This window comes from Manis javanica, chromosome 11 (genome assembly GCF_040802235.1).
Source record: "Manis javanica isolate MJ-LG chromosome 11, MJ_LKY, whole genome shotgun sequence".
In the NCBI taxonomy this organism is placed as follows: Eukaryota; Metazoa; Chordata; class Mammalia; order Pholidota; family Manidae; genus Manis; species Manis javanica.
In genome coordinates, this window is record NC_133166.1 from 69,820,097 (window position 1) to 70,103,311 (window position 283,215).

A 283,215-nucleotide genomic window follows, 5' to 3' on the forward strand; every position below is an offset into this window, starting at 1 on the left:
ACCCCTATGGGAACCAGGATATGCAGATAATCTCACCATCCACCACTGTGTAGGCCCAACTCCACCCCCCTCCAGTGCACTTCACTGCCTCTCTATCTACACCCCTACCTCTGGCTCTAAGACTTTTACGAAACCGGGACACTTCTTTTGGTGTAATGGCAGTCTTTTCAACTCACTGCCTCCCAACTCCGATACACCCTGCATTCTCGTCACCCTAATCCCACAGCTTACACTTTATAGCATGGCACAATTTATTGAGCTCCAACCTCCCTTGCCCTTGTGCACAAAAAGGGCTGCTTTCCTTCCCATCATGGTCGATATCTCTTTGACCACCTCAGCCATTGGGGCAGGGTTTTCGGGAGGAGCCTTGTGTCACTCTCTATGGGCAGTTAGAGATCTCAACACCATACTTGAGGGAGCCCTGACATCCACTGCCGATTCCCTAGCCTCTCTCCAAAGACAGGTCACTTCGCTAGCTAAAGTCATCCTTCAAAACTGGCGGGCCTTAGATCTGCTTACAGCTGAGAAGGGTGGCACCTGCGTCTTCCTCCGGGAAGAGTGTTGCTATTACATCAACGAATCTGGCATTGTAGAAACTGACATTACTAAACTCACCGACCTTGCCTCCAGCCTTCACTCTGCTTCCAATTCCAACCCATTCTCTTCAATACTAACAAACCCCTTCCTTACCTGGGTCTGGCCCATTGCAGGCCCCATAATAATCATTCTTCTCACCTCTCTTCTTACCCTGTATAATAAAGTTAATCAAATCCCAAGTCAGAAAAATCTCTAATGAAGCTTTCAACCATCTTTTACTCAGGAACTACCATCTTCTGGCCAGAGAAGATCCCTCACCCTCACGTAACCTCCTCACCACATGCTGAGATGGACCCCTCTCTCTGCTGGAAACTGTTCCTGGAAACAATGGCTGCAGACGCCTGGCTCCTGACACCCATATCCTCTTGGCACCATTGAAATCAACAGGTCTTCAACCTATGGTTACAGGGAACCTTCATTGATTTCCAACCTGAAAAAGTCCACATCTACTCATCCTTACTGTGGGGAGTCCTATCAACCCTTTCCTCACAATCCTCAAGCCCTCACTCCCTTCTCTGCCCCCATTCATCTGGAAGCAGTCAGAGAGAAAGCAACGTCCACCACCCCATAGAGGAGAAAGGGGGGAATGAAGGGCCCCCACCAGTAAGATGGTGAATTTCTGGCCTCTCTTCAGGGGTCGTCGGTTCCCGCCAGCGCCACCTGAAGCCCAATCACCTCTCTCCCCCTCCCAATCCCAGCACCTAGCCAATAGCCACCAGCCCCGTAGAAGTAACACCACAATCACCCCATGCCCCTTCCTATATAACCCAGCACCTTCCCTAATAAAGCGGATTTCTCCGGTGCATTGCTGCTGTGTGTCGCTCCTTTCCTTTCAGTTATGGCTTCTGAGTTTTCTTTCATGCTTAGAAACACCTTTAAAAATACTTTTGTGGGGGGGCGGAGCCAGGATGGCAGCGTGAGTAGAGCAGTGGAAATCTCCTCCCAAAATCACATATATCTATGAAAATATAACAAAGACAACTCTTCCTAAAATAGAGATCAGAGGACACAGGACAACATCCAGACCACATCCACACCTGCGAGAACCCAGTGCCTCGCGAAGGGGGTAAGATACAAGCTCCAGCCTGGCAGGACCCGAGCACCCCTCCCCCCGGCCCCTGGTGGTTGGAGAGGAGTCAGCAGGGAGGGAGAAGGCCCAGGACTGCTGAACACCCAGCCCCAGGATTCTGGACCAGAGCGCAGACACAGTGCATGCGTGGGGTCCTGGATACTAGGGAAACAGGGCGCCAGGACCGGTAAGCGGGTGCCTGAGGCTGACGCCAGAGAACAATGAAACGGGAGTGGTTTTTTTTTTGGCGAGTGCTTTTTGGAAGCCTTAAATGGACAGGGACCCCAATACTAAGGAAACAGGGCAGCAAGACCGGTGAGCGGGTGCCTGATACTGGTGCCTGAGGACAAAGAAAATCGCACGTTTTTCCCTTTTTTTGGCGAGTGCTTTTTGGAAACCTTAAAGGGACAGGGACCCCAATACTAGGGAAACAGGGCAGCAAGACTGGTGAGCGGGTGCCTGAGACCAGTGCCTGAGGACAAAGAAAATCGCGTGTTTTTCCCTTTTTTTTTGGTGAGTGCTTTGTGGAAGCCTTAAAGGGACAGGGACCCCAATACTAGGGAAACAGGGCAGCAAGACCGGTGAGCAGGTGCCTGAGACTGGCGACTGAGGACAAAGAAAATCGCACGTTTTTCCCTTTTTTCTTTTTTTTCCTCTTTCATTGTTGCTGTTGTTGTTTTGGTTTGGAGAGTGCTTTTTGGAAGACTTAAAGGGGCAGGACAGGACACTTAGCCCAGAGGCAGGGAATCTGGGGATCTCTGGGCACTCTAACACCTGGGAAACAGGGAGCACAGAGGCGCCTTACAGAGATAAATAGCCTCCCGGCCGCTCCCCTTCCAATGGGGCTCCACCATTTTGGAGGAGCACCCCCAGCCAGGCCACACCCACAGCAACAGCAGAAATAAACTCCAAACCACCCGGGCAGGTAGCTGAAGCCCTGTCTGTGCACAGCTGCCAAGCATGAGCCACTAGAGGTCGCTTTTCTCCCAGGAGAGGAAGGCCACAAACCAACAAGAAGGAAAGCTCTCCCAGCTGTCACTCGTACCAGCTCTGCAAACTATCTCTAACACCATGAAAAGGCAAAACTACAGGCAGACAAAGATCACAGAGACAACACCTGAGAAGGAGACAGACCTAACCAGTCTTCCTGAAAAAGAATTCAAAATAAAAATCATGAACATGCTGACAGAGATGCAGAGAAAAATGCAAGAGCAATGGGATGAAGTCCGGAGGGAGATCACAGATGTCAGGAAGGAGATCACAAAAGTGAAACAAACCCTGGAAGGATTTATAAGCAGAATGGATAAGATGCAAGAGGCCACTGAAGGAATAGAAACTAGAGAACAGGAATGTATACAAGCTGACATAGAGAGAGATAAAAGGATCTCCAGGAACGAAACAACACTAAGAGAATTACGTGACCAATCCAAAAGGAATAATATTTGTATTATAGGGGTACCAGAAGAAGAAGAAAGAGGAAAAGGAATAGAAAGTCTCTTTGAAGAAATAATTGCTGAAAACTTCCCCAAAATGGGGGAAGAAATAATTGAAAAGACCACGGAAATACAAAGAACCCCCAACAGAAAGGATACAAGGAGGACAGCAACAAGACACATAATAATTAAAATGGCAAGGATCAAGGACAAGGAAAGAGTTTTAAAGGCAGCTAGAGAGAAAAAGGTCACCTATAAAGGAAAACCCATCAGCCTAACATCAGACTTCTCGACAGAAACCATACAGGCCAGAAGAGAGAATGGCATGATATATTTAATACAATGAAACAGAAGGGCCTTGAACCAAGGATACTGTATCCAGCATGACTATCATTTAAATATGATGGCTGGATTAAACAATCCCCAGACAAGCAAAAGCTGAGGGAATTTGCTTCCCACAAGTCACCTCTACAGGGCATCCTACAGGGACTGCTCTAGATGGGAGCACTCCTAAAAAGAGCACAGAACAAAACACACAACATATGAAGAATGGAGGAGGAGGATTAAGAAGGGAGAGAAGAAAAGAATCTCCAGACAGTGTATACAACAGCTCAATAAGTGAGCTAAGTTAGGCAGTAAGATACTAAAGAAGCTAACCTTGAACATTTGTTAACCACAAATCTAAAGCCTGCAATGGCAATAAGTACATATCTCTCAATAGTCACCCTAAATGTAAATGGACTTAATGCACCAATCAAAAGACACAGAGTAATAGAATGGATAAAAAAGCAAGACTCATCTATATGCTGCTTACAATAAACTCACCTCAAGCCCAAAGACAGGCACAGACTAAAAGTCAAGGGATGGAAAAACATATTTCAGGCAAACAACAGTGAAAAGAAAGCAGGGGTTGCAGTACTAATATCAGACAAAATAGAGTTCAAAACAAAGAAAGTAACAAGAGATAAAGAAGGACACTGCATAATGATAAAGGGCTCAGTACAACAAGAGGATATAACCATTCTAAATATATATGCACCCAACACAGGAGCACCAGCATTTGTGAAACAAATACTAACAGAACTAAAGAGGGAAATAAACTGCAATGCATTCATTTTAGGAGACTTCAACACACCACTAACCCCAAAGGATAGATCCACTGGGCAGAAAATAAGTAAGGACACACAGGCACTGAACAACACACTAGAACAGATGGACCTAATTGACATCTATAGAACTCTACATCCGAAAGCAACAGGATATACATTCTTCTCAAGTGCACATGGAACATTCTCCAGAATAGACCACATACTAGCTCACAAAAAGAGCCTCAGTAAATTCCAAAATATTGAAATTCTACCAAACAATTTTTCAGATCACAAAGGTATAAAACTAGAAATAAATTCTAAAAAGAAAACAAAAAGGCTCACAAACACATGGAGGCTTAACAACATGCTTCTAAATAATCAATGGATCAATGAACAAATCAAAATAGAGATCAAGGAATATATAGAAACAAATGACAACAACAGCACAAAGCCCTAACTTCTGTGGGACGCAGCGAAAGCAGTCTTAAGAGGAAAGTATATAGCGATCCAGGCACACTTGAAAAAGGAAGAACAATCCCAAATGAATAGTCTAACATCACAATTATCGAAACTGGAAAAAGAAGAACACATGAGGCCTAAAGTCAGCAGAAGGAGGGACATAATAAAGATCAGAGAAGAAATAAACAAAATTGAGAAGAATAAAACAATAGCAAAGATCAACGAAACCAACAGCTGGTTCTTTGAGAAAATAAACATAATAGATGAGACTCTAGCCAAACTTATTAAGAGAAAAAGAGAATCAAGATGAATCAACAGAATCAGAAATGAGAATGGAAAAGTCACGACAGACTCCACAGAAATACGATGAATTATTAAAGACTACTATGAAAACATATATGCCAACAAGCTGGAAAACCTAGAAGAAATGGACAACTTCCTAGAAAAATACAACCTCCCAAGACTGACCAAGGAAGAAACACGAAAGTTAAACAAACCAATTACGAGCAAAGAAATTGAAACGATAATCAAAATCTACCAAGAACAATACCTCGGGTCCAGACGGATTTACCTAGGAATTTTATCAGACACACAGAGAAGACATAATACCCATTCTCCTTAAAGTGTTCCAAAAAATAGAAGAGGAGGAAATATTCCCAAATTCATTCTATGAAGCCAACATCACACTAATACCAAAACCAGGCAAAGACCCCACCAAAAAAGAAAATTACAGACTAATATCCCTGATGAATGTACATGCAAAAATACTCAATAAAATATTACTAAAAGAATTCAACAACATATCAAAAGGATCATACCCCACGACCAAGTGGGAATCATCCCAGGGATGCAAGGATGGTACAACATTCGAGAATCCATCAACATCATCCACCACATCAACAAAAAGAAAGACAAAAACCACACGATCATCTCCATAGATGCTGAAAAAGCATTTGACAAAATTCAACATCCATTCATGGTAAAAACTCTCAGCAAAATGGGAATAGAGGGCAAGTACCTGAACATAATAAAGGCCATATATGATAAACCCACAGCCAACATTATATGGAACAACGAGAAGCTGAAACATTCCCTCTGAGATCGGGAACCAGACAGGGATGCCCACTCTCCCCACTGTTATTTAACATAGTACTGGAGTTCCTAGCCACAGCAATGAGACAAAACAAAGAAATACAAGGAATCCAGATTGGTAAAGAAGAAGTTAAACAGTCACTATTTGGAGATGATATGATACTGTACATAAAAAACCCTAAAGACTCCATTCCAAAACTACTAGAATTGATATTGGAATACAGCAAAGTTGCAGGATACAAAATTAACACACAGAAATCTGTAGCTTTCCTATACACTAACAATGAACCAATACAAAGAGAAATCAGGAAAACAATTCCATTGACAATTGCATCAAAAAGAATAAAATACCTAGGAATAAACCTAACCAAGGAAGTGAAAGACCTATACCCTGAAAACTACAAGTCACTCTTAAGAGAAATTAAAGGGGACACTATCAAATGAAAACTCATCCCTTGCTCATGGATAGGAAGAATTAATATCGTCAAAATGGCCAGGAAGTGAAAGACCTATACCCTGAAAACTACAAGTCACTCTTAAGAGAAATTAAAGGGGACACTATCAAATGGAAACTCATCCCATGCTCATGGATAGGAAGAATTAATATCGTCAAAATGGCCATCCTGCCCAAAGCAATATGCAAATTTGAAGCAATCCCTATCAAATTACCAGCAACATTCTTCAATGAACTGGAACAAATAATTCAAAAATTCATATGGAAACACCAAAGACTCCGAATAGCCAAAGCAATCCTGAAAAAGAAGAATAAAGTAGGGGGGATCTCGTTCTCCAACTTCAGGCTCTACTACAAAGCCATAATAATCAAGACAATTTGATACTGGCACAAGAACAGAGCCACAGACCAGTGGAACAGATTAGAGACTCCAGAAATTAACCCAAACATATATGGTCAATTAATATTTGATAAAGGAGCCATGGACATACAATGGTGAAATGACAGTCTCTTCAACAGATGGTGCTGGCAAAACTGGACAGCTACATGTAGGAGAATGAAACTGGACCATTGTCTAAACCCATATACAAAGGTAAACTCAAAATGGATCAAAGACCTGAATGTAAGTCATGAAACCATTAAACTCTTGGAAAAAAATACAGGCAAAAACCTCTTAGACATAAACATAAGTGACCTCTTCTTGAACATATCTCCCTGGGCAAGGAAAACAACAGCAAAAATGAACAAGTGGGACTACATTAAGCTGAAAAACTTCTGTACAGCAAAAGACACCATCAATAGAACAAAAAGGAACCCTACAGTATGGGAGAATATATTTGGAAATGACAGATCCGATAAAGGCTTGATGTCCAGAATATATAAAGACCTCACACGCCTCAACAAACAAAAAACAAATAACCCAATTAAAAAATGGGCAGAGGAACTGAACAGACAGTTCTCTAAAAAAGAAATACAGATGGCCAACAGACACATGAAAAGATGCTCCACATCGCTAATTATCAGAGAAATGCAAATTAAAACTACAATGAGGTATCACCTCACACCAGTAAGGATGGCTGCCATCCAAAAGACAAACAACAACAAATGTTGGCGAGGCTGTGGAGAAAGGGGAACCCTCCTACACTGCTGGTGGGAATGTAAATTAGTCCAACCCTTGTGGAAAGCAGTATGGAGGTTCATCAAAATGCTCAAAACAGACCTACCATTTGACCCAGGAATTCCACTCCTAGGAATTTACCCCAAGAACGCAGCAATCAAGTTTGAGAAAGACAGATGCACCCCTATGTTTACTGCAGTACTATTTACAATAGCCAAGAATTGGAAGCAACCTAAATGTCCAGCGGTAGATGAATGGATAAAGAAGATGTGGTACATATACACAATGGAATACTACTCAGCCATAAGAAGAGGGCAAATCCTACCATTTGCAGCAACATGGATGGAGCTGGAGAGTATTATGCTCAGTGAAATAAGCCAAGCGGAGAAAGAGAAATACCAAATGATTTCACTCATCTGAGGAATATAAGAACAAAGGAAAAACTGAAGGAACAAAACAGCAGCGGAATTACAGAATCCAAAAATGGACTAACAGGTACCAAATGGAAAGGAACTGGGGAGGATGGGTGGGCAGGGAGGGATATGGGGGGGGGAAGAAGAAAGGGGGTATTAAGATTAGCATGCATTGGGGGGAGGGAGAAAGGGGAGGGAGGGCTGTACATCACAGAGAGGACACATAGTGATTCTACAACATTTTGCTATGCTGATAGACAGTGACTGTAATGTGGTTTTTATGGGGGACTTGGTATAGGGGAGAGCCTAGTAAACATAGTATTCTTCATGTAAGTATAGATTAAAGATTTTTAAAAAATGAAAAAAAAGAAAGAAAGAGAAGGGGGATTACTCCTTGATAGGATAAAACTATTGGTAAATCCAAGGTTAACGCATGCTTTAAATATCCTTAATTTTGATCACTTGAAGGGTGTCAGATGATTGGCTATGGAGGTACTCTTTTCTGATAATATTCCTTTCTCTTAATAAAAATTAAAAAAAATTAAATACTAAAAAATTAAAAAAAAAGCAGTTCCTGTGTGATGACCTCCAATGAGTTCTACACAGTGGTATAGAGGGCATGTCAAAGTGTGGGCAATGGGTCTGTTTGTTTTTATGCAGAAGATCAAGGCCTAGCTTGGCTACCCAGAAAATGAACTAAGATACGATATGAGGAGGAGCTTCCGGCATCAGCACTCTCTGGAGGACTCGTGCCGGGGGATGATCATCAAAAAGCCTCCACAGGGATCCAGACGATGCTGCGGTTGTGGCTGCGTCCATCCCACCATTTCCTGGACTTGCCACTGGAATGAGTAGGGAGATGTCTAGGCTGGCATGTGCATACAGTGAGACAACGAATTTGAGTGGATCTGTACTGTTGGAACTCAACCAGGAGTTGGGAGGGGTGCAAGTTGTAGCGCTCCAAAATCTTATGACTATAGACTATCTACGGTTAAAAGAACATATGGGATGTGAACAGATCCCAGAAATGGGTTGCTTTAATTTGTCTGATTTCTCTCAGACTGTTCAAGTACAGTTGGACAATATCCATCATATCATAGACAAATTCTCACAAATGCCTAGGGTGCCTAACTGGGTTTCTTGGCTTCACTGGAGATGGCTGGTAATTATAAATTTGCTTAGTTTATGTCACCATATTCCTATTATGTTAATATGTGTGTGCAAGTTAGTAGTTTAAAACCTATACATGCTTAAGGTACTCTACAATAAGATATGGCAAAGAAATAATCAATCCTCCCATGTTTTCTTCCATCTGCTACCTCTATAGCTTTTCTTCTTCCTTCCTAATTACAACCCTTAAATAGAATTTGTGCCTCATATCGAATTTACCGAGCATCATAATTCCTCCAGGTGGTAAAGATACCTCAAGAGACAAGTGCTGGGCATAGAAGCCACAGGGCATAAGTCTGCAAAGAAGTAAAAAGCTAACCTTTTCAAGCAATATGTTCTCTCTCTCACTTACCAACTTTACATGTCCCTGTATGGCCCCGGAAGATGACTGGTTAGCCAGAGACTGGTAAGATTCCTCAAGGGAGGAACAACCTAAGACAGGCACAGTCGCAGGGGGGCCATCAGGTGAGAAATTGGGGATCAACAGAGGTGAGGCTTAGAGCCTCACCCCCCCTGTTTTGAGAGAAATCTGCATCCGTGGATGTTTTAAGGCCCTTGTCTAGCTTGGATGAACACATAGTCTACAGGCACACAGCTGATCATCTACAATTGCTCTCTTACAACACTAAACTATGTTTTCTACCTTTATCTTGCATCTACCTACCACTTCAGCATTTTATTAAAAATAATAATAATAATAATAATAAAGGGAGAAATGTGGGATCCACATATAAATCAAGTATAAAAATCAAACGAATATTCATATTTGACCTGATTGTTTATAGTTCATAATGCGTCATCAAAACCGAAAGTTTCTGTAATGAATGCCCTTGTGCTGTTCACCATGTAAGAACTTATTCACTATGTAAGAATTTGTTCACCATGTAAGAACTTGTTCGTTATGCTTCAGAAGATTGGAGACTGATGAGAATTAGGTTTGAGATGGATTAATGATTGTGCATTGAGCATTGACCCCCCTATACAGAATTTTATTGTTGTTAACAACCATTTGATCAATAAATATGAGAGATGCCCTCTCAAGAAAAAAATACTTTTGTAATTTAAGAACCTACATTTCAGTCACTGGTTTACAGTTTGAGTTGGTCTAACTCAAACAGTTCCAAAAAAATGCTGTTTCTTTGATTAGTGAGCAATATCAATTTCTAATTTTGGAAGAGTCATTTTATTTTTATTCCCATATAACACCCAAGTAATTTAAAATTCATACACTTTTTTAAGAGCAATTTTAGGTTCACAGCAAATTTGAGCAGGAAGTGCAGAGTTCCCACACATGCAAAACCTCCCCCACTATCAACAGCTGGCACCACGTTGATACATTTGTCACAATCAATGAACTTATATTGACACATCATTATCACCTAAAGTCCAGAGTTTACATTAGAGTCCGCTCTTGTTGAACATTCTGTGGGTTTGACAAATGTATAATGGCATGTATCTCCCATGGTAGTATCATACACAGCAGTTTCCCTCACTCCCATAAAAATCTTCTGTGCTCCAGCTATTCATCCTTCCGTCCCCGCAACCCTTGGCAACCACTGATCTTTTTACTGCTCCATAGTTTTTCCTCCTCCAGAGTGTCATGTGTGGCCTTTTCAGATTTGCTTTTTGCACCTAGTGATATGTTTTTAAGGTTCCTCCATGTCTTTTTTATGGCTTGACAGCTGATTTCTTTTAAGAACTAAATTATATTCCATTGTCTAGATTTACTACAATTTATTGATCCATTCATTCAGTGATCCTGGTTACTTCTAAGTTTGGGCAATTATGAGTAAAGCTGCTATAAACATTCATATGCAGGTTTTGTGGGAACATAAAATTTGATTAATTTGGGTGTGTACCAATGACTGTGACTACTGGACCATATAGGAGTAAAATTAGTTTTGTAAGAAACTGCAAAATTGTCTTCCAAAGTGGCTGTACCATTTTGCATTCCCATCAGCAATGAGTAAGCATTCCTACTGCTCCACATCCTTACCAGCATTTGGTGTCTTCAGTGTTTTGGATTTTGGCCATTCTAGTAAGTGTGTAGTGATGATTCATTGTTTTAATTTGCATTTCCCTGATGCCATATAATGTAGAGCATCTTTTCATGTGCTCACTTGTCAACTGTATATCTTCTTTGAGGAGATGCTCAGGTCTTTTGCCCATTTTTTAATCAGGTGATTCATTTTCTTACTACTGAGTTTTAAGGGTTAATGGTGTATTTTGGATAATAGTTCTTTACGTGTCTCTTGCAAATATTTTATTTCAGTCTGCTGCCTTTCTTCTTATTCTCTTGTCATTGTCTCACAGCAGAAGTTTTTAATTCTTGTGAAGTCCAGTTTACCAATTGTTCCTTTCATGGACCATGCCTTTGGTATTGTCTCTGAAAAGTCATTGACATATTCCAGGTTTTCTCCTAGGACTTTTATAGCTTAATGTTTTAATTTTGGTTTATGATCCCTTTGAGTTAATTTTTTGTGAAGGGTGTAAAGTCTGTGTCTAGGTTCATTTTTTTTGCATGGGGATTTCCCCATCTCAAGATCTGTAATCTAACCACATCTGCAAAACCCTGTTTGCCATGTAGTGTAACATATTCATAGGTTCCAGAGATTAGGACAGGTACATGTTTGGGGACCTTATTCAGCCTGTCATCGTGTTACAAAGAACCAAAAGCAAGCAAGCCACTGGTCTTATGGAGCAAAGATGAGCCATGAATCCAGGTGTGTTCTTCTTACCTTTCCTCTCAGTCTTGCCTATGACCTTCTGTGTTGGGCCTCTTTCCTCACAATAGGCTTTCTCCAATTCTCAGTCCTCAGAGGGGAAGAAAGGGGCACAATGCACTGCCTAAGCTTTACATGTTTCAGTTCCAGTCCCAGGAACAGACTAGCCTATTTCTTTTCACACCTAATTCCAAATTCCTGGGGAACTGGGAGGAGTAAATCTGCTTGACTCAGGTGTCCATCTCTGGGTTCAATTAGCTGGTCTGGAGGGCAGAGTTTTACATAATATAAACATGGCTGCTGGAAGCCACCCACTTGACTCCTTGAAAATGGGAGAGAGGAGGGGTGTGGGGAACATGGAAGTTCCTATGGCCAGGATCCTCACCTGGCCCTACACTATTTGATGGTGTAATTGGCCTGCTAGACTACTGCTCCCACACCCATAGGAGAAAACTACTATTGACCGAGTCACTATATAATGAGCTCTGCCCCATGCTCTGGGCAAAGGCAGAGACAGAGGAGGATTACAGACCTTCAGACTGCTGGATGTGGACTTAATTCTAGTGCTTGATCTACCTCAGGGAGAATAAAGCCAGGTATAAACCCTTTTACCCCAAAAACGTCCCACTGTCATTCCTCCTCAATCTCATAGAAGCCATAGTGAACTTGCCTGGGGCTGAAACCCTCAGGCAAGACAAGGGGTAATGCCTGTGAGATGGACAAATTCCTGGAGGAAGTAACCACCACAGTTACATACACACACCTCTACCCTGTGAGCATTTATTTTTATAATCTTCTTGGGGAATTTGGCAGAAAAGTTTAAGAAGCAGTGATAAATTCAATAAGTGAAGCAGCAGATGATGGATTAATACAATTTTTGCCAATATTCATTCCAAGGGTGCAGTCTGCCTTGTCCAACAAATAGCACTTTTGATTTGCCCTTAATACGAGTCCTTGCACCAGCTGGGGTCAGCCTCACATGATCCTTCACCTCCCCAGCCTCATTGCTTTTTCAGTTTCTCTCTTAAAAAAATTTTTTTTAATTAAGGTATCATTGATATACACTCTTATGAAGGTTCACATGAAAAACATTGTGGTTACTACATTCGCCCATATTATCAAGTCCCCACCATACCCTATTGAACTCACTGTCCATCAGTGTAGTAAGATGCCACAGCATCACTATTTGCCCTCTCTGTGCTACACTGTCTTCCCTGTGACCCCCTTTCCCTTTGGTAACTGCTAGTCCCTTTTTGGAGTCTGTGAGTCTGCTGCTGTTTTGTGCCTCCAGTTCTGCTTTGTTGTTTACTCCACAAATGAGAGAAATCATTGGTACTTGTCTTTCTCTGCCTGGCTAATTTCACTGAGCATAATACCCTCTAGCTCCATCCATGTTGTTGCAAATGGTAGGATTTCTTTGCTTATCATGGCTGAACAGTATTCCATTGTGTATATGTACCACATCTTCTTTATCCATTCATCTACTGACAGATACTTAGGTTGCTTCCATATCTTGGCTATTGTAAATAGAGCTGTGATAAACATAGGGGTGCATGTATCTTTTTGAATCTGGGATATTGCTTTCTTTGGGTAAATTTCTGGGAGTGGAATTCCTGGGTCAAATGATATTTCTATTTTTAATTTTTTGAGGAACCTCCATATTGCTTTCCACAGCGGTTGAACTAATTTACATTCCCACCAGCAGTGTAGGAAGGTTCCCCTTTCTCCAAATCCTCACCAGTTTCTCTTTTACTCTCTTTTTGCTCCTGCCGCCCACCATGAGCCTTGTTGCAGAGGCTTAGCTCCCGGTTGCTCAGTTCTTCCTGATTTTGTTGACCACCATGGCTACTCAGTGTGGCCAGTCTTAATATATGGTGAGGGATTAGCTGGATATTTTCCACCTGTTCCAGCTCTTGGTTTCCAAAGTCTCTCAAAGTTTTCCTCCCAATGTGCTCTATCCCGTCACTATCTAGCTCCTTTTTGAAAGTAGGCAAGCAATTACGTATCATCTCAAGTCTATGACATAGAAGTATCACTCCTGTAATAAAACACACGCATGCATACGGGCACGCATGCATGTGGGTACACACACACCTCTTTTGAAATGGGCAACAGACAAGCACACACCTCCTTAGGAACAGCTTCTGGATCAAAAAAAAATCTGAGAGTACAGTCTTCTTTAGGATCAACTCTTTCTCAGTTGTCTTTTCCTCTTCCCCAGTTCAAAAACTTCTTTCATAGCTGAGGTTCATTATATTCAAAATGCATGAGGCTCAGACTCAAACTTGAGTTATGGCAGTTTAAAATCCTCCAGCTTCTTCTTCCTCACTATGTGCAGGATATACTCGTACACAGTGTCAACTCTTCCCCCGTTGTCAAATTAAGGAATTCATTAAAAAACAAAAACAAAAATCACACTGGAGAACATCCACTATCCTTCTTAAGGAAGTTAGGGACAAAGCAGGGGGTGCAGAGGAGAGCCCTCTCGACATTCTTCCCACCTTCTCAGCCCAACAGCCCCCCCGAGGTTGCTGGTGCTGCAGAAACAGAACTGGGTCCTTCCTGGGCCTCCTTCCCCCATTCAGCTACTACCCTCCTCAAAAGGGGAATTCAGTGCTAAATTTATCTTACCAACCCCCTGTCAAGCTCTTTTGCCAACAAACAAGGGAGCCAAACATAAATTTCCAGGCCCATGACAGTGCCCAAACATTAGGACAGATCTGTTTCCTTGGGTCACAGAGTGAGGACAGGGTCAAAATGCTCTTCCATATCCCACTTCCCTCAGGAAAAGCAATAATGATCAATTTGGTTTTCATTAAGGAAAAGCCTGCCAAAAGATGGCAGTGTGAGAGGTGAGACAGAGACCTCCTCCTAAAACCACATATAATATAAAAATATAATTAATTCAACTACTCCTGAAAGAGCAACAAGAAAGAAGGCTGCACCAGACTGCATAACCGGGAGAAAAGAGCAGACCTCACAGAACAGGGTTGGAAACTTAAATAATCTTCAGGCCCTCCATCCCCCTGGCTAGATATGTAGCTCCAAGGTCCCCACCGTGATATGCCAAACTGCTGTCTCTTCCTCCCGGCTAGCCTGCACCTGACTGTCAAACCAGCAGCCCCTGCCCTGGTGTCAGGCCAGCTAGAGGGAAGCCCCGCCTATGGCAGCTACAAACACAAAGCATAGAGGCTTTCACCTGTGTGTTGGGCCCACTGTTTCTGGCAGTGGAGACAGGCATAACAACCAGGAAACAGGAAACAGCTCTTTCCTCACCCCAGGCACCAGCAACACTCCCCTGCCACGCCCGACATCGCTCCAGGAGCTGAGCATCTCCAGAGAGTTGAGCTCTTGGGCACTAGAGGGCACCACATACAAATATGAAACATCAAAGGAACCTGGCTCAAAGCAAAATCTCAACACCAGAGAAAGGACTGAGTGAGACTGAATTAATAAATCTTCCTGAAAGGGATTTCAAAATAAAAATAAAAAACATGCTCATGGAGGTAACAAAAATATTCAAGAACTCAGGAATGAATTTAGGACAGAGATCCAATCATTGAAGAGCACAATGGAGGATATTAAAAGCTGATTAGATATGGTGGAGGAGATGATAAATGAAATAGAAACTAGAGAAGAGGAATACAAAGAAGCTGAGGCACAGAGAGAAAAAACAATCTGTAGGAATGAAAGACTACTGAGGGATCTGTGTGACTAATCCAAACAGAGCAATATTCGTATTATAGGGGTACCAGAAGAAGAAGAGAGAGAAAAGGGAAAGTGTCTTTGAGGAGGTAATTGCTGAAAACTTCCCCAATCTGGGGAAGGAGATAGTCTCTCAGGCCATGGAGATGCACAGATATCCTAACACAAGGGTCCCAAGGAAGACAACACCAAGACATATAATAAAGAAAATGGCAAAGATCAAGGATAAGGATAGACTATTAAAAGCAGTCAGAGAGAGAAAAAAGATCACATACAAGGAAAACCCATCAGGCTAGCAACAGACTTCTCAGCAGAAACCTTACAGGCCAGAAGGGAGTGGCATGATATATTTAATGCAATGAAGCAGAAAGGCCTGGAACCAAGAATACTCTATTTGCCAAGATTATCATTTAAATTTGAAAGAGGGATTAAACAATTTCCAGATAAGCAAAAACTGAGAGAATTTACCTCCCACAAATGATCTCTACAGTGTATTTTGGAGGGACTGCTATAGATGTAAGTGTTCCTAAGGTTAAATAGCTGTCACCAGAGGTAATAAAAAGGGACAAAGAGTACAGAATATGATACCTAATATATAAAGAATAGAGGAGGAAGAAAAGGGGAAAACATTTTTTTAGATTGTGTTTGTAATAGCATACTATGTGAGTTAACTTAGACTCTTGGATAGTAAGTAAGTTACCCTTGAACCTTTGGTAACCATGAATCTAAAGCCTGCAATGGCAATAAGTACATACCTATCGACAATCACCCTAAATGTAAATGGTCTGAATGCACCAATCAAAAGACACAGAGTCACTGAATGGATAAAAAACAAGACCCAACGATATGCTGCCTACAAGAGACTCACTTAAAACCCAAAGACATACACAGACTAAAAGTGAAGGGATGGAAAAGATATTTCATGCAACTAATAGGGAGAAAAAAGCAGGTGTTGCAGTACTTCTATCAGACAAAGTAGACTTTAAAGTAAAACAAAGAAAATCAAAAGAGACAAAGAAGTACATTACATAATGATAAAGTGGTCAGTCCAACAAGAGGCTATAATCGTTATAAATATCTATGCACCCAACACAGGAGCACCTACAAATGTGAAACAAATACTAACAAAAGTTAAAGGGGAAATAGAATGCAATTCATTCATTTTAGGACTTCAACACTCCACTCATTCCAAACGACTGATCAAGCAGACAGAAAATAAGTAAGGACACAGAGGCATTGAAAAACACATTAGAACAGATGGACCTAACAGACATCTACAGAACTCTACACCCTAAAGCAACAGGATACACATTCTTTTCAAGTGCATGTGGAACATTTTCAAGAATAGATCATATACTAGGCCACAAAAAGAGCCCCAGTAAATTAAAAAAGATTGAAATTGTACCAACCACCTTCTCAGACTACAAAGGTATGAAAGTAGAAATAAATTATGCAAAGCAAATAAAGAAGCCCACAAACACATGGAGGCTTAACAATATGCTTCTAAATAGCCAATGGATCAATGACCAAATAAAAACAGAGATTGAGCAATATATGGAGAGAAATGACAGCAATAATTAAACACTGTAAAATCTGTGTGACGCAGTGAAGGCTGTGCTAAGCAGAAGTATACTGCAATACAGGCCTACCTCAGGAAGGGAGAAAAATCCCATATGAACAGTCTAGACTCACAATAAAGGAAACTAGAAAAAGAAGAACAAATGAGGCCCAAATCAGTAAAAGGAGGGACATCATAAAGATTAGAGCATAAATAAATAAAACCGAGAAGAATAAAACAATAGAAAGAATCAATGAAAGCAGGAGGTGGTTCTTCAAGAAAATAAACAAAATAGATTAACCCCTACCCAGACTTATCAAGAAAAAATGCGAGTCTACACACATAAACAGATTCAGAAATGAGAAAGGAAAAGTCACTATGGACACCACAGAAATACAAAGAATTGTGAGAGAATACTATGAAAAATTATATGCTAACAAACTGGATAACCTAGAAGAAATGGACTACATTCTAGAAAAGTACAATCTTCCAAGGCTGACCCAGTAAGAAAAAGAAAATCTGAACAGATCAATTACTCACAATGAAATTGATGGTAATAAAAAAACTACCCAAGAACAAAATCCCTGGACCAAAAGGCTTCACTGCTGAATTTTATCAAACATTTAGTGAAGACCTAATACCCATTCTCCTTAAAGTTTTCCAAAAAGCAGAAGAGGGATTACTTCCAAACTCATTCTATGAAGCTAGCATCACTCTAAAACAAAAACCAGGCAAAGACACCACAAAAAAATAAAATTACAGACCAATATCCCTGATGAACATAGATGCAAAAATACTCAACAAAATATTAGGAAACCAAATTCAAAAATACATCCAAAAGACCATCCATCATGATAAAGTAGGACTCATTCCAGGGATGCAAGGATGGTACAACATTTCAAAATCCATCGTCATTCACCACATCAACACAAAGAAGGACAAAAACCACATGATCATCTCCATAGATGCCGAAAAAGCATTTGACAAAATTCAACATCCATTCGTGATAAAAACTCTCAATAAAATAGGTACAGAGGGCAAGTACCTCAACATAATAAAGGCCATATACAACAAACCCACAGCCAACATCATACTTAACAGCAAGAAGCTGAAAACCTTTCCTTTAAGATCAGGAACAAGACAAGAATGCCCACTCTATCCACTTTTATTCAACATAGTTCTGGAGGTCCTTGCCATAGCAATCAGACAACACAAAGAAATAAAAGACATTCAGATTGGTAAAGAAGTCAAACCATCACTGTTTGCAGATGACGTGATATTGTACATAAAAAACCCTAAAGAATCCACTCCAAAACTACTAGAACTAATAATATCTGAATTCAGCCAAGTTGCAGGATATAAAATTAATACACAGAAATCTGTTGCATTCCTATACACTATGAATTAGCAGAAAGAGAAATCAGGAAAACAATTCCTTTCACAATTGCCTCAGAAAGAATAAAATACCTAGGAATAAACCTAACCAAGGAAGTGAAAGACCTATACCCTGAAAACTACAAGACACTCATGAGAGAAATTAAAGAAGACACCAATAAGTGGAAATACATCCCATGCTCATGGATAGGAAGAATTAATATTGTCAAAATGGCCATCCTGCCTAAAGCAATCTACAGATTCAATGCAATCCCTATCAAAATACCAAGAGCATTCTTCAACAAACTAGAGAAAATAATTCTAAAATTCATACGAAACCACAAAAGACCCCGAATAGCCAAAGCAATAGGAAGGAAGAATAAAGCTGGGGGATTATGCTCCCCAACTTCAAGCTCTACTACAAATTTCAGTCTCTACTACAAAGCCACAATAATCAAGACAATTTGGTACTGGCATAAGAACAGACCCATAGACCAATGGAACAGATTGGAGAGCCCAGATATACACCCAAGTATATATGGTCAATTAATATACAATAAAGGAGCCATGGACATACAATGGGGAAATCACAGCCTCTTCAACAAATGGTGTTGTCAAAATTGGACAGCTACATGCAAGAGAATGAAACTGGATTATTGTCTATCCCCATACACAAAAGTAAACTTGAAATGGATCAAAGACCTGAATGTAAGTCATGATACCATAAAACTCTTACAAGATAACTTAGACAAAAATCTCCTGAATATAAACATGCGCAACTTTTTTCTGAATGCATCTCCTCGAGCAAGGGAAACAAAAGCAAAAATGAACACACGGGACTACATCAAACTTAAAAGCTTCTGTAAATCAAAGGATACCATCAACAGAACAAAAGGGCATCCTACAGTATGGGAGAATGTATTTGTAAATGACATATCCGACAAGGGGTTAACATTCAAAATATATAAAGAACTCACATGCCTCAATACCCAAAAAGAAAATAACCTGATTAAAAAATGGGCAGAGGATATGAACAGACAATTATCCAAAGAAGAAATTCAGATGGCAACAGACACATGAAAAGATCACTTTTTATCAGGGAAATGAATCCACATCACTTATTATCAGGGAAATGAAAACTAAAACCACAATAAGATATCACCTCATAGCAGTTAGGATGGCCAGTATCGAAAAGACTAAGACCAATTGTTGGTAAGGATGTGGAGAAAGGGGAACCCTCCTACACTGCTGGTGGAAATGTAAGCTAATTCAACCATTGTGGAAAGTAATATGGAGATTCTTCAAAAAACTGAAAATAGAAATACCATTTGATCTGAGAATTGCACTCCTAGGAATTTACCTGAAGAATGTAATTTCTCAGATTCAAATGACATATGCACCCCTATGTTTATTGTAGCACTATTTACAATAGCTAAGATATGGAAGCAACCTAAGTGTCCATCAGTAGATGAGTGGATAAAGGAGATGTAGTCCTTATACACAATGGAATAGTACTCAGCCATAGGAAATAATTTCTATAATTTGCAACAACATGGATGGAGCTGGAGGATATTACGCTCAGTGAAATGAGCCAGGCAAAGAAAGACAAGTACCAAATGATTTCCTTCATTTGTGGAGTATAACAACGAAGCAAAACTGAAGGAACAAAACAGCAGCAGACTCACAGAACCCAAGAAGGGACTAGCGGTTACCAAAGGGGAAGGGTGGGGGAGGGTGGGTGGGGAGGGAGGGAGAAGGGGTTTCAGGGGTATCATGATTGGCACACATGGTGTGTGGGGGGGTCAGGGGGAAGACACTATAGCACAGGGAAGACAAGTAGCGACTCTGTGGCATCTTACTATATTGATGGGCAGTGACTCCAATGAGGTATGGGGGGGGGACACGATAACAGGACTGAATGTAGTAAGTACATTGTTTTTTCATGTGAAACCTTCATAAGAGTTTATAACAATAATACCTTAATAAAATAAATAAAAAAATAAAAGGAATAGCCTGTATTCCCAGAAGATTTCCCTGTCATTCCAGGTGCTGCAGGAACACTTAACACTCCTCACACCCCTCCTAATACCAGAGGCTAAAATTTGTGCCTTCATGCTTCCCTTGCACACTGTGCTGGGCCATGGGACCACCAGCAGAAGCTTCTAGAAACCGCCAGTGGAGTTCTGTGGGGTAACACCTTTCTCTGTGAACTGGAGAAGAGAAGCAGATGTTTATCACTTTCACAGGAGCTGAAGGCCTTGAAGATTTGGGTCTGATGTCCCCTCAGCTGAGCAACTTCAGGCCAGTGCCTAAGTGGGTGCATGTTTGAGGAACAGTGGCTGGGTGGAAATGCCAGGAAGTGTTCATAATGGAGCCTGAGGAAGTTTGGGGCATCCTGAGAACAGAATGAGCTGGCCGGGCCCTGAGCCACCCCAAACTCCTCCCACTTCCCTGCCACTAACCAGTTCCAGCTGCACACAGTCCCTGCCATCACTTCCCATCTGGCTTCTAGGAACCCATGACTAATTGAAGGAGTGTGTGTGTGGGGGGGAGTCTTCTTAAAAACAGGGGTTTCCAGGGTAACTGCTTGGAAAAGTCAATCCCATTAATCCAGAGAAAGTTCCCTCTCCTGACTCCCTCAGGGCTCTTAGGGGAAAACAGGCCAGAGACTAACACATTTCTCTATATCAGGAGCAATGGCGGGGTGGGCCCTAACTTGTTTACAATTAGAGATTCAGTTTCCTTTTCTGTAAAAAGGTGTTAATACCAGCCAGCAGGGTTGTTATTGAGATTTAAATAAACTATCTGGCAGCTTTTACTATTACTCTATTCTCTCCTGGCTCCTTACTAGCTAGAATGTGGGTCCATCCCTCAGGGATTTCTGAGGCCAGAGTGAGTGCCCGGTCTTCACCTTTCATAAACACTGCATTTCTCACCAACACCCAAACACCCCTTCCTAAGCATCCTCCTCTCTTTTTGTTTTTGCTTATATGAGGTGCCTGACAGGAGGGAGTAATCACAGCCATCTCTCCGTTACTCCTTTTCCTTGTATCCTGCTCTCCCCAATCACCCTCAGCGACTTGCTTTCCCCTTAGCCTATGTCCTCCACTCTCTTTCCCAGCCCAGCCATGGTCTCTGGAGATGACGCTGCACAGCAGAGCTGGAGCTGAACTTGGAACCACAGATAGTTTCAAGTAAGTGCGTCAAAATGTTACCAGTAATTCCTTTCTGTTTGTTTTGGTATTTTCCAGACTTACTACAATGAGCAAGGGATAACTTTCATTCAGAAAAAAAGAAAACTTTAATCAGAAAAAAAAGATAATTTTCAGTTAGCCACTGTTCTGTTCTCCAAAGAAGAGGGACTGAGGGATAGGGTGAAAAGAGGGAGAGAAGGACAGGGAAAGAGGGAGAGAGCCCTACAGGCGGCTGAGCAGGAGCTGGTTCCCAAACTCTTATCATTTTCTGGGGTCTTTGGCCTCAGTGATGGCCTCAGTCAGAGGCTCTGTTTTTTCTGCCTGTCACTGGCCATTTGGAACTTAGTCACTTATTTGTTACCCAGTTGAGGGTATCATTGAGGGTGATAAGAGTCGGAGGATCCCCCACCTCAATCCTGGGGTGTGCAGGGTTCTCTTGTAGCATGTCAGCCATTCAGCTTGGGTTGTGGGGAAGGGCTCAGAATTGGGGTCCTACTGAGAACATGAATACAGTAACCCTTTCCCCTATTCCCTGTGTGTTTTGAAGAGTATACAAATGCTGCGTGATGCATAAATGATAGTGAAAACTTCAGAGTTCCTAACCACTTAAAGAACAAAATTCTAAGAGTCAGTGTGGTGCATGAAAAGAGTGTGGGTTATGGAGTCAGCAGACGGATTTGAATATAGACCAGACCAATTAGGAGCTCCATGTCTTCAGTCAAGTTTCCCTCTCCAGGTCTCCATAACTCTTATAAAAAATGGCCAGAATAATTCCTCCATCATGCAAGGGCTGTGAGAATTAAATGAGATAATATATAAATCACCTAACATAAAGTAGATTTTTTTAATGTAAGATTTTCTCCTCATCCTTAAACAGCTTTCAAGCCTTCACTTAACCGTGGCTCCCAACCACTCTCCCATCAGATTTATTAAGTGCCACCTGGAGCATTGAGCTAGCCTGGGGTTGTTCTACGGACTCAGTGATGAGTGAAACAGTCCAGACCTTCAGAACTTACTCATTGAGCACAGTCAGCTTTTCTCAGCTCTGCACTCTTTCCTAGGCCTGTGCGACCCTGTCCCTCACCACTCTTACCCCGTGCAACACTTGGCCAGCCTTCAAAGCCCAACCCCAAGCCTGCCTGCTCCATGAGCCTCCCCGGAGCCCCATGCCCTTAGACAGGCACCTCCTGCCTGGCATCCTCATATACCCCTCCTCGCAGGTACTTGGGTGGCTTTACCCTATCTTAATTAAGCTTCCTGCAGACAGGCTATGGCCCTTTACTTTTTTGTGCCTTTGTTAACCCCCACTCACAAGCACATATTCAGAGCTCATTAAATGCTTGAAGTAATGACTTTTTATGAAGCAGACAGAGCAGGCTTCAAGAGTATTTAAATTCCCAAATGGTCTTGGACGCAAAGAAACTGAGACCTCCCCCTTGGTTCAATCACCTGAAACCCAAGCACCTAAGTGGCTTCCTACCTCTTACCTTTTAGTTTCTTCTATCCTAGAGCAGATGGGGAGACATGAAGGTTGAAATTGAGGGGTTTGCTGTCCCAGGGTCACTGGGGCACAGGAATGCCCAACTCCAGAGAATGGCTGTGGTCATCCTTGTCAGGACAGAGATTCTGCTTCTCTTCCTGCCAGGATGCCCAGCTCCGGGACAGTGTGAAAAGTGTTCCTCTCTCTCACAGAGGGCTCAGGGAAAGTGGGCCGGGGGCTCTTCTTGTCTTCCACTCTGGCAGGGCAGGGGTTAATGGGGAATTGCAACATAACTCTGGGCTGAGTCACCTCCTACTGCCACTCCCTCAAGTTCCCCTCCCCTTAAGTTTCATAAAGGGGACTAGAAACTAGACAGTGAAAAGAACTGGAGGTAAGGCACCCCCTACCCTGCCCTGCTCCTCCAGGCTCCCAGAAATCTCAGGGCAGAAGCACAGATGGCCTCTGGAGCTCCTGCCTGGTGGGACCATGAGCTGGCAGCTGCTGTGGCTTGGCTTCCTCCTCCCCATGGTGGTCTCAGCCCGGGCTCTAGGGCCTGCAGAGAAGGAGGCAGCAGTGGTAAGGCCCCCAGGAAAGAGGGGCCCAGCCAGCAGAGGGATGGGGGGCCCTGCTCCAAGGTCCCATCCAAGCCTCCCTGCCTGCCTTTCCCCTCCTTCCACTACGCCCATCTACCCCTGCCTATCTCCCACTGCTCCCCCTTGTTCCACCTGAGCTGCTTCCCTAAGGTGCCTCTCCTGTGGTCCTTCCACATCTGTCCCCTCCTCTCCTCATGGTTCTGTTGGGTCACTTAGAAGCTTTACTTTGAGACTAACCCCCTTTGTATTTTGCTTACCCGTACCCCCATCATAGGATTACCTGTTGCAGTATGGGTACCTACAGAAGCCTCTAGAAGGACCTGCTGACTTTAGGCCAGAAGATATCTTGGAAGCTCTGAGGTGAGAGGTCATAAGATGCATGCCTTCAGGGTTGAGGTCTCAAAGTATTGTTTCCTTCTTCTCATCTTTTCCTCTCCTACTGGCTCACATCTGCCTGACCCAGACCCAAATCCACATCAGGAATGGAGGGTGAGGGTGGCTGTCGCTGCGAGGCTGGTAGAGCATGGGGTGAGTTGGGGGTTCATGGATTCATGGAAGAGGAGCCCAGTTATCAGATCTTCCAGGCGCTAAGCACTCCTCTGGTGGCCCCAGCCCACACTGTATTCAGCATACCCATACTCAGTCACATCTCACATGAAGTCTGGTTTATATGCAAAACCATGAGTTGAGTTGAGTTGGAGTTGAGTTTTTGACATGATGTTGCCTTTTGTAGACATTTAGTTCAGCATTTATTTCTATTTCAAACTTTTCTTTTCCTATTTTGGATCTAATGGATAGTTTTTACTTTTGTCAGACATGTTCACAGTCCCTTGAAAAGCCACAGTGCCTGCAGTGCCTGATGGATAACCCTATCCTAGAGCAGGCTGGGCTGGGAGGGGGTGTAGCCAGGAGGGGTGAAGGCTGAGGGAGGACAGGTGCTCAGGTGGGAGCAGTGGTGGGAGAGTCTCCAGAGTGGGCTGGTATCCATTTCTCCTTCCATGGCTGCCAAAGTCTGCACTGCTCCAGCACCTCAGACAGGTGTGGTGAGCACCAGGCACTTCCCCAGAGTGGGTTAGAAATTATAGTAGGGAAAGAAGGAGACACATGGGGAGAAGCTTACCCAAATAGAAGACTAAAGTTGGAGAGGGGAAGCTGGAGTTTTGCCATTTCTGCAGAGCAGAAGAGACAGCCACAATTATGAGGACTGGATACTGGACGGCGTGACCCCATTAGCTTCTGAGATTCTGTGCCATTCTCTTGGGCAGCTGGGGACCAAAGATCTCTCCCCAGTTTCCAGCCATTCCAGTCCCCTGCACTGCTGGATCCATTCCTCTCCTTTCCAGAGCTTTTTAGGAAGCATCTGAGCTGCCAGTCTCAGGTCAGCTGGATAATGCCACAAGGGCCCACATGAGGCAGCCCCGTTGTGGCCTGGAGGACCCCTTCAACCAAAAGACCCTGAAATACCTGATGCTGAGTGAGGACTGAGCTTGGGAAAGGGAAGGAAAGGAGGGGTAGCATGGCTCTGGAGTACAGGTGCCACTAGGACAGCCTGGACTAGTTGTGTTGAATGCGTGATCATTTGGTGATTACCTGATCATCACTCACCTGGAGGGGTTATTACATAGCTTTGCTGAGTGAATACCCAGACTCAGAGGGGCTCTCTGGGTCTGGCAGGAGGATATGTGTTTTTAACCTATTTTCTGGTCTAATAACCAGGCTGCTGGAGGAGGAAGCACCTGACCTTCCACTTCCTGAACCTGCTCTCTACCCTCCCAACCCACACAGCCCAGACAGCCCTCCTCCAGGCCTTCCAGTACTGGAGCAGTGTGGCCCCCCTGACCTTTCAGGAGGTGCAGACTGGCTGGGCTGACATCCACCTCTCCTTCCATGGCTGCCAAAGCCCGTACTGCTCCAATACCTTTGATGGGCCTGGTGGGCACCAGCTCTTGGCTTCTATCTCACAGACCTCTGAGATTATCTCTGTCCCCTTGAGCCAGTGACTCTGGAGCCTTGATGTTCATGCTTCCCTCTATGCCCGGCTGTACCCTACATTCTCTGACCACTCTCACATTCCAATGGGGAGCTGTTGGTCACCTCCCTGGGGCCTTACCAAGCTTCCTCTTTGAAGCTTATGCCGTCTTCCTTTAAGTTCCCCTGCTCAAGGCACACTCAGAGAGGACTAGGCCAGTGAGGAGAGAGGGGCTGGGAGGTAAAGCGGTAGAGTGATGCTCATCCCTGACACAGCAGGGTAGTGAGAGGGAAATCGGAAAGGAGAGGGGCACCCAAGAGGCAGTAGATATACAAGGGGATTTTGAGAGAATCGAATAATTGGGGTTTGTAACAGGTAGTTGATGCTCTAGCCGGAGACTCTGACTTCCTTCCTGTCCACCTTCTTTGTCCAGGGAGGGTCCTAGCTCATGTCGACATCCCAGAGTAGGGCAGTGTGCACTTTGATGAAGATGAGCTCTGGACTGAGAGGACCTACTGGGGCATGAATCTCCGCATCATTGCAGTCCATGAACTGGGCCATGCCCTGGGGCTCGGGCACTCCCGATATACCCAGGCCCTCATGGCCCCCGTCTATGCTGGCTACTGGCCTCACTTCAAGCTGCACCCAGATGATGTGGCAGGGATCCAGGCCCTCTATGGTCAGTCCTGCCCTGAGTGATCATGAGGGGCAGTCTGAGCAGCAGCTTTTCAGGCTTGAAAAGACAGTCCAGCCTCCAGGGAAGGAAGTGGCCTCTTTCTCTTCCTCCTGCTGTCATTCTGGCTCCCTTGTTTGCACGAGCTGTTTTTCTGATATTTTCATGTCTAATCTTCCTTCCAGACTTTGCTCCCTTCACACCCATTCTTGTGGATGAAGAACAAACATTCCAGTAAACCTCCTTTCCCTTGCTGGTGTCTCCGCAAACTAAAACTTGTCTCCTGCTGATCAATGTGACCAAGGGAAACTCTCTAGGACTCCCTTTTCACCTCTCTGTGAGGCCTCTGAGCCAAATTTACAGTTAAAGAGTGGGGAGGCAGGTGCTCTGAGTTCTGTCCTTGAGCAGCATTATGTTACCCTGCAGGCAAGAAGAGCCCAGAGACAGGGGATGAGGAAGAGGAGACAGACCTCCCTTCTGGGCCACAAGTATCTACAGAACACAGTCCTGTGCCGGACCCCTGTGGTGGTGAACTGGATGCCATCATGCTGGGTGAGGCCCTCCCCTTTTAGGCTGCAGGCAGGCAGTGGGGGCAGTCTGCTGACTTAAGACCTGGACAAATGGGGATGACATGGAATCTCAGCATGAGCAATGGGGGTTAGACACCAGCCAGGGTTTACTGGCAATGGGGGTGGAGCATGTGGCATGGGAAGGGATGGTTCAGGACCAAATTAGAGGTGTAAACCAGGTGTTTACCTCGGTTACTACCCTATAAGGGCCACTAAAACACATTTGGAAATACAGCAAGATGGGGGTGGCCATATTAACTGGAATGTCCATTAGAGAGGTATTGTACCTGCCTGGAAGAACAACTGGAGGCCACCTGGAGTGGAAGGAGAGGATCCCGGTGTCGGGGGTGGGGAGCAACTATCCGCAAGGCTTTTGTTGAGTGGACCAGAGCTGAATTGCTCTGAAGAACAAAGAAGAGGCTGAGAACTGGGTCCTTCTCTGTCCTTCACCTTCTCAAATTAAAGTTGAATGAATTTTGAGGCACCAGTCTGTGGGAGGAGGGTGAGTAGATACCCACAAGTCTTTAATTGACCACTGTCTTTTTGACTTGTTGACTTTTGCTCTCAGGACCCCACGGGAAAACCTATGCCTTCAAGGGGAACTATGTGTGGACTGTGACAGATTCAGGGCTGGGTCCCTTGTTCCAAGTGACTGCCCTTTGGGGGGGGCTCCCGGGAAACCTGGATGCTGCTGTCTATTCTCCTTGAACACAATGGATCCACCTCTGTAAGGGTAAGGGGACTGGTTTCCAGTGTGTTACCTGAGGACGGCCTGCCACCAAAGAAGCTATAAAAAGGAGGGAGAGATGAGACATTTCTCAAAGGTTGGAATGAGGAACTGTGCTGTCTTCAGAAGACAGAGGTGACTTGCTCTCTCCTTGCATGCTCCCAGGAGACAGGGTGTGGCGCTACATTAATTTCAAGATGTCTCCTGGCCTCCCCAAGAAGCTGAACAGGGTAGCACCCAACCTGGATGCAGCTCTCTATTGGCCTCTCAACCAAAAGGTGTTCCTTTTTAAGGTATAAGGTTCAAAGCAAGGGCAAACCCCTTCTTAGGAGGTGTAGGCTGCCTCACATTGAGAAGCAAAGACTTGCTTTTGAAGGGAGGTCTCCTGCTGCAGTGGGCTGGGGGTGGGCCTCTGGGAGTCCAGAAGCTCCCCCTTCATCCTCCTCTTCTCCCTACCCACCCCACACCTAGGGCTCCGGTTACTGGCAGTGGGACGAGCTGGGCCAAACTGACTTTGGCTACTACCCCAAACCAATCAAGGAGCTGTTAACTGGAGTGCCAGACCCGCCCTTGGCAGCCATGAGCTGGAGGGATGGCCGTGTCTACTTCTTCAAAGGCCAACAGTACTAGCGCCTCAACCAGCAGCTTCAAGCAGAGAAAGGCTACCCCAAGGGTACTGCCCACAACTGGATGCATTGCGGTCCCCAGAACCCAAACACTGCCCTGTCTGGTGGGGACACCCCTCTCCCAGCCACAGGAACTACCTTACCCAAAGACACAATCTCAGACATGACCCCCTCCACCACAGGTCCCACCAGCCTTGTATTCCCTGGGACAGTCACACTCCTAGTAGCCTAGGACCTGAACCAAATGTTTGCTTACTAGGCTGCTGGTGCTGCAGCAGGGTCATGAACCACAGAATGCAGGCCTCTGTACATCGCAGCTCTAGCCACCACTCCAGCGCTTTCTCTGCTGGGCAGTGACTCCTTAATGCTGGGTCAGCCCCCACCTCTTGGCTTCTTCCCCACTCTAGACAGCCTTTCAATTGTTATCTACTGTCTGGAGGGCAGTGGTGGAGGGAAGGTGTTAACCAGGCCTTTGGCTGACAGGAGGTGCCAGCTGGGAAGCTGTTATTCCTGATAAATTGCAAGAAAACAGCATGGCCAGTAAAATGAGCAAGGGCTTTGGAGTCCTTGAGAATCATATTTACCTGCTTGTGACATCAGGTGAGTTAATTAACCTTGTTGAGCCTCGGGACCCCCAACTGCAAAATCAGGTTAATATCAGTCCTGCAGGGTTGTCACATTAAGTGAAATACTGTATGTGAAGTGGTACTGTGTCTGGCACATTTGTGCTTCATAAAGGCTAACTCCATGTTCATAAGAAAGGCCCAAACAGCTCTTTGTGTGGCTGTGTGTACAACTGTCCAGTCTGATAAAGGAACTCTTACCAGATCTTTAAGGGACTCAGTCTGGCTCTTTGTTTTGGGGTGCAAAGAAAAGAGCAGCAACATTAGAGGCCAGCGTTCAATGCCATTTTATTCACATGCACCCATGTTCTTCCTCCCATCAAGGCCTTGCTGCCCAGGGGGATGCATCTTCCTTCATGCTGTCTGGGAACCAGGGAACAGACTTTGGGCAGAAGAATCAGAGAGGGGAGGATTAGAATGGGTGGGATAAAGTTCTATTTAAGATCAGCATTACCTACAATGAGAAGCAGAGAAGGCACTTGTCTCCCACACAGCCCCAAAGACCAGACTCTTTTAAACAAAAGGGCAAGACTGTGCCATGTGGGCCAATGCTCTTTCCTTGGAGCAAGAAGCTAGCTTTTTGGGAGGTGGGTGCTGAGCCAGGTACTGCCCCATGATCTTCCCCACATTAAGAAGGAGAGAAAAAGAAGCACCATGGAGGACAGTGTCCCCAATTGAGGTAGGAGAAGGGGGCTTGGACCTATGGGGTCCAGGGGGAAAGGCTAATCAGGAACCTGAGTACTCCCTAATAAGGGGCTTGGAGATTAGGGGATCCTGGAGCCCCTCTGTGCCCTTCTCCCCACTAAAAAACTATCAGGTGCTTTAGAAGGCTTCCTGATTTTCTATAGGTCCTACAAACACAGAACCCCTTATTTTAGCATGTGAGGCACACTGAGGCAGACATACAGAAGGCTATTTGGGTAAGGGCCCTTCTTGGTTTGGAGGAATTAGGGAGCTAGTTACTTTAGGGGCCAGGGTGCCTCCATGATTGGACAGAGACAGGTACTCATCCTTCCTTTCCCCACTCCACAGGATCCTTGGTCCCTGAAACAAATCCCTCCAGGGCTGGTGGGGGTGGGAGCACAGATTCCATATCCAGTCCCAGAGGTAGGGAAGTTTTTGTGTTTCCTGTGGGTGCAGGCACTGCTAGGGTGTCCCTATGCCCTTGCTGTGGGGATGGGGGTGGTCAGTGGAGGTTTAGGCTCAAGTCTGGCTGGAACCAGAAGGTGTGGTGAGGGGTACAGTGGAACCACAGTCAGAATCCAGGTCCAGGATGGCGTTGGGGGCTGAGGCCTGGGGGCCTGGTCCCAGCTGGTGCTCTCGAAGGCTCTGGAGATAACTCTGGAGGGGCACAGGGCAGAGAGGGCAGAAGGAAGGGCCTGGGTCAGAGCCCACTTCCCACCCTGGCTGTCCCCATATGCTCTCTTCCCTCACTCACTGGAGCCAGACTGTCAGCAGGGCCCCAGGTGTTATGGGGGAGGTGGCGCTGGTAGCTGCCCTCACAGAGCCCCACCCCAGCGGAGGTCTGGTGCCACTTGGCCTCTTGCTGATGGATCCGAAGGAATTGGAGATGCCTTCGCTGGTGGCTCAAGACCACTCCTTGGGAGGGGGCAATACAGACTCAGGGAGGCCTCGTGAGACCCTGAATGCCACCTCCAAACAAACTCACCCTCTAGAAAAACCCATTTGATCTCCCTGTCTGGGTTCTCTCAAACCTCATTTTCCCCCATTATTCTAAAAGAAATTCCTCTTTGGAATCCTACTCTTTCCTCTTACACTCCACTGAGATCTTCCTATCCTTTCATAACAGCCCGCAGTAACTCTTCCCTTCCCTGCTCCCCCTGACAGTTTCTCTTCTTATTCTTATGCAGACCTTTGGCTCCCACAACTCTAACTTTCCTTCAGTGCCCTGCCCCACTCTACTTAAACACCTCTGCCCTCCTCTCTCAGGTATATTTCCCCTTCCCCTCTTCAAGCCTGGGATCTGGGATGAGAGAAGGCACAGGTTGGCTGCTTCTGTACCACGGCATTGACTCACCATTGGCGTGGCCTCCACGTTCCTCATCCATGAGCTTCCACTGGGCCAGCGCCCCAAGGGCCCCCAGGGCTGGCCAGGTCCCCAGGAGGACCCAGCTATACCAGCAGAGAGGAGGCAAGGCTGGAAGTGCCTGCAAGCGTTGGCCCAACCGATGGCCCAGTGCCAGCCCCTCCAGAAAGTAGTCAGCACAGGCCACCAGCACAGCAGCCCCCAGCAGGGCTGTGCCCAGAACTGTGAATGGTCGTGGCCACTGAAGTGTGAGCAGGGCTCCCAGCAGTGCCAGCCCCACCAGCCCCCCAGCTGGCGCCCAGGCTGAAGGTGGTTGGTAGATGGGCTCGGTGCCCAGCAGGGCCCCAGCGCCCAGAGTTAGGCCTAGCAGGAGACCAGTCAGGAAGAGCCCGACACTGCGAACCAGCATGGTGACCAGGCCACAGAGGAGTCCGATGCCTAGCGCAATGCCCGCGCTCACCTCCAGGCTCAGCTGTGTCTCTAGCACCCGCTCATTGTGGCACAGTAGGAAGATCACCAGAGCTCCTGACAGCAGGCCCGAGAGAAACATCACTGCCCTGCAGCAGCGGTAGCCTGAGAAAGAGGCACGTGACACTGAGACAGAGGGGGAGTCCTGCAGGGTTGGCGCTGATGAATTGGAAGGGAGGGATGGCTAACCAGAGGAGCAGCACAACAGGGACCTCAAGGCAAGGGGAAAAAAAGGGACAATCTCAGGGAGGGCAGGGGCTCTTCAGGACAGTGAAGAGTGGGAGGGAAAGTCAGGAGGTAAGATGGATACACTGAGGGAGTGAGTCCACAAGAAGGTGTAGTCCTGTCAGGATGCAGATAGGAAGAAATCAGCATAGGCTGATTCAGCTTAGTGGGGAAGGGTGAAGAAGCCTTAAGTATGGAGGATTTTGAGAAAGGAGGGAAGGGGAAGGCAAGCGATAATTGCCAAGGGTTGGCATTGGAGGGCATGGGGTGGGGGTAGGACCAGAAGAGCTGGCAAAAGCAGCAGGGGCCCCACTGAAGGTAGACCTCCCCTGGTAGAGGAGTAGAGGTGGCCCCAGCACAAAGGAGAAGGCTGGCATCATCCCTGAGGGTGACAGTCTTGGGCAGCTGCCCCCCAGCACCCTGGCCCTGCCCTCACCGAAGCAGCAGTAGATGATTCCAAGGCAGCAGCAAAGAGCACACACCAGGGCAGGTGCTGCCTCAGGACTGTCCTGGGGCTCCAAGACACATCCTGGGTCTGGAGGCTCTGAGAGTTGTTGATTATAGGGCCTGGGGTCAGAGCTCATGGCCAGGGGCAGCAAGGCTTCCTCCATGGCCGAAGAGGAAGTGGTCACAGAGGGGGGTCAGTGCCAGCTCCTCTCATCCCATCCATGAATGTCTGGAGGGGGCTGGGAAACCTGCAAGGGGGGAGGGGGCAGGAACTCAGGTGTCCATGAATCTTGAGGACTCTCTTTATCTACTTCTTAGGAAGGAAGGGTAATTTCAGGAGGGAGCATGGCCCTGCTGGGGTACTAAGGAAATCTATAGGATTGGGTTAAGGGAAGCCAGCTGTCTCTTCACCACTCTCTGAAACAAGGACACTAAGTAAAACTTACAACAAAAATCTTGTAAGATAATGAGTTTATGTTTGCTGCCTAGCTTTCCAGGGTGGGGTGGAGGATTAGGAAGTCCTAGATCTATGGAGAGGCCCAGGGGCACTCATGGGACTCAGGGCTATTTATCCAGCAGCTTGTCCCAGCTGAAAGCAAGCTGCCCTCTATGCAGCTGGGACTTGATACTACCCCACTGGACTGGGAAGGGTGGAGTTAGTAAAGGTGGGAGAAGGAGGAGTAAGAGGGAATGAGTCATGGTGGGGTCTCTAGACAGCTGCTCCAACCCCAGGGAAGGAAGAGGGGAAAACCAGACATCAAAAGGGTCTGGGACAAGGAATCAAGCAGAGACAGGCACCCAGACTTTGTTAGGGTTTTGAAGCCTCGGCTTCATGCAGAGATAGAGCTGTTGGGGAAGGGTGTATAGCGACAGTCCAGCCCCCACGACCCCTCATGGGCTAAATTGGCGTTGCCCACAGACATCTCACATCCTGGGAGCTTCCTGCTCCTCCCCTCCGGACACAGGTGGGACTTTTTCTATCCCTCCCTTTCCAGGGGCTGTCAGGGCTGCCAGGGGATTTAAATTCAGTTCCTGCACCAAGCGGGAGCTGGCCCTGGGGCACTTGGGTGTGGGGTGGAGTAGGTGCAGGCACTGTCCTTTAGGTGTCTTCTTTTGGACATCAAGGTCCTGACAGGCTGGAAGCTTGCCTTGGGGAATCCCTTCAATCCGTTTGCAAGTCTGGGGATCCTAAACAAGGAGAGGTTGGAGAGGGGTGTTAACTACTCACCTCCCTGTCAGGCTGAGGGGATAGAGTGCTTCCCTAGACTCCCAGTCGCATCTCTGCCCAGAGGTCTCGGGCTTCTGAACGGCTGTTGTTGGGCGTGGGCACCCCCAGGGCCGCTGCGTTCTATGCTCCCCAAACTCCTGCAAGTTGTAGCCCAAGCCCCGGAAGCTAAATGCAACCAGCTTGGGGGCTGGAGGAAAGGGACAGGGTGTTTGGGGAAGGGGATGACATCATGGGGCAAGCCCCTCCAACTCTTTCCCCTGTGTGTGGGGGGATCCAGTTTACCTATTTGCTCTAGGCTGGGACCAGGGACCCCCAACCATAGCATGGAAGGATTTTGGGGGCACTGCGAGAGGTTTTGGGAAAGGTCTCTGAACACTTTGGCGAGGACTCGACAACTGGAAGCTCTCAAAGTTCCAACTGGGGTCCCAGCGCCCCACCAGCTCCGGTTTGGTTTCTTCCACTTCGCAGATAATTGGAGTATTGTCTTCTCGAGAACCTGGTGGTCGGGATCGGGGAAGGGGCTCTTACTCGTCCGGAGGGGAAGGCGAGGGGTTCATGAGTAGAAAAACTTGCAGAGCAAGACGGGGTCCGGAAAGGGGACTAAAGAGAGAGGCGAGCGCAGAGGAAGGGACAGAGAGGGGACGCGAGCCGGGTTTGCGTGGGGACGGGGGTGCATGTGGACAGCGACCGAACAGATTGGTATGCAAAGGGAATGCAAAGCAGCACTCAGAGGAGTATAGTGCTTTTTGGCCCTCTCTTCCTGTCCTGCGCCCCGCGGAGCTACGACTTCCAGTTGCCTGGCCCTATTCTGTAACGGCCTGGAGCTGCGTCCAGAGGGGCGCATCCGGGTGGTGGACCCGCATTTACACGAGACGCTTCGGCAGCTGGGTCAGGCGCTGGGGACGCCGAAGGTTGCTGGGAAAGAAGAGGCCGCGCCGAGGGAACAGGGTGGGGGCTGGTTTGGGGCACCTTCCTCTCCACCTCTGCTGGATACAGAAGGGCCTCTGTCCTCTCGACAGCCAACAGGGAAGGGATCAGGGCGGGGGCTCCTCTACGCTCCCTGGTTTTGTCTGCAAGAGAAACGGCCTGTGGCTTGGTGGCTGTCCACTACCTCCCAGTCTCGGCAAAACTCATTAATATTGCCAGAGGAACTGCCGTCCGCAGGCATCGCTGCTGGGTGCACTACTTCGCTTCTAGCTCAGCAGCCTGCAGGGAGCCCCTCCGGCACGCGGAGCGCCGCAGCAGAGGGCCCTTTAGGGGGCGGGGCCGTGTTTCCCCAGGACCGCCCCCTCAGATTCGACTCAGCACTGGGCGGACTGGGTCGCGCCTCTGCCAACCGCTTTTAATTTTCCTTCCCGTCTCTTCCCTGGTGACCCCGGAAGTGGAAGTAGGCGTAGGTCGGCGTCCGCGGCGGGGACGGAAGGCGGAAGCCGAACCGGAGCAGGAGGCGGAGCCGGGGGAGCTGCCGCTCGTAGCTTCCCCCCTCCCCCGGGCCCTAGGCCCTGCTGCTCGAGGGGGAGGAGTTACCCCCGCTCTTCAGTAGGTTACCTTCGCCTCCCCCGTGACCTACCCCGAGGGCTTCCTGGTTGTCTCTCTGAGGGGCAACCCCAAATTCCGCCCCCAGCTTTTCCTTAAGGGCCGCACGGTCCCCACCCTTTTCTGGCCGCCGGCGACCGCCGTTTAGGGTCGTCTTACCCATTTTCCCAAGAGTGACCCCAGGACCACATCCTTTGTGGTACCTTCCTCTCTCCCTGATTCTAGATTATAGCTTTCCGGAGAAAGAAAAAACAGTAAGGGGATTTGGAGGAGGGGGATGGGAGCAGGGCTGTAGTTAACGTATTATTACTGGTTTACTGCTAGAGGGAATGAATGCCCCCAAAGAACTTGGGAAAACGAAGGAGGTGGGTGCATTAAATATATCCCCATTTTAAGATTATGTAACCCCTCTCTTGGTTCTTGATAATCCTCATCTTGACACCTTTGTTACAGGCATCAGAATTTACCATGATGGCTGTGACCTAAAATCCTTAGGAAACCTCGGGGTCATGGCCCAGAAGCACCCTGGAGAAAGAGGGTTGTGTAGAGCCCACCACAGTGGTGGTGCCTCCCTAAGGACTTCAGGACTCTCTGTGGACCCTGAAATACATTCATCCTCAGGACTCAGGGACTCACAGGGGTCTGCTCCTAATGGTACCCGCTGCCTCCCAGAGCACTCTAGTACTAAGTACACACAGCCGCCAAACCCAGCCCATTGGTCGGATCCAAGCCATGGCCCCCCAAGGGGCCCAGGACCCCCTGGGGATGGAGAGGACCCTGATCAGAGTGAGGCATCTTCAGAAGAAGAGTCTGGAGTGGACCAGGAACTCTCAAGAGAGAATGAGACTGGGTACCAGGAAGATGGGAACCCTTCTTTTCTTTCCATTCCATCTGCTTGCCACTGCCAGGGAACCCCTGAAGTCCCTGAAGGGCCTTACTCTGAGGGAGGAGAGAGCTCTTCTAGCAATTTTTGCCACCATTGTACCTCTCCAGCTGTGGGGGAAGATGAAGAATTGGAAGAGGAATATGATGAGGAGGAACCTCCTAAGTTCCCCAGTGATTTTTCACGTGTGACCAGTGAGAAGAAACCACCACGGAGACAGCGGCACCGTCTTCCAGCCAAGGAGGATACTCGGGAGGGTGGACGCAGAGATCCCAGGCCCCCTGGGCGACATCGGCTGGGCCGGAAGCGAAGTCAGGCAGATAAGCGCAGAGGCCTAGGATTGTGGGGAGCAGAAGAACTGTGTCAGCTTGGACAGGCAGGCTTCTGGTGGCTGATTGAACTGCTGGTTCTGGTGGGAGAGTATGTGGAAGCTTGTGGCCATATCATCTATGCATGCAGGCAGCTGAAAGGCAGTGACCTGGACCTTTTTCGAGTCTGGGTGGGAGTCTGGGCAGGGCGGTTGTGGGGCTGGGCCCAGGTGATGTTCCAGTTTCTCAGCCAGGGGTTTTGCTGTGGGGCAGGGTTGTTCACCCATGTTCTTAGGCTGTTGGGTGCTTTGCTGCTCTTGGCCCTGGCTCTCTTGTTGGGCTGTCTCCAGTTAGGCTGGCGGTTCCTGATGGGATTGGGTGACCGGTTAGGCTGGAGGGGTAGAGCAACATGGCTCTTCTCTTGGGTGGATACTCCCACTTTGCAGCGTTGCCTGATTCTGCTAAGAGATAGCAGGCCATGGCAGCAGCTGGTAAAAATGGTTCAGTGGGGTTGGCTGGAGTTTCCTTGGGTCAAGCAGATGAGTAATAGGCAGGGGAATGCACCTGTAGCTGGTGGTCCCTACTGCCAGCCTGAAGAGGAAGTGACTCGACTCTTGACCATGGTTGGGGTTCCTGAGGATGAGCTAAACCCTTTCTATGTGTTGGGGGTTGAAACCACCGCATCAGATGTTGAACTGAAAAAGGCCTACAGGCAGCTGGCTGTGATGGTGAGTATCTTCCTGTTTCCTGTTCTGTTTTTGTTCCTGTATTTTATTTTCTATTCTAATTTTAGGGAGAGTAGAATAAAGAGAAGGCAGAGTAGAAAGCTTGAAGCTGAAGAATGATTTTAATTCTTAGGAAAGAATCATAAAGGCTTTACTGTCTACTATAAAATATGGCTCTCACTTGATTTCTTACCTTTTTGTCTAAGTTGTCATGACATTCTTTTTCTTAATGAAAAAGAAATGAACCTGGTTTATCAGGCAGTGTTGGACTCACACACCCTGGAATATCCAGGTGAAGTTCCTCTGGCCAGGGTGGAGAAGAGGCCTCTTCAGAGAGACTGTTAGCTCCTCTTTCCTGAACAAGTGAGAGCATTCTGAACACAGGGAAATCCAATTATCTGTCCATGGCGCCAAGTGTAGACCTGGTGTTGGAAGGTCCAGGAGGTGCATGTGTGAGTGATTATTCCAGGAACAGGTGAAGGAAAAGCTATGCCAAGACCAGCAATCTAGAGTAAGAAAGGGAAGGGGAATAGAATATAAGTCATAGAGAGGTATGTGCATAGAGAGGCATATGATAAGTATGTCATACATGAAGATAAAGTTGCTTTTATTGATGAGGGGGGCACAGGTGGGAGGTGTGATACACCTTAAGCTGAGGAAATAGGTTTAACACAAGCATGCAAATTGCTACTAGAAGTAGATACTAGGTTGCAATTTTTACGTATGATACTGTTCCTTCTGTACAAGTAAAATTACATTATGAATATAAGTAATGTGTGTAAGTTGCATTGGAGGTCCAGACTAGAAAAATACCACAACGTGCACATTACCTCAACAGTTGGGTGATGCCAAAGAGTGGTGCAACTATGGTTTCCATTAACCCTTCAAGGCACAATAAAGTACCAGGCTAGTAACTACCAGAGGACCAAATTAGTTTGATGGGAAATACATGCTTAAGTGAATAGCCTGGGATATTCTTAAGAATGTGGAAACAAAAAATTGTTTTTAGTGCTTACACTCAAATTGTTACTAATAGACAGCTCTTTTTGTCACCTTCATGTCTTTTAGAAGATACCTTCTCTTGGGGAATACCATTCTCCAGGTGTATCATTATTACAAAAATTCTTATTTTCAATTTAACTTTCTTGGAGCAGAGATGTAGTTTATAGTTCTTCAATGCACCTGCCCCAAGCCCGAAAGTTCTCCCTTGTTCTGGGCCAGAATGTCTGTGGTCTCCTTTTATAGAACCTCTCACTTCCTTTATGAGGCCCCATAGTGACCATGACTGAAAGGCTGGTCTATAAGCTTGGGAACGTGGGAGATTTAACAGCATTCTGTTTATTTGGCATCAGTCAGTAGACCAGCTTTATTTCTGTTTTTGGGGGGAATGAGGATGAGAATGAGGAGGTTGAGGAAGCTATAGGAAGTGAGAATATCATTTATCTTGGACAAGGGCCTGAAAAGGGGATAAGAAACCTGTTGAGGTTCATGATATGCTATTTCATTTCTGGGATAGAAAGGCAAACTATTGTAGGAAGTTTTGAGTACATATTAGAGTTTTCTAGGTAGAAAAGAATGAGTTTGAGGATGTAGTATGTTCGGAACTCTTACTTTATGCCTGATAATAAAGTTAAAATGTGAGGGCTTGGTATGCATGTGTCAGATAGGGTGGACCAACCATCCCTGTTTGCCTGGGATTGAGGAATTTCCTGAGACATGAACTCTTCTAAAACTGGGACAGTCCCAGGCACACAGGGATGGTGGCTCACCCTTGTGCTATACTCTGTGGTGTATACGTCACATGTATTGTCACTTAATATTCCCAACAATCCATGATAGGTACCATATTCTAGGTCACATAGCTATTAGTGACAGAGGTGGGACTTGAACTCAGTTCTCGCAGTTAATTATTAACTTATTTTGACTCCAAGAGTGGTGAGAAATGTAACCTTTGTAAAAGGTTATTTTGACCCAAGATAGGGAGAGGGTTGGAATGGATTTGTGGTGAAATCTTTTGTCTTGGTAGGTTCATCCTGATAAAAATCATCATCCCCGAGCTGAGGAGGCCTTCAAAGTTTTGCGGGCAGCTTGGGACATTGTCGGCAACCCTGAAAGGCGAAAGGAATACGAGATGTAAGTTGAAGATGGGAAATTGTCAGGTGGGGTGAATGAATAATCTTCAAAAGCAGATGTCCCTGGACTTGTGGATAGAGGCCCTCTGAGGCAGAGAACTGAAGTTGCTTGTCTTTCTAGTTGGCCAGAGGCCTCAAGAGGCCAATAGATCTGTTTCCTTTTGTCCCTTGCTCAATACTGTTATTTACAAAGCCTTTCTTCTCTCAGGAAACGAATGGCAGATAATGAGCTGAGCCGGTCAGTGAATGAGTTTCTGTCCAAGCTGCAAGATGACCTCAAAGAGGCAATGAATACTATGATGTGCAGCCGATGCCAGGGAAAGCATAGGTATGAAACAGGACAGGAATGGGACAGCCACACTGTAGGGACTGGGTAGCCAAAGACCTTCTGTGTGTTACTGGTATTGTGGGGTACAGAATGTAAGACCCTGAGAAAAAGACCTCTGCCATATTGTCAAGAGACTGGGGTTTTGAATTAGCAGTAAGAAAAAAAAAGTATTTTTAGCTTTAATATGGAAAGTTGAGGGCACAGTGTATGTAGGCATATGCAATAAACTTAAGTATGGAGCTAGTTTTTAATGTTTCATCCTGTCAGCAATGGTGAGACACGGCAGTGCTGTAGGCTTGACAGATTATCAAGGAGTTATCCTTTTCAGCAATTATTTCTTCAAAGACACTTTCTATCCCTTCTTCTCTCTCTTCTTCTGGTAGCCCTATAATGTGAATATTGTTCCATTTGGATTGGTCACACATTCTCTTAATATTCTTTCATTTCTGGAGATCCTTTTATCTCTCTCTGCCTCAGCTTCTCTGTATTCCTGTTCTCTGATATTGATTCCATTAATGGTCTCTTGCACCTCATCCAGTGCTCTCAAGTCCTTCCAGAGATTGTTTTATTTCTGTATTCTCCCTCCTAATTTAGCTCTTGCATATTTCTCTGCAGGTCCATCAGCATGGTTATGACCTTTATTTTGAATTCTTTTTTCAGGAAGATTGGTTATATCCGTCTCCCCAGGCCCTCTCTCGGGGTTGTCTGGGTAATCCTGGACTGAACCAAATTCTTCTGCCTTTTCATGGCAATAGAGGTAGTCGTAGGCAGGTGGTATGTGTGTCAGCTGGGAGAACAAAGTCCCTTCCTGCTTGCTGGTTGCCCTGCCTCTCTCCACTGCTTGTGTCAGCTACCTGCACACCAGGAGCAGCCCTCGGGGTAGCCCAGAGCCCTATGGGGAGTGGCAGGAGGGCTGGTTGTGCTCTCCTGCGAGAATGGCACCCCTTTGCACTGTCCCAGCTTCCTCTGCCTGCGCCGGCAGCCACACGCTGGCAGTGGCGGTCACACGCTGGCAGTGGCGGTCCCTGGGTCTGGCTTGGGTGGCTGCACGCTGGGAGGAGACTCTGGGTAGCTGCTGTGGGCATGGCCACTCTCAGGCTGCTCTGCTGCTGTGGTGGGGCGCGCCGGAGGGGGAATGAATGGCAGGCTGTTTATTGCCATGAGGGGCTTCAGAGCTGCGCTGCCTTCCAGGGGGCTGGGGCACCCAAAGCTCCTCAGAATTCCCAGCCTGCTGGGCTGAGTGTGCTGGGAAGATTCTGTCCAGCTGTGAATGAAGCCCCTGTCCCTTTAAGACTTTCAAAAAGCACTCGCTTTTCTTTTGTCCCAGGGGAGCTGGCTGGAGGGGGGGAGGGACCCGCTCGCCAATTTTACTTTTCCAGTTCCTTAATATCCAGCCCACAATGCAATGTGTCTGCACTCCTGGTGCGGATTATTAGGGCTGGGTATTTAGCAGTCCTGCACTTCCACTTCCTCCCCACTCTGATTCCTTTCCTCCTGCCGGTGAGCTGGGGTCTGGGGAGCACTTGAGTCCCACTGAGTCACGGCCTGTATCTTACCCCCTTCGTGAGATGCTGAGTTCTCACAGATGTAGATGTAGCCTGGGTGTTGTACTGTATCCTCGTCTCTCTTTTAGGCATAGTTGTATTTGTTGTATTTTCAAAAGTATATGTGGTTTTGGGAAGAGATTTCTGCTGCCCTACTCACACCATCATCTTGGCTCCTGATTCCAAGGAATTATCCTTTTGTTGGGTTGCAGGAGGTTTGAAATGGATCGGGAAGCTAAGAGTGCCAGATACTGTGCTGAGTGTAATAGGATGCATCCTGCTGAGGAAGGAGACTTTTGGGCAGAGTCCAGTATGTTGGGCCTCAAGATCACCTACTTTGCACTGATGGATGGAAAGGTGTATGACATCACAGGTACACTGTCCTCTAGAAATATGGGCTCATATATACACAAAACTGTGGTATTTTGGCTAATTATTTCTGTGCTTTCAGAGTGGGCTGGATGCCAGCGTGTAGGCATCTCCCCAGATACCCACAGGGTCCCCTATCACATCTCATTTGGTTCTCGGATCCCAGGCACCAGTGGACGGCAGAGGTAGGTGGTATTGCCTTCTATAATCTACCCTTTTAGTTCTGAATGTGGGTTCAGATGACATGCTGTTTAGGACACCTAGATGTCTCACCGTTTATTAAGTTTGCAGCTGAGTCAGTCTGTCTTTAAAACATGGGTCTTATGGGTAGCCATAAGGTATCTCTTGCCTCATTATTTCTTCTTTTTTCCTCAAAGAGCCACCTCAGATGCCCCTCCTGCTGACTTTCAGGATTTTTTGAGTCGGATCTTTCAAGTACCCCCAGGCCAGATGTCCAATGGGAACTTCTTTGCAGCTCCTCAGCCTGGCCCTGGGGCCACTGCAGCCTCCAAGCCCAACAGCACAGTACCCAAGGGAAAAGCCAAACCCAAGCGGCGGAAGAAAGTGAGGAGGCCCTTCCAACGTTGACACCCCTTCTTTTCTTTCCTCAAATCAATGTCAGGGAGTCAAAAGGGCTGTGTACAGCACAGGTTGGAGTTTGACTTGTTTATTTTTTAATATTTAAAAAAGGGAAAAATTTAAACTCAGATTGTTAACTCAGTACTTGTAGGAAGTCCTGGAAGCACTCTCCCTCCTCCATCAGCACCCAGAAACTGAATCTTGTCTTCTGACAATACCAAAGAAAAGGGGATGGCTAGAGCAAAGGACCTCGGGCCTGGGCTGGACAGCATCTCCCATAGTAGTGTGGTAACTGGGTATTTCCCTTGGTTCTGTATGCCTTTGTCTTGTCTTCTGCTTCTCTTTTTCAACGACAGGTCTGCCTGATTTTCTTGACCCATTTCAGGAGGGAGCCTCCTCCTTTCCTCCAATATACTAGTTAAAAGAACAAGAAAGCATCTAGTCCTAAATGTAGGACATACATTATATATAGTTCAGTGTGGGAACTCTCGAGTTTTTCCTCTTTCAGCTTGTGGGTGATCACCCAACTTGCTTGTTGCTGCAGGATCGCCAAAACTAATACTTTTTAAACAGTAGACTCATCCCCTCTGCCCTTGGTTGAGGGGGAAGGATAAAGGGGCTTCTGGCAGCCCCCTTAAGATCCAAGGGTTTGTATTTTTTTAAGTTTATTCATATTTGTATGTACATATCTATTTAAAGCCAGGGGATTATCTTTCTATAAATACACAACTGACAACCTGTATCTTCCCTCTTTTCTTTGCCCCTATGGCTGCAGCCTTTTTTCTCACTGGAGAATCTTTTTTTCCTAAGTTATCTGAGAGTGAAGGGGCACCTCCTACTGGACCAAGGAAGAGGGGATAAAAAATACCTTAGAGAAGTTTTGTGTAGTAAATCACTTCCATTTTTTTCCCCCAGCCTTATGAAGACATTTCCCTATCCTTTTTGCTGACCAAACTGTAGCCATATCTGAAAAAGATTATCTTTATTATGAGGAAAATACGCAGCAAAACAGACTTGGAAGGTGAGGGGAATGGAAACACTTGCTCCAAATAAGTTACCCAAACATGGCTTTTTGCTGTGGAGGAGGTGATTTAGCCCTTACCTCACCTGCCTTTCCTGATTAAAAGAAAGCTGCTCCTAGTAGGGCTGGGCCCACAGAGTTCCATCTTCCAATGTGTTCTCTTCCTGGAAGTCTGGGAAGGATGATACAACCCTTTGTTCCAATGTAATCCCCAGGTCCATCCCTCGGTATTTGTTGACGCCAAAAAGATGAACCCCATGGAATTGGGGCAGCTTAGGCAGCAGTACGGTGAGCAGTGAGGCTGTGTTGACGAGGAAGTGAGCAGTCATACTTAGTGTAGAAGCTGACCAGGAGGTAGCTGGAGAGAGAAGAAGTAGGTTGAAGTTGGTTGGCCTTGGCTCTCCCTATGTGTATTCATGCCTCTCCAGGGACTTTACCTTCTATTTTAAATGACCAATTATACTGCATGAATCCTAGGATATCTGAAAATATTCCAGTTATATTAACAGTATATACTTTGGGGTTGGGGAGAAAATCAGATAGTACCTTTAACTAACTTATGTTAGTTGTGTGTTTCTAAATTGTTAATGACGTGGCAAATGGCAGCTGAAGCAGTTTCGGCCTGTATGACTGTTGGAATCCTCTTTGCTTCCACTCCCCACAGTCAAGTTTTCACAGCTTTACATCAGTTCTGCTTTTGGAAATGTAAAGTCACTTCGTTTTACTTAGCATTTTATTTTCTCAGTCTCTTTTCCCTTCCCCTACCATCAAGGAGACAGCACAAAATGCTTGAGTAGTGTCTTCTATTTTTTATTGCTTCCCACCTAGACTTAGACCTCATATACCATAGTGTCTTCAAAGGGTCTAAGTAAATAGTTTGCTTTTTTAAAGCTTCCCCTGTGGACCTTTGTACCTGCCTCTTGGAACATCCCTTAAGTCTCCCTTGGACTCACAGGACAAAAGGAGAGATGCTGAGGAATTTGCGGGAAGAGGTAAATTGGAGCCTGTAGTCCATCTGTTCCCAGTGTGTCAGTAGCTGAGCCTTTCCTTGGTCAGGAGTCTCAAAGGATGCCCCTTTCACTGTATGTAGGAAGACATACATAGTCTAGAAGGAGAGAAGGGGGCAGCGTGAGGGTACAAAAAGGAGTCATTCAGCTCAAGAGTTATGCTAAGATCCCCAAAGGAAGACATACATTCCCAAATAATATATTATTTTTGGTTGGGAAAGACCTGGGGCAGGTGTAAGGGCATGGTTTAGTGCTCACCAAGTTATGGATGACGTTGGTTAGGGTCCAGACAACAGGAATGCTGAAGAAGGGGATGCTGAGTAAAACCACATGCAGCAGTCCTACCAAAATGATGTAGGCCTGCCAGACACCACGACTATTCATCACTCATGTGTTGGGTTTTACTTCGCTGTGTGCCACCCCAACATTCATCCTACCATAACCAGGGATCAGGCAGGAGTCCAACTCAGTTTCTTCTCCACTCATATTCGAGTTTGTTCCCTCCAGTTGTCTCATGAATACCTAAAATCCCCCTGAATTCTATCTCCAATCATGCACAAAGGAAAAACTACTTGGGAGAAAAAAAAAGGCAAAAAGAATCCTCTCCACATCTTAAGGATGGTAGTATTTACTGTGATCTTTACACTTAAACTATAACTTGAAGGAGTAAGCCTAGGCTTGGCGGCACTTACCTTAGCAGCAAGGGAAATCGACGTACCTCACTTTACTTGACTCAAGAAGTAAATAAGGAATTATTGGGGGTCACATACACCCGGAATTCCGTAAGAGAGTCATAGGAAACAATCAAGGAACCACTAAAAAGGGGTGGGGTAAAGCTATTACTGATGTCTACCTTTTCCTCGGGGGCTTGCTCGTCCTTGTCTCTCACCCCCTTGGCCAAGTAAATAGTCAGCATCCCAATCCTCCTCTCAAACGAGGAGCGCTGCAAGAACCTTGTTCTGGGATTTTTAGACTGAGATAGGAGAGCTGAGCTCAGCGTCTTGAGAGCAGGGAGTCCTAAGCCCGACTGCAGGGGCGGTTCTAATCGTCTTAACTTGGCCCTTTAAAATCGTGCTAGCCCTAAAGCTGACACCTAGTTAGAAAGCAGTATTTGCTCACCCTTTCTACCTAAAAATGCCTTGAACCCTAGTATTGAGCCCACCCACCCCCGTTCCTCCCAGCTTCCTTCCTACTCTGTTCATCGGTTCTTCTCCGGGCTCTCTTCAGAGCGTCTCTCTCCGTATTTAAGCCGCCGCCGCCCCCGTCTCACGCCGTCGCCTCCGAACACTTTACCCACCACCCCATTCCAGTGTCCCGGCATCCCCTACCTGCCACCTTGAGAAGCCCGTCCGGCTCAGTGAGCGACGTTCGCCGCCACACCTGCGGTCTCCCGGAAGCAGCCGCCCTCGTCCCCCCTGCCCTCTCCTTATTGGAGGAACAGGATCAGTGCTCCCCTCCCATTAGTTAGCGATCTGCAGTGGAGACGCACAATTGGCCGCCACTTCCGTCCGGAAGGTGTAGAAGGAGGCTTTCTCCCGGCTCCACCTTCTGAGAGAGGTGGGGAAAGTTGTGGGAGAGACGCCAGCTCCTGCCTAATGGGGAGAGTTGATGGTTCGAGGTGCGAGTAAGAGTGACGACGATTGGTCAGCCTTGGCTGCCTGGGCCTGGGCGGGAGCTCCCGGCGGCGGCGGCGGCGGCCGCGGGTGGGGGCCGAGTGGAGTGGAGGCGCAGCAAGATGGCGGCGGAGGCAGTGGAGCTCCATAAGCTGAAGGTACCGTGAGCGGGGTGGGGGCTCAGTTGGACTTTTCTAGGGACTTAAGTCCGCTGGGAGGCTAGCAGCTTTCCCTACGTATTCATCTTGCATGCTTTTCCACTTCGTTTTACGGCTCCTGCTGTAGTCCTCTCCTTTTGTGCTTCCCTTCTTCCTCACTACGCCTTTCCTGATTTCCTGTTTCTCCACCGTTTCCCTGAATCTTGTTATTTCGGCTCCCTTCCTAGCCGTTATATCGTCCGTCATTTCCCCACCTGGTTGTGTAAGTGCCTTCCCTTAACTCCCTTCTCGTTTCTCTTCGTCAGAGCTGCATTACATCAGTGGTCCCCTCATCTGCCCCACGCCGAGCCCAGGACCCCTCATGCTTCGCTGAGTTGATGCTCTATCTTGTCCAGAGCTGAGAGTCCCGTTAGCAGATGGCGACACCATTGTGTATTTCTCTCAAACTAGGTCTCATACATAATCCAGAAAATGCTTCCGCCCTTTTTAAGTGGGTATACGCCCCCGGGGCGAACTGTGAAACCTGAGCAGAGACCTCTTAAGATAGAGGCCTTCCCTTGGAAGCCTGGGGGTTAGGAGACTTTAAGAGTAAGTAAAGACACAGATATTTCGAATTTAAGTTTTTCAAGTTTTCTCTCGTGGTTCTCCGTCCTCCAGCCTCCTCTCCCTGCCTCCCCGAATTTAAGCTCTACCGCCAGAGAGACAAGTCACCCGCATCTTGGAAAAACATTTCCAAGCTTAGGCTTAGCCCTTTCCCATTTCATATCGCAAATGGACCCTGCATCTCTTGGTGTCACCACTGGGTGACACTCTCAATCACAGAAGCTGTTTTAAATTGTGGCGCTTGGGAATTTTTTAGCTTTCTCACATTTAGGTTTATTTTCATGGAAGAAAAGAGTGGTTTCTTTTAGGGTGAATTAAGAGCGTATCTTGATTAGTTGTCCATTTCTGGTTCATAAGTGGTTTGTGGTCTTTGGTCACATCATCCTGGGAACCTTGGACGAACCAGGCTGGTTGAGCTGAAGCTGAAAACTGATCCTTTAAATGTTGATGAGCTTAAAATAAGTAAGTAAATAAATAAACCTCAAGGAGAGTAAGGGTAAGGAGAGGTCCTTATTCAGTTATTAGTTGACACCAGTTAGCCTTTCTGTGCAAGTTGGTGGAGCTCTTACTCTTGGATTTTAATGGGTTTTGTGTTAACTGGAGCTACTGTGGGCTTGGTGGTATTGAAATGAGTAGATTAGATCAGTGGTCAAGTAAAAAAAAAAAGGGCAACCATCTCCATTATACGTATACTTAATTTATATTAATTGTGTTACTGTATGTTATAAACCATACACAGGAAAGTAATTTTTGAATGGAGATAAAAAAGAAACATAACTGGAAGATTGAATATTTCCTTCCTATTAGTCCCATTTTTGAAACCCCTGGAATAAGTTACCAGCCTTGTTTGTGACTTAACAGATTTTATATTGGCTTATGGACTTCCTCCTTCCATAAAACCTGTATTTTTTCAGGTCTATACTAAATTTGATTTTGATTGCATAAAGTCCTCTGACCTGATTTCAGGTATTACAGTTTAAGAGAACATGAGGCACTCCTCACAGCTTAAAAGGATTCACTCTTGTAATCACATTTGCTTGTCTTTGCTTTTTTTCTAGAGTACTTAACCTTTTGGAGGTCACAGATACCTTTGAAACTCTGATGAAAGGTAGGACCCTCTTCCCAGGAAAAGGCACGTGCGTGTACTTTGCATGTGATTTGAGGGGGCTTCATAAAATTACCTTGTAGCCCTGAGGATTCCATGGACTTCTGGTTAAGAGCCCATGCCTTTAATTCTGACTTCCAAGATAGTGTTTGTTTCATCTGTGATGATGGAGTGATCCTGACTTTTGGTTTTATCTCCTTTTAAAAAATTCTTTCCATATTTATAAAGAGAATTTGGGACTTCAGTATGGGATCTCAGAAGAAAGGAATAAGTTTCAACATAGGAAGGAAATGATCTGTCTGAATTGATATGTAAGTACACATATCACAACTGCAAATTTCTGAAGATTTTGTAGAAATGCAGTCATTCTAATACAGTTGGAAAGAGAAACTGAGTTGTGGGTGAAAATGTGTTGAACTGGTAATAGTACCAGATTTCCAGTCAATGGTGAGAAAGAGGACTACAGCAGAGGACAGATTGAGAAGGGTGTACACAGCCAGTGTTAAGAACAGTGAGACTTTTGTGATACTGAAGCATAAAGCACATATATATTGGTGGTAGACGGCAGTTTGGAAAGGAAAGTAGGTCAACTGTGTGACTGTAAAAGAAGATTGGAGTGATATTGAAAAAGGCCTTTTAAGTTGTGTAAGGCATATAGTTTTTGTCACGTAGGCAGAAAGTTGGGAGCCTTTGGAAATTTGGAAGGAGCTGCTGTGCCAGTTAGATTTTTAATACAGTAGCACTACCCTGTGTAAAGCCTTTTAACTATATCCCTACCAATCTCTCCAGCTTAGTTTCTTAAACTCTAAACATAGTGGCTTTATTTCTTTCCTCAGAATTACTGTGTTCAAATTTGTACACTTACATAGCATTTACTGTGTGGCAAGCCTTGGTCAAAACTATTTATATACTTTAACTGATGTAATTCTCACAGTAATTGCATCAGGTAAATGCCTCCATTTCAAAATGAGAAAAAAGTGGAAGCTGAGATAGATCAACTAAGTTGCCCTAGGTTTCAAAGCTAAGAAGTGATAGCTGAAATCCAAGTCATCTGTCTCCAGAATTCATGTTCACCACTGCCTCTCTTTTTACCTCAGAACCCAGAACCTTTATTCATACTTCTGGTGGCAGTGCTCCTGCCAGCCCTGTCCTCTTCACCTCTGTCAACTGCTAGTTGCCCTTCAGATACCAAACATGATTTACCCAAGGAACTCTTTATGATAGGTTCTTCCTATCCACACCCATGGTCAAACTACTTTCTTATATGCTGTCATAGGACCCTGTACTTAAAAAAAAAATCAGTTAAACATTATGTATATGAAAATTGATTGCCTTGTTTCTGTACTAGATTGTAAACTCCATGTGGGCAAGAATTCTTTCTGTTTTGTTTATGATTATTGTACCTAAAATAATGCTTGCTGTGTAATAGGTACTCAAAAACTATTCATCAAGCGAATAAACTTAGTAAGACCTGAAAAAAAGGTAATATCTATTAAAATGGGACTGAATCTGAAAGAAATTTTGAATTTTAAGTTATTTATAAGTCATTTAGATATGGGAGGAATGAAAGATGACTTAAAGGTTTGAGTAGTGATACCTTTAGTCTAGGTTGAAAGGAAGAAAAACAGCCCGTTTTCTGTAGGAGAAAAGGTAACTTCAGTGTTGGGTGAAAGCATCTTTAGGACATGCACTTGGAGATGTTTAGTAGTCAGTCGGAAAAGTGTGTCTTCTGCTCAGGAGCTGAGAGCTGATAATAAAGGTTTAGAACTCATTAAAAAAAAAAAAAGAAGTGCCTACCATATGTCAGCTACTATAGGTGGTGGGGTTGTAGTGGTGAACAAAGCAGACAATTCTTGCTGTCATGGAGCTTCTATTTTACTGGGGGAAGGTACAATAAATAAAATTTATATAGTATGTTGAATAATGATAATGGTCTGTAGAAAAAAAATAGGAAAGGGGGTAGAGAGTACAGTGGAAAGAAGGGGATTTTAATTTTAACCAGGGTGACTAGGGAAGGCCTCACTGAGAAGCTGATGTTTAAGAAAAGATCTGAAGGAGGTGAAGGAGTGGAGGATTTTCAAATAGCAGAGTGACATGTTCTGACTTAAATTTGCAAATCACTGACTGCCTTGTTGAGGATAAAGTATAATTAGGTGCAGGGGCTGAAGAATTTTTACAATAATCTGCAGAAGAGAAAGACCAGAAGGTATTAAGTTCTGGATATAGGTATTTTGAAGGTAACTGACAGGATTTGCCAATGATTGTACTCTGGAACATGAAAAAGCCTTTGATAAAAGTAGAATGAGGTGACCAAAGAAGGGATCTTAGTGGATATTGGTATTTACACAGTTGGGTGTGAGAAGAGATAGCAAGGAAGCTGAGGATGAGAGGTAAGAGGAAAGTGGGAAGAGAGAAAGATAGAAGAAATCACAGGGCAGTGAATGGTTAGTGTCAAACGTATTATGTGGTACATTGATTGGTCCTTTCTCTGTAGGTGGATAGGTAGAATGGAAAATGCCTCACTGATACTGAAAATTAAGGAAATTAATTTTTGAGTAGGGTACTGATATACAAGTTCACAATTCTAAAGTTAAAAAATGCATATGGTATAGGGTTTTTACATTGTCCTCAACAAGCATCTTCCCAGATTCAGCCAGTGTTAACTGTTTCTTGTTCAGGCAGCTTCTGTATGTATATACATCACATAGAGGGGGTATGCACATGCATTATTTTCTAATATTAACATTAGTGTCCTGTATACAGTAGTGTTTTTTAATTTTTTTTAATCTTGAGGTAAAATTCACATATATAATAAACTCAACATGCCTTGCTTTTTAAATACATTCTTTTAAAATATTTTAAAGTTAAATGCTTATTTTAAATGAAGAAGATTTAGTATTTGTTCTTATTTGAGGGTTCAAAAGGTTTTTAATCTGCTAATGTAATTGTACTGAGATGAAATGTGCAAAAAGAAATGACTTCATTTTCAGCTGTTTGGTGTTATCATCTATTTGCCTTTTGAAATAATGTCCCAGTGTGAGAGTAATATAATAATTGAAGTAACATGATGGTGCTGAGAAGACAACTGAGTGAACCTGGGCTTAGGGACTGGGAACCAGTTGGGGCTGAGATTTCAGTGACCAAAGGCAGTGGCAAGGTCAGTGATCAGCAGTGGTGGATGCTGTCTGTGCTAAACAATCGGCTGAACCAGTTTGTCAGCTCCAAGTCTAGATCAGACCATTCTGGGTCAGCATCCTGTGCAAAAACTCCATATCCATCATCTCGAAGTTCCTTGTAAACTTTTGCCTGTATCTAGGCACAGTTTTGGGAAGGAAAGAGAAAGGAACAACTCTTTGAGAAAGTTGAACTTTGAATTGCCTACATATTTACCAAAAAAAGTTATTTAAACCAGGGGAGAAAAGGAATGGAGGCTTTGGGGGAATATTAGGAGTTATAGGAAATAAAGAAGCTATATTGTTTTGTAAACAAATAACCAACACTCTCTAAATAGTATTACATACCTACACACATACTGCAGGTGATTTAAACTGTTACTTGATCTCTTAAGTGTCAGGGTTACATAAGACTTATTTTTCTCAGTACATTCTGTAATTTTCAAGCTATTCTACAAGGGATATAATACTTGTATGACAAATCAAGAATACTCTTTTAAAGTATAACTAAAATCAAAAGACTTGTTCTACGGAAAGCTGAAAGAAAATAAAGTATCAGTGTGGGACAGGTCAATATTCTTAAGAAATGGGCCTTACAGATCACTTAGAGTTTAGATTTGTACTGTTCTGAATGACCTGTCTGCAGGCCAGGTGGGCTGTGAACTGTTAATGGTTAGTGATGGTAAGTAAAAAAAGTTGAGTAAGTTTTTAGGAACTTTTATAGCAGACACCACTGCTTCATCCAAGTGTATGATCATTTTTCTAGTAACTGGTTTTTATTATTTTTTACAAAAGTATCAGTTGATGATTTCATTGGGATATTATAAAAAGTTGATAGTCAGTCTACCAATTTTAATATATATTGATCAGTGAAATTCAGAAATCCAAGAGGCAATGATAGTAATCTTGTCTAATCCTTTATCCTGTGTCTAACTAACACAAACTGTTCTAGAGTTACTAGCTGCCAAGCACTGTTCTAAATGCTTTACAAATATTTACTGGCCTAATCTTCGTAACAGCCCTGTGGTGTAGGTACTGGCATTATCCCCTCTCCTTAGGAAACAGGCACAAAGAGTTTAAGTTACTCACTGAAGGCAACACAGCTATAAAAGGTAAAGCTGGAATTTGAACCCAGGTAGTCTTACCTCAGAGGCCTTCTTATGCTATGCAGCCACTCCACACTTCATGGGTGATCACCTACCATATTTCTCAATAGAGGGTGCTTTTGGTTTCTTGAAGAAAGATGGCTCTCTACATAGTCTCGTGCCTGCCTGCCCCGCTCATTGAATGCTTCACCTGCCCAGTTGTTGTGGGGAGAAAAAGCTGTCATCTCCATTTCTAAATGCTCCCTTGGTTGTAAACCTTTTAGAGATGCCTAACAATATTTCCTTAGTTATAAAATTTTTTCTTCTGTAGGAATCTGCTTTAACTTCTTTTGGTTGGTCTTGATCTGTACTTCCAAAACCAGTAAAGTTTTCTTTCAGGCCATACATCTATTTGTGGACTGATCTGCATAGAGGTTATCTGGAGCCTTCCTTTTCCTGCTTATTCTTCTTGGATCAGCATGTTATTATGCTTCTTAAAATAGGAATATAGAACCCAGTAAGGATATTGCATCATTTAATATAATGGTGTAATTAATTTAATTATATTTTTCAGTCACCTGGAACCAAAAATTACTTTGGTAACAGATCATACTGTTCACCCTCTTTGTGCTTACAGTCATCTGAAAGCTTGAGGTGGTTATCTGTTGAGTTACTGTTGCCAGCCCTTGCTCATCTGGTTTTTGAACAATTTAAGCTTTGCATCTAAGTGAAATGCTTTATAGTGATACCTTATTCTCTCTAGATTGAATCTTCATTTTAGTTTATTGTCCATGAGGAGTATCACCGCCTCCCAGCCCCTTGCCCAGCTTAGTTCTGTCAGTAATCCATCAATTCTCCTATTGTGTACAAAGTTAATAAGCATTACCTGTTACATGTTTAGTCAACTAACTGATTTAAAAGTCACCATCATAACTCCGGCATGCCATTGGGTAGTTTTCCGTTTTTCACATAGATCCTTTTATTCACTTGATGTTAAGCAGCTAACATATCTACCTGAGTTAGTAGTCAGACTTGTATGTTTGTTTATGATAGATTAGTACTGGGATAACAGATAGTAAGAGGAATTAATCTGCTTTTAGGTAATTAGATTTTCTACTTAAAGATTCATTTTTTCTGTGTAGTACTAGCTGGTGCAGTCATTTTTGGGAAGTGAGGGGAGAAGACTTTTTTCCATCTCAGACACAGCTAAAGAATTGTAGTAATAAATCGTTGCATGAATAGATCAGGATTTCATTAAAATAGGATGTTTATTCTTCACCATATCTTAGAATATTGTTAGGGGAAGTGGGCTGTCTTTGCGGATCCAGAGGCTTGGTGGGATTAAGAGCAGTAGTTTGGGATTGAGCTTTCTTCTCTTTTTCTTCCTTGAGAAAACTGCCTCTCTTTTTTTCCTACCAGGTTCATTCTGTTAACTAAGGAAAGGCTTTATTCTTCTTTCTTAGCTTGCTGAACTAAAGCAGGAATGTCTTGCTCGTGGTTTGGAGACCAAGGGAATAAAACAAGATCTCATCAACAGACTCCAAGCATATCTTGAAGAGCATGGTGAGTACTTGTAGAGGGAAGAGTGATGTGAGTGAGGGGAATAATTTTTAGGTTCTGCCATATGGAAGATTTCTTTTTTCCTTTAGGTTGTTGGTGATGTAAGCTCTTAATTAACTGTATCAAGAAAGCTCCTGGTCGTCCAAAAACAGTGGTTATAATACAAAGAACCACCCCCCCACCGCCCACCGCCGCCCTTTTAAGACACTAATTTTATTTCAGCGAGTTATTTAAAAGGAAGTATGGTAAAACAAGTATCATTAGACTGATAATTGGAAGATTGGAATTCTAAGTCCTCTTACGCCAGGAATTTACTGGGAAACTGAGTACTCACTGTTTTCGTGGCTACGTGTCTGTTCTGATCTATGAAATAGTGTCTTCGCTGTTGAAATCCGTGAACCCAGGTAATCTCTGGTTCCTTCTAGCTCTGCCATTTTCTAATTCCACCTTTTTAAAAACAAACACACAAAAAACTTCATTTAAGGCACCGTCATCCCAGGTTGTACAAGTCCCTTCTCTATTTATTCCCTTTTATTCCCATTGCTTTCACTCCAGCTCCCTTAGGCAAACATTCTAATGTGTTTGATACATATTTGTTGTCTTTATCTTTGTAAACCATGTAGTGTTGTTTGTTATACAACATTTTTATTTAATTGACAATGAGGCCATAGCCTTAACTTTGTTTCTCACTTTTTTTTGCTGAGTATGGAGACCTTTGAACAATGTTGGGATTAAAGGCAACCACCCCCCATGCAGTAAAAAATCCATGTATAACTTTTGACTCCCCTAAAACTTAACTAATAGCCTACTGTTGCCCAGAAACCTTACTGATAACATAAACAGTCGGTTAACACATATTTTGTATATGTATTATTTACTATATTCTTAAAGTAAGCTAGAGAAATTTTTTTTGCAACTTCTTGCAAATCTGCAAAAATCTTGCAATATTAGTATTGAAAAAATTCACCTATAAGTGGACATGTGCATTTCAAACCCGTATTGGTCAATAGTCAACTACACTGTCTTTCTAAAGATATATTTATATGGCCTGTGGCTGTGTGGACATATAGACTGTTGGTTCTGATTCCTGCACGGTATTCTGTGATGCCTGGAATTCACCAGATTGTACTTAATTCACCCAGGGACAGACACCTATATTGCCTCCTTAGCTACTCTTTCATGTTCCTTATAATACTGTGTGAGAGTCCATCTGGGGTATATACCTAGCAATAGAATTGCTGGTTAATACCTATTCATAAATGTGTATTTAAGATAGTCGACTGAGTAGTACTAAAATTTCTTTCAGAACTGCTCTGTACATCTACACTCTGAGAGTCAATGCACAAGGGTCCTTGTATCTCCTCCACAAACCCAACTTGGCACTACCCTATCCAGTAATGTAATTTTTGCTAATCTGTTGTTTGAATTTATATCTCTCTAACTATTAAAAGTTTAAACATTTCTTGCATTGTTCATGGTTCTTTGAGTTGTCCTTTACCTGTTTTTCTGTTGGGAGTTTCCTTCATGGTTCTTTGAGTTGTCCTTTACCTGTTTTTCTGTTGGGAGTTTCCATGATTCACTTGTTAGTTTGCAGGCATTTGTTGTTATATTCTAGTAACTATTCTCTTGTTAGTTTTAGACACAGATACCTTCTTTGTCATATTTTTTTTTAATGTTGTTTTTCCTTAGTATTGAAAAATCTGCATTTTTTGCATATTACTTTTGTTTCTGGGTTGGTTTTTTTTTTTTTTTTTTAAGAAATCCTTCCTCACTACTGAATCTTAAAGGTACTCTCTCACATTACTTTTTTATTAATGTTACAGTTTGATCTCATCACATTTAGTTCACAGGAATTCAGCTTTGTATTATTGATTATCTTCATGTGGAGCAAATTTTAAGCATCAATCTGTCTTCAATATTGAATTTTATTTTGGGAAAGCAAAATTATTACAATTTTAGCCTTGAGTACAGAGATCAAGATGGTTTTATACTAGGGCTTGACCTGAATATTTTAATATTCTTTAGCTGAAGAGGAGGCAAATGAAGAAGATGTATTGGGAGATGAAACAGAGGTGAGTTGGAGAGTAAGGTTAGTCACTGGCCTGGCCGTGTGCCATTACCTTGACCATATTGCTTAACATCAGTGTTAGAGGGCTTAAATGGTAACTCATTAAGGGAGCATTGGGGAGAGGAAAGCTTCAGAAGACTGGTTCATTTTGGAGTTCTCATATTCTTCTCTTCACAGGTATATACTTTTGACTTATGTTAACTGTCCTGTTCTGTTTGGTTTTAGGAAGAAGAACCAAAGCCCATAGAACTGCCTGTCAAAGAAGAAGAACCACCTGAAAAAACTGTTGATGTGTAACTATTTCTTTTTATAATCTTAGTGCGGAGTAGACAGTTCTGGTGTTTAGGGGGTGTAGTGTTTCACTCTGTTTACCTCTTACACATTCCCATTGGCCTTTTTCTCATTAGATCATACATTTTCAGAAGACTCTACTTCATTCCAAGTATATGGTTTCAATGAAGCAAAGTAGTTAGTCTCTGTGTAATATAATAGAGGTTACATAATCAGGACCAGGGGATATCAAGCACTGACAAGTTTAGTTCTCCTAGCCTTGGTTGCATCTCCATAATAGATGATTCTCTTTCTGTGTAGAGAATCATATAGATTCTCTGCATATGAGGAATTTTGTAAGGGAGGAGGGTGCTGAGCAAAGGTTATGTCTGTCAACACCATATTCTTTTTTCCTTTTTGATTGACAGTGGAGGAGGGGAGGACAAAGTACTAGAGTGGAAAGTGGAACTTGATTTATTTAAACTATCCCATAAAGTTGCTCATAAATATCTTTTATATGGGGTTCTTTCCGTAAGTGTCTGGCCATCTTATACTCCAGCACATTAAAAACAGTTGAAGTCTTTTTTTAACATTTTTGTTCCTCATAGCTGTATTGCATTTGATTATAAAAGGCAATAAATATACTGATAAAAAGTCAAACAGCACATAGAGGAGTCTGGAAATGAAAATTAAGTACTCTTTCTCCATGCCCATCTGACTCCCCAGATATTTTCAACATATTCTTTTGCAATTATTTATATGGGGTGTATATGTATATACAGATGCATACATGGAAATACTACATATTGTTGCTTTCTATATCATCACGTAATGTCCTAATTAAACGATAGTTACATACTAAGTGAGGATCTAAGTGTTTTCTGTGAGGATTGTTTAATCCTCAACTAATCCTATGAAATAGGAATTATTATGGTAGGTCTCTTTTTTTTTTAGCTTGTTGTTATGGGAAATTGCCAAGAATATACAAAAGTTATAAGAATAGTATAGTGGACTTGTCACCCAGATTTAGTAGTTATCAATTTATACCCTTATTCTATCAACTAGTAGTACCCCATTCTATGGATGAACAGTAATGTCACCAGTTTCCTGTTGGCAGGCACTTAGATTTTTCATAGTAGCAAAATCACCATGCTGCATGTCCTTATGCCCACAGGATAAATTCCTAGCAGTGGGTTTGCTGCATCTCAGGGTGTGCATTTAATATTTTCTTAGATTTTTGTCTGATATTGCTGCTTTCTAAAGCCATTTAGTTATCTGCCATCATAGATTTATGTTCAGAGATAATGTCTTGAGAAAATGCCTTTTGGGATAGCTTTAAAGTAGAGATATTTTGGGGACTTCTGGGGCAAGAAGGAAGCTCAGGTAAATGAAGTGATAATTGGCTTGAGTGGCTTAAAAATAATGAAGTTTGAAAATTTATACAAGTTCATTATCCTTAGAACATGTAAAATATACAGTTCTCTTGTTTAGAGGGTTTTACTTTTATTAATTTCTAAACAAGGAAATTGAGAGTGCATGTGTGAAGGTGGTGATTTTGCTTTTCAGAGAGAGAGCAGTGGTTAGACTAAAGTATGTACAGAAGGGTACTGGGCCCCTGTAGTTTGGAGAGTGTTTGTGTGTACCTATGGATAGAAGAGATACTCAATGAAGAGAAGAGACTTCCTGTGAGTCCCTGAATGTGATGTGTATTTATTGCTTGAGCTTAATTGTGACGGAGGGAGTTGGGACAGAGTAGAGGGAAGCTTCCTTTCTGGGGTTCCCTTTCTGCTACGAGGGTATCCTGCAGTCATTGTGCTTCAAGATGAGAATGTGGAAGAAGTCATTAGCTGGGGCTTGGTGGAGAGGTCTGCCTTCTCAGTGGCTCTGGACTTCAAGTAAAACATTAAATATTCAGTGTCCCTCTTTGCCTTAACAAGACAGAGAGGGTTGGGGAAGGAAGGATGACCAGGAGAAAGGAAGAATTCAGAAATTTCTTTAGAAGTCAGATTATTCAGGGCTAGTTTAGGTTCTTTAAACAGTCAAAAGGAGGTTCCCTTGTTTTATCTTTGTCTTGAGGTTTTCCAGGAATAGACATGTATCTAATTTGATTTTCCCCACACTGGCAAGGCAGTTAAATATTGTAGGACTTAGTTATGGTCAGCAGGGGGCACCCATTGCTTGTCCGTCAGTCCAGGAGCCTCCAACAAAAGGATGGAGAAGAGAGTGAGTTCCTGTTTTCAGAATTGCTTCCTCTGAAAATGCCATTAAGCCATTACTACCTTTCAGAGCATCAAATGGGAAAAGTGTCTGGGATATTGGAACAAAAGCCGCCCATGTCTCTAAATTAGGGACCTTAATGAGGTTGGTTATGACCCACAGTTTTATGGGAGCTGTTTGGTGGAGAGTTAATGCCCTTCCATTTATCCTGGGTACTTCCGAACTTTGTCTCCCGCCCCTGTCATCCTCCCCCTTTTGTTTTCTCTTAAACCTTTTGACTAGTGACTTACCATGTTTTCCTAATTCAGACTCCCCTTAGCCTTTTCTCTTCCCACTCCCTTTGGCATTTTTATTTGTCCCACTTGGATTGTTCCAGCTGGAGCTACAGTCCTGTGGGAGAAATAAGGGATTTCTAAAAGAAGTGAACCAGAGCTTGTAGAGCAGTCATAAATTGCTGTTGTGATGAGAGCTGATATCTAAATGAAGGAGGAATAATCATTAGTCAAAAAGTAAATTTAAAGTTCGTAAAAGTAAATTAAATGGTTTCTGGTGTCCTTTGAGTGTTTCCCTTCAGCCCAGTTACATTTAACCATACTTCCTTCCTGATTACTTTCTTATACTGCAGCAAAGCAGCTTCATCTGTTATTTGAACTTTTATCAATAGATGACAGACAGTTCAAGGAGCTGAGGTTCTAATGGCCTTTGTGTTTGTTTGGACTAAGGGGTGGCAGAAAGATATGGGACAGAGGATATAATTCAGGGGAGTTCTTATACAATTCTAAGGTTTTGGTTTAGAATACCAGTTTCTGGATTTTTTAAATCTCTTGTTTTCCAGAGCGGCAGAGAAGAAAGTGGTAAAAATCACATCTGAAATACCACAGACTGAGGTAGGCATGCTCCCTGTTATAAGAGCAGGCTCTCTCTCTCTCTCCTCTCTCTCTCTGTCTCTCTCATCTGTATAATCACTCCAAAAAGTTGACTCACAGGCATAAAATCGGTGTTGACAGATTTCGGTATTGGATACATTTTTTTCACCAGCTATACTTTGGAAAATATTGGGCCTTTGAAATCACCTTTGAGGCCCTAGTCTTCTTGTATATAGTACTATGGCCTTAGTGCTAACTCTCTTTAAGGTGTTTACAAACTAGGATTAGAGTTTGGGAGGGTAGCTTGGAGGAGATGAAAAGTAGCAAGGGAAAATACCACTCTTGAGTTACTACTTGCTGGCTGGTGAGGTTGAAATTTCTCTGGATTCTGTCTTAAGATCTCTGAAACTCAGTTCCAGTTGAGATCTGTGTTCTTTTTTGCCTTTTTAAAAGTAGAAATGGCATAGGACAATGCTGCCTCATTTCTAACTGAAAGAGTACCACTAGTGTTGGAACCAAGCTGTTCCTTTGATCCCTTTTCAAAGGTCAAGCAAACACAGCTTTTGTCTTCTTGACTTTGTGCAGAATGTGGGTTTTATTTTATTCCTTCCCTTTTGTTTTTGAGGACATGAATGTAATAATAGTCGTTTTGTGTTTGCCTTCTGGAAATGACTGTTAAGTCAAGTCCTAAGATGGATACAACCTGGGATCCTCTAGGACTATAAGTATTATCAGTTTAGATTTAAGAAATCACTGTTGATGTTCTAAAGAGAAACACATTTAAACAACTTACCTCTTAAAAGAAGGAAACCAGAAATTGAATTTTTCTCTTCCCTCTCTTTTGTGTGTTATCCTGTAGAGAATGCAGAAGAGAGCTGAACGATTCAATGTGCCTGTGAGCTTGGAGAGCAAGAAAGCTGCCCGGGCAGCTAGGTGAGTATCCCCAGCCTTCTGGACTCAAGATGGTGAAAGAGTAGAAAGGTGAGAGGGTATGAACCTCAGTTTTAAATACAGTTGCTGATTTTAAGCAGAATAGAGGCCTTGCTGAAAAGAAATGCTCTTTGGGATCTGTTCAGAACATCTCGGCTGATTTGGATATAGTAGCTGTAGATTGGGTTTTTATTATTAAGCAGAGTTTTTATAATAGGTAAAGTCAGAAACTGACTGCTACTCCCAATTCTGATAAGGCTTCCTTTTAGTTTATGCTCTGAACTCTTGGTGAGAAAAAGACTAAACTGAACCTCTTTCATGGGGTTGTTAGAATTAGCTAATGATTGCAAGGCTTGAGATCACAAGCAAGAAGTGCCATATGTACACTTGACACGGAGACAGACAACCAAGAGTGTGAACAGCTTCCTAAAATTCAGCTTGTTTTTCTTTCTACAGATTTGGGATTTCCTCAGTTCCATCAAAAGGTAAAAATACAGAGACTTTTTGAGAAAGTTCTTTTTGTATTTTTCTGGCACAGCTGATAGTGTTTCTCCCAACTGAGGTAAACTTGTTACTCTAAAAGTCACTGAGAGATGATAAAGGTCACTGCTCTGCTTTGGGTAAAACTGTACATGAGCATCCTGGGCAGTTTAGGGAGAGCACTGAAGCCAGGGGACAATAAGGAGTACCAGTGTTTGTTTTCCTTGTCTTGGGCATCTTCAGACAAGTTTCTAGCACCTAGCTGACTTACTCTGATGTCTCAGATCAGTGTATAATTATCGTATACCTGTCTGGTGTGAGGGGTGCCTCCTGTGAGAGGTAAAGGGAAAAGAGTATCTTTTGCCTCCACAGTCTTACGTCTAGGAATTTACAAGGATATGCTTAAAGATGTAGGCACAAGGATTATCACAGTATTATTTATGGTGATCAGTAATTGAAAACAATGGCATATACAACAAAGAATTGGTTAAATAAATGTGTACCATTTGAAGACTGTGCAGATGTTAAAAATTTTATTAAAGAATATTTGTCATTAAGTGACAAAGACATTAACTGAAGAGAGCAAGCTATAAAATTACGTTAGCAGTATGTTCCCCATTTAGTAATAAATGCATGTATGGATAGGAAACAAGATTAGAAGGGTATATACTAAATTGTTAATATGCATCAACGCTGCTTGGAATTTCAAGTGACTCCTTTTTGCTTGTCTGTTTTAAAAATTCCTACAACGAATAATATATTTTATAATAAGGAAAAAATGTTATTTAAAAAAAATTTTTTTTATTAAGGTATTACTGATTACACTCTTATGAAGGTTTCACATGAAAAAACAATGTGGTTACCACATTTACCCATATTATCAAGTCCCCATCTATACCCCAGTGCAGTTACTGTCCGTCAGTGTAGTAAGATGCCACAGATTCACTATTTGCCTTCTCTGTGCTACACTGTTTTCCCCGTGATCCCTGACAACAAGTGAACTAAACATAAGACTCCTCAATCCCCTTCTCCTTCCCTCCCCACCCGCCTTCCCACACCCCTCCCCTTTAGTAACCACTAGTCCCTTCTTGGAGTCTGTGAGTCTGCTGCCATTTTGTTCCTTCAATTTTGCTTTGTTGTTATACTCCACAAATGAGGGAAATCTTTTGGCACTTGTCTTTCTCCACCTGGCTTATTTCACTGAGCATAATGCCCTCCAGCTCCATCCATGTTGTTGCAAATGGTAGGATTTGTTTCTTATGGCTGAATAGCATTGTGTATATATGCCACATCTTCTTTATCCATTCATCTACTGATGGACACTTAGGTTTCTTCCATATCTTGGCTATTGTAAAAAGTGCTGTGATAAACATGGGGGTGCATATGTCTTTTTGAATTTGAGAAGTTGTATTCTTTGGGTAAATTCCAAGGAGTGGGATTCCTGGGTCAAATGGTATTTCTGTTTTTCGTTTTTCGAGGAACCTCCGTATTGCTTTCCATAATGGTTGAACTAGCTTACATTCCCACCAGCAGTGTAGGAGGGTTCCGCTTTCTCCACATCCTCGCCAGCGTTTCTTCATAGTCTTTTCGATGCGTGCCATCCTAACTGGTGTGAGGTAATAACTCATGGTGGTTTTAATTTGCATTTCCCTGATGATGAGATGTGGAGCATCTTCTCATGTGTGTGTCTGTTGGCCATCTGAATTTCTTCTTTGGCGAAGTGTCTCTTCATATCCTCTACCCATTTCTTAATCGGGTTATTTGCTTTTTGGGTGTTGAGGCATGTAAGTAAAAATGTTATTTATTTATTTATTCATTTTTTGAGAGGGCATCTCTCATATTTATTGATCAAATGGTTTAACAACAATAAAATTCTGTATAGGGGAGTCAATGCTCAATGCATAATCATTAATCCACCCCAAACCTAATTCTCGTCAGTCTCCAGCCTTCTGAAGCATAACGAACAAGTTCTTACATGGTGAACAAATTCTTACATAGTGAATAAGTTCTTACATGGTAAACAGTACAAGGGCAGTCATCACAAAAACTTTCGGATTTGATCACTCATTATGAACTATAAACAATCAGGTCAAATATGAATATTTGTTTGATTTTTATACTTGATTTATATGTGGATCCCACATTTCTCCCTTTATTATTATTATAATTTTTATTTTTAATAGAATGCTGAAGTGGTAGGTAGGTGCAAGATAAAGGTAGAAAACATAGTTTAGTGTTGTAAGAGAGCAATTGTAGATGATCAGGTGTGTGCCTGTAGACTATGTGTTAATCCAAGCTAGACAAGGGCCTTAAAACATCCACGGATGCAGAAGATTTCTCTCAAAACAGGGGGGTGAGGTTCTAAGCCTCACCACTGTTGATCCCCAATTTCTCACCTGATGGCCCCCCTGCGACTGTGCCTGTCTTAGGTTGTTCCTCCCTTGAGGAATCTTACCCGTCTCTGGCTAACCTGTCATCTTCCGGGCCCATACAGGGAAATGTAAAGTTGGTAAGTGAGAGAGAAGCCCTATTGTTTGAAAAGGTTAGCTTTTTACTTCTTTGCAGATTTATGCCCTGTGGCTTCTATGCCCAGCACTTGTCTTGAGGTATCTTTACCACCTGGAGGAATTATGATGCTTGGTAAATTCGATATGAGGCACGAATTCTATTTAAGGGTTGTAATTAGGAAGGAAGAAGAAAAGCTATAGAGGTAGCATATGGAAGAAAACATGGGAGGATTGATTATTTCTTTGACATATCTTCTCGTAGAGTAACTTAAGCATGTATAGGTTTTAAACTACTAATTAATTGCACACACACATTAACATAATAGGAATACAGTTACATAACCAAGGCAGATCCATAATTACCAGCCATCTCCAGTGAAGCCAAGAAAACCAGTTAGGCACCCTAGGCATTTGTGAAAATTTGTCTATGATATGAAGGATATTGTCCAACTGTACTTGAACAGTCTGAGAGATATCAGACAAATTAAAACAACCCATTCCTGGGAACTGTTCACATCCCATATGTTCTTTTAACAGTAGATAGTCTGTAGTTGTAAGATTTTGGAGTGCTACAACTTGCACTTCTCCTAATTCTTGGTTGAGTTCCAACAGTATAGATCCAGTCAAATTTGTTGTTTTACTGAAAGCACAGGCCAGGTTAGATATCTCCTTCTTCATTCCAATGGCAAGTCCAGGAACCGGTGGGATGGATGCAGCTACAACTGCAGCATCACCTGGATCTTTGTTGAGGTTTTTTGATGATCATATTCTGGTATGACTCTTCCACAGAGTGCTGATGTTGAAAGTTCTTCTTCATATCGTATCTTAGTTCATTTTCTGGGTAGCCAACTTAGGCTTTGATCCTCTGCATAAACACAAACAGACCCTTTGCCCACACTTTGATATGCCCTTTATACCATTGTTTAGAACTCATTGGAGGTCACCACACAGGAACTGCTTTTTTTTTTTTTAAGAGAAAGGAATATTATCAGAAAAGTGTACTTCCATTGCTGATCATCTGACACCCTTTAAGTGATCAAAATTAAGGATATTTAAAGCATGCATTAATCGTTGATTTACAGTTAGTTTTAGCCCATCAAGGAGTAATCCCCCTTTTCTTTCTTTTTTTTTCTTTTTATCTTTAATCTACACTTACATGAACAATATTATGTTTACTAGGCTCTCCCCTATACCAGCTCCCCCCTATAAACCACTTTACAGTCACTGTCCATCAGCATAGCAAAATGTTGTAGAATCACTACTTGTCTTCTCTGTGTTGTATAGCCCTCCCCTTTCTCCCTCGCCCCCCATGCATGCTAATCTTAATACCCCCTTTCTTCTCCCCCCCCTTATCCCTCCCTACCCACCTATCCTCCCCAGTCCTTCCCTTTGGTACCTGTTAGTCCATTTTTGGGTTCTGTAATTCCGCTGCTGTTTTGTTCCTTCAGTTTTTCCTTTGTTCTTATACTCCACAGATGAGTGAAATCATTTGGTATTTCTCTTTCTCCGCTTGGCTTATTTCACTGAGCATAATACCCTCCAGCTCCATCCATGTTGCTGCAAATGGTAGGATTTGCCCTCATCTTATGGTTAAGTAGTATTCCATTGTGTGTATGTACCACATCTTCTTTATCCATTCATCTACCGTTGGACTTTTAGGTTGCTTCCAATTCTTGGCTATTGTAAATAGTACTGCTATAAACATAGGGGTGCATCTGTCTTTCTCAAACTTGATTGCTGCGTTCTTGGGGTAAATTCCTAGGAGTGGAATTCCTGGGTCAAATGGTAGGTCTGTTTTGAGCATTTCGATGAACCTCCATACTGCTTTCCACAAGGGTTGGACTAATTTACATTCCCACCAGCAGTGTAGGAGGGTTCCCCTTTCTCCACAGCCTCGCCAACATTGTTGTTGTTTGTCTTTTGGATGGCAGCCATCCTTACTGGTGTGAGGTGATACCTCATTGTAGTTTTGATTTGCATTTCTCTGATAATTAGCGATGTGAAGCATCTTTTCATGTGTCTGTTGGCCATCTGTATTTCTTTTTTGGAGAACTGTCTGTTCAGTTCCTTGGCCCATTTTTTAATTGGATTATTTGTTTTTTGTTTGTTGAGGTGTGTGAGCTCTTTATATATTTTGGATGTCAAGCCTTTATCGGATCTGTCATTTACAAACATGTTCTCCCGTGCTGTAGGGTTCCTTTTTGTTCTGTTGATGGTGTCTTTTGCTGTACAGAAGCTTTTCAGCTTAATATAGTTCCACTTGTTCATTTTTGCTATTGTTTTCCTTGCCCGGGGAGATATGTTCAAGAAGAGGTTACTCATGTTTATGTCTAAAAGGTTTTTGCCTATGTTTTTTTCTAAGAGTTTTATGGTTTCATGACTTACATTCAGGTCTTTGATCCATTTTGAATTTACTTTTGTGTATGGGGTTAGACAGTGGTCCAGTTTCATTCTCCTACATGTAGCTGTCCAGTTTTGCCAGCACCATCTGTTGAAGAGACTGTCATTTCACCATTGTATGTCCATGGCTCCTTTATCAAATATTAATTGACCATATATGTTTGGGTTAATGTCTGGAGTCTCTAATCTGTTCCACTGGTCTGTGGCTCTGTTCTTGTGCCAGTACCAAATTGTCTTGATTACTATGGCTTTGTAGTAGAGCTTAAAATTGGGGAGTGAGATCTCCCGTACTTTATTCTTCTTTCTCAGGATTGCTTTGGCTATTCGGGGTCATTGGTGTTTCCATATGAATTTTTGAATTATTTGTTCCAGTTCATTGAAGAATGTTGCTGGTAATTTGATAGGGATTGCATCAAATTTGTATATTGCTTTGGGCAGGATGGCCATTTTGACGATATTAATTCTTCCTATCCATGAGCATGGGATGAGTTTCCATTTGATAGTGTCCCCTTTAATTTCTCTTAAGAGTGACGTGTAGTTTTCAGGGTATAGGTCTTTCACTTCTTTGGTTAGGTTTATTCCTAGGTATTTTATTCTTTTTGATGCAATGGTGAATGGAATTGTTTTCCTGACTTCTCTTTCTATTGGTTCATAGTTAGTGTATAGGAAAGCTACCAATTTCTGTGTGTTAGTTTTGTATCCTGCAACTTTGCTGTATTCCGATATCAGTTCTAGTAGTTTTGGAGTGGAGTCTTTAGGGTTTTTTTATGTACAATATCATATCATCTGCAAATAGTGACAGTTTAACTTCTTCTTTACCAATCTGGATTCCTTGTATTTCTTTGTTTTGTCTGATTCCTGTGGCTAGGACCTCTAGTACTATGTTTAACAGTGGGGAGAGTGGGCATCCCTGTCTTGTTCCCGATCTCAGAGGAAAAGCTTTCAGCTTCTCGCTGTTCAGTATAATGTTGGCTGTGGGTTTATCATTTATGGCCTTTATTATGTTGAGTTACTTGCCCTCTATTCCCATTTTGCTGAGAGTTTTTATCATGAATGGATGTTGAATTTTGTCAAATGCTTTTTCAGCATCTATGGAGATGATCATGTGGTTTTTGTCCTTTTTGTTGATGTGGTGGATGATGTTGATGGATTCTCGAATGTTGTACCATCCTTGCATCCCTGGGATGATTCCCACTTGGTCGTGGTGTATGATCCTTTTGATATGCTGTTGAATTCTTTTAGTAATATTTTATTGAGTATTTTTGCATCTACATTCATCAGGGATATTGGTCTGTAATTTTCTTTTTTGGTGGGGTCTTTGCCTGGTTTTGGTATTAGGGTGATGTTGGCTTCATAGAATGAGTTTGGGAGTATTCCTTCCTCTCCTATTTTTTGGAAAACTTTAAGGAGAATGGGTATTATGTCTTCTCTGTGTGTCTGATAAAGTTCCGAGGTAAATCCATCTGGCCCCGGGGTTTTGTTATTGGGTAGTTTTTTGATTACCATTTCAATTTCTTTGCTCCTAATTGGTTTGTTTAACTTTTGTGTTTCTTCCTTGGTCAGTCTTGGGAGGTTGTATTTTTCTAGGAAGTTGTCCATTTCTTCCAGGTGTTCCAGCTTGTTGGCATATATGTTTTCATAGTAGTCTTTAATAATTCATCGTATTTCTGTTGAGTCTGTTGTGACTTTTCCATTCTCATTTCTGATTATGTTGATTCGTGTTGATTCTCTTTTTCTCTTAATAAGTTTGGCTAGAGGCTTATCTATTTTGTTTATTTTGTCAAAGAACCAGCTCTTGGTTTAGTTGCTTTTTGCTATTGTTTTATTCTTCTCAATTTTATGTATTTCTTCTCTGATCTTTATTATGTCCCTCCTTCTGCTGACTTTAGGCCTCATGTGTTCTTCTTTTTCCAGTTTCGATAATTGTGATGTTAGACTATTCATTTGGGATTGTTCTTCCTTCTTCAAGTGTGCCTGGATCGCTGTGTACTTTCCTCTTAAGACTGCTTTTGCTGCGTCCCACAGAAGTGGGGGCTTTGTGTTGTTGTTATTTGTTTCTATATATTCCTTGATCTCTATTTTGATTTGTTCATTGATCCATTAATTATTTAGAAGCATGTTGTTAATCCTCCATGTGTTTGTGAGCCTTTTTGCTTTCTCTGTAGAATTTATTTCTAGTTTTATACCTTTGTGGTCTGAAAAATTGTTTGGTAGAATTTCAATATTTTGGAATTTACTGAGGCTCTTTTTGTGAGCTAGTATGTGGTCTATTCTGGAGAATGTTCCATGTGCACTTGAGAAGAATGTATATCCTGTTGCTTTTGGATGTAGAGTTCTATAGATGTCTATTAGGTCCATCTGTTCTAGTGTGTTGTTCAGTGCCTGTGTGTCATTACTTATTTTCTGCCTGGTGGATCTATCCTTTGGGGTGAGTGGTGTGTTGAAGTCTCCTAAAATGAATGCATTTCAGTCTATTTCCCTCTTTAGTTCTGTTAGTATTTGTTTCACATATGCTGGTGCTCCTGTGTTGGGTGCATATATATTTAGAATGGTTATATCCTCTTGTTGGACTGAGCCCTTTATCATTATGTAGTGTCCTTCTTTATCTCTTGTTACTTTCTTTGTTTTGAAGTCTATTTTGTCTGATATTAGTACTGCAACCCCTGCTTTCTTCTCACTGTTGTTTGCCTGAAATATGTTTTTCCATCCCTTGACTTTTAGTCTGTGCATGTCTTTGGGTTTGAGGTGAGTTTCTTGTAAGCAGCATATAGATGGGTCTTGCTTTTTTATCCATTCTATTACTCTGTGTCTTTTGATTGGTGCATTAAGTCCATTTACATTTAGGGTGACTATTGAGAGATATGTACTTATTGCCATTGCAGGCTTTAAGTTCGTGCTTACCAAAGGTTCAAGGTTAGTAGCCTCTTTAGTATCTGACTGCCTAACTTAGCTCACTTATTGAGCTGTTATATACACTGTCTGGAGATTCTTTTCTTCTCTCCCTTCTTAATCCTCCTCCTCCGTTCTTCATATGGTGTGTGTTTTGTTCTGTGCTCTTTTTAGGAGTGCTCCCATCTAGAGCAGTCCCTGTAAGATGCCCTGTAGAGGTGGTTTGTGGGAAGCAAATTCCCTCAGCTTTTGCTTATCTGGAAATTGTTTAATCCTGCCATCATATTTAAATGATAGTCGTGCTGGATACAGTGTCCTTAGTTCAAGGCCCTTCTGTTTCATTGTATTAAATATATCCTGCCGTTCTCTTCTGGCCTGTAGGGTTTCTGTCGAGAAATCTGATGATAGATAGCCTGATGGGTTTTCCTTTATAGGTGACCTTTTTCTCTCTAGCTGCCTTTAAAACATTCCTTGTCCTTGATCCTTGCCATTTTAATTATTATGTGTCTTGGTGTTGTCCTCCTTGGATCCTTTCTGTTGTGGGTTCTGTGTATTTCTGTGGTCTGTTTGATTATTTCCTCCCCCAGTTTGGGGAATTTTTCAGCAAATATTTCTTCAAAGACACTTTCAATCCCTTTTCGTCTCTTTTCTTCTTCTGGTACCCCTATAATATGGATATTGTTCCTTTTGGATTGGTCACATATTCTCTTAGTATTGTTTCGTTCCTGGAGATCCTTTTATCTCTCTATGTCAGCTTCTATACGTTCCTGTTCCCTGGTTTCTATTCTTTCAGTGGCCTCTTGCATCTTTTCCATTCTGCTTATAAATCCTTCCAGGGTTTTTTTACTTCTGTGATCTCCTTCCTGACATCTGTTATCTCCCTCCAGACTTTATCCCATTGCTCTTGAATTTTTCTCTGCATCTATGTCAGCATGTTCATGATTTTTATTTTGAATTCTTTTTCAGGAAGACTGGTTAGGTCTGTCTCCTTCTCAGGTGTTGACTCTGTGATCTTTGTGTGCCTGTAGGTTTGCCTTTTCTTGGTGTTAGAGATAGTTTCCAGAGCTGGTATGAGTGACGGCTGGAAGAGCTTTCCTTCTTGTTGGTTTGTGGCCTTCCTCTCCTGGGAGAATAGCGATCTTTAGTGGCTTGTGCTGGGCAGCTGTGCGCAGACAGGGCTTCTGCTTCCTGCCTGGCTAATATGGAGTTTGTCTCCGGTGCTGCTGTGGGTGTGGCCTGGCTCAGGCAGCTGCTCCAAAATGGTGGAGCCCCGTTGGAGGGGGAGCGGCCGGGAGGCTATTCATGTCCGTAATGGGCCTCTGTGCTCCCTGCTGCCCAGGGGGTTAGAGTGCCCAGAGATCCCCAGATTCCCTGCTTCTGGACTAAGCATCCTGCCCTACCCCTTTAAGTCTTCCAAAAAGCACTCTCCAAACCAAACAAAACTACAACAACAACAAAAAATTAAATAAAGAATTTAAAAAAAAGAAAAACATGATTTTCTTTGTCCTCAGGCGCCGGTCTTAGGCACCCGCTCACCGGTCTTGCTGCCCTGTTTCCCTAGTATTGGGGTCCCTGTCCCTTTAAGACTTCCAAAAGCACTCGCCCAAAAAAAAAAAAGAAAAGAGGAAAAATAAATGGCCGCTCCTGTTTCTTTGTTCTCCGGCATCGGCCTCAGGCACCTGCTCACTGGTCCTGCCGCCCTGTTTCCCTAGTATCCAGGACCCCACGCATACACTGTGTCTGCGCTCTGGTCCGGATGGCTGGGGCTGGGTGTTCAGCAGTCTTAGGCCCCCTCTCCCTCCCTGCTGACTCCTCTCCTCCCGCCAGCAGCTGGGTGAAGGGGCGCTTGGGTCCCGCCTTGCTGGGGCTTGTATCTTACCTCCTTAGCGAGGCACTGGGTTCTCGCAGGTGTGGATGTGGTCTGGATGTTGTCCTGTGTCCTCTGGTCTCTATTTTAGGAAGAGTGGTCTTTGTTATATTTTCATAGATATATGTGGTTTTGGGAGGAGATTTCTGCTGCTCTACTCATGCCACCATCTTGGCTCCGCCGAGAAAAAAAATATGTTATTTTTTAAAAAGAATATTGTCCCTGTTCTCAGAGATGTAAAATTTAAATGTAGTCTCCTGAACCAATTCATTCTTCCCAGTAACCTATTGGTAGTTTCAAGTTGGTTTAGAAATTGTTCTTTAAAGGTCTTGTAGACTTTTGCTGTGCTTTTCAAAAGACCAGTAGAATTCTGACCACTATCACTGTATGTTTTGGAAACAAGATCTTTTCTGGCTTTTAGTTGTATCAAGAGAGAGATGACAGGATTGATGATGGTACAACAAAAATTATTGAAGACATTAGATTGTGCTGTTTGAGGAAAGATAAAATTTAAAATTAATACTTAGTCGGAACAGGAAACCTCATGAATAAAATAAAACATTTGCAGTGTTATTCATATTAATTCTAACATCCTATAACTGCTGATAGCTTTTAAAAGAATATAATTTTGGTAACATTTTAAAGGAAGTGTTTTATGAGTGAGAACCTGAGAGCACCTAGCAGGTCCTTGCACATGGGTTGTGGTAAAGGTTGGATCCATACATGAATGTTTACAGTGGAGAGTTAGGGACCGAATTACAGAGACTGTTTATAAAATTCTGAAAAGTTGTAAGTAAATAATTACCGACTAGATTAGCTTTGGACCTACAGTCCAATGTACTGCCTTTTTCTTAGTGATAATTTCAGGACAGAACATTGGCTTTTAAGAGGCCATAATTTTACTGACAGTAGTCTGCTCTTTTTTCCAGATATGTCCTCTCTCTCTTTCTCTCAAACAGCTTTATTGATATGAAATTTATATACCATACAATTCATCCATTCAAAGCAATAGTTCAGTTTTATGCAACTATCATCATTCTAATTTTTGGACATATATCACCCCAAAAAGAAACCCTGCACTAGTTAGAAGTTGTTCCCTCCACTCCCTGCCAGCCCCACCAACGTAACTACTAATTTTTTTCTGTGTAAATTTGCCTTCATATAAACGGAATCCAATAATTTGTGGTCTTTTGTGACTGACTTTGCTTAGCATAATGTATTCAGGGCTCAACCATATTGTAGCATGTATCAGTCCATCATTTCTGTTTGTTGTTGGATAATGGTCCATTGTACAGGTATACCACATTTTATTTATCCAGTCATCAGTTGATGGACATTTGGGTTGTTTTCACTTTTTGGCTACTGTAGATAATGTTGCTGTGAACATTCATACACAAGTTTTTGTGTGGATGTTTGTTTTCATTTCTCTTGGGTATATACCCTAGGAGTGGAATTGCTAAGTCATGGTATAACTTATCTTTTAACTTTTTGAGGGACTGCCAAATTGTTTTCCAAAGTGGCTGTACCATTGTATATTCCCATCAGCAGTGAATGCATTCATCATCTTTAGATGCAATCTCTGCATTTTCTTTCTTATCAGAAGATAAAGGAAATTTGTACTCTATACTATTTTTATGCTGTCTAATTTGACTTAAAGACTGTCAACTTCCTTTATGACTTAAAAAATATTAAATAAAACTTCTGTTTGCTTTTTTAGGTCTGTCATCTGACCCCAAGCCTATGGTAAGAAATCTTTCTTTATATCTTGAGAGCCAAATCTTAAGTCTATCGTTTTAAAGTTGTAGATGATATGTGCCCTAGATGATATGTGTTCGCTGACATTTGTTTTCAGTACATTGTTTTATGTCCTAAATAAAAAGAGTTGTTGGAGGTACTGAGAGGTCAGGAAAATTGCCACATCTTCAAAGTCACTACAGACATTTTCTTTCCATTCTTCTTGAAAAAACATATTTAGTTAGCTAGAGTCCATATAAGTCTTTTATGGTATAGGAGGTTAGGCCTTGTCCAGTGGCTTTGGATATTGTGTAGTTCTTAATTACCACAAGAGAATATGTGGAAGCAGGTATAAGTTTCATTTGTAGATACTGGTATTTTTAAATACTACCTAACCAATATGAAGTCAGAGAATAAAGACTGGTAGAGTAAGATGCCTTCTACACATGGTGATTAGTTGGCATGTGTAGAAAGTGGAATAAAATGTGTGGTGAAATATGTTTAGCTTTATGAAATCGTGCTCTTGAAGTTATAGTTGAATATTGATAAGTGAGGGTGAAATATTATAGTAGTAGTAATAGTGAAATTGTCCCAACTATCTTTATGATAATAAGTCTTATATGTCAAGGCTTCCAAGAAAAAGGAAGGAAGAAAATTGAGTTGGATGCTGATGGCAGATTTGTCTTGTGAAGGAGGGAGAGTTGCAGTTATAGTTCCTCTTTGCTAGGAAATAGTTAAGAACTAGTTGCCGAGACTTTGTATAGAAATTAGTGATTTGGGTTTGTGAATAATGGACTTGTTTAGAGGTGATGATTTAGACATTTGTTTGCTTTTTCAAATAGTGTTTGGCCCACTTTGCTCCTAAACCGCCTTAGGTTCTGGCCACCTTAGATGAATGAAGGAGGCAGGGCTGAATCTTTCACTGCATTCCAGAAGAGGCCTTTTAATAATTCGTAGCATGGATGGTACTGCCTAGTTTTATAATTTGGCACATAGGGTATCTTTGATGTTGTAGGCTTATTTGAATGCTTAGCTTTGGATCATAGTTTCTGCCCTCTGTATTTTCGGTTCTTTTTCTTTTTAATACCTTTTTTTCCCTTATGTTTTTGTAGGTTAACCTGGATAAACTAAAGGAAAGAGCTCAAAGATTTGGTTTGAATGTCTCTTCAATCTCCAGAAGGGTAAGGTACTGTTTTTGCAACATGAGAAGTAGCTTGAGAGTTACATAGGTTGAAAATGGCCTTTGTGAGATTGTAGCTGGCCATTCAGCACTTGGTTTCACAAAATCCTTTGACTGTCACCTCCCCTCACTGACTGCTGATTACATTATAGGGATTGTTTCACAAAGCTAATTGTTTCTTTCCACAGATTGTTTTCATAGTTTCCACCCAGGCTATTAGAGCATGGTCTATATTCCTCTTGGTTAAGATGTTGAATTCAGTGATGTTAAAACTTGTTGCATCTGCTTTAACTTCTTATATAGGCATAATGGAAATTATATAATCAGGAGAAGACAGTCCTGTCTTTAGGTCAGAGGACCCTAGAAACAAAATTTGGAGATTCTGGGTAACAAAAATGAGAAAGTTACTTCATTCTTTCTGCCCCTATGCTAACTGTTATTAGTTAGTTTATAAAGAAGCTGGCTTTGTTGACACCATGCTTTCTGGGGCAGTCAGCCCTACTGAGCATTTTGTGTTTAGAGTTTTGCTAGGCACATCAGAGAAAATGCTAGTCCCGTATCCTCTTCCTGTCTGATCCGTGAGAATGGCAGAGCTTTTTGGGCTGTTGCAGTGGTGGCAGGGTAAAGGGAAGACTCTCAAACCAGAAAAACCATTATAAAATCATTTCCCACTTGAGTATGGAAGCATTTAGCTCTCTGGAAATCAGTTAGAAAAAACTGTCCTATATTTTTGCTAAAGAGAAAAAAAAAAACTTGAGCACTAAAAAGTAACCACTTGTTTTGCCTCTGTGGGACTGATAATCTTGTGTACAACTATGCTATATCTTCCTTCCCTTTAGGTTACATTTTTTAATGTTTACCAGAAATACAACACCAGGTCTGTTTGCCCAGCTTGATGCTAAGACCATAGATGATCAGTAGGAGGATTTGCTCATTTGTATGAAATAAAAAAGATTTAGGAGTTGAGAGAGGGGCAGAGTATGTAATTCTTACATAAGCATGCAGCTTAATTGGGAAGAATTATTTTAAGCCAAAAATCATTTGTGTTTTGCTAGATGGCCACGGGGAAGGATTCCTTAGATCTGTGGCCCTTGTTCTCATCTATCTTCTTTTTAGGTATGTCTGAGAATCTCAGCAATAACTTTATTCTTCTAGAGAATTGTGTCTGTGTGTCCCATCAACATTTGAAAAATTGAACATTGTATCTCGTCCTACTTAGCTCATATGTACACATTCCAGAGAGGAATTTTATCAGAGCACATATCTAGACCACTGTATCTGTAGTGCAGAATTTTTTAGTACTTGTAGAATATAAGCAGTCTCAGAGTGAATCTGTGGAGGGAAAAAAAACTTGAGGAATGGGAGTGAGAGATAAGAAAAGAAGGTGTTCTTTTTTTCAAGTAGTTTTTTTTTGGAACTTAGTTTTTCTAGACCCAAATCCTGAAATTGCAGCTGGCTACATTTCTTGGTGAGAGTTCCCTGGATCTGAGTCTTGTGTTTAGCTGTTCTCTATCCCCAGAGATGATTTGCCACCTAGTATTTGGTTGTTTGGCCAAGGTTAGTGACACGGTTAGATTTATATTTATGGAACAGCCAGGTCAGCACACCTCTCTCCACCTTGTCCTGGGGTTCTGTCTTTTTTATAATACTCCCTCCTATAAAATTTGGTCACTGACTTTGTTTTACAGTTTTCTAAGTACAAATCTCATCTGGTTAGATATGGTACAAATAGCGGAGGTTACCAGGTGGTGTGGACCTCTTCTTCATCCTAGTACCCTGAACAGGGAATGGGAAACTGACTTTCTGTCATCTACATTGTGTGGGGTTTGTTTGCTTGACTCAGCTTAAGGCCCTGATTGCTTGTTGACTTTTCTTCAGTAGATTCCACTGCAGACCAGTGTATAAAAGATAAAGAGAGAAAGAGTGTAAGAGGAAGTGAGCCATAGATCAGTAGTGTTTACAGCTGAGTTATTTTAACTGTCATAGTCTGATCACCAAATCTTATTTTAGATTTATGGCTTGAGCATATGACCAGTTTGAGGGCACTAAATCTCTGCTATACTTCCTAGGCTGACTTTTGCAGAACTGCTCATGTATTTCAGTTTTCAGCTTCACTAGTACACTATACACATTAGGCAGGACACAGAAACTTAAAGAAATCTGGCGTTCTTCCCCAGCTCAGTCATCTTCCCCTTTTCCCCCTGTCCAAGAAAGGCTTGTCTGTTCATGTTTCCAACTCAACTCTCAGTGAATAGAATCCTGTTGGTTTAGGATAATGGGAATTGACAGAGCAAAGATGGCATTGGCATTTATAGACATTTTTTACACAAGAGGCTGTAAATTGTCCCTTCCAACTCTTTGGACTATCTGAGGATAGAATGGCATGCCTTTTCTCATATAAGCCTCATGGTGACTATGGGCTGAGAAAACTCCCACCCCCTTAAACAAAACAAAACCCAAATAAATAACTTCTCGGTTGGTTATGATGGATCACCAGCTAGGTTTTCAGTCCTGTGCTTGGCTGATTGGTTTTTCTGTTAGTTAGTTTTCCGTGTCTCCCAAGAGAAACAGTGTTTGGGTCAGTCCTGTTGAAGGACTTGGCCTGATGCATAAGAAACTCATCTCTGAAAGGAATGAGAGATGGATAAAGGGAGTAGATGGGAAGCCAGCTCAGTGAATATATGATATTCAAAGCACATTAGTTTTAGTGAAAACTAAGTTTGGGCTTAGAGTTATAGTGTTAAATGATGTAGTTAATTTGAGTGTATTGCCCTCTGCCCCCCTCCCCCGCAATTTTGGTACATTTTAGAAAGTGAAACTTGATACTTTAGGAAGTTAGGAAGTTACAGAAAATCCTGCTAGGTAAGTATTTAAAAACAAAAATAGACAGGAGCCAAGATGGCAGTGTGTGTAGGGCAGCAGAAATCTCCTCCCAAAACCATATATATTTTTGAAAATACAACAAATACAACTATGCTTAAAAGAGAGACCAGAAGATACAGTACAACAGCCACAGGCTACATCTACACCTGCAAGAACCCAGGGCCTCACGAAGGGGGTAAGATACAAGCCATGGCCCGGGAGGACCTGAGCGCGCAACCCACCCCAGCTCCCCGGCAGGAGGAGAGGAGTCAGAGCAGGGAGGGAGTGGGAGCCCAGGACTGCTAAATACCCAGTCCTAGTCATCCACACTGGGAGCGCAGACACAGTGTATGGTGTGCTGGATACTAGGGAAACGGAACAGTAAAACTTGTGAGCGGGTTCCCACACCTGGTGCCCCTGGGACAAAAGAAAAGCAAGTGCCTTTTGAAAGTCTTAAAGGGACAGAGGCCTCACAGCATCCTGGCACACTCAGCCCAGCAGCTGGGAATCCCGGGGAACTCTGGGCGCGCTAACCTCCTGGGCGGCAGCGCAGCTATGAGGCACCTCACGGCGATAAACAGCCTCCCGCCTGTTCCCCCTCCAGTATGTCTTGCCATAGGGCAGCAGCAGCCTGAGTCCGGCCATGCCCACAGCAGCTGGGCAGAGCCTCCTCCACAGCTGCCCAGGTCAGACACAAAGGCCCCGTTGGTGTGCAGCTGCCCAGCACAAGCTGCTGGGGGTTGCAATTCTCACAGGAAGGGAAGGTGACAGGCAAGCAGGAAGGGACTTTGTTCTCCCAGCTGACACATGCGCCAACTGTGTACAACTACCTCTATTGCCATGAAAAGGCAGAAGAACTTGATACAGACAAAAATAACTCAGACATCCTCTGAGAGGGAACCCGGGGAGATAGATTTAACCAATCCTCCTGAAAGAGGATTCAAAATAAAGGTCATAACCATGCTGATGGAGATGCAGAGAAGAATGCAAGAGCTAATGGATAAAGTTGGGAGGAGGAGCACAGAAATAAAACAATCTCCGGAAGGACTTAAAGCAGAATGGACGAGGTGCAAGAGGCTGTTAATGGAATAAGAGAACAGGAATGGAGAGAAGCTGATGCAGAGACAGATAAAAGGATCTCCAGGAGTGAAAGAATATTAAGAGAACTGTGTGACCAATCCAAATGGAACAATATCCACATTATAGGGGTACCAGAAGAACAGAAAAAGGGATAGAAAGTGTCTTTGAAGAAATAATTGCTGAAAACTTCCCCACACTGGAGGGGAAATAGTCGCTCAGATGACAAAAGCACACAGAATTACTAAAAGAAGGGACCCAAGGGGGACAACATCAAGACACATAATAATTACAATGGCAAAGATCAAGGACAAGGACAGACTATGAAAGGCAGCCAGAGAGATAAAAGGTCACCTACAAAAGAAAACCCACCAGGCTATAATCAGACTTCTCAACAGAAACTTACAGGCCAGAAGAGAATGGCATGATATATTTAATGCAATGAAACAGAAGGGGCTAGAACCAAGAATACTATATTCAACATGATTATCATTTAAATATGAAGGAGGGATTAAACAATTCCCAGACAAGCAAAAGTTGAGGGAATTTGCCTCCCACAAACCACCTGTACAAGGTATTCTAGAGGGACTGTTCTAGATGGAAGCACTCCTTTGGTTAAATAGATGTCACCAGAGAAAATAAAATCACAACAAAGAAAGCAGATCAAACAAATACTAACTAAAGGCAAAAAAATAAGATCAACTACCAACAAAGGCAGTCAAAGGAAACACAGAAGAGCACAGAATAAAACACCCAACATACAAAGAATGGAGGAGGAGGAATAAGAAGGGAGGAAATAAAGAATCATCAGACGGTATTTATAATAGCTCAATAAGTGAGTTAAATTAGACAGTAAGGTAGTAAAGAAGCTAACCTTGAACCTTTGGTAACCACGAATCTAAAGCATGCAATGGCAATAAGTACATATGTTTCAATAATCACCATAAATGTAAATGGACTCAATGCAGCAATCAAAAGACAGAGTAATAGAATGGATAAAAAAGCAGGACCCATCAATATGCTGCTTACAAGAGACTCACCTCAAACCCAAAGACATGCACAGACTAAAAGTCAAGGGATAGAAAAAGATATTTCATGCCAAAAACAGGGACAAAAAAGCAGTTGCTGCAGTACTAGTATCAGACAAAATAGACTTCAAAAGAAAGAAAGTGACAAAAGATAAAGAAGGACATTAAATAATGATAAAGGGCTCAGTCCAAGAAGAGGATATAACCATTATAAATATATATGCACCCAATACAGGAGCACCAATATATTTGAAACAAATACTAACAGAATTAAAGGAGGAAATAGAATGCAATGCATTCATTTTAGGAGACTTCAACACACCACTCACTCCAAAGGACAGATCCACCAGACAGAAAATAAGTAAGGACACAGGCACTGAACAACACACTATAACAGATGGACCTAATAGGCATCTATAGAACTCTACACCCAAATGCAGCAGGGTACACATTCTTCTCAAGTGCATATGGAACATTCTCCAGAATAGACCGCATACTAGGCCACAAAAAGAGCCTCAGTAAATTAAAAAAGATTGAAATTCTACCAACCAACTTCTCGGACCACAAAAGCATAAAACTAGAAATAAATTGTACAAAGCAAAAAGGCTCACAAACACATGGAGACTTAACAACCTGCTCCTAAATAATCAATGGATCAGTGACCAAATTAAAGTAGAGATCAAGCAATATATGGAAACAAATGCCAACAACAGCACAAAGCCCCAACTTCTGTGGGGCGCAGCGAAAGCAGTCTTAAGAGGACAGTATATAGCAATCAAGGCACATTTAAAGAAGGAAGAACAAACCCAAATGAACAGTCTAACATCACAATTATCGAAATTGGAAAAAGAACAGATGAGGCCTATAGTAAGCAGAAGGAGGGACATAATAAAGATCAGAGAAGAAATACATAAAATTGAGAAGAATAAACAATAGAAAAAAAACAATGAAACCAAGAGCTGGTTCTTTGAGAAAATAAACAAAATAGGTAAGCCTCTAGCCAGACTTATTAAGAGAAAAAGAGAATCAACACAAATAAACAGAATCAGGAACGAGAAAGGAAACATCATGATGGACCCCACAGAAATACAAAGAATTATTAGAGTCTACTATGAAAACCTATATGCTAACAAGCTGGAAAACCTAGAAGAAATGGACAACTTCCTAGAAAAATACAACCTTCCAAGACTGACCAAGGGAGAAACAGAAAACCTAAACAAACCAATTACCAGTAAAGAAATTGAATTGGTAATTCAAAAAACTACCCAAGAACAAAACCCCCGGGCCAGATGGATTTACCTTGGAATTTTATCAGACATACAGAGAAGATATAATACCCATTCTCCTTAACGTTTTCCAAAAAATAGAAGAGGAGGGAATACTCCCAAACTCATTCTAGGAAGCCAACATCACCCTAATACCAAAATCAGGCAAACACGTCACCAAAAAAGAAAATTACAGACCAATATCCCTGATGAACATAGATGCAAAAATACTCAACAAAATATTAGGAAACCGAATTAAAAAATCCATCAAGTGGATCATACACCATGACCAAGTGGTATTCATCTCAGGGATGCAGGATGGTACAACATTAAAAAATCCATCAACATCATCCACCACATGGACAAAAACCACATGATCATATTCATAGATGCTGAAAAAGCATTCGACAAAATTCAACATCCATTCATGATAAAAATTCTCAACAAAATGGGTATAGAGGGCAAGTACCTCAACATAATAAAGGCCATATATGATAAACCCACAGCTAACATTATACTTAACAGTGAGATGCTGAAAGCTTTTCCCCTAAGATTGGGAACAAGACAAGGATGCCCAGTTTCTCTGCTTTTATTCAACATAGTACTGGAGGTCCTAGCCATGACAATCAGACCTAATCAGAAATCTGTTTCATTTCTATACAGTAATGATGAACTAGTGGAAAGAGAAATCAGAAAGAAATAAAAGGCATCCAGATTGGTAAGGAAGAAGCCAAACTGTTGCTGTTTGCAGACTACATGATAATTGTACATAAAAAACCCTAAAGAATCCACTGCAAAACTACTAGAACTAATATATTAATTTGGCAAAGTTGCAGGATACAAAATTAATTCACAGAAATCTGTGGCTTTCCTATACACTAACGATGAACTAGCAGAAAGAGAAATCTGGAAAACAATTCCTTTCTCAATTGCATCAGAAAGAATAAAATACCTAGGAATAAACCTATCCAAGGAAGTGAAAGACCTATATCCTGAAAACTATAAGACACTCTTAAGAGAAATTTAAGAAGACACTAACAAATGGAAACTCATTCCATGCTCTTGGCTAGGAAGAATTATATTGTCAAAATAGCCATCTTGCCTAAAGCAATCTACAGATTTAATGCAATGCTTATCAAAATACCAACAATATTCTTCCACAAACTGAAACAAATAGTTTTAAAATTCATATGGAACCACAAAAGACCCCTAATAGCCAAAGCAATCCTCAGAAGGAAGAATAAAGCAGGGGGCCTCGCTTCCCAACTTCAAGCTCTACTACAAAGCCACAGTAATCAAGACAATTTGGTATGGCACAAGAACAGACCCACAGACCAGTGGAACAGAATAGAGACTCCAAACATTAACCCAAACATATATGGTCAATTAATATATGATAAAGGAGCCATGGACATACAATGGGCAAATGACAGTCTCTTCAACAGATGGTGCTGGCAAAACTGGACAGCTACATGTAAGAGAATGAAACTGGATCACTGTCTAACCCCATACACAAAAGTAAATTCAAAATGGATCAAAGACCTGAATGTAAGTCATGAAACCATAAAACTTTTAGAAAAAAACATCGGCAAACATCTCCTGCACATAAACATGAGTGACTTCTTCATGAACATATCTCCCCAGGCAAGGGAAACAGAAGGAAAAATGAGCAAGTGGGACTTTATCAAGCTGAAAAGCTTCTGTACAGCAAAGGACACCATCAATAGAACAAAAAAGGTATCCCACAGTATGGGAGAATATATTCATAAATGACAGGTCTGATAAAAGGTTGACATCCAAAATACATAAAGAGGTCACGCACCTCAATAAACAAAAAACAAATAATCCAATTAAAAAACAGGCAGAGGAGCTGAACAGACAGTTCTCCAAAGAAGAAATTCAGATGGCCAACAGACAAATGAAAAAATGCTCCATATTGCTAGTTATCAGAGAAATGCAAATTAAAACCACAATGAGATATCACCTCACAGCAGTAAGGATCGCCACCATCCAAAAGAGAAACAACAACAAATGTTGGCAAGGTTGTAGAGAAACGGGAACCCTCCTACACTGCTGGTGGGAATGTAAACTAGTTCAAGCATTGTGGAAAGCAGTATGGAAGTTTCTCAAAAAGCTCAAAATAGAAATACCATTTGACCCAGGAATTCCACTTCTAAGAATTTACCCTAAGAATGCAGCAGACCAGTTTGTAAAAGACAGATGCACCTCTATGTTTATTGCAGCATTATTTACAGTAGCCAATAAATGGAAGCAACCTAAGTGTCCATCAGTAGGTGAATGGATGAAGAAGATGTGGTACATATGCACAATGGAATATTATTTAACCATAAGAAGAAAACATCTTACCATTTGTAACATGGATGGAGGTAGAGGGTATCATGCCCACTGAAATAAGACAGGTGGAGAAAGACAAGTACCAAATTATATCACTCATCTATGGAGCATAAGAACAAAGGAAAAACTGAAGGAACAAAACAGCAGCAGACTTCAGAACCCAAGATTTGACTACCAAAGGCAGAGGGACTGGGGAGGGTGAGAGGGAAGGGAGGGACAAGGGGAATAAGGGGCAGTACGATCAGCACACGTAACGTAGGGGGGCGCACTGGGAAGGCAGTATAGCATAGAGAAGACAAATAGTGACTCTATAGCATCTTACTATGCTGATGGACAGTGACTGTAATGCGGTATTTGGTGGGGACTCAATAATGGGGGGAATCTAGTAACCACAATGTTGCTTGTGTGGTTTTATATTGATACCAAAATAAAATCTAAAAAAACAAAGAGCTGTTTCTCCACTTGCCCATTGGAACAAATCTTGAGGGAGTGGTGAAGAAGCTGTTTAAAGAGGAAACAATAGGGAAAACTCTCTGACCTCAGTTTATCTTCTCGTCTGGTTCTTCATTTGTTGCTGCTGAGGAACAGAACTTGTCTTTTGTCTGTAACACAAATACGTCTTCACCATCCTCCATTCCTGCCGCTCCTACTATCTGCTCTTCTCATTCCCTTCTATTATGGTTCCAGTCAGTGATGTCATTATATGTGCCATTCAATTGCTGTTGAACCACTTGGCTATAGGAATTTGGGAGAGCAAAGGGGCAGAATTTAATTTTTCTCTCTTCTGCCCAGGGCTCTTGAAAATGTATTCTAATTTTAACTAGAGAAATAGGAGTCAGGTTTTTCTTTGCTCAACCACTAATGGCCTCCCAGTATCTCCTAACCCTCAAATACACAGTTTTACCTAGCTGTGTGAGAGGAAAAAATTGGACAAGAAATGTTAGGAGTATAAATGGACTACTTTAAAGAGGAAAAGCTTTAAAATTTGGGGAAAGTGAAACAAAGATTTTGATGCTATGTCGGCATTTGTGGCTGGTGTTTGCCTTGTTTACTAAAAATTGGACCTGTGGGAAGTTTCTGATAAAGGGTTATACTTCCGTAAGGTACATGGTTGAGACCATTAGAATCTTGTACAAATTCATTTTATTTTTTTCTCTCTTTTCTTTCATTGGATTTGAACCCAGAGAACTAGAAATAAAAAAGCTAGTAAAGGGAAAAGCTCACTCTTTTCTGTTTGCCTGTTCTGTACCCTTGCCCCCACTTTATGTCTTTGTATTCCTTCTGACATGTCAGAACTGGTGACTTTGATAAAAAACAGGTTTTAATGCCTTTCTGTGATCCCCCTGTAGTCTTTGCCCCAAGAGTAAACACAGCCTGGAAAAAGAGGGAAATGCTAGATTCTGTTGAGTCTGTTTTACCTTTAAATCCCTTCAGTTGTTTTTGCCGGCCTACTTCTTGGGGTGCTATCATTCTTTGAGTATCAGAGTTTTGTTTTACGTGCCACTCTTAGTACATAAGTTAGATAACTTTTAAAATCCACCTGTAAATCACATTACATCTGGTTGTATGTCTAGTTGTATGTCTAGTTTGGGGGTGACCAGTAGTTGGCCTGGTTCTTCTAAGCAGAGCAATACCTGTCTGATTACTCTCTGATGCTCTTTCCAGCTATGGTGAAATGTGAGCTAACTATCTGAATCCAAGTCTACTTGTGCTTCAGAATCTGTATGGGAGAGAAAAGTGTGGGGTGTTTTTTGTTTGGGCGTGTTTTTTTTTTTTTTTTTTTTTTGGTGTGTGTGTGTGTGTTGCTAGGTTTTTTGGGAGGGTGGAATTTTCGTGTTCAAAGTCTCCTTGTGTTGTGAGAGTTGTAGGAGTGTTGAAGATGTATTTTGATACTTGAGAGGCTGATACTTGAGTAATACTGTTCTTTGGTATGACATTGGTAAGGACAGGTAACATTTTTAAAAGTATATATGGGTTCCATTCAAGTAAGGTTTGATTACATATAGTTTATTTTTTTTATGTACTCAGAAAAAGCAAAGTTGAAATAGGTCAGACAAAATTTTACAGTATTTTGGAGATGGGAATAAGGCAAGGCATCAGATTGGGAGATATTTTTTAGGGAGATACTTAGTGGTAATGTTTGCAAACTGACATCACTTGTTAAGACCTTCCTCTCGACTTTTCTTTGTTACTCTTTTCTCACATTTTTAAAAACAGTATTTTAACCGAATCTTATCCTTCTTACCCCCAGAGCAAATTCTTAGGACAGAAATAGAAATATCTTTTCAGGGTGTTTACATTTGGAGTTCATATCAAATATTAAATCTTTAAATTCCTAGTGTTTATTGAGAAGGAGATTATGTTTGAAATGCTTGGTGTCTGGATTTTAGAAAGTATTTATTGAGTGAGGAGTTAATAGTGAGGTATAGAATAGATGAGGCAGTTACAGAATTCTCACTGCCAGGTTCATGCTTAGGTGTCAAGTGGTTGAGGAGGAAGAGCACCTGAAATGAAACAGAACTCTTAAGTTGAGGGGCCTTATGTGATGGACCCCTTTAGTGCTTTAAATGAACAGAGCAAAATGCATGAGGCTTAGCACAAAACTGACCTGTTCTCCGTTTTATTGATAGTCCCTCTCTTCCTTTGTATTCTGTAGAAAAAAATAACCATACTTCAACCTAGTTGCCTCCCTCTTTTAATCGGAGGTATTCCCTTATATTGTTTTGAGTGTTATTTTCTGTATTGAACTCATCTGGTAAGAGTCTCTCTTCCTGTTTGAATTCCCTAGGAATGCAGAGACAGGTATGCTCTTTAGAACCAGCTGTAATTCCTTCATAGCTTGCTTTTCCCCTTCACATCTGTGCAGCTGAGATACCCTGTTTGTGAGAAGCATAAACTTTCTTGCTTGTCCCCTAGTACTTTTGGTAGGAGAATTGGTGTGGGGTAGCAGGATTTGGTGAGATTTTTTAAAATATACTTTCTCAAAGGTATTTGCATTTGTTCCCAACTATAGCTGCATGTTAGGGTCACCAGGGAACCCTTTTTAAAATATAGCTCCTTAGGCTTTTCCTTTTGAGATTCAGATTTATTAGGTTGGGGTGAAGCTAGAAATCTGCATTGTAAAATGTTACAGGTGAAGATAATCTGTTTTCCTAGTATTCATTCTAAATTTCTGAATGCTCTAGGTAACTCTTCTCCCTCATTCTGCATATTTTGGCCAAGACAGTATTCACCTCTTCTCAAAAGTTGTTAGCTTCCCTCTACTGACTTCTTGACATTTCTGCCAAGCTCAGCATCACTTATCCTTAAAAGCAGCAACTTCCTGGCTTTTAAAGGAGGGAGGTGGGGACTTTTAATAGAAACTTGGTTTCTGGGGGTCTCAAATGTGAAGCCTTCATTTCCTCCACCTGCCTTGCTTTGTCCTGCAGTCAGCTAGAGCAAGACCGAGACGACCTCCTCTGGGGTTGGAGGGTAGTGGGGGTTGGGGAAAGAGCTTGATTTGGACAAGAGAAAGAAAGTGATGGGAGCCAGTGACTCAGAAGTTTGGTTCTAAGCTGTCTGTGTTTTAGGGGCTTCAAGTCCTGTAAAGATAGGAGGAGAAACAGTTCCTGGTGGTTGCTAATTTTAGGGTAGCTTTAAAGTTACTGGCACCCTACTGGTCTCAGAGGATTAATTCTGATCTCATAGTTGAAAGATTGTTGGGAATAGTTAGCATGGTTGTATTGAGAAGTATATTATGTGTATTCATGGGGGAGTGTTAGGGTATCTCTTAGCTGTATATGTGTTAAGATGGAGTTCCCCCTGCCAGTCCAATCCTTCACCTCTAGTCCTGCTTGGGCTCTTTGCATTGGTTTCTAGAGCCACCCCATGTTCTGTGATCCAGCTGGCATAAAGGCTCGGGAAATAAACATGTTCAGATAAATTTCAGAAACCTGGGACAGGAGGTGGCAGCTGGATGTTTAAGTATTGAAGTGTTTCTAAGAGAAAAACCATCAGTTGCTGTCATTCACCCTGAGAGTATGAAATTGGAAGCCCACTCCCTGGAGTGTTTCGTAACCTTTGCCTCTGGGAAGTCAAGGCCATTATTAATCTACCTTCGCCTGAAAGCCCCCAGGCTCTGCTTTTCATCCTGCCATCAGTCACGTGGCAGTGAGGCTCAGGAAATTGACCGTAAGGCTCCCTCTTTTCTTTTTTGCCTCTTTCTTACTTTATATTCCCATGGAACATCAGACTGGCCTGAGAATTTAAACATCTTAGTATGGAAGTTTATTTACAAAAGGGGGTAGCTATTTGTTTTGCAAAATGTAACCGTGTTAGCACACTATCAGCCACTCCCCCATCACTCCAGGGAAAAGACTTCTGAGAAAATAAAGTGGTAGGGTTTAGGGCCTGATGGGAATATACATGAGACTCTTACACTGAATAGTGTTGGATGTGAACAGTAGCTCGGTCATTTAAAACAACTATTCAAGAACAGCCAGCACTTCAGCAGTACCCGAGCTTCCCTAAAATGCCCTGATTTTGAAAGGATATCTGACTGAATTCTTATGATGGGAATTCTTCTCGCACATGGTGTAAAGAGGGGTGGTGAGTGAGGGACCTTCTTTGCACTGACCAGGAGAAACCCGGCTTAGTTAATTCTTTTGGTCCTCTGAGAATAGTGAAGATATTTCTTACTTGAATTCAGTAAATACTCTTGCTTTGTGTTTTATAAATCCCTGAGTTCAGATTCTATAAATAAGCCTGGGTTACATTTGGGTCACTGTTTTGTTTCTCCTAGTTTCTCCTTAGGATCCAGAGTGGCACTGGCAATAAAATTGAAGGTGAATGCTTTCAACATGTAGCCCACGGGGTGCTTATTAAATCAAAGTGGGCTCCTTTTGGCAGAGCAGATAATCCTGGCACACAAAGCTTAGAGCAGTATTCTTTACTGTGTTCAGGGTGAAATTTAGTAAATTTTGACAGTTCTCTCAGATTTGAATCTTGAAGACTTTGGAAATTGGGTTTGGAAGATAAAGCTAGAATTCCATTTTAGGTAGAGAGATCTTACCCTTGGTACTCTTTGCCATAAAAAGAGACAGTCACTTTAGAAAGCACCTATGTTATATTCAGACTGTCCAATTGTAGCTTATCCTCCATTTGGGACTTAATTCTTGTCTGTGTATACATGTGTATGCTAGGGATACCATTGATAAGGGTCCTTAATTTAAAATTTCTAGTTCTTCCCTAGTACCTCCTTCCCCTCTTTTTCTTTCATGGGACATTGCAGTATTTTTTTAATTCTGTTATATTTAGAGAGGAGTAAATTCTTAAACAACCCTGTAACCAGTTGCACAATCTCTTGTCTTCTGAGTTTCTACCTCAGAACTGGGTGTTCGGTCTCTGTCTCTGGATTCATCTGTCTCTGGATCTCATGTTTCTCTTTCACCTCAATGCTTCTGGCCTCTCCTTTCTAATAGAAATATTTTCAAAACCACTTACTGTGCACAGACAAGCTGTATAATTGGCTCCAGCAGGAAGAGGAAAAACAAGTGTACTATTCAGTGATTTCTCAAGGTTCAGAAGGTAAAAACTAACAAGTTGTTCAGCAAAAGCATAATTATTTTTGGGTCTGGAGACCAGAAAAAAATTACCCCATTTGTCTTCATAATGCAGTAATGTAACAAACAGTGGCACACATCTTTAACTGAGTTGTGAATTCATAAGCCTTATGAGGTTAAGGGTCTTTGTCTTACTCATCTCTATTACCAGTGCCAAAGCAGTGCCTGACCCAAAGCAGGCACTCTCCAATTTAAATGACTAGTGGATTAATGGATTAATTTTATGGGCTCAGTGTTACAGAAAATGCTGAATGAAGCTGATGTCATATAATTCAGTGAGAGCAGTTCTCGGGAGCTTTTAGAGCACCTGGGATTGGGCCTAGGGTTAGAGATTGGATCCTTGCTCAGTTCCCTCAGGCATTATCTTTATAAGTACCTTTTTTTTTATAGTCTTTATTAAGGAGAATGAGGTCAGTAAAGTCTGGCTGCACAGAGTTTTTAGGGTCCTGGAGAGAGAAGATGGTTAGTAGTTACCTGGTGGAAAAGACTGTGATTTTGTCTGGTTATTACTCTGCCACACTTTAACCCTAATTCTAATCATCTGTTCAAAAGCTCATTTGCCTTGCAGATACATAGATATAGATATAGATAGATAAGTAGGTAGATCGGTAGATAGATATGGAAATTTGCCTTGCAGATATGTATATATCCATATTACATACGGAATTTCCCAGTTGCCTTGGTAATGGGTCTCATTCTTGCCAACTTTTAATGATTTCACTTCTAATGTAGAAGAATGAGTGACATCATTAGCTTCCAGATTTTGTTGGTGGCCTCAGGCTTTGACTGGGGGACCAAGAGGAATGCTACAGTAAAAATAGTAAGCTAGCATTTATTGAATAGTCTGTATGATAGTTCCTGTGTACCGAACACTTGTCATATGTCTTAGGGCAGCCTTGAATGTCTTACTCTTTTCCCTTAGCAGTTACTGTTTTCTTTATATTGCCTGAGGATTTTCCAAATGTGGAAGAGAAGGAGCAAAGTGGATTTTGAAAAGTTGAAGATGTCTTCTGAAGGGCTCAGTTTGGAACCATCTTACTCCACGATGGAGAAAACGGTGATGTTGATTCATGGGGGTGTTAGGCTTTATTAAAAAACCGTCATGCTTTCTGCCCATGGGCTTTCTCCTCCTTTACAGAATTCTTTTTCTCATTTTTATCAGTGAGCTTTTAAAAAGAAAGAAAGACAAGGTCGTTATTGGGGGATATGAGGATTACGTATGCTGAAATTACTGACATGAGCCAGTCAGCTTGCTATTTAAATCTTGCTTGAGAGGATGGAAGGGAGGGAAGTACACGGATCAGTCTGAACTACAAATGCCTTATGTTTTATCAGTGAGGACAGGTTTCTTCTCTGATTTTGGACGTAAATTACATGTTTTGAGGAGTTTTCACTTGATGGGAAATAAAGGCACTTCAGATTCAAGCACTATTCTTTGTACACTGGAGTATGCGTAGGAAGAAAAATATTTGTTTGTGGTTGAGGGTTCGCAGGAGGAAAGTGGGGAAGGAATGAAGAAGGGAAAGGTCTGCAAATGCATGACCCCACTGAGCTGGAGGGGTCAGTGTTGCCTGCAGAATCACAGCTCCATTTGTGCACTTGAGCATGGCCTTCGGGAGCATTGGCCTGATGGATGCAGAGAGAGATGCATTTTGGTCAAGGTAATTTCCCTCAGATGGGGTCTCACCATACCATGAATCAAAACCTGTCAGCAAGGAGCTAAAGATGGAGTGAAGTTTATTGTATGTTTGTTTCCATGTGACACCGTCACGCTAGAAGGGTCAAGTGAGAGAGATCATTAGAACTGTGTTGATTTACTGGGCCTGTTGTGCACTTTCCCTGCAGGGTGAGGAGGAAAGAGGCTTTAGGAGGGGAGCTGAGGGGTGCTGGGTAGGGAGGGGAGAAGGGCAGGCATGCACAAAATAAATAAAACCCTCACTGGTCTGTGTGGGTGAGGGGTGGGCAGGCTGTAGGGGGTGGGAGGTGGGGGGATTCTGCATTGTTTTTTTCCCCCCTCTAGCTTCTGGTAGATTTGGAGCAGATGCTCTGCCTGCATCTCCAGGAGAGGCACCAAAGATGTGATTTACAAAGGAAGCTCCTGGGGAAATTTCTGATACTAGCTTGAGTGGCCAAAGATGTACATTCACAACCCATTCCCCCCTTTTTTCCTCTCTTATTCTTTCCTCGCCTTTGAGCTCAAAAGGAAACACAGGAAATTTAATTTACAAGTCAAACTCCCCATTTCAGGACATAGCACTATAAAGAACCAGAGGAAAGGCTGTCCCACACATTCTGAATGGACATGGGCTTTGTGATGACATTTGTAGAGTGTCCCCAGGGCTTGTGCTGAGAGAACAGCTGGGTTTCAGAAGCAGCATCTCAGTTTGATTTGAACTTGATCAAAGTACATGTAGCGTGGAACTGAATGAAGAAAAGTGCATTGTGATAGTTCAGCAAGATACGGTGTAGTCCTGCCTCTCCCCTAGAAGGGTAAGGGACCCTCCTTTTATTCTGCCTAAAGCTGTTTCCTTCCTGCTTGGCCTAAAGACTTAGTAAACGTTTCATCCAGAATATTTTGTAGAGGTTCTCATTTTGAAATGTCTGTTTATATCTCTTATTTACTTCATTTCTTGGTGGTAGGCAAAATCAAGGAAACTTTTCCTAGTGACTTAGTAAGGAAAAATATACTGGGGCTTGTGCTCACTGTAAACCCTCCCCCCCACCCCCAGTTCTTTTATTACAGTTATAGTAGAATGAATGGCAAGTTGGCCAAAATCAGAAAATCTTTAGTAGAAGATGACTACCTGAAGTCCTTTCCCTCCATCTCTAGTTACAAGTGGAGGCACATGGTGGGGGTGGGAACCTAGAGGATTGACCCTGTTAGTTGAGTGATGTGAAAGTGGTTGAATAGTTCACAACTGATTTTAGCCAAGGGGCCTTATGATCTTTCTTCCCTTGGGAATTAAGCATTTCTTCCATTCTGCTGTTCTTCCAAGGAAATGCTCTTGTGAGACACCTGAGGATATGGTAAAGTTAAGAAAATGGGTTTTTGAGTAAAATGTGCTGGGTTCCCATCTGGCTCTGCTACTTACTATTATTGTGAGACTATAAGACTTGGGCAAGTTATTTAATTTCTCTTAAGTTTTCTGTCTATGAATTCATAGTACTCACTATGTTTAAGATTGTTATAAGAAGTAAATGAGATATTGCATGTAAAAAAACTTCCTGCAGTACCTGGTCCATAGCAAGCACTCAAATATCAGTGGCTATTAATATCATCGTCATTATTTTAATTTATGATTTTTAGAGACAATACTATGTTTTTTTTTCTTGGAACTTGGCTCCGTGTTTTTACATTGATTAGGCCCCCCACCGTGGATTTGCTGATGGTGCTAATGAAAAAGGCAGAAAAACTATGCAGGCAGTGTTCTGCTCTGATGACATACTGTGACTCAGTCATAACTTGTGTGTAGAGTTCTTCAGTTCTTCATGGCCACCAACTTTTCTTTGTTGCTTTTATGCTCACTAGAAGGCGGGTGCAGTAGAAGGGTGAGAGGGAATATGTTCCTCAAGCTGAAAGAGCCAAAGTAAGACCCAGAAGGTACTCATGTGTGCTCTGTTCACAGAGCTGGGCTGGTTTAAAAAATTTAACACAGAAAGCTAGGTAGCTACCCTGCTTTTGCCCAAAGAGGTGGTTCCTGTGGTCCTAGGATCAAAGGCAACTCCTTGGTTGGGATTAAGTGTAGAGGAATTTAAAAATCTCTGTATTTCTGTGGGTCTCTTGATTGCCTTCCTTTTGACACCCAGAGACACAGCCCGCCTGCAGACTGCAGGAATATGAACTCCTTGGGCTTTAAAAAAAAAAAAATACAGCTCAGGGGCACCGAACAGAAGCTTGTTCAAAGTTTGTTTGAACTCTTTTGACCTGACCTTTTGTAAGTAAAGTTTTAGGAAGTGTCCTGGCCCATGGTGAGGGTGGGTATGTATGTATGGAGTAGAAGGTCTCTTGAGATGTGTGAGAGAATAAGATTGTTGTTTAGATGGTGCAAAGTTCTATAAAGTTCTTCTGGGGGAGAAAAACACCCAGGAAGCCTACCTGATGTTAGATTCTTACTAGTCCTAGGGCTGGATTTTTTATTATTGGTGACTGGGTGTGAGAGGAAGGGGGAAAGGAGAAAATAACTATTAAAATGTAGTAAAGTGGCAGGATTTAGGACCATTTACACTGAACAGTATTGGATGTGAACAGTAGTTCAGTTATTAAACCAGCTATAGGAGAACTGCCAGCTCTAATTCATAGTAAGCTGAAACACTCTTTCTAGTTACAGGCAGAAATTATGAATCTCTTGAATGTTTGGAAAAGGTCCCAGAGCATCTCTGAAACAGAAGACTGCAGCTGTTTCATCAGCTTACCTTATTTCAGAGTCATTTCAAACTATTCAGAGCCTTCTATGATTTTGTTTGGTATTCATAACACTTTGCTTTCTTTGAGAGTTCGCTCCGGCCCCCTTCCCCTTCCCCTTCTTGGCAAGTAAATGGAACTTGTAAGCAGTGTTCAACAGTTAGTTTGGGTGTCTTCTACTAATCTTCTCTCTGCAAATGTTAATCACTGAAATGTCAGTTTTCCATATCTCTGAACTACTAAAATTTCTTCAGCACAGAAATTTGTTTCATAGATATTTCTTACTATTTTCTTGACTCTCCTGGTCTTAGGAGTATATAAGTAAACTTAAAATTAAGTTTTTAGTTCTTTTAGGGCCAACATGCTGTATGCCAGCTTACTCTGTTTCCTGCTACTTTTTTGTTTGTCTGATTCTTAGTTCTTGGCACAAAGTTGGCTTGCATATTGTGACCAATAAGTTATAATTTCACTCCGATTTACCTTGTGAGTGGAGGCTAGTTTGTTTCAACCGTTTCCTTTTTCCCTGAACAGTCTGAAGATGATGAGAAGCTGAAAAAGAGGAAGGAGCGATTTGGGATTGTCACAAGTTTACCTGGAACAGGAAACACAGGAGATACAGAGGTAAGATATACCTAGAATGCTTCCTAGAGCCCTTGGAGGGCAGTGAGGGTGAACAGACTGACAAACACTATTATTTCCCCAGCCTACTTCTTTTTTGTTAATTTTAAAATTAAAATTTTTTAAATTTTTTTATTAAGGTATTATTGATAAATACTTTTATGAAGGTTTCACATGAAAAAACAAATGTGCTTACTACATTTACCCATATTATCAAGTCCCCACCCATACAGTGTAGTCACTGTTCATCAGTGTAGTTAAGATGCCACAGATTCACTATTTGCCTTCTCTGTGCTACAGTATTCCCTGTGATCCCCCACACCATGTATACTAAACATAATACCCTTGCCTCCCCACCCACCCTCCCACACACCTCCCCTTTGGTAACCACTAGTTCACTTTTGGAGTATCTGAGTTGGCCGCTTATTTTGTTCCTTTAGTTTTGCTTTGTTGTTATACTCCACAAATGAGGGAAATCATTTGGCACTAGTCTTTCTCCCCCTGGCTTATTTCACTGAGCATAATATCCTCCAGCTACATCCATGTTGTTGCAAATGGTAGGATTTGTTTCTTTCTTTTGGCCGAATACTATTCCATTGTGCATATGTACCACATCTTCTTTATCCATTCATCTACTGATAGACTCTTAGGTTTCTTCCATATCTTGGCTATTTTAAAAAGTGCTGCAGTAAACATAGGGGTGCATATGTCTTTTTTTAAAACAATATTTTATTAAGGTATGATTGATATACACTCTTTTTTATGCAATAAGTGAATTTTCCATATAATATTACTTGTGTTTATGAGGTATAGCATTTTTATTTTGTTGTTATTAATCTACAATTACATGAAGAACATTATGTTTACTAGGCTCTCCCCTTCAACAAGTCCCCCCCTACAAACCCCATTACAGTCACTGTCCATCAGCGTAGTAAGATGTTATAGAATCACTACTTGTCTTCTCTGCGTTGCACAGCTCTCCCCTTTCCTCCACCCCCCACATTATACATGCTAATCATAATACCCCCTTTCTTCTTGCCCACCCTTATCCCCCACTACCCTCCCATTCTCCCCAGTCCCTTTCCCTTTGGTAAATGTTAGTCTCTTCTTGGGTTCTGTGATTCTGCTGCTGTTTTGTTCCTTCAGTTTTTCCTTTGTTCTTATACTCCACAGATGAGTGAAATTATTTGGTATTTGTCCTTCTCCGCTTGGCTTATTTCACTGAGCATGATACCCTCTAACTCCATCCATGTTGTTGCAAATGGTAGGATTTGTTTTCTTATGGCTGAATAATACTCCATTGTGTATATGTACCACATCTTCTTTATCCATTCATCTACTGATGGACACTTAGGTTGCTTCCATTTCTTGGCTATTGTAAATAGTGCTACAATAAACATAGGGGTGCATCTGTCTTTTTCAAACTGAAGTGCTGCATTCTTAGGGTAAATTCCTAGAAGTGGAATTCCTGGGTCAAATGGTAAGTCTATTTTGAGCATTTTGAGGAACCTCCATACTGCTATCCACAATGGTTGAACTAATTTACATTCCCACCAGCAGTGTAGGAGGGTTCCCCTTTCTCCACAACCTCGCCAACATTTGTTGTTCTTTGTATTTTAGATGGTAACCATCCTTACTGGTGTGAGGTGATATCTCATTGTGGTTTTAATTTGCATTTCTCTGATAACTAGCGATGTGGAGCATCTTTTCATGTGTCTGTTGGCCATCTGAATTTCTTCTTTGGAGAACTGTCTGTTCAGCTCCTCTGCCCATTTTTTAATTGGATTATTTGTTTTTTGTTTGTTGAGGTGCATGACCTCTTTATATATTTTGGACGTCAAGCCTTTATCGGATCTGTCATTTACAAATATATTCTCCCATACTGTAGGATGCCTTTTTGTTCTATTGATGGTGTCCTTTGCTGTAGAGAAGCTTTTCAGCTTGATATAGTCCCACTTGTTCATAGTTGCTTTTGTTTTCCTTGTCCGGGGAGATATGTTCATGAAGAAGTCGCTAATGTTTATGTCCAAGAGATTTTTGCCTATGTTTTTTTCTAAGAGTTCTATGGTTTCATGACTTACATTCAGGTCTTTGATCCATTTCGAATTTATTTTTGTTTATGGGGTTAGACAATGGTCCAGTTTCATTCTCTTACAACTGTTGAAGAGGCTGTCATTTCCCCATTGGATGTCCATGGCTCCTTTATCATATATTAATTGACCATATATGTTTGGGTTAATGTCTGGAATCTCTAATCTGTTCCACTGGTCTGTGGCTCTGTTCTTGTGCCAGTAACAAATTGCCTTGATTACTATGGCTTTATAGTAGAGCTTAAAATTGGGGAGTGAGATTCCCCCCACTTTATTCTTTCTCAGGATTGCTTTGGCTATTCGGGGTCTTTTGTGTTTCCATATGAATTTTTGAACTATTTGTTCTAGTTCATTGAAGAATGTTGTTGGTAATTTGATAGTGATTGCATCGAATCTATTGCTTTGGGAAGGATGGCCGTTTGACGATATTAATTCTTCCTAGACAAGAGCATGGGATGAGTTTCCATTTGTTAGTGTCTTCTTTAATTTCTCTTAAGAGTGTCTTACAGTTTTCAGGGTATAGGTCTTTCACTTCTTTGGTTGGGTTTATTCCTAGGTATTTTATTCTTTTTGATGCAATTGTGAATGGAATTGTTTTCCTGATTTATCTTTCTATTGGTTCATTGTTAGTGTATAGGAAAGCCACAGATTTCTGTGTGTTAATTTTATATCCTGCAGCTTTGCTGTATTCTGATATCAGTTCTAGTAGTTTTGGAGTGGAGTCTTTAGGGTTTTTTTGTGTACAGTATCATATCATCTGCAAATAGTGAGTGACAGTGTAACTTCTTCTTTACCAATCTGGGTTCCTTGTATTTCTTTGTTTTGTCTAATTGTCATGGCTAGGACCTCCAGTACTATGTTAAATAACAGTGGGGAGAGTGGGCATCCCTGTCTTGTTCCCGATCTCAGAGGAAAAGCTTTCAACTTCTCGCTGTTCAGTATGATGTTAGCTGTGGGTTTATCATATATGGCCTTTATTATGTTGAGGTTCTGCCCTCTATACTCATTTTGCTGAGAGTTTTTATCATGAATGGATGTTGACTTTTGTCGAATGCTTTTTCAGCATCTATGGAGATGATCATGCAGTTTTTGTCCTTCTTTTTGTTGTTGTGGTGGATGATGTTGATGGATTTTCCAATGTTGTACCATCCTTGCATACCTGGGATGAATCCCACTTGGTCATGGTGTATGATCCTTTTGATATATTTTCTTATTCAGTGTGCTAATATTTTTTTGAGTATTTTTGCATATACGTTCATCAGGGATATTGGTCTGTAGTTTTCTTTTTTGTTGGGTCTTTGTTTGGTTTTGGTATTAGGGTGATGTTGGCTTCATAGAATGAGTTTGGGAGTATTCCCTCCTCTTCTATTTTTTGGAAAACTTTAAGGAGAATGGGTATTATGTCTTCTCTGTATGTGTGATAAAATTCTGAGGTAAATCCATCTGGCACGGGGGTTTTGTTCTTGGGTATTTTTTTTTTATCGCTTCAATTTCTTTGCTCGTAATTGGTTTGTTTAACTTTTGTGTTTCTTCCTTTGTAAGTCTTGGAAGATTGTATTTTTCTAGGAAGTTGTCCATTTCTTCTTCGTTTTCCAGCTTGTTAGCATATAGGTTTTCATAGTAGTCTTTAATAATTCTTTGTATTTCTGTGGAGTCTGTCGTGATTTTTGCATTCTTGTTTCTGATTCTGTTGATGTGTGTTGATTCTCTTTTTCTCTTAATAAGTTTGGCTAGGGGCTTATCTATTTTATTTTCTCAAAGAACCAGCTCTTGGTTTGTTTTTTTTCTATTGTTTTATTCTTCTCAATTTTGTTTATTTCTTCTCTGATCTTTATTATGTCCCTCCTTCTGCTGACTTTAGGCCTCATTTGTTCTTCTTTTTCCAGTTTCGATAATAGTGATGTTAGACTGTTCATTTGAGATTGTTCTTCCTTCTTTAAGTATGCCTGGATTGCTATATACTTCCCTCTTAAGACTGCTTTCACTGCATCCCACAGAAGTTGGGGCTTTGTGTTGTTGTTATCATTTGTTTCCATATATTCCTGGATCTTTATTTTAATTTGGTCGTTGATCCATTAATTATTTAGGAGCATGTTAAGCCTCCATGTGTTTGTGAGCCTTTTTGTTCTTTGTACAATTTATTTCTAGTTTTATACCTTTGTGGTGTAAAATGTTGGTTGGTAGAATTTCAGTCTTTTTGAATTTACTGAGGCTGTTTTTGTGGCCTAGTATGTGGTCTATTCTGGAGAATGTTCCATGTGTACTTGAGAAGAATGTATATCCTGTTGCTTTTGGATGTAGAGTTGTATAGATGTCTATTAGGTCCATCTGTTCTGGTGTGTTTTTCATTGCCTCTGTGTCCTTACTTATATTCTGTCTGGTGGATCTATCCTTTGGAGTGAGTGGTGTGTTGAAGTCTCCTAAAATGAATGCATTCCATTCTATTTCCTCCTTTAGTTCTTTTAGTATTTGTTTCACATATGCTGGTGCTCCTGTGTTGGGTGCATATATATTTATAATGGTTATATCCTCTTGTTGGACTGAGCTCTTTATCATTATGTAATGTGCTTCTTTATCTCTTGCTACTTTCTTTATTTTGAAGTCTGTTTTGTCTGATAATAGTACTGCAACACCTGCTTTTTTCTCCTTGTTGTTTGCATGAAATATGTTTTTCCATCCCTTGACATTTAGTCTGTGCATGTCTTTGGGTTTGAGGTGAGTTTCTTGTAAGCAGCATATAGATGGGTCTTGCTTTTTTCTCTATTCTATTACTCTGTGTCTTTTGATTGCTGCATTCAGTCCATTTACATTTAGGGTGACTATTGAAAGATATGTACTTATTGCCATTGCAGGCTTTAGATTCGTGGTTACCAAAGGTTCAATGTTAGCTTCTTTAGTATCTTACTGTCTAACTTAACTTGCTTATTGAGCTGTTATAGATACTGTCTTGTGATTCTTCATTTCTTTCCCTCCTTATTCCTCCTCCTCCATTCTTTCTATGTTGGTTGTTTTATTCTGTGCTCTTCTGTGTTTCCTTTAACTGCTTTTGTGGGTAGTTGATTTTATTTTTTGTCTTTAGTTAGTATTTGGTTGGTCTACTTTCTTTGCTGTGATTTTGTTTTCTCTGGTGACATCTATTTAGTCTTAGGAGTGCTCCCATCTAGAACAGTCCCTCTAAAATACCCTGTAGAGGTGGTTTGTGGGAGGTAAATTTTCTCAACTTTTGCTTGTCTGGAAATTGTTTAATCCCCCCTTCATATTTAAGTGATAATCGTGCTGGATACAGTATTCTTGGTTCATGGCCCTTCTGTTTCATTGCATTAAATATATCATGCCATTCTCTTCTGGCCTGTAAGGTTTCTGTTGAGAAGTCTGATGATAGCCTGCTGGGTTTTCTTCTGTAGGTTACCTTTTTCCTCTTTCTGGCTGTCTTTAAAACTCTTTCCTTGTCCTTGATCCTTGCCATTTTAATTATTATGTGTCTTGGTGTTGTCCTCTTTGTGTCCCTTCTGTTGGGAGTTCTGTGTGGTTCCGTCGTCTGATGGATTATTTCCTCCCCCAGTTTGGGGAAGTGTTCAGCAATTATTCCTTCAAAGACACTTTCTGTCCCTTTTTCTCTCTTCCTTCTTCTTCTGGTACCCCTGTAATGCAGATATTTTTCCTTTTGGACTGGTCACACAGTTCTCTTAATATTGTTTCATTCCTTGAGATCCTTTTATCTCTCTCTGCTTCAGCTTCTATGTGTTCCTGTTCTCTGGTTTCTATTCCATCAACGGCCTCTTGCATCTCATCCATTCTGCTTATAAATCCTTCCAGAGATTGTTTCTTTTCTGTAATCTCCCTCCGGATGTCATCCCTTAGCTCTTGAATTTTTCTCTGCATCTCTGTCAGCATGATTATGACCTTTATTTTCATTTGTTTTTCAGGAAGACTGGTTAGGTCTATCGCCTTCTCGGGGGTTGACTCTGTGTTTTTAGTCTGTATCAAATTCATTTGCCTTTTCATGGCGATAAAGATAGTTTGCGGAACTGGCATGTGTGACAGCTGCGAGAATGTCCCTTCTTCTGGCTGGTTTGTGGCCTTCCTCTCCTGGGAAAACCGTGACCTCCAGCGTCTTGTGCTGGGCATGTGTGCACAGACAGAGCTTCTGATTCTTGCCCGGCAGTTATGGAGTTAAGCTCTGCGGTTGCTATGGGTGTAGACTGCCTCAGGCTGCTACTCCGATATGGCGGAGCTGCATTGGAGAGGAAACGCCTGGCCGGGAGGCTGTTTATCTCCGTGAGGGGCATCTGAGCTGTTCTGCCTCCCAGGGGGTTAGGGCACCCGGAATTCTCTGGGATTCCCAGCTGTTAGGCTAAGTGTCCTGGGATGCTTCCATCCAGCTGCGGGGTCACTGTCCCTTTAAGACTTTCAAAAAGCACTTGCTTTTCTTTCTCCCAGGGGTGCCGGCTGTGGGGACCCACTCACAGGTCTTACTGTCCTGTTTCCCTAATATCCAGCATACCATTCAATGTGTGTCTGTGCTTTGGTGCATATGGCTAGGGCTGGCTATTTAGCTGTCCTGGGCTCCCTCTCCCTCCCCTCTCCGACTCCTCTCCTCCCGCTGGGAGCTTGGGTGAGCCCGGGGTGCTCGGCTCCCACCAGCCTGCTGCTTGTATCTTACCCCTTTGTGAGGCGCTGGGTTCTTGCTGGTGTGAATGTAGTCAGGCTGTTGTCCTGTGTCTTCTCATCTCTGTTTTAGGAATAGTTGTATTTGTTGTATTATTTTCAAAAATATATATGGTTTTGGGAGGAGATTTCCACTGCTCTACTCACACTGCCATCTTGGGTCCAACTGATTGATGTACACTCTTATGAAGGTTTCACATGAAAAAACAATGTGGTTCGTACATTCACCCATATTATCAAGTCTCCATCCATACCCCGATGCAGTCACTGTCCATCCATGTAGCAAGATGCCACAGATCCACTGTGTGCCTTCTCTGTGTTACACTGTTCTCCCCGTTATCCCCCACACCATGTGTACTAAATATAATATTCCTCAATCCCCTTCGCTCTCCCGCACCCCTCCCTCCAACACCCCTCCCATTTGGTAACCACTAGTTCATTCGTGGAATCTGTGAGTCTGCTGCTATTTTGTTCCTTCAGTTTTGCTTCATTGTTATACTCCACAAATGAGGGAAATCATTTGGCATTTGTCTTTCTCCGCCTGACTTATTTCACTGAGCGTAATGTCCTCCACCGCCATCTATGTTGTTGCATATTGTAGGATTTGTTTCTTTATTATGGCTGAATAGTATTCCATTATGTATATGTACCACATGTTCTTTATCCATTCATCTACTAATGGACACTTAGGTTGCTTCCATATCCTGGCTATTGTAAAAAGTGCTGTGATAAACATAGGGGTGCGTATGTCTTCTTGAATCTGAGAAATTGTGTTCTTTGGGTAAATTCCAAGGAGTGGGATTCCCCGGTCAAATGGTATTTCTATTTTTAGTTTTTTGAGGAACCTCCATATTGCTTTCCACAATGGTGAAATAGCTTACATTCCCACCAGCAGTGTAGGAGGGTTCCCCTTTCTCCGTATCCTAGCCAGCATTTGTTGTTCTTAGTCTTTTCGATGCTGGGCATCCTTTCTAGTGTGAGGTGATATCTCATTGTGGTTTTAATTTGCATTTCCCTGATGATTATTGATGTGGAGCATGTTTTCATGTGTCTGTTGGCCATCTGAATTTCTTCTTCGGAGAAGTGTCTCTTCATATCCTCTGCCCATTTCTTAATCGAGTTATTTGCTCTTTGGGTGTTGAGGCATGCAAGTTCTTTATATATCCCTTGTCGGATATGTCATTTACAAATATATTCTCTCATACTGTAGGATGCCTTTTTGTTCTGTTGATGGTGTCCTTTGCTGTACAGAATCTTTTTAGTTTGATGTCTCAGGAGTTCATTTTTGCTTTTGTTTCCCTTTCTCGAGGCGATGGATTCAGGAAGAAGCTGCTCATGCTTATATTCAGGAGATTTTGCCCTGTGTTGTCTTCTAAGAGTTTTATGCTTTCATGACTTACATTCAGGTCTTTAATGCATTTCGAGTTTACTTTTGTGTATTGGGTTAATTCTCTTGCATGTAGTTGTCCAGTTTTGCCAACACCAGCTGTTGAAGAGGCTGTCATTTCCCCATTATATGTCCATGGCTCCTTTATCATATACTAATTGAGTATATATGGTTGGGTTTATATCGGGGGTCTCAATTCTGTTCCATTGGTCTATGGGTCTGTTGTTGTGCCAGTACCAAATTGTCTTGATTACTGTGGCTTTGTAGTAGAGCTTGAAGTTGGGCAGCATAATCCCCCCAGCTTTATTCTTCCTTCTCCGGATTTCCTTGGCTATTCAGGGTCTTTTGTGGTTCCATATGAATTTTAGGACAATTTTCTCTAGTTTGTTGAAGAATGTTATTATTTTGATAGGAATTGCATTGGATCTATAGATTGCTTTAGGCAGGATGGTCATTTTGACAATACTAATTCTTCCTATACCTGAGCATGGAATGTGTTTCCATTTATTGGTATCTTCTTTAATTTCTCTCATGGGTGTCTTGTAGTTTTCAGTGTATAAGTCTTTCACTTCCTTGGGTAGGTTTATTCTTAGGCATTTTATTCTTTCAGATGCAACTGTCAATGGAATTGTTTTCCTGATTTCTCTCTCTGGTAGTGCATTGTTAGTGTGTAGGAATGCCACCGATTTCTGCATATTAATTTTGTATCCTGCAACATTGTTTGAATTAAGATATTAGTTCTAGTAGTTTTGGAGTGGATTCTTCAGGGTTTATTGTGTGCAATATCATGTCATCTGCAAATAGGACAGTTTAACTTCTTCCTCAACAATCAGGATGCCTTTTATTTCTTTGTGTTTTCTGATTGCCATGGCTCGGACGGTGAATAGAAGTGGGGAGAGAGGGCATCCTTGTCTTGTTCCCGATCTTAAAGGAAAAGCTTTCAGTTTCTCACTGTTAAATATAATGTTGGCTGTAGGTTTGTCATATAAGGCCCTTATTATGTTTAGGTACTTGCCCTCTATACCCATTTTTTTTGAGTGTTTATCATGAATGGATGTTGTATTTTGTCAAATGTTTTTTCAGCACCTATGGAGATGATCATGTAGTTTTTGTCCTTGTTGATGTGGTCTATGATGTTGATGGATTTTCCAATGTTGTACCATGCTTGCATCCCTGGAATAAATCCTACTTCATCATGATGGATGGTCCTTTTGATGTATTTTTGAATTCGGTTTGATAATATTCTGTTGAGTATTTTTGCAGCTATGTTCGTCAGTGATACTGGTCTGTAATTTTCTTTTTTTGTGATGTTTTTGCCTGGGTTGGTATTGGAATGGGGTTGGTATTGGAGTGAGGCTGGCCTGATAGAATGAGTTTGGAAGTATTCCCTCTTCTTCTACTCTTCGGAATACTTTAAGGAGTATGGGTATTAGGTCTTACTAATTGTTTGATAAAGTTCAGCAGTGAAGCCATCTGGTCAAGGGGTGTTGTTCCTAGGTAGTTTTTTGATTACAAGTTCAATTTCGTTGCTGGTAATTGGGTTCTTTCAGATTTTCTGTTTCTTTCTCAGTCAGCCTTGGAAGGTTATGTTTGTCTAGAAAATTTTTTGTATTTCTGTGGTGTCCATAGGGATTTTTCCTTTCTTATTTCTGATTCTGTTTATGTGAGTAGACACTCTTTTTTTCTTGATAAGTCTGGCTTGGGGTTTATCTATTTTGTTTATTTTCCCGAAGAACTGGCTCTTGCTTTCATTGATTCTTTTCCATTGTTATATTCTTCTCGATTTTATTTATTTCTGCTCTAATCTTTATTAGGCCCCTCCTTCTACTGACTTTGGGTCTCATTTGTTCTTCTTTTTCTAGTTTTGTTAATTGTGAGTTTAGACTACTCATGGGACTTTTCTGCTTTTCTGAGGTATGCCTGTAGTGCAATATACTTTCCTCTTAGCACTCTGTGCTGCACAGATTTTGCGGTGTTGAATAATTGTTGTCATTTGTCTCCATATATTGCTTGATCTCTGTTTTTATTTGGTCATTGATCCATTGGTTATTTAGGAGCACGTTGTGAAGCCTCCATGTGTTTGTGGGCTTTTTCATTTTCTTTGCGTAATTTATCTCTAGTTTCATACCTTTGTGGTCTGAGAAACTACTTGGTACAATTTCAATCTTTTTGAATTTACTGAGGCTCTTTTTGTGGCCTAGCATATGATCTATTCTTGAAAATGTTCCGTGTGCACTTGAGAAGAATGTGTATTCTGCTGCTTTTGGGTGTAGAGTTCTGTCGATGTCTGTTACGTCCACCTGTTCTAATGTGTTGTTCAGTGCTTCTGTGTCCTTATTTTCTGTCTGGTTAATCTGTCCTTCAGAGTGAGTGAAGTGTTGAAGTCTCCTAGAATGAATGCATTACATTCTGTTTCCCCTTTTAATTCTGTTAGTATTTGTTTCACATATGTAGGTGCTTCTGTGTTGGGTGCATAGACATTTGTAATGGTTATATCTTGTTGTATTGACCCCTTTATCATTATGTAATGTCCTTTTTTGTGTCTTGTGACTTTCTTTGTTTTGAAGTCTATTTTGTCTGATACAAGTACTGCAACTCCTGCTTTTTTCTCCCCATTAGTTGCATGAAATATCTTTTTCCATCCCTTTACTTTTAGTTTCAAGTGAGTCTCTTGTAGGCAGCATTTCAAGTGAGTCTCTTGTAGGCAGCATATAGATGGGTCTTGTTTTTTATCCATTCAGTGACTCTATGTCTTTTGATTGGTACATTCAGTCCATTTACATTTAGGGTGATCATCTATAGGTATGTACTTAATGCCATTGCAGGCTGTATGGTTTGTGGTTACCAAAGGTATAAGGTTAATTTCCTTACTATGTAAGAGTCTAACTTAACTCACTTAATATGCTATTACAGATACAATCTAAAGGTTCCTTTTTTTTTCCCTCCTTTTTCTTCCTCCTCCATTCTTTATATGTTAGGTATCATATTCTGTACTCTTTGTCTATCTCTTGATTGACTTTGGGGATAGTTAATTTTGCAGTTGCTTAGTAATTCGCTGTTCTACTTTCTTTACTGTGGTTTTATTACCTCTGGTGACAGTTTAATCAAACGTTAGGAATACTTCCATCTACAGCAGTCTCCTGAAAATACACTGTAGTTATCGTTTGTGGGAGTTAAATTCTCTCAGCTTTTGCTTATCTGGAAATTATTTAATCACTCCTTCAAATTGAAATGATTATCTTGCTGGATAAAGTAATCTTGGTCCAAGGCCCTTCTGCATCATTGCATTAAATATATCATGCCACTCTCTTCTGGCCTGTAAGGTTTCTGCTGAGAAGTCTGATGGTAGCCTGATGGGCTTTCCTTTGTATGTGATCTTATTTCTCTCTCTGGCTGTTTTTAAGTCTGTCCTTATCCTTGATGTTTGCCATTTTCATTACTATATGTATTGGTGTTGTCTTCCTTGGGTCCCTTGTGTTGGGAGATCTGTGGATCTCTATGGCCTGAGAGACTATGTCGTTTCCCAGATTGGGGATGTTTTCAGCAATTATCTCATCAAGGACACTTTCTATCCCTTTCTCTCTCTCTTCTTCTTCTGGTGCCCCTATAATGCGAATATTTTTCTGTTTGGATTGGTCACACAGGTCTCTCAATATTCTTTCATTTTTAGAGATCCTTTTTTTCTCTCTGTGCCCCAGCTTCTTTGTATTCCTCTTCTCTAGTTTCTTTTATCGTCTCTTCCAACATATCTAATGTACTTTTAATACCCTCCATTGTGCCCTTCAACGATTGGATCTCAGACCAGAATTCATTCCTGCGTTCTTGGATATCTTTCTGTACCTCCATGAGCAGGTTAATGATGGGTATTTTGAACTCCCTTTCAGGAAGATTCATGAGGTCGATGTCATTTAAAGCTTTCTCAGTTGTGTTTGTAATTTTACTTAGAACCAGGTCCCTTTGGCCTTTCATATTTGTATATGGCGCCCTTTAGTGTCCAGAAGCTCTACTCTCTGGAGCTGCTCAGCCCCTGAAGCAATGTCGGAGGTTGCAGGAGAGTGATATTCGTGCCTGGGGTGGGGAAGAGCTTTTTCCTGCTTCTCGCCTGCTTTGCCTGTCTCCACTGTGCCAGAGCAGCCAGATATGGATCTCTACTTTCCACAAGTGGCTGGAATCTCAGTCTCTCCAGGAATTCTGTCTTAGCTTTCCAACCCCCTAATCACAAGAGTATCATGCAAGCAACCATGAAATGTAGGTTTGTGCTCCCAGAGTAGATGTCCAGAGTTAGGTATTCAGCAGTCCCAGGTCTCCACTCCCTCCGCTCTGTTTCTCTTCCACCTGCCAGTGAGTTGAGGTGGAGGTCTGCTGTTTTCTTCTGAGCTGAGGTGGGGGAAGGGCTTGGGTCCTGCTGGGCCACAGCTTTAGTATGTTACCCTGTTCCCTGAGGTCTGCTCTTTTCTCTAGGTGTATGCAGTCTGGCACAGTCCTCTTTCCTGTTGCTCTTTCAGGATTTGTATTAATTATATTTTCGTATTATCTGAGGTTTTAGGATGAAGCCTCTGGCTCACCTCTCACTCTGCCATCTTTAATCCAGTCTCCCCAGCCTACCTCTTAAGTGCCCAGATGATGATAAGGTCTTTTGTCCTTTGCTTGATAATCCGTTTTCTAAATAAGGTAGCTGCACTGAATCCCATCAATGTACTTTAATTTGCGGTAAGAAGAAAACAAAGTCTACAATTTGCAACAACATGGATGGAGCTACAGGATACTATGCTCAGTGAAATAAACCAGGCAGAGAAAGACAAGTATCAAATGATTTCACTCATATGTAGAGTATAAGAACAAAGAAAAAACTGAAGGAACAAAACAGCAGCAGACTCAGAGAACCCAAGAATGGATTAACAGTTACAGAAGGGAAAGGGACTGGGGAGAATGGGTGGGAAGGGAGGGATAAGGGGAAAAGGGGGCATTACGATTAGCACACATAATGTAGGTGGAAGGACACAGGGAAGGCAGTATAGCACAGAGAAGACAATTAGTGATTCTATAGCATCTTACTATGCTGGTGGACAGTGACTGTAATGGGGTATGTGATGGGAACTTGATAATGAGTGGAATCTAGTAACCACAGTGTTGCTCATGTAAGTGTGTATTAATGATACCAAAATAAAAAAATAAATAAAACTAAAAATAAAAGGATGAAAGCAAAAAAAAGATACATACTTTCATTCACTGTTAAAGCTGGTTAGGCTAACACAGTAAGAAGGAACACAGGATTTGAAATCAGATAAGCTTGGACCTGAAAAGTGACTCTGCCATTTAGTATTATAATATTACATATTAAAGAAATTTTTTTATAATATGTTTGTTGAAGAGGTGAGGCTTAGAACCTCCCCCCGCCTGTTTTGAGAGAAATCTTCTGCATGCGTGGATGTTTTATTGCCTTTGTCTAGCTTGGATTAACACATAGTCTACAGGCACACACCTGATCATCTACATTTGCTCTCTTACAACACTAAACTGTTTTCTACCTTTATCTTGTATCTACCTACTACCTCAGCATTTTATTAAAAATAATAATAATAAAGAGAAATGTGGTATCCACATATAAATCAAGTATAAAAATAAAATGAATATTCATATTTGAACTGACTGTTTATAGTTCATAATGCATGAGCAAAACCGAAAGCTTCTGTGATGACTGCCCTTGTAATGTTCACCATGTAACTTATTCACTATGTAAGAATTTGTACTCCATGTAAGAACTTGTTCATTATGCTTCAGAAGATTGGAGACTGATGAAAATTAGGCTTGGGGTGGATTAAGGATTGTGCATTGAGCGTTGACCCCCCTATACAAAATTTTATTGTTGTTAACAACCATTTGATCAATAAATATGAGAGATGCCCTCACAAAAATATATATGTGTGTGTGTGTGTGTGTATACACAGACACACACACACACACTTCCAATTGTAAAATAAATAAGTAACCGGGATGTAATGTATAGCATAAGGAATATAGTCAAAATATTGTAACAACTTGGTATGGTGATAGCTGGTACCTAGAATTATCATGTATATAAATGTTCAATCACTGTGTTGTACACCTGAAACTAATGTAATACTGTGTGTCAACTACCCTTCAATAAAAAATAATTATCTAAAATAACAAAAAGATTGCTATGAATTTTGAAGAAAAAAAATATGTTTGTTGAGATATAATTCCCACACATTACAATTCACCGATGTAATGTCTACAACTCAGTGGTTTTTAGTATATTCAAAAAGTTGTGCTACTATCACTATAATCAATTTTGAAACATATCATTCCAAAAAGAAACATCACACACTTTAGCCATCATTCCACCTCCTCATACCCCTGATCTTGAGGCAATCACTCTTCTGCTTTCTCTCTCACTGGATTTGACTGTTCTGGACTAGTGTATAAGTGGGTCCTTTAGTGTGGGACTCCTTACCTCTGTATGCTATGTTGTAGCATGTTTCAGTACTTCATTAATTTTTATGGCTGTATAATATGCCATTTATACCACATTTTGTCTATCCACTCATCATTTGATGGTCACTTGGGTTTTTCTGACTTATTGGCTTTTAGAAAGATTTCTTTGAATTTTATGTGGACATAGGGTCTCATTTCTCTTAGGCTTATACTTTGAAATTTCTGGGTTTTATATTAACACTATGTTTAACCCTTTGAGGAACTGCCAGGCTGTTTCCCAAAGTGGCTGCATCATTTTACTCCCCCACCAGCAACAAATGAGGGTCCCAGTTTCTTCTCATCCTTAAACAAACGCTATTATTTGTATTTTTGATTATTGCCATTCTAGTGGATGTGAAGTGGTATCTTACTGTGTTTCTGATGTACACTTCCCCAGTGACCAATGATGCTGAACATTTTTTCATGTGCTTAATGAACATTTGTATATTGTTTTTGGAGAAATGTGTATTCAGATCCTTGGCCCATTTTTTCATTTCATTGTCTCTGTATTATCACAGTTCTTTGTATATTGTAGATATAAATTCCTTATCAAATATATGCACATATATTTGTAAATATTTTCTCTTATTCTGTGGGGTTTCATTTTCTTGATATTCTTGAAATACAGAATTTTAAAATTTTGATGAGGTTTACTTTATCTGTTTTTTTTTTCTTGTGTTTTTTGTGTCATACCTAAAATCCTGGTTTTGTCAAATCCGAGGTCATGAAGATTTGTCCCTATTTTTTCTCCTAATAGTTTTATGTTTTCAACTCATAGTTTGGTCATTGGTCAGTTTTTGAATTTTTTGTTATGTGTTGTGATAGACCAGAGTCTGACTTCATTCCTTTTTGTGTTTCTATCCAGTTGTCCCAGCACCATTTGTTGGAAAGACTATTCTTTCCTCATTGAATGATTTTGGCACACTTGTAAAATATTAGTTGACCATGGACAGTGGTTTTATTTCTCGACTGTCATACTGTCTTGATTACTGTTTTGTAGTAAGTTTTGAAATTGGGAAGTGTGAATCTTCCTACCTTGTTTTGTGTTTTCAATATTGTTTTGGCTATTCCAAGTCCCTGGATATAGTATTACTTACAAGTTATGGTACTTTTCTAAGCCTCAATTTCATCATCTGGGAAGTGGAGATAATACCCACCTTACGGTAGTATTTTAAGGATGAAGTGTTCCTATGTAATAAAGGATGATACTATGTAAAATGCTTGACACATGCTTGTCATATTATAAGTATTCGATAAGTAGCAATGTCTCTGATTACTTGCCAAACATATTTCTTTGATCATTTAACGAAGGCCTTGTCCAAACCAGACAGAAGTGTAGACACAGTGCTAACACCCCGCTGGAATAAGACAGTGGATTCAAATGAGACTTCTTTTTCATATCACTTTATTTATAAATAGTTTCTCAAAATGAAAGGGTGGCTTTTTTTTTTTTCTTTTTTAAGACTTGTGTTTTTCTATATCCCAGCTTTCTCTGGAGCAACTCATTCACTGAGACCCTGAGCATTGGCAGACTGCTTAGAGCATGTATCTGCAGACTTGAGTTGCTGATTTGAACATACCTGCAGTGGAGACCAACTGTCACCTGGTAGTACCTAAAGAACAGTCAAAATAGTATCTTTAGAATTATAGAAACTTTTTGAGTGGTATGGAATTTGGAATGTTTTTTCTTCTATTTAGTCCAAATCTACTTCTTTCCACCTACCTCTGGAGATGGCCTCTGAAAATCTATTAACTCACACACTCAGAATCTTATTAAGTGTCTTTATGAGTAAATGTTAGTCAGTTTTGTAAATAAACCTTGAAAATTTCAGAATTTGATCAGTTTACGCTGTCCAGTAAGAAAAGACTAAAGGAGTTTGTATGCTTTGTGCTGTTAGTTCAGAATAAAGCATTACCTGTTGTAAGTATCTGCTTGCTTAACGACTTGCCAAGATGAGCTAGAAGTAAATTTAGGCTTGTTTTAATTCTAGTCCAAATTACTCCCTCTGCCAAGGAAACTTACTAAACTGAGTATGCTCACTCAGTTGGTACATGAGGCTCTCTCAATAGTGAGGCAGATCAGGATGTCGGTGAGTGGCAAGGAATAGTGACTTGTGGGGAGCATAGTCAGTGTATGTAAGGAAGTAGTAAATTCTGAGCTGATAGCATTTACATGAATTGGATGGCTTTTATTTTATTCCATAGAGTTGCATCATAATCCAGGTGAAGTGGGCTGGGCTTGTATACAGCCAGCTTTTCTTTTTAATCTAAATTAAACCTATGTGAATGGAATGGAAAAAAAAAATGCCCTCTGCTGTGGGGCAATGGTGGCAGTGAGGATGAAGGACTCAGTACTGTTTGTTGAGTCACTCCCAAAATAAAAAGGTCTCTCTCACCCTCCCATTTTGTGCCCTCTCTCTAATGCTGCCTCTCTTAAGATGTCAATGTTGGGGATGCTCCACCTCTGCTCCCCATTTATTCTTTTGGTATTGGGGATTCCTATGTCTCTGGATTTGGAAGCCTAAGGAATAAGCTGCTCCTTGGGATTGACTCCTCAGAAGGGCATCCCCTTCACCTTCTCCATGAAACAGCATTGATCAACCCTTTGTCCTTTGAACTCTCCCATCTTCCCACTGACTGAAGACTTTCCCCAGCCTGTTAAGGGTCCGTTGTTGGCAGGCTAACTTGGGATAAGGCTGAGTGGTCCTTTCTCCTTCAGGAATCTTTCTTTTTCCAACTGCTATTCTCTTCCTCTCCCAACCTCCAGTGCCTGACCCCCAACACCCCAGGCTTTTCCCTTCCTCACCCTCCTTTCCCATTCAAACTTACTCAGCTCTAACTGCCTAACTAGAGATGCAAAAGTGAAATCTCTGGCTGCTTGGGCCTTCCCTCCTTCTTGACATTGATGTTCATGTGAGTTTGGATTAAAGCAGCCAGGAATGCAGCCCACTGTTGTCTAGCAGTCTAATTTTTTCTTCTTGCTTCTCCCGTACAGGCAAAGAAGAGGAAAAGAGCAGAGCGCTTTGGGATTGCGTGATGAGAAAGCTGCTTGATGCTTTCTGTTATCCAGTGGTTTCCAGCTCTCTGGCTCTTCTTGGCCACATATATACCTGAATGCAGAGTCCTGTGCCTAGGTCCTGCCTTGCAATGAGGGAGCGTGTACCCAGGTACATCCGTGAGCTCCAGCAGCGATCTGACTAACTGCTGTGCCGGCTCTAGAGTGGTCGCTGTTGATTGTGTTGTTTATTATTATTTTGCTTGTTAATAAAAAAACAAATAGAAAAGAGAACAATGTGTTTTATTAGGCCCTCCTTTGAGTTCTTAGAGCCAGATTAGACCAGATAAGGGGAGCTTCAAGGATAAATATTATAGGGAATTAGCCATAATGCCTGTATCTTTTAGAAAAGAGAACAGAGAGAAGGATTGGATCTATCCCGTTACGCATATTGATTGCCTTCTCATACTTCAGGTGTCCTTTTACCTCTTTATCCCCCATGAAGAGGCCAAGTTTCACCCTGAATCTTCACCTCCGCAGGTTGGCATAACCCATTGGGATAAAATAGAACACACGGTTTTAGGAGGTGCAGAGGTTATAAAAACAGGGGCTAATGATTGGTAGTCCAGAGCCCTATTCTGGAGTCCACAAGGGCCCTATTTTCAAGGATGACCTGATATGATAATGTCTGGCTTCAGCCAAAACCAGTGTTGATTGTACATTTCAGGAAAGGAGATAAGCTAGCTACCTGCTTAGAGGAGAAAGTTTAGGGATTCAAGGCCTGACAGGATGTCAGAAGTGGGAAGCATTGTTACCTGGATCATTGGAACATAGGCAGTGCACTGGAGGCTTCTGTTTTCCAGTCAAGCCCTGGCCTAGTTTGTCTTCTATTGCAGAGATGTACCATCACAGTTCTGCTGGCAGTGGTTCTTAGATACTTCGAAAGTGTTTTCCTTGCTGAGCCTCCTTCTTAGAAGTTTGGCTCTCCCTAAGTAGGCTGTTTGTTTGCATCTGAAGTTTCACATAGATTAGGGACATGCTGCTTACTCTTTTTTGGATGTGTTGCTACAGTGTTTCTCCTTTTAATCTTCATTTAAATTTTTGGACGTCTATGTAAAGTTCGTTTGTTTTTTTGGGTGTGTTTTTTTGGCGGGGGTGGTTATTAAACCTAAAAGCCTGCATCTTACCTGAACACTTTGGTATCATGATCAGATTCCATGTTGGTGTGTGATGCCTTGTTCCCATTTCTACTAAAACTTTCTGCTTGGTTCTGTGATTAATATAAAGTTAATAATTTGAACCCCTTCCTAACAAGAATTCTCTTTCCACAAAGTCTCTGGTTGCTAAGGAGGACAGATACCTAAGTTTAGATACTTTAGGAAAACTGCGCTTTGGAGAGCAGATCCAAAGATTGTCCCATTTGTTGAGAAATTTTTCCCATCCTGAGATTTTGGGGAAATGAATAAAATGAAATGCTGGCTAAACTTCTCCTTTCCTCTCTTCCTCCAGCCTCTTCTGTCTGCCTCCCTTTTCTTTTCTCCAGGCCCTGATCTTGAGCCTAGCTTTTCCTCTCTCTGCTCTATCTCTATGTGAAAACAGAACCAGAGAGAATTAGTTTTGAGGCTTGGGAAAGATTATAGTAGACTCAGTAAAGGTTTTCTACCCAAAGATGATAAAAATAAGTAGGTAAAGGAATAGAGCAAATGCTGGTAATGACATGGAACACTAGGTCCTTCAGAACTTTTTCCCCTTGGTTTCCTTATCCTCTATAACCTTCCAGAAAGGTATTCAGCCTTCCCCCAAGGATTCTTTCCCTGAAGCTTAATCATTCTTTTCCTGCTCAACTCACTTCTGCAGTCTTTGTGATACAGTGTTTATGACTTTTTGCTAACTTTATTTTTATCCCAATCTAGCAGCTGTTCTTACAAAAGTTTCTTAACTCTCAGCCTGATCACCAAACCGTCTTCCTGTCTCATTGTAATCATTCCACACATACTTTTTGAGCATGAGTAGTTCAGAATGCCTATCTTTTTTACTAACTCTGTCTTAAAATAGTCCCTTGAAGGCAGAACAGGCTACCAGTTATCTGGGATGCAAGTACCCTTCCTTCCTATCCGTCCATTTCCTTAGTGTAGGTGTTCGAGGATCCAGAGGTGTTAGCTGACTTGACTCTTCTTTTCCCTGTCCTGAAGCTGTGACATTTTCTGCATACCTGAAAGCTCCAAATAAGGGAGTCCATGAAAGATACTGAGGGAAGTAGCTTCCTCAGCTGCAGATCTGCACCTTTTTGTGGTTCTCTAGGGTCATTCTTTTTAATCCACTATCATTCTATTCTAAACTGTCCCTCCCTTATCCCAACTTCTGGACTTTTGAAGATAAAAGACTAGAAGCTTCCATGGGGGTGAGGGCTGTAGAAAGAAGTGGCTAAGAGCAGGACTTGTTGGTGCTGGGTCCCTTTGCCATGTTGGCTGTGAGATGGATGAGAGGGCAGGAAGCAGCCTGTGTGTAAGTAAGGAAGAGTAGCTGCTTTTCCCTGTTGTCATCTGTGAGTGCTTCTGACAGGTAACATCACTCACTTCTGATTACAAAAGCTAACCTCCCCCTCTGTTTCATGTCCACATTCTTGTTTTTCCCTCCTAAAGGATTGAAAAATAATGGCAGGTTTCAACACCTTTGCAGACCCTTTAAGCCCAAGGTGCCCCCTCGCTTTCTCTTTCTTTGTGAATTGTCCCTTCCTTTAATTTTCCACCTCTCACATTCCTATTACTTGAATAATTATAATGGAATATTGTGTAGCAACTTTGTTTTACTGCACTTGCTCTTGAGACCTTGTGCAAATTACTTAATCATTGTGACTTTTCCAGAGACTTCGTACTAACAGCAACCCTGTTGTGAAGGTTGCTGTGAGAATTGATAATATATTATGTACTCAGCACACTTTACTTATCATAGTTTGCATAGTAATTGTTCAATAAATATTAGCTCTTAATTTTACTAGATGGTTTACAGTAGAAGTATTTTCTTCCCCCGAATAGGTTCCAGCTGCAGTGGGAGTAAGGGCTGCTGAGTGGACTAGTTTGAGCATATGTATATGTGTGCTCACATATTTGCACGTCCATTTGGGGGTTCAGAGAGTGGGAAGAAGTGGGAGGAGTCCCAGTGGCTTTCTTACCCCCTGCTCTCTTGCAAGAAAGCTGATGTTGTGTCCTGGGGCCTCACTGCAGTGAAGCTGTGAAGGCCACTGCCTGCTGAGTCTTACCTGGGGCCCCCAACAGCCAAAAAATGGGCAGAGACAGTGTAGGATAGCTACTCATACCACCAGGTTGGAGGATGTTTGCAGATAAAAGTTTCTTGCAGCCCCTTCTGGGTGTTCTCTCAACGTAGGACATAATGAGCAATAGTGGGAGGAAACCTACTTTTAGCTCCGACCGGAAGCTGCCGGTAGGTGTGGATAAAGCAGCTCCTTTACAAGGAGGTTACTGTATGTAGCACTTTCCTCTCAACTTCGGTCTTGTAGTTGGTCTGAGGTGGGGTCAATCTGATAGAACTGACGTGACAGGGTAAGTGTGATGGCACACTGAGATCCTCAGTGGTCCTGCTCCCCATTCTCGTTCAGGCTGATGTCACAGTTTTTTAAAAAATGTGTCAGGCAAGATTACTTTGCTACTCCCAACTCTTCAATGCACTGAAAGTGTGCTCTAGGTACATGGGATAAGTTTTTATGGTAGAATCAAAGAATACCAGAGATGCTTAACCACTCTTGGTACACTGGCCAGTTGAATGGCTATGTTGGTCTGGTTTGTGGACTTTGGTGAAACTTCGATGAGGAAACCTGGGATCAGGGAACTGCAGGAGAACAGGATAGACATGAGCTGGAGCATCTCAAGAGAACTTTTAGATCATCTGTTCCGTGGGGGCCAGGTTTTTGTGAGTTTGGGGACTGTTGGATTCAGGTCCCCAGGGAACAGTTGCTCTAGGTCCCCTCCCTCTCCACCCTCCCTGGAGCTGCACGTCCCAGCCCTCATCCCTGAGGCCCCTGAATTTTCCCCTTGCTCCAAAGACCCATCTTACTAGTCTGTGAGCACAGGTTTCATCCTTTCTCAGACCCTCTGAGGCCCCTGGTCTCCGAGGTGTTGCTTAGGGAGAAGAGCTCAGCACTGAATTCTAAACTCTTTGACTGCTTTTATTTTTCTTTTTTCAGGTTCAAGTGCTGGATTGTGTCATGTGACCACCCCAAAACTCAGAGCACTCTATGGCCATCTTTGCCCTCTGTCACATAACTTGAAAACTGCCTGATAGCCTTTTTGCAATGGTTCCCTCCAGGAAGCCTTGATCTCAGTGAAGAAGTCCTTTCCCAACATTCCAGTCCCCTTGCCAGCCCCATACTCCTCTGACACCCTTAACAAAGGCAATCACACAGTGTAACAAAATACACAAAGTAAATAATCATTACATTAATCATGGTTGGAGGGGCACTGGCCATGTCCACACATAAGGTGGGAAGTGGGGGCTCTAGTTCCCACTAGGTTGCTGGGCTGTTCCCCCAAGCCTATACCCCATTCCTCTGGGGGTGGAGAGGACCAGGGGACTGAGACTTTAGCTTAGGGACTGACGTTCATAAGAGAAAGACCTTCCCCCAAAGGTTATTTGGTGGTATTAAAGGGTCATGTTCTAATGTCCCCAGATGTAATGCCCTACCTCTCTAGAATTTGTAGAGAGAAGTATCTGATGCCCTGTACCAAGATCAAGAGGCATGGACACGTGACCTCGAGAGAGTCATCTTCTGTTCTTCACTCTGTTCCTCTCCTTCCACCAAAGGAGTGTGCATGGTGTTGATGGTCAGGTGTGTCTTGTTCTCCAAGATTGGGGCAGGATGGGTGAAGAACAGGAGAGGAGAGGCTGGGGGTTATTTAGTACACTTGGTGTTTGGGAGGAGGTGAGGTGCAATGCTTTACAGCCCCTGCCCATTTATGTACTGAAATACTTCCTCTAATTTTTTCATTACGGGAATGGGAATAAGATGCTAAAGCTCACCGACATAATCTTCCTGAGGGTGGTCACATACCTTTGCCCTTTCCACCGACGGCCCAGGTGGGAGTCATGGTCTTGGGAAGAACAATCTTCTGGGTCACCTCTCCAGCTCGGGCTTTCTTTTCTGTTTTCATCAGACCCATAACTGCTGTCTTTACTTAGAGTGACAGTTTTGCTGAAGGTTCTTTCCCCCTCCTCTCCTGACCACCTCGAGGCTCTTGCTTGGAACCAAGAGGTTTGGTGGTGAGGTATTGTTGGGTGTGGATCAGGAGATTCTCAGTTCCTTGCCTTCAGGCACTATCAGCTGGGAGGCACAGGGGACCTTGTACTCGGAAGCCTTTGACTCCTCTAAGCCTCATCTCTTCACCACTACTCTGGTGCCCTGGTATCTGTCCCACAGCGAGAGGTATTTTATGTCCATAAAGTGCCCGTGGTAAGTGCTCAGAATTCATCTCTTGGCTGTGGTGGGTGCTGCTATTTCTCATTCCATCGAGGGGAAGAAACCGAGGCACACTGAGTCCAGAGGAGGTTGGGTTAGGATTGTAGGAGGAATGAGTAGTCCCAGCTGGGGACTGGGATTGGCAACCAGTCCCTAGCTGCTTTGTAGCCTTCCACACCAGGGAGCCTTCCAAACCAGGGAGCCTGTGTCCTTCCCATCCTCTGCTCTAACTGACCTTGTCAGATGTTTTTCCCCACTGTACTTCCCCCTCCCTGCTGCCAGGTACTGCTAGACTTAAAAAATAAAAGATAAAAATAATTATAGACACTCTGCTCCCTTGTTTTCCCCCCTTCCACCCTGAGCTTTAGGGTTGGGAGACTACATGTCCCCCTCCAGAATCCCTTCTGCCTTGGTCTGCTGGCTCTGCCCCCAGCCCAGAGCAGTGATTTGGGTTCAGATGCTCTCTAACCTTCAGCCTCTTTACTGCTCCTTTCTTGTGGACTTGGGACTCTGGGATCTCTGTGTTCTTCATATTGACCTGAAGATGGAGGCTGGAGCCGGCTCTTTGGTCTCTCCTGGCCTGGGGTTAGGTGCAGGCAGGCTACACCCTCTAGCTGAACACCTCAATACTCTGAGGGGGTGGATCTGAAGCTTAGTGTAGTGAGGTGCAGATCCTGGATATCAGGGTTCTCCCTACCCCACCCTCACCTCTTAACTGTTTTTGTGACCATTGGAATTCAGTTTAACCTGTTTGGCTCAGGAAGGTTTTAAGTAGGGTGATTATGGGTTGGAAACTACCATATGTTGGCCCTCTTGCCTTCTACTCCCATTCCCAACCCTGGAGGCTTTATACAAGTGCTTAAGTAGGCGGGTACTGTGGGAGAACAAGGATTTAGGGAATAAGGGAGTAATGGGGCACAGTGGGCAGGGTCCCTTTTCTAGTTCAGTAAAGCCAAATACCAAAACATGAAAAGTCACAATAAATAAATAAATAAAACTCCAAAAGCCTCACCTTTGCCCCTGTCCTCACTTCCCTTCTCCTGCCAGTGCTGGAGAGAGAGAGGGAGAAGCTTAAGAGTGAGTATTGATTTCCTCCTACCCAAACCATGCCAAGCCCCTCACCTTGCCATTGGAAAAAGGAGGCTTGGTGTGGGGCTCTTGCATTGCTTCATTTCAGTCTCTCTCATTGTCTCTGCCTAGTCTCTGTCTTCTGCCTCTCTATTCTTTGCCTTCTCACTGCTGCTTTTTTTGTTCCTTTGTCTCTATCCCTCTGCTCTGTCTCTACATCTCTCTCTGTCTTCTTGCCAAACGTTCTCACCTGCAACCTCAAAATGCTCCCCACCTGGCCATGCCCCTTTCTCTCCCCCATTTTCCCAGACCCCACCCCTCGGTGCCACCTGCCTCCCTCTGTTGTATTGCACACTGGGCAGGGAACAAGGTGTGATGTTCACAGGAAGAGGTAGAGGGAGCTCTGGGGCCTGGGGGAGTGGGGGTCAGGGCTGGGAGTCCAGGGGTAAGGTCTGTGGGGGGGAAATCCTCTGTCCCCCTTAGGAGCAGCCACAGCGATCCACCACCATGCCCGGGATCTTGCCATAGATGATCTGCTGCTTGTCATTGAAGTAGAGCATGTTGATTGGGGACATCTTGGTGGGGGTGCAACAGGGCCCAGCAGAGCCTCTCGGATTAGCCTGTTGCACCAGGTGGGTGTGTGGATACTTTTGCATGAACATATATTCGCACTGGCCGGAGCAGTAGTTGGCCTTGTAGCGTTTAGGCGCAATGATCCAGTCCCAGCCAAAAGCCTCAAAGTCCACAGTGAGGGGGTAGCGACAGCAGCGCGACTCACTCGAGTGCTCGTCGCAGTCCAGGCCCAGGTTCCGTCGGGACCGCTTTGTGTTCTCCAGGACTCGGAGCTCCATGAATGGGTGCTGGGTGAGGGAGAACAGAAGCAGCTGTGATATAGCCCTGAGGAGCTCCTACTCCAGCCTCTTTCTCAGCTGCCCATCCACAGGGACCAGAGACTGCTGACTGCTCTTCCACTGCACCCGTTCCCCAGCCTGTATCTTGTCACTTTTCTTGCCAGCTAGCTGTCTCTTCAACTCAACTTCCCTAATTTTCCTCTCCCAGAGACCTGACCTTCATCAGCCCCTGGGCCCAAGGCGTCATCAACAGTTCATTTTTGTGTTCTATGGATCTCCTGTCCACTCACACCTTCAGTCCAAGCCCAGTTTTCATTTATTACCTGGCTTGGCTCTCAGAAGAATGACAGCTGCTGCTCCCTAAGTTGCTCTAGAATCAGCTCCCAGCCCTCTTCATATTACTGGTCTACCTTTTTCAACATCCCACCTCCAGGTTACACACATCTGCCACCATCTCAGGCTCCCTGCTCACCAGCCCCTCAGCTCCTGGCCCCAGGGAGGTGACTGCCAGGTCTGTGCCACTGGGATCAAAGGCGTTGATCTCGATGCCCCAGTTGCTCTGAGGCTGGCGGAACCAGCTATGCAGCACTTGCTTGAAGTCAATGCTCTGCCAGTGGCCGGAGCGCGAGTGCAGCTCTATCTTGAGTGAGCGGATGCGGATGTGACGCCGGCCTCCGCCCCCAACCCCAGCAGCTCCTTCCCCAGTTAGGGGTTTCAGTCGCAAGATCTGCAGGTAGACCGTCGCTGGGCGGGGCACGGGCCGTAGGTACACCCAGAGCTGTGCCTTCAGTACCTTTGTGAACATCACCTTGGGGCTGAAGTGGAAATGGCAGCAGAGAGGGCTGCCATCTGTCTGCACTGCGGGGTCCGCTGGTAAGAGAGAAGGGGACACGGCATCAGCAAAAGGTGTGTGTGCAGGGGTTCAGCAGTCCAAGGTGGCAGTGGCAAGTTGGACTCCTCAGCCTGCGTTTTCCAGTTCTTACCCTTCTGTACTGTGTCAGTGGTACCCAGAACAGTGCCTCCTCTCTCTGCCTTTATGGTGATGACTCTTATCAGGCCTTGCTGATCTGTACCCATTCCCTGATCCATTTTCCTTAATGCATAGGTTCCCATTTACCAGGTAACCTGCAAAGACAGTTATTAAGGAATTCTCCACCTGCAGCCTTCCCTTACTCCAACTCTGCCCAGCAAGTAGGGCTCCAACTTTTTCTGAACCTTTGATGCTCTTCATAGAAGCAAAACTCCTGCCACACCTGCTGGTCTCAGGTCACCTTGCCCCATTTCTTCTCTGTTTTGTCTGGTGGTCAGGTGGAGCCTGGCACAGCCCCCAAAACAGATGGCCTCAGAGAGTGCATAACTGAGGGTCCAGAAAGGGAGCACAGGCTAAATTTATTCCATGAGGTAAACCAGAATTCAGATCTAGGCTTCTTACATCATTCTCACTAGAAATAACACCCAGAAGAATGTAACTACTCAAGCACTTCTGTACATCTGACTCCCTGGGCCCTGGGCCCTGAGAGCAAGTTTCCTCAGTTACTTCCTCCTTACCACTATTACTGCCTCAGCTTTTGAGGAAGGGAAAAACTACCTATGTGTTCTACTTGCCCAAAGCATCAGGAATAGTGTTCAGCACACCAGATCACCTGTAGTCAGTCTTTTCTCCCCTGAGCTTCCTTAGGTTTCTCATTCTAGTGCCAGTAAAAGGGTTTAACACCCCATCTTGATACATTTTGCCTTCTTCGCCTTGTTCTGAACCATAAATTGACCTTTCTTGCATCTAAAATAGGATTCTCAATATCTGCCTCTGCTTCCATTTCAGCTACTCTTGGTTCCCCTTTCTAACCTCTTAATCAGTCAGCATCCCCTAAATCCTATTTCATTGGACAGCAATATCCATTTTCTCTCTAAACAGACTGAGAGGGGGACTCAGGAGTGAGCCCTGTTAAGTGTGATCAGGAAGTCTGGTCCTGATGTGCCATGCCCACGTCTTGTATTCTGCACAATCATGGAGGACCTGGCACCTTCTCTCCCATCAGCACTCCCCGACTTCCACCCCAGGAGGAGAAGGATCCCGAGGTAGGATGGGAAGGAAAGCACTTAGTCATTTTCATATATTCAGGACACAAGGTTCCTCTGCAGCCTCCTTTCTCTCGGTTCTTCTCTGAGGTCCTAGGACCCTGGTAATCCTCCCAGTTAGCCTCCTGCTGGAGCTGCAGTGATAGCACAGTGGGGTGAGGTTTGGGGAGTGAAGATGCAGACTGGAGCAGTGAGAGCAGGGAAGCTGCTGGTGAGATGTGGAATGACAAGCAACAATCCAAATGGCTGAGCACGTCTGACCAGCATAGCAGTTGTCTTGTTTACCATTAGGTACTAATCTCCGTGGATGGACACTGTCTATATTGTGTCTACTTTGCTCACCACTGTATCTCTAGTGCCTCCGATAGTACCAGGCAGTACTCAATAAATGCATACTGAATGAACTCCCTAAACTCCCAATCTTAAATTACACAGCCAAGAGCCTTAAAGTTCTTCCTAGCATCTAAACATGGATTTTTTACTACAATTGAAATGACTTTAATGACTGGTAAACCTCATTAACCAGTATCTGACCTTATCCACCAAACTTCCTCAGTGATACAGATAATAATGCTTGCTTCATAGGAGTGCTGTGCATTAAATAAGGGATGTGAAAATAGTTGTAGCTTGTCAATAAATGTTTATTATTAGTTTTCTAAGCATATACCCCTACTAGGCTGACCCAAAGCTTAGAGATAGGGAACTAACTGGGCACCAGGGCTCCATCCCCACCCCAGGGGTTCACCATACACTCTCCCCAAGTGGATGTGGGGATAGGATGAAGATGTCTGCAGAAAGAAAAGGGGAAGAGAGGGAGACACTGAAGCCTGGTGAGGGAGATTAGAGAAGAGACTGTTAGGGATGAAGGCAGGTTAGAAGAGATTGGCAAAGGAATGGAGGAGAGAAGTTAGAGGGGATGATCATGGTAGGAGGAGAAGAAGTAAGTTTGGCAGTTGGAGAGCACTGGGAGAGATGGGGGTGCAGAAGGAGTGGATGAAGGTTAGAAGTGAAGGAGGTAGCTGAGCCTGGTGGGGTTGGGGAAAGGATGGAAGGACACGGGGGAACAAAGGAGAAGCAGGTAGAGCCAGGGAGGGAAACAAGGGGCTCGAGACAGTTCCCAACGCACACAGACGCCTAACTCCCAAGGGTAGGGAAAGAAGCCACATCTGTGTAGGATTGATTGGGTTGGTAGCAGGCAGCCTGTCAGGTTTAGTAGGCGGCTCCGGTCTGGAGAGAGGTCATCCCACTATTTTCAGCAAAAGCCCAACCCCTTCTCTGCCCACCACCGCCTCCTCCCCCTCCTCCCCCTGCCCCCCTTACACACTCTCCCTCCCCAGGCTAGAACTAGGGGCAGGAGGTTGGGCTGAGAGGGCAGGGCAGGGGCCTCTTGGGGTAGGGAGGAGAGAGAAACTGAGGGGATGGGCTTAGCTCCCAGAAGGGCAAGGGGGCTGGGTTCCCAGAACGAAGCCTGCGGTGGGAGAGCCTGAGAGGGTGGAGGGAACTAGGGCAGGCACTGCAGCCTGAGAGGTGGGGGCTGGGGTCCAGGGCGAGGGCTGGGGGAGGGGAAGGAGGGGGAGGGGAGCGGAGGCCAGCTCTGCCGACAAACACCTCCCCCGATTAGCAGAGCACAAGTCTCTTATTAAAGCGGGTCCCAGGGGATTAGACTATAAAAGTCTCTTTTTCCTTTTTCCCCTCTCTCCCTCCCCTCTCCTCCGCTGCGCTCCCCCTCCCCCTCTTGTCTCTTAAAGGAGACGTACAGTACCTGGCCGGAGACCCAGTTCCCTAGTCATCCAAGTCCTGGGGTGGCTAGAGGACAGAAGTTCCACCCCACCTGCTGGTGTCCTTACCCTACCCCCGCTCAGCCTAACCTGTACTTCCCAATAGTGCATTAGGCTAGCTTCCTGCAACCCCATTACCGGGCTAACTCTGGGCTCAGGCACATAGGTTAAGGGATGCTAAGGGTAGAAAGGGGCAAGGAGAAGTCCGCAGCTCCCTTACCCGTTCTGGACCCTACACCATACAGACCAGAGTATCGTTTCCCTCTCTCTTTCGTCTTCCAGCAAACTCTTCTTCACAATGTCTCAACAACTCTGTTTCCTAGAACCTCCACCCCCGCCCTCAGTTAATCTCAGACCCTAGCTTCTATAAAGCAGAATCCTTAAGAACAGAAGGGACACTGAGGAACCAAGCCCCAGAGCTCAGGCCTTCACCACCACCCCAAGTTAGCTTCCTAGTCCTCTGAGTTTTCTTTTCTTTACAGCCCGCACCAAGTACTATGGAGTTAGGGTCTGCAGAAAAAACTGGTGGCATTATTAGGCACTCAGCCTCCCAGATGTACACCTGGGTTCCGTGCCTCTCCCATGGGGGTGAGCCACCAGAACGCCCCTCAGCCCCCGGCTTTTTATGACCCATCTGCCAATAAAACAGTCTCCTCCTGCTCAGAGCCATAAAACCAAACAGTGGTTGTGTGTGTTGGGGGGTGGGGGGTGACTTTGCCAAACCACTCGTTCCCTGGAGCTGGAGTGAGGGGAAACCTGGGTGGGGGTGGGAAGGGAGTCATCTGACCCTAGGGAGAGCAGTGGGAGGCAGGCTGGGAGTTGGGGTGGGGGTGGGGGTGGCGGCCGGCGTTGGCCTGGATTTTCCAGGCCATAAAATTTCAAAGCAGCTCGTATCTATTAATGTGTTAATCTTGTGTTTGGCGGGTTTGGGAGGGGGCTTGGATGCCTGGGTTCTCCCTCTCTCCCCGTGTATTTCTTTGGTTTCCTCCTTAGATCTTTCTCCTTCTCCTCAAGTCCGCTAGTGGGTAGGAACGGGTGAATGAGGAATGGAACGCTGTGGTCTGAGCAACCAAAGGGGTGCTATGGCCCCAGCGCAAGGGAGTTGAGTTCTCGGAGCTCGGTCAGTGACCAGCAGGCACAGCTTTTGCAGCCCATTGGGAGACCGGGTGTCAGAAGGCTCCGGGTGGAACGGACGCCAGCGGGGCTGTGGGGAGCGACGCGGGGCTCTGGGGCGTCACTCCGGGGAGGGGAACAGGAGCACTCGCTCCCCGCAGCCGGGTGGGCGCGGAGCGAAAACGAGGATGGGAGGGGTGGAGAGCGCTGCAGTCCGCCTGGACTGCAGGCCTTGAGGGTTGAGTGAGGGGCTGCCCCTCGCGTCCGCTACGCATGGGCCCCAGCTGCCGGACCATCCCACAAACCCAGCACGCGCCTGTCCTCACAACCTCTCCGTGGGCCGTACCCCGCACACATCCAGCGACGGGGCGTGCACGCCACGCGCAGCCTGTCGCCGTCGTTCGGAAAACTTACAGGGAGCAGCCCCCGCCTCCCAATTCGTCAAGTTTCCTTAGAAAAGGTTCCAGCCCTTTTCTAGAGCAGCTTCGGGAGCGCCCCGCTTCAGGCGGGAGGCGCTCCGTTTCCCGGAGCCCAAGCCGGTCCCCGCCGCTCGCGCCCCGCCGCCCACTTACTCTCCTGGGCCATGCTAATGACGGTCTCGGTGGTGGCGTGGTACTCGTCCTCCTCCAGGAAGTCCTCGGGCTGCAGCGCGTCGCCCTGGAAGTCGTGCAGGTCCAGGATCTGCTGCAGCGGCGGCGCCTTGGGCAGCAGCTGTTTCACCACCTCGCGGCTGATGTTGGGCGCCTCCTTGAGCCGCAGTTTGCTCAGGATCTGCGACTTGATGCTCTCCAGGCGCAGCTCGCGGCTGTGCTGCCGCCACACGCACACGGGGCAGCCGTCGGGCTCGGGCGCTGCGGACGCGGCCGGCTGGCCCGAGCGCTCCCCCCCGGCCCCCGCCGCCGCCGCCGCCGCGGGGCTCTCGGCCGCCTCCCCCCGGGGCCGCAGCTCCAGGGCGAGGAGCAGGAAGCCCAGCAGCAGCGGGGCCGCGAGCACCATGCTGAGGGGAGGGGGCTGGGGGCGGGGACGCCGGGCCGCGGGGAGGGGCGGGGGGGTCTGGGCGGCACGGGACGGGGCTGCCGGCCGAGGGGGGCCGGGGGCCGGGGGCGGCGGGCGCGCGGGCGGGGCGAGCGGGCGGCCGGGGCGGGCGGCTGGGGGGGCCCGCGCCCGGGCCAGGCCCTTTATAGCCCCGTCCCCCGTGTCGTCAGCGGCCGCGATTGGCTGCGGAGCCAACAAAAGAGGCAGCGCTGTCATCCGAGGCGAGAGGGAGCCGGAGAGAGCCGAAGAGAGGGAGGGAGGGAGCGAGGGCCCAGAGAAAGATAGAGAGCCTGGGTGGGGGAGAGACCCCGGAGAGACAGAGAGATAAAGGGGCAGAGACAAAGGGGGGTCAGAGAGGAGGGACTTAGGTAGAGAGACAGACAGCAGGAAAGAGACAGGCAAAACTGGAGGGGGTTAGACGGGGAGAATCGGGGACAAAGAGGGGAGAGAGACTTAGAGGGAGGAGAGAGCCTTGGCTGCACGGGGAAGAGCTGGACCGCAAGAGATCAGGGGTGCAGAGGGATGGGGACAGGGGCAGAGAAGCTGGGAGAACAGGGGCCGGAGCCCTGGGAAAGAGAGAGGGAAAGAAATGAAGAGCAGGAGGAGGGTGAGGGCCAGAGGACAGACAGATAGCTAGGGAGCTCCTGAAGGGGCAGAGGATCAGGGCAAGGTGGAGGTGGGAAGACACACTCCTCAGGGAAGGAGAGACAGCTCAGTGACAGAGGTCAGCCTTGGTGGGAGCACCAAGAGCCCAAGTGGAAGGAGGTGGAGGATTTGAGCCCCGAGGATACCCAGCTACCAGAGGTAGCTCAAAGAAGCTGCTTAAAGAAGCTATACAGGGGAGCTCAGGGGGTTCGGGAAGAGCAAGATGTAAGGATTGGACATGGAGACTAGGAGAGGAAGAGTCCAGGGACACTGAGAAGGTGGGGAGGTGGTGGGAAGCCTAGAGCCAGGAGGAAGAGCTTAGAGCTGGGAAGAGTGTGAGCTTCAAATTGAGGCTTGAAAAGGATAAGGGAGTTGGCAGGATGGAAAAGGCCGAAACGGGGGATCACAGGGGAGGAATGGAGGGAAGCAGGGCTGGAGATACTGTGCTTGAAGAAGGATCTGGACCTCTGGATTCCTAGCTATACTTTTGGACGTGCAGGGTCTTAGAAGTCTGAGAAGGGACTTGGAGTTGCAGGGGTAAGAGAGAGGTTTGCCCTCAGGTGCCTGCGCGGTAAACAGTGAGCTGCAAGGGGGAAAACCCAGGTGTGGGACCAGCTCTAGTCTTCAGGTGTGACCCAGGGTATGACCAGAGGGCAGAATAGAAGAGTGCCAAGGCACTGAAATGCTCCCGAGGTGCTTAACTTCTAGTTCTGGATACCCCTTACCAGTCCTTACATTCGTCAGGCTTATTTCTTGAGTCCAAAGTCCTGGTGGACAACAGACAAATAACCAATAGATAAAAAATGTTTGAGGGGATCAGGTCTCACTAATTTCCTGGCACACATGACGTTTATTGAATAATTGGATGAACCTTATTGGGCTCTTCCGGCAGAACAGAGGGACACCGGTTTCCTCTCTGGATTAGGGCCCAATAGAACATCTTAAAGTTGGTTTGATGGAACATTAGTCACAAAGACAGAGTTGTGTTGGGAAGCTGGACTGGAATTAGGGAATATACGGGGGCTCTAGGCATGAGGGAAAAGGGCTGGGTAGGACTTGGGAAGACCAAGCTGGGGAGCTTTAAAGAGATTATCTATTTCTGTGGAAAACAGGAGCTAAGACCACAGCCAATGGAAAAAACTTAAGACATCTGGTTCCCTCCTGTGATTTGGACCAGCACTTGGGTGTTCCAATATCTCATCAAGTTTCTTCATCTATAAAATGAGGATCACACTGTTCACCCTCAGCTGGTTGTGAGGATTCCATAGTAACCAGTCAGTAGTGGCCTTCATGGGTTCCTTCGCTGTGACTCACCTCTTTCCTTTCTGATCTCCCAGAGCAGTGATTGCCTTTACCACATATTCTGGCATATCTTGTTCTCCACAATGTTTCTTTGATATCATTTCCTCAGCAAAACTGCCAGCTCCTTGAGATCAGAGGTGTGTCACCTCCTCCTTCCTCAGAGGAGATAGCCCAGCCTTCACTTCCTCACCAAACATGTTTCTAGTGGTAGGGCTATGAGAGAGGCAAACATAAATGACTCAGTCCCTTTCCTCAGGGAACATACAGACTGGACAAGACACTAGGAGCAGAATACCGGCCAAAACTCCAGTCCAGATGCCTCTTTATCTCCAGCAGGATGTCCCCAAGGCACCTCAAACATGGTGGGTTAGATATGACAGAGAACTTCTCTTCCCCTGAAATGTGCCCCCATTCTGCTGTTTTCCATTCTAGCAAGTGACGTGGAATCATCCAAGCTAGACACCTGGAAGTAGCCTTCACCTTTTCTCCCCTGGTCATCTCTGAATCTTTGCAGAAGTTGTTGCCTCTTCCAAGAACAACTCTCCTCTTACTTCCACTGCTCCCAGCCCCCAGTTTCTTATAAATTTGGTCTCTCACTCAAATTTATTCTTTCTTCAGGTCTCAGTATAGATGACATTTTCCACATGTCTTCTAGGAGTCCGTTCCTGATTCCCAAACCTGGCGTAGATACTCTTCCTAGCTGTATCTGCACTGTTCTGGAAAGGAGTTTAGTCACATAGCTTCTAGACTAGAATTAGGATCCCTGGGTTCAAGTCCCAGATCTCCTCCCTTTTTTGGCTGTGTGAACTTGGCTCTTTATGTCTCATGTAAAATGGGGATAACAATAGGTATGTAGCTATTTATAAGGTTATGAGGACTAACTGCCCGACAGACAGTTCTAAATGACCTAATTAGTAATTACTACTATCCTAATTTATGACCCTCACACTAAGTGAAACCCAAGAGGGCAGGAACTTTTTAAACTAATCTATAGTTTATAACTTCTTGGAATAAAGGATGAATGAACCCTGCTAACTGTATCTGGCCAGAGTGGGGTTGGGCAGAGGAAACTGTGTATTTATGGCCATGAGGAGTTAGGGGCCTTTGCCAAATACGGAAAGCAAGAGTCAGCAACAACTTAAGAGACAGAAAGGATTTCCGCTTTGTGGCTTCCTCCGCGGGTTCCAGGACTGCCCTTAATCCAATGAACGGACAAGGCTGCCATCTGGTGGTAGAATCTGGAATGTTTGCTTTTTGGAGGTGGGATTAAAACCACTTTTGTGGGTTTTTTCATACTTTGCATATTTTCACTTTAAATTTCTAGTCCAAAAAGTTCTACATCATAATTCATCAAGTCTTTCTCATCTCTCCAACCACTCCTAGGTCTTGCCTCTTTTCTGAGTTCCCCTGGGCTTGGTGCTGTTGGGTTCCCCTGAATTGCAGGAACTAACGGGAGGTCCCTTTCAGGAGTATCAGGCTGCCAGCCGCCCTAAACCCAGTCCCGAAGAGAGAGCCCTGTTGTCTTTATGGAAAAGGAGTTTGGAAAGATCTGGACATGTAGATCTTTTCTCATCTTAATACAAGCTAACCAGGGTTTGGGGCCCCGCCCACTGTCCTGGTCTCCCTGGCAACGGTCCTCCAGCCAGGGTGCCGCTCTAAGGATGTTACCCGGGCAACCTTCAGGCCCGCCTCCTTCAAGGTCCAGACTGGTGCCTAGCAAATGCCCGGGTCTGGATCTGATCCAGGCGTTGAGGTCTGAAGGGTGCGGGCTGCTGGGAGAGAAGCAGGTGGTGTCCCAGGGGTAGGCGTTAAGGTTTCAGGAGCTACTGGAGGAATGACGTGCTTGTGTAGCCTCAGGTAGTGGGGTGGGACCCTCAAGAAGAAAATCGGCGGGTCCTGGGAGCCAGTCACCAGGGCGACCAGAGACACCTGGGCCACACTCAGAGCTGCTGACCCTAGAACGTAGGAACCGCTGTGCGGAGGAGGGACTCCTGCTGTCCCGCACCCCTCTACCACGCAGGCCACCCCGACCCCCAAACTGCCTTGTCCATTAGAGGATAACTCAGGATCCCCAATCCCTTCTCCTCTCGCTTTTTCCTCCTAAAAGGCTCTATTCTTAGGGTCAGTGAACTCGTTCCCTGGCACCACAGATCTTCCCAAGCAGGTGAGGGGCTGGTCATTTGAAGAGCAGCTGAGGGGAAGGGGGCTGCCCCACGAGGCTCTCTCCCCATCCCCTCTCAGCATAAGTCTCTGGGAATGTGGTGTGGAGAAGCTATTCTGGGTTAGGGGTTGGTGTGGTGGTGTAATGGACCCCTCCCAGGTCTCTGCCCACAAACCCTGAAGCCCCTGGAGAGAACCTCACTGAGTAATTACCATCCTCTCACACAACATTCTGAACCCTGTAATTATCCTGACTGGATCGCCCAACAATCCTGTTAACCTCTTGAACCCCGAGGCCCTCTAAGAGAACTTGGAAGTTGGGAGCACGGAGCCAAAGAGTTGGTGTTTGGGAGGAGCTGGTGGAAACAGGGTACAGCTGGGGAATCTGAGAATTGTTTGAAGTCACATCTTCCTTTGCTTCTGGCTTCCCAGAATCCCCCTCCATGCCCCCTCCCATCAGTTTTCCCTATCCTCCTAGGGCAGGCCTAACCCTCCATCTCTGTGGGCAGCCTCTTTCCCATCTTCATTCTTGGTCCCCACTAGATCTCCCATCTCTTTCTGTGTTTCTCACCTAGTGCTCCCTCTCCTGGCTCATGGTGAGGTCCTGCTGGGACCAGGGCTGGCCACATTGCCCAACTATGATGGCAGAAGGCACCACTCTTCCAGATGCTGGTCAAAGAAGAGGAGGACTGTGCTCAAGTCTGCTTTTCCAGGGAGTTCCAAACGCTTGCGAATGTGCTGACTCAGGAGGTGACAGAGCATGACCTAGGCTGCCCAGTGAGGAGCGCTGGTGGAACGCAGAGGGAAGCTGGAGGGAGGAATATTCAGAGGCCATCCAATCTCCAGGGGAGAGCACACAGCAGTGAACAGTGAAGGTCAATGTTGTTGCCAGATGAGTGGTGCTGTGTGTGTGTGTGTGTTTGAGTAGCAATGGTGAGGGTGTGTCAACCACCAGAAGGCCTGGTTGGGGTCTGGAAATGAGAACCAGAAATTAGGGATGCGAGGGCAGGACAAACTGTTCTGGGCTCTGCCTCTGGGTACCAGCAATCCCCACCCATTCAAACCCTGGCTCCTCTGCCCACCCCTAGTTCCCTGAGCTCTAGGACCACACCCATGGGGAGGAGTCCAGTCAGCTGAGAGCAGCCTGAGAGGATGCCTCCAAGGCCTTCAGTACTCTGCTGCACCCCAGAGGTACTAGGAGCCCCAGCGTCCAGGCCTTCACCCCTTCTCCCCATATGTATTTCTGTTTGGGCCTGCAGGTTGTAATCACCCTGGTGTTACTCATTTTCATATAGTCCCAGGTCCTGGCATGCTTAAGCTTTCAACAAATGGATAGACAGGTGAATGAATGAACAAGGAACAGAAATCTGAGGTAACCATTCGTCCCCATTCTCATTTCTCCTATGACTGTGTCTGCTCCATCTCAGGGGTGACCTTAGTTTTATAGGTCTGTGACTCTCAGGTGGGGAGTGCTGCACTGCTGAGCCTATGTGGATCAGAGCCACACAGCAGCTGAACTCCTGGCTCAGGTGGTGCATGAGGAGGCCATGGACTAGAGCTGCCCATTCTGCCCACTCACCAGTGGGCACCCAGATTAACCCACTGGTGATAGTGAGGAAACTGGGACAGGAGCCAGGCAAGGGAGGGGAGTGTGAGAGGCCAGAAGGCTGGGGGCCCAAGTTGTAGGTAAGGGCAGGGCAGGAGGGGAGGCTGCACACAAGGAGTAGCTGGGCAGTAGAGGGTGGGGTGGGGTTGAAGCAGGAGCTGGGCCTTGGGGCTTGAACCCGAGTTCTGGGCCAAGGTCAAGGTGGGAAGGAGGGGCCAAAGGAGGCTGGGTTGTTCCTCCTAATGATGCTGGGGCTCTTGTTCACGAAACCGAAGAATGGGCTTCACAAACACTCAAGGTAGGAGAGCAAGGTAAAGGCTTTTATTTAGAAATAAAGTGAAAGGACAGAGCTCCTGGCTCATGCCAGGAGGGGACAAGAGAGTCCAGGGTGGTGTGTTGCCTAGGGGTTTTATAGGCAGATGAGGATTTTTTGAGAACATGAAAAAAAGCTTAGGGGTGTGGACTTATTAAGTGGTCCCAGGATATTTGCAATTAACTTGATACAAGTAACCTCCTGCTCTGTTGATTTCTCCCTGAGATACCAGCATCTTGGTCTGGGGGCATATGAAACAAGGCCACCTGCTCAGTCCCCACGGTGGGCTGAGGTATTGTTTGCTAAAGAGTAAGTGAAGTGCAATCTTATCTTTAAGGTGGAATCCTTCTTGCCTTTTCCTGTATTATGGCTGGGCTTGCATGCTAAATTAGTGTGCCCAGTTTGCAAAACCACTTCATCAGATCTGAAAGAGGAAAGACAGCACATAAGCCTGGGCCTTTTAGCATGTTAAAGTGAATCTTACACATGATTATAAATGATTAGCATAAAATAAACGTGCTACTCTTCTTTATCTGGGGTATATAAACTGATCTCACTGAAGAATGACTCTAGAGCTGAATGCTTAACACAGAGTTTTAGTAGGGGTTTCCTTGCATGTAGTTATATTGCTCTGACTGCAAATATCCTGCCTTGCTTTTTCCGGAGGCCCTCACCCTACTCTGACTACACCCACAGTCCCTGTCTCACCAAGAACGTTGGCCACCTTGGTGGGGTAGAGCTCGGATATTTCTCAAAGCAAAGTAATTTTAATTCCCATAAGTCTAAAAGCAGCGTATGATAAAACCTTTATCATTCTTAAGGTAACAAAACTGGTGCCCTTCATCTTCTATGATTAACAGTTGCCCTGTGAGGTGGGAAAGGGAAGCAGTCTTCCTGCCTAATGGGAAGGAGCCTAGGGAGGCTAGCCGGCCTAGCCAGCCAGCCTCGCCAGCTGCCCCACTCTTGCCAGGGAACTTGTCTGCACCAAGGCCGCTGCACCCGGTGAGGGTGCAGTGCCCCCAGCACTGGATTTGGTATGTGCTGACTCTGGTTCTTGCCTGCACGCTGCCCCTGGGTGAGTGGCTTCTCCCCAGGCCTCACTGTCCTCGCAGCAAGGGTGTGTGGTAACATGGGCAGTGCCGTGTCCTGGGTACTGTGTGCTGGGACCTGTCTTGCTGGCTGGGCATTCAGAGCCAGCTGCCACAGTGACCCCACTGACCGGAATGCCTCCAGCCTTGCCCTTGTTTCCATCTCACCTGCAGCCTGGGAGCTGCCACCAAGCTTCCACACCTCCCTCATATCAAAGCTGGGGGCTCTGCATTTGGATCTTAAGCCTCCAATTCAGACTCAACCCCTGACCTGAAATCCCAGCCACCACCCTTCCTGCCTCCTCAGTGGAGAAGTGGCCATGATCTGCCCATGCACCTGCATTCCCTTCTCCTCCCATCCCCAGCTCTTCCTCTTTCTTCCTGCCCCTGTGCCACATCCAGTCCCCCGTCTTGTGCCCTGTCCCCTCCCATGTCTTCCACGCCCTGCATTCTTTCTTCCTTCTCCTCAACCCTCTCCCACATCTCCAAAGCTCTTCCTCCCCTTCTCTTTCTCCTCTCCTTCCCCATCTTTCCTCGCTCCTCTCACACCCCACCCCTGCCTCTGCAGGTGGCAGTTCCTTGTCCACTGGGCCTCCCCTGCCAGGGCTCCTGCGTGTCATCTCATGCTGGCCAGTGGGGCCCAGGCAGGGGCCCGGTGGGCCTGCTGAATGAGAGGACAAGGCATTTGTGCAGCAGGTATGGGCCTGGGCTTCAGGAAGCCTCAGGCACTGGCTACAATCTGCTGTGCATTGCACTGGGTCTGGCCGATGCCTAGGGGACCCCAGTGGTCCCCATGCCTTGCTGTTGGCCCCAGGTGGAGGCGTGTGGAACTGGAGGGCAGCCTGGCTCTGCTGCATGGGGAAGGGCAAGGGTGCCTGCCCCAGCTCACCTACCACTAGCCAGTGCTAGGCACCCACAGGACAGCAGCTTGAGTCTTCCAGGGTGGCTCAGTGGGTTATCTGGATGCCAGCCACTTGAGCAGGTGATGGGGGCACCAAGGAGCTAGGTCTGAGGTCAGCTGTGTCCTGACTCAAGAGGTACCCTTTCCAGGCTAGGAGCATGACTATTCTTTAAAAAAAAAAATTGTGTGAAAGCATACATAACTTAAAACTTGCCATTTTAACCATTTAGTTAACCTACCATTTAGTTCGGCAGCATTAAGCACATTCATGTTGAGTGACAATCACCGTCATTCACCTCCGGAACTTTTTCATCTTCCCTAGTGGAAACTGCACACCCACTAGCCAATAAGCCACTAACTCTCTCCCCGCAAGCCTACACAGGCCTGTTCTGCAGGGGTTTCCCTGGCCCTCTCCTTTCCTTTCCTGCCCCCTGGCACCATTTTCCACTCTGCACTTGCCAGGCTGCTGCTAGCCCTTTCTCCTGGTGTTCCTCTGGCAGCCTCCCATTCTCTTGACTTTCACCTCAGCTCTACCACTGCTCCACTTGGAGGTCTCCACCTTCTTGGGACAGCAGGTGCTCTGGACCTGTCTGACCCTCTTCTGGATACTTCCTTTCCCTTTGGGCTCCTTTACTGGCCCTCTTCTGGATACTTCCTTTCCCTTTGGGCTCTTTTACTGGCTAATGACTCCTCCCCAACGTTCCTTAAAAATAAGGGTTCCCTGAAGCTTCATCTCTGTCCTCTTCCTCTGAGCCTCATCCATCAACAGATTTAGAGATCTTTTTTTTTATTGGAATAAAGTTGATATACAATATTATCTTGGTTTCAGATCTACAATGTAGTGATTACTAGATGCTTGCCACAGTAAGTGTGGTTCCCTGTTGCCATACCAAGATATTACTGTAAGATAAATTCTAACCAAAATGAGCAGGCAATGAGAGGCAACAAAAGGCCAGACAGTTTATTTGAGCACAATCCCGGGCGAGGTTCACCAGTCTTCACAGACACAGGCCAGAGAAGTCACACCCAACCAGACAGGCAGGGAGTTTTTATAAACACAGGGAAGGGAGGGGGAAGTGGGCCGCACCAGGGGTATGTGGGGAATTTTTATTAGCTCAGGGTTGGGTGATGGACAGCCAGAGGTCTCCTCCTTCCGGATGGAGGGGGTCTGCATCCGGGGTTTGTCAGCACATCATGGGACTAGAATCCAGGAAGAGCTGTCTGTTCCTTTCTTATATGGCACAGAGCTATTTGGTGCTGTCTTTGTTCCACTTGCACTGTCCTCGCTTTCCTCCCTCAATACTTCCAAACTTACATTCCAGCCTTTTGGTCATAACGGGCAACGGCGCAATCTGGCTACTTCTGGCTGACAAGGGGCATCGTAGGGGGATTTTAAGGCTGGTTGACGGCCAGAGGAGGCTCAGTCAGGAGGGGCGAGTACTTGTGCAGTAACAGTTGATTGACTTTTATGTGTGATATTTCCACTATGCACTGTTGAAGGAACCTGAAAACACATGGACCAATAAGGAATATAAAACCGATTGCTGCAACAGGGCCCAGGAGAGGCACCAACCAGGCCATAATAGGGGATTGAAACCAGCCGTATGGATTACTATCTGATATGCTGGTTCCCTGGAGTTCCTTTTTTAGTTCTTGTAGTTTATGAACATTTTGCTCCACGAATCCTGACTCATCGATATAGTAACAACATTGTTCCTGGAGGAATAGACAGGTCCCTCCCTTCTCTGCAGTAAGGAGGTCTAAAGCCTGGCGGTTTTGGAGAGTTACATGGGTCAAGGAGGTGACTTGCCTCTGGAGGGATGCCAGAGAGGCCGTAGATGCCTGGATGGCTGCCTCAAGCTGCTGTTCCAGTTTTTCTAGGGCTGTAATACTGTAACCCAGGGCACCAGCTCTCACTCCCACGGCCCAAATGGAGGAAGTGCGGGAGATCCCTGCCACTAAAGGCAGGAGAACTTCTCTCTTGTGACAGGAATCTAAGGCCCAGGAGTTGGTGAACCCAGCTCCCCTGTGCAGAGTCAGCCTAGGGACCAGGGTGACAAGCAGGCAAGAAGCGTTTGCAAAGTTGGTTTTGTATAAGGTTCCATTGCACCACAGGAAGGTGCCTGGTGGGGAGCAGAGAAGGAAAGGCTGCTTATAGTGATGTCTCAAGGTCACATTTGCTTCAGGTGTCTCAAATAATGGTATCTCCCCAATAAGTTTGGGCTTTGAGGGAGGGCCTGGAGGGCAAGATAGGTTCTCTCTTGGTGGTACCTGAACTGCTACCACAGGGGCTTCTATAAGGGAAGTGCAGAGGAAGCATTGAGTCAAGGAAATATTGGGGAGGGTGTGCCACTATAAATCCAGCCCTTCCTGTAGGAGACTTAACCAAGAAAAGGGAAGGGTCCTAGCGTTTTGTTGTATGTGAGACTGTAGGTGGGTTTCCTGGGTTTTAATGGCCCGTTGTACTTCTTCAAGATGTTCGGGGGTGCTTACCTCCAGGTATCGGTGAATTGTGATGGTCTGGCAGGGGTATGCTTGAAAATTATTTAAGTAGACACCCCCTGTAATGCCCTCCTTCCAGCGATTATGTAAAGGGTCCTTGATGTTTAAATACCTCTTTGCCTGGGGTGCCCAGCGTTGAAAAGTAAGCATATAGCAGCTATCGCCCAGGTGGCCTTCTACCATCCAGTTCATGACACAGGAGGCCCAGGGGCACCCAAAATTTTCCTTGACCCACTGTGTTTTGCACTTTCCTGTTTGTTGAAAGGTGAAGCAGAAGGCCATGTTCGTAGGTGTCTCCCCATCAGGGCACCAAACTCGGTTAAGTGGGAGGCCAATTATGGACTGACAATTGTTAACCTCACAGAAGGCTCTCCTGATCATCTCCTCTACCTGTCCATTTTTTATGGTGTATCTTTGGGTGGCCTCAAATCAATACTTGATGACAGGAGGTGAGGCCAATCCACTATGTAGGAAGAGGAGTAGGATGAGGAGCCTGTCGGAGTTGGATCCATAGAGGTCCAACTCATTCTGCTTGCCAAACATCATTGGGGGAGGGTCTTTTTTTAGTCGGGAAATATGGTACCACGCAGGGTCTCCTGATAGTTTGGCAGCAGTCGGGGTGGTGAGGACTGCAGTGTATGGTCCTGTCCAGCGAGGCTGGAGTGATCAAGGCTGGAGTTCTCTTAAAAGTACCTCGTCTCCTGGCTGAAGGATCACTGCATCTTCTGGGTTCTTGGACGATGTAGGTTGGGGTAGGAGCTGGTCTGTGTGTTCCCTGAGAAGATGTCTCAACAGTGAAAAGTAAGGAAGGTAGGAGGACAAAGGAGGAGAGGTAGCGGGCAAGCCTGTGTTCAGTAAGAAGGGCCTGCCATAGATCAGCTCAAATGTGCTTAGTGCAGCCGGTCCACGGGGGGCAGCACACAGCCGAGCGAGAGCAATAGGGAGAGGATCGGGCCATGAGAGCTTTACCTCTAGAGACAGCTTAGTTGGTCTTTTAAGAGACCATTAGCCCTTTCAACTTTGCCTGACAATTGGGGGTGATAGGGTATATGGAGGTTTCAGGTGATATTGAGAGCCTCAGCTGTTAGCTGAGTGACCCGGGAGATGAAGGCAGGTCCGTTATTGGATTGGAGTGAAGTGGGGAGCCTGAAACATGGAACGATGTGTTCTACCAGCACCTGTGCCACCACTGATACAGTTTCTCAGTAGGTGGGGAAGGCCTCAATCCACCCTGAAAAGGTATCAACCAGAACTAGTAAACACTGGAGTTTTTTATGCCTAGGCATATGGGTGAAATCGACCTGCCAGTCTTATCCGGGGATCGTTCCCCTCATCTGGTGTAGGGCCATCCGGGTTTTCAGAGCACCTTGAGATGAGATGCGATGACAAGTAGTGCAGGTCTGGTGCACCTGATCTATTGCCTTGTGGAGATTATAAGGGGCAAGTATGGGGGAGAGAAACCGGTGCATGGCCTCCAGCCAAATGTGTAGAAACTGATGAATTTTGGGTATGATATCTTGGCCTTGGGCTTGGGGGAGGGCAATTTGTCCCCCCGAGGTATATCCATCCCTGATCTCCCAACGTCCCTCCTTGATGTAGAAGCAGTCACTGTTTGTCATCGGGGTATTGGGGCAATAGAGAGAGGGGGAAAGAAACAGCACAGAGGGTTGGCTAGACCCGCATGTTAACTGTCGGGCCATGACGTCTGCTAACGCCTTATCCCTGGTTACTGGATCGTTTCTAGTCTGATGTCCCTTACAATGCATGATGGCCACCTACTTGGGGTCCTGTAGGGCCTGTGGCAGGCGGCTGATAGCCTGCCATTGATGATTGGGGTTCCCTTAGTGGTAAGGAAGCCCCTTTCCAAATCGCAGCATGAGTGTGTGTAATTAGGAAGGCATATTTAGAGTCAGTATAAATTGTGGCCCTCTTCCCAGCTGCAAGCTGTAACACCTGGGTAAGAGCTACTAATTTGGCTTTCTGGGAGGTGGTCCCAGATGGGAGTAGGTTTGTTTCTATCACCTGCGACAGAGTCACCACCACATAGGCTGCCCTTTGCACCCCGTTACTTTCTTTCACCGAGCTTCTGTCCATGAAAAAAGTCAAGTCAGGGTCTTTGAGGGGCATGTCTTGTAGGCCCTCTCTAGGTTTTCTAAGAGCCTCTACGATCTCTACACAGGAATGAGTGGGCTGATCTGCCTGATAGCTGATGGGAAGCAAGGAGGCTAGGTTAAGGGGTGGAGAAACTTGTAGGGTTACCTGTGGATGTTCAATGAACAGGAGATGGAATTCCTGTACCCTTGAAGGACTCAAGGAGGCCAGGGATTTATGACTCAAAAGATCCTGTAACCGGTGTGGGGAATACACAGTGATGGGCTGTTGTAGAGTTAATTTCAGGACTTCTTGGGCCAGACTTCCCACAGCTGCCAGGGCTCAGAGGCAAGGCTGCCACCCCCTGGTGGTGGTATCTAACTGTTTGGAGAGAAAGGCAATGGGACGGTACCCAGGCCCTACTGGCTGTACTAGCACCCTGGTTGCCACCCCTGCCCTCTCTGCTGTATATAGGGTAAAGGGCTTAGTTAAGTAGGGGAGCATCAATTGGAGGGGGGATGAGAGCAATGCATCCCACAACTGATTGAAAGCAGAAGCTACTTTGGTGGGGGAAATTAGCTGCCCAGTAGGAGTCTCTGTGGCAGCCACATAAAGTGGTCTGGCCAGAAGGGCAAAGTTAGGCACCCAGTGTCTGAAAAATCCTACTAATCCTAGAAAGGATAGTATCTCAGCTCCTGAAGTAGGTGGCAAGAGAGCTTTAATTGCAGCCACTTGGTTCGCTGTTGGGGCTCTAGTGGTGGGAGTTAGAGCTAGCCTGAGCTATGTAACTTGAGATAGAGACAGCTCTGCTGTGGCAGGGGATACCCTGTATCCCATGTCTGCCAGGAAATTAAGAAAGGATGTGGTGTCCAGGACTGAGGTCTCCTTCGAGGGGCTGCAAAGTAAAAGATCATCTACATATTGGAGGAGAGTACTCTTGCCTGTTGAGTGTCATGAGAGGTCCTCCGCCAGGGCCTGTCCAAAAAGATGGGGGCTATCTTTAAAACCTTGAGGTAGAACTGTCCAGGTCAATTGTCTAGACTGACGGGTATCAGGGTCTTCCCATGTGACTGCGAGTCTGAGTGGAGAGGTATAGTGAAAAAGGCATCTTTAAGGTCTAGTACAGTAAAATCAGAGGTACTGGAAGGGACTTGAGACAGAAGAGTATATGGGTTAGGCACCACTGGGTGTAAGGGAATAACAGCCTCGTTAATTATTCGGAGGTCTTGAACAAGGCAATACGCTCCAGAAGTCTTTTTTACTGGCAAGATGGGAGTAGTGCATGGAGAGTTAGTGGGTACTAAAAGCCCCTGCAAGAGCAGACGATTAACAATAAGCTGGAGTCCCCTTTGGTGAGCCTGCGAAACAGGAAATTGAGGCCGAGAAGGGAAGCGGGATGGGTCTTTAAGGCGTATTAAAACTGGGGTGTGGTGAGTTGCTACTACAAGGGTGGAGATGTCCCACATGACCGGATTGACAGCAGTCCAGGGAGTTGGGAAACTCAGGTCCCCGTCGTCTAACCCCCCTTCGCCGACCAAAGCAATGAGGGAATTTCTGGTGTCCTGTAAGCGTTCAAAAGGTGGGAGGGAAATAGAGGCTCTTAACTTATAGAGCAAATCCCATCCTAACAGAGGGTTAGGACAGGAAGGCATGACTAGGAAGGAATGGGTAAACAGGATGCTTTGAAAGGTGCAGGCTACTGGGCCCATCTCTAGAGGCCTGGAGAGGGTTCCCATGACCCCAACTATGGAGACTTTGGCAGGATATAAAGGCCCTTTAAAGGAGGGGAAAACAGAGTAGGTAGCCCCTGTGTCCACCAAGAAGGAGATGGGCTTACCCATTACCCACAGCTTGGCCCTGGGCTCGGCGAGGGTGATCGGGGTGTCCAAGTCCAGGCATCTTCAGTCTTCGAGGATGCCCAGCAGGTCTGAAGGGTAGTTTTTTGAGGGCATCTGCCCCCCGCGGGGCTCTGCTGCTGGAGGATGACTACCCCCTAGTGGACAGTCTACTTTCCAGTGACCTTGCTTACCGCAGCTAGGGCACGGTTTGGTGGTCTGCATGGTTGGTTGGGGCACTTCCGTGCCCAGTGCCCTTCGCTGCACCAAAAGCAAGGGCCTGGAGGTTCGAGTTGATCTTCAGGGACACCCTGATGATCTCTACAAGCCAGCTGCAGAGCAGCTGTTATGGCACAAGTCTGTTTGTTCCACCATTCGGGCAGCTGACCTCCTCTCACTCTTGTCCTCTCAGGCATGAAAAACTTTAAATGCCATATCTATCAGGTCTCCTAGAGGGATCTGGGGACCATCCTCAGCCTTTTTAAGCTTGCGCCTGATGTCGGGAGCCGACTGAGTTATAAAATGCATGGCCAGGAGAGAGGAACCTAACGCTGAGGCCAGGTCGATCTTAGTAAAAGCCCCTAGGGTTTCCTTTTGGCACTTGAGGAATTATGACAGGTTTTCATCAGGCCTCTGGGTAATCTCTCTAAGCTTATAGTAATTGATGGCCTTTTGAGTGGTTGAGTTCATACCTGCTAACAAGTAGCAAATCATGCGATCCCAGCACACCTCACCCTTGGGAGAATTATAATCCCACAGGGGTTCTTGTAGAGGAACAGCATCTCTGCCCATAGGTTCCCATTCATCTGTGGTGTGGGCCTCATTGGCACAGTGCTGTGCTACCGCTGTGACATGGTCATATTCCTCCAGGGTTAGAGTGGATTGGAGGACTACAAGTACATAGTGCCAGGTGAGCTTGTAAGCTTGAGTGAGATACTTAAACTGTTTAGTGAACATTACAGGGTTGGAAGAAGGACCCTAATCACTGTTCCACCTGGGACAAGTCTGCCAGGGAAAAGGGAACATGAACCTGCACCACCCCTTCAACCCCCGCTGCCTCTCTCAGAGGAGCCATCACATGAGCTTGAGACTGCTGTGACTTAGAGTGGGTTATGGGAGGGCTAGACCATTTGGGTGCTAGCTGTGGTGGGTAGGATGGCGGCAGGTTTGAAGGAGGGGACGGAGGAAGCAACACTGGCAGTGGGGGATACAACCTGGGAATTGATGTGGAAATTGAAGGCTGGGGACCAGGATATGGGGAAATTTTATCCGTTTTTTTCTGAAGTGGAGTTGGCACCTGTGGAGCAAGATGGCACCTTGACCAAAAGAGAGAGGGAACAAGATGGCGGAGAGGTGGGAAGAGAAGGGGAACAAGATGGCAGAGAGGCGGGAAGAGAAGGGGAACAAGATGGACATTGAGGAAGGGAGCTGGCCCCCGTGGTGGGCCCAGAGGAGCGGGAAAGGGGGTAGCCGAGATCCTCCACTGAGTCTGTCAGAGAAGAGTCTCCCAGTAATAGGAGTGGTAGAGATCGTCAGTCCTTGGAGGAGGCCTGGGCCAACAAAACTTGGAAAGGAGTACACAACACACAGATCTGGGCAGGCATGCAAAGTAAAAAAAGCCTGCACATATGGGATTTCACCCCATTTTCAGCTCTGGTGGCAATAATTAGTCAAGTCAGTGAGGAGGCCAAAATCGAAAGTTCCCTCAGGGGGCCAATGAGATTGGTTGTCCAAGGGATACTGAGGCCCGGCCTCAGATCAAAGGAAGACTAGCTTCCATTTGCGAACTTCCTGGGACAAATATAGAGTAGCCAAATTAGAAATGAGACACTGCAGCGGGGTCTGAGCCTCTGCTTTTGAGGGCTATTTCCCCATGTCTGCGTCACTCCCTCCCAACTAATCCTGCTGAGAGGAGCACCCAGCGTCCCAAGTATGCCAAGTCAGGGGAGATGTCCTGGGAGCCTGGGTGAGGGATGTCTCCCACACCACAGGGCCAGGGGCGGGCCAGATGCCTGCAGAGGATGGGCTGGATGCCCAGGGGCTGGATGCCCCAACCTGGATGTAGCTATGATTTTGAACAGACCAGGTGAAAGGAGTTAGGAAGGGAGACAGACTGGGGGAAACTGAGGGACTCACCAGAAAATAGTCCACGCAGCGGAGAGCAGGCTGAGGTCCCAGGTCGGGGAAGGAGGGGGCAGGGCTGCCGAAGGCCGGTCAGGGCCCTACACTCACACTCCTTCCCGGGTTTTGGCACCAAATGTAAGGTAAATTCTAACCAAAATGAGCAGGTGATGAGAGGCAACAGAAGGCCAGGCAGTTTAGCTCAATCCCAGGCGGGTACACCAGTCTGCACAGACACAGGCCGGAGAAGTTGTGCCCAACCAGACAGGCAGGGAGTTTTTATAAACACAGGGAAGGGAGGGAGAAGTGGGCCGCACCAGGGGTATGTGGGGAATTTTTATTGGATCAGGGTTGGGTGATGGACAGCCAGAGGTCTCCTCCTTCCAGATGGAGGGGGTCTGCATCCAGGGTTTGTTGGCACGTCACGGGACTGGAATCCAGGAAGAGTTGGCACAGAGCTATTTGGTGCTGTCTTTGTTCTGCTTGCACTGTCCTCGCTTTCCTCCCTCTGGTTGTTCCAACCTTACAATTACAACATCATCGATTATATTCTATACATTGTTCTTTTTTTCTCCAATATGACTACTTTTCTCTCCTGAGTTTCACATCCCAATTACTGGTGGGATGTCTCCACCTGGGTGTCCCTTGTGTGCTTCCTGGCCTGGAGGACCACCACCTCCTCCCATGATCACCTGGGTTTGGAAGCTCTGAGTCATCTTGGACTCTTCCCATGTCCTGTTCCACTCCCAGAGATAAGTGATTTGCCCTCTGAAACACCACTCAGACTTCCTTCCTCTCTGAGGTCCGGATCTTCATCACCTCTCCCTTGGACTGTGGCAGTGATGTCCCAGGTGTCTTCCAGGTCATCTGACATTCATTCCTTCTCATTTCCAAGACAGCCCATTTCACCTCCAAACCTTCCTGCTGCATCCCATGGCCTTTAGAACATGTTCAACATAGCCTCCTAAGTTCTCAGCAGTCCTAACACCTAGACTACTTTCTTTGTGCTTCATTTACTGTTTGTGAAATATTCCAAATTACAAATATGATATTTCAGCCTTCAGTATTTTAGCATGTGTCTGTAAAAATAACTCCTATATATGCATGCTGTCATCATAGCTAACAAAACTATTTTCTCATGTCTAATTTTCAGTCAATATTCAGATGTTCCCAGTTGCTCCCAGTATGTCTTTCACAGTTGGTTTGTTCAGCAGAGATTCAAAGACCAAATATTATTCTCTGTTGTTAGGTGTCTAAAGTGTCTCAATCTTGACTTCAGACCACCTTCCTGTCCATCTTTCACCACTTCCTTCCTGAGCCCTGTGGATCAGCAAACCCACCTGCCATGGACTTTTGAAATTCCTCCTTTTTTACTCTATACCCTTTCCTGTCCCTGGACCTGAGCGCTTGCACCTTATTTCTCTAAAATCATCTGGGACAGCACCTCCCACCTCTGTGAAATCTCTTCCCTTCATTTTCCACCACCTGTCCTTCCCTCTGATCTTGTCCAGGGGTTTCTGCCTCTGTTCCCAGCGTAGGCTTGGTTTTGCCTGCTGGCTGAGGGCAGGGCCATTGTCTTTCAGCCTTGCTGCCCCTGAGCCCAGCATGATGAGGAGATGGATGACACTATTTTCTTCAGCATCTTTGCCCTCCCCATGGCCTGCTTACTATGGTAATTGGGAACAAGGTCCAGCATGGGCTCGGAGTGTTGTGCTGGAAGGTTGTGCTCCTGGAAGCTGGCTCTTAGCCCGGTCCAGATCTCCTTCTGCTCTTCCGGTTTCTTTCCTTTTTTGTGTACACACACCAAGACTCAGGAAGTGGTTCTTGAGGCAGGACCATAAGATCCTAAGGGCTGGGGCCCAGGCTGGGGGAGCTGGAGAGGGACGGCTGGTTCTGTCCTTGGCCTGTTCACACAGCTCCTTCTGGGGACCACCATGGCACACAAAGGATGGAGCCAGCTTGAGCCCTGCTGCCTCCCCTTCCGGTCCTCACTGGGCTTTGCTGGCGGGGATAAGGAGGGATGTCTGCTAGGACGGCACAGGGAAATCAGGGGCTTTATCTATGTCATGCCTGTCTTGGTGTCCTCCCCCATGCCTCCACAACAGGCTGACCCGGGAGTGCTGGGGACACTGACTTTGCCGGTCTTCTCCCAGAGTGAGGGACAGGACTCTGACGTGTTATGATCAATTGGGTGGGATGTCCTGGGAATGGCTTCCTTTCCTACTCAGTCCACCACTCAGGACCCACAGAAAATGGAGAAGAGACTCACAGAGGTGGGTACATGAACACCCACTCTAGAATCTTGGGGGACTTCCAGGACGCGAGGCCAGGGACTTTCTGCAAGTGTCACCGACCCCAGGGAGCCAGTAGCGCCCTCTGCTGACCCCGGAATGGGAGTGGGAGCCTGAACAGGGATGCAGCCAAAGGAAGGGAGTGGGCTCTGGGCGGAGGATGAGGAGGCCTCTTCGGGACGTTTCTGGCTGGGTGCAGCCCAAGCGTAACTCCCGGCCGCTCACCCGTCCTCTGGCTCTGGTGCGCCTCTTCCGCTTCCCCAAGCCAGGGCACTAGGCTGCGCTCGGTCCCGCTCTCCGGCCCCGACTCGGCACAGAGGTGGGGGCGCCAGGAGGGCCCCAGCGGCCCAGAGGCCCTGCTTACGGCCCGCGCTTTTGCGGGGTGGGTGCTGTCTTCGGGCGGGGCCACGTGGCCTTGACAGGGCGCTCGCCCTCCACCCCGCCCCCCGCCGGTGACTCTAGCCGCGACTGTCCGCGCATCACGTGAGGCGGCAGCGGGGGAGGGGCCGTGGGGGCGTCGGGGCGGGGCGGCCTGGGCCGCAGAGTCGAGGCGCGAGCGGGACTCACAACGCGGAGCGTAGGTGAGGCCACGGGCCTGTCCCGCTTCGGTAGAGGCCCTGTCCCCTCGCGCGCGCGCGTTGCGGGCGTCGAAGAGCCGCCGCGCCGCCGGCCGCCCGGGCGGAGTTTCAGAGGCCGGGCGGGACGCGGCCGCACTTCGGTTTGCGGCGAGCGGAGCCTGGGGTCGGGCGTGGGCCGAGGGCCGTGTTTCGGGGCCGGTTGGGTGGGGAGCTGGTTAGCGCCTCGGGCCGGCCGTCGGGGTGAGCGTCTGGAGCCAGCACCGCCGGAGTCCCTGGTCGGTCCGGGGCCAAGGCGGAGGGGCGGGGTCCGCACCGGCGGCGGTGGCCGCCCCTCTGCAGCGGGGAGCTGAGGGGGCGAGACGTGGGCCGGACGGAGGTTTTCTGGCGGGAGGGGCCGGGAATGCGGGCCAGCGGGGAGCCCGGAAACCGAGGCCCCTCGCTGGGTCTAATCCCCGCGCGGCCCTCTGCCCAGGGCCGGCAGCCATGGCGGTCGAAGGAGGAATGAAGTGCATCAAGTTCTTGCTCTACGTCCTTCTGTTGGCCTTCTGCGTGAGTGGGAAAAGGGGCACGAGGGGGGAGCGTGGGCACCGTGCGGGGAGACGTGGCCCGGCAGTGGTAAGGGCTGAGGGCCGGGAATGGGGACCGCCGGAGACCAGCTGTGCAAGGCAGGCCCCGGAACGGCCCGAGACGCACTGTCCCCTGCCCCATCTCTCAGGGACCCCAGAGACTGGCCTGGACCGAGAGAGGCCAGCCTCGGGGCCAGCACCCTCCCCCAGGCCCTCCGGCCTTTCCTGTCTGGTGACCCAACCACTTATGATACGGTTAGTGGGGCAACCAGCCAACCGCCCTTGTTGCTCTCCACTCCCTCCTTCCTCTTCACCCCTCCCAGCTGTCTGGGGGTTGGGGAAGGTCCGCTCACCTCAGTGTGCTCCTGGCTTGAGAGGACCGTCCAGCGAGGGGTACACCTCCTCCTTTCTCCCTGACCTGAGGAAGCCTAGTCGCATCTGGTGACAATGGGTTGGACTTCTGAGGATAGTGACAGGGCAGCTCTGGAAGCCTGAGAGGCCCTTAGGAAGCATGCTCTTGGTTAGGAATTTGTGCCCAGGGTCAAGGCATTCTAGGAACTTATCCTTTTGCGTTTGATCAAACTGTGGGGTAAGGATGGGTGATCTTCCTACAGTTAGATGTTTCCCAGAGGCGTGAGAATCTGTCCTTCCAGGATGCAGGTTAAGGGGGCCCACTGTGGAGGGCTGATGGATTGTGGGTCTGGCCTAACCCTGACCTACCTTCCTTGCAGGCCTGTGCAGTGGGACTGATCGCTGTGGGTATATGGGCCCAGTTCATTCTGAGTCAGACCATTATCCAGGGGGCCACCCCTGGCTCCCTGTTTCCTGTGGTCATAATTGCGGTGGGTGCCTTTCTCTTCCTGGTGGCCTTTGTGGGCTGCTGCGGGGCTTGCAAGGAGAACTCCTGCCTTATGATCACGGTGAGTGTGGTGAGGAGCCAGCACGGGTACCTAAGCCTGCTGGAAGGGCATTTCTCTGGAGGAGGATCAGGCGGGCCGGTGACACGAGGTGGGTGGGTGAGGGAAACCTTTGAGTGTTCCAGAGATTGGATGGGCAACAGCAGGCCCCCTCTCACTCAAACTCCAAACCTGACTTCCGTCCTTTGCTCCTGCAGTTTGCCATCTTCCTGTCTCTTATCGTGCTGGTGGAGGTGGCCACAGCCATTGCTGGCTATGTGTACAGAGACAAGGTAAGCAGGGACTGGGTGTGTGTGTGGGGGGGAGGGGACACTTCCTCATAGGCCTGAATGCTCTGTGACCCAGGTGCCCTGAATTCTGACCTCAATAGTACTCCTCCCCATTCTCAGGTGATGTTAGAATTTAATAAGGACTTCTGGCAGCAGATGCAGAATTACAGGAAAAATAACCGCACAGCTTTTATCCTGGACAAGATGCAGAAAGATGTGAGTGGGGTTGTGGGAGCAGGGTAGGGGGGAAGAAGAATCTCATCTCCATGTTCAAGGTGGAGGTTCACTGACAACCTTCTGCCCCCATCTCTCCTCTCCCAGTTTAAGTGCTGCGGGGCGGCTAACTACACAGACTGGGAGACCATCCCACTCATGCCCAAGGGCCAGGTCCCTGACTCCTGCTGCATCAATGTCACACAGGGCTGTGGGACTCATTTTAAGGTGAAGGAGATCCACACCAAGGTAGGAAGGAGGCTGAGATAGCGGGGGACTTGGGTAACCTGGGAAATGTCTCTCAAGAGGCAAATGGAACCAGGAATGGATGGAGAGGGTTGGGGCTCTGCAGAATTGGGGGTCAGGGATGGGGAGGCGATCTGGGAATGCCAAGGGAAGGGGCATGGCAGAGACCAGGGGAGGTTGGTGTGTGGTGTGTGATGGTGTTGCCTTGTGTGCCTGCCATCCCCCACCCCAGGGCTGTGTGGAGAAGATTGGGGGCTGGCTGAGAAGCAATGTGCTGGTGGTGGCTGGTGCAGCGCTGGGCATTGCCTTTGTGGAGGTGAGAGGTGTTCTTGGCACTTACTCCAGGTCATTTGGGGAAGAGAGGCAATAGGGAGGAGGGTGCTTGAGCAGGGGTATTGGCCTGGGGAGAGGAACCCTGGTTATGTTTGTGGTCTTTGGTGGGTGTGGGGTACCTTGCCCTTTGACTTTCCTCCCCACCCTCCTTCCCTTCTAGGTACTGGGAGTTGTCTTCACCTGCTGCGTTGTGAAGAGTATCCGAAGTGGCTATGAGGTGATGTAGGGGGTCCGGTCTTTTCAGCCCCCTCATCTAGGGCAGTGGGGTTTTACACTCCAGGTTTTTCAATTAAATGAATTATTTTTTCAGACTGATAAGTCTCAGTTTGTCATAAGAGATCTACTTTATCCCTTCCTTCTCTTTATCCATGTTCCTGTCCTCATGGACCTGTTCTGTTCGTACCTCTGGGAAAGGCAGGCCTATTTGCGGGGGTGTTTGGGAAAGGCAGATTGTGTTCCAAGTATTGGCTGGGCTGGCAGTGAATGGGGTTTGGAGTGGGCTGTGACCCACTGCCCTCCTTATCTCCTAGTTGTGGGCTGCCAGGTTCCCTCCTGCAATGCTCACTAAGCCATCTCCTTCGAAAGTCAAGGGATTTCCCACAGAGGCCCTACCTGGGAGAGGCTAGTCCATGTCTACAGTGGACATCTCCTCCCTGGCCTTCTGCCTACCAGCCCCACGAAGGGTGCCTGGCTCCTTTCAGAGTGGTAGTAAGTTGCTTTGACATCTGTGTGGCCAGTGTCCATGTTTCTTGACTTACTTTGGATAATCAGAGAATTTAAGTGGCTATTGCCGTTTTTTTTCCATGGAAACCACCCAGCCTGGTCCTGAGCCCTCTTCACCAACTTCCCTCCCTCGGAGTAAAAGTAAAAGGCCATTTCCACTCCAAATACTTAATTGCAGCTTTAGTGCACGTCGAAAATAAAAGAAACGTCCAACAGTGCCCCCCTGGTGGCCATTCTCCAGGGGCTGCATCAAAGATCTTGTACAGATGCAAGGCAGTGCCCTTGTGCCCCGCAGTGGTCACTAGTTGTTTTGCAAGCACTAAACAGGCCAGAGCCCCTAGGCCACTCAGCCTGGGATAGTTAGCACTTAAATGGTGTCAATTTTCCACTGGGTGTTTTCTCCTTTTTAGGAATTTTTTAGCAGTACACATTTATTGAGTGCTTGTTCTGTCAGGCACCAGGTAGTAGCAGGGTGGGGAACAGCAGTGAAGTCCTTGCTCTTGAGGAACAGTTGTTGGAAGGCTGGGTTCAGCAGATGGCCTGGGCAGGCATGGGAAGGACCCAGGTGAGCACACCCCCCACCAGGCTGGCAGCCAGAGCAGGTTGGCTTCCCAGCCTGGGCTGTGGTGGGTTCTGAGGCGACATGTGGTCAGCAGAGTCAGCTCAGGCGCCTGCCCAACTTGGTCAGTCTGAGCTTGGGATGGACTGCTGCACTCTTAGGCCTGTGGCCCAGTGAGTAGCCATAGTCAGTGTCCCTGTCCCACCCAGCCCTTCTCAGGTTGGGTCCTGGGAGAAGGCTCTTTAGTCCCCTTCCATCGGGTGAGGGGCAGGTCCACAGGGCCTGAGTGTTCTGTGGCATCCCATTCACCTTCACCTTCTCCCTGACCATTGCCCACCTCCTCCCAGCAGGGGCAGGACTGGCCTTTCTGGCACTCACTGCCCTTCATGCTCCCCTGTGTGGGCCCAGCTACTCCACCTGGTGAGGAAAGCCTCCCCACAGTGGCCCTGTATGGCTGGAGGGAGCTGTGCCCAGGCCTGCAGGGCGTCTCCCAAACTTCAGGTTTGCTGTGGGTTTGGAAGAAGCCAGGCTCCACTGTGGAGACTTACACCGCTAAAGGAGCCACACCCCACCTATAGAGGGGGCAGAGGAAGGTTTCTGGATTCTTGTCCCCCAGGACCATGGGTGTGGGGGTAAGATGGGCATTATCTTAGGGGTCCTGATGGTGAGTTAGATCTCTGCAGCCCTGGGATGAGAGGCAAGTGGGACAGAGGGATGGAGATACCTGAGACGTATTTTCCTTTATATTTTCTTCTATGATCTAGAGCAGGGGTCAGCAAACTTCTTAAAGGGCAAGATGATGAGTATTTTCAGCACTGCAGGCCTGAACATTAATATAATATATAACCATTTATAAGGTGACCATTTAAAAATGTAAAAATCATTGTTAGCTTGTAGGTGGTTCACTGGATATGGCTTGAGAACCAGTTTGCTTACTCCTGACCCTACTCCCTACTTCCTAAAACACAGGGTTGAGTCCTGAGTGCTGGATAGGAAGGGTATATATAGATGGGTGTTTGCTAGGGGGAAAGCTGGGATACATCCAACTGTCCTGGCACAGATGCAGAAATCCAAGTGTATAGTACATGTTCTGTGATGCTGATTAGAAATTAAAAACAGGCTCAGGGACAAAAGTAGATACTGAAATGATCCCAGCAGGTGATGGTGTCAAAGGCAAGCTTTCTTCAAAAGGTGGGATTGGCTTGGATTTGTGCTGCTCACAGTGCGGGCCCTCCTGTCATCCTCACCAAGGCTACCTTGTGCTTTCACGGGACTCTTGAGCATTTGTCTAAAGATGAGGGGCAGGAGAACACAGTGACCATGCTCAGTAGGCAGGCAGGCAGGCCTGGGGGTAGTCCCAGCGCTTCTACAAAGTAGTTGTGTGGTCTTAGGGAGGTCATGTTACTCTCAGGGTATTAAGACCTACCCTTACAGGGTTGTTGGGAGAATTAAATGAGATGTTCTATAAAGGTACTAGCTTATGGTTAGTAATAGTTACTGTTACTAACAAAAGTAATACTGGTGCCAGGCACATACCTCATTTCACTCACAACACCCACAAAGCAGGTCTTTTCATTCTGACAACAGATGATGAACTGGGCACAGAGAGATAAACTGTTCAGGTTACAAAGCTCACAGGGGAGAGGGCTGGGATTCGAAGCGTAAGGATGGTCCTACACTGTCCCCTTTTCGGTATTCCAGCAATTGCTGTTTTAATCATCTCTGTAGGGCAGGCTCTCATTCGTTTGCTGAGTGTGCCACCCTTAGTCTGGGAGCCTGGGGCCCTGTACCCTCACCTCAGACTGTCAGAGAAGGTCTCCAGGCTAAACTTGGACACACAGTAGACCCCATCACTGGCCGCCAGGTGACCCTGGGCCTGTAGCAGGGCAAGGGTGACCCTGAGAGGTCCCAGTGTGTTCGCATTCAGCACCCGACGGACATCATCCTGAGTCAGCCATGGCACAGGCCCTACAGCAGTATTACTTGTCAGGCCAAAAAGCCCTGTGCGAGGCTCTAATGGTCTCCTTCCTGGGAGGGTCTGAGCGCTGCTCTTTCCCCAAATCCCTCTAACTGCCCACAGTCCTTGCAGGTGAACACCCTACACCATGTTCCTGGTGGCCCAGCTGTACTCCTGTTTCCCCAATGTTTCCACTCAGTTGGTTGCCCGTTGGACACTGGGGATTGGTGGTAGCCAGCAGTGTGGTGTGGAGGAGGGGGGAGGCCACCCGCCGTAGGTCCTCTGCCCTGAGGGGCTCAGGCAGCTGGCCAGTCTCAGGGCCAGAGGCCACCTGAAGCCTAAGGTGCGGCAGGGGATGAGGACCAAGGCTCCGCACTCTCCCAGCAGGCACAGCGTGGCCCCAAGCATGGCTCCCAGCAGCAGGGGCAGCCACATGGCTAGGGCCCAGGTGACTGCAGATGGCAGCCGAGGCTGGGCACGAGAACTTGGCTAGTTCACTGTGGCCCTCAAATGCCTCGCCCCTTATAGCCATCCTAGCTGGGAGTCTCTGGTCTGAGCAGATAGAGGAATTATCTGCCTGGCTTGTAAGCAAAGATCTGGGCAGATGCTGTGATATGGCTGACGCAGCTAAAGGCAGATCAACCAGCTCCTGTGTGCAGACCCTGCTGCACAGGGCAGAGGGATCTTCTCTGCTTTCACTGCTCCTGGCCAGACTAGGGACACCTGAACTCTCTAAATGTAAGCTGGGCCTTGTTTTTGGAAACACATACCAGGCAAAGAACCCTACACTTCAGTCCTGATGGTCCCACACTGTGATGCTGAGCGTCTCACTGCATCTCCGGATCTGTTTTCTCACCTGCCAAGTGGGGCTAATGCCCACCATTCCCACTTGGGAGTTGTGGAGGGCCAAAGGGGCTTGTGTGTGGGGAAGCAGACAGAATGCTTAAAGCCTTCCGTTATCAGCCTGGGTAACATCTGGCTGCTCTGCTCATGGTACCCTAGCTCCCAGTACCCTGCTGACCTTTGGGAAAGCTAGGTGGCACCATATGCCTGGAGCTGCTGCTTTTCCTTCATCTGAGACTTTGCTCCCAGTACCCCCAGGCTCCCACACTAGCTGCAGCCAGAGTCTACAGTGGGCGGACTTGGTGCCAGAAGTGTTCAGTGCATGTGTGTCAGGGAGAGGCTGGGAGGTGAAGCCAGGGAAGCTGGAGGCTGCTGGTTGAAGCCGGGGCTTGCCACAGGCCAGGCATGCCTAGGCCCCCTTCCCGGATGCTTTTCCAGCTAGGGCTCCTGACTAACTCTTATCATGAGCTCCCAGGAGAGGGGATCTGTCAGGGATGGCAGCTGCCCCTTCCTGTTGGTTACCTTGGGCCTCTAATCCCTCTCCTTTCCCAGACCTGAAGTGCCCCCATGCTAAGAGTTAATCTCCCACCAGGTCCAGACTCATGAACCTGCTTAGCACCAGGCTAGGAGAGGCCATGAGCATGTGGAGAGGCAACAAGGCAGAGCTGGGACCAGGCTTGCCTCCTATCTTATTTCTCTGCTGCAAGAAGCTCAAGTCCAGATTTAGGAAGCTTGGGGCAGGGCCCACTGATCTTTTTGGGTGGTGTGGGAAACGCTCACCCTCTGCTTACCCAACAGGCACCTGCACCAGGCCCAATGAGGAAAAGAGTTGGGATGGTAAGAGGAAGCTAGTTCCACTCTCTACCCGAAAGGTACCTGTCCCTTAGGGAAACAGATTTTGAACCTTCTACTTCCACCCCCACACTGAGCTAATAGCTCCTTGAAACATGCCACAGATAAATGGAGGCTTGTGTTTTATTCATGGCCTGTCAGACTCCCTCCTGCTCCCATGGGTGACGTAGGAGTGGTGTGGGGGTGAGGGCAGAGGGGTTAGGAGGGAGCAGACTGCAGCTGCCCTTTGTAGACATATTCCAGTGCGGTGGCAATGGTGCGCATGTCCAGCTCAATGCTCCGAGCCCAGTTCTCAACATCCCCGATTTCCTAGGAAGGGGAGGATGAAGGAGTCCGGAAATCAGGGTGGGTAAGGCATGGATTGAGGGGATGGAAGGACGGACAGGGATGCTTTCCATCTACCCCTCAAAAGGACTTTGCTTGGACCCCTCAACTGCTTTTATCTCTTTTTCTCTAGCTTCTCTGACTCTGGGGTCATAGATGGGATATCTGGGACCAACCCACTTCCTCTTTACTCCCAGGCCTGAGATGACTTGACTGGAGGCAGTCCATGGAGGTGCAGGATGGGCCTGGTGATGGGAGGGAGGGTGGCCCACCTTGAGTGCCTGGTTGAAGTTCTCCACCATCCCAATCCACTGGCCTGTCTGCTTTGCAAACTGGGCAGCCTGGACCTGCAGGGTCTTCACCTCATGGTCCAGCTTCCTCTGGTTCATATAGGCCTGGGCCACACTAGAGATTGGAGGAGGAAGGTGGTCAATGCATCCAATGGGGGGTGGTGGTGGTGGTCTCCATGACTAATGCTCCAGGCGAGAGTGGGAGGCCAGCCAGGAGTCAGGCTGGGGAAAACCCCATGATTCTGGCCATTTTTGGCTGTGATGCAAATGATTACTCTACATGCAAGTGAACCCAGTTCCTTCCTCCCACTCCCAGGATTCCCAGGAGAGCCCATCTGGGAGCTGACTAGAAACGTACCATCTCCTACACCCTAAAGGAGTTCCTAAAGCTGGGTGGGAGAAGGGAGGGTTAACCCTGGGGAACATCTCTGAAGAAGAAGTCCGGAGGGAAAAGGGAGAGTGGGGATGCTGGGAAAATCCAGCAGTGGAAACACATCTGGCAGTGATTGGAAGCCCAGGGATCTGTGCAAGAAGTTGGGCCCTTCCCTGAATCTGGGGTGGGAGAGCAGTCCTCTCTCCAGGAACTCAGGGCCAGGAGAACATATCCCAGGGGCTACTTATTGACAACCCCCCCCCCACCACCCCTCTAGGCTTTCTTTCCTCGTCAATTAAGGCTGCCTGCAGTTACTGCTACTGCCACCAGGTGGCACCTCCAACCCTTTGCCCCACCCTCACCAGCCTCTGCAATAATCATTCTATTTGGGCTCCTATCCCAAAACTCCAGGTCAGCCAAAAGACTCCACTTCTCCCTTCCCCCATGGAATCTGTGGGGGCTGGAGGGGGCAAGGGTTGTGGGGGGAGTTGAGAGAGTGGAAAGGACACCTGGCACGGGCTGAGATAGAGTGCTCCTTTGTTTTCCTTTCCGGGGAAGGAGAGGGGCCGTGGGCTGCAACACAAAGTCCTTTCTAATCTGGCTTTGGCTTAGCTGCCCTCTGAGCTGAAAGTGGGGTGGCCCCTAGCAAAAAAGAGGAGACGCCTGGGCCAACTTCACAGCAGAGCCCCAGAGGCGCCAGTGTGGGAGGGAAAGGGGGCAGACCCTGCCCCTTCTCTTTGAGAGATAGCTGGGCTGAAATAGTGATAGCAGGGGGTTCTCAATGCTTTGAGAGAATCCCTTGGGAGTTCGAGACCCCCAGTTTTTCCCTCTTGGCCCCTTAATTTCTATTACTCACACTGAGTGAAGGGAGAGGCCTCGGGGGGAAGGAGATGGGGAGGCCCCAGCCCCAGCCTTCTCTTCCCCTAATCTTCCCCAGAGATGAGTGATGAGGGCGACAGCCCTTGCATGGCTCACTTGAGTGACTCAGTCTCTGGGTTCACCACCAAGCTACTTGACTTGGCATGGGGTGGAAGGCATCATATTGCTTCCAGCAGATGGTACATCAGTCATCATCTGTGCCCTCCCAGGGTTGAGAGGTAATCTCTTTGCTCTTCCCAAGTGTTTGGTTTGTTATCGACACTCTCATTTAGGTCTGGAGCAGGGGTGGTTGCTGGGGACCCAGAAGGAAGGGAAGAGACAGCCTGGCTCTGCAACAGCTCCAGGCATAAGTTCTGCCCTCACCCTCACCAGCTGTGCCTCTTTCCTGCCAGCTGCTCCTTGGGCCTGGGGAGGTGGAGGAGAGGGTGATAAGTTTTAGGGAAGGAGGGTGCTTTCCCTCCCGCTGAAGTGACAGCTGGTCTTGGAGGGGTGAAGGGATGTGGGCAGATGGCATCAAGTTGTGAGCACCAGGGAGGTGCTCCCTTACCGTGGGGAGGGGGAATCTGGCTGCTTCTCCAGCCACTGCAGCCACTCCTCCCTACCCAGTGTTAGGGATCGCAGCTGACCCAAGCAACTGTTATAAAGTTAAGCTGGGTGGGGTTGAGGGTAGAGGAAGAATTGGAACATTTCATCCCTTCAAGAGCAGTCTGAGGGCTAGACCCTGCCAGTGCCTAAACTTGGAGAGGGTGCTGGTGTTGATGTGAAAAGGTTCATACCCCACGTTGAGGTGATCCACCAAAGCTTCTGTCAGGCAGGTCGCTGCAGTGATAGCCTCTCGCCTCCTCTTCTCTGGAGGAAAGGGGAAAAGGGATTGGAGTGGAGACTTCATTTTTCTGACAGATGGTGCTGGAGATTCCCCACTCATTCGTTACCATTCTGCTAGTTGTGGGTGCCACAACTAATCTCAGAGTGCCACAGCTGAAAACAACCTTGCAAAACATAAAGCAAGCCTTTTCATTTTAGAGGTGTTTACTGGGACCCTGAGAGGGAGAGCCATTCGCCAAGGGCCGCTGAGACAGTCACAGGGCGCAAGACTCCAGACTCCCAGGCACTCTTTTCCCACTCTTTTGGCCCGAGGATGGGTAACTCCGCGATTCCCAGTCCAGACTAGGGAAACAAGGGCCTCACCCTATTCTGGTAGTTTCAGGCCCCCAAGAATCCCATTTCTGTTCAGGTCTCCAACACCCTCCGGCCTTCAGGAGCGTTCCTTCCCACTTCCAAGATGAGCGGCTCCCTCGGCCAATCGGCGCGGCGCCCCACGAGCAGGGGGCGGGACTACGATGTCGCCTAGACTGCGCTGGGGCGTCGCCGCGGGGAAGCCGAGTGTTGCCGGAGGGGCAAGGAACCCCTCCATTCGCTCTCCGCGACGCCATACCCACGAGCCCGCGCCCTTGCCTGGATCTGGGCCGCTACTCGAGGCTCAGGCTGCGGGAGGGAAAATGGCGGGCGGGTATTTGGCTTACCCTGCAGCTCCTTGCGCTCGTTCTGCTTGGCCTGGTGGTCTTTCAGCAAGCGGGAGAGCATGGCTGCGGAGGGCTGCGCACATCCGGCCCTTCGACCCCGGGAGCGGGGATTTGCACCTCCGCTCGCGCCGGCAGGGTCACGTGAGCACAGGGTCACGTGCCCCCCTTTTAAACCGGGGCTGGTCCTTGCGGAGCTCGGCCCAGGCAGGGGAGCGGTGGCGGGCTGGGGCTGGTGGGTACCCGTCTTTGTTTTGGGTGCACTTTTTTGGTGGGTATTGGGGGAGGTGGTGGTAGTTCCAGTATCGCAGAGCCAGTTTGAGTCTTTGGATGTCAGGCTCGGGGTAAGGTGGTGTCGCCGGCCTTCTGAGCACTGCTTGGGGGTGGGGTGAGCAGCGGCTTTTCCTTTTTCTATGGGTTGTCACGGCCGCTTCTCGGTCGATTCTCAGCTCCCTCCCTCTCGGAGGGAATGCGTGACTGCCTTACAGCCCTTTCTCTTCTCACCACCCCCGCCAAGGTCCCTCAGCTCTGGATGATCTTTGGAGAGAGGAAGCATTTGAGGCATTTCAAGCGCCCTCTTAGGGAGCTTTGCTAATTTGGCTGGCTCTGTGTGGTGAATATTCCACCTCTGTCCTTTTGTGGTCAGGGAATGCGAACCCATTTCAGTCTTACCAGAAGACTTAGGGCTGCTGTCAAAGTAAAAGATAAATTATGTAATACCTCTCTGAACTAAAGAGAAATGCTTCAGGGATTAACTTCAACAAGAAAAATTAAAAGCACAGTCAGCATACTCATGCTGGTGCCACAGTCTGTCTTGGTGCACAATGCTGGGTGACTTTGGGCAAGTGGCTTACTCACTCTGGATTTGGGCTTCCTCCTTAATGAAATAAAACAATTGGATTAAATCAGTAGTTCTCAACCCTGGTTAAACATCAGCCCCACTTGGGGAAATTTTAAAAATGTCTTGTTCTTGGACTAATTAACTAGATTTCTGAGGGGCAGAGCCCAGGCCTAAGTATTTTTTTAAAAGTTGTTTAGGTGATTCTAATATGCATTGAAGGTTGAGAATCACTGAACTAAACCAAATCTAAGGCTACTTTCAGCTTTGGCATTCTCTCTTTTTTCTTTTAGTTTACTAAAAAAATTGTTTTCGTATATATTTGTTATATTAAGTATATTTAGTTATTTGTGAGAAATTTACTTACTTTCACAGTTCTAGAAGCTAGGAACCTCAAGATGAAGGTACCAACATGGTTGCCCTCTAGGGAAAGCCCTGTAGTTCACTGTGTCCTGGCATGGGTAGAAAGCTGGCATTCTCTGTTTTTATGGCTCAGTTACAAAGTTGAAAACTGGCTTCGTTATATCTACTTGCAGGGGAGGAGAAATGGGTGCTGACTGAATTAGAATAAGTCATTCTTGAATTTTCTGAGAGTGGAGAATTTTCTGAGAAACAGGATGACTAACTGATCAATTCATTTATCAATTTGCGGTGAGTAGCATCTGAAATCCTGGGAGATGTGCAACTGTCAAAGGATTAGTGAGTGAAACGGTTAAGTGGCAGCATAAAGAAAGCAGAATATTAAGTGACAAAATAAAAATCCTGAATAAAAATGTTGGATGCTGTGTATGTATGTGTCTGTGCTTATCTGTGTGTGATAACTTCCCCCCCAACATGCTCTGAGTAGTCACCATGGACCAAGCACTTTATATATTTTCATTTTAATGCCTAGAAATGTCCTGTAGCATTATTACTGTCATCCGTGATTTTCAGAGGAAGAATCTGAGGTATGGAGCAGTGAAGCAACAGAGGTCATGAACGGCAGAGCTAGGGTGCAAATCCAGGCTATCTGACTCCAGAGCCTGAGCGTGACCACTGTCTACCGTGGCATAAGCCATGGGAGGGACCCCAGGAGGGGAGGCCTTGTCACTAGGTACTTCTAGCTTGTGCGGCGCCAGCTGAAGGGAGTCTGGTTGGGGAGGAGCATTTGGGAAGACGCTTCGCTCCAGAGGAGCTGATCAATAGAAGTGGGAAGATAAGAGCATCACAGGGCAGCTTGGCCGGGTCCGCCCCACCCCCTCTGGCTCCAGCTTCCAACCACAGTGAGCAAGCAAAAGAGAGGCAGATTAGAAAACTCGGTGCTTCACTCCAGAACTGTGGGGCCTGTGAGAAAAGGGCAGGGGTTGGCAGGGGTGCCAGAGAATTGTGACTTGTGGGATGGGAAACAAGGCAGGGTAATGAGGTGGGTGAGGTTGGGGGTTTTGGTGGTGAGTCTGTGAATGTATTATGCTGACTCAGGGAGAGTACCAGGCCCATCCTGTATTACCCTCACCCCCTTGGCAAAACCGCTGGACATTTTCACAATGAGTATAGAGGGTGCTAGGATCCTACAGACATCATCAGCCCTGCCCCCGCCTCCCACGCACCGGCTGTTCCTTTGCTCTGGAGCTGGGCGGAGCACACCCGGACCACATCTGGGGACTCCAGCCAGTCTCCCCAGGGTCGTCCTCCAACTGTGCTTTTTCTAGGCCCTTGTGCTCATTGTCTAGCCTCAGTTTCTGCTGACGGTGAAGCTCAGCTCCACCTGTCTTTTGTAGAACTGGACACAAGCTGCACACACATCGGGAGAATGAGTCTTGAAGTACGGAATCTCTTTCAACCTCTCTTTACAATTTTCCACCCAGATTATTTTCCCTCAGAATGAGTGAATGCAACTCCATGCTCCTTTTCCCCACTGATTTCTTTGTTCTTTTGAGGTCTTTTTCAGAGTTAGCTTTAATTAGCAAGCTCCACACTGACTGGGCCAAACATTAGGGCAGGGAGGTGCTGAGTTGTTAGGAGCTGGGTGATGACTGAGGGAGGACATGGAGTGAGTGGAGAAGGCTTCGCAGACTGGGAAATCTGGCTGGGCTTCAAAAGAGGGGTGCTGTTGGTGGTGTGGCCAAGTTCCAAATGTTGGCCTGAAGCCAGTACTCAAAGAAAAATGGCCCTCAAGACAGTCGGAATGGCTGCCTGTGAGTAGTGATCTCCCCGTCTTTCTCCCCAAAATGCAAGGCTTTCCCTTGGATCCTCAAAGACCAGGGCAGCCAGACTACAGTCAATCACACTTACATTCTTTCTCTCCAGCCACTCCCTGAGTTGCAGCTTTGGCTACAGCCAACTTTCAGAGCTGGGCAGAAGGATTCCAGTGCTGGAGAGGCGGGTGGGGTGAGAAAGTCCTCATGTTGCTTGTGTTGGGAAGGAAAAGGCTGACCTTGAGACACAGGCTCCAAGGCTCCACTGCCAGATGAGGTGGAGAGGGACGTTAACTCCAAAGTGTGTGTTCTGGAAGTGTTTGCTTATAAGCTAGAGGCAGCAGCTGGAAAATGTGTGATCTGGGAGTGCTGAAAAATAGGGATCTCAGAAGGAGGGGAGAAGGTTGTTAGGAGGGGAAGGAGCTAGAGAAAGCCTCAGCTTCCACTCAGACAAGGGCTGAAGTCTTTGCTGGGCCTGGACATTTATCAATTTTTAGAATTATTTTGAAATATTATAGACTCAGAGGACATTGCACAACAGTACACAAAGTCCTGTATACCTTTCACCCAGCTTTCCTCAGTGGCCATAACTTCTCACATTTCAACACCAGCAAGCTGTTGGGGGTCCAATACTATTACCTAGCTTACAGGCCTTATTCATCTTCACCAGAGCTTTACAAGCAGTCATTTGTGTGTGTGTGTGTGTGTGTGTGTGTGTGTGTGTGTGTGTGTGTGTGTGTGTGTATGTACGTGTGGGCACTTCTATTGAATTTCATCCTGTGTAGTTTTAAATAACTACCACCCAAACTCTATCACCCAAATGGAACTTACTGGCTATCTTTATATTCACCTTCCTCATCCCTGCCCCCTGGCAATCATATTTGTTTTTCATCTCAATAGTTTTGTCATTTTGAGAGTATTATATGAGTGGAACGATATAGTGTCAGCATTGTTTTTAATGTAATGAATCCCAACTCTTGGCTCAAATACAAGAAGTTCTCTGGCAGGTTGTTTATTCTAATGCTGAGCTTCCTCCATTCTATGGATCCATGCAGCTTCATTATACCCTCCTCCACCTACAATATCGCCCTTCCATCCAACAATCTGGTCCCACTTCTTCTTTAGGGTAAGTCTACATATCTAAATTTACAGGCTGGGCTAGGGCTCTGCTGTTCCCTGCCCTCCCTTGCTCCACTATTTATAGCCAGGCTAATTTAGGGCAGCCTCTCTCTTCATCTTTCCTACTCTGTTCTCTTGTGGCGGGCAAGGTGACTTCTCAAATATTTGGGCAGAGGAGGTCAGAAGCAGACTCTTGGCATCTGATTTCAGCCTCGGATTTAGCAGAAACAGTGGAGGAAAGATGAAGGGAGGCAAAAGCTGCAGGTGCAGAGGCAGGCAGCTGGGCTCTCAGGCTTTTGACGCTGGCGGGGGGTCTGGGCTGGAGTCGGGAGTCCTGGGTTCTATCCTGACTTGGCTACTCTGCATTCTAGTCAGCTCTATCATCTGGGGCTTGAGATAGAAAAGTATCTGGGAGATAGCAAAAGTAGAGTCCTGGTGGCAGCATGCTGACAGCACGTGTGTTTCCTTCATAGCACCTGTTAGAAGTACCTTAGTCCCCTGGAGGGGATGTTCACAAGGGTAAAGTTACAAAATGGAGGCCCAACCTTCAAATGTATAGTAACTTACTCAGGGAAAGGACTGTCCCTGGGTTATATCACAAAGCGAGCTCATCTGATTTGCTTGCTTGTTTTAAAAATATCATCTTGGACAAAGAAGTGTGAGAGACAAAGGGAGTATGGGATGAGGAATTGGGTAGGACACTTATTGAGGCTTTCAAGAAAGGGAGGGAGAAGAGAGAATCTTAAGAATATGGCAGTGTTTGAGGATGCAGAGACAACATTAGAGACATGGAGAAATAATCTGAGAAAGAGTTGAAATGATAGAGACAAGAAGGGGACAAAACGAGAGTTTGGGATGAGACAAAACCTGATAGAGAGGGAAGGGAAAGATGGACAGATGGAGGTCCACAAGACAGACACTCATTAGGATAGAGAACTAGGAAGGGAGGAGGAGCCAGCGAGGTCCCCTTGTGTCAAATTAATCCCTATCTCTCCTTAGGTCACATTTCTGGACTGGAGTTATAAATAGCAGAGAGTTGGAAAATGTCCCCCCTCCCTTTGCTTCTGTTACAGCGGGAATGTGGATGGGGGGCGGTGGCTGGGGAGGAGAGGAAGAGGGACAGGCCTGGGGGTCCCTGTAGAGATATATTCCTGCAAAGTGCCACCAACATTCTGCCTAGGCCAGCCCAGGGTCTGTTCCCCACAAGCCCTCCTCTTTGGCGAGTGGGAAATGCACAGTCTCGAGAGGGCCAGGGAGCAGGCAACATCCTTCCCATCCCTCTGTCTCTGTGGCTCATCTTTGCCTTTCTTCGGCCCCCATTCCCCCAGCTTGATTTTCTCTTCCTATATCACTCTCAGACTTTCTTTTTCTTCTCCCTTCATCCCATCCCTTGTCGATCTAACCCATGCCCTTCTTTTTCCATCTCTTTTCTCTTTTCTACCTGCTTCCTTTGTTCTCCTCCTCGGAACTGCTGGATTTTTCTTTCTCTTCTTGCCCTCTGTTCCTGAGTGCTGTTCATGTGGCTACCATGGCTCTTGTCACTGCCGGGCTCTGAGGGGTGGAATGGGACGTGGTGGGAAGTGGTTTAATTGGAACAGCATGTGACCACGAGAAGAAGGGAGCACTAAGGGACCACACTGGACACGGCCCTAAGACCGCGCCTCCCTTTCACCTCCGCCTTTTCCCTCCCAGTTTGTTCTTCAGCCGCACCCTCCTTCCCTTTTTCAGCCGCTTTCTAACTCTACTTCTCTCCCCTGCCCATCCCTAGGGTCCGCTTCCCCACTGGCGGGCTTGTGCAGGATTGGGGAAAAGGGAGGCACGCGCGGTGGCAGGGCCGGGGCGAGGCTGGCGGGCAGGGAGCAAGGCCGGTTCCCACCCCGAGCCCGCAGCCTGGGCTTACCGGGGCTCCGCGCGGCCTCCACCTGCCGCGGGTGCTGGCGGCGGGCGGGGGCGGCAGGGGGCGGGGCCCAAGGAGCAAGGGGGCGGGGCCCAAGGAGCAAGGGGCGGGGCGGGGCGGCCACGAGCCGCCGCGTGCCCCGGAGTGGACGCCCGAGCGCGGCTGCTGCAGTAGTCGCCGCGGGTGCTGGGGTAGCGGCGCGGCGCGGAAGGGCTGGCGAGGGAGAGGGTTGCGATACCCCTGAAAATCCAGCGTGACTCGAGACCAGACTCTCGCCGCCTTGGGAGACCCGGGGCTCCGGGCGCGAGTGAATTGCCTTGCGCTCCGGGGGAGCACGCGAGGTGTTCGCCCAATGGCTCGGACTTTGGGCCGCGACCCTTGGCTGGGTCCCGGGATTTGTTACCTTCTTGGTTCCCTGCTCGCCGGCCTGCTCTCCCTGCGGGCTGTCGCCTTCAATCTGGACGTGATGGGCGCCCTGCGCAAGGAGGGCGAGCCGGGTAGTCTCTTTGGCTTCTCTGTGGCTCTGCACAGGCAGCTGCAGCCCCGACCCCAGAGCTGGTGAGTCACCGCCCCAGTGCAGAGACCTGGTGCCCGAGCCACAGACCGCCCCCTCCACCTCACCTTCAGTCTTCCAGCCCCACCAAGACCCGGGCTGTACATGGATGTTCCACACCCCAACCTTCCTTATCTGTCGTGTGTCTGGAGGCGCTCCCCCAGGCCCTGAGGGCCAGGGCCTCTCTTTGAGCATAAATTGGAGAGCAAGGTACTTGTCTTGGTAGGGAACTATTTCCCTTTCCCCCAACTTGCTTCCTTGCCAGGCCCAGGGTCTGTGGCTCCCAGCCTTCAGTGGGCTGAATCCCTCCGGGATGAGGACTGAGCATTTTGTCTCTGTAGAGGGCAGGAGAGGGAAGGGCCAGAGAGGCTGAAAGCGTGCTGGGAGGGATGGAGGGCAGACTGCAGGGATGTCTTCCTACCACCGGAGCATTGCCGTGGGGTGGAAAGAGGGCAGCAGGCCCCTAGAGGCGAGACCTGACATTTCGGAGGCTCAAGACCACCGGCAGACTGGGAGGGGATCTGGGAGGGTCTGGAAACCAGCACGGTGTGGTTTGGTGGTGAGAGTGGCAGCACATGGAGCCCTCAGGAGCTGTAGTGTTGATAATGGGGGGAATCTAGTAACCACAATGTCGCTCATGTAAGTGTATATTAATGATAACAAAAAAAAAAAAAAAAAAAAGAAGCTGTAGTGCCAGCAGCAACAGTTATTCAGGGAAGATGCTGGCCAGGCTGTTCCCCTTCCTCTGCCTTGGGAAGTTTTCAGCTCCAGGAATCTCAGCAGTGGGGAAGGCAGGGTTGAGTGAGGGGCAGACGGCAATTCTGGTTATTTTCTAATCATTCCAGGACCCATGCGAGATGGACACACTTGTGTGGGGGGGCCTGTGACTGCCATGCTTCCTGTGCTACTGGCTCCAGCTATATGTGTAATTAAACAAAACAAAACAAAACAAAACAGTGACAAGGGCTCTCAAGAAAGCACAAGAAAGCTTCCCACCCCCTCCTGACAGGGTGTTCTTTTTGCCCCTAGGCCAGAGCCTAAAGCCACACTAAGTATCCATTCCTGGGAATCAGTGCTGCCTCCTGGGACTGTCTCCTTCCTGCTCCTGCTGGCTTGGGGGCAGAGGGTGGGGACAAGAGTACATTTCTCTTCCCCTGTCAGGGAGGAGGGGTCTCTAATCTTTTTTTTCACATTATCCCTGTCATCACGGAGTAGGGTCAGTAGTACCCCAAACTTTGGGAAAGAGAGGTGATGGACTTCATCTCTTCAACCTTCTATCCACTTCCTCGGTCATCTCTTTCTCCCGCCCTCCCTCCTTCCCCCATCTGCCAGAGTTCCAGGACTGGAGGCCTTTTTAGGACATGCTGAACTCTCTGAGCTATTTCCAGGCAAATTCTAGGTTATTTTTAATAGCTTGGTCTCTTGTCATTTCCCCCTCCTCTCTGAAGGTGGCCCCTGATTCTGTCTCTCAGAGCCAAGCAGTGGGCCTTCCCTGACGAGCCTGACTGCCCAACCCTGCCTTTGTTCCAGCAGGGGGCGCTCTGCTGTCTGGGGGCCCCTGGGAGACCTGGTACCTTGCTCAGTCCCTAACTTTTGAGTGGCAGGTTGCCTTCTCCAGCACTCACTGATTGGAAGTGCTCACATGATTTGATGTCTGTCAGTCTTGTCCCCGGATAAGACTTTGAAGTCTAACCTTCTTTGCTGTGTGGTAGTTTCAGCCTCATTTATATCCTTCAGCATAAAATGGAGTTAATAGTACTATACAGAGTTGTGGGGATTACGAGTTGTCAGTGTAGGTGAAGTGTGTAGAATTGTGTAAGGCCCATGGTGAGTGCTATGACAGTGTCAGTATATCGTTCCTGCATCGTGGTCTGTGGAGCTGGAGAACAGCTTTAGTGCAAAACAGTGAGCCTGCATGGAGAGGCTTGGCTAGAGCCCCTCCAGGCTGAGCCGGCCTTCATGCCAGGCATCCTCCCTGGAGGGCCACCCAGACTGAGAGAGTCAGGGCTGGGCTTGGGTCAGAGCTCCGGAGTGTATGGAGGGCTGAAGGAGCGGTGGTCATTGGCTACGCCTTCACCTTCACTTAGCCAGGCTCTCAGGCAGTTCCTCTGTCAGCAGCTGCCAACATGTTTTTTTGCCTTTCTCTGTGCAGTGGCGGCACTGTGGCTACTGTTCTATCCAGAGGCTTGGGGTGGTTGGGTATCAGGGGCGAAGCTAGGAGAGTGTGTGGCTGGGGCAGAGGTAGAGGGACGGGAGAGGCTGGCAATTCTTGTTCAAGGAGGTGGGCCTGTCCTCCATCAGGAGTGGGGCTGGGTGGGCGTAGCTGTGTGCTCAGCTTCTTTGCTCTGTGTGGGCGGCTGCCGTCCCTCCTCCTCACCTCCGGGGGAGGGGCGAGCACTGAACACCAGCTGTTAGCTTCTGGTTGCTGCGCGCTGACCAGCTGAGGCACTGGGTGTCTCTGTGAGTCCGCATAAAGTGTGGGTCCAGCGAGCGCACCCGGCTGCCTGCTGTGGGCGAGCACAAACACAAATGGCAACCCAGACCCTCCGAAAGGTGGCCCACCTGAGTCTGGAGGCTGGGGCACTTTGGACTGGCCTGAAGGTTGGCATTACCACCTGGTGTCTTTTTCTGCCTGGGGCTCCCCTTCCCTCCCCTTCCTTTCTGGGGTGGTCTCAGCCTTCTGGAGATGACCTGTCACTGGGTGTGGCAGATAAGTCATAGTATCAGAGTCAGGCAGGTATGGATTTGAATGCCAGCTTATGTGTCTGTTTCCTCATCTCAAAGACAAGAAAACCATCCTCGCATGGGATTGTTGGGAAGAGTAAATGAGCTAATGCCCATAACTCATTTAGCCTGGTGTCTGGCACATAGAGGGTGATAAATGTTAGTTCTTCATGTCCTTGGCCTCTAACCCAGGGTCTGACCCATAGTAGGTGCTGAATAAATATTACTTCCTTGTCTCACCAGGGCCTGACATGGCGCTTGGCAGATGATAGGTCGTCAGTAAACAGTTATTAATGAATGCCGAATGTATGCTCTCTTCCCTGCTACTTCCCATCCTCTTGCCACTGGCTCCGATGTAGGGTGACAGCTGCTAAGAGACAGGAACAGTTGTGGGAAGGGAGAATGGCTCTGTGTCCTCCCTTCCCCCTGCCCATCAGAACTGGCACAGTGCCCCCTAGATGCCCTTCTGTAATATTGCCAGACACAGGCAGGGGTCTTGTGCCCTCTGCCTCCCCAAGAAAGATGAAGGAAGAGAGTGTGGGTCAGAGGCCTTGAGGTTTGCCTGCTGCCACTTTGCTCCTCCTGCGAAGAGAGGATCCCTGTAGGCAGCTGCTTATCACCTCACCTAACCCCTCCTTTACTCCTGGCCTTGGGGTTTGGCCCCAGGGGAAGCTGGCTGTCTCCATTCCCAGCACAGTCCTCCCCAGGGGAGGAAGCCTTGGCTGTGATCATGGAAAATTGTTCCTGCCAAGAAAGCTGTAGCTGGGAAAGAGTCTAAGGGGGAGTAGGGGAGAAGACTGGGTGGGGGTGGGGAGGTGGGAAGAATGGGGAAAATCATAGATGTGGGGAGGGGAAGGAAGGATGGGATGTGGGGGAGAATGGGAGGATTGGAGGCCAAATCAGAAACTCATCCCTACTTCCATGCCAGCAGAGTGACTGACAGATTTCTGATCTGGCAAGGTTGCTGGGGGGTGGGCTCTTTGATGGGCCCCTGATGAGGGGCTGGGGAAGTAGGTCCCTTTCTAGTCTCTTGGTTGGCCTCTGATGCTGGCTGGTCCCTGGGCCACCTCGCAGTGCCACTCTGGGCCCCGGTTACATTTGCTCCCAGCATTTTGGCATTTTTGGGAGGGTTTCATCTGGCCTTGGGTTGGGGAGAAGGGCAGAGCTTGGGGATGGGGCCAGGGAGTGGGATTGAAAGGCCTGGTCAGGAACAGGTGCTGGGGACAGGTGGTTCTTTCAAATCAACGGTTCTGGCCAGGCTGCTTGCATTGGTGCTTGTACGTAAGTGTGTGTGTGCTGTGCGTGTGGTCCCTCACCCAGAATGTGCATACGTAACATGGTGATTGCTGTCCTGAGGGTATTAATTTGTCCTTGCCAGGGCTTGGAAAAATGGACTTTTGGCCCTTTTCCTCAGTCCTTCAACACTCTTTTCTTGCTGAGGAGTTGGGCCAGGGTAGGCAGCTCTGGGGAGGTGGAGCATTCTGGCCCCTGACTCCTGCCCCTGCCCTGTTGTGCAGGCTGCTGGTGGGTGCTCCGCAGGCCCTAGCTTTGCCTGGGCAGCAGGCGAATCGCACCGGAGGCCTCTTCGCTTGCCCCCTGAGCCTGGAAGAGACTGACTGCTACAGAATGGACATCGACCGGGGAGGTGTGGGTCCTGTGGGGGTTGTGTGGGGAGCCCAGGAGGAAGGGAGGAGAGGACTGGGGCTCCTCTTCCCTCCCCTGATTCCCAGTGTCTTGCCTCCAGCTGATGTACAGAAGGAGAGCAAGGAGAACCAGTGGTTGGGAGTCAGTGTTCGGAGCCAGGGGCCCGGGGGCAAGATTGTCGTGAGTACCACTCCTTCTGACTGTGTGCGAGGGTAGTGTGTATGTGTGTGTACGTACCTGTATATGGTGTGTGCATATGTGCAGATATGCTTATAGAACACAGGATGGGAATATGGTATGATAGTCTGATTCTCAGACTGTAAAACATGATCTCTGTCTTTGTACCCTTAAAAGCATCTAACTATGCATGCATCCATCCATTTGTCAAAATTACTGAGAACCTTTGCAGCATCAGGTATCATGGCAGTTTCTGAGAGAACGTATGTAAAGACAGGGAAAAACCTGGCCCATGGCTCAAATGGCTTACTAAGTAGTTCTGGAGCTTCTCATTCTCTCATTCCATGTCTCTTTCTCTGTATCATCAGTAATTTGCACACACATCCTTAGTAATACAAGTCACGATGGGGCAGAATATGGGCACTTTTGAGTGAGTGTATAGTCCCCAGTCTGTTAAAGCCCAAAGAAGGAGGGGAGAGAAAGGACTCCTGCAGGTGGGGTGACTGCAGGCTTTCAAGAATAAGCAATACTTGGAGAATGGAGATGGGAGAAGTTCTCTGCAGACTAGGTGATTGCACTTGCCAAGGTCCAGAGACAGGACCAAGCTGGGGATAGTCTCGTATTACATGATCAAGGAGACGTGAGTGCTCTGTGCTGGCTTGGTGGTGCCTGTGGGTGCCCAGGCAGAATGCCAAATGAGGTCTTCTTCCTGCAGGGGCAAGGAAGTGGGTGCAGGCAGGACAGGGGTTATGTCTGTACCTGCCTAACTTTGTGCTCGAGTGATGCCGGCATGGCTGTGCATGTGCCCACACAGGAACTGGTGTCTGCTGAAGGTCTACATGTGGGTCCCTGGTCCACACAGGGGAATGATCCTCATCCTTTCCTCCCATAGACCTGTGCACACCGATATGAGGCACGGCAGCGAGTGGACCAGGTCCTGGAGACGAGGGATGTGATCGGTCGCTGCTTTGTGCTAAGCCAAGACCTGGCCATCCATGATGAGTTGGATGGCGGGGAGTGGAAGTTCTGTGAGGGCCGCCCCCAGGGCCACGAGCAATTTGGGTTCTGCCAGCAGGGCACGGCCGCAGCCTTCTCCCCAGACAGCCACTATATCCTCTTTGGGGCCCCAGGAACCTATAACTGGAAGGGTGAGTCACTCCTCAAAGGAGGGGACAAGGGAACCAAAACGTCCTCTTAGCTCAGGGAAGGGATGGGGGCAGCACATGGCCTAGCATGCCCACATGTTCCCTGCCATGATGCCTGGGGCACTGCCATGCCTGCCACCCATCCTGTCAGTACACACAGAGGGCCACCCCTCTCCTCTGCATGGCCGAGTGCTCCTCCACATGCCAGCATGGCCCCCATGCGGCTGGGCCTGCACGCTCCTGCAGACTGCCCCACTGTGTCCCGTCTCCGCACTCAGCCTCTAGCCGAGCGGACACTCGGTGAGTGGACCGAGCCTGGGCTGGGGTCAGGGTGGAGATGGGGCTGGAAGGAGAGGCGGGGCTCTCTGGGCACCTGTCAGCTAGTGTGGGCCTGAGGGGACCCTTGCACCTGCTCTGGGCAGTAACAGGTCTGTCCTTACAGGCACGGCCAGGGTGGAGCTCTGTGTGCAGGGCCCAACGGACCTGGTGCACCTGGACGATGGGCCGTACGAGGCGGGGGGTGAGAAGGAGCAGGACCCCCGCCTCATCCCAGTCCCGGCCAACAGCTACCTTGGTAGGGACCCCACCCGTCCTGGAGCCGGTCTAACCTGCTGCTCCCCTCTCTTGTCCTCCCTCTCCATGTCCCATCCTCCTGTCTCTGTCCTTCACCCTGTCTCTGTCTTTCCATCTCTGATGCTTATCTCCCTGGTTTCTTTCTCTCTCTCATGTTCTTTCTCCACCTCTTCTTCTACCTTCTTGCTTTTCTGTCTGGCTATCTCCCTTCTCTGTCGCCCCTCCTCTGGATGTCCCTTCCCTGGTGTCTCCCCCCTGCCCCTGCAGGGTTGCTCTTTGTGACCAACATTGATAGCTCAGACCCTGACCAGCTGGTGTATAAAACTCTGGACCCTGCTGACCGGCTCCCAGGACCAGCCGGAGACTTGGCCCTGAATAGCTACTTAGGTTTGTAAGCTCCCACCCACGTCCTTCTGGGCCCTGGGGGCTTGGCCTGGCCTCCCCTTCTCTCCTGCCATGCCCCTACAACACACCCCTGGGGGAACACATATTGGGCCCAAGTTTCAGAAAAGAGCTGGGCCCAATGACCAGGCCCGGGAAGAAGAGGCCCCAGTGGGGATAGCCTATGGGGCTGTGAACAGGGGTCTCCATGGAGGAAGGACCAGGTGGACTGAGACCATACTGGGAAGGAAGGAGGTCAGACCCCTAGGGGGACTTCCTCTGAGGGATGGGTGGTAGGTGCCTGCTGGAGAAAGGTTGGCAAGTGCCCCATCGTCTTATCTGCATCCTCCTGCAGAGGAAGAGGAAATGAGGCCTGGGAGGTGTTTGGGTGAATCAGCTCTTCTCCATTTGCCCTCATCTCCCCTGTCCACGTGAATGACTTCCTCTCCCTGCCAGAGTGGTAGAAGTGGGGGCAAAGGAGGGGAATTGGATAGGATTGGGGCCTTCAAGGGGTGCAGAGTGGAGAGCAGCTGTCTGGGAATCCTCTGAGCAGTGGCCCAGCAGCCCTTGCAGTGTGCTCAGCCTCCTGCCCAGTTGTCCAGCCAGGGCCTTTCCTTCCTCCCGGTCCCCACGACCAACCTCATTGCACTCCTTGTGCCAAACTCTGGCCTGGGCGTGAGGGGGCTGCCAGGCTCTGAGGGGGAGAGCGGCCCAGCTGTGTGCCAACTTGGAGACCACCTCCACCTTTTTCTCTGGAGCTGTGCGGAGGCTGTGTCTGGAAGCTGCCGAGACTCATTGGCTCCTGTGGGGACGAGGGTTGCTCACTGTGAAGTCATCCCCACCCAGGTTTCTCCATCGACTCGGGGAAGGGTCTGTTGCGTGCAGAGGAGCTGAGCTTTGTGGCAGGAGCCCCCCGAGCCAACCACAAGGGTGCTGTGGTCATTCTTCGCAAAGACAGCGCCAGTCGCCTTGTGCCTGAGGTTATGCTGTCTGGGGAGCGCCTGACCTCTGGGTTTGGCTACTCGCTGGCTGTGGCTGATTTCAACAATGATGGGTGAGAGCAGGCAGAGGAGAGTGCATCCTGGGGGAGGCTGGGTCAGGAGGTGTGAGAGGCATCTCCAGAGTCCCCTGGCTGGGGAGACACACACTAACTGTCTCCCTCTCTCCATAGCTGGACAGACCTGGTAGTGGGTGCCCCCTACTTCTTTGAGCGCCAAGAGGAGCTGGGGGGTGCCGTGTATGTGTACATGAACCAGGCGGGCCACTGGGCTGGAGTATCCCCTGTCCGGCTCTGTGGCTCCCCTGACTCCATGTTCGGGATCAGCCTCGCTGTCCTAGGGGACCTCAACAAGGATGGCTTCACAGGTGTGACTGGGACTCGGAAAGGCTCAGGGGAGGAAAGCAGGGGCAGAGGTGAGGAAGTGCCTTACAGGTCAAGGGGGAGGTCCTCTGAGGGCTCAGGGAGTGGAGCAGCCAGGCTCACATGAGCTTTACTATTCCCCAGCTTTGTGACCTTGGGCAAGTAACCTTTCTGAGCAGGCAATATCTACAGAGCAGCTGAGAGGGTTAAAAATGATGTGGGTGAGGTGCCCAGGACTTAGTAGCCTCCCAACCGACTGAGGCAGAGTTGGGGCCTGGACCTGTCATTGCCCCCATCCAACTGCCCTTTCCCATGCCTGCAGATGTTGCTGTGGGGGCTCCCTTTGATGGGGATGGGAAGGTCTTCGTCTACCATGGAAGCAGCCTGGGGGTTGTCACCAAACCTTCCCAGGTGATGAGTGGGTGCTATTGGGATGAGGGAATGGGTGCAGGTGGGAGGAAGTGGGAAGAGCAGTGGAGGGCGGGGGAGGCAGAGAGCGGGTGATGGTGTGGGGATGCTCACAGTGTGGTCTTGCAGGTGCTGGAGGCTGAGGCTGTGGGTTTAAAGAGCTTCGGCTACTCACTGTCAGGAGGCCTAGATGTGGATGGGAACCTTTACCCCGACCTGCTGGTGGGCTCTCTGGCTGACATGGCAGTGCTCTTCAGGTGGGCCCTTCCCTCCTCTCTGTCCTCCTGGAGCCACGAGCCCCACTCTAGTGCCAAGTCTGGGGCTGAAGAGCCCACCTATCTCCCCTCTTTCCCAGCCTCATGTTTCTTGTACTCTCGACTTCCCATTCCCCAGGGCCAGACCTGTCCTCCATGTCTCCCATGAAGTCTTCATTGCTCCGAAAACCATTGATTTAGAACAGCCCACTTGTGCTGGCGGCCACTCGGTCTGGTGAGACAGGATCAAGGAGAGGGTGGGGGAGCTTCCAGTCTAGTCTCTCCCTCTTTTTCCTTTCTTTGCCCAGTTTGGGGATGGAGGCTGGGGCTATGGTAGGAGTGGAGCCCAGGCCCATGAGCTGTGCCTGGCTCAGGAGCTGCCTTTTGCCCCCACAGTGTGGACCTAAGGGTCTGTTTCAGCTACATGGCCACCCCCAGCAGCGATAGCCCTATTGTGGGTGAGTGAGGTCCCCTCCTACATTCTACCCTATTGGGTCTCAGGGTCTGAGGTGGAGAGGAGGGTTCCTGGGGACAGTGTCAGATTGGAGCTCCCCAGCTCACTGGCTCCTTTCCTCTCCCCACATATTACAGCCCTGGAATATGTGTTAGATGGGGACACAGACCGGAGGCTCCGGGGCCAGGTCCCCCGTGTGACCTTCTTGAGCCGTAGCCCAGACGACCCCAAGCACCAGGCCTCAGGCACCATGTGGCTGAAGCACCCGCATGACCGAGTGTGTGGAGATACCATGTTCCAGCTGCAGGTGGCTGCTGACCCCTTGGCCTCTGAGGGTCAATGCCATGACATCATCTATTCCTTGATTTCTTCGAGCTTCCCTGACACACTCACATCTCATTCTGAGGTCTTGGGTTTTGAGAAGCCTCTCTTTTGGTCTGACCTCTTCTCCTGCTGCCCTCCTGTGCCTCCTTTCAAGTTCTGGACTCCCTGGAGGTGGAGATGGGAGGTCCCATGGTCACATCTGATCTTCAAGGCCCTAACTCCAGGGTTTTCTGTCTGCACCCCAGTCATTCTCCACCTCTCTCCTTTATCTCCCTAGGTTTATTTCCAAACTTCAGAATCTCTCCTAGGTCTGGCTGAAGTTTTGGACAGGGCTGGGGCCCCGGGATTGTTCTAGTATCCACATCCATCTTTTCCCTTCCCAGGAAAATGTCAAAGACAAGCTTCGGGCTATTGTGGTGACCTTGTCCTATAGTCTCCAGACCCCTCGGCTCCGGCAACAGGCTCCTGGCCAGGGGCTGCCACCAGTGGCCCCCATTCTTAATGTCCACCAGCCCAGCACTGAGCGGGCAGAGGTGAGAGGGGTTCTGGCTTAGCACAGGTGAAGGAGCAGTGGGATGAGGATCATGGTCCTTACTGGCACACTTGTTCATAGCTTGCAAGGCTCTCTCACATGCTACCCCTGTAGTTTCTCATATCTCATGGTGCTGTGACAAGTAGACTCCCAAATCCAAAATGGTCCAGATGATCTTGTGCTCCTAGTCAGAGGGGAAACTGCTCCTGTATTCTGTGCATTTGTTCAGGGACTGGGCTGGTGGGAGTCTGCCACCTTCAGATGTGGTGCAGGGAGTACGAAGCACCATGTGTGATTCTTGTGACCAGTCCTCAGTGGCCTTCCTTGTTCTCATGCTTTAATCCTGGAACTCAGTTATGTGCAAGGAAGGCTAGGGAATGTGGTCTCACTGTGGACTAGCCTGCTGTTCTCTACCACAGCATGGCAGCACACCCAGCATTTCACTGATGAGGACCCAGCTCAGAGTGGTTCAGTGGCCAGCTCAATACTACACAGCAAATAGGCAGCAGATCTGAGAGCTGATCCCAGGTTGCTGAATCCTGTGACACTCTACCCCGCCATATGCCTTGGTAATACAAGTACCCCCTGCCTCCTGCCCTAGGAATGCTTCACCCTTTCCTCAAATCTCTCCCTAGATCCACTTCCTGAAGCAAGGCTGTGGTGAAGACAAAGTCTGCCAGAGCAATCTGCAGCTGGCCCACGCCCGCTTCTGTGCCCGGGTCAGCGACACAGAGTTCCAGCCTCTGCCCATGTGAGGGGGGTGAGGGAACAGGTGGGGTGGGAAGGTGAGGCTCCAGGAGTGGCTGGAAGCTCCTCAGGAGGCCAGGCAGAGAAAGGGCAGGAGGTGGGGTGGGCCTGCGGGCTGAGTGCCACAGGGCCCTTCCTGGTCAGGAATAACCAGCTTGTAATGATACGGTTTACACACATCTCAGGGCCCAGTGAGGTGGAAATGATTATTAGTAATTTGTAAACTTGTGGATGGGGAGTGGGGACCCAGAGAGGCTAAGTTACTTGCCCCAGGTGAGGAAGTGGTGCAGCTGGGGCCAGAATAGAGGCCTCCTGACCTGGGCTGGTGCTCTCAGTGTGGCCTGGGGTGTAAGGCAATTTGGGGGACCTGGGTGGGAGAAGAGGCTCAGGGAGTGAAGGCAGACAGCATGCGCTGGGGAAGGAGTTCAGCTCTCAGAGTGAGCGGCGTCTGACCCTGCAGGGATTCAGATGGGACAACAGCTCTGTTTGCCCTGAGTGGGCAGCCAGTCATGGGTCTGCAGCTGAAGGTCACCAACCTGCCTTCAGACCCAGCCCAGCCCCAGGCCAATGGAGATGATGCCCATGAAGCCCGGCTCCTGGTCACCCTTCCTGCCCCTCTGCATTACTCAGGGGTCCGGGCGCTGGACCCTGCGGTGAGGACCTGAGGCAGGGTGGGTGGGGTCTTGGGGGCCCAGGAACTCAAACTGACCTCTCCTTGTCTCCCCACTCCAGGAGAAGCCTCTCTGCCTGTCCAATGAGAATGCCTCCCACGTTGAGTGTGAGCTCGGGAACCCCATGAAGAGAGGTGCCCAGGTTGGCACGTCTGCCCTTACCCCTGTCTGGGTGACTCTAGCCCTGGACCCCTCCTCAAGCACCCCCTTCCCCAGACTCTAACCTTGTTCCTTTCCTGGCTAGGTTGCCTTCTACCTCCTCCTTAGCACCTCAGGGATCACTATTGAGACCACGGAGCTGGAGGTGGAGCTGCTGCTAGCCACGTGAGCCAGGGCCCAGGGTGGGGCTGCTGGGCTGGTGACACCTGAAAGGGGCTCTGTTGTTCTCCCTGACCCTGGGATGGTGCCTGTGCCCCCTGTTCACACCTGCCCTGCCCCATGCCAGGATCAGTGAGCAGGAGCTGCATCCGGTCTCTGCCCAAGCCCGAGTCTTCATCGAGCTGCCACTGTCCATCACAGGGTAAGCCCTGCTCACGCGGGCTCCTCCGCCAGGGGTCAGGCATTGCCACCCAAGCCCCAGCCTGGCCCTGCCTCCTGGACCGGCATTCCACCAGGCACCAGGCCTCTTCAGGCCCCATTTTGACTCCTCCACACCAGGGTGGCCATTCCCCAGCAGCTCTTCTTCTCTGGTGTCGTGCGGGGTGAGAGTGCCATGCGGTCTGAGTGGGATGTGGGCAGTAAGGTCAAGTATGAGGTCACGGTAAGTGTCCTGGTAAGGCCCCTCCCTTCTCGGCACAGAGGAGAGGCCCAGGCATATGCCAAGGGCTGCAGCTCCTCTACCAATAGGAGCTGGTGACCAGCAAGCTTGGGGCTTCCCCCAGTTCCTGGGCCTTGGCTGGGGACAGGTGCTGGTGTTGGGTCATCGATGGACATTTCCTGGTCATTCCTGTATGGCTGTCTCACCTGCTGGCCCAGGAGGCTGGGAGGGCCTGGGAAGCTTCCATCTCACCTGCTGACCCGGGAGGCCAAGGTGCTGGGAAGCTTTGCTTCCAGGGGCCCCAGCTGGAGGAATGGAGACACCGTGGGAGGGCTCTCCCTGGAACCTGCCCTTGCATGGCTGGAGCCTCCTGGTGACATCTCCAGGTTTTTCTGGGCTTTTGGTGGGTAGAGAATGGTGCCTGGTGTGTCTAGGATCCTGAGTCTTTGTTGAAACTGTACTTCCCTAGGCCTTCCCCTCATCCCTGTCCCCTCCATCTCTGTGGATTTAGGACCTGCTCAGAAACTGGGCTCCCTCCTTTTGCTCTCCACTGTGCCCACAGGTCTCCAACCAAGGCCAGTCTCTCAACACCCTGGGCTCTGCTTTCCTCAACATCATGTGGCCCCATGAGATTTCCAATGGGAAATGGCTGCTGTACCCCATGCGGGTGGAGCTGGAGGGAGGGCAGGGGCCTGGACAGAAGGGGCTCTGTTCCCCTAGGCCCAACACTCTCCGCCTGGTAAGACCCAGGAGCTAGAAGCAAGGGGAGGGGTCAGGGCTGGGGGAGGGTACCTTGAGCAGGGAGTGTGGGTGGTGGGGCAGGAGGAAGGCAGTGCAGAGGAGATACCTACCATCTCAGGGGTGCTGTATTTGGCGGGACACTCACTGTACCCCTTTCCCCACACCCAGGATGTGGACATCAGGGACAGGAGGCGGCGGGAGCTGCAGCTGCTGGAGCCGCCAGAGCCACATGAGTTGCCAGTGTGGAGCCCATCCTGGTGGCCAGTGTCCTCTGCTGAGAGGAAGAGAAATATCACCTTGGTGAGAGTGGGGCAGACCTGGTGCAGTAGGTGGGATAGCAGGTGGTGGGCATCCTGGGAGGCTGACTTGTTGAGTCTGCATGGTCAAACACCTGGGGCAGATTGACACCTGCCAAGTGCTCACTGCAGAGCAGGGCATGTGCCTCCAGCCTGGTGAGCTGCCCCATGGGGTCTCCTCACACTTATGTGAAAGATGGCATTTTACAGGGGGATGGGCTGATTTTAGCCCTTGTTGTTTTGAACTCTTTCAGGAAGAAAAAGTCAGTTTGCATGAGAAAACCTGCTTGATTTTCACAATGTGAAAAACATTTTCTAGAAGTTCTGATAATTGAAATGACAGTATGTTAGGTGGTTCGTTAAAGCTGTCCCTTTTAATTCCCCTTTTGCTACTTGTTTCACATAGTTTTGTTCTTTAAGTGGATTTGTTGAGAGATCAGCACATGCTCTGCACTTATCCCTTCTTGGATGGCACTAGCAGGGAGAGTGTGGGGCGGACACAGATTAGGGGGTATTTGGCCTGGCTGCAAGGAGATGAACCCCAGGCATGGAAAGGTGGGCAATAGAGGCCAGAAGTCAAAGAGGCCCTTTGCAGGGGGTGTAAGCAGTTGGGCCAGCACTGGCGTCATCTGTGTGGGAGGTGGTGCCACTGTCACAACCCGGTTCTCTCGGGGCCCCTCAGCTTCCCTACCCTCTGAGAGCATGGCGCAATGAAACACGAAGGCATGGGGTAATGTGAGCTGTTGCAATGGCTGTCTCCCCATTATATGCATAGTCCTGCCTTCTCCAAGTGACTGATTTTGTCTGAAAGGCCTCCCTTTTTGATAAGAACTTTGAATTGATTCTTTTACTTAAAATTGTTTTTAGAGAAATTCACCAAGGATTCTTGAATTGCTCAAAAATAATGGATGGCACAAAGAATTCGAACACTCTCAAAGCCATTCTTCCGCATAGGAAGTGTGGTGAAAATAACATAAATTTTAGGCAAATGGGCCATTAGGTGGGACTGGGCCAAATGGATTTAGGTCAGGCTTGGAAGTTGCAGGAGGGCCTCAGTCCCCAGTGCCCCACTGCTGCTCCTGGGGCGGCCTCTCCCTTCTTCGGTGAGTCTGGCTCAGCACAGGAGGGCGGCTCTGTCTAACCTGGGTCTGGGTTCACGTATCTGCTCCACCACATCCCAGCTTTGCTGTGATGTGAGGCAGGTCCCCTGGCCTCTTTGGACTTTTATTTCCTAGTTTGAAAAATGGGGATGATAATAATGTGCACCTTGCAGGACTTGTGAAGCTTAAATGAGATAAGTACCTTGCAGATAGTTGGTACTCAGTAGATGGGACCATCAGTAGGAAATACAAACATCAATTGGGAGCTTCTGTACCTGCTGCTGTCAAGTAAGAGACCCCTCCCTGTTCCCCATGAATTTCAAAGCCAAATAGCCCTGATCTGGGGTAGGCTGCTATTTTGGAACACAGGGTTAGATTATTATTATTATTATTAGGGAAGACTTCCTGGAGAAGGAGAGTTTGAGGCCAGGTAAGGAAAATGGGAGAGATGTGAATGAGGAGCAGGGGGAAAACAGGATCCAGGGTGTGGGGGCTCACGGAGGGATGGAGTGAAGTGTCTGGGCAGCCTGTGTCTGTGTGACCACCTTTGTAAGGGCGCTGGGCTCAGGGCTGGCTCAGTGGGCTGGACTCAGGGTCTTGCCTGTCTCTGTGCAGGACTGTGCCCGTGGTACGGCCAGCTGTGTGGTGTTCAGCTGCCCTCTTTACAGCTTTGACCGTGCGGCTGTGCTGCACATCTGGGGCCGGCTCTGGAACAGCACCTTCTTGGAGGTGAGAGCAGTGCTGGATGCCAGGTGGGCGTCCTGTACTCCAGCAGCACCCCCAGGACCCCTCCTCCGATCTCCTCCCTGTCCAGATGCAGCACTCTCTTAACCCTAGACAGGCAGAAACCCCCTGTGTTATGCATGATTCCAGGTGCTGGGAGGCAGTGGTCGGGGGGGGGGCACAGGGCATTCAGGAAGAGGGTCTCCTTCCCTGCTCCCTTAGGAGTACTCAGCCATGAAGTCCCTGGAAGTGATTGTCCGAGCCAACATCACTGTGAAGTCTTCCATCAAAAACCTGCTGCTCAGAGATGCCTCCACAGTGGTGAGCTGCAGGGCTGGGGTAGGGGTGGGGGTGGGGGTGGGAATCTCCTCTCTCCGTTGCTGCAGCCCTTGGTGCCTTAACCCCTTGCTCCCCAGATCCCAGTGGAGGTATACTTGGACCCTGCAGTGGTGGGGACGGCGGGAGTGCCCTGGTGGGTCATCCTCCTGGCGGTGCTGGCTGGGCTGCTGGTGCTGGCGCTGCTGGTCCTGCTCCTGCGGCAGGTGAGACAGCGGGCGGTGGCCTTTGTGCCGTGCTTCTCTCATCCCCACCCCCTCATCCACTCAGCAAGTGTGCACTAAGCTCTTACCCTTCATGGACCAGGATGTTTCAGGGATAAGTCACATGCAGGTCTTGTCCTCAGAGATTTACTAGTTTAGTGCGGTGGGTAGTGAGCCTTGTGTAGTCGAGGACATGGAGAGAAAGCTTGAGACCACTGGAGGCAGAGAAATGTGGTCTGATTTAACTAGAGCATGGCAGGAAAGGCTGGGAAGGAAACTCACCAAGAAGGCCAACAGTGGATCCTCCAGAGCTGAACTGGGAGCCCGCACATACTAAGCGCTGCCTGAACAGTGTTGTACAAAGTGTGTAGAGAACCACATTTGTGTCCGAGTCACATGAAAAATGCACATGCACATGGCGTACAGGGAATCATCTCCCCACCGGTGGTCATACCTTGGCCGCATGCCACCTCTGGGCCTTGTGGAACCATGCATGTCCTTGGGGCGCTATGGAGAATTGCCCGCACTGCCTCAGGCCCAAGAACACCCTTTGGCAAATGTGAGTCGTTAGTGGATGGGGCCCTGGAAGAGGGTCCAAACTGTTGGGTGGGAACCTGGCCAGTCTTAGGGAGATTGATGCCTTCAAGAAAGTGGTTCCAGGATCCCTGCTCCCTGCTGTCATGGAAGGGGACAGAGCAGAGATAAGGGCCTCAATCCCTCCTCAGGGTTCCCATGCTCCATCTCTTCTGCTCCCCTCCTCCCTTGACATCCCAGTGTGGCTTTTTCCATCGGAGCAGCCAGAGCACATCTCCCACCAACTATCACTGACCATGCAGTCCTCAGCCATGGAAGTTGGGGGCCCAGGGACTGTGGAGTAACTGTTTTGTGTGTGTGCATGTGCATGTGTGTGTGTGTGAAGGTATCTATGTGTGTGAATGCAAGTAGAGCTCCAGCATTCAGGGACAAGGAATGTGCAGGGTGAAGAACTGAGATGGCACGAGGGTGGTATGGGTCTGAGGGACTGGGTGGGGGTAATTGTAAGGGTGAGTGCACACTGCCTGGGGCATGTACAAAGTGTCGGGTCAGAGAATGACCATGTGGAAGTGCAGGAGGAGCCATCCATGTCTTTTGTATGGGCGTGAGTGTGCAGAGAGAAGTGTGCAAGGAGACAGTGCAGTCTGAGCATGTGGGAGTCTTGGGCAGTCATGAGTGAGTATGCAAAGGGCCCATTTCCACGTCAGGCGGTATGACCATGATTTAGGGAGGGGCCCTGCCCTGAGGTGATGCTGCCCAGTGTCCCAGTACACAGGGTGGTTGTGTATGACGCTTGAGAGGGGTCATATGGACTGTGCTGAGGTCTAGGAGGCTGGGCTTTCCCTCAGATATCATTTCTGTTCTGGTGGATGCTACTGGGTCTCTTAAAAAGCTTGGGTGGATGGATACTTTTGGGGTCAGTGGATCTGATATTCCACCTTCAACCCCGACTTTCAGACACCAAGGGAGATTCCTTGGTCCTGCACACTGGGCCCTCATCTGCATCTTTCTTTTGCTGTGAATGTCCCTGGGGACCCAGCACTGGTGCTGCCACCGGGGGAGGTACTCACGGCAGCGGGTGCTGCCCAGTTGGCCTCTTTTCTGCTACAGTTGGTTCTTTCTGTCCCAGAGATGGCGGGGGCCGGGAGCTGGGTTGTGCTGGCCACCTCCTCCAGGCATCTCAGCCCTGCAGACTCCTCATGTCTAGCCTGCTGTCTTTACAGATTGGATTCTTCAAGAGGGAGCAGTACCCCGAGGCCACTGTGCCCCAGTACCACGCGGTGAAGATACCTCGAGAAGACAGACAGCAGTTCAAGGAGGAGAAGACAGGCACCATCCTGCGGAACAACTGGGGCAGCCCCCTGAGGGAGGGCTCCGACGCACACCCCATCCTGGCTGCTGATGGGCACCCTCAGCTGGGCTCTGATGAGCACCCTGCACCAGGCACTGCCTAGCTTCCTCTGTCTCAGCCTGGCTTGTGGGTCCCCTCCCCCCTGTTCCCTAGAGGTGACTCCTCAGGATGCAGAGAGTAGAGTGGGATGCAGGTTTCCCATCAGATTGGTAGCATCTATTTCCTCAGGGACATAGACCTCTTCCCCCATGAGGGCCATTCCCAAGCTTCCCCTTAGAACACTGTGAGATGAGGGGGTAAGTCAGGGACTGTGACGTGGAGGGGGCAGAAGGGAAGAGATACTCTGACGCAGGATGGGGAGAGGGGCCCTGATCCCCTTTTCTCCCATTCACCCTAGTAGCAGGGCTCCAAGGACCTGTCCCTTGAAAGTGCCTTAAGCCCACAGGGTCTGGAGGAGGTTGTGTCCTTACTCAGGGGCTCTTCCCTCCCTAGTTTCCCCTGTCCTCTGACTTTAATTTGCTGCATCAATCTAGTGGATTTTGTCTATTTATTAAAAACTGTTTGAGTCCTGCTCCAGCGTGCCCAGGGCCCAGGAGGGGGCACTTCTCCCTGCATGCCCTCTACTTAGGAGGTGGTGGTGGGAGGGAGGGCCGGAGGCCTGGCAGGGGACCTGTGTCATGACTTCTGTGACCATTCCTGGAGGCACATGGGGTTGGTCTCAGAGCGGGAGGGGGAACTTTGCTATGGGAATGAGAGAAAGGGACAGGGAGCTGCCCTAGGGCCAGGTGGGAAAAGATGGGGAGACTCAGCCCAGAAATTTGCAGAAGTGCAGGACAGGGTGTAATGGCCAGGGTAGGAACAGAGCTTCTCCTCTGCAGCGAGGGATTGAAGGATGGAGTCTCTGGGCAGAGGTGGGGAAGGAGAAATGGGCTTGGGGTAGGGTGGGGAGAATGGCTTCACTCTGCCTCAACAACTTCAGCAGGAGACAGGCTTGCTGGCTGGTGGCATGGTTCTGAACTGGAGGCAGGACATGGGGACGGGCTATTTCACAGCCTTTCCCATGATGTGGGGCCCCACAGGTAGCCACTTGAAGAGTGGGGGTTGTCGTTCCATCTGGAGTTCAGAGAACTGGGCCCTCTCGAGATCCTTCCAGGTCTCTCTGGTGAGGCAGCAGCCGTCCCCAATGTGTTTCCAGGTGGGCTCGGCCACTTGCTGCCACAGGAAGGCCCAGCTTCCACGGGGCTCAGCCACATGCTCCCAGAAAAAGAACACTCCTCCCTGGGAGGGCAGAGTCTGTCACTGACTTGCTGCATCCCGCTGGCTTCCTCTAAGCCCCTGCACCTGCTCACCAAGCCTGGTCTGATGCCTCGGTGAAGGGGGCTGCTGGCCTCTGGGTTTGTGGAGCAAACTGTGCTGCTCCTGACATTTTCTGCATCTCCTGGCCCCTGCCCTCTCACTCAAACTGCATGCGAAGACCCTCCCCATGGAGACAGCTGGTTGAGGTTGTTAAGGGTTGACATAGCAGGGGGCTGATGGATGGGAGATGGAAAAACAGGAGCAGAGATCTCACTGTACACAGAGATGCTCTCTCCTGAGACCCAGATGCACACATCCCACTGCTTCCTGGACATCTTGGCCAGCATCCCAGGAAAACTTCTTCCCAACTCCTGAATAAAGTTATTTTCTCCTCACTCTACCTTTCCTGGATGATCTCATGCACCCTAAGCTCTGAGTTTACCAGCTACAAGCTGGCAACTTCCAAATCTCTATCTGGAGGCTTCATCTTTTCCTGATGTTTGGACGTGGACTGCAAACTGCCTCTGGCTTGCCTATCTGGCTGTCTCCTGGCACCACAGGCCTAGCAAGTGCAAATGAGGCTTGTTCATCCTGGCAAATGGCCTTCTTTGACCCTCGCTCCCTCCCTCCACATGTGCTCCTGCAACCTTCCAGAACTCTCCACACCCAGTTCAAAATCTTACAGACTCCACTTAGCCTAACCACTCCACCTAAAACACACTTTCCCACCTCCCACCCCCAACTCCCTGCTAAATCCCTCAAATCTTAAACGTCACTCCCTAGGCCCCAGCCGCCGCTCCCCTGCTGGCTGTCCCAGCTCCCGCTCTTCCTCATCTGGGTGCTGGGCTCACTTCCACTGGCAGATGGGGGTGGAGGCCAGTGAGCCCACACATCAGGGCTCCCATCCTGGGGCAGCCAGTGCCCAATCCCCTCCCTTGTGGCTCACCGGTCTCAGCACCCTCTGGACCTCCTTCAGGACCCTTGCTGGGCTCTGCACAGAGCATAACACAAGGGTGCTGACCACCACATCCATGGAGCTGTCAGCCAGTTGTTTCATGTCCTCTCCAGGAGCCACCACAAACTGCTCATATTGGAGGTGCCTGTTTTCAGCCATGCTCTTTGTCAGGAACTTCTTGAAGTGGGGATTCGGGTCCAGGCAGATGATCCTACAGCCAGCTGGGTAGAACTGGAAGTTGGCACCGGTACCACAGCCCAGCTCTAGCAGGGCCACCTTCCCAGAGGCTCCCGTAAGTCCCTTTATCTGGCCAAAGAGAGCCCGTTTCTTGCTCTCCATCTTGCGATTGCTCTTGGTGGTCACCACGGCCATCAGGTAGGGGAAGTAGCGTCTGCACAGGGGCTGCCAGCAGCCCAGCAGAGCCATGAGGTGCAAGGGCAGCGTCAACAGAAGTAACAGCAGCTGCAGGAGCCAGACTAGTCCGTCCATGGCCGCCGGGCTCCGTGTGGCCGTTCGGGTGCCGCCTTCTATCTGCCCAGCTGCAGTGGACTTTGTGCCCTGCTCACCAACTGCCTCTTCACAAGGCTGGAGTGGGCGTACGGAACCTTCCAGAGTGCGGTTTCCAGAGCCCCACGGGCTCTCCAACAAGCTTTAAGTGGGGTGGAGAATGCATCGTGCCAGCTGCCCTGAGCTCTGGGGGCACTCTGCCCAGCTGGTGGGAGGATGTGTGCTGATCTCTCAGAGGAGAGTGAGGAGGGAAGGGGACGTCGCAGATCACCTCTTCATGGGGCCAAATATTGCGGCAGAGCTGACTCATGGGGCATCGCAGGCCTCACTCTGGCCTCAGGCTCTGCAAGCTGGAAATTCTAGTTGCCTTGGCACACCCCCAGGTCTTTGTAAACTGTACCATGCCCCACACAGAAGCCAAACACGGCACATTCAGGGACAGGCCTGATTGGTCAGAAGAAGGAGGGAGGTTGCTGGCCAAGAGAAAGGCATTTGCTCAACTCACTGGTGTTTATTATCAAATCTAAGGCCTCAAGGCCCTAGAAATAGAGAAGAAGGGAGGAAAAGGAAGACTGGAGAAGAGTCAGGAGACTGGGTTCTAGTTAGTTCTGCCATTACCTCACTTTGTTCCTCTGGGCAAGTCTCCCACTTTCTGGGCTCCAGTTTTCTTGCCTGTGAAATGGGGAGATGAGGAGAGACTGGATGGGCCATGCATAGTTTCTAAGCCCTCCTCCTGCTCCCACCTTTGACATAAGGAGAATGGGCTGAGACAGGGAGCAGGTGACCCTAGGTATCCTCACAGGCCAGGACTTCCAGGACTCCAGGACTAGGCTCCAGGCAGGGAAGTCTCACTGGCCAGATTTTGGGGTCACAGGCATCTAGCAGGAAGTTCCATATTATTATTATTATTAATATTATTATATATATATATTTTCAATTAAGGTATCATTGATATACAGTCTTATGAAGATTTCACAAGAAAAATGATGTGGTTATTAGATTCACCCTTATTATCAAGTCCCCCCTATACCCCATTGCAGTCACTGTCCACCAGTGTAGTAAGATGCCACAGAGTCCCTATTTGTCTTAGCTGAGCTACACTGTCTTCCCCATGACCCCACACACACCATGTGCACCAATCATGATACCCCTCAATCCCCTTCTCCCCCACTTCCCCCCTGCCTTCCCTCACCCCTCCCCTTTGGTAACCACTAGTCCCTTCCTGGAGTCTGTGAGTCTGCTGCTATTTTGTTCCTTCAGTTTTGCTTCGTTGTTATACTCCACGAATGAGGGAAATCATTTGGTATTTGTCTTTTTCCGCCTGACTTATTTCACTGAACATAATACCCTCCATCCATGTTGTTGCAAATGGTAGGATTTGTTTCTCTCTTATGGCTGAATAGTATTCCATTGTGTATATGTACCACCTCTTCTTTATCTATTCATCTACTGATGGACACTTAGGTTGCTTCTATATCTTGGCTATTGTAACTAGTTCTGTGATAAACATAAGGGTGCATTACAAATATATTCTCCCATATGGTAGGATGCCTTTTTGTTCTGTTGATGGTGTCTTTTGAAATGCAATCTTTCTTTTTTTAAAAATTTTTTATTAAGGTATGATTGATACAGTCTTATGAAGGTTTCACATGAAAAAACAATGTGGTTACTACATTACCCATATTATCAAGTCCCCACCCATATCCCATTGCAGTCACTGTCCATCAGTGCAGCAAGATGCCACAGATCCACTATGTGCCTTCTCTGTGCTCACTGTTCTCCCCGTGATCCCCCACACAGTGTGTACTAAACATAATACTCCTCAGTCCCCTTCTCCCTCGTCCCCCCCACCCTCCCACACCCCTCCCCTTTGGTAACCACTAGTTCATTCTTGGAGTCTGTAAGTCTGCTGCTATTTTGTTCCTTCAGTTTTGCTTCATTGTTATACTCCACAAATGAGGGAAATCATTTGGTATTTGTTTTTCTCTGCTTGGCTTATGAAATAAATCTTGTAGTAGTTTCAAGTATACAGCACAGTGGTTCAACAGTTACCCACGTTATTAAATCCTCATCTCCATTACTATAGTTGCTATTTGTCAACACAGGAAGATGTTACAGAATCATTGGTTATATTTTCCATGTTCTACTGCTATCTGTGTGACCAACTTGCACTATGAGAATTGTGTTTCCCCTTTAAGCCCCTTGCCCTCCCTACCCACCCACCCCAAACCTCACCCCATTGTAACCACCAGTCACTTCTCAGTGTCTACTACTGTTTTGTTCACTCTGTTTTGCTTTGTATTTATATTCCACAAATAAGTGAAATCACATGGTATTTGCCTTTCTCTGCCTGGCTTATTTCACTGAGCATAATACCCTCTAGATTCATTCATGTTGTTGCAAATGGCAGCATTTCTTTTTTTATGGCTTAATAACATTCCATTATGCATATGTACCACGTCTTTATTCATTCATCCATTGATGGACATTTAGGTTGCTTCCATATCTTGGCTATTGTAAATAATGCAGCAATAAACATAGGGGTGTATATATCTTTTCAAATCAGGAATTTAATTTTCTTCAGGTAAATAGCTAGAAGTGTAATCACTGGGTCAAATGGTATTTCTATGTTTAGTTTTTTGAGGAACTTCCATACTGCTTTCCACAGTGGCTGCACCAATTGATATTCCCACCAACAGTGTAGGAGGGGTCCCATTTCTCCACATCCTCACCAACACTCATTTCTTGTCTTTTGGATAGTGACCATTCTGACTGGTGTGAGGTGATATCTCATTGTGGTTTTGATTTGCATTTCCCTGATGATTAGCAATGTGAACCACCTTTTCATGTGCCTGTTGGCTATCTGTATTTCTTCTTTGGAGAAATATCTGTTCAGGTCCTTCACCCATTTTTTAATTGGGTTATTTTTTATTATTTATTTATTTTTTTGGTGTTGGGGTGTTTGAGCTCTTTATATATTTTGGATGTTAATTCCTTATTGGCTAAATCATTTATGAATATGTACTCTCATACAGTAGGTTGCCTTTTTGTTCAGCTGATGGTGTCCTTTACTGAACAGAAGCTTTGTAGTTTGATGTAGTCCAGTTGTTCATTTTTGCTTTTGTTTCCCTTGCCTGAGGACATCGGTCTAGGAAAGAATTGCTCATACTTACATTCAAGAGATTTTTTGCCCATGTTTTCTTCTAAAAGTTTTATGGTTTCATGGCTTACATTCAGGTATTTAATCCATTTCAAGTTTACTTTTGTGTATACAGTTAGGTACACATCTAATCCAGTTTCATTTTCTTGCATGTAGCTGTCTAGTTTTCTCAACACTAGTTACTGGAGAGACTGTCTTTTCCCCATTGTATATTCATGGCTCCTTTATCATATATTAATTGGCCATATATGCATGGGTTTATTTATGGCCTCTCTATTGTTTTCTATTGATCTATGGGTGTGTTCTTGTGCCAGTACCAAATTGTTTTGATTACTGTGGCTTTGTAATAGAGCTTGAAGTTGGGGAGCATAATCCTCCCCCCACTTTATTCTTCCTTCTCAGGATTGCTTTGGCTATTCAGAATCTTTTGTGGTTCCATATGAATTTTAGAACTATTTGCTCTAGTTTGTTGAAGAATGCTGTTGGTATTTTGATAGGGATTGCATTAAATCTGTAAATTGCTTTGGGAAGGATAGCCATTTTGACAATATTAATTCTTTGTATCCAAGAGCACAGGATAGATTTCCACTTATTTGTGTCTTATTTAATTTCTCTCATCAATGTCTTACAGTTTTCAGAATATAGGTCTTCCTTTGCTAGGTTTGTTCCAGGGTATTTTATTCTTTTTGATGCAATTGTAAATGGAATTGTTTTCCTGATTTTTCTTTTTGAGATTTTGTTCTTAGTGTATAGGAATGCAACATGTTTCTGTGTTTTAAGTTTGTATCCTGCAAATTTGATGAATCCAGTTATTCTAATAGTTTTGTTTGATGGAGTCTTTAGGGTTTTCTATGTATAATATCATGTCATCTTCAAATAGTGGCAGTTTAACTTCTTCCTTCCTATTTGAATGCCTTTTATCTCTTTTTGTTGTCTGATTGCTGTGGCTAGGACCGCCAGTACTATGTTGAATAAAAGTGGTGAGAAAGGACATCCTTGTCTCATTCCCAATCTTGTACCCCTCTGGCACCTTTTCCACTGTTGGTAAATGTTAGCTGTGGTTTGTTGTATATGGCCTTTATTATGTTGAGATATGATATGTACCCTTTATTCCCATTTCATTGAGAGTTTTTATCATGAATGGATGTTGAATTTTGTCAAATGCTTTTCGACATCTATTGAGATGATCATGTGGTTTTTATCCTTTTTGTTAATGTGATTTATCATGTTGATTTATTTACAAATATTATACCATTCCTGTGTCTCTGGAAGAAATCCCACTTGGTCATGATGGATGATCCTTTTAATGTATTTTTGAATCCAGTTTGTTAATATTTTGTTGAGGATATTTGCATCTATGTTCATCAGGGATATTGGTCTAAAATTTTATTTTTTTGTACTCTCTTTGTCTGGTTTTGGTATTAGAGTGATGCTGGCCTCATAAAATGAGTTTGGAAGTATTCTCTCCTCTTCTACCTTTTGGAATACTTTAAGAAGGATGAGTATGAGTTCTTCTTTAAATGTTTGGTAGAATTCATCTGTAAAGCCATCTGGTCCTATTGGGAGTTTTTTGATTACCAATTCAATTTTGTTACTGGTAATTGGTCTCCTTAGATTTTCTGTTTTTTTTTTCCTGGGTCATTCTTGGAAGGTTGTATTTTTCTAGTAATTTCTAGAAAATTCTTCTAGGTTGTCCAATTTATTGGCATATCATTTTTTCATAGTATTCTTTAATAATTCTTCATATTTATGTGGTATCTGTTTTGACTATTTCTTTTTCATTTCTGATTTTGTTTATTTGTGTCCTCTTTCTTTCTTGATAGTCTGGCTGGAGGTTTGTATATTTTATTTATCTTCTCAAAGAACCACCTCTTGGTTTCATTGATTTTTTTCCTATTGTTTTATTCTTCTCTATTTTATTTATTTCTGCTCTGATACTTTATTATGTCCCTCTTTCTACTAACTTTGATTTTCATTTCATTTGTTTGTATTTTTCTAGTTTCTTTAGTTGTGAGCTTAGACTGTTTTTTTTTGGGATTTTTCTTGTTTCTTGAGGTAGCCCTGTATTTTTATGTACTTCCCTCTCAGAACCACTGTTGTTGTGTCCCACAAATTTCGGACTATTGTATTTTTGTTTTCATTTGTCTCCATGCATTGCTTGATTTCTGTTTTGAGTTGCTCATTGATCCATTAATTATTAAGAAGCATGTTGTTTTGCCTCCATATTTTTGTGTGATTTTTTTTGTTTTTCATTGTGTTATTTATTTCTAGTTTCATACCATTGTGGTCTGAGGAGTTTCTTTATACAATATCTATCTTAAATCTATTGAGGATCTTTTTGTGACCTAGTATGTGATCTATTCTGGAGAATGTTCCATGTGCACTTGAGAAGAATGTGTATTCTGCTGCTTTCGGTTGGAGTGTTCTGTAGATGTCTGTTAAGGCTATCCGATCTAATGTGTTGTTCAGTGCCTCTGTTTCCTTATTTATTTTCTGTATGTTGATCTGTCTATTGATGTGAGTGGTGTGTTAGAGTCTACTAAAATGTAGATGTTACAATTTATCTCCCCCTTTCATTCTATTAGTATTTGCTTTACATATGTAGGTGCTCCTATGTTGGGTGCATAGATATTTACAATGGTTATATCCTCTTGTTGGACTGACCCCTTATCATTGTGTAATGTTCTTCTTTGTCTCTTGTTACTTTCTTTGTTTTGAAATCTATTTTTCCTGATATAAGTACTGCTACTCCTGCTTTTTTCTCTCTATTGTTTGCATGAAATATCTTCTTCCATCCCTTCATTTTTAGTCTCTGTATGTCTTTGGGTCTGAAGTGAGTCTCTTGTAGGCAGCATATAGATGGGTTTGGTTTCTTTATCCATTCTGCCACTCTATGTCTGTCTTTTGATTGGTGCATTCAGTCCATTTACATTTAAGGTAATTATTGATAGGTATGTACTTACTGCCATTTTATTAGCTGTTTTCTGTTTGTTTTTATAGCTCCTCTCTGTTCCTTTCTTCCTCTCTTATACTCTTCTCTTGTTATTTGATGGTTTTCTTTAGTGTTGTGGCTGTATTTCTCTTTAAAAATTTTTTTTGTTTATCTATTATAGACTTTAGGTTTGTGGTTATCATAAGGATCAAGGATAGCTTCCTAAATATGTAAGTCTATATTAAGTTGCTGATTGCTCTATTTCAAACACAATCTAAAAGTACTTCTTTTTTTCTTCTTCTTCCTTCTCCACACTTTATGTATTAGATGTCATAATCTGCATTTCTTGTGTATCCCTTGACTGATTTTGTGTATTTGTTTTCACTACTTTTCAATGTTTTGTTTTGTTTTAATTTCTTGCTTGGTAAGTAATGGTCTAATACTTTCCTGGGGTTTATTTTCACTGGTGAATACTATTTAGGCTTAGGAACATTTCCATCTACAGCAATCCGTTTAACATATCCTGTAATGCTGATTTAGTGGTTACAAATTTCTTCAGCCCTCATTTATCTGGGAAATGTTTACTCTCTTCATTAACCCTGAATGATAATCTTGCTGGGTAGGGGATTTTTGGCTGGAGGTCCTTCTGTTTCAATACATAAAATATTTCATGGCACTCCCTTCTGGCATGTAAAGTTTCTGCTGAGAAATCTGTTGATAGCTTTATGGGGTTTCCTTTATAAGTAATTTTCTGCCTCTCTCTAGCTCCTTTCAATACCCTTTCCTTATCCTCAATCTTTGTTACTTTAATTATTATATGTCTTGGTGTTGTCTTCCTAGGGTTCCTTTTGTTAGGGGTTCTCTGTGCTTCCAGGACCTGGGTGTCTATTTCCTTCCCAAGACTGGGGAAATTTCAACAACTATTTTCTCAAAGAGACTTTCTGTTCCTTTGTCTCTGTCTTCTCCTTCTGGCACTCCTATTATGTAAATATTGTTTCATTTGATTGATCACACAGTTCTCTTAGCATTCTTTCATTCTTAGAGATTCTTTTTTCTCTCTGTTCCTCAGCTTTGTTGTGTTCCTGTTCTCTAATTGCCATCTCATTGATTATCTCTTCTATTGGCTGCAGTCTATTATTCATTGCCTCCATTGTATTTTTCATTTCAGTTACTGTATTCTTCATCTCCTAATGGCTCTTTTTCAGCTCTTCTATTTCTTTGTTGAAATCTTACACAAGATTTTCAACACTTTTCCAAAGGCCAATGAACATATGATTGCTATTTTGAAATATTTATCAGAAAGATTGGTGATCTCCATTTCATTTAGCCCTCTTTCTGGTGTCTTATCCTGCTCTTTTGTTTGGAACATATTCCTCCTCCTTCTCATTTTGTCTGTGTTTCTGTGTTTCTTCCTTTGTATTAGATGGATCCACTATGCCTTCTGGTCTAGAGATTACTGGCTTTATGAAGGAGGCATCTCTGATGCCCAGAAGCTCAAGACTCTTTGCTCACCTACTCCTGGATCTCTTCTCCAGCAGACACTTAGTTACTGCTGGTGGGCTGTGGGTGTGGCTGCCTTTCTGCCTCTATGCCAGCAGTGGCCATTCTTGTCCTCTACAGCTGGCAGATTTCATCCTCTGCAGCTGGCAACTCCCTCAGCTGGCCCTTTTTGAGCCATGAAGCAGCGCTTGTGCTGGGATTGCAGTGGGTGGGGCTGCCTTCTACCTGCCTTGCAGTGATGGTGGTGCTGCTTGACTGACAGGGTGGGTGGAGCAGGTGCACAGGGGAGCATTGTGGGGCTGGGCCTCCAGTGAGGTTGAAGGAGAACTAGGAGTTGGCTCCTCCCCAGTTGGGCTGAGAGAGGGCCTGGAAACTAGGAAATCCTCCCTCTTTCTGCTGTGCAGGTGGGCAGACAGAGAAGTGCCTTGGGTATAAGCCACCAGAGGGGGATGGAGCATTTGGGGTTCTCACAAGCACCCAACCAGTTGGGCTAAGGGAGGGCTGAGGAAGCATCATCCACTTTCCCTTTCTCCTGTGGAGAGAGCTCTATCCAACCCCCACCTCTCTGGCACCTTTTCCACTGTTGGTAAATCTTTCAAACTGCCATCTCTGTTTCAGGGTCTCAGCAGGACTGGTGGAGCATGCTTGTCCTCCACAAGTGGCAGGTCTCACCCTCCCAGAGTGCTACAATTCTCCCTGGTGTCCAGCTCCACTAATCATCAAAGCCAGATGTAATGTGAACTTGTGTTCCCAGAGCATATCTCCAGGGCCAGGTGTGCAGAGTTTCTGAGTGCTTATCCCCTCCCCACTCCATTCCTCTTCCTCCTGCCTGTGAGCTGGGATGCAGGAAGGGCTTGAGTCCTGCTTGATCATGGCTCTGCCACTTTACCCTTCTCTGTGTGGTCCTCTCTTCATCACCAGGTGTAGATAGTCTGTTCTGCAGTCTTCTGGTCATTTTCAGGGTTAGTTGTTTTTGATGTAGTGGCTTCCATTGTGTGTATGTGGGAAGAGGTTCATGCTTCGCCTTCCTGCTCTGCCATCTTTTTCACTGAAAGTCTATTTATTAATTTAAAATGTGTAATTATGTTTTTATTTTGGCAGTGTCATTTAATTTTTTTCTTTTTGGTGGTACAATACACATAACACAAAACTTACCATCGGTTTTGATCACTCATTATGAACTATAAACAATCAAGTCAAATATGAATATTTGTTTGATTTTTATACTTGATTTATATGTGAATCCCACATTTCTCCCTTTGTTATTATTATTATATTATTATTATTATTTTTAATAAAATGCTGAAGTGGTAGGTAGATGCAAGATAAAGGTAGAAAACATAGTTTAGTGTTATAAGAGAGCAAATGTAGATGATCAGGTGTGTGCCTGTAGACTATGTGTTAATCCAAGCTAGACAAGGACAATAATACATCCACAGATGCAGAAGATTTCTCTCAAAACAGGGGGTTGAGATTCTAAGCCTCACCTCTGTTGATCCCCAATTTCTCACCTGATGGCCCCCCTGTGACTGTGCCTGTCTTAGATTGTTCTTCCCTTGAGAAATCTTACCCGTCTCTGGCTAACCAGTCATCTTCCAGGGCCATACAGGGAAATGTAAAGTTGGTAAGTGAGAGAGAAGCCATATTGTTTGAAAAGGTTAGCTTTTTACTTCTTTGCAGATTTATGCCCTGTGGCTTCTATGCCCAGCATTTGTCTTGAGGTATCTTTACCACTTGGAGGAGTTATGATACTTGGTGAATTCGATATGAGGCACAAATTCTATTTAAGGGTTGTAATTAGGAAGGAAGAAGAAAAGCTATAGACGTAGCAGACAGAAGAAAACATGGGAGGATTGATTATTTCTTTGACATATCTTCTTGTAGAGTAACTTCAGCATGTATAGGTTTTAAACTACTAATTAAATTTCACACACACATTAAAATAATAGGAATAAAGTCACATAACCAAAGCAGATCTATAATTACCAGCCATCTCCAGTAAAGCCAAGAAAACCAGTTAGGCACCCGAGGCATTTGTGAAAATTTGTGTATGATATAATGGATATTGTCCAACTGTACTTGAACAGCTGAGAGAAATCAGACAAATTAAAACAACCCATTCCTGGGAACTGTTCACATCCCATATGTTCTTTTAACAGTAGATAGTCTGTAGTTGTAAGATTTTGGAGCGCTACAATTTGCACTTCTCCTAATTCTTGGTTGAGTTCCAACAGTATAGATCCAGTCAAATTTGCTGTTTTACTGTATGCACAGGCCAGCTTAGATATCTCCTTCTTCATTCCAATGGCAAGTCCATGAACCGGTGGGATGGATGCAGCTACAACTGCAGCATCGCCTGGATCTTTGTTGAGGTTTTTTGATGATCATCTTCTGGTATGAGTCTTCCAGAGAGTGCTGATGCTGGAAGTTCTTCTTCATATCGTATCTTAGTTCATTTTCTGGGTAGCCAAATTAGGCTTTGATCCTCTGTATAAACACAAACAGACCCTTTGCCCACACTTTGATATGCCCTTTATACCATTGTGTAGAACTCATTGGAGGTCACCACACAGGAACTGCTTTTTTTTTTTTTTTAGAAAAAGGAATATTATCAGAAAAGTGTACATCCATAGCCTATCATCTGACACCCTTTAAGTGATCAAAATTAAGGATATTTAAAACATGCATTAATCATTGATTTACAGTTAGTTTTATCCTATCAGGGAGTAATCCCCCTTCTCTTTCTTTCTTTTTTTTTTATCTTTAATCTACACTTACATGAAGAATATTATGTTTACTAGGCTCTCCCCTATACCAGCTCCCCCCTATAAACCCCTTTACAGTCACTGTCCATCAGCATAGCAAAATGTTGTAGAATCACTACTTGTCTTCTCTGTGTTGTACAGCCCTCCCCTTTCTCCCACCCACCATGCATGCTAATCTTAATACCCCTCTTATTTTTCCCCTCCCTTATCCCTCCCTACCCACCCACCCTCCCCAGTCCCTTTCCCTTTGGTACCTGTTAGTCCATTCTTGGGTTCTGTGATTCTGCTGCTGTTTTGTTCCTTCAGTTTTTCCTTTGTTCTTATACCCCACAGATGAGTGAAATCATTTGGTATTTCTCTTTCTCCGCTTGGCTTATTTCACTGAGCAAAATACCCTCCAGGTCCATCCATGTTGCTGCAAATGGTAGGATTTGCCCTCTTCTTATGGCTGAGTAGTATTCCATTGTGTATATGTACCACATCTTCTTTATCCATTCATCTACCGCTGGACATTCAGGTTGCTTCCATATTTTGGCTATTGTAAATAGTGCTGCGATAAACATAGGGGTGCATCTGTCTTTCTCAAACTTGATTGCATTCTTAGGGTAAATTCCTAGGAGTGGAATTCCTGGGTCAAATGGTAAGTCTGTTTTGAGCATTTTGATGAACCTCCATACTGCTTTCCACAATGGTTGAACTAATTTACATTCCCACCAGCAGTGTAGGACCATGTTTATAATTTTTATTTTGAATTCTTTTTCAGGGAGACTGGTTAAGTCTGTCTCTGCAGATCCTCTCTCAGGGGTTGTCTGAGCTATTTTGGACTGGACTAAATTTTTGTGCCTTTTCATGGTGATAGCGGTGGCTATAGGCAGGTTGCGGGTGTGTCAGCTGGGAGAAGAAAGTCCTTTCCTGCTTGCTCGATGCCTTGCCATTCTCTGCTGCCTGTGTTGGTTACCCGCACTCCTGGAGCAGCCACTGGGTTAATCCCCTTAGCTGCTGTGTGTGGGTTCTCTGTGAGAGCAGTGCGGAGCCCTGCAGGGAGTGGCAGCCATGGCAGGTACACTCCTCCATAATAGCGGTGCCCCTGCCAGGCAGCTGTGTGCCAGCAGCGGCGTTTGGGTCTGGCCTGCGTGGCTGTGCATCGAGCTGGGATTCTGTTCGGCTGCTGGGCGCATGGCTGCTCCTTCTAGCACTGCTGCAGGTGTGCACGGGCCTCTCCTGCGTGGACCTTTCCCGGGCTCCTCTGGCACCACTGCCACCACTGCACGCGGGACGCTCCCAGGGTGTTTGGTCACCACTGCGGCAGGCTCACACGAGCCGCTCCTGGTCCCCTCCAGTGCCACCACCCCCAGCGTGTGCTGCCACTCTCCCACTACTGGGCTTGTGTGTCAGGGCCCGTGCCAGTTGTGGGAACGACTGGCAGGCTGCTTAGTGCGGTGAGGGGCTTTAGAGCTGTGCTGCCACCCAGGGATTTAGGGCGTGTAAAGTTCCCCGGGATTCCCAGCTGCTGGCTAAGGGTGCCGGGATGACTTCATCCAGCTGTGGGGTCCCTGTCCCTTTAAGACTTGCAAAAAAGCACTCGCTTTTCTTTTGTCTCAGGGGCACTGGTTGTGGGGACCTGTCTGCAGGTTTTGCTTTTCTGTTTCTCTAATATCCAGCACCCTGTGCGCCTTGTGTCTGCGCTCTGGGTGCAGATTTCTAGAGCTGGTTGTTTAGCATTCCTGGGCTTTCACTCCCTCCCTGTTCTGACTCCTTTCTTCCCGCCAGGTTCTGGGGTGGCAGAGCATTCAGGTCCCGCCTGGCCGCAGCTTGTATCTTACCCCCTTTGTGTGATGTTGAGTTCTCGCAGATGTAGATGTATCCTGGCTGTTGTATGGCATCCACTGGTGTCTCTTTTAGGAATAGTTGTATTTATTGTTTTTTCATAAATATATATGTTTTTGGGAGGAGATTTCCACTGAACTATTCATGCCGCCATCTTCCTGTCATATAGTATTTGTATTTTTTATGACTGACTTATTTCATTTAGCACAATGTCCTCAAGGTCATTCATGTTGTAGCATATTGAAGAATTTCTTCCTTTTTAAGGCTGAATAAGATTTCATTGTATGTGTATACCACATTTTACTTATCCATTCATCTATAGACACCTGGGTTCCACTTTTTATCTACTGTGAATAATGCTATCACCATGGGTGTACAAATATGTCATTTAGACCCTGATTTCAATTCTTTTGGGTATATACCCAGAAGTGGAGTTGCTGGGTCATATGGTAATTCTGTTCTTGACTTTTTTGAGGAACATCATACTATTTTCTACAATGGCATGCCATTTTATTTTCCCACCTGCAGTTCACAGGGTTCCAATTTCTTCACATCTTTGCCAGCTTTTGTTTTCCTTTTTGGTGGTAGCCATTCTACCTCTGTGAGGTGGTATCTCACTGTAGTTTTGATATGCAGTTCTTTAGCAATTAATGATGCAGAACATCTTTTCATGTGCTTATTGGTCATTCATATTTCTCCTCTGGAAGAATATCTATACAGGTATTTCACCTGTTTTTGAATCAGTTAGTTTGTTTTTTGTTGTTTTTGTTGAGACTTAGGAGTTCTTCTTATTTCTGGATATTAATCCTGTATCAGATGTATGAGTTGAAAATATTCTCTCTCATTTTGTGGGTTGTTGTTTTACTCTGTGGGTAGTGTACAAAATGTACAAAATACACAAAATAGACTAAGTTCAATTACTCTATTTTTCCTTTTGGTACCTGTGCCTTTGGTGTCATTTTCAAGAAATAATTGCCAAACCCACTGTCATCAAGGCTTTGTCCTGTTTTGTTCTAAGAGATCTATTGTTTTAAATCTTACATTTCAGTCCTTGATCCATTTTGAGTTAATTTTTTGTGTATGGTGTTAGGTAAGGGTCTAATTTCATTCTTTTGCATGTGGATATCCAGTTTTCCAGCACCACTTGCTGAAAAGATAGTCTTCTCCTCATTGAAAATGAGGTGTTTTGGCACCCTTGTGACTAATCATTTGGCAGTATATATGGGTGTTTATTTCTGGGCTCTCCATTCTATTCTGTTGGTCTGTATGTTGGTCTGTATGCCAGTACCACACTGTTTTGATTGCTGTGACTTTGTAGTGGGTTTTGAAATAAGGAAGTGGGAGACAGCTAGTTTTATTATTCATTCTCAAGATTATTTTAGGCATTTGGGCTTGCTTGAGGTCTCATATGAATTTTAGGATGTGTTATTGTATTTCTGCAAAACACATCATTGGATTTTCATAGGGATTGCATTGACTTTATAGATCACCTTGGGTATATTGACATTTTAACAACATTAGACCTTCTAATCTATGAACATGGGATGTATTCCATTTATTTATGTCTTCTTTAATTTCTTTTAACAATATTCTGTTGTTTCATTATACAAGCCTTTCACTTCTTTGGTTGAGTTAATTCTTAAGTGTTTTATTCTTTTTGATGGTGTTGTGAAAGGAATTGATTTTGTTTCTCAGCTTGTTCATGTTCTTGAATAGAAATGCAGCTGAGTTTTGTGTGTTGACTTTGTATCCTGCTACTTTGATGAATTCATTTTATTAGTTCTAATAGTTTTTCTGTGAAATCTGTAGGGTCTTCTATGTATAGGAGCATATCATCTGCAAACAGATAATTTCACTTCCTCCTTCCCAATCTGGATGCCTTATATTTCTTTTTCTTGTCTTATTGCTCTGGCTAGAACTTCCAGTACTATTTGAATAGAAGTTGTGAAAGTAGTCATCCTTTTCTTGTGCCTTATCTTTGAAGAAAAGGTTTTAGTCTTTCACTATCAAGTATGATGTTTGCTGTGGGCATTTTGTTAAGATTATATTAAATATATTTTAGGAAGAACCAACATATATTTTTACTCAAGAGTATGTTATGTCTTCCCAATTGGTCACATCTTTTTTTTTGTCCCCTTTGTAATATTTCAAACATATCTTCATGTAGATATTGAACATTTCTTAAGTTTATTTCTGTTATTTTACTTTTTTTGGTTAATATAAAAGGAGCCTGTTCACTGATATCTTTGCACTGGTTGCCATTTGCATGTATATATAATCACTTTTGATTTCTGTATATTTGTTTGTACCTAGTCATTTTAGTAAATTCTTTTATTGTTTATAACCATTGTTTTTATTTGATTCTTTGGGTTTCCTAGGCATAATTAGTGCAAATAATGTAATTTACTTCTTTCTTCCCAATTTTTGAATCCTTTGTTTCTTTCTCTTGCTTAATTGCTTTAACTAATTCCTTCAGAACAATGTTAAATAGTAGTTTGGATATGAAACATCTCTTATTGTTCCTGAAATTCATAAGAATACATCTAACATTTTTTCACATGTTTCATCTTTTTTTCCCTCAGTTTTATTACCCTTTTATTCTTTTATTACCTTTCCTACTTGTTCTGTACTGTTGGGGTTAAGAGTCTGCAAACTGTATTTACCTGGCTCCCTTGCTTGTTTGCTTCTTTGTGGGTTCTGCTAATAGTCAATATTGGAGGCAGATCAGGTTGTGGGAGGAAGAGGACATCTTCCTGCTTCCAAACTGAACTGTGTGGCAGTTGTTGGCAGTGGTGATGGTGCAGCAGCAGTGGGGATGGGGCGATTCCAGACTCCATCAGCCTAAGCCAAAGGCTGCACCATTTTAGCAATTCCAATTCTTCCCTCTTTTTAGATCTAGAATATGTTGTGACAGTGTTGATGACAGGACAGCAGTAGGGGTTTGTGGGCTCTAGCCCTGGGGTAAGTGGCTCATGATCTCTGGGTATCCTCCCTTCTCCCTTTTTGCCCCTGCAATCTTCCTAACTTCTCCCTTTGGTTTAATACATTTTAAACTAGTTCTCTACATTATGTTTCTTCTGTTTGAAATTGCTAGAGTGATTTCTGTTTGTCTGACTGGACCTTGACTAATATACCCATTAGGAATGATGTGGACTTTGGAGTTGAGATACAAATACTTACCTATGTTAAATAAGTATTGAGGTGAATGTTTCATACCAAATCCTCTGTCCTCAAACCTCTCATAACCTTTCTTCTATCCTTACTGTCAGTTGATGAATTTGCCTCATGCTTTATGACAGACCCTATCTGATGTAAGCTTCTTTATTTTCTATCCCAAGGCCTGCAGATTATCTGCATCTTCTCCCATCCTATTCCCTCATTATACTGGAGGATGTGTTATTACTTCTGTCAAGGGTCAATCTCTGTATATATCACAGCCTCTTTCACCTTCTTGATTTCTCTCATAACAGCCTTGTTGAGATATAGTTCAAATTTACATACCATAACATAACATTTTGCCCATTTAAATTATGCCATTCAGTGGTTTTTTTTTAGTATATTCAGAGTTGTACAACCATCAACACAATCAATTTTAGAATATTTTCATCACCCTAAAAAGGCACTGTATACTTATTCACTGTTACTCCTCTTGCTCCCAAGTCCCCTTTCACCATCAATTTACTTTCTGTCTTTTTGGATTTACTTATTCTAGACATTTCATATAAATGAAATCATACCATATGAAGCCTTTTGTGACCAGCTTCTTTCACTTGGGGTAATGTTTCCAAGATTCATTCATACTGTAGCAGGTGTCAATGCCTTATCTTTTTTTTATGTCTGAATAACATTCCTTGTATAAATATGCTATATTTTGTTTATGAATCATCAGTTGATGTTCATCTGGGTTGTTATAATTTTTGGGATATTATGAACAATGCTGCTATGAATTTTAATCTTAGTTTTATCTTCTCTCTCTCCTAAATCACTAATCTCTACTGCTCAATAGATCTTTGAACATGCTAATATGCTCCAATATATGTCAGGTTAATAATAAATTAACCTTCTTGTGACTCTACATCTCCCTGTATCTACCACCCATTATATAGGCCTACTTCATATTTATACTTCTTGAGTCATCTGCTCTTGTCTCCATTTCCTCACCTTCCTTTCACTCTTACTCTCTTTCCAATCCATCATTCTAATCTGGATTGTTAACAACTTTTTATTGTTAAAAACTATTCTTCTCAAGGCTGTCAATGGCTTCCACATTGCCAGACCCAGGCGATATTCCTGCTTTTACTTTATGTGACCTCCTAGTGGCTTCAGAAAGTTAGTACTGCTTTGTCATTGAAATACTGTCTTGCTGAGGCTGTCCTGACCTTCCAGTTTTCTTCTTCCCATACTACTCCCTGGGCTGCTCCTTCTCAGTCTCCTTTTTAAGGTCTTTCTCATCTTTTCAACCTCTAGATTTTTGGATTTGGCCTTAGATCTGCCTCTCTCTAAATTCTCTCATTAAGTAATTTCTTTTTAAAAAATTATTTTGATATCATTAATATACACATGAGCAACATTATGGCTACTACATTTCCCCCATTATCAAGTCCCCACCACATACCCCATACAGTCACTGTCCATCAGTGTAGTAAGATGTTATAGAATCACTACTTGTCTTCTCTGTGCTATATTGCCTCCCCTGTGCCCCCCCCACAATATGTTTGCTAATCCTAATGCCCCTTTTTCCCCTTATCCCTCCCTCCCTTTCCACCCATCCTCCCCAGTCCCTTTCCCTTTGGTAACTGTTAGTCCATTCTTGGGTTCTGTGATTCTGCTACTGTTTTGTGCCTTCAGTTTTTTTCTTTGTTTTTATACTCCACAGATGAGTGAAATCATTTGATACTTGTCTTTCTTCACCTGGCTTATTTCACTGAGCATAATACCCTCTAGCTCCATCCACGTTGTTGCAAATGGTAGGATTTGTTTTCTTCTTATGGCTGAATAATATTCCATTGTGTATATGTACCACATCTTCTTTATCCATTCATCTACTGATGGACACTTTTAGGTTGCTTCCATATCTTGGCTATTGTAAATAGTGCTGCGATAAACATAAGGGTGCATTTGTCTTTTTCAAACTGGGCTCCTGCATTCTTAGGGTAAATTCCTGGGAGCGGAATTCCTGGGTCAAATGGTATTTCTATTTTTAGTTTTTTGAGGAACCTCCATATTTCTTTCCACAATGGTCAAACTAATTTGCATTCCTACCAGCAGTGTAGGAGGGTTCCCCTTTCTCCACATCCTCACCAACATTTGTTGTTGTTTGTCTTTTGGATGTTGGCCATCCTAACTGGTGTGAGGTGATAGGTCACTGTGGTTTTAATTTGCATTGCATGTTTTCATGTGCCTGTTGGCCATCTGAATTTCTTCTTTGGAGAAATGTCTGTTCAGATCTCTGCCTGCCCATTTTTTAATTGGCTCATTTGCTTTTTGCTTGTTGAGGTGCATGAGTTCTTTGTATATTTTGGATGCCAACCTCTTATCAGATGTGTCATTTATGAATATATTCTCCCGTACTGTAGGATGCCTTTTTGTTCTACTGATGGTGTCCTTTGCTGTATAGAAGCTTTTTGGTTTGATATAGTCCCATTTGTTCATTTTTGCTTTTGTTACCCTTGCCTGTGGAGATATGTTCATGAAAAAGTTGTTCATGTTTATATTTAAGAGATTTTTGCCTATGTTGTGTTCTAAGAGTTTTATGGTTTCATGATTTACATTCAGGTCTTTGATCCATTTTGAGTTTACTTTTGTGTATGGGGTTAGACAGTAATCCAGTTTCATTTTCTTACATGTAGCTGTCCAGTTTTGCCAACACCAGCTGTTGAAGAGGTTGTCATTTCCCCATTGTATATTCATGGCTCTTTTATTGTATATTAATTGACCATATCTGTTTGGGTTAATATCTGGACTCTCTATTCTGTTCCACTGGTCTATGTGTCTGTTCTTGTGCCAGTACCAAATTGTCTTGATTACTGTGGCTTTGTAGTAGAGCTTGAAGTTGGGTAGAGAGATCCCCCCCACTTTATTCTTCCTTCTCAGGATTGCTTTGGCTATTCGGGGTCTTTTGTGGTTCCATATGAATTTTAGAACTATTTATTCCAGTTTGTTGAAGAATTCATTAAGTAATTTCACCCATTTTCATGGCCTTCAATACAATGTGTGTGATTATTACTCACATATTTATCTCTTCAGTGAAGATTTTCCTCTGAGTTCCATTCAGATTTGTATATCCAGGTGCCCTCTTGCCTCTTCCTCAGCATGTGTCCTGGATGTGTCAAACTTAACATGTCCAAAATGGAATTTATAAGACTCCCGAAATCTCATTTCACTTTCTGCCTGTCTCTTCACTATCTCAGTAAGTGACACCATCAGTTGCTCAATTTTTCAAACAAAAGCCTATGACTTAACTTTATTTCTCCTTCTCCTTCTCCCTTCTGCCCTCCTTCCACTTCACCTCTTCTTCCTCCTCCTCCTTCTCTCTTTTTAAACTTGGCATATTGGGACATTTTCAGTATACATAACATTGGTAGACTAGTATGGTACACCCCCATGTGTACATCAACCAGCCCCAACACAACTCTCACACCATGGTCAACCCCTCCCCATCCCCTCCTCACTTACTTTGTCCTTCTGCCCCCCGAGTATGGTTTTGAAGTAAATCCCAGACATCATGCCATTTCACCTGTAAATATTTTAATATATGTTTTTGAAAGATACATAAAAAATTAACACAATATTACCACCCCTAAAATAGCCTAACATAATTCTTAGGACTCATTTTTGATTTTTCATTTTCCATCCCTCCCACATCCAAGCCATCTCCAAGTCCTGTCAGCTCTGCTTCCTGATGGATCGTGATTTCATGCACTTTTGTCCTTTGCACTGGCACAGACCTGGAGCAGGCTGCAACCTGCCTCTGCCTGACCCACTGCAATAGCTTCAGGACTGGTTCCCACTCCCACTCCTCACTTATCCTGCAGTGAATTCCCATTAACTTTGGCATAAAACTCAGCTCCTTTCCATGGGCCAAAGGCCAGCAAGACCTGGCTCCAGCCCACTTCTCCTGTGACATCCCCTGTCCCATGCTTCATGCAATCTTTCAGGTTCCTCAGACTCTAATTCTTTTTTGGTTCAGTGCCTTTGAACTTGTCATTTCCTTGCCTAACATTCTCTCACCCTCTTCAGCAGTCCTCTTCTCCCTCCTGCCTAGTTAATGTTTACTCACTTTCCTGGCCTTCCATTGAGCATCCTTTCCCTTCCCCCAGCCAGGTCAGGAGGCCTTACCTCAGTTTATTGCTGTTCTTATCTGATTAGTATCTATCTATAAGCTCTGTAAGATCAAGAATTGTGTCTTTTTTCCTTATTGCCACATGTCCAGCACCTAGCATGATGTCAGGCAAGTAGTAGACACTGAAAGTGTGTGTGTCAAATAAATGGTGAATAGATTTATCATGTTTTATAATTAAAAAATTTTGTCCATATTAAAAAATCTGCGACCTCCTTAGTGAGTTAGCTTTACAGTGTCAGAAAGCATCTTGGCATCTCCATATACTCAGAACCATTTCCAGTGTTGGCCTCAGGGGCCACTCAACATGTATTTATTGGATGGATGAATAAATAGTCTATATCATTGAGAAAAGGGTCCATACACTGAGAAATGTCTATATCATTGAGGGCCTTTTAAGCCAACCTAAGGGGTTTGGATTTTATTGTGCAGGAAATGGGAAGGAGTCATATGGTCTGATTGGTTTGTTGGAAACATTTCTGACAACTGACTTACGGGGAAAAAGACAAGGCTGAGAGACCAGTTAAGATGTGATTTGTATTGGTCCAATGAAAGGATAATGAGAAACAGAGCAATGGGGGTAGAGAGGAGATTTATGTCACAAGTGTTAGGAAGATAAAATTGATGATAGTTTTAAAAATTTGAAACATTTAGGAAAATATGCATAACATAAAGTTACCATTTAAATTACTGTAAAATGTATAGCCCAGTGGCATTGAATACATTCCCATTATTGTGCAACCATCACCATCATCCATCCTCACAACTTTTTGATCTTCCCAACTGAAACTCAATACCTGTTAAAAATAACTCCTTATTAGCTCATGGCAACCATTAAACATTTATAATGCTCAGCAGATTGATTACTCTGAGACTTCTGACTCTATTTGCTGGATATAATTTGCCAGAATAAGGAGTTTTTCTTGAAAGATGGTGAATATGGCTTTGCCACGCTGACTTTGAGGTGATATATTCAATGAGCAGTTGAATATTGAATCTGGTATTTCAAAGAACATTTTAGCCTAGAGGTAAATATTTGAGATCCATCAGTATAGAGGTTGCATCTGGTCCTAAACTCCAAACCAGAAACTCTTCCTGTGCTCTTTGATTTGGTTGGTTAAAATTCCCCCAAGTCAAGTACCTGGGAGCCATTCTTCACCCTCCTGTTCTCCCAGCCCTGTCCCCCATTCACTCCATCACTAAATCTTATCATGTATTTCCAAATATCTTCTAAACATACCTTGAATCTTCTCTTTTTTATCCCAACAACCAGGTCTTTAGTTCAGGCCCACATCATTTAGTTTCGCAACCTTGTAACTAATGGATTCCCCTGTTTCTAGTTTTGACACCTTCAAGTCCATTCTCCACACATTATTTAAATAATACCATGCCTTTATTTAAAAATCTGCATTGTTTCCTCATTGTCTACAGGATGAAGTCCATGGTCCTTACTACTTGGAAAGATTGTCTGTGATCCGCCTCTAACTGACACCCCAGCCTCTTCTCTGGGGTTTTCTCCCTTGCTGACTGTGCTTCCACAGCCCTGCATATGTGGTCCCCCTCCTGGCCAGCTGTTTCATTCTTGGCTCACTCCCTCTCTTTGTCAGATTCAGCTTGGGCTCTTCTTTGCCAGAATGGCTCTCCTGATGATTCCCTTATTCTGATATGGTTCTGGGTCTCTCTTCCCTCACACTACACACAGATACCATTATTGTACTTACCATATTGTGCTGAAAATGTCTGTTTACATATCTGTCTCCCTTAATGGCCTGTTGGCTTATTGAGCATAAGAACCATGTCTTCCTGTAGCCCCAACTCAATAATAATCAATACTGTTACAGAATGAATGAATGCTGTACGGAAATAGGAGCCATAAGTAGTAAACCAAACACACATATAGGAAACTATTAAGTGAAATTCAAAGTGGTACTGCATGTGATTAGTGTAAAATATGTGTGGGATAGACTAAATTCTCTGTGCAGGAGCAAACTCTGGGGATATATTCTCCTCTTCCCATGGTGGACATTGTTGCTATTTCTCTTGGTGGGCTGTTGTTACTGGGAACTATTTGTGTATTTTGCAAAGTGGAAGTAATTAGTATTATAGAAACTTGTTATACAAAAGTGTGTTCCCTGGACCACTAATATTGGCCTTGCCTGGGCCTTCATTAGGAGTGCAGGGTTCCAGGCCCCACACCAGGCCTATTGAATTTATGTGTGCATTTCTCACAAGATCCAAGGCCATTCCTATGCACATACAAGGTTGAGAAACACCATCTCAAGAAACAACTTTCTTGGCTAAAAGAGATGGAGCTTGTCAGCTTAGGTCCTTGGTCCCTCTCATTCCTCTAGGAAGCTGTGTTGTGTGGGGCTTGGCTGGCTGGACATTCCAGAGCATGGCTTCAGGGAGGGGTGGTGGCAAAGGACTCAGTCCAGCAGCTGTGCCCAGATGCATGGAGCTAGAGGCTCAGCACCTCACAAGCGGTGTCAAACAGAAGCTGCTGGAGACCTGCGGCTGGACTTGGCCAAACAGGCCCAAATGGAGTCCAGCCAAGGTCAGGTGAGGGGAGTTGTGTGGCAATTGGAGGCCTGGTCAGTGAGTACAGGTCAGGCCCAGAGGATCAGATGATACAATTCCTGAGGTTGGGGCAAGGACTGGGGCTGGGCACTCAGCTTCAGGAATGGGGTGAGGCTCAGGGCTGGAGTAAAGGTCAGAATGTTGAGTGTAAACATACTTCTTTATCATCCAAAGCAATGCTTCTACCTTTGAAGGGGTGGCTGTGCTTTATCCAGTTGGCAAACTTGCATTCTTCTCTGGTCACAGGACAGATCCCAGGTAGCGTGGGGTGGAGCGGCAGAGGACCGTGTGCCCTGCCAGCATGCTCATGTGCTCTCCTTGTGCATTTGCTTATTGTGACTGCTGCATGTAGCCCCTTCTTTCAAATATGATGTTTGGTATTTCACAGCAAAAATAATGGAAGCTATTGGATGTGAGTCAGAATGTGGCTGTGATGTGTGCTGAGAAGTAGAAACCTTCCCTTTCCCTCTACTGGAAGACAGAGACTTGGGTCAGATTTGGAGCTTACACTTGGCCTGGGAGGGGCTGAGTGACCTAGTCAAGTTAATGCAGACTTGAAGTCCCCTGTTACTCAGCACAGTCAGGGTTATCATTTTGCAAAGAATAGGGTAAAATCTTAACGTTGGGAGCAATGTACACTTTCTTAATATGAAGCCACATTTTATTGACTTGGGAGAAAAGTTAATCCTTGCTCTGATGAAGTGTGCTTCTTTTAGGTAACTTGTGAGGAAATTGGCTACAGCACATAGGGTCTAGGTCATTCATCAGAGCAGAGATAGCTCCTCCCCCACTTCGGATCTGGTAAAACAGAGAGAGAAGCAAGCTTCTGTGAACATTGGGCTAAAATCTGGAGCTTGAACATGGGTTGAGAGAGAGCAGAATTCCACAAGGAACTCTTTTCTTCTTAAGATCTAGGTCTGTAAGGGCTTTTTTGCTTGTGTGCATCAAGGGAATGACTTGTTTAGACAAGGAATTGTTGCTAGTCCTTTTCCTCTAGACTTCTCCATAATAGCGCCTGGCCAGACAGGAAAGGAGTGGTGCAGATTTTATCATAGCACTGGGAGGAAGTTTCTGCCTGGGAAAGTGTGGAGGGGCATGAGGATACTAGCAGGGCCGAGGCAGGCTGTGGCTTGGAGGAGGCACTTCTCCCCACTCCCTGGGTTTGCTAGGAGAGCTGCCTCTTTGATCCATGGGGCTGCAAGTGGCTTCCTGGTAGGAGTAGACTGGAAGCTGATTTACCTGGATTCTGACTCCTTTCCTCTCATTGGGGAGCAAAGGACTTCCCAGTATCCCAGAAAGAAGGAGTCTTATTATCACTTGAGGAAACAGGAGAACTGTATGGCCTGGGCCTTGTATTCATGAAGGGCCTCAAATATAGACTTTGCCCTATTGCCAAATAAGGTCATGTTGTCTTTGTGTTTACTAGTTGTGTTCAGAGTTTTGGCTGGTTAAAAACAAATATCTAAAATATACCAATATTTTAGTAGCTCTGTTCTGGCATTTCTTAATTTTTTAGTATACCCACAGCCTGGAAAATGGAGGCAGCCTCTCTCACCGCAAATGGCCCTGCCTGTCACACACAGCTTACAACAATTGTAGAGAGTTACTCATGGTTCTGTATGCTCTGAAATACATGAAAATTGAATTTCCCCCTTTCGAGATAGGTACTTAAGACAAAGGAAAGCCACGTATGCCAGGCTTATGGAGCAACTAACTGATCTCACAGAAACTTGTGAGTGCCCCCAGTCCAGCCCAGCATGGGAGGCACTCCTGTTGAGGCTGGCCCTGGCCACCCAATGTGACTGTCGCACCTCCAAACCATTGAAGCTGGTCCTGGGAAACAGAGGGCTCATCCTGAGGTTTCCCAACTCTGAATCTGGATGAAAAGGCAGACTTTCATTATAAAATGTTCTTTATCTCCAGTAATAACTTTTGTCTTAAATTCTATTTTTGTCTGATATTAGTGTAGCCAACTAACAATAGAGCCTCAAAATGTGGGAAGCAAACAGTGACAGAATGAAAGGGAGAAATAGACAATTCAACAGTAATACTGGGAGACTTCTACATTCCACTTTCATGAATGGATAGAACAATTAGGAAGATCAACTAGGAGACAGAAGATTTAAAACACATGCTAAACCAGCCAGACGTAACAGCAGAATATACACTCTTCTCAAGGGCACATAAAACATAAGATAGGGCCCCATCCATTTAAAATGATTAGATTCATCTGAAGTATCTTCTCTGACCACATGGAATTAAATTAAAGATTAATAACAGTAGGAAATTTGGTAAATTCACAAATTGTGGAAATTAAACAACACACTCCTAAATAACCAATGGGTCAAAGAAGAAAATTTATAGCTATAAACAGCTGTATTGAACTTCATTGGAATTAGAAACTTTTGTGCTTCTAAGGATGGCACCATCAATAAAGTGAAAAGATGACCCATAGATGGAAGAATATGGTAAGAGACTTGTATCCAGAATATATAAAGAAGTTTTACAAATCAACAATGAAAAGACAACTCAATTGAAAAATGGGAAAAGGATTTAAAGATGTTTTCCCAAGAAAAAAAATATATATATATGAATGACTAATAAGCACATGGAAGATGCTCCACATCTTTAGTCATTAGGGAAATGCAAATCAAAACCACAATGAGAGCTATTTCTGGTGTAGTCATGACAGCTAATGCTACCACCAACCTGTCCCAGCTACTACCTCAAGAGTTTGTGGATAAATGTATAGATAGGGTCAGGAACTCACTTCGATGAAGAGTGATCAGGAAATTGTTGGCATGCTTCTAGGATTGGATCACTTTGTCAGTAGGGTACTAGAGGATGTCACTGAGTTTGAAATCACCCCAGAAGGAAGGATTGCTAAAGTAGATCAGATTTTGCTAAATGGAAATAATATAACAATGCTTGTTCCTGGAAGAGAAAGACCTAAAGTATGAATGATTTTCTTGTCCTGTGCTAGATTCTGTTTTGTCTTATAATGACAACAAAATAGAAATATTTTTAACCTTTTGGTATTTGGATTCTGTAAAGCTAAGTTTTCTGTTAAAGGGAAATACTTTGATGATGCATTGTAAATGCCCATTTTATAAGTTAATCACAGTTATCTTGGAAAATGAACACTTTATTCTTTGAAGATAAAAGTAAAAGTGTTTTTGGTTAAAAAAATCCCCAATGAGATATAACTTCATACTCACTAAGATGATCAAAAGAAAGAATAAAGATGATAGTAAGTGTTGGGTGTGGAGAACTTAGAACTATCATTCATTATTGGTGGGAATATAAAATGGACCTGCTCTTCTGGAAAACTGTCAATTAATCAAAATATTAAACACAGAGCTTCCACAATTCTTAGGCATATACCCAGGAGATTGAAAACACATACACACAAAAATTTGTACTTAAAAGTTCATAGCAGAATTATTCATAGTAGCTCCAAAGTGTAAACAACCCAAATGTCCATAAACTGATGAGCTGATAAGTAAAATATGATCTAGCTATACAATGGAATATTATTTGTCAGTAAAAATGAATGAAGTACTATACACCACAACATGGAAAGACTTTGAAAACATTACGCTGAGTGAAAGAAACCAGGCATAAAAGATCACATTTTTCATGATTCTATTTATAGGAAATGTTCAGAATGGGCAAATCCATAAGAAGGAGAGATGGTGGGTTAGTCATTACCTGTGGCTGGGGAGAGGGAAGATGGTGAGAGACTGCCTAGGGGCACAGCATTACTTTTTGAAGTGATGGAGATGTTCTAAAATTAAATAGTGGTGATGGTTGCACAACCCTGTGAGTATGCCAGGGACCACGGAGTCATATACTTTAAATGAGTGGGTTTTGCCCATTCTGATATTCCAATAAAGCTGTAAAAAATAATAAAAATTAAACCAGGTCTCTTCTTTGCCTCTCCACATTAAAAAAGAAATAGGAGTCAATCATTTTTCCTTTTGGATCAGTGATTCTTAACTTTTGTGGGTAATTTTGTGCCCCAGGGGGCACTGGCTGTGTCTAGGGACATTTGTCATAACTTAAGGGAAGGTTGCTACTGGCATCTAGTGGGTAGAGGCCAGGGATGCTGCAGAACCACCCTATGGTACACAGAATACGCACAACAAAGATTATTCAGCCTCAGTTGCCATAGTGCCGAGGTTGGGAAATCCCGCCCTAGATCAACCATCACCAGGACTGAGTATGATGCGTCCTGTCTCTCCTACAGCCACAGAGGCCCTCTGGTGGGATGGCATCCCCTATAATGAGGGAGTTACTAGAACCCATCCTAGGTAACTCACTGTCAAGGCAGTGATAAGGACACCAACCACAGTCATCCTTTTAGGAGTGTTCTTGGAGCAACTTGTGTCTGGTCTCAGCTCCAAGAATAGCTGCCCTGAGCAGTCTGTCTGTTTTATGTCATGGACACTGAGCTCTGGAACTGACCAGACTTTTTTTTGGATTGGCTGCTAAACAGCTTTGGGCCAAAACTGTGGCTTACCGGTAAGAAGGGCATAGGTCTGGCAATTTATACTTCTTTGTCTTTATCTCCATTGTTCCTACTTCTCATTTTTGCCATCTAGTGGTGTTTGATATGTGTGTGGTAAGTATGCTGTGCAACAAAAAACAAGACATTGAATAAACAGATAGAAACAGAGTGTCTTCTGAGCACTGGGAAGGGGGTGGGAGGGAGCAGGAGGCAGATGACCGAGCAGAATTGTAGGCAGTATTCTGGAGGTGTAGTGAGGACTGTGGGCAGAGACTGGTGACTGCCCAGTAGGTCTTGCTCCAGAAAGTTGGTGTGGTGGGTGGGCAGCAGGGGAATTCTAGGAGGCGGCCAGCTGTTCCTGGGTTGTTGCATAGGATGATGTGGCTGCGGTCCTGGAAGGAGGAGCTGGACTTTCAGAGGTCAAATAGCAGATGTGGGGACAGAGCTGGTAGGAGAGGTGGCCCAAGATGGGCAGGGCCAGGTGCTTTGGTAGATACCCTGAACCTGGAGCAGGGATCTGGCTGCGGCTTCAAGTTCCAGTTCCACCCTTCTTGGCCCAGTGATTGTGCAATGGCTCCATAGTTTGTCTGTCATTAAAGCAGGGTGGCTTTTAGTAGTTTTAGGTAGTTTTTAGAGGTAGTCTGTTAGGCCCACATCTAGGGCTGGCATGGGGACTGAATGGCACAGTGAAAGGAAATTGCTCAAGGGCTCTGTTCATTGCTAGACTGTAAACTGTTTCTTTTTTTTTAAATGTGGAGGGACCAGAATAACAGTGGTGTTCTCCTTGTGGTAATCACTGTGGTGCTGGTGGGGGTGCTCCTGTCTGGAGAGTGTGGGAGGCTGCGGAGCCTGGGAAAGACTTGGCTGACTCCCAGGAATTAATTAAACTTACACAATATCCACAGGGAGAAAGTATCTGTTAATCATTTCATCTATGCATCGGGGTGTATGTAAGTTACTCTTTAGACTTCTAGAGTTAGAAAGGATCTCAGGGGGTTGTGGAGGCCAGGCCCCCACCTCCAGCTCTCTCTCTCAGGAGCTCTTAGCGCCTATGAGATCTTTGCTCACAAAGAGAAAGCTTGGCCCAGGAGAGCCAAGAAGGTCTGGGGCTCAGGGTAAATGTATTTTCATGATCTTTGGGTGGAGGCATATTTCTCAGGTCTAAACTTGGTGTTTTCAGCTGCAACTTGAGGCCAACTTCATCCAACCTTTGTGGGGCTGGCCGACAGCCACTGGCCCCCTTTTATCTTTATATTATTCTTCAGCTCACCATCTCTCTCCTTGGTTCCCTCATGTCCCCCCATCAGCACACCCCTGATACTGCAGTCAACCCATTTCTACTTCCATGGGAATAAAAATGCTCTGAGGAAGGTCCTGGAAAGTGGCCAAGAAGCCCTCTCCCTGCTGTGAACCTGGGAGAGGAGGGCTTCCTGTGTCTTCTCCCCACTTAAACTAGTAACTTCCAAGGTACTTTTCCTTCAATCCCATCCTTTCTTCCATATTGGTACCCTTTGGGTAACTTTTTTGGTTTCAAAATTATATTGTCTTCCTCTTAGACCAGGGTGGAAATGGATATAGTGAACTCACTTTCTCTACAGAATATACATTCTTCTCAAGTGCGCATGGAACATTTTCAAGAAGAGATCATATATGATGAAGGGTCCCCACCAGTAAGATGGCAAACTTCCGGCTTCTCTTCGGGGTCCTCAGTTCCCGCCGGCGCCACTTGAAGCCCAATCACCTCTCGCCCCCCCTCCCAATCCCAGCACCTAGCCAAAGCCACCAGCCCCGTAGAAGTGACACCTCAATCAATTCATGCCCCTTCCTATATAACCCAGCACCTTTCCCTAATAAAGCGGAACTCTCCGGTGAATTGCTGCTATGTGTCGCTCCTTTCCTTTTATATGAGGCCACAAAAGAGCCTCAGTAAATTCAAAAAGATTGAAATTGTACCAACCAATTTCTCAGATCACAAATGTATGAAACTAGAAATAAATTATGCAAAGAAATTGAAAAAATCCTACAAACACATGGAGGCTTTACAACATGCTCCTAAATAACCAATGGATCAATGACCAAATAAAAACAGAGATCAAGCAGTATATGGAGACAAATGACAACAATAATTCAAGACTGCAAAATCTGTGGGATGCAGCTAACGCTGTGATAAGAGGAAATTATATTGCAATACAGGCCTACCTCAGGAAAGAAGAACAATCCCATATAAGCAGTCTAAACTCACAATTAATGAATCTAGAAAAAGAACAATAAATGAGGCCCAAAGTCAGTAGAAGGAGGGACATAATAAAGATTAGAGCAAAAATAAATAAAATTGAGAAGAATAAAACAATAGAAAGAATCAATGAAAGCAAGAGCTGGTTCTTTGATAAAAGAAACAAAATAGATAAACCCCCAGCAAGACTTATCAAGAAAAAAAGAGAGTCTACTCACATAAACAGAATCAGAAATGAGAAAGGAAAAGTCACTATGGACACCACAGAAATACAAAGAATTATTAGAGAATACTATGAGACTCTATATGCTAACAAACTGGGTAACCTAGAAGAAATGGACAACTTTCTAGAAAAATACAAACTTCCAGTCCGAGGATCTCTGTTCATCTTCCCCTGTTTGTCTCCTTCTCTGTCCTTTAGCCATGGGAGCCTCCTTATCCCTCCCTGAAAGTTCACCTCTTGAATGCCTGCTTAAGCATCTGGCTACCCTCTCCCTGACGCCTGATATAAAACCAAAACTTCTGCGTAAATATTGCTCCCAAGATTGGCCGACATACCCCCTAGACAATAACAACCAATGGCCCGCAGGGGGAACTCTTGATCCTAACATCACTCGCGATCTTTTTAACTACTGCCAGCACCTGAAAAAATGGAAGGAGATTCCCTATATCGAAGCTTTCCGCCTCCTCCTCCCCCCACCCCCTCCCAAGTTCTCCTAGCCTGCAAGCCGCCGCCCCCGCAGAAGCCTCCCATTCACTCCCTTCCCCTTCTTCTCCTACAACAGCCCTTCTCCCTTCCTCTCCCACCGTCTCCTCCCCCATCTCACCTCCTCCGCCTTCATCCCCCACAGATTAAGCCTGAGCCTTTCAGCCCCCCCTTTAACTAGGTCCCAAGGGCCTCCTCCGTCTTTGCCCTCATCACCTGTTTCTCCCCTGTTAGCGACCGCCTTTGTCTTCTCACATGTTTGTAGGGAGAATGGGAAAGCACCTTCCCCCATGTCTGAATGCAGCATGGGAAAGCACAAGCTAGAGAACAACCGGTGCAGTCCTTAGAAGTTATCTGTCCACAAAAACATATCTTGCCAAGACTCCTCACTCTGAAAATAGGGAGACCTTGAAGTTGTGTAGAAACACCGCCCCTGCTTCTAAATATGCCCTTCCCCCACTTGCCAATGTGGCAAGAATAGAGAACAAAGACATTCCATAAGCAGTTAACCGGATCCCTGCTGTAGCTCAGTTAGTAGAGCATGGGACTCTTAACCTCAGAGTCATGAGTTTAAGCCCAACTAAAGCAGCAGAGGCAAGCAGCTGGGCTGCAGGCTGGCAACACGTGGGTCTGATTCTATCTTTCTTTATTTTCTTTGCCCCCCTTCTGCACTTCAGGACCTACTCGACTAGGCACGGCTAGACCGCGTCACTCCCCCACAGACTGAGCCAGAACCCTCAGTCCCCGTCAGACTCAGTCCCGAGAGCCTCCCAAAATTATCACCCCCCTCCGGGAGGTAGCAGGATCCGAAGGCATCATGCGCATTCACGTCCCTTTCTCCTTAAGAGATTTAGCCCAACTAGAGAAACGCCTAAGTTCCTTTTCCACTGATCCCATGACATACATCAGAGAGTTTCAATAGACCCTCCAGTCTTACAGCCTCACACATCATGACATTTTCATGCTCCTGGCCAATACTCTCCTCCCTGAAGAGCGTAGACGAGTTTGGGACTTCGCCCAAATGCACACTACCGAAACCCACAAAACTGACCCCACCTATCCCCCTGGCCCCACTGCTGTCCCTGAACAAGACCCACACTGAGATTATAACACCGCCATGAGTCTCTGCTCTCAAAATATTTTTGCCTCCTGCTTAATAGCAGGTCTGAAAAAGACAGCTCGTAAAGTAGTCAATTTTCAAAAGCTCCAGGACATAATTCAAAAGAGAGCTGAAACCCCTCCGAGTTCTTAGACAGACTCACTCAAGCCCTATTACACTATACCAGCCTGGACCCAGAAACACCTGAAAGAAGACATGTCCTTATGACATACTTTCTAGCTCAAAGCTACCCCGACATTAAAGCTAAACTCAAAAAGTTGGAACAGGGCCCCACTACCCCACAGACTGAGATCCTAACAGTGGCCTTTAAAGTCTTCCATAACCAGGAGGAGGAGAAAGAACGCCGTAAACAAAAGGCTAATCAGGCCAATTTCCAGATGTTAGCCCAGCTGATAAAACCACAACCTGGGCGCCCCTCTACAAACAAGCCCCCCCAGGAGCTTGTTTCAAGTGCGGAAAAGAGGGACATTAGTCAAGGGCATGCACCTCCCCCAGATCTCCTACTACCCCATGCCCCAGATGCCACAAAAAGGGCCACTAGGGGTCTGATTGCCCAACCACCTGAAGGGGAGGTTGGACGAACAACCCCCATCCTAAGCCCGCCGTAGTGGGGCTGGCAGAAGAAGACTGACGGGGCCCGGGGGCTTCTTGCCTGACCATTTCCATCACCAAACAGGAGCCCAGGGTTACTTTAACAGTAGACGGTCGCCCCATCTCCTTCCTCCTAGACACAGGAGCCACCTTCTCAGTCTTGCGAGAATACCGGGGCCCTACCACACCAGCCATTACTCCTATAGTCGGGGTAAGAGGTAAACAGATTTTCCCATTAACCCCCCCCTTTTATGCACAATCCTAGACAATCCCATACCTTTCTCCCACCCCTTACTAGTTATGCCCCAGTGTCCCATCCCTTTACTAGGATGAGACAGCCTTTCCCTCCTCCACGTTTCCATAACTATATCCACTCCCACAGCCCCCAGTACTCCCTTTCTGATGGCCCTCATAGCTGATGACCCCCCTCTACCCAATGAAAGCTCCGATTCTGCCCTCATACACCCTGTAAATCCCAAAGTTTGGGACATTACAAGCCCCTCCGTGGCCCTATGTCCCCCTGCCTCTATCAAATTATGTGACCCCTCTCAGTATATCTGTCAGGCCCAATACCCCCTAACCACTTCAGCCCTCATAGGCCTCCAACCCATCATTCAAGCAGACCCACTCACTCCCCATTTAATACCCCCATATTAGCTGTTAAAAAAACCAACGGATCTTTCCGCCTTGTCCAAGACCTTCGCCTCATCAACATAGCCGTTGTCCCTATCCATCCCTTAGTTCCAAATCCATACAGCCTTTTATCGCAGATCCCTGCCTCAGCATCCCACTTCTCAGTCCCAGATCTCAAAGACCCATTTTTCTATCCCTCTAGACCCCTGCTCCCATGATTTTTTCATCTTCACCTGGACGGACCCATACACAAGACATTCTAAACAACTCACTTGGACAGTTTTGCCACAAAGCTTCCGAGATAGTCCCCATATTTTTAGACAGGTCCTAGCTCAGGACCTCAAACAGTTTCATCATGATCACTGCAAGTCCACCTTATAATACATAGACAATCTTCTACTCTGCAGTCTCTCGTGGGAACAGTCTCAACTTGACACTGCCTCCCTACTTAACTTTGTAGCTTCCAGAAGTTACCGAGTATCCCCCGTCAAAGCTCAAATCTCTTCCCCTCCTATCACTTACCTCAGATTCCTTCTATCTCAACAAAGAAAGTCCATTACCTTACACAGAAAATAGCTCCTCTCTGACCTGCCCATTCCCAAAACCAAGACAGAAATCCTTTCCTTTCTAAGCCTGGCTAGATATTTTAGAACGTAGATCCCTAACTTCTCCCTGCTCCCTGTTGGCAAGACCCCTATACGACCTCAGCAAGAGCCCCCCTAAAAAACCATTATCCTCCTCACCCCGACACTCCTTCATTAAGCACCGTCAAGCCCTTGTGGAAGCCCCAGCTCTCCATCTTCCTGATTTGCTGAAACCCTTCTCATTATACATTCATGAGAGGTCCAGTCAAGCTCTAAGAGTCCTAGGCCAATATTATGGCCCATCCTTTGCCCCAGTAGCTTATCTCTCCAAGCAATTAGACCCCACAGTTCGGGGATGAGCCCCCTGCCTACGAGCATTAGCCGCTAGACAGCTCTTGCAGAAAGAAGCTCATAAACTGACATTCAGGGCGCGCCTTACCATTCTGTCCCCACATCACCTAAAAGATCTCTTAACCTACAAAAGTTTACAGACTCTCCCTCCCTCCAGACTCCTGACCTTACTGTCCTCTTTCCTCCAAAATCCCATTCACCCCCTTTGCCATCCATACCCGAATCATAACTTTTTCCTCCTTTACTGCTCTCTTGCTTTTTTCCTCATTCTTATTGTCTTCCCTGCCACCCCAGCCTCCTTTGTATGGCGATTCAAAGTCAGACAGACTTACACACAGCATCAAACAAAAGTTACTGCCCTCATTGCCATACCAGACTGCCCTCTGAAAAGCTGCTCTGAGCCTTTATACCTCCACTTTCCTCCCTCCACCAAAGTGTTCACTAGCAACTACCCTTATTCTCCCTACCTCTGTTTCCTCTATGACCAAAAACAAGCCTATTGCAGGCGATAGCCAGACACCTACAAGAGATGTCCCTACTGGTCTTGTGCAATTCACTACATGAGTAACTTCCAGTACCCCCAGTATTACTCCTCCAACCGTTTCATGAAATATCCCAACGGCTCATTCTCCTTATCAATCCCAGATCCCTGGGACTCTTGATGAGCTGCCAGAGTCACAGCCTCAGTTTACTATGGGGGGGTCCTCGACCCCCCACGGTACCCTTCATATCTCTCAAAAGTATGTTCCCTCTCATTCCCAGATCTCTCAAGTTACATCAGATATCAGACATTTCGAAAAAGTCATTATCCAAACTCTTGACGGCGCCTCTTCATCTTCTTATCCCCACCCCTCTTCCCATTTCTCCTACTCTTCATTACAGCTCATTCAGGACACCACCATCTTTCTCAACCGCACCCTTAACACAGCCAATTGTTTCTTGTGCGCATCACTACAGTGCCCACTGCTGGCCGCCGTGCCCCTTAATATTTCCAACTACTCCTTCCATGCAGAAAGACAACCCTTCTGCCCCCTGGCAGACATACCCCTATGGGAACCAGAATATGCAGATAATCTTACCATCCACCACTGTGTAGGCCCAACTCCACCCCCCTCCAGCGCACTTCACTGCCTCTCTATCTACACCTCTACCTCCGGCTCTAAGACTTTTACGCAACCGGGATACTTCTTTTGGTGTAATGACAGTCTTTTCAACTCACTGCCTCTCAGCTGCTATACACCCTGCATTCCGTCACCCTAATCCCACAGTTTACACTTTACAGCATGGCAGAATTTCTTGAGCTCCAACCTCCCTTGCCCTCGCGCACAAAAAGAGCTGCTTTCCTTCCCATCATGGTCAGTAGCTCTTTGATCACCTCAGCCATTGGGGCAGCGTTTTTTGAGAAGCCTTGAGTCACTCTCTATAGGCAGTTAGAAATCTCAATGCCAAACTTGAGGAAGCCCAGACATCCACTGCCGATTCTCTAGCCTCTCTCCAAAGACAAGTCACTTCGCTAGCTAAAGTCACCCTTCAAAACCGGCGGGCCCTATATCTGCTTACAGCCGAGAAGGGCGGCACCTGCGTCTTCCTCTGAGAAGAGTGCTGCTATTCCGGCATTGTAGAAACTAACATTACCAAACTCACCGACCTTGCCTCCAGCCTCCACTCTGCTTTCAATTCCAAGCCATTCTCTTCAATACTAACAAACCACCCTCCTCACCTAGCTCTGGCCCATTGCAGGCCCCATAATAATCGTTCTTCTCACCTGTCTCTTCTTACCCTGTATAATAAAGTTCATCAAATCCCAAGTCGGAAAAATCTCTAATCAAGCTTTCAACCAGCTTTTACTCAGGAACTACCAGCTTCTGGCCACAGAAGATCCCTCACCCTCAGGTGACCTCCTCACCACACGCTGAGATGGACCCCTCTCTCCACTGGAAACTGTACCTGGAAACAATGGCCACAGATGCCTGGCTCCTGACACCCATATCCTCTTGGCCAACCTATGGTTACAGGGAACCTTCATTGATTTCCAAACCTGAAGAAGTCCACATCTACTCATCCTTACTGTGGGGAGTCCTATCAACCCTTTCCTCCCAATCCTCAAGCCCTCACTCCCTTCTCTGCCCCTGTTCAGCAGGAAGCAGCCAGAGAGAAAGCAACATCCACAAACCCATAGAGGAGAAAGGGGGGAATGAAGGGTCCCCACCAGTAAGATGGCAAACTTCCGGCTTCTCTTCGGGGTCCTCAGTTCCCGCCGGCGCCACCTGAAGCCCAATCACCTCTCGCCCCCCCTCCCAATCCCAGCACCTAGCCAAAGCCACCAGCCCCGTAGAAGTGACACCTCAATCAATTCATGCCCCTTCCTATATAACCCAGCACCTTTCCCTAATAAAGCGGAACTCTCCGGTGAATTGCTGCTATGTGTCGCTCCTTTCCTTTTATATGAGGCCACAAAAGAGCCTCAGTAAATTCAAAAAGATTGAAATTGTACCAACCAATTTCTCAGATCACAAATGTATGAAACTAGAAATAAATTATGCAAAGAAATTGAAAAAATCCTACAAACACATGGAGGCTTTACAACATGCTCCTAAATAACCAATGGATCAATGACCAAATAAAAACAGAGATCAAGCAGTATATGGAGACAAATGACAACAATAATTCAAGACTGCAAAATCTGTGGGATGCAGCTAACGCTGTGATAAGAGGAAATTATATTGCAATACAGGCCTACCTCAGGAAAGAAGAACAATCCCATATAAGCAGTCTAAACTCACAATTAATGAATCTAGAAAAAGAACAATAAATGAGGCCCAAAGTCAGTAGAAGGAGGGACATAATAAAGATTAGAGCAAAAATAAATAAAATTGAGAAGAATAAAACAATAGAAAGAATCAATGAAAGCAAGAGCTGGTTCTTTGATAAAAGAAACAAAATAGATAAACCCCCAGCAAGACTTATCAAGAAAAAAAGAGAGTCTACTCACATAAACAGAATCAGAAATGAGAAAGGAAAAGTCACTATGGACACCACAGAAATACAAAGAATTATTAGAGAATACTATGAGACTCTATATGCTAACAAACTGGGTAACCTAGAAGAAATGGACAACTTTCTAGAAAAATACAAACTTCCAAGGCTGACCAAGAAAGAAACAGAAAATCTGAACACACCAATTACCAGCAACAAAATTGAACTGGTAATCAAAAACCTACCTAAGAACAAAACTCCTGTACCAGATGGCTTCACAGCTGAATTTTATCAAACACTTAGTGAAGACCTAATACCCATTCTTCTTAAGATTTTCCAAAAAATAGAAGAGGAGGGAATACTTCCAGACTCATTCTATGAGGCCAGCCATCACTCTAATACCAAAACCAGACAAAGACACCACAAAAAAAGAAAATTACAGACCAATATCCCTGATGAACATAGTTGCAAAAATACTCAACAAAATATTAGCAAACTGAATTCATGAATACATCAAAAAGATCATCCATCATGATAAGGTAGGATTTATGCCAGGGATGCAAGGATGGTACAATATTTGAAAATCCATCAACATCACCTACCACGTCAACAAAAAGAAGGACAAAAACTACAAAAGTATCTCCATAGATGCTGAAAAAGCATTTGACAAAATTCAACATCCATTCATGATAAAAACTCTCAACAAAATGGGTATAGAGGGCAAGTACCTCAACATAATAAAGACCATATATGACAAACCCACAGCCAACATTATACTTAACAGTGAGAAGCTGAAAGATTTTCCTTTAAGATTGGGAACAAGACAGGGATTCCCACTCTTGCCCCTTCTATTTAACATAGTGCTGGAGGTCCTAGCCACAGCAATCAGACAACACAAAGAAATAAAAGGCATCCAGATTAGCAAGGAAGAAGTTAAACTGTTCCTGTTTGCAGATGACATGATATTGTACATAAAAAAGTCTAAGGAATCCACTCCAAAACTACTAGATCTAATATCTGAATTCAGCAAAGTTGTGGGATACAAAATTAATACACAGAAATCTGTGTCAGTCCTATATACTAACAATGAACTAGCAGAGAGAGAAATCAGGAAAACAACTCCATTCACAATTGCATCAAAAAGAATACCTAGGAATAAACCTAACCAAGAAAGTGAAAGACCTATACTCTGAAAACTACAAGGCACTCATGGGAGAAATTAAAGAAGATACCAATAAATGGAAACACATCCTGTGCTCATGGATAGGAAGAATTAATATTGTCAAAATGACCATCCTGCCTAAAGCAATCTATAGATCCAATGCAATTCCTATCAAAATAATAGCATTCTTCAACAAACTAGAGAAAATTGTCCTAAAATTCATATGGAACCACCAAAGACCCCGAATAGCCAAAGCAATCCTGAGAAGGAAGAATAAAGCAGGGGGAATTATGCTTCCCAACTTCAAGCTCTAATACAAAGCCATAGTAATCAAGACAATTTGGTACCGGCACAAGAAAAGACCCATAGACCAATGGAACAGACTAGAAAGCCCTGATATAAACCCAACCATATATGGTCAATTAATATATGATAAAGGAGCCATGGATATACAATGGGGAAATGACAGTCTCTTCAACAGCTGGTGTTGGCAAAACTGGACAGCTACATGCAAGATAATGAAACTGGATTATTGTCTAACCACATACACAAAAGTAAACTAAAAATGGATTAAAGACTTTAATATAAGTCATGAAACCATAAAACTCTTAGAAGACAACATAGGCAAACATCTCCTGAATATAAGCAGGAGCAACTTCTTCTTGAACCCATCTCCTCGAGCAAGGGAAACAAAAGCAAAAATGAACTCATGGGACTACATCAAACTAAAAAGTTTTTGTATGGCAAAGGACATTATCAACAAAACAAAAAGGCATCCTACAGTATGGGAGAATATATTTGTAAATAACGTATCTGACAAGGGGTTAACACCCAAAATATATCAAGAATTTACACACCTCAACACTGAAAAAGCAAATAACCCGATTAACAAATGGGCAGAGGATATGAAGAGACAGTTCTCCAAAGAAGAAATTCAGATGGCCAACAGACACATGAAAAGATGCTTCACATCACTAATCATCAGGGAAATGCAAATTAAAACCACGATGAGATATCACCTCACACCAGTTAAGGATGGCCAGCATTGAAAAGACTAAGAACAACAAATGCTGGTAAAGATGCAGAGAAAGTGGAACCCTCCTACACTGCTGGTGGGAATGTAAGCTAATTCAACTATTGCGGAAAGCAATATGGAGGTTCCTCAAAAAACTAAAACTAGAAACACCATTTGACCCTGGAATCCCACTCCTTGGAATATATCCAAAGAATACAACTTGTCAGATTCAGAAAGATGTATGCACCCCTATGTTTATTGCAGCACTTTTTACAATAGCCAAGATATGGAAGCAACCTAAGTGTCCACCAGTAGATGAATGGATAAAGAAGAGGTGGTACATATATACAATGAAATACTATTTAGCCATAAGAAAGAAACATATCCTACCATTTGCAACAACATGGATGGAGCTGGAGGACATTATGCTCAGTGAAATAAGCCAGGCAGAGAAAGACAAATGCCAAATGATTTCCCTCATTTGTGGAGTATAACAATGAAGCAAAACTGAGGGAACAAAATAGCAGCAGACTCAGAGACTCCAAGAATGAACTAGTGGTTACCAAAGAGGAGGGGTGTGGGAGGGCAGGAGAAGGGGATGAGGGATAATATGTTTACTACACATGGTGTGGGGAATCATGGGGAGAACATCTCTGTGTATCACAGAGAAGTTACATAAGTCTTCACAGTCTATTGTAACCTGGACCTTTAGGGCCAGAACTGGTGGCTTACTTCTAACTAAGTGCACATCAAAAGTGATAGGATGTCACTCTTGAGGTTAGGTTGCAAAAAGCCTTGCCTCTATCGTGTTCTTCCTCTCCCATCTCCTTTGCTCACTCACTTGGAGGGAAGGCAGCCATCCCATGGTGTGAGTTGCCCTCTGAAGATGCCCCTGCCGCAAGGGAAGGATGTCCCAGCCAGTGAGCGCCGGGTGCCTGCCGGCCACCCTGTGAGTAAGGTTGGAGGCAGACCCCCCTCAGTGGAGCCCTGCACTAAGGGCAGCTCCGACAATCTTCACAGAGCCCCAGGATGAAGCCACGCCTTGATCCCAACTCAGAAAACATGAGATAATCTATACTTATTACTTTAAGTTACTACGTTTTGAGATAGTGCAACATGGAAGGCAGTGGGATAATGTGGTTTCTCTGGGAGAACCAGAGGAGACTTCTTAGAAGAGGTGTGTCTGTGCTGGGCCTGGAGAGTGGACAGGATCCCCTTGTGAGGGGAAGGTGGAAAAAGGTTCTCAGGCAGGGTAACAGAAAACAGGAGCATCCCAGGAGGTTGAAACCTGGTTTGGTGGAAATCACTTTGCCTGCATACATACCTGGATGGAAACATCCTACCTGAGGCATGAGTGGCCCCTTGGTGTCAGGGGTGCATGCCTTCCCAGGGCCTGGGGCCTCTGTCCTGTGTTGCCTCACACTTCGCCCTTAGGCACCCTGGTGTGAGCTCACTGGCACAAAGGAATGCCCACTCCAGGGAAGGTCCTCCCTCGTCTCTGGCCACACTTTCCCTTCTTCTTATTCCATCCCTGCTCCCCTTTGCAGGATCCATGTAGAGGCCCAGACAATGAGCTCTATGGCTGAGGCAGGAGTGCAGAAGAGTGGGGTGGGTCCGGTCTCCGTGCCCTGGGCTTCTTGTCCTGGGGAGGCAGTGGGTTTGTGATCTGAGCTCTGCCTATTTATAGGGTGTCTGATGCACTAGTGGCTTCATGTGTCCCCCTGAGCCATGCACACTGGGCTTTGAGGAAGTGTATCCCTGGGATCTCATGCCCATATGGGAGCTCCCTCTGTCCCTTGGGGCCCCAGTTGTGGCGCCTTATACCCCCAGTGGCACCTTTCTTCCTTTAAACTCTTCCACCTCTGACTCTGACATCAAGGCTCTGCACAGGGGAGGGTGCCCATTTGAGATGCTCCTGTTACCAATAGGAATTACTCAGCTTTTCTGGCTACTCTTCCTATGTGTAGGATGGTCCTTGCACGCACAGACACATGGGCACACATCTATGCAGCGCATGCACACATGTGCATGTACCCATGCATGTACAGAACTGCAGTAAAAGGGCAGGTAGAACCAGAGGCTTTGGACAAGAAGCCTGGAGACATGCGTCCTAGCCCCAGCTCTGACCCTTGGGCAGATGTCTCCCAAGCATTTTTTTTTCAGGGATCTAGGTGCAGACACATTACAAAGACATGCTGGGGCGGGGCACTGGGTTTGGAGGCTGGTTTTATTGTATTCAGTTACACTACCTTTGGGGGCCGATAGACTGTGCTTGAGTTCCGGCTGTTGCTGTGAGACTGGGTTACCTTGAGCTAGACACTTCAGCACTCTCACCCATTTCTACAGCTATAGGTGTGATTAATCAAACCTCCACATGTCAGGGTTAAGTGAGATGATTTATGCAACTGTGAACGATGCATGTGGTATTACTGGTCCCAGCTCTGTGCTCAGTTCATGGAGCCATCTTGGGTTATCCCAGTGAACTTTTCTAGGCCTCAGTTTCCTCCTCTGTAGCCTGGAGTTTAGATGAGTAGATCTCCAAGGTCCCTTCCCTTTACCATTTCCTCACAGCTCAGAGAGGGGACAGGGTTGAGCTTGGCTAGTGGGAGATTCACCATCCTGGGGAAATGGGTTCCTATTTTGAACAAACTCCAGAATTACTCTGCTCTGTAAGAAAAGTCTGCCTTCTTGAGGCCGTTTTCCATACTTTCCATATCTCGTCCTGTTTTTATTTATAACTTCTAAATTGGAAATTTCTGAAATGCTCATATTATAAATCTGGAAACAACTTAAGTGCCCATAACTGTGTTTTACTTACAGCCTTTAAATGATGCAGATTTTTGAAAAATGTGTGCTGATATTTAGAAACACTCACTATTGACCAATTTGCAAATCAAACTATTGATTGAAGCATTTCTAAAGGTGTAAGTAGGCATAATTGGCCACAAATAAATTAGATATTTAAAAATATTAGTACATTAAAACAAATTCCATTTTTCTCTTTTAATGATTGTATGATCATTGGATCAAAAATACACTAAAAATAAACAACCCACAGAAAAGAACATAATGAAAACTCCAAGCCTTTTCCATTCAGAGACTATCATTTTTAATACTTTGGTTTATATCTATCTATCTATCTACTATCAATCATTCAGTTTTTCATCTATGTGAGTATATATTTTGTACTGGGAATTTACTATTTTTTGCCTTATTTTTATCACTTAATAATACTTTGTGCATATGTCAACAAATTAACTTTTAAAAATAAATATTTCATTTTAGAATAGTTTTAGATTTATGGAAAAACTGCAAAGATAGTGCATAGTTCCCACATACCTCACCTCCGGTTTCCATTATTAATACTTCTTAAATTAGTAGGATGCATTTGTCACAATTAGTGAATCAATATCGGTACATTATTATTCACTAAGATCCATTTTTAATGCAGACATTTTCCATTATCTAAGATCACTGGATTCCTTGTTCACCTAGATCCACACGTTTTCAGGTTTCCTTAGCTTGTTTTCTCCCAGACAACACGTTGCCTCTGGGTGTTGTGTCTCCTTCATTTCTCAGGCGCTCCTTGTTTCAGGTGTCCTCCCCTGACAGTTTTGAGGAGCACTTCTCAGGTGTCTGGTAGCACGTCCCTCTACTGGGCTTCAGCTGATGTGGTCCTTGTGATGGGGTTATGAGGAAGGCCACTGAGGTGAGCACTGTTGTCATCCCATCAGGGCAAAGGTGCTCGCTGTTGACATGATGTGACATGGATGGTGATCACTGGGAGAGGGTATTTGTCAGGCTGCTCCTCTGCAGTTACTCTTTTCCCCCTCCTTTTCAGAAAGTCTCTGTGTATTAGCCACCCTTAAAGACCAGGGAGTTATGCTTAAATTAAAAAATGTTAATTATTTAGAATTCTTCAAAAATAACCTTTTTGCAACCCCTAAAAGAAAATTGCCCAGACAAATGAGAGACTGCCTTGAATCAGAAGGATCTCCAAAGAACATCAAGCGGCAGGTAAACCTGTGGTGAAGGAGGCTTCCTTGCTGGTTAAGTGATGCACTTAATGCTAAGGACCTGCTTTTTCTCCCTGGTCTTTGTTCATTGAGCCACTAGTGCTTGAGGCATCCTCTTGGGTCACCTATCATCCCTGCTGTTAGGATGTCATTTGTCCTAGCTGAGATATGGGCAAGTGTCTATTTTTTCTAAAGCCTTCCTCAGCAGCCAGAGTGGTGGGGAGGGTTGAACCTCTGGCTGGGTTGAGAAGTTCTACCAGAAGTCAGAGCTGTTGCTATTTGAGCAACTGTTTTGCAAAGGAGTATTAGCACTGTTTTGCAAAGGATTTTGTAGAAGTGCTTTCCCTGCTTTCCAGGGCTGGAAACAGCCCAGTGCCCATTTGGGAACCGCCCCCAGCGGAGGGCAGTCTTTGAGGCAGTGGGCTGAGCAGTTCAGCACATAGACACTGGCCAGGGCGCTAGCACACTTGGTTTCTGAGCCCAGCTTCATTCAAGCCTTGAGGAGGGACTCCGGGTAATCCCAGCCCCTCTGCATTTGGTCTCTGCTGTCTTTGGGACAGCTGTCCTCCCTCCTGGACAGCAGGGGATTCAGAGGGGCTTAGGCTTGGTGAGGGGCAGGAGGAAACTACTACCTTCTCCCTGGTCCCTGGGTAAAACTCCCTTCCCCTTTTATTAGCCTCCTGCCTGCTTTCCCTCCCTGTCCTCTGCTCTGGGAATCAGGGTCTCATGGGGTTGGGGGAGATTGAGCTTCCTTGAGGAGCTGCTATGGGGGGGCGTTCTGAGGGCTGTGGGGACCCGCCTGCAGGTAAAAGCCACCTCCTCCTGCCTTCTCTCCAGAACTTTTGATCCTGTGTCCCCTCTTGCTTTTCCTCTCATTCCAGCTCTTCTTCCTGGTGGGTCTATTTTTCTTCCAGTCTCCTGAGAGCTTTATATATTCTGTCTGCACACCCACCTTTTTGCCCAGATTCCTCATTGCTTTCTCAAGGGAGCTGTTTGAACTGTTCCAGCTCTGTGCTCCCAGAACCTGGAGCTCAGGTGAGTGGAACAGACCACCCAGGTGTATTCCAAGCTGCCAGCACTGAGGCAGGATTGCCATTCCCCATCAGCTCCCCAGGCTTATCTTCTTCCCCTTCTGAGGGTTTTTCTGGGAGGGAGCTCTTAGCAGCCCAGGGGCTCTGCCATCCTACTCCCGATAACTGGGATTATTTCCTGTGGATGCCTCCACACCTTCCCTGCCACAGCCAGAGCCTCTGTGTTTGCCTGTCTGCCTCCTGGTGCTACACGAGTCCTCTCCCAGCTCTTCCCTCCAGTCTGGCTTTGGGGACATGGTGGATGGCAATGGTACAGCAGTAATGGAGTTTGTTTTGCAGGGGTTCTCAGGTCTCGGTTCCCCTCAGGGCCCTCTGTTTTGGGGAGTGCTCTGCATCTACCTGGTCACCTTGCTGGGCAGCTAGTTCCTCACCCTCGCAGATGCTGCCAGGTGTTTGCTCACGTATGTCTTCCTTCACCACTTTTCCATGGTGGAGATCCATTACACCACAACCATCCTAGGATGCTGGTTGATCTCTCCTCTTGCCCCACCATCCCACCTGCCTGCTGCTTCACGCAGATGTACTTCTTTATCCTGTTGGCATTACTAAATGCTGATTGCTTATGATTGTGGCCTGTGTCCAGTACACTACCGTCAGCTGGCCGCTGTACTGCACCAGCCTGAGAAGCCAGGGAGCCAGTGCCAGTGTGGCGGGGGCCTCCTGCCTCGCAGGCATCATCAGCGGCACTCCCTGCTTCACCTGTATCTTCACCTTGCCCGTCCATGGTGCCAACACAATCCATCACTTCCTGTGTGACATCCCGCCTATGCTGAGACTTCTGGGGTGAAGTGGGCAATCTTGCCTTCACCATAACCTTTATCCTGACCCCCTTCTCCCTGATCCCTGAATCCTTGCCACCCTCCTTGGGGACGTGACATCCCAGGGACACTGTAAAGTCTTCTCGACTTGTTCCTCCCACCTGTTTGCAGTCATGCTCTTTTTTGGAACTGGGACTATTGCCTTGGGCAGGCTCTTCTCAGGATGTGGACCTCTTCTATACAGCTGTCACTTCCATGCTCAACCCTTTTGTCTACGCTCTGAGGGACAAGGAGGTCACAGGGGCAACACGGCAGCTTGTGGAGAGGTACATTTGGAGCCCTTGACTGCCTTGAATTCTTGGAGATGAGGGCCTGACTCTTGGGTATTTTCAAGGAGAAGTGAGAAGCTAGGAACCCCATGCCCGGGGTCTGGCCTGCTCTGTGTGGTGTGTGGAGTGCTTTGGCCTGCCCAGCTGGAAGGCCCAATGCAGTGATGTGCTGCTCAGAGCTCTGTGTCTGGGCCTGCTCTTAGGGCCCTGATAAGACTTGTTTGTAGCTGCAGACCTGCAGAAACAGGCATTTGAGGGGAGGTTGGGGAGGCAAGGCAGCTGGGCCTGCTTTATGAAGACTGAGCAAGTACATCTTTTCTGAGGCTCTGGTGCCTTCCAGGGCTATAATTCCTGGAGACACCACTCTTCCGCCTTCCTATAGACTCCCTGAGGAAGCTGTTCTCTCTCACAACAGCCGCCTCTGGTGCAATGTGACTCCTTCACCCTAGTGTGAGGTGTGGCCCAGTGACTGGGCTGGTGGGAATGGAAGGAGCACGGCATGGCCGGTCTGGTTCTGGCAGCTCAGGCCCGAGTCTTGCCTGGTGCTGCTTGTGTTCTGGAAGCATCTGTCCAGTTACTTTGCTCCTAAATTACAACCGCTCTCCTGGCCCCGGGAGGTTGAGATTCCCTGATTGGCTTCTTTCTCACCTGCTGGCTGGCTTGCTTTTCATTTTCCCCTCTGGTCATGAGGCAGAAATGCACGTGCATCTTTCCCTGGACTGGTCAGAAGCTCCAATCTGGCCCCTATACTCTCATTATTATGCTTTTGTTTCCTGCAATCTGTCCACTGTTTCTACGTGGAGTCCACCTTAACTTGTTGTCCAGGGGGATCAAGCACCATTTTGTTTTTCTTGGGAAGCCAGTCTGTGTTTGTTCATGAACTCTCCTTCAGCAATAAACCATAGGAGGGAGCAGTATAAGTAGAGAAATCACTCTCAAAACACAATAAATGCAGGCCTTTAAAATAGCACTGGTTTTTCTTTTCCAGTTTACTAAATTGATACTTAATTGCAGAGAATTTTGCATCCAGAAGAAAAGAAAATAACCATTGTTATTTTGGAGCTAACATCCTTGTGAAATTATTGAAGTCTAGTTTCCCTCTATATATGTATATATACACACTTTTAAAACCTAAAAATGGGATCATATTGCCTAGATTGCTCTACAACTTTTGTTTTCTACTTATTAAGCTATATCATAGCATTTTACCATATAAGTAAACTTCTAAAACATGATTTTAATATCCTACTTAAATATTCTGTAGTATCCTACTATATGGATATACTATAATTTTAATCTCCTGTTGTAATTAAGATTTTTTAAATTAATATTGCTGACAGAGATATCATTGCACTTGTATCTTTGTACACCTATTGTTTTTCTGTGCACAAACTTCTAGAAATGGAATTTCAGAGTCAAAAAAATATGCACAATTTTAGAGTTTTTGGGACATATTGCCAAATTGCCCTCTGAAATAACTTTTATCGTTTTATAGTCCATTTGAGGGCAGTCCAATTTCCAGGGCAAGGACATAGACTAAGAGTCAGGAATGGACTGGGCTTAGATGGCCTGGGCCAGAGAGGGACGGGGAGGCATGGGTATTTAATATTTTCGAAGTGCAAGGAAGAGCTGATGAAGAAGACACAAGCCCCCTTTCCCTCAATCTGCTGAGGACTGGGACAGATGTACTTAGATTGGCGGGCACAACATGAGGTATCAAATTTAGACCCAAGGCTGACATCCCGGTAGGGTTGATATCTGAACAAGACAAGGGGAGAGGCTTTTCCCTCCAATGTTCTCAGCTGGGAGTGTTAGTGGGAGCAGAAGGACATGACGAAATTGGACGGGCTTGGCCTTAAGTGGCTTCATGCTTCTGTCACCTGAGATGGTGACCATCAGCTCTGGAGCATGAGGTCCCTCTTGTCAGGGTCCCCAGGCAGGGTTGTCAGAAAAATACAGGATGCTCAGTTAAACCTGAATTTCAGTTAAACAACAAACATTTTTTTTTTAGTATAAATATGTCCCATGAAATATTTGGCCAGGGGGATTTAGCACCACATTATCCTTCTGGGGAAAGAAATATTCAAGACATAATTTACATTAAAAAACTATCCATTATTAATTAGGACATCTAATATAACTGGATGTCTTGTATTTTTATTTTCTAAGTCTGGCAGTTCTTTCCAAGGTGGTGTTCAAACTGGGCTGGAACTATAGTTGGAGGTGAGGATCTAAATAGAAAACTCTGATCACCTCCCTTCAGGAAGAAGGAAGCCTCTTGGGAAAAGAGAGTAGTTTCCTCTGATGTGAGTCCTTTGTTTGACCAGAGACCCACTTTTAGTATTTGTATGAATGTTGGCTCTCCTGTTAGTGCAAAAGAGGATATGGAAGGCTGAGGATGGAGGAGCCCATTCTCTCTTTGGGATTCAGGGGCATTAAAGAGTGGAAGAGGGTTCTGTATCTTATTGGAAAGTCTAGGAGTGGAGAGTATGCAGCTGGCCAAGGAAAGTTTTTCCAGAAGGCTAATTTGTAGATAGTGATATGACGCAGTGATTTGGAACCTGGCTTTTGTGTTAGGCCAGTTCAGGATCAAATCCTGACTGTCATTTACTATCTGTAAGATCTTGGGAGATTTCTTAATATTTTTATGCCTTAATTTCCTTATTTGTAAGATAATGATGACAATAGTTTCTATGCTTCACAGTATGGTTGTGAGGATTAAATGTAGTCAGTCGTTCTTTACTACATAATCAGTTAGCATGATCTGAAATCAGCTTGTGCGTTTGTTTTATAGTTTCTCTGTCTTTAAAATATACATCCCATAAAGGCAGGAATGTTCACCAGTGTTTTGTTTCACCAGTGTTTTCCTAGTGTTTGGCTGGTGGATGTTGAAGAAATATTTGTTTAATAGATAAATAAGTAAATATAAGAAAGCTGCTAGCACAGCGATGGAAATAGTGAAACTATTTTGATTACTATTATGATTGCTACTACTGTTATTTGCATTTCTATGAACTTCACTGATAACTTTCATCGAGGTTTTTAAATGTCTTACAAATTTTGGGAAACAAGAGACCAGAACTGCAGCCAAGGTGGGAGCTCAAGAGGTTATGGTTAGGATGCTGTTAGTATTGCTACCACTGGTTAGAGGTGACCCAGCTGGCACTGTGTCCTACTGCTGCCTCTGGGCCCTGGACACCACAGCTGCCAACACCAGAAATGAGCTGTAAAATTTCTCTACTCTCCAGTCCATTGCACCTGATTTAAAGTCTGAGGAAGATGCAGCCACTAGGATCAGCTAAGGTCAGAGGCCTGTGTCTTGACTGCCAGAGTTTAGGGAAAGCCAGTATTTTGGCCTTACTTGGTTCTGTAGAGAAGGATGCAGATCTGGCTCCCACAAAGCTCTTAGCCACCGACCCAAAGTAATTCTCAGCAGGTTGAGCTCTCAGCAGCGATGGTGACTGGGTTAGCCTGGTGAGTGGAAACACCTTTTGTTGAGTTCATGCCGGGTCTCCTTTCCTGCCATTATGGCCATTACATGCACAGGCCCATTAAGAATGAATTGGGTGTGATTTGCTGGGTGAGGAGGCAAATGTAACTTTCTTGTGTCTGCAGGACATGCTTGGGTCCTGTCTACATTGAACACCTGCACTTGCTGAAGTGCTATTGGGACCTAACCTCAGGCTGGATGGATCAGGTTACATACATTCTGTGGTGGGCAGTGCAGCTCAATAGCCGCCTGGCGTCCAGCAGTCAGGTTTTCAGTACATACCATTGCCTGGGAGAAGCCCAAGAATAGCTTCATGAAAGGATATCTGCACCACCCCCCATTTTTTTGCCCTCTGTAATTATATGCTGCAACAGGCAGTTTGGCTTCCAAATCTGTGATTTTTGTTTTGGGCTCACAAGAGGCCCTAGTGCCCCTGGCCTGGACCGTGTTAGCGGCAGCTGGGTAGTTCAGAAGGCAGGGCTGTAGCCTGGAACAGCTTGATAGCCTTTTCTTGCTCTGGCTTTTAAGACATCGGTTAAGTGGTTTGAAGTAGCCCATCCAAATAGGTTATATGTTTTTTTTTTTTAGAGGGCATCTCTCATATTTATTGATCAAATGGTTGTTAACAGTTAACAACAATAAAATTCTGTACAGGGGACTCAATGCACAATCATTAATCCACCCCAAGCCTAGTTCTCATCAGTCTCCCATCTTCTGAAGCACAATGAACAAGTTCTTACATGGTGAACAAATTCTTACATAGTGAATAAGTTCTTACATGGTGAACAGTACAAGGGCAGTCGTCACAGAAACTTTCGGTTTTGATCATGCATTATGAACTGTAAACATTCAGGTCAAATATGAATATTCGTTTGATTTTTATACTTGATTTATATGTGAATCCCACATTTCTCCCTTATTATTATTATTATTATTATTATTATTCAAATAGGTTATATGTTGCTTCCTAAATCCAGAGAACCATCAGAGGTCTTTCTTTTCTTTTTTCTTTTCTTTTCTTTCTTTCCTTTCCTTTTTTCTTTTCTTTCCTTTCCTTTTCTTTTCTTTTCTTCTTTCTTTCCTTTCCTTTTCTTTCTTTTTCTTTTCTCTTTTTATTGATATGCAATCTTAGATTAGTTTCAAGTATACAGCATAGTGGTTCAACAATTACCCATATTATTAAACCCCCACTATTATAGCTACTATCTGCCAACATAGGAAGATGTTGCAGAATCACTGGCTGTATTCTCCAGGCTGTACTAGCATCCCCGTGGCCAACCTACATTATGATTGAGAATTTTTGTGTCCTTTATCCCCCTTGCCCTCCACACCCACCCTCCCTAGCCCCTCCCCGTGGTATGCACCAGTCCCCTCTCAGTGTCTGTTAGTCTACTGCTGTTATTTCCTTCCGTTTTGCTTTGTAATTATATTTCACAAATAAGTGAAATCATATGGTATTTGTCTTTCTCTGCCTAGCTTATTTCACTGTGCATAATACCAGAGGTCTTTTTCTTACAGTAGAGATAAAAAGATGAGGCAACTTATCCTTGACATTTGAGGAGATATTGTGGCATCTCCATAAAACTTTCACTGAGGTCGCAGTCCCCCAAATTTGATAGGATTTATCTCCCACTCTCTGGTATAAATGGAAATCTATAGCATCTGCCATTTGCTTCTTTTCAGATGCTATCAGCATACAGCATAGTCTCATCCACATAATGGCCAGTGCAATGTCCTTAGGGTGAAGCAATGGCCAGACATCTGCAGATTAAATGGCAAATGAGCTGGAGGGCTGACATGAGTCTGAGGCCAGGCAGTAAAGGTGAGCCTCCGTACCTGCCAGGAGAAGGCACTCTGATTCTGGAGTACTTGCCACTTCTGAGATAGGGAAAAATGCAGGTTCTTACTCAATATTTGCATGCCCAGTCCAGGAGAGAAGAGGCTTCCTGGCAGTACAGGTGGTCCTGCTTCTCCTTCTCTGTGCCACCAAACTCATTTTCTTCCTCCTGCCTCTCTGTTTATTCTCCTTAGCTCCTTGTCTGTTCTAATCTTCCTACTTTCTCTAAACTCACGTGATTAGAGGGAGAATTTAGAGTGCAGAGACTGAAAAGCATGGGATCTGGAGCTCCCCCCTCAAGCCTGTTCTTCCCCAGGGAAAAGCTGTTTGTTCATCACCTGTGTGCCTTGGCTTCCTCATCTTGTTAAAACTGATATAATGACAGAGTCTGCTTAGAGGAGAACTGACTCTGAAGCTTAAGCTTTTGGGGCCCTTCACTTGTATGGGCTCCTTATAAAGGCCTGGTAGGAGCTCTAAGAATTGTGTATATGTGGTCATGTGTCCTCCTAGTAACTGCAAAAGTGATGTGTTTTAATGGCAATCTGTCTGGACTTCTGTCTCACTCCACTTTGCCTTCCTCTCTGCCACATTTTCCCCTGTGGTGGGTGGGTGGGGTTGAAGTGGCCATGGATATTTTTGAATCTAAGGCAAATTTGAGTAGGGGATAGATTAAGTTTGAGTTTGGTGGGATGTGTTTATGTAGTTCACAGTCACTTTTGAGCACAGTTAAGTCATCACTAGTTGTACTGAGGCAGAATGACCTCTGGGAACGTGCCTTCCACCCCTGTGCTGTATCACTCAGCACTGCCACAAAGGCATGACATCAGAGATTATATTATGATAAAAATGTATCTGATGGTGTCTGGCACTGAAAATATGTGAGTGATGGAGGAGAAACAAGGTTGGAAATGTATTGCTCAAGAAGTTAGTCTATGGAAGAAAATCTTCCACTCATCACATGTATAAAGTTGTAAGCAAGGATGTGATTTTCATTCTCTAAGTAAAAAAAAAAGTTCTCTGCTATTAGAAATGTCTTTGATAATGCAGGACCATATATAATTATAAACACACCATAAATTTTTTCTTTTAAAAATGCTCAAATTCTTCATTTTAACTGAAATTTGGAAAGATATTTTGGGTGTTTCAATAAAAAAGTGAGAAATTATAGAACTCTATAATCTATATAGAAATTATATATGAAGTTACCTGCTCTTGTCAGCTTCAAATTTATTTATAAATAGACTAGGAGAAAATCTAGATGAAAAGATGAAAGGTGAAACAAAAGCAATAAAGATGATGAAATCAATAGAAATCAGCTCATATTGAGAAGTGAATTGTAACAAAAATTTCAAATTGTATTAAAAGCTGTAATTCATTAAGAGGAAGAGATAGATTTTGCATAAGTACAGGCTCTTGGGTTATTTGATAAACTCTTCGATAGTATCTACCGAAGATCACTGCAGCGATTTCCCATCCCAGCACACGTCTGCATCTGACCTTGCCACTCTCCTAGATCCCGAGGTGGAGTCTAATCCTCCCTACCCTTACATCTGGATTGGCCTTAGAGACCCACTTGTAACTAATAGAAAGTGGTGGAAATGATGTGTATGACTCCCAGGTCAGAAGAAACCTCACAGCTTCTGTCTTGGCTCTTGAAATGCTTGCTTTCTGGATGTTTTCTCTCGGGATACTTAACTCTTGGAATCCAGCTGCTGTGCTGTGAGAAGCCCAAGCCACATGGAGAGCTCATGTGCTGGTGTTCTGGTCAGCAAACCCAGTCACTGCAGACACCTAACCTGAGAATGAAGAAACCATAAGATGATTCTGCTCTCAGCTGTTCAAGTCACTCCTAGCTATTGAATCTTTCCACCTGATGATACAAGCATTGTGGAGCAGAGGCAAGCCATCATTGTCTAAATTCCTGTCTACTTGTGCCCTGTCTAAATTCCTGATCTACAGAAATTTTGAGCATAATATAATGATTGTTGTTTTATGCCACTAGATTTGGGGTGGTTTATTATGCAACCATAGATAACTTGAACACTATCCGATTAATGAAGAGGAGTGAATCATGCAAAGAGATTGGAAAACAACTCATATTCCTTGCTGATTAGACATAAAACCACTGACATCAAAGGAAAAAAAAAATTTAATATGCTACTATAATGAGAACCTTGAGGATAAACTGGCTAGTGAGTGAGGTCTGTTCAAAACCTGTTAAAGATAATTCATTACACAAGAAAACTTGAAATGTGAAAATTTCAACTAATATCTGAAGGACACTTGATCAAATTTGACAGCAATCTTAAACGCATACATAAAATTACCAATAGAGTGTTGTGAAGTTGAGAAAATTTCTTCTAAACTATCAGTAGAAGAACAACAAACTTCAATCAACCATGCTAGGGGAGGAAAGACAGATCACATTTTAATCTTCCTGCAGAAAGTATATTACAAGATCATTGTCATGTGAATATGAAGGCAAAGAGCATAGAGCAAAAAACACAGGAAAAAAATAATTATAGAGGTGATCAAACAATTAAGAAAAACATTATTTTCTGGATTATATGACATTTATGGCATTTGCCAGTTCAAATAAATTTCTAATTTTTGTAATTTCTTTTTTCACTTTAAATAAACATTTCTACCTAATTTTAAATTTATATTTTCATCTTAGGAACATCTTGAATTATATAAGCTTTAGGTTCCCATAAAATTGGGATCTGTCTCTATACTATCACATGGGTTTTTATGGGAATTAAATAAGATAATATGACAAGACAATTACTAGTCAAGAGGTTAGTATCATGTTACTATACTAGTATTGCATGTACTCAAGCAATATGAGCTACTATTATGGCTATTCATTCTGGCTGAACTGCCATTCTGTGCTTTCTGTTCAGGCCCCTGATCACTTTCTCTCTGCCTCCGATACCCACCAGCTCATTGCACTGTATTTTTCCCTTCTTTTCAATGGAGAGTGAGCTGGAATCACCTGGATTTCAGTTACAGCAGTGGGATTTGTACCTGATGGACATTTGTCCTGCTTTCTGTCTTTCCATCATCTTTTGAACACCCCTGTAACATTTGGGAAGTTTTCTGCCTTCTGAGTTCCCATGCCCAAACTAGTAGCCAGAAAGCTTGCTCTCCCAGCTACCTTTGCAGCACCAGTTGGACTCCTCTGCATGAAACTTTGGTGTGGAGATGAGCCATGTGGCGGAGAGGCAGAATCGTAGTCTGGAGAGCAGGGGGAGGAGACATCTGGCTACTGGGGACAGCTGTGGCCCTGTTCTGACACCTGGCCCCGAGCACTATCCGTGTGCACGGGGCAGTGTTGTGTGGCCCAGCTCCCAGTGCCAGTGGTGTGCATGCTGGTGCCTCCCTCACAGGCTGTTGAGTGTCAACCCTGTTGCACAGCTGAGGAGACTGGTTTTCTGCCCCCAGAGACCCTGGGTATAGTTAAATCTTCCTTGACTAACTCCTCTCTGCTTCGTCAGATCAGGGTGGCACCTGTTGTTTGCAGCTACTCTGACTGATCATCTGGACAATGGTCTCTTGTTCTCTTTTCTGCCACTGCTATCTATTCTTCACACCATAGCCAGAATTATGCTTTAAAAATGCAAATCTTGATGAGTCCCCAGATTTGTAAGTGACTCCTGACATCCTTCATGACCTGTACTGGGTGGAGGTGGGAGCACACCAATTACCTGCTCCTTGAGTTTTCCACAGGAAGAAGGTATTTTTTTCTTTCACTCCCAGAAGGGAACAACAGAGAAACTCTCTGCTTCTCCCCAGACCTGTACTTACTTCTCTGTGGGGGGAGGTGTGAACTCACTGAAGATACCGTAGGAAGCGTTGTGCCTGTGTATGGCCTAAGGCCTCTCTGGCTGTCTTTTGCAGCCTGGCCTGCCTCAGGCTGCACATGCTTTCCCCCTTCAGGTGGTGAGCCTGGAGACAGGTCTCCTTGCAGCGACCTGTAACTGGGGGCTGTGGGTGATGTGGGGTGTAGGAAGCCCCTTGACCTCGGGTCCAGCCGTACCCTCCAGTTCAGCTTGGCCCGTAATAAGGCTGATGTTTTGCTCCTTTCTGATTCCAGTGTATTGTCCACTTGGTAGAGAACCAGAAAGGGAGGCACATGTAGTTAGCTGTACCTCTTCAAACCCCAGTAGCTTTGGCCACTTCTTGCATCTCCCTCCTGTCTTGTCACTTCCCTTTGTTCACTGTTCTTGGTTTTAGTGAGTACACGCAGTTCTGGACACTGCCATGCTCTTTATACTAGGAACCTTTGCTCCTTTTATACCTTTCTTCTTTTTCTGGATAATTTCTCCTTGGTGTCCAGACTTTAGTTAAGATATCCCTTCCTCCCTGACGCCTTCTCTGTCCCTCTCCAGTGGGACTAGGGGCCTCTCCTTTGTGCTCCTTACCACCCTGTCTTGCTGCTATCTGTGGTATGTGTCTCATAACATTGGAAGATTGAAACGGACTGTTAATTGGTCCATGTCTCCCATTAGGTTGTGTTTTATTCTCCTTTGCACCAAATTCCTGGCACACAGTTGGACGTGGTGTTTTCTAAATGAAAACTTGAGCTTCCCAGAGGGCACACCATGGCAGCCAGCGGGCCACACGGAGTGCAAGTGCTCTGTAAGAGAGTGATCCTTTTAGCCTTGGGTTTTGTGTGTGTGGGGTGTTGGAATGGGCAGAACTTCCAGGCCCACTCTCATTTGGCCATAAATAGACTTGCCTGGGACTCTTCAGGGGGCAGCTGAAGAGTGTGGTTTGGTGATACACCCTGAAGTTCTTGTATTTACTGAGAAGAATGAGCCATATCCACTGAGTGGCCTCAGTAGGCAGAGGATAGCCCAAGAGGTGCTTTACAACTTCCATGTCATTCCAGCTGCCGGCTCCTGGATTCTTGCTGCTCACTGTGGATGAGGGGCTTGCGAGCAGTGGAAGGGTTGGATGGTGGAGACTCTAGGGGACCTCCTGAGGGCTCCATTCTCCAGAGTGGTCCTGAATCTCTGCCTTTCTGTGTTCCCGATATTCTGCCTGTTACCTGCTGGCATGCCCTGTTGTATCTTAGCCGGCTGTATGGCGGCTGCTCTAGCAATACAGGCATGGGCTGCAAATTAGAGCTCTAACAGTACTGTTTTCAAATACTTGACACGAAAAAGTATGATTGGATATGAACTCCTTCATTGTTCCAAGAATTTTCAGCATCACCATTTGTCAGTGAAAGAAAAAGAAGGACTGGTAAATATAAATATGTATTTACGTATATTTCCAACTACTGCAATTTTGAATTACTTTGAAAAAGGTTTTACACCTTTTATCACCCACTTCTGTGAGGAGTTTTCTTTGATGGTGACCATCAATTATTTGAGGAAATTAGTACTTAAAGATCTCGATCAGGAGGTGTTTAATCATTTTCAAGTACAAAACCTAATATAAAAATTATGTTCACAGAAACAAGTTTAAACAGTTTTTTATAAAAATTTAAATATTTTATTTGGAAGTTTTATGTAAAACTTCCATATTACTGTATATTTTCTTTTCCTTTTAATTATATAGTAAAAAGAGCAGTGAATTTTTTTCCATCAAGCCTTGTCTAGATACCTCCAAATCCTCTTCAGCTTATTCTGGTAAGGAGGTACAGGATCAAGCAGACGGCACACGTTGGGAGGAGAACAGGGAAGCCAGGGAGATCCTCTTGTCCAGTTGGGCATGTTATCACCAGTTATGGATGGTGTCAGAAGTCAACAGTGGGGAAAGGCAGGGAACAATACTGATGTGGAATATTTCAAGGGGGAACAACTGCCTGTCTTCTAAATGGCCTCAAAAGCATAAGACTGCAGTGTGTTTCTGGGAGGAAACTAGATCAAAGGGTCAGGCAAACTCTTCTGTGGGCTCTGGGTGGGTCACTTAATTGGATTTCAAGTTCATAGACTTCTGCCTTCATGACAGCAAAGATCCCTGACTACATGGCAATCATCTTGCTCAGGGATCCAGAATAATCTGGAAGATGCTGAATGTTCTTCCACATAGGCAGCATTCCTTCCAATCTACCTCATCCCAATAACTCTGCTGGTTGCTCTGTCCTTGCTTTGATAATGAGTCTGGAGTGCAGGATAGGAAGTAAGATTTATCTCTGTTTTAATTACAACACTTTCTGTCAGGAAGCCTTCTTCTTTGAGGTGCTGGACAGCATCTGTTAGGTTGGGGTTTAAGTTCAGCATCTGTAGGCTGTGAGGGGCTTCAGGCGGTGAGGGAGCAGACATCCCTGGTTCCTTCGGGGTGAGGAGCCCTGTCTCTTCACCATTTGCCACAAGGCCCCTGTCACTTCCTTGTTCCGAAGTGTGTAGATGATGGAGTTGAGCATGGGTGTGATGATCATGTAGAAGAGACTGAGGATACGGTCTGTGCTAGCTGAGGAGCCTGCCTGGGGCTGGGTGTAGGTGATGGTGGCTGTTCCAAAGAAGAGGAAGACCACCAGCAGGTGGGAGGAGCAGGTAGAGAAGACCTTGTGGCGGCTCTGGGTGAAGGTCATTGCCAGGATGGCACCCAGGATGCAGGCATAAGAGGTGACAATCAGAGAGAAGGGGAGTATGATGAAGACCGCAGTATGATGAAGATCTCGCTCCTGGGCTTCCCTGCACTGGCCAGCCTCAGTACCAACAGGATGTCGCAGAGGAAGTGCGGGACCACTGGGCGGCTGGGGAAAGGCAGAGTGAAGATGAGTGAGGAGTCCATCGTGGCTGTGATGATGCCCATGAGCCAGGAGATGCCCACCAGGGCTGAGCAGGCCTGCTGGCTCATGAGGTAGTGCAGGGATTGGCAGATGACAGCATAGCGGTCATAGGCCGTGGATGTGAGCAGGCAGCACTCTGAGATGCCCAGGACAATGAAGACATACATGCTGCACAGCCCTGGAAGGAGATGGCCCAGGGGTGTGGGGAGGCCAGGTCAGCGAGGGTTCTGGGCATGATGTCGGTGGTGTAGAGGAGCTCTACCACTGACAGGTGGTGCAGGAAGAAGTACATGGGGCTGTGCAGTTCAGGGATACCCTGAGTGAGGAAGATGATCACAGAATTACCCAGCAAGGTGGCCAGGTAGACCAGAAGCACCATCCAGAACAGGGGTGTCTGCAGGGTTCTGAGGTCAGCGAATCCTAGAAGAAGGAATTCAGGCAGAGTCTGATTTTCCTTAGCCATTGTTCAGGCCAGCACTTATGGCATAGCCAGGAAAGAGAAGTTTATTGAGAAACAATCAGCACTACTGTAATTCAGTAGCACTTTTTACACAGACCCTCCCTAATTAACTGAGAGAGGGAGGGTCTCCACCTTATGAGTGAGGCCATGGGTCTCAGAGGGGTTAAATAATTTGCCCAAGGTAATACTGATGGAGTGGCAGGCCTGGGACTTGAATCTAGGTTTCTTGACTCCAAACTCCACACATTTCCCATTGTTCCTTCTGCTCTGGTCCTGTGTGCAGGGTCTGACTGCCATGGGTGGAGACTACAGCCCTGCACTTTGGGTCTTTCTCCAGAGTCTGGATAGAGCAATGTTATGTCCTAGGCTCCTTTGTATTCCCTAGACTGAAAACCCAGCCTGAAGGAACTATGTAGCACCCTCACTGTTGGCTCAGTGAGGGACTGTCTAAGCTGGTGTCAAATGATCACCAGGTGGGCTGTGGATTTAGAATGTCATGCGCTGGTATGGCTATGATAGTGCCTCCCATTACATCATGCTTTGGGATTCTACCCCACCCTTTTTCATAGATAGTTTCTGGCTCCTACCCTGGGAGGGAAATGGGGCAGGGACTGGCCATATATGCACTTTGCTCTCCTCTTGTCTGGGTCCTGTGATCAGCTACACGAGTTGCTCTTTCTCAGCACACTCTGTTCTCCCAGGCCTCCGTGCATGCCCACAGTGGGTTCCCCCTGCACAGAACATTGCTAAACAGCCTATTAAAACCCCACTCATCCTTCAAACCTAACTCAAATTTCACCTCCCCTATTGCAGTTTCTCTGTTCCTCATTGTCAGAAATACCCATGGCGTTTTGGTGTTAAAAGTGATGTCGAGGAGATATATTTCAGTGAGGCTGGGATCTTACCTACAACATCTTAGATGCTGGTCAGGGTCTGAACATCTGCAGTGATGGTGAGCTCCCCATCTACTGAGGCCACCCGCTCTAGGTTAGGTCTTGTCTGTCTGTAGGAAAGCCTTCATTATATTGGTCTTGGCTAAATTCTTAGTATTTTACAGAATGTCTAACCCCTCTTGGATCAGACAGCTCATCAAGCATTTGTAGAAAACACCTTCATCCTTGTTCTCATGAGACATTCCTTTTGTCTAGGTTCCAGCACCTTTTAGTGCAAAATCTCCTCTGTGAGATCCTGCAGGACAAGTTGGGGAGGAATGGGGGGGGGTGCTGTTCATGTTGACAGCTGCTAATGCTTCCCAGGTGCCTGGTCCCTGCCAAGCACTATGTCAAAGGGCTTAACATTCATCAGATCATTGAGTCTTCACAATCACCCTATGACGTGGAGGCCTGTATTTACTCCATTTTATAAATGAGCATAGGGAAACCCAGACAGTATTAATAACTCTCTCATAGTAACTGAGAGAGTTTGGGCTCAAATCCAGGCTTGCCTAACTCCAGCACCTACGCTCTTAATTACTAAGTTATTAACTGACTTGGAAGCTAGTTTAATCCCCAGAACAACTAGCATGATACCTTGCACATGCCAAGTGTTCAGCTAAACATGAACTAGATGAATGAAAGAATCCCACTTAAAAAGACAGGAAAGCTGATGAACAGGAAGATGAAATGATTTGCCTAAAGTCAGGCAGTTAGTTAGAAAAAGGACACTGAGCCCAAGTCTTTTAGAAGCTGTGATTCCCAAGCTTTGCAGAGGTTTAATACCCATATTCAGCCCACATGTGAGATCAGCCCAGCCATCTTCATTTTTAGGAGGAGGGTTTCAGACTTTCTTCCCATTGTTCTTGACCTAACCCTCCTCCCACCCTCATTTTGTCCACTCACCATTTTTTTTTGTCTTAAGTGCTCATAGCTTACACTTAGAGACTGCTATGTGCTGGGCATTGTGCAGTATCTCAGCTGACTTTATAACAACTCTAGTGATAGTTGTTATTTTGTCTTTTCTGGTGAGCTACCAGAGCTCTGAGAGCTTAAGTTATGTACCCTAGAGCACATGATTAGTGAGTGGCAGGACCAGAACTGTAGCTGGAGCCTGAGTCTCAGCCACTATACCTGCTGTATCTCCAGTGAGGACAACAGCCTTACCCGCACTTCTGGGAAATGAGCTCCATCTAGTCAGGTGAATCTCAGTCCACTGGGCCTGTTCATTCCCATCAATACCCTCCAGATGCTTATATGATTAAATCACCTATGGGATGAATCTTGCTGTTTTCACATTTTAAAACTGTTGCTTTTGTAATTAAAATATTTGAGAAATATTTGGCATAGAGTCATCTATTATTCACCACCTTAGATCTTTTTGTTCTTTTATTTTGCCCTCATGTCTTTACCCCACTGTAAACCCATTTTACATGCATGTAGTCATAGTGTATATACTATTTTGTTTTTCTCTTTCTTTTCGAATGCTTGCTTGAAACATTGTTGTAATGAGATCACATAGTGTTCTGAATGACCCCTTTTAAGGTTCTTGGGAGTCCATTGAATTTCTCCACTACCATTTAACAAACACTTCTCATCTTCCTGCTGTTTAGTTCTTCCAGTTATTTGTTGTTTTAGATAATGATGCAAACAATATCTTTATGTATGTCTCATTTTGCTTCTGTTAAATTATTACCTTAGGAAAAAATTTCAGGAGTGGGATAATTGGCTAAATACCTGGTTTTTTTATGGGTCTGGACCCCTAATGCATAGTTTTGGATTTCCTTCAACTGGAGGTGAGTGGCAATCCCAGGTTTCCCTCCCTGATAAAGCTGGGCTTCTTTGTTCTGTCCATCCTCACAAGGCCTTCCTCCATACACAGTTCACCTTTGCCACACCATGAGTGTCTCTTTACTCTCAGGCCTCTAATTGTTATTATTATTATTAAAAAAAATTTTTTATTAAGGTATTATTGATATACACTCTTATGAAGGTTTCACATGAAAAAACAATGTGGTTACTCCATTCACCCATATTATCAAGTCCCCACCCATACCCCAATGCAGTCACTGTCCATCAGTGCAGTAAGATGCCACAGATTCGCTATTTGCCTTCTCTGTGCTACAGTTTTCCCCGTGATCCCCTACACCATGTGTACTAAACATAATACCCCTCAATCCCCTTCTCCTTGCCTCCCCACCTGCCCTCCCACACCCCTCACCTTTGGTAACTACTAATTCCTTCTTGGAGTCTCTGAGTCTGCTGCTATTTTGTTCCTTCAGTTTTGCTTTGTTGTTATACTCCACAAATGAGGGAAATCATTTGGCACTTGTCTTTCTCCACCTGGCTCATTTCACTGAGCATAATGTCCTCCAGCTCCATTCATATTGTTGCAAATGGTAGGATTTGTTTCTCTCTTATGGCTGAATAGTATTCCATTGTGTATATGTACCACATCTTCTTTATCCATTCATCTACTGATGGACACAGGTTGCTTCCATATCTTGGCTATTGTAAAAAGTGCTGTGATAAACATAGGAGTGCATATATCTTTTTGAATCTGAGAAGTTGTATTCTTTGGGTAAATTCCAAGGAGTGGGATCCCTGGGTCAGATGGTATTTCTATTTTTAGTTTTTTGAGGAAACTCCATATTGCTTTACACAATGGCTGAACTAGCTTACATTCCCACCAGCAGTGTAGGAGGGTTCCCCTTTCTTTGTATCCTAGCCAGCATTTGTTGTTCTTAGTCTTTTCGATACTGGCCATCCTTACTGGTGTGAGGTGATATCTCATTGTGGTTTTAATTTGCATTTCCCTGATGATTAGTGATGTGGAGCATCTTTTCATGTGTTTGTTGGCCATCTGAATTTCTTCTTTGGAGAACTGTCTCTTCATATCCTCTGCCCATTTGTTAATCGGGTTATTTGCTTTTTGGGTGTTGAGGTATGTAAATTCTTTATATATTTTGGATTTTAACCCCTTGTTGAACATGTCATTTACAAATATATTCTCCCATACTATAGGATGCCTTTCTGTTCTGTTGATGGTGTCCTTTGCCATACAAAAACTTCTTAGTTTGATGTAGTCCCATGTGCTAATTTTTGCTTTTGTTTCCCTTGCTCGTGGAGATGTGTTCAGGAAGAAGTTGCTCATGCTTATATTCAGGAGATTTTTGCCTATGTTGTGTTCTAAGAGTTTTATGGTTTCATGACTTACATTCAGGTCTTTGATCCATTTCGAGTTTACATTTGAGTATGGGGTTAAACAATAATCCAGTTTCATTCTCTTGCATGTAGCTGAAGGGCCCCCACTCGTAAGAAGGCGAACTTCCTGCTTCTCTTCCGGGTCCTCGGTTCCCGCTGGTACCACCTGAAGCCCAATCACCTCTCTCCCCCCTCCCAATCCCAGCACCTAGCCAATAGCCACCAGCCCCATAGAAGTAACACCACAATCACCCAATGCCCCTTCCTATATAACCCAGCACCTTTCCCTAATAAAGTGGAATTCTTCGGTGAATTGCTGCTGTGTGTCACTCCTTCCTTTCATTGGTGCCGAAACCCGGGAGACAGATGCCCCAACTGGGCCCCGTCTTCCCCGCAACACCAGCAGCAGCTTGCCCTCGTCCTCTTTTTCCGACGCTGGCTCATCACACTCACCACTCCTCTCTGGCCTTTAGGTAAGTTTTCCCCCAGAGTGGGCCACTCTTCCCTGAGCTATTGCAGTGCCATTGACCATGATCGTTTGGCAAGGCCCTGACGCTCGGGGACGAGGAGGGAACTCTCCCCACCTCAGGCCTTCACGGCGGACCCTCAGGCCCCTCCTCCGACAGTCATAAATGCACTCACCGCTCCTTCAATTAGTGCCGAAACTTTTCAAGCAAAATTTTCCCGGGGTGGGCCACTCTCCCCTGAGCTATGGCAGCACCATTGACCGTGATCATCTGGCAAGGCCCTGATGCTTGGGGATGAGGAGGGAACTCTCCCTGCCTCAGGCCTTCATGGCTGCGGCGGACCCTCAGGCCCCTCCTCCAACAGCCATAAATGAGGTGACTCCTTTGCGGATGAGAATGGTCCCTTTTTTCCCCCCTCCTCCTTCCGTTCCGTCCACCGAAAATTCCTAGTACTAGGTACTTCGTGACTCCGGCACTCTGCCTTCTTAGAGAAGTCTGGGTGACAACCCACACTTCCTAAGAAATTCCGACTCGTATACGAGTTTCTGCAGACCACCAAGGATCATCAGGGACGCCCTTTGTCTCCTTGTGGTCTGCTCCCAGTCCGAGGATCTCCGTTCATCTTCCCCTCTTTGTCTCCTTCTCTGTCCTTCAGCCATGGGAGCCTCTTCATCCCTCCCTGAAAGTTCACCTCTTGAATGCCTGCTCAAGCATCTAACTGCCCTCTCCCTGACACCTGATGTAAAACCAAAGCTTCTCCATAAATACTGCTCCCAAGATTGGCTGACATACCCCCTAGACAATAACAACCAATGGCCTGCAGGGGAAACTCTTGATCCTAACATCACTCGCGATCTTTTTAACTACTGCCAGCGCCTGAAAAAATGGAAGGAGATTCCCTATATCGAAGCTTTTTCCCTCCTAGCTCAAAATTCCAGCCTCTGCACCACCTGTTCCCCACCCCAAGTTCTCCTAGCCTGCAAGCCGTCTCCCTCCCCTCCCCACACTCCCAGTCCCTCTTCGATTACCTTTGACCCAGCTGAGGAGCCTCTGCCATACAGGCTTCCCCCTTCTGCCCCTCCCCCTCCTACAACCCCTCTGCCCTCTACCGCCGTCACCGCCGCCTCCACCTCCTCCCCCGCAGAAGCCTCCCGTCCTCTCCCTTCCCCCTCCTCTCCTTCTCCCACCACCATCTCCTCCCCCACCTCACGCCCTCCGCCTCCGCCCCCTCACCTTTCCCCCTCCCGCAAATCGAGCCTGAGCCTTTCAGCCCCCCTCTAAGTCCCAGGAGCCTCCTCCATCTTTGCCCCCTCAGACTCGGTCCTGAGGACCTCCCAAAATTATAGCCCCCCTCTGGGAGGTAGCAGGATCCAAAAGCATCGTGCGTGTTCACGTCCCTTTCTCCTTAGGAGATTTAGCCCAACTTGAGAAACGCCTAGGTTCCTTTTCCACTGATCCCACGACATACATCAGGGAGTTTCAATGGACCCTCCAGTCTTACAGCCTCACACATAATGACATTTTCATGCTCCTGGCCAATACCCTCCTCCCTGAAGAGCGTAGATGAGTTTGGGACTTTGCCCAAATGCATGCTACCGAAACCCACAGGACTGACCCCACCTATTCCCCTGGCCCTACCGCTGTCCCCAAACAAGACCCACCCTGGCATTATAACACCACCGTGGGTCTCCGCTCTCAAGATATTTTCACCTCCTGCTTAATGCAGGTCTGAAAAAGGCAGCTCGTAAAGTAGTCAATTTTCAAAAGCTCCAAGACATAATACAAAGGAGGGAGGAAATGCCCTCTGAGTTCTTAGACAGACTCACTCAAGCCCTATTACAGTATACCAGCCTGGACCCAGAAACGCCTGACGGAAGACATGTCCTTATGACATACTTCCTAGCTCAAAGCTACCCCGACATTAAAGCTAAACTCAAAAAGTTAGAACAGGGCCCCGCTACCCCACAGACTGAGATCCTAACAGTGGCCTTTAAAGTCTTCCATAACCGGGAGGAGGAGAAAGAATGCTGTAAACAAAAGGCTGATCAGGCTGATTTCCAAATGTTGGCCCAGCTGATAAAACCACAACCTGGGCGCCCCTCTACAAACAAGCCCCCACCCCCCAGGAGCTTGTTTCAAGTGTAGAAAAGAGGGACATTGGTCAAGGGCATGCCCCTCCCCCAGATATCCTACCACCCCATGCCCCAGATGCCACAAAAAGGGTCACTGGGGGTCTGATTGCCCAACCACCCGAACGGGAGGCTGGATGAACAACCCCCATCATAAGCCCACTGTAGTAGAGCTGGCAGAAGAAGATTGATGGGGCCTGGGGACTTCTCGCCCGACCATTTCCATCACCAAACAGAAGCCTAGAGTTACTTTAATAGTAGACAGTCGCCCCATCTCCTTCCTCCTAGATACAGGAACCACCTTCTCAGTCTTGTGAGAATACCGGGGCCCTACCATGCCTGCCATTACTCCTATAGTCAGGGTAGGAGGTAAACAGATTTTCCCATTAAAAACCTCCCCCTTTTATGCACAATCTAAGACAATTTCATACCTTTCTCCCACTTCTTCCTGGTTATGCCCCAGTGTCCCATCCCTTTACTAGGACGGGGCATCCTTTCTCTCCTCCACATTTCCATAACTATATCCACTCCCACAGCCCCCAGTACTCCCTTTCTAATGGCCCTCATAGCCGAGGACCCCCCTCTACCCAATGAAAGCTCCAGTTCCGCCCTCATACACCCTGTAAATCCCAAAGTTTGGGACATTACAAGCCCCTCCATGGCTCTATGTCCTCCTGCCTCTACCAAATTACGTGACCCCTCTCAGTATATCTGTCAGGCCCAATACCCCCTAACCACTTCAGCCCTCATAGGCCTCCAACCCATCATTCAAGATCTCTTAAACAAAAATTACCTCAGACCCACTCACTTCCCATTTAATACCCCCATATTAGCTGTTAAAAAAACCAACGGATCTTTCCGCCTTGTCCAAGACCTTCGCTTCATTAACATGGCTGTTGTCCCTATCTATCCCTTAGTTTCAAATCATACACCCTTTTATCGCAGATCCCTGCCTTGGCATCCCACTTCTCAGTCCTAGATCTCAAGGATGCATTTTTTTCTATCCGTCTGGACCCCTCCTCCCAAGATTTTTTCACCTTCACCTAGACAGACCCATACACAAGACATTCTGAACAACTCACTTAGACAGTTGCCACAAGGCCTCCAAGATAGTCCCCATATTTTTGGACAGGTCCTAGCTCAGAACCTCAAACAGTTTCATCCTGATCACTCCGAATCCACCTTATTACAATATGTAGATGATCTTCTACTCTTAAGTCCCTCATGGGAACAGTCTCAATTTGCCACTGCCTCCCTACTTAACCTTCTAGCTTCCAGAGGTTACCAGGTATCCCCCATCAAAGCTCAAATCTCTTCCCCTTCTGTCACTTACCTCAGATTCCTTCTGTCTCAACAAAGAAAGTCCATTACTTTAGACAGAAAATGACTCCTCTCTGACCTGCCCTTTCCCAAAACCAAGACAGAAATCCTTTCCTTTCTAGGTCTGGCTGGGTATTTTAGAGCGTGGATCCCTAACTTCTCCCTGTTGGCAAGACCCTTATACGACCTCAGCAAGGGCCGCCCTGAAGAACCATTATCCTCCTCACCCTGACACTCCTTCATTAAGCTCCGTCAAGCCCTTGTGGAAGCCCCAGCTTTCCATCTTCCTGATTTGTCGAAGTCCTTCTCATTACACATCCGTGAAAGGTCCAGTCAAGCTCTAGGAGTCCTAAGCCAATATTATGGCCCATCCTTTGCCCCAGTAGCTTATCTCTCCAAGCAATTAGACCCCACAGTTTGGGGATGGGCCGCCTGCCTATGGGCATTAGCCGCTGGACAGCTCTTGCAGAAAGAAGCTCATAAACTAACATTCGGGGTGCCCCTTCCCATTCTGTCCCCACATCACCTAAAAGATCTCTTAACCTACAAAAGTTTGCAGACTCTCCCTCCCTCCAGACTCCTGACCTTACTGTCCTCTTTCCTCCAAAATCCAGACATTTCTTTCCTCCCCTGCCAGCCCCTGAATCCGGCCACTCTTCTTCCTCTACCCTACTCTCCTCATACTCCCTCGCATGATTGCCTGGAAGCCCTTCACAACTTCCTTCCATGCCACTCCATGATCTCCGAAGGAGCCCTCTCACACTCCGACCTCACCTGGTTTACTGATGGGTCCTCCTCTAAACATGAGGGCACCCACTATGCAGGATATGCAGTAGTCTCCCTCCAAGATGTCATTGAGGCATGACCCCTACCCCAGGTACAATCAATCAACAGGCCAAACTCATTGCAGCCACCAGAGCTTGCACTCTGGTCCGGGACACATCTCTCACACTGTACACTGACTCCAAATACGTATTCCACATTCTCTTGTCTCACATGGCAGTATGGAAAGAACAAGGCCTCCTCACCACAAAAGCAAATTCCATCACTAATTCAGCCTTAATTACTAAACTTCTAGAGGCTTCACAACTCCCACACTGACTAGGCATAATCCACTGCAAATCACATCAAAAGGATGATTCCCCTATTGCAAGAGGTAACAACAAAGCTGACAGAGTAGCCCGGTCAGTTGCCCTATCAGAAGACACACCAGACAACAATCCGCCTGCCCTTGCGGTTTTAGCCTTATCACCAAACACCCTCTGTTCCCAGGACAAAGAGTCCCTCTTCCGCTTCTTACATGATCTGTTCCATCCCAGCACCCAAACCTTGATCCATTTTTTTACAATCCTTTTTTTCTCTCTCTCCTGAAAACAAAACCCTACTTAACCAAATCACCCGCAGGTGCACCATCTGCCAATGCACTAACCCTAATACCCCCCTCAAGGCCCGACCCTTCCCGCCTCATCAAGCAAGGGGTAATGTCCCCACCGCAGATTGGCAAATAGACTTCACTAACATGCCCCCCTTACGGTGTACCAGATACCTACTCGTGTTAGTAGATACATTTTCAGGATGGGTTGAAGCTTTCCCCACCACTAACAAATGAGCGTCCGCAGTTGCCTCTATCCTCCTCATCCAGATCTTTCCTAGGTTCGGGATGTCCACTTCCCTCCAATCAGATAACGGCCCTGAGTTCACTGCCCAAATTATCCAGAACCTCTCCAAGTCACTCTCGCTCCCCTGGCATTTACATTGTCCTTATCAACCACAGGCTTCAGGAAAAGTAGAAAGAACCAATAGAACTCTAAAAGACATCCTGACCAAACTATCTCTAGAACTACACCTTGACTGGGTTCACTTACTTCCCTTAGCTCTACTCCACATTCAGGCCCTCCCAAAGAAACCTTCCTTCTTGTCGCCCTTTGAGATTATGTATGGCCGCCCAATTTTCCCCCTGGGGCTCCCTTCCCAAAAAGGACCAATTCCTCCCAATACGGCCCTTCCACTACTCTCTCTCCTCTGCACTGAATTGTGGAAATATCAGGATTGGCTCCTTCCTGATCCATCTGCCTCCCAAAATCCTCCTGTCTTACAGCCCGGCCAACTAGTGTTTTATAAGCCGCCATAGGATCGGCCCTCTCTCACCCCGAAATGGGAAGGTCCACACCCAGTTATTCTCTGCACCCCCTTGGCCACCAAGCTCTTACTGCCTGATAACTCTGTCACCCTTTGGATTCATATCTCCAGGTTGAAACCAAACACCCAGGACCCACCTTCTCTGGACACCCAAGACCGATCAGTCACAATCCAGAGTCCTTCGGATACAGCCCAAGATGCTGTCTACTCTACCATGCCTCATCCCTCTGATCCCTTGAAACTGCGCATCTCCCATTCACCCCCTTTGCCATCCATACCCAAATCATGACTTTTTCCTCCTTTACTGCTCTCTCGCTTTTTTTCCTCATTCCTATTGTCTTCCCCACCACCCCAGCCTCCTTTGTATGGCGATTCAAAGTCAGACAGACTTACACACAGCATCAAACAAAAGTTACTGCCCTCATTGCCACATCAGACTGCCCTCTGAAAGGCTACTCTGAGCCTTTATACCTCCACTTTCCTCCCTCCACCGAAGTGTTCACTAGTAGCTACCTTTATTCTCCCTACCTCTGCTTCCTCTATGACCAAAAACAAGCCTATTGCAGGTGATGGCCAGACACCTATGGGGGATGTCCCTACTGGTCTTGCACCATTCACTACATGAGTAACTCCCGGTACCCACAGTATTACTCCTCCAACCGTTTCATGAAATATCCCAACAGCTCATTCTCCTTATCAATCCCAGATCCCTGGGACTTTCGATGGGCCACCGGAGTCACAGCCTCAGTTTACTATGGAAGGTCCTCAACCCCCCAGGGTACCCTTCATATCTCTCGAGAGTATGTTCCCTCTCATTCCCAGATCTCTCAAGTTGCATCTGATATCAAACATTCTGAAAAAGTCATTATCCAAACTCTTGACAACGCCTCTTCATCTTCTCACCCCCACCCCTCTTCCAATTCCTCCTACTCTTGGTTACAGCTCATTCAGGATACCACCATCTTTCTCAACCACACCCTTAACACCGCCAATTGTTTCTTGTGTGCATCACTACAGCGCCCACTGCTAGCCGCCGTGCCCCTTAACATTTCCAATTACTCCTTTCATGCAGAAGGACAACCCTTCCACCCACTGGCAGACATACCCCTATGGGAACCAGAATACGCAGATAATCTCACCATCCACCACTGTGTAGGCCCAACTCCACCCCCCTCCAGCGCACTTCACTGCCTCTCTATCTACACCCCTACCTCCAGCTCTAAGACTTTTACGCAACTGGGACACTTCTTTTGGTGTAATGGCAGTCTTTTCAACTCACTGCCTCCCAACTCCAATATACCCTGCATTCTCATCACCCTAATCCCACAGCTTACACTTTACAGCATGGCAGAATTTCTTGAGCTCCAACCTCCCTTGCCCTCATGCACAAAAAGGGCTGCTTTCCTTCCATCATGGTTGGTATCTCTTTGACCACCTCAGCCATTGGGGCAGGGTTTTCAGGAGGAGCCTTGGGTCACTCTCTATGGGCAATTAGAGATCTCAATGCCAAACTTGAGGGAGCCCTGACATCCACTGCCGATTCCCTAGCCTCTCTCCAAAGACAGGTCACTTCGCTAGCTAAGGTCACCCTTCAAAACCGGCGGGCCTTAGATCTGCTTACAGCTGAGAAGGGCGGCACCTGCGTCTTCCTTCGGGGAGAGTGCTCCTATTACATCAACGAATCCGGCATTGTAGAAACTGACATTACCAAACTCACCGACCTTGCCTCCAGCCTCCACTCTGCTTCCAATTCCAACCCATTCTCTTCAATAATAACAAGCCCATTCCTCACCTGGCTGTGGCCATTTGCAGGCCCTATAATAATCATTCTTCTCGCCTGTCTCTTCTTGCCTTGTATAGTAAAGTTTATCAAATCCCTAGTCGGTAAAATCTCTAACAAACTTTCAACCAGCTTTTACTCAGGAACTACGAGCTTTTATCCACAGAAGATCCCTCACCCTCACGTAACCTCATCACCACATGCTGAGATGGACCCCTCTCCCCACTGGAAATAGTTCCTGGAAACACTGGCCACAGACGCCTGGCTTCTAGCACCCGTATCCTCTTGGCACCATTGGAATCAACAAGTCCTCGACCTATGGTTACGGGGAACTTTCATTGATTTCCATCCTGAAGAAGTCCATATCTACTCATCCTTACTGTGGGGAGTCCTATCAACCCTTTCCTCCCAATCCTCAAGCCCTCACTCCCTTCTCCGCCCCTGTTCAGCAGGAAGCAGTCAGAGAGAAAGCAATGTCCACAACCCCATAGAGGAGAAAGGGGGGAAAGAAGGGCCCCCACTCATAAGATGGTAAACTTCCTGCTTCTCTTCCGGGTCCTTGGTTCCCGCTGGCACCACCTGAAGCCCAATCACCTCTCTCCCCCTTCCCAATCCCAGCATGTAGCCAATAGCCACCAGCCCTGTAGAAGTAACACCACAATCACCCCATGTCCCTTCCTATATAACCCAGCACCTTTCCCTAATAAAGCGGAATTCTCCGGTGAATTGCTGCTGTGTGTCGCTCCTTCCTTTCAGTAGCTGTCCAGTTTTTCCAACACCAGCTGTTGAAGAGGCTGTCATTTCCCCATTGTATGTCTCTGTCTCCTTTATCATATATTAATTGACCATATATGGTTGGGTTTATATCAGGGCTCTCTTGTCTTTTCCATTGGTCTGTGGTTCTGTTCTTGTGCCAGTGCCAAATTGTCTTGATTACTGTGGCTTTGTATTAGAGCTTGAAGTTGGGGAGCATAATATCCCCAGCTTTATTCTCCTTCTCAGGATTGCTGTGGCTATTCGGGGTCTTTTGTGGTTCCATGTGAATTTTAGAACAATTTTCTCTAGTTATTGAAGAATGCTGTTGGTATTTTGATAGGAATTGTATTGAATCTATAGATTGCTTTAGGCAGGATGGTCAGGCCTCTAGTTATATTTTGCTACGAGCACTCATCTCTAAGGTTAGAGAGATGAGCCTCTCGTGGCCCTCTGCTCCCTACTCTCCTCCCCAGCTCCCTCTTCCCATTCCACTCTGCTTCTGTTAATTTTCCTTTTCAACTTCTCTTATCTCTTATATGTCCTGAACAGTGGGACAGTCTTTGGAGAGAAACTGGCCCTGAGGCTACTACTGGTCTTTTTTTTTTTGGATGAACTCTTTGTTTTGCCATTCTTTAAAAAATTTTTTTTATTAAGTTGTCATTGATATATCCTCTTAGGAAGGTTTCACTAGAAAAACAGTGTGGTTACTACATTCACCCTTATTGTTGAGTCCCCCTGTACCCCACTGCAGTTACTGTCCATCAGCACTACTGGTCTTTTTGAAAGTCTCCCACAGAGAGAAGGTGGGGGTCCTTCTGGGTCATAGGGAAGGGCCGAGGCTCTTTTAAAAAAGTTTTATTTTTAACTGTGGTAAAAAACATATAACAAAACTTACCATCTTAACCATTTTGAGTGTACATCTCAGTTGTATTAAGTATATTTAAATTATAAGACAGCAGATTTCCAGAACTTTGTCATCTTGAAAAATTGAAATTCTTACACATTAAACAACAACTCTCAATTTCCCCCTCCCCATGAATCTTTTAAAACAGAGTCCCATCCCCTTCAATAAGTCTTAATGAGACAGGCAGGTGGATAAATCAATCAGCTAATGGGTATGTGGATGGAGTGACAGATAACTTGTGGATTAACAGGCTAGGTGGACAGAGGATGAATGGGCAAAGGTGTGGCTGGCTGGCTGCATGGCTGGTCATCCTGGAAGCCCTGAACGCAGGAGCTGGGATCTTCCAGGAGGACTGGGATAGAAAGAAAATTTGCCATCTTGGAGACAAGGAGATGGGGCTCTGGAGACTACTGGGACATGGGAAATGTGGGGACAGCCTTTTTTAAGTCAGGGAGATCTTGGGGAGCACAGCAAGACAAATCACCTTTGTTCTTTCAGGTTTTTCTTGCCTGTAATATTAATGGGAGCCACACATGGGGTAGTGTGTGTGTGTGTGTGTGTGTGTGTGTGTTGAGGAGGGCATGGGGCAGCAAAGGACTATGCAGGCAGATACAGATAGCTCTGAGATGGGGATCATTAACAGAAACCTAGAAAGTTTCCTAAGTTTTCATCAGACACTGGCCATAGGTGGCCTCGAGGTTCTGAATGCCCATGTGATCTGCATACTACTTGGAGTCCCACAAACTCGCATACCCTACCCTCTGCTTCAGCCCCACTATCTCACCACACACACCCCATCCTGTTAGATTATGTGCATATCACATAATCACCACACTGATTACATGGTAGTGCCTGTCGCCCAGCTCCACTACTCATCTCAAAGGTTTTTTGAAAGTCTCCCACAGAGAGAAGGTGGGGTCCTTCTGGGTCACAGGTTTGTCTAGGCTGAATGTACACACACTTGCCTTGATGGATTATGTGCGGTTTTATCTGGGAGAAACTGTCCAGGTCTCCCTGACTCACCCCTCCTCCCTGTCCAGCCAAGGCTGGTGGCATCTGAATCTCAGCTCTGCAAATGCTATAGTGAAGATTTGGAAACCCTACCTGGACTCTTCTCCCATAACCAGGGGCAGGTGTTGGCTCCAAGGTCACAGAGAGAGGTGCTAAGGCCCTGAGTGGGCCCTGATATATGCTCTGTTCCTCTTCTATCCTGGGCAGGGTCCACCCTTGTCAGGGAAAGAGAGGCACAAGGATGCCCAGCACTGTATGAGGCACTTACCTGGGGGAAATGGAAATGGCCACCCAGCCAGGGCAGGGGCTGCTGGGCACTGACTCGGGCTCTGCTATTCTTTACCTCCAATCTGGAAGACTTGGCTTCTGTGGTGCCAGTTTTTCTCCAGCAGCTGGTGTGCCTCCATCCTCTGGGGCCTTTGGGGGCCTTGACTCATGAGGTTTCCCTGGAATTGAGCTCAAGTGGTGTCATGGGCCAGGTGATTCTGCCTGTGTCCCCAGTGCCCGCTGCATCCTTCCTCCTTAACCTCATTTGTGTCCTCCCTTTCCTCTTACTAACGTACTTACTCTCCTGACTTTCACCTCTTCCCACTCATTGAAGGGTCTCCTTGATCACAAATGGCATGAGATTTGAGGGTATCCTTCCCTTATGTCTAGAATCTCACCAGGGTAATTCATTTCTCTGCATGAAATTTTGGCTCCCTGTCAAATGTAGATACTTCCAGAAGATTCTAGAAGTTAATAACAGTGAAGTATGATTTAGTCACATTGGTCTCCATGCTTGGATGGAAAGTGTTCCAGCGAAGACATTTTCTGTTTGGTTACCAGAGGTTCATGGCAGGGAGGATGGGGCTCCCACCAATCTCCAGGTGTCTCATGCTATGGATGCAGAAGTACTTAGTGTAGTTCTTATACAAAGAGTTAGGTCTTCTGAATGTTTTTTTTGTCTGGGCGGGTGGTGAAATTTGGGGGTATAGCAGAGGTGTTACCTGGAATAGCCTGGACCTGTTCCTCAGCTCCTGATGCCCTCTGAGTTGACCCTTGCTCTCTCTGCTTCTCATCTCCCATTTTTTTCCATTTGTCCCTGCAACCACACTAATTGTCTCTTATCAAGATCACCAAAACCCCCCATGTTGCTAGATCTGATGGATAAATTTCATTATTCATCCTAATTTCTCAGTAGTATTTGACACATTTTATCCCCTCTCCTTCTTAAAAACCTTTTTATAATTTCTGTGTCTGCCCTTGAATGTACAACTGAATATCTCCTTTTAGGTGTCTTAGAGGCCTCTCAGACTTACCAGGTCCCAAATAGAACTTTTTTTCCATTTCTTTGTCTCAGGAAGGGACCTGTTACCATCCAGTTGCTTGGATGAAAAAAAAAACAACAACAAACATAGCTCTCCATTCTAATTCATTTGTTTTCTTAATACTACACATTCAGTTTATCAGCAACTCCTGTCAGTTCTGTCTAAAATATTTAATCCCAAATGACCACTTCTAATTATCTTTAGTGCAAAAATTCTAGTCCAGCAAGTTGTTCCTCACGAGAGCTATTGCTATCCTCCATCCTGACTCAGCCCAGCTGGTGTGATTTTCTCTAAGCGTCAGTGAGATTAAGTCATCTCCTTTAAGTCTTCCAATAGCTCAATAGGTTTTCCTTTTAGGTGGAATAAACTGCAAACTCCTTCTCTTAATTTATGACCCTAATGATTAGTCCCTGTGTATTAAGCATATCTTTTTATTCTGATATTTTGACATCCAGGGCCTTTCTGACTTGGGTAGATGGCTCCTCCCAGAGTCAACTAATTCTCAGAGATAAATGACTCACTTGCAAGTGTGCTTTCATATGCAACCCAACTGACTCAGAGTCCTATCCAGAGTCCGTTCCCTCAGCTGCTACCTTTACTGGGTTCTGACACTTAGACCCTCATCATCCCAAGGCCAGACAACCAGAGACAGCCCCTAATCCAGGGCCTGTTGAAGTCACTCAAACTAGCTAAGTCTAAACCCACCTAGTCTGCTTACCCTGACTTGCCTGTTCCTCCTCATGAACACCGCAGTAAAGGCTCTCACCCACACCTCTCTCCCTCAGCTCTTGATGGATCCTGGTGCTCCTCTGTGTGATTCTGGGTGGTGGGCGAACCCTCCTCCTCTTGGGAACTGTGAGTAACAAACTTGTCTTTTCAATGGCAATTGTCTCCTGATCTGTTGCCCTTACCAGGTTAGGATAATAGTAATAAAACCTACATTTTAAAACATGCCACCCTTGTCTTTTTATCCTCCAGGCTCCAGCCATAGCAGTCTTCTCTCTCCTAGTTAAACACACTGCCTGTCCTTTGCTCTTGCTCTTCCCTCTGTCCAGACGTTCTTAGCCTTGATCTTTCCACGGGTCTTTTCATTATTCAAGACTCAGCTCAAATTCCACCTCTTTAGAAAGGTTTTCTCAAACTACCTTAGACTTGGTAGCACTCCTATATTCTTCACTGCATGTAACTCAGTGTGAATTACGTGTGTATTTTTCCATTTGGGTGTTTAGTGTCTCCCCATCTGTTAGGAAGTATGTTTTGTGCATAGCTGTTGCTTCAGAGTTTAGAAGAGGATCCAGTTAGCAGCTTAGCAGAGAGGTGTTTTTATCGGTGTTACAGATGGCTCATTCAGTTCCATTCTGGCTCTTCCATATGGCTTTCTATCTCCTGGAGTCTAGAAAGCTAAAGAATACAACCCTCAACCACCTGAGAGGTCTCTACATGACCTTGTTTCCACCAGGGTGAAGTATCTGTAGGAGACTCAGGAATGCAGTTCCTTGGTTCCACTAGTGCAGGAGCTCGGTCTCTGGCAGGTTTACACTGGACTTGGCGAGACCAAAAAATGACAATGGAGCGTTAGATAGAGGGTTCATACCGGGCTTTATTCTTGTGGTGGCTGGTCAAGCACTGATATCACACCCACACAAAAGTATTTGACAGTCGTCATTTTATAACAGCATAAACAATAGTGGCTCACTGCCAGCAATTATACAAGCATATGGGCTTGCACGGTGGGCCAAGGTATTATATAAGCATGAAACAGCATGTGCCTGCACAGTGAGTGCATGCAGGAGAGGATCCAGGCAAGTATCCTGGCCATGGTGATTCCATTTTCCTACACTCAACCCCTCCAGACCCTCACTTCACAATCTATGCGATCACAGCCTTCTGCAATGGTCTCTGTGCTAGAAGGCTGGAACAGTGCACCCAGATTCCACAAACAGCAATAGAGGCTACAGCAGCATGCTAGGATAAAGAAAGCTACATAAATTATGGTGGTGATAGCCATCTTCCAGCCTGAGGAGAACAGTTGCCACAAGTAGTCAGAGGGTCATATGATAGGGCTGTGATCTGTTGTTTCATGTTGTAGGGCTTGTAAAGCTAGAGTGACATTATGTTGTGCACCTGGTAGTACAAAAAATATTTTATATGTAGGAGAACACCCCCCCACTTGAGCTGCCATGAGCATGTCTTAAGCCATGTGATTTTGTAGGACTACTGTCTTAAGCTGTCCTACTTCTCCACTAAGGAGGGTAATATCTTTATGGGTAGCATTAAAGGTGTGCACTGTATGCAGTGATAAAGCACTGACCTCTGCCTCTGTTACCATCATTGCCCACTGTGGGGCAAATATGGCTAGAGGATAATACCACCCATGGAATGTGCTTCACCCTACACCTGTACTTGAAACTGTCCCAGTTAAGGAAACCTGTGGTGGGGCAGCCAGAAACCTTCCATGTATGTATGGCTGTCCTCAGGTGCAGCAGCCTGTCCAACTGCATGGGAGATACAGCCATCCATACTGCCCACATATCCAAAGGGTACCCCAGGGAACAGGGCATGCTCCTGCCATATGGTTTGCGTTTTGTCTACCCCATTTATCATCCCCTGTTGTTACATGGATTTGAGCACAAAGGGGCTCAGGGACCCACCCAAAATGTTTCAATATCTTAGTCCGGGTGCCATTGCAGTGCTCTATACACTTTAGGGTCCTTGTCCTTCCGTTTAAGGCTATGGATACAGTGGTAAGCCACCCTATACCACCCCAAATAGAATATCCTATGACCAGCCAGGAGGCATTAACCTGCTCCCATCCCTGTTGTTTTATGGCAGTTATTGTGTCATTCCTTATAGAAGTGTTGAGTTGGTCATTCCAGCTGTGTTAAAGCCAGTTCCACTCGGATGAGTTCATGACCCACACTTTCCACTGGAGGCCTATAGTGGAGCCAGTAGGGAGCTCTGTGCACATCCAGCAGGCAGGCATGTTGGCAGCTTTTGCTAGGGTGTGTGCCCAATCCATGTAGACATAGAGGAGATTAGCCTTAAGGATGATAATACACATGCTCTAATGATGCCAACATGGGCAAATCTTGCCCATCAAGTAGGATGCATGCAAGGGAGTGGTCCTGTGATAGGACTGTGGCATACCTTTACCCCTCTTCCTGTGGGGGTCACTGAGGGGTATATATATAGTGCTACAGGAGGTGTGTGCACCAGCCATAAAGATAAGACAAAACTTCCTGGTAAGATGCCTTTACCTTCCAGTAGTTTAGGGTACACTACTATGATCCATGGGGGCCAATCGGCTGTTATCTCAGGAATGCACTGGAGTCCAGCCTCCAGGCCTTGTCTCCAAAGTGCCTGGAGTGCCAGCCATTGCTGGTGTGTTTGTTGAAATGTCCAGGACCACATAGACTGAATGAAGTCTCTGGGGTTTATTGCAGTTGGTGCTGGCAGTGAGATATTATTCTGGTGGTCAAACGAAGGCTTTAACAGTTTCTCCTTGGTCTGTACTTGCAGATTGTATAGGGGAGGCAGCAATGTGTGCTAGCATGTCTATGGGGCTCAGTGACTCCTTCTAGAGTTTCTCATTCAAATGCCATAGCACTGTCCATAATTTGACAGACCAACCCCATAGTCTATCATTGTCTGACTTCAGGCCAGATTTTAACAAACCATTGTACCTCTCTATCATGACCGCTCCAGTAGGGTTATATGATATGTGGAACTTCCACTTTATCCCTAACTGTTGCACCCATTCTTGTAGTGCCTGTCCAGTAAAGTGGTACCTTGATCACTCTCAGTCACCTGTGGTCTGCTATAGGCTGAAAAATGAAGCTCTAGGCCTTTTCTAGTCATTTTCTGATCCATGTGATGTGTGGGAAAAGTGACCAAAATCTGTGTCAATGCAAGTCAGGACATGTTGATACCCTTCTGATATGGTCAGAGGCCCAATGTAGTCTATTTGCCACCTGACGAGGGGTATCGGCCCCTGAGCTATCATTGTCCTGGGTTGTGGCAGGACTTGGTGTAAGTCCCTTTTAGAGTACACAGCCCATTCCTGCAAGGCTCTGCTGACTTCTTCAAGAGTTGAAGGTAGGCCGCACTATTGGGCTACTGCCCACATGTTTTCTGTCCCTCATGCAGCAAGCATCAATGTTACCACTGGGCCATGTTGGAGGTGGGCTTACCTCCTAACCAATGTTCTGGGACCAATGTGTCTGCTTCATAATTTCCTGGGGCTGCCAGTGGCAAAGGGGCTGTCACATGATACTCTTGACTGTTTTAGTCTGACCAGATGCCCATAGGTCTTGCCACAACTCTTGCCCTGAAAGGTGTCGTTGACCAACCAGTTGGCATGGTACCATGTTGGTAGCCACAGGGACAAGCCCCAATAGACGGCCCAGCTATTGGTGCAAACAACTAGCAGGGAGGACTCCTGGGTGATCATGAGCCACCCTGCCTGCAACTCTGCCCATTGACTGCTCTCCCCTACATTGTCTTCCATCTATAACATCTCAATCTTAGGATGGGAAGCTATAGTCCTCCATTTCTGGGGCTGCCAATGGCTGGAGATGTCTGTGTACCATGTATCTTCAGGTGTAGGGATTCTTTCCTCCCAATAAGGGCTCTCTGTTACTAGTGGCTTTAAGACAGGTTCACAGGAATGTGCACTGGCTCCAGAAGGAGTTCTCCACTCAATGGGCTAGTAGAGAGGGTGCTACACTTCTGTAGGTATGTGCCGCATTTGGCCAGAGTAGGCATCTGTGCTATGCCATTTCACTTTTTTTGGGTCTAATACCATATCCACCCCGTGAGGGGATAGGTGATCATTACCTTTATTGGGGCCGTTCCAGCCATAACCATCTTTGGTTATATGAATATCCAACTCACAGGGCCTTGACAGGTCTATCACACTCAAGGCCTGCATGGCCTTGATGGCCCATTTTGCAGTGATAAAGGCAGATTCACATGCTTCATCCTAGTCCCACCTGATGCCCTTTCATACCAAATGGTATAAGGGCTTCAGAATTTTTGCCAAGTGCAGGATAAAAACCCTTTAATAACCTAAAGGACCCCAAAATATTGCAGTAGTGCTACAGTTATAGGGGTAGGAAAGGCCTAGAGTTTGTCACTGCTTCTGAGATAACTTTAGTCTTACCTGAGCAGATGACCCCCAAGAGTTTGACTGACAAACGGGTCCCTGAACCTTAGTGCCATTCACAGCCCATACTTTCTCCTGCAGATGTTGAAGCAGCCTAGAAACTGTAAATATACAAGAGAATCAGATGTGAGCATGATATCATCAATATAATGGTACAAACACACCATTGGCAGTTTTTCTCATGCTGCTAAGTTCTGGGCTACAAGTTCACGACAGATTGTGGGGCTGTGGAGGTATCCCTGTGGAAGGACAATGAAAGTCCATTGTTGTCCTTCCAGTGTGAAGGCAAATTGTTCCTGACTTTCTTTATCTGTGTCAATAGAGAAGAAGGCATTAGAAATATCCACAACATACTGGTACATCCCTAGTTCATGAATGAGGGTGTATATGAAAGCAGCAATAGAGGGAACAGCAGCATGCATAGGGGGTATGACTTTATTCAGTTACTGGTAATCCATGGTTATATGACAGGATCAATCCAGCTTTTTACCTGGCCACACTGGGGAATTGAAAGGATTATGAGTTCATGACCCACACTGATTATGGGTGGGCTTTATAATACCCACCTTTTCCAGTTCCTGGAGGATTTCTCCAATTTCTTTATGTTCTCCCAGCAATTTGTATTGTTTGGTATTAGTCACCCACCGAGGCATAGGCAAAGCTATGGGTGGGTGCTTGGCATGTCCTTTCAGATCTGCCTTCACTACACATTTCCTCAGTCTGAACTTACCTGCAGTAGTCTGCAGTCATAGGCCTTGCAGGATATCTATCCCCAGAATGCATTCGGGGATGGGAGACATATACACTGTATACTCCTTTGGGGGTAGTTGTCCTATCCCTAATAGGATCTGGGCTTATTCACTCTGATGGCCTTCCTCCTGCAATCATCTTTCATGGCAAGGGCCCTGGGAAACTGCCACGAACCAGTGAGCATTCAGCCCTGTGTTTACCAGCACCAGGACACATTGTATATTCACTGAAGACCAATAAATTGATACTTCAACATGTGGCCTCTGGTCCCCACCTCTCCCACAAGGTGGGTACACCTTTGCCCTCCCCTCAGTCAAACCATATTGCCCAGGTGGTTTCCTGTGAAGGCCCAGGTGGGGCAGGCTTGCTCCCCACACAGGAAGCCCTGCAGGCATGCTGCCTGGTCTGTGGCTGTGTCACCGGCTCCTGTTCTTTGGCCGTTGCCATAGCTGGTGGTCAGAGCTGCTGCTCCAGCTTCACATGTTGCCATAGCTCCAACAAGGTTCTATTTGATTTCCCATCCATTTCTCTTTGTCTTCTCCTGTCTCTATCAAACCAACCCACATCGGGGTCCTTTTGACTTTCACGGGGTCCTTTGATCCCTGTCTCTCAGTTGTGGACCACATTCCCTTCCACATCCAAATTGCTTCAGCCTCCTCCAGTCTGCCACTGTACAGGTCACCATATTTGTGGGCTCTGCCAGGCAGGAGGTGAGAATGGCCACTAGCACCCAAAGAACGACAAGGGAGTTGTTTGCAGCATGGATCCCTCATCCCCACTGTGAACATCTCTTGAACAGAGCCATGAGTCCCTGGGTTATAAATGGCATTCTTCATGCCCAACTCTCATAACACCTGTTGGAGCTCTGTGTATGTCTGCCATTTAGTGGGGGAAGGTTGTAAATCACCTCAACTGGGCCATGTGGTGCAAAGGGCTGCCATCAAGCAATCAAGGAGCAAATGGTTACCTTGGGTCTGGTGTAAATTCTGCAATCAGTGCTGCAAGGCAGCATGAGCTGTCAGGGAAGCCAGCTTTCCAATCTTTGTCCCAGACAGGAAGATCCCATCCATGCTTACATCCCAAAGACACAGGAGACAGACTGCATGGACTCTTAGGGTTTCTGCCAAAACCAGAAATCCAGATCCACCAGCTCTGCCTGTGTAAAGGGGTGGAATGTGGAGTGCTCCACACCCTGAGGAGAAGGCTACACCTCTCTTGGAGGGGCCCATGGTTGCTGCATCTGTACTTTCTTGACTACACCCAGGAAGGATTTAAATAGAGGAGGGGTCAGTGCCTCAGGTACCACCTTGTAACCGTCCTTTTCCTCCTCTTCCGATGTACCCTCCCTTGTTTCCAGGGCAGAGACAGCAGCTCTTCTGTCACTGCATGGAGTGCTGCCACCTCAGCCTGTAATACCTCCTTCTCCACAGCAATCCACATCTCATGTTCTCACACTGCCTCTTCTTGTGCTTCTCACAGGAGCGCATCCTTTCACAGGGACTCATCTCTGGCCTTTGTTAATACTGTGAGAAGTAACCAATCCACAGTTCCCACACCCATGCAGGCACTCCACTTCTCCAAGCTTTCCCCAATTTTGTGGGGGGCCTCCTCCAGTGCCTTAGGCATCATCCCACTTGTCCCCAGTCCTGGGGAGGGGCCCATGCTTCCAGGAGGGTTGCCATCTAAGAACACATGCCCATGGGGGACATCCAGGTATTCCCCCACCCATAGAGGTGGCCTGCCCTATGTTTTTGGTCTGTGGCAAATCCTGCTGAGTACGTCAACCATAGTGCAGGAGCTCGGCCCCTTGCAGGTTCACACTGGACTCGGCAAGACCAAAAAATGGCAATGAAGTATTAGATAGAGGGCTCATACCAGGCTTTATTCTTGTGGTGGCTCGTCAAGTGCTGTTACCACACCCACACAAAAGTAGTGGCAGTCATCCTTTTAAAATAGCATAGACAATAGTGGATCACCACCAGCAATTATGTAAGCATGCACCTGCACGGTGGGCCAAGGTATTATATAAGCATGAGACAGCATGTGCCTGCACAGTGGGTACGTGCAGGAGAGCATTCAGGCGAATATTCTGGCCATGAATACTCCATTTTTCCTACAGTCCCCTTCATGTTTGTCTTCAATAAGTCATTGTCCATTTACCATTCAGGTAACCTAACCAAATTTATCTGGTAGTTTTTGTGTCTTAGTTCAATACTACCAATTAAAAGATTATGTAACAATAATAACATTTTTGAAGAATTACCCTATAATTCTGCCACCCTAATATAACTATAGTTCATTTTTACATATTGTCTTCTAGGTTGTATATATGCTGACTCATTTTACATGCTTTCTGCCTTTCCTCATCAACACATACTGTAAGTATTAGATTGTTGACCTTGAGTTACTAAACCAGACATTTAAATTGTTAAATCAGGATGCCAGATTTGTTTTTATAATTTTCCTCTTTTAACTACTTCTGTAAACAAAGCTTTATATATGTGAATTTTGCAATTGTTCAGTTATTTCCATAAGATAAATTTCCAAGATACCAAGCATTTGAATATCTTTATATCTTTTGCTAACATTTGACATGCTGCTTTTACCTGGGCAAAGTGCAAGCTGAACTCCCATCACCAGAGTTAGCAGGGATTCTTCTTGCCCTCTCCTTTTTGCTAATGTCTGTGCCCTTCCTCAAGCTCAGTCCCTGATTCCTGCATCTCTTTTTCTGTCTGGCTTCCAGTTCTGCCCTTATCTACCTTTCAGCTCCCAACTTCCTAGATTTCTTTCTCTGCTTGCTTTCGCCTCTCCTTGCTCTGCCTGCCTTCCTCCCTAATCCCATCATAGATTGGGTGAGTTTGGGTAATACTCCTCTAGAAGAGAGGATGGAACCTTTCATGATGGAATAGAGGAGCAGGTTGGTAGGGGGCCCCAATTTTCTCTCACCTCATGCTGGAGTTGGTCATCCAGAGGATGTGATTATATTGGCCCCCTCCTTCTGAGTGAGGGTTCCAAATATACCTTGATGGGTGTGGACACTGAGTCTGGCTTAACCCAAGGTTTCCCCAGTTGGTGCTCTAACCAGATTGCCACCTTTAGGGGGTTAGAAGGCTGAGGGGAGAAGGTGGGGCTCCCACCTTCATATCCTCTCCCCAGTACCTATATGCTCATCAAATAGACAGTGATTCTTGTTCACATGTCAAAGTTCATGACATGTGCAAGACATGACATGTCATATGCAAGACAGAGCAAAAAGAAAATGACATTAAATGGACGTTCCATTTCCCCTATAACCTGAAAACAGTAGGGTTGGTAGAAAGGAAAAGTGGAATATTAAAGTAGCAGATTAAATTAATAACAAGTAAAACCACTTTGGCTGATGGACAGAAGTACTATCCCTGGCTTTAATGTATTTGGATGATCAGTGATAATATATGCTGCTCCATATGCCAGGCTGGGCACCCCTGCCTGCCAAGACACCAAATTCTGGAAAGGCATGGAGGTCATGGGAAACAGCCATTACCCCAACTCCCACTGTGGATCAACTCGCTGGTGCTATGCTGCTGAGAATTCCAAGCCCATCATGCCTGAAAAGGCATTATGTATTGGAATTTGCAATGGGATGTCCCATCAGGATGGGTGACTAACTTTATACCTGTGGATGAGGGGGAGCTATTGATCTCCACTGCAATCCCATTGTCCAACTTTGTTGAATTCAGTTATTAGTTGTAGTTGTTTTGGGGTGTATTCCTTCGGGTTTTTTATGTACAATATCATGTCATCTGCAAATAGTTACAGTTTCACTTTTACCTTATGAATTTGGGTGCTTGTATTTCTTTGTGTTGTCTGATTGCCACGGCTAGGACCTCCAGTACTATGTAGAATAAAAGTGGGGAGAGAGGGCATCCTTGTCTTGTTCCCAATCTTGGAGGAAAAGTTTTCAGCTTTCGCTCTTTAGTATGATGTTGGCTGTGGGTTTGTCATATATGGCCTTCATTATGTTGAGGTACTTGCCCATTATAGCCATTTTGTTAAGAGTTTTTATCATGAATCGATGTTGAATTTGTTGAATGTTTTTTCAGTATCTATGGAGATGATCATGTGGTATTTGTCTTTCTTCTTGTTTATGTGGTGGATGATGTTGATGGATTTTTGAATATTGTACCATCCTTGCATCCCTGGAATAAATCCTACTTGATCATGATGGATGATCTTTTTGATGTATTTTTGAATTTGGTTTGCTAATGTTTTGTTGAGTATTTTTGCATCTATGTTTATCATGGATATTGGCCTATAATTTTTTCTTTTTGTGGTGTCTTTGTCTGGTTTTGGTATTCTAGTTATGCTGGCCTCATAGAATGAGTTTGGAAGTATTCCCTCCTCTTCTACCTTTTGGAAAACTTTAAGGAAGATAGGTATTAGGTCTTCTCTAAATGTTTGATAAAATGCAGCAGTGAAGCCTTCTGGTCTAGGAGTTTTGTTATTAGGTAGTTTTTTTTATTATGAATTCAATTTCCTTGCTAGCAATTGGTCTCTTCAGACTTTCTGTTTCTTCCTGGGTCAGCCTTGGAAGATTATATTTTTCTAGAAAGTTGTCCATTTCTCCTAGGTTATCCAATTTATTAGCACACAATTTTTCATAGTATTCTCTAATAAATCTCTATATTTCTGTGGTGTCTGTAGTGATTTTCCTTTCTCATTTCTGTTTCTACTTTTTTTGCTTTTTATTTTTATTTATTTTATTTTTTATTATTTTGTTATCATTAATCTAGAATTACATGAAGAACATTATATTTACTAGGGTCCCCCCTTCACCAAGTCTCCCCTACAAACCCCATTACAGTCACTGTCCATCAGCATAGTAAGATGTTGTAGAATCACTACTTGTCTTCTCTGTGCTGTACAGCCCTCCCCATGCCCCTCCCCCACATTATACATGCTGATCATAATATGCCCTTCCTTTTCCCCACCCTTATCCCTCCCTTCCCTCCTATCCTCTCCAGTCTCTTTCCTTTTGGTAACTGTTAGTCCATTCTTGGGTTCTGTGAGTCTACTGCTGTTTTGTTACTTCAGTTTTTCTTTGTTTTTATATTCCACATATGAGTGAAATCATTTGGTATTTGTCTTTCTCCGCCTGGCTTATTTCACTGAGCTTAATACCCTCTAGCTCCATCCATGTTGTTGCAAATGGTAGGATTTGTTTTCTTCTTATGGCTGAATAATATTCCATTGTGTATATGTACCACCTCTTCTTTATCCATTCATCTACTGATGGACACTTAGGTTGCTTCCATTTCTGGGCTATTGTAAATAGTGCTGTGATAAACATAGGGGTGCATCTGTCTTTTTCAAACTGGGCTGCTGCATTCTTAGGGTAAATTTCTAAAAGTGGAATTCCTGGGTCAAATGGTATTTCTCTTTTGAGCTTTTTGAGGAACCTCCATACTGCTTTCCATAGTGGTTGAACTAATTTACATCCCCACCAGCAGTGTAGGAGGGTTCTCCTTTCTCCACAACCTCGCCAACATTTGTTTTTGTTTGTCATTTGGATGGTAGCCATCCTTACTGGTTTGAGGTGATATCTCATTGTGGTTTTAATTTTCATTTCTCTGCTGACTAGCGATGTAGAGCATCTTTTCATGTGTCTGTTGGACATCTAAATTTCTTCTTTGGAGAAGTGTCTGTTCAGCTCCTCTGCCCATTTTTAATTGGATTATTTGCTTTTTGTTTGTTGAGGTGCATGAGCTCGTTATATATTTTGGATGTCAACCCTTTATCGGATCTGTCGTTTATGAATATATTCTCCCATACTGTAGGGTACCTCTTTGTTCTATTGATGGTGTCCTTTGCTGTACAGAAGCTTTTCAGCTTGATGTAGTCCCATTTGTTCATTTTTGCTTTTGTTTCCCTTGCCTGGGGAGATATGTTCATGAAGGAGTCACTGATGTTTATGTCCAAGAGATTTTTGCCTATGTTTTTTCTAAGATTTTTATGGTTTCATGACTTACATTCAGGTCTTTGATCCATTTAGAATTTACTTTTGTGTATGGGGTTAGGCAGTGATCCAGTTTCATTCTCTTACATGTAGCTGTCCAGTTTTTCCAGCACCATCTGTTGAAGAGACTGTCATTTCCCCATTGTATGTCCATGGCTCCTTTATCATATATTAATTGACCATATATGTTTGGGTTAATGTCTGGAGTCTCTATTCTGTTCTACTGGGTCTTGTGTCAGTAACAAATTGTCTTGGTTACTGTGGCTTTGTGGTAGAGCTTGAAGTTGGGAAGCAAGATCCCCCCGCCTCCAATTTATTCTTCCTTCTCAGGATTGCTTTGGCTATTCGGGGTCTTTGGTGGTTCCATATGAATTTTTGAACTATTTGTTCCAGTTCATTGAAGAATGCTGTTGGTAATTTGATAGAGATTGCATCAAATCTGTATATTGTTTTGGCAGGATGGGCATTTTGACGATATTAATTCTTCCTAGCCAAGAGCATGGGATGAGTTTCCATTTGTTAGTGTCCTCTTTAATTTCTCTTAAGAGTGTCTTGTAGTTTTCAGGGTATAGGTCTTTTACTTCCTTGGTTAGGTTTATTTCTAGGTATTTTATTTTTTTAAATGCAATTGTGAATGGAATTATTTTCCTGATTTCTCTTTCTGTTGGTTCATTGTTGGTGTATAGAGGAAAGCCACAGATGTCTGTGTGTTAATTTTTGTATCATGCAACTTTGCTCTATTCCTATATCAGTTCTAGTAGTTTTGGAGTGGAGTCTTTAGGGTTTTTTATGTACAATATCATGTCATCTGCAAATAGTGACAGTTTGACTTCTTCTTTGCCAATCTGGTTTCCATGTATTTCTTTGTTTTGTCTAATTGCCATGGCTAGGACCTCCAGTACAATGTTAAGTAACAGTGGGGACAGTGAGCATCCCTGTCTTGTTCCCAATCTCAGAGGAAAAGCTTTTAGCTTCCTGCTGTTCAGTATGATGTTAGCTGTGGGTTTATCATATACAGCCTTTATTATGTTGAGGTACTTGCCCTATATACCCATTTTGTTGAGAGTTTTTATCATGAACGGATGTTGAATTTTTGTCGAATGCTTTTTAAGCATCTATGGAGATGATCATGTTGTTTTTGTCCTTCTTTTTGTTTATGTGGTGGATGATGTTGATGGATTTTCGAATGTTGTACCATCCTTGCATCCCTGGGATGAATCCCACTTGGTCATGGTGTATGATCATTTTGATGTATTTTTGAATTTGGTTTGCTAATATTTTATTGAGTATTTTTGCATCTATGTTTATCAGGGATATTGGTCTGTAGTTTTCTTTTTTGGTTGGGTCTTTGCCTAGTTTTGGTATTAGGGTGATGTTGGCTTCATACAGTGATACTGGGAGTATTCTCTGCTCTTCTATTTTTTGGAAAACTTTAAGGAGAATGGGTATTATGTCTTCTCTGTATGTCTGATAAAATTCCAAGGTTAATCCATCTGGTCCAGGGGTTTTGCTCTTGGGTAGTTTTTTGATTACCGCTTCAATTTCTTTGCTCGTAATTGGTCTGTTTAGATTTTCTGTGTCTTCCTTGGTCAGTCTTGGAAGGTTGTACTTTTCTAGGAAGTTGTCCATTTGTTGTAGGTTTTCCAGCTTGTTAGCATATAGGTTTTCAAAGTAGTGTCTAATAATTCTTTGAATTTCTGTGGGGTCCATCTTGATTTTTCCTTTCTCATTTGTGATTCTATTGATGTGTATTGATTCTCTTTTTCTCTTAATAAGTCTGGCTAGAGACTTATCTAATTTGTTTATTTTCTCAAAGAACCAGCTCTTGGTTTCATTGATTTTTTTCTATTGCTTGATTCTTCTCAATTTTATTTATTTCATCTCTGATCTTTATTATGTCCCTCCTTCTGTTGACTTCAGACCTCATTTGTTCTTCTTTTTCCAATTTCAATAATTGTTACATTAGACTATTCATTTGGGACTGTTCTTCCTTCTTTAAGTATGCCTGGATTGTTATATACTTTCCTCTTAAGACTGCTTTCGCTGCACCCCACAGAAGTTGGGGCTTTGTGTTGTTGTTGTCATTTGTTTCCATATATTGCTTGGTCTCTATTTTAATTTGGTCATTGATTCATTGATTATTTAGGAGCATGTTGTTAAGCCTCCATGTGTTTGTGAGCCTTTTTGCTTTCTTTGTACAATTTAGTTCTAGTTTTATATCTCTGTGGTCTGAGAAATTGGTTGGTAGAATTTCAATCTTTTTGAATTTACTGAGGCTCTTTTTGTGGCCTAGTGTGTGGTCTATTCTGGAGAATATTCCTTGTGCACTTGAGAAGAATGTGTATCCTGTTGCTTTTGAATGTAGAGTTCTATAGATGTACATTAAGTCCATCTGTTCTAGGGTGTTGTTCAGTGCCTCTGTGTCCTTACTTATTTTCTGTCCTGTGGATCTATTCTTTGGAGTGAGTGGTGTGTTGAATTCTTCTAAAATGAATGCATTGCATTCTATTTCCTCCTTTAGTTTTGTTAGTATTTGTTTCACATATGCTGGTGCTCCTATGTTGGGTGCATATATATTTATAATGGTTATATCGTCTTGTTGGACTGACCTCTTTATCATTATGTAATGTCCTTCTTTATCTCTTGTTACTTTCTTTGTTTTGAAGTCTATTTTGTCTGATACTAGTACTGGTACACCTGCTTTTTTCTCCCTGTTGTTTGCATGAAATATCTTTTTCCATCCCTTCACTTTTAGTCTGCATATGTCTTTGGGTTTGAAGTGAGTCTCTTGTAGGCAGCATATAGACTGGTCTTGTTTTTTTATCCATTCTGTAACTCTATGTCTTTTGATTGGTGCATTCAGTCAATTTACTTTAGGGTGATTATCAATAGATATGTAATTATTGCCATTGCAGGCTTTTATTTCATGGTTACCGAAGGTTCAAGGACACCTTTTTACTATCTAGCATTTTAACTGAACTTGCTTATTACGCTATTTCAAACACAATCTAAACGTCCTTTTTTCCTCCTTTCTTTTTCTTCCTCCTCTACTCCTTATATGTTAGGTGTCACATTCTGTATTCCTTCTGTATCCCTTGACTGACTTTGTGGGTAGTTGATTTAATTTTGCATTTGCTTAGTAATTAATTGGTTTGCTTCATTTACTGTGGCTTTATTTTATCTGGCAATAGCTATTCAGCCTTTGGTGCATTTCCATCTATAGCAGTCCCTCCAAAATACACTGTAGAGATGGTTTGTGTGAGGTAAATTCCCTCAACTTTTCCTTATCTGGAGATTGTTTAATCCCTGCTTCAATTTTAATGCTAATCTTGCTGGGTAGAGTATTCTTGGTTCAATGCCCTTCTGTTTCATTGCATTAAATATATCATGCCACTCTCTTCTGGTCTGTAAAGTTTATGCTGCAATGTTGGATGATAGCCTGATGGGTTTTCTTTTGTATGTGATATTTTTTTCTCTCTCTGGTTGCTTTTAATACTCTATCCTTGTCCTTGATCTTTGCCATTTTAATTATTGTATGTGTTGGTGTTGCTTTCCTTGGATCCCTTGGGAGTGTTGGGAGATCTGTGCACTTCCATGGCCTGAGAGACTATTTCCTTTCCCAAATTGGGGAATTTTTCAGCAATTATCTCTTTGAAGACTCTTTCTATCCATTTTTTTTCTCTCTTCTTCTGGTACCCCTATAATGTGAATATTATTCTGTTTGGATTGGTCACACAGTTCTCTCAATATTCTTTCATTCCTAGAATCCTTTTTTCTCTCTGTGCCTTAGCTTCTTTTTATTCCTGTTCTATAATTTCTATTTCATTTTCTGTCTCCACTACCTCATCTAATATTCTTTTAAATCCCTCCATTGTATGCTTCATTTCAGAAAATGTATTTTTCAAAGTTCTATCTCTTTCTTGAAGTCCTCTCTGAGGTGTTGCATATTTTTCTGTAGCTCTATGAGCATATTTATGATTTTTGTTTTGAAATCTTTATCAAGAAGAATGGTGACCTCAGTTTCACTTAGCCCTCTTTCTGGTGTTTGTGGGATTTTGGTTTGTACTGGGTTCTTTTGATGTTTCACATTTTTAATGATTATTATGGAATAGTAACTTTGTGGAGGTGGCACCCCAGAGGATCTACTCTCTGGAGCTGCCTAGCCCCTGTAGCAATGTCGGGGGTCACAGATGCATGATGCCACTGCCTCCCATGAGGAAAAAGTTCTTTCCTCCTTCTTTGCTGCAGTGCCTGCCTCCACTGCCAGGGACAGTGGGATGAGCATACAGGGAGGATCCTCTGTGTTATGACCCTGTAGCTGCCATTGGTGTGGCCACCCTCCGGCTAGCCTGGCATGATGGCAGGTTTGCAAACAGATGCCAGCCAGGAGGAAGGAGTGGCAGGCTGCATATCACAGTGGAGGGACTCTTCACCCATCGCCAGTGAGGGGGATGGATCACGTGAAGCTCCTGCAAGTTCCCAATCTGCTTGGCTGAGTGTGCCAGGATGATTTTTTCCACCTGTCTTTTCTCCTGAGCAGTAAGTTCTGTGTAATTCCTTTCCTCTTTACCAGCCCTCTTGCTGTTGGGAAGTCTTTCAAAGTGCCCCCCTTTCTTTTGTGCTGAAGTGTTGGTTGTGTGTACCTGTTCTCCACATGTGGCTTGAATCTCAGTCTCTCCAAGTATTCTACCTGTCTTTGCTTTCCAACCCCTCTAATCTCCAAAGCACCATGTACTTTGGATTTGTGCTCTCAGAGCAGATATCCAGGGCTGGGTGTTTAGCATTCCTGGGCTTCTACTCCCTCCCCCACTCCATTTTTCTTCCTCGTCCCAGTGAGCTGGGGTAGGGGTAGGGCTTGGGTCCTGCTGAATCACTGCTTTGCTGCTTTTCCCCTTTCTGTAAGGTCTTCTCTTTTTCCCAGATGTAGGCTGTCTGGTGCAGCCTTCTTTCCAGTCTCTCTTTCAGGATTAGTTGTATTTGCTCTATTTTCGTGTTATGTGTCATTTTGGGAGGATGTTTCTGCCTCACTTCTCATAGTGCCACCTTTTTAATCTCTTGGGGTGTATGAGATTTTTAGTGCCATCCTCAAGGGCTGGAGTGCTCGAGTAGATCAGGGAGAGTAAGCACAATTGGAGGTGCTTCACTTGCTTTGCTATCAGTGGGATGCTCTTTCTGCCCACTGTACCCACCATGGGAACCATTTTCTAGAGCCCAGCCCTAGGTGTGTTGTTGAGAGCATCTGTACTAAATATGTGACAGAACATGGTTAAGGCTTCTATATAAACTTTTGAGCTTTTGGCAGGTGGGTGAAGAAATATACTCATCTTTCCACTGTCCAAGACAAGCCCCATAAGTTCCCTTGCTTGTTAAGTTGCTACCCACCAATCTGGGATGGTCTGCCTCTTCCATCAATCCTTGCCTTCTGTATGTGGAGGACAATTTATGGACTAACAACTCAGGGGTCCCTCTGCTTGGGCCAGGAGACAAGCCTCCCCATTTCTGGGATGTGGTGACCTTCAGAGTCTTTGTCTGATGCACATTGAGAGCACTGGTGCCCCTGGCCTGAGGACAGAGACACTGGGCCAGTTTCCCTGTTCCTGGGGTAGCTCTCCTGTCTCATTCAGAGAGATTTGGAATGGGAGTGGGGCAGCAGCTCCTTAGAGGAGGGTTTTTGGTAAGGATCTTTGTGGCTCTGATAACTATGCTTACAAGTACAGAAGAGACAGACCAATGGACAAATTAACAAACTGATGGATAGATAGGTACATAAATGGATGGATAATTGGCCACATGGACCAAAGATGGATGGTGGAGTTGTGGATGGTTGGCTGGATGACTGGATGGCCAGGTGATCTGTGATGGCAGGAGGTGACACTCTTGGAAAGGGTATGAAGAAGAAGGAGGCTCCTGAGGGTAGTTTGGTCCCACTGAAGCCAGGCACCTCTGGCTTGGAGTCACCAGGAACTGGTTTGGAATTTGGAACAAGAAAAGGCAATCTTTTCTTAAGCTTGGTACCTGAGAAAGAATGTTGAAAATTACCATTAGGCACTGGCTCTGGGAACTGAGCCTGTAGTGTGTGTGCTGGGAGTGAGCAGTGTGGTTGTTCAGGGGGTGTAGAATGGCACAGTTGTGACATGATGAACCTGTGGGTGTTTGTGGTGTATCTGGTGAGGGTGATATGTCAAAAATGGTGTTTACAGGATCCCTGCTGGACTGTCTAGTCTTCAGCCAGATGCACAGCTTCTGTTTGGGGATGACTGGGAATGCCTTTCACTGTCTCTTGAGTTAGAGGTCCTGCTTCCTGGATTCAGTTTCTTTCTCTTCTTTAGCTTACTCTTGTTTTGATGCCATACATACTACAGGAGCTCCAGGTGCTCTCAGGTGGTGCAGAGGATATTTAATTTTTGAATATCTGAAAAATTCTCTACATAGTCTAGATGTGGTTACTCTTTTTTTGGAATTTGAAGGTATTAATCCATTATCTTCAAGATTCCAACACTATTGTTGAGATATCTGAGTCCTTACATGGGCATCTCCTGTTTAAGAGCAACATCCCATTTATAAAAAATAACTGTTCTGTGCAAAAATGTTAACTGGGAATCTATTTCCCATTATTTTAAATGGGAGAAAACATTATGTGATACATGTCAACCCTAAGCCTCTAATTTCCTAAAAAATAATTAAGCAGAGTAAAATGGTATCTATAAATAACAGACTTTCATGCTAGGACGTAAAAAGCTTAAAACGTCACCCCTAACCATCAGTTATTATGGGTGTCATCTGTTGCCCTGTGCAACAACACTGTTTTCTAACCAGCATGCACATTCCTTTTCAAATGACATTCATTTCAAATAATCTCTGTGGGTATTTAGAATGTAAGTCAAGGCTTTTACTACAGAGTGTTTTTCTAAAATGTTTGACATTTTAGGAATGTAAATGTGAAGTGTTCTTCTATAAACACTAGCTGAGAAAAGAGCAATTGTTAAAATACTTCCAATGGATTGTTGTTTACTCTGTAAAATTACTTTTTAACAGAGACAAACAGGAGTTTCTTGCTTTTTTTTGGCTTAGAAACTGCTGAAAACTCTCTCTTTGATTAAAAATATCCATAGATTTTCGTGTCTCTAAGATCACCCATCATTTTTAGATATACTGAATAGAATGTCCCAGGCCTCAAGACAAATTTGTATTTTTTTAAGGATACTATTTTTTTTGGTATCATTAATCTGCAGTTACATGAGGAATATAATGTTTACTAGACTCCCCCCTTCACCAAGCCCCCCACAAACCTCATTACAGTCACTGTCCATCAGTGTAGTAAGATGCTGTAGAATCACTACTTGTCTTATCTGTGTTGCACAGCCCTCCCCATGCCTCCCCCACATTACAGATGCTAATCTTAATGGCCCCTTACTTTCACCACCCGCTTATCCTCCCTTCCCACTTTTCCTCCCCAGCACATTTCCCTTTGGTAACTGTTATTCCATTCTTGGGTTCTGTGATTCTGCTGCTGTTTTGTTACATCTGTTTTTCCTTTGTTCTTATACTCCACACATGAATGAAATCATTTGGTACTTGTTTTTCTCCGCCTGGCTTATTTCACTGAGCATAATACCCTCTAGCTCCATCTATGTTGTTGCAAATGGTAGGGTTTGTTTTCTTCTTATGGCTGAATAATATTCCATTGTGTATATGTACCACCTCTTCTTTATCCATTCATCTACTGATGGACACTTAGGCTGCTACCACTTCTTGGGTATTGTAAATAGTGCTGCAATAAACATAGGGGTGCATATGTGTTTTTCAAACTGGGCTGCTGTTTTCTTAGGGTAAATTCCTAGAAGTGGAATTCCTCGGTCAAATGGTATGTCTATTTTGAGCATTTTGAGGAACCTCCGTACTGCTTTTCACAATGGTTGAACTAATTTACATCCCCACCAGCAGTGTAAGAGCATAAGAGGGCTCCCCTTTCTCCACAACCTCACCAACATTTGTTGTTGTTTGTCTTCCGGATGGTGGCGATCATTACTGGTGTGAGGTGATATCTCATTGTGGTTTTAATTTGCATTTCCCTGATGATTAGTGATGTGGAGCATCTTTTCATGTGTCTGTTGACCATCTGAATTTCTTCTTTGGAGAAGTGTCTGTTCAGCTCCTCTTCCCATTTTTTAATAGAATTATTTGCTTTTTTTTTTGTTGAGGTGTATGAGCTGTTTATATATTTTGCATATGAACCTTTTATTGGATCTGTCATTTATGAATATATTCTCCCATACTGTAGGATGCCTTTTTGCTCTATCGATGGTGTCTTTTGCTGTACAGAAGCTTTTCAGCTTGATGTAGTCCCACTTGATCATTTTTGCTTTTGTTTCCCTTGCCCAGGGAGATATGTTCATGAAGGAGTCACTGATGTTTATGTCCAAGAGATTTTTGCCTATGTTTTTTTCTAAGAATTTTATGGTTTCATGACTTACATTCAGGTCTTTGATCCATTTCAAATTTACTTTTGTGTATGGGGTTAGGCAGTGATCCAGTTTCATTCTCTTACATGTAGCTGTCCAGTTTTGCCAGCACCAACAGTTGAAGAGGCTGTCCTTTCTCCATTGTATGTCCATGGCTCCTTTATCACATATTAATTGACCATATATGTTTGGGTTAATGTCTGGAGTCTATTCTGTTCCACTGGTCTGTGGGTCTGTTCTTGTGCCAGTAACAAATTGTCTTGATTACTGTGGCTTTGTAGTAAAGCTTGAAGTTGTGAAGCAAGATCCCCACTCCCCCAATTTATTCTTCCTTCTCAGGATTGCTTTGGCTATTCGGGGTCTTTGGTGGTTCCATATGAATTTTTGAACTGTTTCTTCCAGTTCATTGAAGAATGCTGTTGGTAATTTGATACAGAATGCATTGAATCTTTAGATTACTTTGGGAAGGATGGCCATTTTGATGACATTAATTCTTCCTAGCCAAGAGCATGGGATGAGTTTCCATTTGTTAGTGTCTTCTTTAATTTCTCTTGAGTGTCTTGTAGTTTTCAGGGTATAGGTCTTTCATTTCCTTGGTTAGATTTATTCCTAGGTATTTTATTCTTTTTGATGCAATTGTGAATGAAATTATTTTCCTGATTTCTCTTTCTATTGGTTCATTGTTGGTGTATAGAGGAAAGCCACAGATTTCTGTGTGTTAATTTTGTATCCTGCAACTTTGCTCTATTCCTATATCAGTTCTAGTAGTTTTGGAGTGGAGTCTTTAGGGTTTTTTATGTACAATATCATGTCATCTGCAAATAGTTACAGTTTGACTTCTTTTTTAACAATCTGGATTCCTTGTATTTCTTTGTTTTGTCTAATTGCCATGGCTAGGATCTCCAGTACTATGTTGAATAGCAGTGGGGAGTGTGGGCATCCCTGTCTTGTTCCCGATCTTAGAGGAAAAGCTTTCAGCTTCTTGCTGTTCAGTATGATGTTGGCTGTGTGTTTGTCATATATGGCCTTTATTAATGTTGAGGTACTTGCCCTGTATACCCATTTTGTTGAGAGTTTTTATCATGAACGGATGTTGAATTTTGTCGAATGCTTTTTAAGCATCTATGGAGATGATCATGTGTTTTTTGTCCTTCTTTTTGTTTATGTGGTGGATGATGTTAATAGATTTTCAAATGTTGTACCATCCTTGTATCCTTGAGATGAATCCCACTTGGTCGTGGTGTATGATCCTCTTGATGTATTTTTGAATTCAGTTTGGTAGTATTTTGTTGAGTATTTTTGCATATATGTTCATCAGGGATATTCGTCTGTAATTTTCTTTTTTGGTGTGGTCTTTGCCTGGGTTTGGTATTAAGATGATGCTGGCTTCATAGAACGACTTTGGAAGTATTCCCTCCTCTTCTATTTTTTGGAAAACTTTAAGAAGAATGGGTTTAAGAATATAAAAAACCTCAAGAATTATGTCTTCTCTGTATGTCTGATAAAATTCCCAGGTAAATCCATCTGGCCCATGGATTTTGTTCTTGGGTAATTTTTTTTATTACTGCCTCAATTTCACTGCTCATAATTGGTCTGTTTAGAGTTTCTGTTTCTTCCTTGATCAGTCTTGGAAGCTTGTATTTTTCTAGGAAGTTGTTCATTTCTTCCAGGTTTCCCAGCTTGTTAGCATATAGGTCTTCATAGTATTCTGTAATAATTCTTTATATTACTGTGGGGTCCTTCATGATTTTTCCTTCCTCGTTTCTGATTCTGTTGATGTGTGTTGATTCTTTTTCTCTTAATAGGTTTGGCTAGAGGCTTATATATTTTGGTTATTTTCTCAAAGAACCATCTCTTGGTTTCATTGATTTTTTTTCTATTGTTTGATTGAAGGGCCCCCACCAGTAAGATGGCGAACTTCCGGCTTCTCTTCTGGGTCCTTGGTTCCTGACGGCGCCACCTGAAGACCAATCACCTCTCTCCCCCCTCCCACTCCCAGAACCTAGCCAATAGCCACCAGCCCCATAGAAGTGACACCTCAATCAGCTCATGCCCCTTCCTATATAACTCAGCACCTTTCCCTAATAAAGCAGAATTCTCCAGTGAATTGCTGCTGTGTGTCGCTCCTTTCCTTTCATTGGTGCCAAAACCCAGGAGATGGGACACCTCAACTGGGCCCCATCTTCCCCCCGACACCAGCAGCAGCTTGCCCTCGTCCTTTTTTTCCGGTGCTGGCTCATCACACTCACCACTCCTCTCTGGCCTTTAAGTAAGTTTTCCCCTGGAGTGGGCCACTCTTCCCCAAGCTATCGCAGTGCCATTGACCATGATCGTCCGGCAAAGCCCTGATGCTCAGGGACGAGGAGTGAACTCTCCCCGCCTCAGGCCTTCACGGCTGCGGCGGACCCTCAGGCCCCCCTCCAACAGCCATAAATCCCCACCTCCGGCCTTCACAGCTGCTGCAGACCCTCAGGCCCCCAATCCAACAGCCATAAATCGCCGCCTCAGGCCTTCACAGCTGTAGCAGACCCTCAGGCCCCTCCTCCAACAGCCATAAATGAGGTGACTCCTTTGCGGATGAGAACGCTCCCTTCTCCCCCCTCCTCCTTCCGTTCTGTCTGCCAAAATCTGTTCCGTCCGCTGAAAATTCCTAGTACTAGGTACCTCGTGACTCTGGCACTCTGCCTTCTTAGGGAAGTCTGGGTGACGACCCACACTTCGTAAGAAATTCTGACTCGTATATGAGTTTCCGCAGACTACCAAAGATCATCGGGGACGCCCTTTGTCTCCTTGCGGTCTGCTCCCAGTCCGAGGATCTCCGTTCGTCTTCCCCTGTTTGTCTCCTTCTCTGTCCTTCAGTCATGAGAGCCTCCTCATCCCTCCCTGAAAGTTCACCTCTTGAATGCCTGCTCAAGTATCTAGCCACCCTCTCCCTGACACCTGATATAAAACCAAAACTTCTCCATAAATACTGCTCCCAAGATTAGCTGACATACCCCCTAGACAATAACAACCAATGGCCTGCAGGGGTAATTCTTGATCCTAACATCACTCACAATCTCTTTAACTACTGCCAGCGCCTGAAAAAATGGAAGGAGATTCCCTATATCAAAGCTTTCCGCCTCCTCCTTCCCCCGTCCCCCCAAGTTCTCCTAGCCTGCAAGCCGCCGCCCCTGCAGAAGCCTCCCATTCACTCCCTTCTCCTTCTTCTCCTACAACAGCCCTTCTCCCTTCCTCCCCCACCATCTCCTCCCCCATCTCACCTCCTCTGCCTTTGTCCCCCGCAGATTAAGCCTGAGCCTTTCAGCCCCCTTTTAACTAGGTCCCTGGGGCCTCCTCCGTCTTTGCCCTCATCACCTATTTCTCCCCTGTTGGGGACCGCCTTTGTCTTCTCACATGTTTGTAGGCAGAATGGGAAAGCACCTTCCCCTATGTCTGAACACAGCATAAGAAAGTACAAGCTTGAGAACAACAGGTGCAGTCTTTGGAAGTTATCTGTCCACAGAAACATATCTTGTCCTCGAAGACGAGCCAAGACTCCTCACTCTGAAAATAGGGAGACCTTGAAGATTTGTAGAAACACCACCCCTGTTTCTAGCTATGCCCTTCCCCCACTTGCCGATATGACAGGAATAGAGAACAAAGAACATTCTGTTTACACATTCCATAAGCAACTAATTGGAGCCCTGCTGTAGCTCAGTCAGTAGAGCATGGGACTTTTAACCTCAGAGTCATGAGTTCAAGCCCAACTGGAGCGGCAGAGGCAAGCAGCTGGGCTGTTGGGTGGCACGTGTGGGAGCATCAGCCCTCCCAGTTCTTTCTATCTTTCTTTATTTTCTTTGCCCCCCTTCCGCACTTCAGGACCTGCTCGACTAGGCGTGGCTAAACCGCATCACTCCCCCACAGACTGAGCCAGAACCCTTCAGTCCCCCTCAGACTCAGTCCAGAGGGCCTCCCAAAATTATTGCCTCCCTCCAGGATGTAGCTTAGAGAGACTCACTCAAGCCCTATTACAGTATACCAGCCTTGACCCAGAAGACATGTCCTTATGACATACTTCCTAGCTCAAAGCTACCCCAACATTAAAGCTAAACTCAAAAAGTTAGAACAGGGTCCTGCTACCCCACACACTGAGATCCTAACAGTAGCCTTGAAAGTCTTCCATAACCGAGAAGAAGAGAAAGAACGCCGCAAACAAAAAGCTGATCAGGCCAATTTCCAAATGTTGGCCCAGCTGATAAAACCACAACCTGGGCGCCCCTCTACAAACAAGCCCCCCACAAGAGCTTGTTTCAAGTGTGGACAAGAACGGCATTCATCAAGGGCATGCCTCTCCCCCAGATCTCCTACCACCCCATGCCCCAGATGCCACAAAAAGGGCCCCTAGGGGTCTGATTGCTCAGCCACCCAAAGGGGAGGCTGGACGAACAACCCCCATCCTAAGCCCGCTGTAGTGGGGCTGGCAGAAGAAGATTGACGGGACCCGGGGGCTTCTCGCCCAACCATTTCCATCACCAAACAGGAGCCCAGGGTTACTTTAACAGTAGACGGTCGCCCCATCTCCTTCCTCCTAGATACAGAAACCACCTTCTCAGTCTTGCAAGAATACTGGGGCCCTACCACGCCTGCCATTACTCCTATAGTCGGGGTAGGAGGTAAACAGATTTTCCCATTAAAAACCTCCCCCTTTTATGCACAATCCAAGACAATTCCATACCTTTCTCCCACTCCTTCCTGGTTATGCCCCAGTGTCCTATCACTTTACTAAGACGGGACATCCTTTCTCTCCTCCACATTTCCATGACTATATCCACTCCCACAGCCCCCAGTACTCCCTTTCTGACAGCCCTCATAGCTGATGACCCCCTCTACCCAATGAAAGCTCCAGTTTCTCCCTCATACACCCTGTAAATCCCAAAGTTTTGGACATTACAAGCCCCTCCATAGCTCTATGTCCTCCTGCCTCTATCAAATTATGTGACCCCTCTCAGTATATCTGTCAGGCCCAATACCCCCTAACCACTTCAGCCCTCATAGGCCTCCAACCCATCATCCAAGATCTCTTAAACAAAAATTACCTCAGGCCCACTTACTCCCCATTTAATACCCTCATATTAGCTGTTAAAAAAAAAAAAACCCAACAGATCTTTCTGCCTTGTCCAAGACCTTCGCCTCATCAACATGGCCGTTGTCCCTATCCATCCCTTAGTTCCAAATCCATACAGCCTTTTATCGCAGATCCCTGCCTTGGCATCCCACTTCTCAGTCCTAGATCTCAAGGACGCATTTTTTCTATCCCTCTGGACCCCTCCTTCCAAGATTTTTTCACCTTCACATGGACGGACCCATGCACGAGACATTCTGAACAACTTACTTGGACAGTTTTGCCACAAGGCTTCTGAGATAGTCCCCATATTTTTGGACAAGTCCTAGATCAGGACCTCAAACAGTTTCATCATGATCACTCCGAGTCCACCTTATTACAATACATAAACGATCTTCTACTCTGCAGTCCCTCGTGAGAACAGTCTCAACTTAACACTGCCTCCCTACTTAACCTTCTAGCTTCCAGAGGTTCCCGAGTATCCCCTGTCAAAGCTCAAATCTCTTCCCCTCCTGTCACTTACCTCAGATTCCTTCTATCTCAGCAAAGAAAGTCCATTACCTTAGACAGAAAATGGCTCCTCTCTGACCTGCCCATTCCCAAAACCAAGACAGAAATCCTTTCCTTTCTAGGCCTGGCTGAGTATTTTAGAGCATAGATCCCTAACTTCTCCCTGTTGGCAAGACCCCTATACGATCTCAGCAAGGGCCCCCCTGAAGAACCATTATCCTCCTCACCCTGATACTCCTTCATTAAGCTCCGTCAAGCCCTTGTGGAAGCCCCAGCTCTCCATCTTCCTGATTTGTCGAAGCCCTTCTCATTATACATTCATGAGAGGTCCAGTCAAGCTCTAGGAGTCCTAGGCCAATATTATGGCCCATCCTTTGCCCCAGTAGCTTATCTCCCCAAGCAATTAGACCCCACAGTTTGGGGATGGGCCCCCTGCCCATGGGCATTAGCCGCTGGACAGTTCTTGCAGAAAGAATCTCATAAACTGACATTCAGGGCGCCCCTTCCCATTCTGTCCCCACATCACCTAAAAGATCGCTTAACCTACAAAAGTTTACAGACTCTCCCTCCCTCCAGACTCCTGACCTTACTGTCCTCTTTCCTCCAAAATCCCATTCACCCCATTTGCCATCCATACCCAAATCATGACTTTTTCCTCCTTTACTGTTCTCTCGCTTTTTTTCCTCATTCCTATTGTCTTCCCCACCACCCCAGCCTCCTTTGTATGGCGATTCAAAGTCAGACAGACTTACACACAGCATCAAACAAAAGTTACTGCCCTCGTTGCCACATCAGACTGCCCTCTGAAAAGCTGCTCTGAGCCTTTATACCTCCAATTTCCTCCCTCCACTGAAGTGTTCACTAGCAGCTACCCTTAATCTCCCTACCTCTGCTTCCTCTATGACCAAAGACAAGCCTATTGCAGGCGATGGCCAGACACCTACGGGAGATGTCCCTATTAGTCTTGCGCCATTCACTACCTGAGTAACTCCCGGTACCCACAGTATTACTCCTCCAACCATTTCATGAAATATCCCAACGGCTCATTCTCCTTATCAATCCCAGATCCCTGGGACTCTTGATGAGCTGCTGGAATCACAGCCTCAGTTTACTACAGGGGGGGTCCTCGACCCCCCATGGTACCCTTCATATATCTCGAGAGTTTTTTCCCTCTCACTCCCAGATCTCTCAAGTTGCATCAGATATCAGACATTCCAAAAAAATCATTATCCAAACTCTTGACGGCGCCTCTTCATCTTCTTATTCCTCCTACTCTTGGTTACAACTCATTCAAGACACCACCATATTTCTCAACCACACCCTCAACACCGCCAATTGTTCCTTGTGCGCATTACTACAGTGCCCACTGCTGGCCGCCATGCCCCTTAATATTTCCAACTACTCCTTCCATGCAGAAAGACAACCCTGCCCCCTGGCAGACATACCCCTATGAGAACCAGAATATGCAGATAATCTCACCATACACCACTGTGTAGGCCCAACTCCACCCCCCTCCAGCGCACTTCACTGCCTCTCTATCTACACCCCTACCTCCGGCTCTAAGACTTTTACGCAACCGGGATACTTCTTTTAGTGTAATGGCAGTCTTTTCAACTCTCTGCCTCCCAACTCCGATACACCCTGCATTCTCGTCTCCCTAATCCCACAGCTTACACTTTACAGCATGGCAGAATTTCTTGAGCTCCAACCTCCCTTGCCCTCGCGCACAAAAAGGGCTGCTTTCCTTCCCATCATGGTTGGTATCTCTTTGACCACCTCAGCCATTGGGACAGGGTTTTCGAGAAGAGCCTTGAGTCACTCTCTATGGGCAGTTAGAGATCTCAACGCCAAACTTGAGGAAGCCCAGACATCCACTGCCAATTCTCTTGCCTCTCTCCAAAGACAGGTCACTTCGCTAGCTAAAGTCACCCTTCAAAACCGGCGGGCCTTAGATCTGCTTACAGCCGAGAAGGGAGGCACCTGCGTCTTCCTCCGAGAAGAGTGCTGCTATTACATCAACGAATCCGGCATTGTAGAAACTGACATTACCAAACTCACCAACCTTGCCTCCAGCCTCCATTCTGCTTCCAATTCCAACCCATTCTCTTCAATACTAACAAACCCCCTCCTTACCTAGGTCTGGCCCATTGCAGACCCCATAATAATCATTCTTCTCGCCTGTCTCTTCTTACCCTGTATAATAAAGTTCATCAAATCCCAAGTTGGAAAAATCTCTAATCAAGCTTTCAACCAGCTTTTACTCAAGAACTACCAGCTTCTGGCCACAGAAAATCCCTCACCCTCATGTAACCTCCTCACCACATGCTGAGATACACCCCTCTCTCCGCTAGAAACTGTTCCTGAAAACAATAGCCACAGATGCCTAGCTTCTGGCACCTGTATCCTCCTAGCACCACCATTAGAATCAACAAGTCCTCAACCTATGGTTACAGGGAACCTTCATTGATTTCCAACCTGAAAAAGTCCACACCTACTCATCCTTACTGTAGAGAGACCTATCAACCCTTTCCTCCCAGTCCTCAAGCCCTCACTCTCTTCTCCGCCCCCATTCAGCAGAAAGCAGAGAGAAAAGCAACGTCCACAACCCCATAGAGTAGAAAGGGGGGAATTAAGGGCCCCCACCAGGAAGATGGCGAACTTCCGGCTTCTCTTCCAGGTCCTCGGTTCCCGACGGCGCCACCTGAAGACCAATCACCTCTCTCCCCCTCCCCCTCCCAGCACCTAGCCAAGAGCCACCAGCCCCGTAGAAGTGACATCTCAATCAGCTCATGCCCCTTCCTATATAACCCAGCACCTTTCCCTAATAAAGCAGAATTCTCCGGTGAATTGCTGCTGTGTGTCGCTCCTTTCCTTTCATGATTCTTCTCAATTTTATTTTTTCTTCTCTGTTCTTTATTATGTCCCTCCTTCTGGTGACTTTAGACCTTTTTTCTTGTTCTTTTTCCAATTTCAATAACTGTGACTTTAGACTATTCATTTGAGATTGTTCTTCCTTCTCTAAATATGCCTGAATTGCTATATACTTTCCTCTTAGAACTGCTTTTGCTGTGTCTCAGAGAAGTTGGGGCTTTGTGTTGTTGTTGTCATTTGTTTCTATATTGCTTGATATCTATTTTAATTTGGTCATTGATCCATTGATTGTTTAGGAGCATGTTATTAATAAGGCTCCGTGTGTTTGTGAGTCTTTTTGTTTTCTTTGTACAATTTGTTTCTGGTTCTTTCCCTTTGTGGTCTGAGAAGTTTGTAGAATTGCAATGTTTTTGAATTTGCAGAGGCTCTTTTTGTGGCCTAGTATGTGGTCTATTCTGTAAAATGTTCCATATGCACTTGAGAAGAATGCGTATCCTGCTGCTTTTGGGTGTAGAGTTCTGTAGATGTATATTAGGCCCACCTGTTCTAGTGTGTTGTTCAGTGCCTCTGTGTCCTTACTTATTTTCTGCCTGGTGGATCTATCCTTTGGGTTGAGTGGTGTGTTGAAGTCTCCTAAAATGAATGCATCTCATTCTATTTCCTCCTTTAATTCTGTTAGTATTTGTTTCACATATGTTGGTGCTCCTGTATTGGGTGCATAGATATTTATAATGGTTATATCCTCTTGTTGGACTGACCGCCTTATCATTATGTAATGTCCTTTTTTATCTCTTGTTACTTTCTTTGTTTTGAAGTCTATTTTGCCTGATACAAGTACTGCAACACCTGCTTTTTCTCCCTATTGTTTGCATGAAATACCTTTTTCTATCCCTTGATTTTTAGTCTGTGTATGTCTTTGGGTTTGAGATGTGTCTCTTGTAAGCAGCATATAGATGGGTTTTGCTTTTTTCATCCATTCCGTGACTCTTTAGCTTTTGATTGGTGCATTCAGTCCATTTACATTTAGGGTGATAATTGAAAGATATGTACTTATTGCCATTGTAGGCTTTATATTCGTGGTTACCAAAGGTTCAAGAGTAGCTTCTTTACTATCTAACTGTCTCACTTAACTTGCTTATTGCACTATTATAAACACAGTCTGATGATTATTTCTCTCCCTTCTTATTCTGCCTCCTCCATTCTTTATATGTTGGTTGTTTTATTCTGTGCTCTTTTGTGTTCCCTTGAACTGCTTTTGTGGGTAGTTGATTTTATTTTTTGCCTTTAGTTAGTATTTGTTTGGTCTGCTTTCTTTGCTGTGATTTTATTTTCTCTGGTGACATCTGTTTAGTCTTAGGAGTGCTTCCGTCTACAGAAGTCCCTCTAGAATACCCTGTAGAGGTGGTTTGTGGGAGGCAAATTCCCTCAACTTTTGTTTGTCTGTGAATTGTTTAATCCCTCCTTCATATTTGAATGATAATCGTGCTGGATACAGTATTCTTGGTTCAAGGCCTTTCAGTTTCATTGCGTTAAGTATGTTATGCCATTCTCTTCTGGTCTGTAAGGTTTCTGTTGAGATGTCTGATGATAGCCTGATGGGTTTTCCTGTGTAGGTGACTTTTTTCTCTCTCTGGCTGCCTTTAATACTCTGTCCTTGTCCTTGATGTTTGCCATTTTAAGTATTATGTGTCTTGGTGTTGTCCTCCTTGGGTCCCTTGTCTTGGGAGTTCTTTCAGCTTCTTTGGTCTTAGAGACGATTTCCTCCCCCAGTTTGGGAAGTTTTCAGCAATTATTTCTTCAAATACACTTTCTATCCCTTTTTGTCTCTTCTTCTTCTTCTGTTCCCTCTGTAATGCAGATATTGTTCCACTTGGATTGGTCACACAGTTCTCTTAATATTCTTTCATTCCTGGAGATCCTTTTATCTCTCTCTGCCTCAGTTTCTCTCCATTCCTGTTCTCTAATTTCTATTCCATTAATGGCCTCTTGCACCTCATCCAGTCTGCTCTTATGGCCTTCCAGAGATTGTTTTATTTCTGTATTCTCCCTCCCAACTTTATCGGTTAGCTCTGGCATGTTTCTCTGCAGTTCTGTCAATATGGTTATGACCTTTATTTTGAATTCTTTTACAAGAGGAT

General features: G+C 45.5%; 11 protein-coding genes, 2 long non-coding RNA genes and 2 pseudogenes across 45 annotated transcripts; 7 read left to right on the forward strand and 8 right to left on the reverse strand.

Annotated features, from left to right (window-relative positions):
* Nucleotides 1–20,378: 20,378 nt before the first annotated feature.
* Nucleotides 20,379–28,911, forward strand: MMP19 (matrix metallopeptidase 19). The gene is given in 10 exon segments (XM_073216619.1): nt 20,379–21,446; nt 23,352–23,502; nt 23,794–23,879; nt 24,863–24,993; nt 25,236–25,451; nt 25,922–26,167; nt 26,588–26,713; nt 27,299–27,463; nt 27,623–27,750; nt 27,929–28,911. Coding segments are annotated over 10 exon segments (1,689 nt in total). The 5' UTR covers nt 20,379–21,393; the 3' UTR covers nt 28,316–28,911.
* Nucleotides 28,912–28,950: 39 nt separating this feature from the next.
* Nucleotides 28,951–34,227, reverse strand: LOC108395924 (transmembrane protein 198-like). 5 transcript variants are annotated; one of them, XR_012122722.1, is made up of 7 exons: nt 33,404–34,118; nt 33,122–33,308; nt 31,883–32,141; nt 30,745–31,326; nt 30,145–30,305; nt 29,670–30,047; nt 28,978–29,088 (listed from the first exon to the last, which is right to left on the reverse strand). XR_012122722.1 is itself a non-coding variant. In XM_073216616.1 (7 exons), the coding sequence occupies exons 4-7, from the start codon at nt 32,055–32,057 to the stop codon at nt 29,910–29,912; spliced, it is 1,056 nt and encodes a 351-aa protein (XP_073072717.1). In that variant the 5' UTR covers nt 32,058–32,141; nt 33,122–33,308; nt 33,404–33,617; nt 34,091–34,227; the 3' UTR covers nt 28,978–29,909. The 5 variants fall into 5 exon arrangements, 4 of the variants coding, with proteins under 4 accessions (XP_073072719.1, XP_073072717.1, XP_036864819.1 ...); XM_073216616.1 differs by having other exon boundaries at nt 28,978–30,047; nt 33,404–33,617; nt 34,091–34,227; XM_037008924.2 differs by having other exon boundaries at nt 28,978–30,047; nt 33,122–33,258.
* A 293-nt stretch (nt 34,228–34,520) lies between these two features.
* DNAJC14 (DnaJ heat shock protein family (Hsp40) member C14) lies at nt 34,521–42,265 on the forward strand. Of its 3 annotated transcripts, none has more exons than XM_073216614.1 (7): nt 34,521–34,660; nt 35,111–36,576; nt 38,600–38,706; nt 38,914–39,033; nt 40,790–40,950; nt 41,029–41,131; nt 41,324–42,265. In XM_073216614.1, the coding sequence occupies exons 2-7, from the start codon at nt 35,167–35,169 to the stop codon at nt 41,532–41,534; spliced, it is 2,112 nt and encodes a 703-aa protein (XP_073072715.1). In that variant the 5' UTR covers nt 34,521–34,660; nt 35,111–35,166; the 3' UTR covers nt 41,535–42,265. The 3 variants fall into 3 exon arrangements, with proteins under 3 accessions (XP_073072715.1, XP_017514039.2, XP_073072716.1); XM_073216615.1 differs by lacking the exon at nt 34,521–34,660 and adding an exon at nt 34,676–35,022; XM_017658550.3 differs by lacking the exon at nt 41,029–41,131.
* A 227-nt stretch (nt 42,266–42,492) lies between these two features.
* Nucleotides 42,493–44,692, reverse strand: ORMDL2 (ORMDL sphingolipid biosynthesis regulator 2). The gene is given in 4 exon segments (XM_017658557.3): nt 42,493–42,870; nt 42,872–42,904; nt 43,500–43,651; nt 43,812–44,692. Coding segments are annotated over 4 exon segments (651 nt in total). The 5' UTR covers nt 44,070–44,692; the 3' UTR covers nt 42,493–42,662.
* Nucleotides 44,693–45,145: 453 nt separating this feature from the next.
* Nucleotides 45,146–114,889, forward strand: SARNP (SAP domain containing ribonucleoprotein). 4 transcript variants are annotated; one of them, XR_001852786.3, is made up of 13 exons: nt 45,146–45,324; nt 52,754–52,853; nt 54,876–54,922; nt 55,144–55,211; nt 58,241–58,292; nt 59,131–59,204; nt 59,658–59,686; nt 71,062–71,087; nt 72,191–72,259; nt 87,368–87,502; nt 91,379–91,468; nt 109,101–109,272; nt 113,302–114,889. XR_001852786.3 is itself a non-coding variant. In XM_037008926.2 (12 exons), the coding sequence occupies exons 1-12, from the start codon at nt 45,289–45,291 to the stop codon at nt 109,140–109,142; spliced, it is 765 nt and encodes a 254-aa protein (XP_036864821.1). In that variant the 5' UTR covers nt 45,146–45,288; the 3' UTR covers nt 109,143–112,094. The 4 variants fall into 4 exon arrangements, 3 of the variants coding, with proteins under 3 accessions (XP_036864821.1, XP_017514043.1, XP_017514044.1); XM_037008926.2 differs by lacking the exon at nt 113,302–114,889 and having other exon boundaries at nt 87,371–87,502; nt 109,101–112,094; XM_017658554.3 differs by lacking the exon at nt 113,302–114,889 and having other exon boundaries at nt 45,147–45,324; nt 109,101–112,094.
* A 139-nt stretch (nt 114,890–115,028) lies between these two features.
* On the reverse strand, nt 115,029–122,559 carry GDF11 (growth differentiation factor 11). Its single transcript, XM_017658572.3, has 3 exons — nt 122,029–122,559; nt 116,962–117,359; nt 115,029–116,498 (listed from the first exon to the last, which is right to left on the reverse strand). Exons 1-3 carry the CDS (start codon nt 122,450–122,452, stop codon nt 116,118–116,120), a joined length of 1,203 nt encoding a protein of 400 aa, XP_017514061.2. The 5' UTR covers nt 122,453–122,559; the 3' UTR covers nt 115,029–116,117.
* Nucleotides 122,560–141,804: 19,245 nt separating this feature from the next.
* Nucleotides 141,805–144,779, forward strand: CD63 (CD63 molecule). Of its 2 annotated transcripts, XM_037008927.2 has the most exons (8): nt 141,818–141,927; nt 142,397–142,473; nt 143,222–143,410; nt 143,605–143,679; nt 143,797–143,892; nt 143,998–144,138; nt 144,368–144,451; nt 144,629–144,779. In XM_037008927.2, exons 2-8 carry the CDS (start codon nt 142,408–142,410, stop codon nt 144,692–144,694), a joined length of 717 nt encoding a protein of 238 aa, XP_036864822.1. In that variant the 5' UTR covers nt 141,818–141,927; nt 142,397–142,407; the 3' UTR covers nt 144,695–144,779. The 2 variants fall into 2 exon arrangements, with proteins under 2 accessions (XP_073072726.1, XP_036864822.1); XM_073216625.1 differs by lacking the exon at nt 143,222–143,410 and having other exon boundaries at nt 141,805–141,927.
* Nucleotides 144,780–149,511: 4,732 nt separating this feature from the next.
* Nucleotides 149,512–152,961, reverse strand: BLOC1S1 (biogenesis of lysosomal organelles complex 1 subunit 1). Its single transcript, XM_017658569.3, has 4 exons — nt 152,792–152,961; nt 152,045–152,117; nt 149,999–150,131; nt 149,512–149,711 (listed from the first exon to the last, which is right to left on the reverse strand). The coding sequence occupies exons 1-4, from the start codon at nt 152,850–152,852 to the stop codon at nt 149,601–149,603; spliced, it is 378 nt and encodes a 125-aa protein (XP_017514058.1). The 5' UTR covers nt 152,853–152,961; the 3' UTR covers nt 149,512–149,600.
* A 1,331-nt stretch (nt 152,962–154,292) lies between these two features.
* On the reverse strand, nt 154,293–174,529 carry LOC108395932 (uncharacterized). 12 transcript variants are annotated; one of them, XR_005058675.2, is made up of 12 exons: nt 174,259–174,485; nt 172,372–172,532; nt 168,883–168,978; nt 168,183–168,267; nt 166,653–166,815; nt 162,334–162,460; nt 161,747–161,876; nt 159,438–159,704; nt 159,220–159,351; nt 158,361–158,470; nt 155,898–156,065; nt 154,373–155,396 (listed from the first exon to the last, which is right to left on the reverse strand). It is a non-coding gene; the product is annotated as an uncharacterized lncRNA (long non-coding RNA). The 12 variants fall into 12 exon arrangements; XR_005058676.2 differs by having other exon boundaries at nt 154,375–155,396; nt 155,898–155,976; XR_005058678.2 differs by lacking the exons at nt 154,373–155,396; nt 155,898–156,065 and adding an exon at nt 154,293–154,311.
* ITGA7 (integrin subunit alpha 7) lies at nt 158,929–177,375 on the forward strand. 12 transcript variants are annotated; one of them, XM_017658559.3, is made up of 26 exons: nt 158,935–159,374; nt 163,611–163,738; nt 163,838–163,917; nt 164,807–165,062; nt 165,502–165,633; nt 165,900–166,019; nt 166,860–167,067; nt 167,185–167,426; nt 167,696–167,784; nt 167,911–168,038; nt 168,175–168,270; nt 168,432–168,493; nt 168,627–168,796; nt 169,197–169,346; nt 169,981–170,096; nt 170,553–170,745; nt 170,825–170,905; nt 171,008–171,087; nt 171,209–171,283; nt 171,421–171,523; nt 172,083–172,259; nt 172,430–172,561; nt 174,273–174,386; nt 174,603–174,701; nt 174,797–174,922; nt 176,677–177,375. In XM_017658559.3, exons 1-26 carry the CDS (start codon nt 159,169–159,171, stop codon nt 176,905–176,907), a joined length of 3,594 nt encoding a protein of 1,197 aa, XP_017514048.1. In that variant the 5' UTR covers nt 158,935–159,168; the 3' UTR covers nt 176,908–177,375. The 12 variants fall into 12 exon arrangements, 11 of the variants coding, with proteins under 11 accessions (XP_073072725.1, XP_017514048.1, XP_017514049.1 ...); XM_017658560.3 differs by having other exon boundaries at nt 167,185–167,378; XM_017658561.3 differs by having other exon boundaries at nt 165,502–165,579.
* On the reverse strand, nt 174,815–176,680 carry LOC108395931 (uncharacterized). Its single transcript, XR_012122727.1, has 2 exons — nt 175,009–176,680; nt 174,815–174,913 (listed from the first exon to the last, which is right to left on the reverse strand). It is a non-coding gene; the product is annotated as an uncharacterized lncRNA (long non-coding RNA).
* Nucleotides 177,376–177,621: 246 nt separating the features above from the next.
* Nucleotides 177,622–179,917, reverse strand: TMT1B (thiol methyltransferase 1B). The gene is made up of 2 exons (XM_017658568.3): nt 179,047–179,917; nt 177,622–178,082 (listed from the first exon to the last, which is right to left on the reverse strand). Exons 1-2 carry the CDS (start codon nt 179,542–179,544, stop codon nt 177,846–177,848), a joined length of 735 nt encoding a protein of 244 aa, XP_017514057.3. The 5' UTR covers nt 179,545–179,917; the 3' UTR covers nt 177,622–177,845.
* A 24,430-nt stretch (nt 179,918–204,347) lies between these two features.
* On the forward strand, nt 204,348–204,622 carry LOC108395940 (U6 snRNA-associated Sm-like protein LSm5 pseudogene; annotated as a pseudogene).
* Nucleotides 204,623–222,884: 18,262 nt separating this feature from the next.
* Nucleotides 222,885–223,753, forward strand: LOC108395937 (olfactory receptor 10P22-like; annotated as a pseudogene).
* An 11,537-nt stretch (nt 223,754–235,290) lies between these two features.
* Nucleotides 235,291–236,272, reverse strand: LOC108395938 (olfactory receptor 10P1-like). Its single transcript, XM_017658575.3, is given in 3 exon segments — nt 235,291–235,685; nt 235,688–235,978; nt 235,981–236,272. Coding segments are annotated over 3 exon segments (978 nt in total).
* Nucleotides 236,273–283,215: the final 46,943 nt, after the last annotated feature.

Bases quoted from the DNA above. Each gene is read 5' to 3' on its own strand.
- BLOC1S1 (XM_017658569.3), bottom strand. From the start codon at position 152,852: ATGCTCTCCCGCTTGCTGAAAGACCACCAGGCCAAGCAGAACGAGCGC. The intron at 150,132-152,044 runs GTATGAACCTTT...TCCAATCTCTAG, and splicing joins GTGGATCACCTCAACGTGGG to TGTGGCCCAGGCCTATATGA. The intron at 149,712-149,998 runs GTGGGCCACCCT...TCCCCTTCCTAG, and splicing joins ACTTCAACCAGGCACTCAAG to GAAATCGGGGATGTTGAGAA.
- GDF11 (XM_017658572.3), bottom strand. From the start codon at position 122,452: ATGGTGCTCGCGGCCCCGCTGCTGCTGGGCTTCCTGCTCCTCGCCCTG. The intron at 117,360-122,028 runs GTAAGTGGGCGG...CTCTCTTACCAG, and splicing joins CATTAGCATGGCCCAGGAGA to CGGACCCCGCAGTGCAGACA. The intron at 116,499-116,961 runs GTGAGCAGGGAG...TCCCTCACCCAG, and splicing joins GGCCAGGAGCTGAGGGGCTG to CACCCATTCATGGAGCTCCG.
- CD63 (XM_037008927.2), top strand. From the start codon at position 142,408: ATGGCGGTCGAAGGAGGAATGAAGTGCATCAAGTTCTTGCTCTACGTC. The intron at 142,474-143,221 runs GTGAGTGGGAAA...CCTTCCTTGCAG, and splicing joins TCCTTCTGTTGGCCTTCTGC to GCCTGTGCAGTGGGACTGAT. The intron at 143,680-143,796 runs GTAAGCAGGGAC...CCCCATTCTCAG, and splicing joins GCTATGTGTACAGAGACAAG to GTGATGTTAGAATTTAATAA.
- DNAJC14 (XM_073216614.1), top strand. From the start codon at position 35,167: ATGGCCCAGAAGCACCCTGGAGAAAGAGGGTTGTGTAGAGCCCACCAC. The intron at 36,577-38,599 runs GTGAGTATCTTC...TTGTCTTGGTAG, and splicing joins ACAGGCAGCTGGCTGTGATG to GTTCATCCTGATAAAAATCA. The intron at 39,034-40,789 runs GTATGAAACAGG...GTTGGGTTGCAG, and splicing joins CGATGCCAGGGAAAGCATAG to GAGGTTTGAAATGGATCGGG.
- SARNP (XM_017658554.3), top strand. From the start codon at position 45,289: ATGGCGGCGGAGGCAGTGGAGCTCCATAAGCTGAAG. The intron at 52,854-54,875 runs GTGAGTACTTGT...AATATTCTTTAG, and splicing joins AGCATATCTTGAAGAGCATG to CTGAAGAGGAGGCAAATGAA. The intron at 55,212-58,240 runs GTAACTATTTCT...CTTGTTTTCCAG, and splicing joins CCTGAAAAAACTGTTGATGT to AGCGGCAGAGAAGAAAGTGG.
- TMT1B (XM_017658568.3), bottom strand. From the start codon at position 179,544: ATGGACGGACTAGTCTGGCTCCTGCAGCTGCTGTTACTTCTGTTGACG. The intron at 178,083-179,046 runs GTGAGCCACAAG...CTGCCCTCCCAG, and splicing joins TCCAGAGGGTGCTGAGACCG to GGAGGAGTGTTCTTTTTCTG.
- ITGA7 (XM_017658559.3), top strand. From the start codon at position 159,169: ATGGCTCGGACTTTGGGCCGCGACCCTTGGCTGGGTCCCGGGATTTGT. The intron at 166,020-166,859 runs GTTTGTAAGCTC...ATCCCCACCCAG, and splicing joins GGCCCTGAATAGCTACTTAG to GTTTCTCCATCGACTCGGGG. The intron at 170,097-170,552 runs GTGAGGGGGGTG...CTGACCCTGCAG, and splicing joins GAGTTCCAGCCTCTGCCCAT to GGATTCAGATGGGACAACAG.
- LOC108395924 (XM_073216616.1), bottom strand. From the start codon at position 32,057: ATGGAGGAAGCCTTGCTGCCCCTGGCCATGAGCTCTGACCCCAGGCCC. The intron at 31,327-31,882 runs GTGAGGGCAGGG...CCTCTTTCTCAG, and splicing joins AATCATCTACTGCTGCTTCG to GCTACCGCTGCTGCAGGGCA. The intron at 30,306-30,744 runs GTGAGTCAATGC...CCCCCTCCCAAG, and splicing joins ACGTGGAGGCCACGCCAATG to GAGTGGTCTTGAGCCACCAG.